The sequence below is a fragment of the Pipistrellus kuhlii genome, unplaced genomic scaffold (genome assembly GCF_014108245.1).
Source record: "Pipistrellus kuhlii isolate mPipKuh1 unplaced genomic scaffold, mPipKuh1.p scaffold_m20_p_4, whole genome shotgun sequence".
Classification (NCBI taxonomy): Eukaryota; Metazoa; Chordata; class Mammalia; order Chiroptera; family Vespertilionidae; genus Pipistrellus; species Pipistrellus kuhlii.
In genome coordinates this window covers 77,984,211-78,269,009 of record NW_023425540.1, presented here as the reverse complement: position 1 = coordinate 78,269,009, position 284,799 = coordinate 77,984,211, and the positions used below count along the sequence as shown (strand labels likewise).

Genomic DNA, 284,799 nt, shown 5'->3' with positions numbered 1-284,799 from the left:
TGTGTGTGTGTGTGTGTGTGTGTGTGTGCATGCGTGTGCATGCATGTGTATATTTACCTACTCTTTTTGTCTTATTGCTGAACCATTTGAAAATTGCAAATATATGACACTTCTCCCCTAAATACAGAGTGGGGCAAAAATAGGTTTATAGTTGTTTGTATGGAAAGTAATATAATAATTAATAAATAATAACACAAGAATAAACTCTGTTTCATGTACTCATAATTGTTTTTTTTAATATATTTTTTTATTGATTTTGTACCGAGAGGAAGGGAGAGAGATAGAGAGTTAGAAACATCGATGAAAGAGAGAGTCATCGATCAGCTGCCTCTTGCACACCCCCTACTGGGGATGTGCCCGCAACCAAGGTACATGCCCTTGACCAGAATCAAACCCGGGACCCTTAAGTCCCAAGCCAACACTCTATCCATTGAGCCAAACCGGTTTCGGCCATGTACTCATAATTGTAAACCTACTTTTGTCCCAACTGGTATTTTGGTATATATATTCTAAGAATAAGGAGATTCTCTTATATAAAATCCCAATACCGTTATCATACCTTAAGATAATAATAATTTTAAAAGCATCTTCATGATTCTTTTCATATTCAGATATCCCAATTTACACTCAAACTGTCTTTTATGACTTTTTAAAATCTGAATCCAGTCAAAATTCACAAATAACATTTGCTTGTTACAATTTTTAATCTCTTTTGATTTGGAACAGTTCCCCTCCTCCTAAAAAAAATTTGATAGTGAATTTTTAAAGAGACTAGAGCAATTAATTATCTTGTAGACTACCTTACATTTTGTATTTGTCTAGTTGTTTCCTTCATGGTGATGTATGGCTCTACCACTGAGCCAAACCGGTTTTATCATTATAGTTCCTATAAACTGGAAATTAAGTCTAAAAGTTTGATTAGAGTAGGTTAAACATTTTGGGTAAGAATTGTTTGGAGATGATGCCATGTATTTCATAGTAAATCAGTTACAAAATATCTGGTTCCTCTAGTTTGATGTTCAGTTTGAATACTTGCTTTTATAGTGGTGCCTATCAGATGATTCTTTAAAGCACATGTGTCAAACACAAGGCCCGAGGGCCAAATCCGTCCCGCCAGGCCTTGCAATGTGGCCCGCACTGCGCTGTCATCACTGCACTCCGCTGCGTTTCCATCACAATGACAGTTTATGACTGTTCAGTAAACCATTCGGCCCGCGATTTAGGCTGGATTTTAGATTTTGGCCCCTTCTCTGATTGAGTTCGACACCCCTACTTTAAAGTATCTTCTTTCCCCTTTTTTATTAGCAAGTAAATGGAATGATTTTATTAGCAAGAGTGGAATGATTCTTTGATACCATATAAATAGGAAAAATTTTATAACATTTTTATCAACTACTTGATGACATATTGCTTGATTAGTTTAATATCGACCAAAATGTCTACACCTTACAGCCTAGGATTTATGACTCCATTGGTTAACTTATTTATAAGCAAAATCTGATATTTATGGGCATTAATCCATGTTTTTGTTTTCAATCCATATTTTTATGTTATACTAGAGAACCAATGCATGAAAATTCATGCAAGAGTAGGCCTTCCTTCCTCCGGCTTCTGACACCTGCTTTCCTCTGGCACCGGGACCTGGGCTTCCCTCCTCCAGCCGCCTGCAGGCACCCAGGATCCGGGCTGGCTTTCCCTGGGCTGCCCACAGGCTCCCAGGACCCAATTGGCTTCCCTCCGGCCCTGGCTTCGTCAGGAAGAATGTCTGGTCTAATTAGCATATTACCGTTTTATTATTATAGACTAGAGGCCGGTACACAAAATTCATGCACGTGGCGGGGGCAGGGGGTGGGGAGGTCCCTCAGCCTGGCCTGCACCCTCTAATCTGGGACCCTTCGGGGGATGTTTGACTGTGGTTTAGGCCTGATCCTGGCAGTTGGATATCCCTCCTGCAATCCGAGACTGCTGGTTCCTAACTGCTCACCTGCCTGCCTGCCTGACCACCCCTAACCTCTCTGCCTGCTCACCCCCAACTCTCCTCTCCCCAACCAGCCTGATCACCCCCAACTGCCCTCCCCTCCTGACCTGATTGCCCCTAACCACCTCTGCCTCGGCCCCACCACCATGGCTTTGTCCAGAAGGACATCTGAAAGGTCTCCCAATCTAATTAACATATTACCCTTTTATTAGTATAGATTTGATGGATGAAATATTGTAACTTTGGAAAAATTTTTATAACGTGTTTTCCATTTGCATAAGTCTTAACTCCTTAACACGGTAACTAAATTTCCCAGAACTTAATAATTAAGATTTAAATCCACTGTAAAAAAGATATAATGCATAGAAGTCTTTTGTATCTTAGGTACATTACATGTTTAGTGGAGGTTACAATGACGTAGAACTAAATCTGTGTACTGATTTTGTAGGCAAATAAAATATCTATTTCTTTATCATTAACCCTTTAGATATTGATATTTTCTTGAGGTAGCAGAATTAAAATGTACTTGTTTTAGAATATTAGAATCTAGCCGAAACCAGTTTGGCTCAGTGGTAGAGCGTCAGTCTGTGGGCTGAAAGGTCCCGGGCTCGATTCCGGCCAAGGGCATGTACATTGGTTGCAGGCACATCCCCGGTGGGGGGTGTGCAAGAGGCAGCAGGTCGATGTTTCTCTCTCATCGATGTTTCTAGCTCTCTATCTCTCTCTTCCTCTCTGTAAGAAAATCAATAAAATATATTAAAAAAAAAAAAAAAGAATATTAGAATCTAACTGACCCATTGAAGTAAGGGCTTGCCAAGTGAAAAGCTCAACAGTGGCCAAAAGGACTGATTTTATAACTCATTTTAGAGTATTTGAGAGGTGTGTTTTTTCCTTTTAATTTTTTTTTTAGTTGATAATTTACATACAGAAAAATGGACAGATCTTGGGAATTAAAGTTCCATGGATTTTGATATATGGTGTACACTTGTATTACACTCACACAGAACTTTTTCATCACCACAGATCCCAGTCAATTACCCTGAACCACTTCAGATTTCTTTCATTATAGTTTTAACCGCTCTTCTTTCACTATAGTTTTAATCACTCTGATTCAAAACTTTCTGGTTTTATGCTATCTGTATATTTATGAGAAATCCTTATTTATTATGTTTTGCAGCTTAATATTGAGAAAAGAAAGGAAATGCAACAAGAAAAGCAAAAAGCACTTGATGTAGAAGCAAGAAAGCAGGTTAATAGGAAGAAAGCTTTACTGACTCGTGTCCAGGAGATTCTTGAAAATGTTCAGGTGTGTAATTTAAACTCTATTCAGTTATAATTAAGAAATCATGAGCTAAGCATTGAAGATAATTTTTCAAAATATGTTTGCACTTAATAGTTTATTACCAATATATTTTACTGTTCTGTTTGAAAAGTTTCATAATTTGTGATACTCCATTTCAATTATTCCAAAGAAAATTCACTTGCTTGTTAGTGATGACCAGTACTTGAGTCAGAGGGTACAAATACAATGGAGTCTTACATTGGATATAATTGCTTCTTGTGTGTGTCCTATGACTCTAAAAACACAGAATTCTCAGTGACAAAATGATACAATTGTCCATTGTATTTTACCTCGGAATTAATCAACCTAGTGATTCAATTATCTTATTCTCATTCTTCGTTAAAGTAAATAACTGCTCCCCAATTTTGGGGGTGAAAAGTCTGCTCTTAGATACACAAATGCAATTTAAATTAGATGAATAGAATTAATTGCCTAGTTGCATCTTAGATCCAAATTAAAACCATTTAAACAACTAATCCATACTTTTTGTAATTATTTTTATTTAGTTTAAGAGTCTCATGCTCTACCAACTGAGCTAGCTGGGCGAGACTATTTTTATTTAGTTTAATATAAATTTGTTTAAACAATTTGTTTTAAGATCTGGATCATTTTATACTAAGAAGAAAATAAATGAGTTTTATTGAATAATTTCTGTCATTTATAGCACTGTTTTGTTAGTTTTTCATATTCTTAAGGATTTTTGGTTTGTGTAATTTATACTAGATGAAACATGTACAATGAGTTTTATTGAAATAGAACATTTCCCATTATCAGCTAGCTACTTTCATTTCTTTGTGAGTAGTAGATTTTAATTTGCAGATTATAAGTACTTCATATATTAACTTTAAAATATATAACGTGTAGCACAATAAGGGTCGGTTTTTTAATTTGATATTTTTTATTATTGAAATAAAAATAGTCTATCATCCTTGGTCCATTGAGGGAATATACCAAATATATTACTAAAGAGGTTATTGTTGAGTCTGAAAACTTTCTCTGTTTAATAGAGCATGTACAATGTTGAACTATAATGCATTATGCAGGTAGAGATATTTTATATATTAAAAACAGATTTCTAAGATCCGTCACATCTTTAAAATTTATGATTCTAGCATAAACTTTTTTGTTATTTAAATCGTGTAACCAAACACTCGTTTTAGGGATATACAAAAAACATTGAACCTATGAATATGTTCGTAGACTTTGTGAATATGTATTTCTTTTGTTTTATTTTGGCCCTGAGTACACCTTGTTGTACTGTTTATTGCATAGTACCTGGAAACCATTATACTAGTATGTCTTGGGATTTGTACAAACAGGAGTACCATATGGTCTAGGAACTACACATGCAAAACAACGTGAAAATCTTTCAGTAATCATGATTCTGGAGTCTATATTCACATAATATTATAATGATTTCTGCCAGTTTAATATATGCTTGTGTAATCTTTAGAAACTATCCTAGTTCACTTTTAATTTTTTTGCAAAAATTAATTATTTAAATACAAAATGAAATTTTTTTTTCCTGTTGGATCTCTTGTGTACATAATTGCTCTCATCTTAATTTATCAAATTTTTTTTATTTTGCTTCTTCTAAAGTTCATTAACAGGTTTTAAATGATCATCAATTAATTGTTTAAAGTTGAATTTTTTCTTATTTTTAAGTAATTTAAGCTGCATGGCTGAGCTATCACTTACTACAAATTTATCTCATTACATAGACGAATTTTAGTTAAAATTTGGAGTAAGTATGTGGGAGACAGCGTCTTATTACTGAGTTATTTTTTCTTAAACACTAACTCACCAGGGTAAGTTAGTCTTTGTTAAGGAGGGAACCATTTGTGTAATAAACTTAATGACTTGCTACTTGTCTTATATATTGCTATCCTTAAATGATAGCTCTTATAGGTAGAACAGTTGGTAACATTAATAACATATAAACAGAAGAAAGTTAAGGAAAATGCTTCTATTCCAAGATTAAATTGCACATGGATATATTAATATCTGTGTGTGTGTTTACATGTGCACATATGTTCATATATGTATCAGAATAATTTTCTTTTTTTTTAATCTTAATAAATAGGCAGGAATGACCACTAGATGTTATAGTATTGTAATTTGAGCTCTATGTGGTATAGGATATCATAGGAAAAGGTAATCTTAGTCTTTATTTGTGTTTTCAAATATTAGAACTGAATTTTAAATTTTAGTTTTATTTAGAAAATAATAAAATCAAATGTGTTGTTTGCAATAAGTAACTATTACTTTTTAAACTTCATTTTTCAGGTTAGAAAAGCGCCTAATGCCAGTGAGTTTGATCAGTGGGAGGCTGAAACAGTTTACTCTAATTCAGAAGTCAGAAACTTAAATGTTCCTGCTACCTTTCCAAATGCCTTGCCAAGCTCTACTGAACACTCTACTTTAGCAAAGTTTGAAAAGATAACTGGAATTTTGCCATTGAATAATGAGGACCAACTTAAATCTAATGGAATAGACTTAACTAGGGATTCCGAAAAATTTAATTTTCTGAAGCAAGGTGGTAGTTCAGATATTGGTCGTACAGAAAATGAAGCTTCTCTGAAGACCTTCTCAGCAACCCCACAAGAGACTCTTATTTCCGTTGGGGGTCTCCTCCCAAAACATGAAGAACAGGATCCATCTCTTTTAGAAGAAGTTACTTCAGATCCATACTTAATGAGTCTCCAGAACCTGATGAAAAAGTCAAAGGAATATATAGAGAGAGAACAATCTAGACGCAGTCTGAGAAGTAGTTCAAAGGAAAGTGTTAATGAGAGTCACTCAGACAAAGAAAATGATGCCGTTAAAGTGACTGATTGTGTAAAGGAGAAGACTCCATTTATGGGCAAACACTGTACTTCAGTGATTCCTGATAAACCAAGCCTTAATAAATCAAATGTTCTTCTCCAAGGTGCTTCCGCTCAAGCAAGCAGCATGAACACAGCAGTTTTGGGTAGTTTTTCTAAAGCAGACATAGCTGTGGGAACTGGCCACCCCACTGTTTCAGATCCTGATTCTGATTTTAAAGTCATTCCCACTTTTGTTACTGAAAATAATGTTATCAAAAGTCTTATTAGTTCATATGCCAAATTACCTAGCCCCGAGCCAAGCCTAAGTCCTAAAATGCATCGAAGGCGTTCTAGGCCATCTTCAGCATATAATATACTTATAAACAATCCAGTAAATGCCTGTGAATTAAGTCCTAAAGGAAAAGAACAGACTGTAGACTTAATTGTTCAAGATACTAATGAAAAGACAAGCATACCTGAAACGGTGCCAAAGTTACCAACTGATTTAACAGGAGTTTGTTCAAGCAAGGTTTATGTCAGCAAAAATACATCTGAAGCTATACAGGAAATGGTTTTAAGTAATTCAAATCCAGTATGTCAATCTTCAGGAAATCAATTAGAAAATAAAGTTATTCCTGGACTTGCTATGGTGGAAGGTCAATTAACATCTGATGAAAGAGTTCCACACAAAATGGACAGTGCAAGTACTGCAATGCCAAGTTTGCATGAGCCATATACCATTGATCCATGTACAACAAGTCAAAACTTTGGAACCATGAGTGGACTCAAGTCAGCCGGTGTGTTAGAGAAAAGCTGCAGTTTACAAATGGAACTGAATAAGTCGTATGATGTAAAAAACCCATCTCCTTTACTGATGCAAAACCAGAATGTCAGACAGCAGATGGACACCCCTACCGTGTCCTGTGGAAATGGACAATTTTTGGATAACAGTTTTGAGAAAGTTAAACGAAGACTTGATTTAGATACGGATAGTTTGCAAAAAGAAAACTGCCCATATGTCCTAACAGCTGAACAGGAAAGGCAGCATTTGCCAGAAAAAATACGCCCTACAGGATCTGTCTACGTCAACAAGAATAAAACGTTAGAAAGTATTTCCAGAGGTAAGAAACTTGGAAGTGTTTCATACCTCCCAAGCAAATGACACCTTTATTGAATACTTTTAATTGACATTTTGCAAAATAATCATCATCTGTCTGTTATTTAGGGTACTTAATTTCATTTATCTTACCGGAGAGCATATTAGCTACAGTTTATTGCCATTTGACTTTTCTTATGAGATTTTAAATTTTAATTTATGAATCTTTCACAATCCACTTGGTATTATAGAGAATATTGTTAATGATGAGGAAAAAGTTCTTGCCTGAAATCACTCAGTTTTAATCCAGTGTATTGCTATGATTTTTTCCTTTTGAGCTGTGGTTTCTAATGTTTTCATCTATTTGTCCTTTCATTTGTGATGAGATCTCCTGTAGTTGGCCCTTCAGTAAATACTTGAACATCAAATTATTAGAGAAGACTATCACAAGGCTCTGAACATTTCAAGAATAGTGTCTTTAGCCTAGCTGGTTTGGCTCAGTGGATAGAGCGTTGCTTGTGGACTAAAGTGTTCAGTTATGGTCAGCAGCATATGCCCAGGATGCTTGATCCCCAATAGGGGGTGTGCAGGAGGCAGCTGATCAATTATTCTTATCATTGATGTTTCTATCTCTCTCCCTCTCCTTTTCTCTCTGAAATCAATAAAAATACTTAAAAAAAAGTTTTTGATTACAGATAGATAGATAGATAGATAGATAGATATAGATATATAGATATATAGATACATGTATCTTTAGCCCTAGCCAGTTTGGCTCAGTAGATAGGGCGTTGGCCAAAGGACACAAGGGTACCGGGTTTGAATTCAAGTCAAGGATTGTACCTCAGTTGCAGGCTCCATCCCAGGCCCTGGTCGCACATGTGTGGGAGACAACCAGTCAATGTGTCTCTCTCACACTGATGTTTCTCTCTGTCTCTCCTCCTCCTGTCCACTCTCTAAAAACACCAATGGAAAAATAACCTCAAATGAGGATTAACTCTACCCCCCCCCAAAAAAAAATAGCATCTTTATTGATAGAAATTATTTCAAATTTCTGTTGCATCTGATGTTATATTTACAACTTGCTAAAACATGTCTTCTCCATTACTACTTAGTTTGTTGTCATGGTTCATAATTCCTTATTGTTGAGAATGGGAGACATAAGTTAACTAAATTAAGTTGTTAGACATAAACATTTCAGCTTTAATGTGATATATGTCTTCCTGAAAAAAAACCTCACGTTCTGTAAAATTGTTTGCTAAAAATAATAGGGATTTTAGGGAAAATGCTGACCATTTAAAACCTGTGCAATTTCATAAGAATGCTAATAAAAACAACAGTTGATAACCTGGGAGGCTGACCTGACCCTCCATGTAAACAACATACCATGACTAGAAGCTGTTTCAGGAAATCCCAAAACCAACATGTGGCGATTCTGGCAAGTGGAGGCAGCCAGGTTGCTATCAAAGTGGGCAAAGGAGGCAGTGCCCCCTCTCTAGTGAGGGAGCTACTTGTCTTGAAGCACTTATTACTATTTTATTGTCATCAATACTTTTTTTTTAAAGGCTTTGTCAAAATACAACCTTTCATGGAGTGCTTGAGAAAGAAGGGGCATGGAAAAAAGCTCACTTGTCTGCTCCACTAGCACATGGTCAGCAGCACCTTTTTTTCACTTTCATTTAAATGATCTATTTGAAGCTGAAAGTGCTGACACAGCATAGTCGTTTGCCTTTGTATTTCCAGAATAAATCTTGATAGCGGTGGGCACAAAGCAATCCTAATAAAATTGACAATCAGCTTAACTCGGAACATTTTTAATAATGAGCAGTTAAAAAAATATTCTTACAAATTGTCCTGCAATCCAAATATACAATAGCTTGGAAAACAAAAGCCAATGTAAAAAGACAGATTAAAGCAACTAGAACAGTACAGGTTTTATGAGGCTCTGATTTTACAGTTTCCTACTGCATCATCAAGGTTAGAAATCTGTTACTCCAGCCGGCTTCATTGCTCAGGATTTAAAGAAATGCCTTTCATTTCACCTTCCAGATCCATCCAATATCCCCTAATATCAAATTAGGAGCCTGGTGAAAGCTGGTGAGGGTGGTGAGAGAAGGGCCTTTATTTGATAGCATGAAATAAGAGTCCCAAAAGAGAATGTTGTTCAAAAGAGGGGCCTGACTATATCTTAATTATATTATGTTGGATTCAGGAATAATCTCTTGTCAGAAATATACTTTAAGATGATATAAAGCATCAGATATTAGATTTATAAATTTTCTCAATCTGGGGGGACATGTTTCTTTTCAGAAGATGAGGAAATATTAAAAAGCAAGATGTTAGCATTTGAAGAAATGCGGAAGAGACTAGAAGAACAGCATGCCCAGCAGTTATCACTACTCATAGCTGAGCAGGAGAGGGAACAGGAAAGATTGCAAAAGGTGAGGAGTTAAAATGTACGGATATAGGGCTGATAAATGGAATTTAGCTGGGGATATCTAAGAATTTTAGCCATGGATAGGATACTTACAATTTTCCTCCAGAATATTTTAACCTAAAGGGGTCATTGGTTTTGATACATGGATAATATTTTTATTACCAGAATGTGAGATTTAAGGTTTTAGATTCTTATCTATATATATAAACGCCTAAGTGACTGAACGACTGGTGGAACCATCACTATGAAACGCACTTACACTAAGGGGCAGGCAATGCAGGAGCTGCCCCCTGGTGGTCAGTGCACTCCCATAGCCAACCTTCCACAGTCCCTTCTCCATGGGTCTGGACTATAATAGATGGGAGTATAATTCACGACCCATCATTCGTGAATTCGTACATCAGGCCTCTAGTCTAAAAATAATGTAGAATTTATCAGAAGGATACTTTAGTGAATCCTTGATTCAAAACTTTATATTTGTAAAGTTATTTTATAAGTAGATGCAATATAAGCATTCTGCAAGAGTATATTTTAAGAGGAGGACACTTGTTTTAAGATTATTGTTAATATGTCACATTTTTAAATCAAATTGTCAATTTTACTCGAGGGAGGAACACTTGAAATAGGTAACGATTTGTTGATAATTATACATTCTTTTAGCTAATCCTAAAATGACACTATTTTGAGATACAGTTTAACAAAATACCTAGCATGTTTTAATGAACTCTTATGCTACAGGAAATAGAAGAACAGGAAAAATTTTTCAAAGAGAAGAAAGTGATTACAGCGGAAGCCTCTGAATTGGATATTAACAATACAGTGGACTTAGAATGGAGAAAAATAAGTGACTCCAGCTTGCTAGAAACAATGCTCTCTCAATTGGATTCGCTCCATACTTCAAATTCCAATAGTTCTGGTAAATATTTTAAAACCCTTTTCCATTTGAAAAAATTATTCTGTAGTAAGATATTTTATTTGTCACACTTTAATTGGAGCTTTTTCTTCAAGTAATTCCATGTTTGCCAGCTGCTTATTAACTAGTGAAAAATTAAACGATACCAGCAGATCCAAGACTGATTACCAGGTGTTCATGAGAAAAGGCACTTTAGTCAGGAAAATATCCGGAAATTTGACACAGAGTCTAGTCTTTGTTCATTCATGCAGCAGGTGGTATACTTCAAGTGAAAACACCGTTTGCTGTCTCCAGAGTAATCTTGAATTACATCTAATTCCTATCCCAGTAAGAGTTTATCTTCACATCTTCAATTATCCTGAGATGCTGTTTGTGTTGAAAAGATCCACCTGGTACATAAGCCTAACGTCCATAAATACTTTAAGTGGATCAGTTTCAGAGGCAGTTGCATTCTTTTTTGTTGGTGGTGTTCGTAATGAGTGTTGAGTTTATTTAGGTTTTTTGCATATTCTGATTATCTCAGATCAAGTATAATACTAAATGTATATTTCTCTAGGTTTCACAAATTCTACCCTACAGCATAGTTTTGGTTCTGTAAATGAAGCACCATTCTACCTCTGGGGATCATCAACTAGTGGCTTGACCAAACTCTCTGTAACAAGGCCTTCTGGAAGAGCCACAACTAAATGGTCTCAGGTGGGCAAACTTAATGATACATGTATATCCACCTATCTACTATCTATTTATCTTTCTATATCTTTTTTAAAATATATTTTTATTTATTTCCAAGAGGAAGCGAGAGGGAGAGAGAGATAGAAACATCAGTGATGAGAGAGAATCATTGATCGGCTGCCTCCTGCATGCCCCCTATTGGGGATCGAGCCCACAACCTGGGCATGTGCTCTTGACCAGAATCAAATGTGGGATCTTTCAATCCACAGCCCAACGCTATCTCCACTGAGCCAAACCTGCTAAGGCTCTTTCTATATTTTTAAAATATTTTCTATATTATCTTAGGTTATACAAATGAGCATGGGTATTTTTGTCATACATCCAATAGTTTAGCTTTTATTAGCTTCAACTTACATAGAGCATATATTTATAGAAGAATTTAGCTCGTTGTAACAGATAAAGAAAAACAATCTTGAGTATAATGCTCAAGTTATTAAAACATTGTGTCTCTCGCCGAGGCCAGTTTGGCTCAGTGGATAGAGCATCAGCCTGCGGACTCAAGGGTCCTGGGTTTGATTCAGTCAAGGGCATGTACCTTGGTTGCAGGCACATCTCCAGTGGGGGGGGTGCAAGAGGCATCTGATCGATGATTCTCATTGATGTTTCTAACTCTCTATCCCTCTCTCTTCCTCTCTGTAGAAAATTAATAAAATATATATTTTTTTAAAAAACAAAATGAAACATTTTGTCTCTCTTATCTCTTCTAGGTTTTCAGTCCAGAAGTACAAGCAAAATTTAATAGAATAACTGCTGTGGCAAAAGGATTTCTTACTCGTAGGCTTATGGAGACAGATAAATTGAAGCAACTTCGACAAACTGTAACAGTAAGATCTTTATAAATTATTTGTATTTCACTTCTCTATCAGTTTCTGTCAGTCTTATTACAGCTGAATTGGCAAAATAGTTCAGAACTTAGGCAGAGCAAACTATTTGTAGTTATTGTAATATAGGCAATTTTAGAAATTGATTATTTCATTCTGATAATTTTTAAAAATATGTAAAGAAAGTAGTTTATGTATTTTCATCTCACTTTAAAGTTGAGTGCTATTTTGATTCTGATAAGTAATAGATTTGTGTTCTTAGTAATTCTGGATTGACTGAGAAAAGGAACAAAAGGAAATTCCAGTGATTGTGAACCTTCCAAGAAAACTGTTTTAAAGGACATTTTTTCTTTCAGGACACTATGGAATTCATAAGAAGTTTTCAGTCAGAAGCACCATTAAAGAGAGGAGTTGTTTCAGCACAAGATGCTATTCTTCAGGAAAGAGTGCTGGCTCAGGTAAGTGTACGAGTCCTAAAGTTTTGGGGAAATGGAAATGCTTTATTTCTCTCTCTTCACTTAACCACTGAAAATACGTTTTAATTAAAACTGTAATCTTTTTCTCTAAATAAAGTGTATATAATATTATTGAACTCTGACCTCATCTTTTTAAATGGGTACAATATTTCCTTCTTTTGAAACTAGTTGCGAGCTGCCCTGTATGGTATTCATGATATATTCTTTGTAATGGATGCAGCTGAAAGAATGTCTATTCTACATCATGACCGAGAAGCTCGCAAAGAGAAAATGCTCAGGCAAATGGTATGTTATCTGATTTTGTAATGAATAACTCAAAAAGAAAAACTGTTTCTTCTTCAGTCACAAAATACTTCTGACAGCAGCTGTATGGGTTTTACCCCACACCAACCAGTTCTTTGATACCCTGGGTGTCCTACCATTCAATTAAGTTCTGATAGTATCTACCTAGAGTTATCAGATACTACAAGTTAAGGAGGCAGTGAAGACTGTCCCCACTTCTGACACCAATCACACTTCTCTGGTTGTAACTTAAACTTCTAACAGATGGTATAAATTGGGGTTCCCATTAACCCCTCCTTCAGCTCAGTAATTTTATAGAATGCTTACAGAACATACACTTATTGGTTTATTAGAGGCCCAGTGCACAAAATTCATGCATGGGGGTGGTCCCTCAGCCCGGCCTGCACCCTCTCCACTCCAGGACCCATCAGGGGATGTCCGCTGGTATCGGGCCTAAACCTGCAGTCAGACATCTCTCACAATCCAGGACTGCTAGCTCCTAACCACTCGCCTGCCTGCCTGATTGCCCCTAACCGGTTCTGCCTCAGCCCTACCATTGTGGCTTTGTCTGGAAGGTCACCCGAAAGATGCCCAGTCTACTTAGCATATTACTCTTATTAATATAGATTATATAATTAGAGGCTCCGTGCTCGTCATAGCAACCGGTCATTCCAGCGTTCAGTCGATTTGCATATTAAGGTTTTATTATGTACAACAAAGGATATAGTAAGTTATATAGATGACTAGCCAAATGAAGAGAGGCATAGGGGGAGGTCCGGAAGGATCCTGAGAGCAGGAGCTTCTGTTCCTGTAGAGTTGGGACCACCTTTCTAGCACATGTATGTGTTAAAGCTCTCTGAATTTTAGGATTTTTAAAAAATATATTTTATTGATTTTTTACAGAGAGAGGAAGGGAGAGGGATAGATGAGAGAGAAACATTGATCAGCTGCCTCCTGAACACCCCCCTACTAGGGATGTGCCCGCAACCAAGGTACATGCCCATGACCAGAATCGAACCTGGGACCCTTCAGTCCACAGGCCAATGCTCTATCCACTGAGCCAAATCGATTAGGGCTGAACTTTAGGATATTTGTGGAGGCTTCATCATGATCAATTATTAACTCAATCTCTAGTTCCTCTCCTGTTTCCAGAGAATAGGAGATGAAACTAAAAAAATTCCAAACTTCTAATTATGCTTTGTCTTTCTGATGACTAGGAGTCCACTCAGAATTACCTCATTAGAACACAAGATGTTCCTATCACCCAGAAAATTCCAATAGGTTTAGGAAATCTGTGTCAGAATCCAAAGTCAAAGACCAAATATTAAAACAAAAAATGCGCATGAGTGGGGGATAATGGGGAGATAAGGAAACATGTAATACCTTAATCAATATAGAAATTTAAATATACACACACACACACACACACACACACCAAAAAAAAAAAAAAAAGAAGATGCTTCTGCCATTCTTATCAGTCATATTAAAAGGGTTTTGGAAGTTTAACCCTGTTAGGAACTTGGATCAAAGACCAAATATTAGCAGGAAACAGGGGCAGAATCATATATAATGCTCTTTTGGGTTTGGAATACTTGATACTAAATATCATTCTCTATTGACTTCAGCACCCTTCCTATAATTCTTAAGCACAGGTAATTCCCAGGATTACCAAAACACTTAAGTCTATAGACTGATTTAAAAGAAATTGGTAAAAAATAAAATAAAATAAATAAAATATTGGTGAAAGAATTGCATATTGTTTTGTGATTAGAGTTTGGAGTTTGAAGCTTTGAATGTTGCTTGAATGCCTGATAAATGATCATCTACTCCTGATGGAATTTCCTTGAAACTATTATGTGGCTATTTCCTTTTTTTGGAAATCAGTTAGAAAACAGGCTCCAAGTTCATTTGAAATATATCAGAGTGTTGGACTATGGTTTGAATCAGTGATCTTAGTGTGGTTGGCAAAAGAAAAGCAAATTTATGTTATTTCATTGGGAAAAAATAATGTAAACGTTTTTAATTGGACTGCTTTAATTATAAAGACTAAGTTAAACTTAAAGAAGCTAGTAAGTGATGGCTATCCATGCAATTAAGATCATCCTCTACTGTAATTTAGTAGTATTACTGGGTACTGTTAGAGCTTTGTTACTTTTATATTTTAAAGGATAAAATGAAAAGTTCACGAGTGTCTCTCTCCGCTGCAACACAGAAGTCTCTTGATAGGAAGAAGTATATGAAGTAAGTTTGTTCATGTCATGTCACACTAATTTAATTATTATCATACCCATTAATTTTAGTCATCTGTTAGTCTGTATATTCATGTTAGAAATAAATAACAAAAAATAAAATTTTAAAAAGAACAGTTTATTCTTCTGCAGCTGAACTGATATAAATCCCTTTTTTACATAAGAGTTTTATAAAATCCAGTGGTAAAATCTGATTTCATCTTTATTTATTTTTTATTTTAGGTTGGTTATTCATACCTCAAATACATTTCTTTTTTTTTTTTTTAATCTTTTTTGTTCAGATTATTACAAAAATTCCTCATTTTTTTTCCTCCCCTCCATTGCTCCCCTCCACCAGGTTCCCACCCCACCCTCTGCCCTTTCCCCATCCCTCATTGTCCTCATCCATAGGTACATAGTTTATGTTCAGTCTCTTCCCACACCCCCCACTCCCCTTTCCATGAGAATCGTCTGTTCACTCCCCTTCCATACCTCAGATTCTATTATATTCACCAGTTAATATTGTTCATCAGATTTTATAATTCCCTTGATTTGTAGATTCACTTGTTGATAGTTACGTATTTGTTGTTCATAATTTTTATCTTTATTTTCTTCCTCTTCCTAAAGAACCCCCTTCAGCAATTCATATAATTTTGGTTTGGCGGTGATGAACTCCTTTAGCTTTTTTCTATTAGTGAAGCTCTTTATCTGGCCTTCAATTCTCAGTGATAGCTTTGCTGGGTAGAGTATTTTTGGCTGTAGGTTCTTGATATTCATCACCTTGAATATTTCTTGCCATTCCCGTCTGGGCTGCATGGTTTCTGTTGAGAAATCAGCTGACAATCATATAGGTGCTCCTTTATAGGTAACTACCTGCTTTGCTCTTGCTGCTTTTAATATTCTCTCTTTGTCTTTTGCTCTTGGAATTTTAATTATGATGTGTCTTGGTGTGGTCTTCTTTGGATTCCTTTTGTTTGGAGTTCTGTGCACTTCCTGGATTTGTGAGTCTAATTCTTTCACCAGGTGGGGGAAGTTTTCTGTCACTATTTCTTTCAGTATATTTTCAGTATCTTGCTCTCTCTCATCTTCTGGGACCCCCCATAATTCTGATGTTGGTTCGCTTGAAGTTGTCCCAGAGGTTTCTTACATTATCTTCAACTTTCTGGATTCTCTTGTCTTCTTGCTTCTGCGGAGGAGTGTCTTCTGGCTCCTTATGTTCCAAATCTTTGACTTGACTCTTGCGATCTTCCATTCTGGTTTTAGGACTCTGTATAATATTTTTTATTTCAGACAATGTATTCTTTATTTCTAGTTGATCCCTTATTATTTCTAGTTGATCCCTTTTCATATCTTCATAGGTCTCGTTTATTTTATCGGCCTTTTCTAGGAAATTCTTGAAAAACCTTATATGCGTGGTTTTGAACTCTATCCAGTCGCTTTTTGTCCTCCATTTCTTTCATTTGTGATCTGTTTCCTTGTCTTGGCATTTTTGCAGCTTCCCTGAGTTGATAGCCTTAAAAGTCTCTGTGTTCTCCTTGGATGGGGCGGAGTTTCTGGGTGGAGCCTACAGCCTTGGCCTCTCGTCTGCCCCGCCCTATGAGTCTCCTGAGTCTCAGTGTTCCTCAGTGAACTTCGGTACTCACTGCAAGCACCTCTGAGAGAAAGGTGCCCTCGAGTTTCACCCGCTACCAAACAGTCTAGGCTCTCCCCCAATGGCCCGGAACTGGGATTCAGTTCATTTGGAAGTGGGGTTGGAAATGGGGTTCAGAGCAGTCTGGAGCTTTTGTCTCCTTCCCGCTAGGGCAATCTAGCGACAGAGTCATCAGTCCGTCCTCTGCACGCAATGTGCACGCCTCCGGGACTGCCTTTCGCCGCTTCCCTGAGATTCCGCCTAACAGCCCAGGCTCTCTCCGTATGAGCCTGGGACCCCAGGGTCTCGCCCAGAACTGGGGTTCAGTGCTGTCAGAACCTGGGTTCAGCACAGTCCGGAGCTTTTATCTCCTTCCCGCTAGGGAATGCCAGCCAGGCACTCAGCCTCCCCCTCCTCTCTGGCTCCGTCCTCTCTGTGTGCGCAACGTGTCTTTGTACCTTAGGCTTTTACAGCTTCTCTGATTTTCCTTCTGGTTTTCTCTTTCCTTCTCCTTGTAGAATTTCTAGTCAGTCAAATTTCCTGTAGTTCTGGGTAATGTCCATTTTGTATTTTAGTTGTATTTTGTTGAAATAGTTGTGTGAGACTGCAGTTAGGTGTTACCTATGCCATCATCTTGGTTTTATCTCATGAATCAAATCTTAAACATAGTTTATTCCTATATGCAGTGTCACTTTTATATCTTTTAAATATATTCATTTTCTAATATCCTAAAGACTTAATGGGAAGAAAAACTTAAAGCAAGGACTATCCTTACGATTATCTTATTAAAACTCTTTTTTCTTGAAAGTAGTCTTTAATATGCTTAGTAGAGGTCTTTCATGGTACACTCTTTTAAGATGATTTGTTTCTAACACCATGTATCACATTTGTAAACATGTCTTTTCCCCTTTTCTGAATTCATTGTTTATGTGTCCTTATTTTTATATTGTGTTAGAGCTGCTGAAATGGGAATGCCAAATAAGAAATTCCTGGTTAAACAAAACCCTTCTGAAACAAGGTGAGAAAAATCACTTAGCCTCAATGAGAGACTATTTTTTTTTTTTTTTTTAAGAAAACATTTTAAATCCTGAGCTTGCTTTTTATTTGCTTTGTTCCATTTTTTCTCAGTAGAACACTCTCTGCTGAGTTGAAGGATCTCGGGGTCAGGGTTGGTTTTAACACTTGGTCATGTACCTGGTCACATGTCAGATCAGATATTTCTGGAAGCATGTTGATTTGAGTCCATATGTCCTGAGTCAGTCCATGGTCTTTGATATTTATTTAGAAACCTGAGAAAGCTAACAATATTTCTGATCTGTTTTGTACTCTTGTAAGAGTGAAGTTTCTTCTCAGATATTTGAAAGGAAAAATTGGCTTTTGTAAAGTATATAGATAAATTACCTAAAAGCATCAGGATTAATACTTAAGTTAGACATCTCTTTTCTGACAAAAACCTAAGGTTTGAGCTCTTGGTGAGCGAAATGTAAGCACCATGTTAATTTGCTTTAATCAATTTGCTTTGTAGTATTATAGTGGCCATATCATTATATAGGTGACTTCTACCTCACTGTTATCATTTATCTAAAGAAAATGGGGAAAAACAGAATTTATCTTGTTGAATTAAATTTTTTTTTATTTTTTAACAGAGTTCTTCAGCCAAACCAAGGACAGAATGCTCCTGTTCATAGGCTACTTACTAGACAAGGGTAAGAATGTAACACATAAGGGTATTTAAAATATTCAAATTGAGATTAGCTTTGAGAGGAAAAATAACTTAGAGCTCTTTGTATAAAGGACAGCTGTTTTTCAAATGTGATTTTTTTTTTTATAGAATTAGAAAGAATTTTTAAAGTTTTGTGTTCAAAGATAACCCTTTGGTTTACTATTGTATATTATTTTTCAATTGTCATCTTACATTGGCATGCTTTTACTTTTCATTTCATACCATTTTGCTCATTAAATATCATAAACATCCGTATAGTAATTCCAGCATCACCATAGTGTTTCTCCAATAAAGTATGTTAACCGTCTCCTGCTGAAGCAAAGTATAGCTTCCTTTAATGAGCATGCATGAGACTTAAATTATTTTCAAGCTTATTTGTGTTAAGAACAGTTGATGCAGTATGGTTGCTTTCTTTGAATGTTGAACATCTAGACCTTAATGCAAGTGACTTATTAATTCTTTTATATTCAATTAGAACCCCTAAGACATCAGTGAAGGGGGTTGTGCAAAATAGACAGAAGTCTTCACAGAGCAGAGTGCCTAACAGAGCGCCTGTGTCAGGTGTGTAGCCATGAGTTTGCAAAGCCCATTGGAAAGAAACAAGTGCACAAGCTGCCCTGAACTGCAGGCCTCACGCATGGGATCGGTTGTCCTTGCCACCATAATTCTGGCATATTCACAGTCATTCCTAAAAGTGATCGTTTGTGGCAGTCAGGAGGAGATCTTAGTGACACTGTTTCCAATGTTGATTTCTATAATAATTCCATAGAAACACTGTTGTTTTTCATCTGAAATTTTTGTAGAATTATATATGCTTAATTCAGAAATCTTTTTATCAATGAGTGACAGGTAACAGTGATCTCATGCCTAAATCTATGCATGTTCAGTCTTGTTGAAGTGTAGCTATTACCCAGAAATATTTTATCAGTACAGAAGGGAAAGAAATTCTCCCTCTGACCACAAGATCACATGTGAATATGCCAGTTGGGGAGGGGTAAGTTGTCGTTTTCTTGTGCTCAATAAGAAGCTTGCGTTAAATCTGTGTTCATTATTAGAGGATTCTTTAAGGGCTAAACTAAATAATGTACTTTAAAATTCTGTGTATGGTGGCAAGAAGACAAATTCAGTGTTGAGCTAATGCAAAACGCTTAAGCTAACATTTAATATTTTTTAGTTATCTTTGTTAACACACTGATAAGCTCACAAAAAAATTACACGATCCATTAAAAATACTTTCTAAAATGCTTTTCTTTAATTATACTACTTTTTAAGCATTTAAAAGAAACCAAAATTAATCAGGCAATGGCAATTAAATTGATAATAAATTATAATCTTGTTAATATACAATTAGAATATTTTAGAGTTTTTATTACTAAGTGATTGTCTCCAAAGTAGGAGAAAACAACCAACATAAGAAATTTTTAAAATATTATTACCACTTGCTTATAGAAGTTCAAAGAAGGAATCAGATATTGATCATAACTTGGAAATGATTGCTGACCTTTGCATGTGGAGAGAGAATTTCATTCATAATGTTGCATGTATAGACGATAATTTAAATGTCATCTTTTGGAAGTCACTGTGAGTGACAGTAGGTTGGTTCTTTATGTAGTTGAAGATCCTGCTTATTCCAGAGAGAGTCAGAGTGAGCTGTTTGAAAAATAACCTTTTGAAAGAACACAGACCAAACACCAGATCTCTTGCTTATGAAGTTATATGGAATTTTCAACTTTTTAAAAGGACATTTTCAATTTTTTCCCATGTTAGTCATATATATGTGGTGATAAAGCCAAGTTAGTTGACAAATCATTGAAGAATTAATACTGTTTTGCCTCGAATTATCTATTTGCCACAGTGACTACTCTCCATGTTCTTTCTCATGCATTTCATCTCCACTTTTTGTCATTTGTGAACTTGTAAGCAAGATAGCAACTACTGTTTTTATTCAGTAATGTTCATTAGTGTCAAGGGTGAATTGGAGGTCACCACAATTAATAATATACAATGAATTTCAGAATTGGGAATTATTGTGTTTAATTGCATCGCAACATAATTAATATAAATGAACTCAATCCTTGAATTAGCATGTGTAATTAATATATACCTTAATAGGTACAGAAATTCTTTCCTAAGATTTACTTAGACATGAGTGCATCTATAATAATAAAACATAACATGCTAATTAGACCGGACAACCAAATGACCTTCTGGATGAAGCCAAGGCTGCGAGGGCCTAGGCAAGCCACTGCGGCTGCAAGGGCCAAGCCCCTTGCACGGATTTCGCACACCAGGCCTCTGGTATTTAGATGATTTAAAAAGACTAGAGAATCTTACCCTTTTACATAAAATGAAACTTTGGGATATGTAACATTCTAACTGTAATCTCACCACGAGGCTTCATAGTTGTCCTTGAAAAGATTACTCTTTCCTGTTTAGATTTTTAATGGTCTGGATTATGTTTTAAACAAGTTTGAAATTATGCTTTGATTTAATCTACATGGAGAACAAACCATTTAGTAAGCAATTTTAGGAGATTCGTTTTTAAGGTGACAGAATATCATACTCTTAGAATGAAGTAGAATTCTGAGGTGTTAAAATTTACTGCAAAGCACTTAAAGTTGTTTATAGTTTTTACAAACTAAATTGCAGTATCTGATCTTGTGTGCTTTAAAGCATTTTTGTTCACTTATGTTTTGTGTTTGACTCAAGGCTTGATAGTGAAATTCAGAAGCACTAATTAAGGCAGAGTAGGAGGCAGCAATGAAAAATGGGTAAGGAATGCAACAAAGCAGGTTGAATTGAGTTCTCAGAATCTCTGCTTCTAGCTCTGTTATTAGGCAGGTGACTTACTCTCCTGTGTCTCGGTTTTATTGCTGAGGTAACGGTTTCTACTCAGGATTTCATGTAAGGATAAAATATGATAATGTGTATTGCTTAACTTAGTGCTTGACAAGAGCATTAAATAGTACCATTATAGAAAAAGTAACATTGAGAAATAATATTAGTTTTGCTCTATTTTTAGGAGTATATGCAGGAAAAATCCAAAGAAAGCGGCCAAATGTTGCGACAATTTAAGAAGACAACATTCATTAGGATAAAAAGGGGGAGGGGTTTCATCCATATTATTGTCCATGCCCAAGACTTTCATTTCTCCCTGGACTGTTTACACAAAGTGCTGTCAAAGGGCTGAATAATTATGTGGGTAATATGGTCAGTCTGGCTAATTCCTTCCCACACCCCCATTTTCCTTTTAATATTAGGTTTGGGTGAAGACAAATTAGTGTTTAGTTAATTGACTCATCTCAATGCTTAACCTGTACAAACATAAGTTTGTTTTATGTACCCATCTGTCTATTGAGAACTTTTTGTAAACTTAAAAAAGGACATTTGTGTTTATTTTTCTAAAATACTGAAAAGGTATGATAAAATATAGGTTCTGAAATATAAATTTAATTCATCTCTGCATACTGATTGCTGAATTTGATAAATTAGATACTATTCTGTTCAAGGGGAAATTATGGCAGAAAAATGTTTTCTCCCGGTTTTGTAAAAACTGATTGATCTCTCAGCCTTCATATTCTTGGTCTTACAGGATAACCACGTAGCATAAAACATTTGCCTGGTGATTGTGGTCCACCTAACATTTACCACAGAAGTATCTGGGGACCACCCTTTTGGTCATAAGCACACATTTCTCTCAACAGCTAGTTGTCTTACAGAAATGTTGGGTTTGATGTTTGTTGCCCTGAACTCTTAGAAACGTTTCTGCTGAATTATAAAATCTTTCTGTGAGGGTGACAACTTTGGTGAAGACAGTACAGTCTTCCTAAATGTAGTGACGTGCATTGATATTACATTAATCTCTGTAAAATAGAATGTTGCATGCAGTTTTATTTTACATTTTGTCTGTATATTTTGTTTCTTCAGAATCTGCTTTTTCCAGCATGCTTGATTTAGGAGATAACAAAGGGCTATATAACATAAGAAGAAGGCCAGATTTTCAAATGGGATAGTAAAGTTATCTAGTTGAAATTCTGCATTATTTAAGAAGCACTGCCTTTTAAAGTTTTTCATCACTAACATATTCATTTAAAATATAAACCAAAAAAATGTTACTAAGGGACTATGATTTTTTGAAAGAGGAATGCCACTGTTAATTTATGATAGCATTTCCAAAAAGGGCTTTGTGCTTCTTACATAAAATTGGGACTCTGTACATTTAACCTGTCTGAATTTTTAAAAGATACTGATGTTTGAAAATGTAGCCTATATATATATTCCTAATATCTTTAAAGAATGGAGAAAAAAAATTGTTTTCTTTGATTTTTTGTTCTACTTAAAATTTAACTTTTACAGCCAACCATAGACAGAAAGTAATAACCTATTCTATCTGGGTGTAAACTTTATTGAGATGTATCATTTGTTGAATGAATAAACCAGGAAGTTAAAAGACAGGTAAAATGTCTGAGTTACCAATTTTTTTATTTGTAGGCAAGAATATCAAATTATCTTAATATGATAAATTATGCTTTATCATTCTGAAACCTCAGGAGCCAGATTGCTCATATCATTGTGGATCTTTCCAGTAAGAAAGATACTAAAAGTTTTGAGTTCACTAATACAAGTTAGCTAAAAGAAATAGTATGTTTTGGAGAAAGTTAAAACTAGTTTTAGATTAAGGATGAGAAATTTGAGTGTGTTTTTTTTTTAAGCTAGAGCATGTATGTTTTATACCTTGTTTAAATGTTCACAGCTTTTCTCAGAAAAGTGCCAGACATTGTTTTTGTGCTTTTAATGGATTTTTATTTATACGCATTATTTTTTTAATATTTACTTTGAAGTGGAATGTTCATTAATGTGAATTGTATTTATTTTTATACTTTAATTTTCACTAGTTCTGCTTCTAGGAAAAAGACAAAATAAACTTTTCTTAAAGGAAATCTAGTTTGATGTTTTTTTATTTACCAAGGAAAGGACTATTAAGGGATAGATGTTAAAAAGTATCGGGTCAAAACCTTAATACTGTAATTTTTACAATTAAAAGTCTCATAAAAAGTATACCCCACTATTTAATATGTAGCATATACCAGTGCTTATTCCAGTATTTAATGTTGCATGACTCGGACTTCTCAGAAGACAAAACTTTCACTAGAGGTGGAATGTCTTAGCTTACTATGTATTTTCCGGTGTATAAGACGACCCCCTAATTTTACAGTTAAAACATAGGCTTAGGCCTATATTCGCTGTATAAGACTACCCCCCACTTCCGAGGCAACACCAGTTCTTTTTTTAATAGACCGCCTCTCTGACTCTGGCCAAGCTGAGCAGGCTTTTTTTTCTGTTCAAAAGTCGTCTTATACGCCGGAAAATACGGTATGTTAGAAGTCTGGTAAGGAGTGAATGGGAGCAAATACTGAGTCTAAGCTCAAATGAAAGCTGCTGATTTGTACAGCTTTGAGTCCAGCTCTTGGTCCTGCCTGTCGTATAATGTGAGCCCAGTAAAATGCTGCTCATGTTCACTTCTTCCTGAGATATACTGCATTAAATAATCTGCACGGCAGTATGAGAAGAGCCCTCACTTTCCCATGGCCACCCTTGAACCCTTGTTCATTTCCTATGTCGGGAATAATTCATGTGACAGAAAACACTGAGCGGAAAGAAAGGGCCCGTTCTGGAGATGAAGATCTTTGTTTTCTGTCGGGTGTCACCGATCCATGAGCAGCCACAGGCAATCTCTTCCTCCTCCAGGAAAAGTAATAGTTACAAAAAGAAAAGCAAATGGAGTTGGAATGCTTAATCTCTAAGGGACCATAGTAGGCGTGTGTGTGTGTGTGTGTGTGTGTGTAGGTTATAAAAATAATTAAAATTAAAATAAAGACTTAGCTGTTGAATACACAGCCAATCAAACTGGAACGTGGTGCAGAGGAGTCCCATCCTTGATCAAGTTGTAAAGACAGCTCTGAGGGCAAAAAAGGGTGTCAAATCAAAATTATACTTGGAAATAAATATTGCCTTTCCCTCATTTATTTCTTCTTTCTTCCTTTTTGGTCAGTTTCTCCATGGCTTTCACTTCTTCTGTTTCCTGAGGTGGTTGGCAAAGTTGCCATCTGAACAGTGGTTTCCTTCTCAGTGTGTGGTGGGAAAATCCCTTATTCACACTTTCCATAGGTTTTAACATCTGGTTCTGGATGACTTTCCCTATCTGTTGAATGCCCACTGGGATCCTGTGTAACTCTCCAGAGCAAGGATCATGAGAACAGGCCAGGGAACCTGTCCTGGGCCAGGACACTAGGAGAAGCCAGTTCTCTCAGGGGCTGGGAGGACAGAAATCTGCCAGTTCCTAAGCTCGTGTGTGCACGGAGACTTGGTCACCTTGAAGCCAGACACGACTGGAACACTGAAGGCCTGGTTTGTACCGATCTGTCATGGAATGGGAGACCCGGAGTCCACCGGGACTGGACCTGGGAAAGACTATTGCCACATTTTTAGCCCCAATTTTAGATCATATTGTGGGGTAGGAAACCCTCCACCCAGGAAAATGTTAAGGTGGTTGGAGACACTTCCATTCAGCAAAGCACAGACCTGAAACCAGCACGCAGGTTATGTTCTTAGAAATATCTTTATTATAAGTGTTTTTAAAACTTCAGTACATGCATTGCAGAATGGGGACCACCTCAGTTCACTTATATGACACTGGTGACCACATAGGTTTTAGGTAGTGATTTTAGAAACATCTTTATTACAACTGTTCTGACACCTTTTACTATATACATTAAACAATGGTGATCAGTTCAAATCACTGATATAGCATTGGCGTGATGGTAGCTTCCAAAGTGTCATTCTTAGAAACCTGTTCATTACTTGTGTTCTTAAAAACTTCATACATGGAAGAATGGGATCACTTTTATCTTCTGATATAACACAGGTCTGAAGGAAGCTTTATAAGTTTATGTTCTTGGGGACGTCCTTAGTATCAGTTTTCTTACACACTTCACTACCTACATTTCACAATGGGGACCACCTCCATGTAGTGATATAACACTGTTCTGAATGCAGCTTCCAAACAATGTTCTAGAAATATGTTTATTACAATGGATCTTAAGCACTTCAGTGAATTTATTAAAGCATGGATGTCACATCTGCTCAATGATATAACACTGTTCTCAGCAGCTTGCAAGTTGCATTCCAGAGGGAATTACTCTATTCAGTTACACAGTAGTTGCCACAACACAGCTTGCACGCAACATTCTTAGAAATGTTCTAATTATAAGTGTTTATACCTCAACATGCATTACAGAATCAGGATTACTTATATTCACTGATATAACACTTGTGAATACAGCTTGCAAGTAGTGTTCTTAGAAACATCTTTATTAGTGTCCTTGATATAACGTTTGCTGATATAACTAGCCTAAATTTTAACATAAAATTTATATTTCTAGTGTTTTTAGAAACGTATTAGAAAAGGTCATCTTTACTTCACTATATTCATTACAGACTGAGTGTCACCTTAGCCTGGCTAGTGTAGCTCAGTGGTTGTGCGTCATCTTATGAACCAGGAGGTCACAGTTGGCTTTCTGATCAGGGCACATGCTCTGGTTATGAGCTCGACCACCAGTGGGGAGCATGCAGGAGGCAGCTGATCAATGATTCCCTCTCATCACTGATGTTTCTCTCTCCCTCTCCCTTCCTCTGAACTCAACAAAAAATTTTAAATTTTTTTAATTTTATAAAGAATGAGTGTCACTTTCAGTCTTGACTATAACACTGTTCTTAAACTGCTTGCATGTAGCGTTCTTAGAAATATCTTCATAATAGTTTTCTTTATACATTTAAAAAACTATGAATTTCAGAATGTGCATTGTTTTCATTGACTGAAATAACAGTAGTTAAAATGCAGCTTGCAAGTTGAGTTATTAGAAAGAATGTTCTTAAGCATTTTTCTACATGTATTGCAGGAAGGGGGTCATTTTTATTCACCTGTATATATAACATTGGCTTGAGTAAAGCTTGAAAGCAGCATTTTACAAATATCTCTATTAGAACTGTTTGTAATAACACACTACCTTCGTAACACAACGGTAATCACTTTAACTCACTGATGAACTGGTTTGAATTCAGCTTACAATGAGCATTCTTATCAACATCTTCTTTAGACATATTCTTTATCACCACCACATTCATTACAAAGTGTATTTCCATTACTGATATAAACTCCTTTGATTGCAGCTTGCAAATAGTGTTCTTAGAAATTTGTTAAGAATTCACTACATGTACTGCAGAATGAGTATCACCTCCATTCCCAGAAGTAACATCATTCAAAACGCAGCTTGCAAGGAGCTTTGATACATGCTTGTTTCAAATGTCCCTTCCGATCACTGAAATACACAGTGCACAGCAGAGCTAGCAGGTACTTTTTAGAAAAAATCTAACTACATGTGTTCTTAAACACCTTAACACATGTGTTAAAGAATATGTATCACAAGTGTGTTTTCAGAAACATGTTAACTACAAGTGTTTATAACACTACACTATATTTACTATACAATTGGTATGACTTTCACGCTGAAAGGAAAGTTTTGAAATTACAAAGCATTATCTTATTCCTAATACTTTGATAACTTATTTTAACATATAAGGCATAATATTATCAGCAAAATGTTACTCACGGTTTCCCATTGTTCTCTGGCTCTCTCTAACTTCTGAATATTAGGTTTATAAGGACTGACATCAAAGTATAGGCGTTCTAATAAAAAACTAACCTTTTATTATAATAAAAGCTATCAAGAAATCACTCGGTAGATTTTGATGAGGAAAATGCTGAGGAAACAGCAGTTAACCAGAAGGTCAAGATGCCTGCTTTTGAGAGCTGGAGGGAAATATGCAAGAAACAGACAAGTTTTAAGACTTAGTAGAACTTCAGTCAGTTAAGTGCTATGAAGATAATCTCCCAGGAAGATAGGATCCAAAGAGACAGGGCTCTACAACAGAGAACGACGAGAGAGGACTATTTCTTACGATCTTTGTCCTTTTTTACATTGGTGCAAACCTGAGTCTGCGATGTTTCAGAGTCAGCCTTCATTTTATAAAAATTCATGATTTCTTCATCCAGTTTTCTTTTCTCCTCCTCAAGTTTTATTGTCTCCTCTTGCTGGATTCTCTTAAGGTGCTCAAACTTCTCCTGTAGCTGTGAGACAAAGATGCAATTGTGACTCAGAGCGCCATGTGTGGGTATCCCTGGGAACATACTTGGCTTCCTTCCTGGTTATCAAACATATATTAATCGTCAAAGTGGAGTTTAATCTTAATAACAATCTCAAAACTTTGTTTAAAATAAACATTCACATATTTTAAAAATTCATCAATTAAAAAGTGTCTCCCCATTGAACCAAATGTAATAAAAACTACGGCTATAAACAATACAGTTTTTTTAATATATATATTTTATTGATTTTTCACAGAGAGGAAGAGAGAGATAGAGAGTTAGAAACATCGATGAGAGAGAATCATCGATCAGCTGCCTCCTGCACACCCCCTACTGGGAATGCGCCCACAACCAAGGTACATGCCCTTGCCCGAAATCGAACCCGGAACCCTTCAGTCCGCAGGTCGATGCTCTATCCACTGAGCCAAACCGGTTTCGGCAACAACACAGTTTTTTATTTTTCATAAATATATTTTCATTGATTTCAGAGAGGGAGAGACAGAAACATCAATGATGAGAGAGAATCATTGATCATCTGCTCCTTGCATGCAAGACTGTAACCCAGGCATGTGCCCTTGACTGGAATGGAACCTGGCACCCTTCAGTCTGCAGGCCAATGCTCTATCCACTGAGCCAAACTGGCTAGGGCAGCACTCAGTTTTTTAAATACTTGTTTTCCCAAATGATGTGTATTTTCTCACTCTACACTTCCCCATAAATCTCTTCAAATAAAATTTGATAAATTCATGCTCATTAAAAATATACACATTGAAATATAGCATGAATTATGAAACAATTGTTAAGACTTTAAATGATAAAGACCTTTTCTTGTTCAGTGAAATTAGCATAATTATAGAAAAATTTTTTCAAAGACCTCATTCAGTTACTTTTTATTTACTTGTGAGGTTGTATTTAATCTGTGGAATTTAAAATAAACATAATCAGCCATATGAAAGAGTCCATTAGAATGAAGTCTTAACACAACTTCATTCAACAAGGTAAGGATTGCTTGTACGCGTCAGAGAAGGTATGGCTTATCTATAATAATAAAAGAGTAATATGCTAATTAAACCGGGCATCCTTCCGGACGACCTCTGGAAGCCCTGGCAGCAGGGGCAGAGGAAGAGGCAGCCACCTGCAACAGCAGGGACTGAGCCCCTTGCACGAATTACATGCATCGGGCCTGTAGAATGGCATAAAACTCTGAAGGACAAGTTTATTTGCAGCTCACTTTTGGAAAAAAAGTAGACCGACTACTGCCACAATATTAACCGTCTGGTGTATATGGCTGTGAAGAACACAAACATGGCGTGAGCACCGATGCTTTTCAACCCTAGGTGCTCCTTAGAATTATTCAGTGTGCTTACAAACCTCTCAATGTTCAGGCTGCACAAGATCAATTACACCAGGTGACCTGGAGCTGAAACCCAGGCTCAGTGCTTAAGAAAGCTCCCCAGGTGATTTTATTGTGCAGCGAAGGCTGAGATCATGGTTCTAAATAAAGATTCTTTTTTCCTTTCCTGAGTCAGATGTTTCTTGGAATTACATCTTCAGCCCTGAGATGCAAATGAGCATCTAGATACAATGGGAAGAAGAATGATTGGAAGGGCTGGGGATGTGGTATCTGTAAGTGATGGCAAAACTCACTGTGGAAAAGTTTCTTTTAAAAATGGGACCGTGAGAGTAGAAATCAGAGAAAGCTAACCTTCACCCTAGTATACAAACATTTCAAATATCAAAAGGCCTGAAGTTTCCCCCCAAATAGGTCCAAAGTGTGTGTCCTCTCACCACTCCTTCTCAGCTTTGTACTGGCAGCCCTTGCTAAGGCAATAAGACGACAGGACTAACATATTTACAGACTGAGAAAGAAGACACAAAACTGTCTTGTTCACAGTAACATGATCATCAATGTAGAAAATGCAAAAGAACTGACAAAAAGAATATCCTGGAACTAGTGAAATTATTGTAACGTTGCAGGATATAAAGTTAATTGTTTTTCTAAGCAAGGACCTACAACCCTGCCTAACAAAAGTGTCAATCAAAACTGAAGGACAGATAGAGCTTTCTAGACAAGAAAAAACAAAGGGAGTTCATCAGCACCACCAAACCAGTATTCTATGAAATGTTAAAAGGTCTTCCTTAAGAAGAAAATAAAAAATATGAACAATAAAATGGCAATAACCCTCCCAGGTTTGGCTCAATGGATAGAATATTGGTCTTCTGACTTACGGGCCCTGGGTTTGATTCCAGTTAAGAGCACATGCTGGGCTTCCAGCTCGATCCCAGTTGGAGACTTGATTAGAATCATCACAGGGTGCAAAGTACATTGTAGGGATTACATAATACTAATAACTATGTATTATGTCAGATGGGTACGAGATTTATTGGAATGATTACTTAAGTTGTGTAATTTCTAACCACTGCGGTATACACTTGAAGCTAATAGAATAATGTACGTCAACTGTAATTGAAAATAAAAGATTAAAAATTACATTCCAAATTTTTTTAAAAGGTTCATTGCTTTTCTATGTATCAGCAATGAACAGGTAGAATTTCAAATTAAACCACGATGCCAATTGCATTAGCACTCCCCCAAAATGAAATACTTTGGTATAAATCTAACAAAATATATACAAAATTCACATAAGGAAAACCACAAAACTCTGATTTTAAAAATCAGAAAAGAGCCCTGGCCAGGTAGCTCAGTTGGTTAGAGCAACGTCCCAATACACCAAGGTTCAGGCTCACTTCAGCAGCACATATACCTACACATCAAAGTCTATCCCCAGTCAGGAGATATACCAAAAGCAGCTAATGAATTCACAAATAAGGGACAATAAATCAAGATATATATATCTCCCTTCCTCTCTCTCTCTCTCTCTCTCTCTCTCTCTCTCTCTCTCTCTCTCTCTCTCTTTCTCTTCCCCACCTCTCTCTCATTTCTTCTCTGAAATAAAAAAGAAATCAACTAAATTATTGGGATTAAATACCCTAAATTAATAGGACACCTAAAAATGAATGCAAATTATATCAAACTGGAAACACTTGCTTCTTTTTCAGCTTCTTTAAATGCTATTTCTTTCTCCATAACTCGCTGCATAAACTTATGTTTCAATTCTTCTTCTTCCCTCTGGCATTGTTCATGGAACTCCTTTCTTTTGGTTTCATAGATCTCTTGAAAACTAAAAAGAAAATGTTATTAGTTTTATATAAAAATGCTGATATAAATAAACATGTAAGATATATATTATATATTAGGTCCCGTGTAAAAACATTGATCAATATTATCCCATATATAGAAATGGGAATTGTTATATCATGAGATGTAAAAGTGAGGTGGGTGCAATACCGAATATAAGAGTACTGTATATAGAGAACATGGCCTTGCTGGGTAAGTTGGTTGGTTAGAGCATCGTCCGGATATGCCAAGGTTATGGGTTCGGTCCTGGTCGGGACATACACAAGAAACAATCAATAAGCCCTGGCTGGCATGCTCAGTGGTTACAGCATCAGCCTACAGACCAAAGGGTCATGGGTTCAATTCCCAGTCAAGGGCATGTACCTGGGTTGCAGGTTTGATCCCCAGCTCAACCAATGTGTCTCTCTCACATCATTCTCCCTCTCTCTCTCTCTCTCTCTCTCTCTCTCTCCTTCCTTTCTTCTGAAAACCAATGGAAAAAATACCCTTGTGTGAGGATTACAAAAATAATAATAATAATAATCATGAATGCACAAATAAGTGGAAGCACAAATCAATTGCTCTTTCTCTCAAATCTATTTTTAAAAAGAATATATATAAAAAGTACTAGAATTTTGAAAGCAGTTATATAAGGGATTTCTTGCTCCCACCACTTTTCATGATATCACACTTCTTCACACTTTTTTCACAATAAAATTCGCAAGAATCTCTAATTTATACGGTTCTCAAAATAATAAAAATAAAGCCAGGCATCTTTCAAACTATGATTCATTTAAGATAGCCAGTTCAATTCTGATTGTGCTCAAAGCACCAAGACTAACACAACTGTCACACTTTTGCAGCGCCAATCCTATTTCTCTTCAATATAGCTAAACACACCTGCTCCCCAACTATTTTCACTCGACTTCCATGACATCACAATGCTGCTTTTCCTCTTCCCTCCACCCAGTCCTCCATATTCTTTCCATCCTCTCTATATCCTTTGTCAACCTTTGCTAGTAATTATCAACCTCCTTTCTGGACTTCTCTTTTGAATATAGTACACGTTAGCATATACACATAGTGAGTACACAAAATTTAGCATATACATGAGCCCTTACACTGTGCTACTCTTACAAATGTTCTCTACGTCTGAAAATGATTTAAAAACACACACATAACATTCAGAATAATTGACACTACGAGAAGTGCAGTTCTTCTTGTTCCAAAACGATTGTGTCCCATGATTGCAGGGGCTTTGTAAATCACCCCTTAGCTTGTTCTAGCAAGATCCTGACTCACCTGAGTGGCTGATTGTCCGGGCCCACATCAGTAAAGCCGATTTTCTGCAGTTGGCGACGCCTGTAAGCCTCATAGTGCTTAGTGTGGGTTACTTCTTTTAGGTGTTCCGTGTTTGTGCAGAGGAGCATGTCCCGGAGCTTAACAAAGTCACAGTGATTCTCATTTTCCACTAGACAGAGAAATAATAAAGCGACAACACTTTATCAGTTCCTGGCACTCAATACGTTTTATTGAATAAATGTATGCACACAAAACATTTAAAATAACAGCTAAAGGATCATTCTGATGAATAGCTAAAATTGTTTTCGCCATGTAACTATGTTTATATGGTGCCTTCCAATTATAGACAGAGTTTATTAATAAACCAGAAAATGTGCTTTAAATTTATCAGCCAAAATATAAATATGAAACAATAAAATAATGTTATGTTATATGAACACAGGGCATAAGTTTTCACTAATTATGTTAGTAGTTTACAAGCTACCCTCAAGGTATTTTACAGAGTGCTAACAAAGAATTAGTCCGATTCCAGTAAAGTAAATAATTTCATTACGTTAAATCCACTCCCATAAAGATCTTTATAACTTGCATGCTTAAGTTATCATATTTATACAAGATATTTATGAGACCAAATTAGTCAATATTTAAAATAAATCAATAAATTCACATGGTTCTCTCTTGTGTTTGTCACATTCAGAAGACTGAGTACAACATATTGTGTATTATTGCGTTTGATATTGTAACCAAATTTAATATTCACTAAAATATGTTCTTTTTAACTACAATATGTTTCATAAATTAAAAATGTCTGCCTAACCAGTGTGGCTTGGTGGTTGAGCATAAACATATTAACCAGGAGGTCACGGATCGATTCCCTGTCAGAGCATGGGCTCAGGTTGTGGGCTCCATCCCCAGTAGAAGACCTACAGGAGGCAGCCTATCAATTATTCTCTCTCAACATTGATGTTTCCCTCTCTCCCTCTCCTTTCCTCTCTGCAATCAATAAAAATATATATTTTAAAAGACATCTTATTTAAAACAATTTTTTCTAATACATCAATTTAAAAACAACATTTGAAACTAATACAAGTAGAGATAATCCAACACCCAATAATTAGTATTACTAGCATATAAACTAGACAACAAATGACTGGATACTACAATATTCCAACTCATCAGGATGCTAGATAACAAATAGAAATGTCTAAATATAATCCAAAAGTAAGTTATATTTCTTCATTTTTAAAATAGCTTATAATCCTTGTTTCTAGTGACCGCTTTACAACGTTTTATAGCCCTAGCTGTTTTGCTTAATGGATAGAGCATTGGCCTGCGGACTGAAAGGTCCCAGGTTCGAGTCTAGTCAAGGGCACAGGGCACATGCCTGCATTGCAGCCTTGATCCCCACGAGAGGCATTCAGGAGCAGTCAATCAATGATTCTCTCTCATCACTGATGATTCTCTCTCTCTCTCTCTCTCTCTCTCTCTCTCTCTCTCTCTCTCTCTCTCTTTTTCTCTCTCTCTCTGCCTTTCTGATACCAATCAAAATATAAATTAAAAAGATAAAATAAAAAATAAATTTGGGTCAAAACCAGTTTGGCTCAGTGGATGGAGCATCAGCTTGTGGACTGAAAGGTCCCAGATTCAATTTTAGTCAAGGGCATGTACCTTGGCTGCGAGCACATCCCCAGTAGGGGTGTGCAGGAGGCAGCTGATTGATGTTTCTCTCTCATCAATGTTTCTAGCTTTCCATCCCTCTACCTTCCTCTCTGTAAAAAATCAATAAAATATAAAAATAGATGAATAAATAAATTTGGTAGTAATTAATTTATGTGATATGTTTTAAACACTAATATTTAGGCTTCAATATGTTCAAAGTCCTTTGGTTCAAAGCACTTCCCAACATGCACAGGGAGATGATGTGCGGATGGAAAGCATGTCAATAAGGAGGTTCTGTGTAGCCTCTGTGGGTTTCTGCCTAAAGCACCTTCCAGCAAACTCCTGTGAGAATAAATCACAATCAAAGGAAGCATTAGCCTAAATGAAACAGAATCTGTGCTCCTTACTAGCAACCATTAGTTTACTGTTTAGCAACAGTTACTAATATTGGCACAAGTTAAAATATTTTGAGGTTATGATAATATAGGATATTTATAGTAGATATCATTATAGTATATATCGATAGTATAGTATACAACATATACATACTATATATACAACATATATGTCTACTCATACACATGACCAGACCAGAGCAAGCCTGCTCACTGACATGTTTACCTTGTAAAACTCCCCAAGGATAGAGACGGCCTCTGACCATCCTTTTTCCGACTTTCACCTCATCCATACACCCCACTACAGCAAAAGGTAGGTGTTCCTATAAAGGAAGGACAATTTTAGTCATGTCCTTATACCAACATGACATATGCTGTTACTCTTACTTCTGCTATGGAAACAACAGAGACAAGAATAACATCATAAGCTTATGCAAAAAAGGGATCTACCCTGCCTCAGATTTTATGACTTGGCAGCAAATATGTGCACATTGATTTCTGCAAGCATTAGTGTTAGGCCCTAAAATTATCTCCTGAGTAGAGCCTAAACCAAAGCATTATGCTGTGGGAAATACAAAGAGAAAAGATTCTTAGTAGACAAACCATTTTTTTCGCATTATCTTTACCCTGAAACACAAAAATAATATCAAGAAAATAATGTGCAAATCACTTTTAACTCCAGCATAAAGTTAAAAGACAAAAGTGTTGAGAATAACTATAAAAATTAGTTCATGTATATACAATATAAAACATATTAATAAATAGTGCTTTGTATTATATATACATATTCATACATGGACATGTATATGAATTCTAAATACAATTAAAGGGTCACTTTAATCACTTATGAAAAGACAAGGGAAGTCTGAAAACTAAGGCCATTCAAGGGAGATTTGGGAAGAAGATAAGCAAAGTAGGAGGACAGTCATAAGTAAGGATAAAGTTTTTAACAGGATGCAGCCGCAGAATATACAAGATTTTAATGACCTGTCAGAAGTTATATAGCTGGTATGATTGAATGGAAGAGCTGATATACAATGTCTAAGGTAAAAATTGTTAAGCATTATGTTGTATATTTAATAATTAACCATAGTCTACTCATTGGTTTTGATGAAAAATTACTCCTTGTGAGTTCTTTGGTATACTACTAGGTAAGAGAGGCCAAAATCTTTAAGACAAGATCTAAAGAAAATGTAATATAGGAGAATAACTTTAAAATTTATGTTGCTTTTTAATTTCAAAATCTATTTAGCTTTGATATCTTGAAATAAATGGGTTATGGGAAGCCAGTCAAGATGGTGGAGTAGGTAAACTCTATGATCACCTCCTCCCATGACCACTTCAAAATTATAAGCGAGCCCTAACCTGTTTGGCTCAATAGATAGAGCATCAGCCTGGGGACTGAAGGGTCCCAGGTTTGATTCCAGTCAAGGGCATGTACCTTGGTTGTAAAAAAAAAAAAAAAAAAAAAAAAAAAAAAAAAAATCAATAAAATATATATTTTTTAAAATAAATAAATAAACAAATAAAACATTTTTGACACTGGATTTTGGGAAAATACCTTATTTATAGTCTCTTGGTCAGATAGAGTGACAGTATGTTACTAATATTGTTACTTATAAATTATATTTGATTCCCACATGTAAAATAGAATTAGCTTTAAATGGAAGCTTACATTCATTGAGGAGTTCATTTGAGCAGTCGTTTTGTCATCTGTTGGGAACTGGTATATCTGGATGCCATTACTAATCAATTCATTCATTATCTTACTTTTAAATGCCTGTAAATCATTTTTAGAAATTGTATCTGCTTTGGCAATCAGTGGTATAATGTTCACCTGGTAAGAAAGAAACACAATCTCACTATTGAGAATTTGTTGTTAACTCTGGAATTTTTACAGTCAAAAACCTCAACTATCTACCAAAAAATATATAGATAATCACTAATTATCATGCTTTCCTCACAAAATTGCTTCCCAAAATATTCAGTTCTTTTGAAGATATATTTTTATGAGAGCTCAGGCTTAGAAGTCTTAATTTTTGTTGTTTTCTTAATCTTTCTATGTTTCTAACACATCAGGAGGTAGTAAAATGTAAGTAGTAAGATGATGTAATGTATTTAATTCATTAGCAATTTGATTTCTTATCTGAGTGCAAAAAAGTGGAAGAAACCTTTCCTGAAAATTATAAAACAATTTGTTCTCTACTTGTCATTCATTTGCATCACCTTCTTCATAAACTCATCTTGCTTTTGAATAGATCCTTGTTCTACCTATATGTCTTTGCAGACAGATTTGCTTATGGTTTCCAAAAACCACCCAAAAATAATAGACATTTTGATTGCCACACTCTAAAGGCTAAATGTGGCCGAAACCGGTTTGGCTCAGTGGTAGAGCGTCAGTCTGCAGACTAAAAGGTTCCAGGTTCGATCCTGGTCAAGGGCATGTACATTGGTTGTGGGCACATCCCCGGTAGGAGGTGTGCAAGAGGCAGCTGGTCGATGTTTCTCTCTCATCAATGTTTCTAGCTCTCTATCTCTCTCCCTTCCTCTCTGTAAAAAAATCAATAAAATATACTTTAAATAAATAAATAAATAAATGCTAAATGTGTGTGTGTATATAGCATCTTGCTAACAAATACGTTTGTAATTTGTAAAAAGGAATTATTTCCATATAGCATATTTAAGGTTGAAAAACATTCATATTTTCTTTCTAATTCTAAAATATAAATAATCCTGTCTTCTTGTGTTTACAGTTTAATAATTTAACTTCTTAGAAAATAACAATATGCAAAATTTTAAAATGTCTTATTATTGTTATAATAAGATATTTTGTTAAAGCATAACTATACAATGTCAACTTCTGTGATATAAATTTAAATGTGTAAAAGCCTGTTTTAAACATATTGTTTTAGTTTTAGATTCTTCAAAGTACTTTTAAAAAAATCCTTGTTTCAATCTAGGGCTTCCATGTTGTCACATAAATGTTCAAAATTTTGTCTAAATTTATCATTGTAAACAATAAGCTTCCACAATAAAAAAGCAGACAGCTGCTAAGGTAGATTCAAGTTTAACATAAATGCATTGGGTTGTATTGGTGACAAAGCTAAAAAAAGAAACCCTCTGTGATAGCAAATCATTAACACACTAGAGGTCCAGTGCACAAAATTTGTGCACAGAGGTTCCTCAGCCCGACCTGCACCCTCTTCAATCTGGAACCCCTCAGGGGATGTCCGACTGCTGGGCTGATCTTGCCCCCAACTGCCTCTGCCTTGGCCCCCACCACCATAGCTTTGTCCAGAAGGAAGTCAGTCAACCCCGTCTAATTAGCATATTACCCTTTTATTAGTATAGAAGATAAGAAATGAAAACTTTTGCCTGGCCGACATGGCTCAGTGGTTAAGCATTGACCTATGAACCAGGAGTTCACGGTTGGATTCCTGATCAGGGCACATACCCAGGTAGCAGGCTCAATCCCCAGTGGGGGCGGGTGCAGGAGGTAGCAGATCAATGATTCTCTCTCATCATTGATGTTCCTATCTCTCTCTCTCTCTCTCTCTCTCTCTCTCTCTCTCTCTCTCTCTCTCTCTCTCTCTCTCTCTCCATTCCTCTCTGAAATCAATAAAAATATCTTTTAATGAAATAAAAACTTTCCATGTTAACAATTCCTCAGGTGTTCAGATTTTAGGAACAAAAGTCACTTATTGCAAGGAGAGCTGATCAACCTGGGAGAGAAGACAACCATAGCCACACCCTTGCCCACCCCTTTATGTAAAATGTCCCTGCAAAAACGAGCAGTTTCCTGTATCTGGAAAGAGCGTGAAGATTACAAATGGTCTTAAAATTAAAAGCAAAATTGTGTGTCCCTTCTTATTTGAATATATTACAAGCTGAGGAATTAAGGCAGCTCTTTTTTTGTCTTATTAAGGCAACTCTTAATTTTAACTAAAAATATAACTTATATTAACTACTTGGTGATAGATGAGATTAAGTACAAAATTTCTTTCTAGTTTGAACAAAATAGAGCAAAAGTCAGGCCTTCTTCAATACTCTCCTCCAGATTTTAGAACCTTCCATCTCTACAGTTGAATAAAGTTGAAAACAGTATGTTTAATCAGGGCTGAGAGCCAGAAAAGAATATCGTGGCATAAGTTTCTTTTATACGTAATTTGACCCTCTGTTGTAAAAAAAAAAAAAATACATGTTGTATTCTGCATCCTGTCTGATAGGGCCAGTAGCCAGGACCATGAAAGCTTTATGTTTTAAAACACCCCGGTTGGCTTGGCTCAGTGGTTGAGTGTCAACCTATGAACCAGGAGGTCACGTTTAGATTCCCTGTCAGGGCACAAGCCTGGGTTACAGGCTGGATCCTTGATCCCCAGTGTGGGGCATGGCAGGAGGCCGCCAATCAGTGATTCTCGTTCATCAGTGATGTTTCTATCTCTCTCCCTCCCCCTTCCTTTCTAACATTAATAAAAATATATTTAAAAACAAAACATCAGTGGTATCAGAGAAATATTAATGGATCATTTTGTAATATTGTAGAGCAATTTCAATTTCAAAAATATGGGCAAATGACCTCAATCTGAATTATCATTTAATCACAAGAAAAACTACATTTTTATTTTTTTAAACCTGCATCTCATCATCCTAATGAATTTTCTAATTAAATTTCTCTAGAAAGTAAGATAAGATGGAAATTTATCAAATGCTGTTATGGATTGAATATGTCTCTTCTCCCCCTATTCATATGCTGAAGCCCCAATCCTCAGAACGGTCTGTATGTGGAAACATAATCTTTAAATGGGCCCTAATCCTATCTTACAGGTGTGCTAATAAGGAGGGGAAACTTGGACACACAAAGACACACCAGATGTGTGCATAAAGGAAAGACCACGTGAGAACACAGTGAGAAGGCAGCCATCTGCCACCCAAGGGGAAAGGTTTCAGGAGAAACAGCATTTGGCAGCACCTTGATCTTGTACTTCTAGCTTCGAGAACTGTGAGAAAATTAATTTCTGTTGTTTAAAACCCATAAGTCTGTGTTTTGTAATGGTGTTGTTGGGACACTAATATCAAGTGCTTTAAACATTAATGGAAAAAATATGATGTATATGTACACATATCACAAAATTAGTTCGTAGATGAGAATGGCTGAAAGATATATATTATCTCAAAATAACTATCAAATCTTGACCGGTTGAGGGATTTGCCAAACACACCTTACTGTCAATGCTCTTCAAGGTTAACAGATCAAGGGCCTTCAGAGAATGTCCCGTAGGTGCAATGAAGTAAAGGCACACATGGATACGAGTATCATGGTAGTCGGCAAAGGAACGTTTAATTTTCAGTTCTTCTTGAAAATAGGCCTCAAATTGAGCATCTATGTAGGAAACTATTGGTTGGTAGCTGAAAAAAATGATTATTTAAACATTTAGCATCACATAGTAATAACATCTGAAGTCTACATTTTTATCATGTAATAAGTAGTTAATGTGTGCACTCAATAGCTTTTCATAGAAATAACAATGTGCATAGCATGTTCTGATAAAGGTGACAATCACAAACCAATAAAGGCCCATCATTCACATTGTTTCTAGAAATGGCAAAATGATCTTTCAATTCAACACCATCCCAATCAAAAGCCCATTTCTATGTGTATATAGAAGTACAAAGGACCAAGAGTGCTCAAAACATATTAAAGAAAACCAAGGAGATATCATCTTCACGTGTCAGGTCTTATTATGAAGCTGAAATAATACAGTGTGGTAGCAGCAGAAGAGTAGATAGACTAAAGCACAAGAGAATTTTTTCATATGACAGAACTTTTCTATGGCCCAGCTGAGATGGTGCAACTCTACACAACTTAAAAACTTACACTTGAAATCTGTTTGGTTTTATTAACCAAGGTCACCCCAATAAATTCAATTTTAAAAGACCCCACAGAAATACACACCATAAAAGTAGCTGAAACCGGTTTGGCTCAGTGGATAGAACGTCAGCCTGCGGACTGAAAGGTCCCAGGTTCGATTCCAGTCAAGGGCATGTACCATGGTTGTGGGCACATCCCCAGTGAAGGGTGTGCAGGAGGCGGCTGATCGATGATTCTCTCTCATCGATGTTTCTAACTATCCCTCTCTCTTCCTCTCTGTAAAAAATCAATAAAATATTTTTTTAAAGTAAGTCTTACTGTATGTAAAACTTCAGAAGAGTGACACCCTCACGTGGCAGTGAACACTTCCTAATCTACCCATGAACAAAGGTACCTCTGTGGGAACTGTGGAACCTGCACCATACGCCCGGGAACCAGGAGGAGTTTTGCCCAACTGCACTTCCCTATGAGCTCTGAAACCAGCAGAAGCCAGCAACCTTGCCCCGACCCCACTTTGAAGCAGTCAGGGGAAAGCGGGAGAGTGTTTACTTGCACATACATCCACAGATAAAAGGTATTTGTAGAAGTTCGGCCATCAAGATGGGAGATTCCATTGGAGCACAGCAAAAAGGATAAATGTGGATGCATTGGAGAAGGTAAGAGGAACTTTGCCAGTGTCAGCCTTCCCTCAAGGCAGCACAACCTGGGGCTGAAATAGCTGGTGGCAATCCCTCTCAGAAATAAGGGAGTAAGTGCCCAACAACCGTAGAGAAATACCCTTTTCCGCCCAGCAGAACTCAGAGTACTGAGGCAGGAACTCCATAAACGAGGGGAGGGAGGAGAATGGGAAAGAAGCAGATAAAAATATCAAAGGGCATGAAGTGCATTACAGGCTCAGGATTTCAGGAGGAATCTCACCCTGAAATTGGGGAGAGCCTCAGCTTCTGATTCCCACACTGGGCCTGTGGGCACTTCCAAAGGTCAAGTGCTAAACTCACACGTCTCCCCATTCTGCAGTTGGCTCCGTGTGCACACACTGTTGAGTGCAGTTGGGAGAGTGAAATCTGGCAAGTGAAATGTGCTCAGAGAAATCAGACCAGGCTCTGTGAGCAGGGGAGGAACCACTTTCTAAAAATTTTGATCTATGAAATGCTTTCTGGGAAAAAAGCTGTTTCCAGCAGTCAATCCTGTGAGCTGTGAGAACTAGAGAAGAAATAAACTCTTGAGACCTTCTCCACAATAGGGAGAGAGAAATGGGCAGCTGGGATATCATACAAGGTCAGAGAAAGCCCCAGATTCAACAGGACCCATGAATAGTATATTGCACCTGAGGGCAACTAGTAAAGATCTGAGGACGCGTCTGCTACTTCAAATGTAAAAGCAGCAACGCAAAAATGCAAGGAACATGAAGAATCAAGGAAACGTGTCACCAAGAGTAAGAAAAGCTTTTCATTAAAATAAGAACACGCTCACCTGGCTTCTTTGTGCATTTGATCACCATATCCCACTGTGGTCACAACAGTTAATTTCAACTGAACATTGCCTTCCTGGAGTTGATATGGCTGAATTTTAAGTTCAACATTTGGGCGAAAATGCGAGGATTTTTTTTCTCTCGAATTAGTATTAAACAATGTGTCAATCAGTGTTGATTTTCCAAGTCCAGTTTCCCCTGTAATAAGCATGGACACATCATATAGGGTTATTGATATATAGGGGCTGAGAAGTAACACTCTGAAGTGGTTTAAAGGGTCCCACATACTCCAAAGAGAGTGATATCCTTGAAAATATACATGCTACTCCTGAGTCCTTCAGTCATTAACATAATATAGAAATAAAATACACACTAAGTTGTGTCAGATTTTGAAGAGTACTGAAGCATTTAAAAAAAAAAAAAAAAAAGTGTGTAGGACCCAGCCAGGTGTAGCTCGGTTGAGTGTCAACCCAGGAACCAGGAGGTCATCGGTTCAATTCCCGGTCAGGGCATATGCCCAGATTGCTGGCTCAGTCCCCAGTGGATGGTGTGCAGGAGGCAGCCAATCAATGATTCTCTCTCATCATTAATGTTTCTATCTCTCTCTCCCTCTCCTTTTCTCTCTGAAATCACTAAAAATATATTAAAAATAAATAAATAATTTTTTTTAAAAAAAGTGTGTAGGTAATATGGCTAAGAACATGAAAACTAATATAAACATGAAGGTATATTTTTGAATTAACAGCACCAGTTTTGCACTGCTGAAAGATAAGTTGAAATAAGCATTTGGAAAAATTAAGTAATAATTCAGAGGAGAATTTTGGCACCTACCCACACAGAGAATATTAAAAGAGAATCCTTGTTGAATAGATTTATTAACCAACTGATGAGGCAAACATTCAAAACCAAAATGACCAAGCATAGTTAAACAACGGATATTCTCTTCTTTTTGCTGAAAAAAAACAAACAAAAAAAAACACAAGTTAAAAGATTTTAATCAGAATAGAAAATATCATTTGAAAAGATCATTATAATATTTCTTTTTTAATATTTTTATTGATTTTTAGAGAGAAAGTAAGGGAGAAGGAGAGAGCTATCGATATGAAAGTGGAACATGGATCATCGATTGGTTGGCAGCCTCCTGCATGCCCCCTGCTGGGGTTCAAGCTGAGACCTGGGCATGTGCCCTGACAGGGAACATTTCTCTCTGTCTTTCCCTCACTCTTCCACTTTCTCTAAAAATCAATAGGAAAATATCCTCTGTTGAAGAGAAAGAAAAAGAGAGAGGGAGAGGGAAACAGGGAGGGAGGAAATAAAATAAAATAGTTCATGCAAATGGAAATGAAAGAAAATCTGGAATAGCAATACTTATATCAGACAAAATAAACATTAAAACAAAGGCTGCAACAATAGACAAACAAGGTAATTTCATAATGATGAGGAGATCAATCTAACAAGAGGATATTACTCATAACATGTTACACCCAACATAGGAGCACCTAAATATATACACCAAATATTGATGGACATTATACAGTATAATATAACATAACTAGGGGCCCAGTGCATGAATTTGTGCACAGGTGGGGTCCCTCAGCCTGGCCAGCAATTGGAGCTATCAGGGGGGCCAGAAGGCAGGAGGGACCGCAGGAGGTTGGCCTGCCAGCCCCTATCAGGGCCGATGGGGGGGAAGGGTGGCTGGGGAGGAGAGGCTGTGGAAGGTTGGCTGTGGGAGCACACTGACCAGAAGGGGGCAACTCCTGCATTGAGTGTCTGCCCCCTGACGGTCAGTGTATGTCATAGTGACTGGTCAACTGGTTGTTCCAATTCAGTCATAATGGATGATAGGCTTTTATATAGAGAGATGTATATAATAGCTATAAGAAAAATATTTGTATTAAATTAGTAGTATTACTATGATTAGTATCAGAATTAACTTATTCTTCTCATGTCAAAATAAGGGTTAAGATCCAAACTGGATCTCAATAGTTGATGGTTGAATGAACAGTGATTAGTAGGGAAAGGACCTGAGCCCTAGCTACAAGGAATCAACCAAAGATTAATTGATAGGAATTCCAGGGGGATTTCATATTTAAAGAAAGTGTATTTAACAATACCAAACTGAAAATATAATCAAACAAGAAATTAAAAAAAAAACTTAATTCCTTATTATTTGTGCTCTTAGAATATAGGGCTTTATCTATATGATAAATTCTTAGTTCTTCTCTACTTATAAACAGAACATTTTGATCCATATAATCTGAAGATTATTTTTTATTTATTTATATATTTTATTGGGTTTTTTTTTTTACAGAAAGGAAGAGAGAGGGATAGAGAGTTAGAAACACCGATGAGAAAGAATCATCGATCACCTGCCTCCTGCACACCCCCCACTGGAGATGTGCCCGCAACCAAGGCACATGTCCCCGACCAGAATCGAACCCCGGACCCTTCAGTCCACAGGCCGACGCTCTATCCGCTGAGCCAAACTGGTTTCAGCAATCTGAAGATTATTTTAATGTAACAATAATAGATTTGGAAACTCCGCTATCCTCTCTGGCCTATTTTCCCTTTTAAAAGAGTTTTCTCATTTTTAACTCTGTAGCTCAGGGAGGTATCAGATCAAAGTGCTTTGTGTGCCAAAATATAGAACAAAACATAGCCCACTGTCTTATCGAAAAAGAACCTGCAACCTTGTTCTCATTAGCACCAAGTTCTTGCCACAGAACAAACAGAGCAAGCAGGGATTTCCATAGCGTCATCACTATTCTTAACAGATGTCTTCTGATGGGCCAAAAGTTCTTTGTTCTAGTATTTAGTTTTACAAAATGTCCATCTTATGTAGAAAACAAATATTTCAGGTTCTACTAATTTGGAATTTGTGGTTATTCAAATCTTGTCCTTGAATGCACCTTTGCACCATGCACAAGTAAAGGAAATTAAGAGATAAACAAGGTAGTATATAAAAATATAATGTTTAGCCAACTATTAAAAGGATTACTTCATGCATCTACACATGAAACTGAAGTGCTACACAGATTATTTTAATCCCTGGTAACAAGTCCATCTAGCAAATGAGATAATAACGTACATAAATTCATAGTTTGTAAACTATAAAAATCTCTGACAAGCCCTGATGTTAACGTATTCACTGGACTCTGTTTTTCGGGGGTACTGGGACAAGTTCACTAAGAAAATTCACTAGTCATCATGAGCCTTTCTGATAGTCACTTTTGCCTGTTTGCTCTGTACATTGAGAACATTTAACTAGGTAAGTTTCAAATTTTTTCACACTCCAATATTCCATAAGTCAGGAGTCTTACTTATGAATTTGAATGAGGATGAAAACCATTCAAGAAATGTTAAAATTTGATAATGTCACACCAAGTAGCAAAATTATACAAAAATAAATATAGAAACTTGGAAGTAGTTAAAGATAATTCAAAAGACTGCAGATGGCAGATTGCCTCCTGAAGACAGGATAATATTGATGGAGGAGGTAAGTACTATGAACAGGAGATGAGTATGACAGTGAGCTTAGCAGCAGAATTATGGACTATGTGCCCTTGCAGTAAGGAATGTGCACACTTAAAGGGAAAGGTTTAAATTGGGAAGCTGGCCTAGCTGGGTTGGCTCAGTGGATAGAGCATCGGTTTGATTCCAGTTATGGGCACATATTGCGGGCATGATTGGTCCCCTCAGAGCTTAATGGAGCATACGTTAAACATAGTCATTGATTGGCTTTAACTTGTCAACCCAGCTTTTTGAAAAATATTTTAATTTTTCTTTTAATACTCTTGCCAGTTTTCTATAATCAAGGAAAGTATACTCTCTATCCATTCTGTCCTTTTTAGATACATGGTAACCAAGAAAATTCTCCATATTAATCTTACTAATTTTATGGCAAAACTCTAGATACCAAGTGAAACATAAATTGTTATTTAGTTTATGTAATCTTTTATTTGGTTTTAGAGAAAATACGTCAAAGTTTTGTTTATTTTTTTTAAAGCTATATTTGCATGTGCATGTATGTATATGTGTATATGTGTTTGTTCCTGTGTTTGAATATTAAATTACCTACACTATTAAAATATCCTGATTAAGGCACAGTTGGTAATATACTTGAAACATAAATAAAACAAATCAGAGAGTGATTTTTTAAAAAAAGATAGTTTGGTGGTTAGAATTAAGCTATAGAAAAAACCTGTGTGTTTGAAAAAGAGAAAACACCATTAGGCACAAATGAACACTATTCAACGTAACTCAATACTCATGTTTAGATTTGATATTTTGGTCAAACAGAATTCTAAAACCAAGTTTTCACCCATTCAGACATATTATTCTCTCTTTCAGTGTTAATTTTTAGGTAAGTTACTACATATTTTCCCTAGAACAGGAGCTCATCTTAAAATAGAACTTGGTTCAATCCCCCACTCAATAAAACAACAAACAAGTAGCCACCCAGAAACTTCCCAAAATAAACTTCATTTGAAAGTTATTTATTATCAGTCCATAAAGTTCCACAGACATTTGCATCTAATCCGCACTTTTCTTGTTACCTAATGAGAGGCTCTGGGGTTTAATTTGTCATTCTTTGGTGTTAAACAGGAATAACCTCTTGCACCACTAATAAGGTCTGTAGACTCAAGAAACATGCAATAATTATTTAAACATCTTTGATGCTTAACTCCAATCAGTATAAAAGTTAATTCCTGTCCAAGCATAAGCCTTTCTCATCTAGGTTTATCTCGGAGCACTGAGTCAGTGCTTTGAAACTATACCATCTTGCTGAAGTACAGAAGGAAGAGTTCTATCTGAAAGATGTACTCAACTGTGTCTTCATCATCGGGCGTTTGCTTGGATGTGCACACTGGTCTTTCTGCCATGACAGACTGAAAGAGCTGAAAACAAAGGACAAGAACCTTTTAAAAATGTATTGTAAAAGGCAGTATTCCTACAACATAATTTTGATTAACCAGGAAGTCTAATATGGACATTACCCCAGGTTTGGGCTTTCAGTCCACACTATTGATCTGTTTTTAAATGTGGCTGTTTGCTATACAAGCTTCTATTTGACATACAATATTCAATTTATAATGTGCAACAATACACTTAGCCACAAACATGAGGAAAGCATCCAACAAAAGGTAAACTCCCTTTTGAAATCAACAGGACAAAGAATATTCTCCTTCAAAGGGCTCTCTGAGCATGAAAAGGGAAAAGGGGAATTTTGCTTTAAAAGGGTGGTGCTAAAAGAACCAGGTAGACACTTTCAGTACATACCTTTCCAGAGTAGATTACCAGTGGAGACTGGAGTGCTCGAGTGTACTTACTGAAGGAGAATTGAGAAATCAGAGCTTATAAAAGTCTAAACAAACCCATTAAACTCTAACCAAGTTCATGATAGTTGTCATTGATGAAGTATTTACTATGTACCTGGTGCTTATGTGTTTTACCTCTTTCAGACCTCATGACAGACAGGAAATGCATAGATTTTCATTGCCATATGCAAGGTGGCAAAATTCAGATTCAGAAAAACTAAATTGCTTACCTGCCCAAGAGTTCAGGGATGCCGCAGACACAGGTCCGAACTGACTCCAAAGCTGGTGTTCTTTGTATTTATGGACCAAATCTTCCCTGATTTGCAACGTTGGAACCGGGGAGGACAGATACCAGAGAGCATGTTGTACTGATTTGTCAGCAGAACTCCCTTTGAAGGACAGGCTACCCTACTTTTGAGGACGGCACTAAGATACTGAGATACATAGTTGAAAAGCACGTGTTATAGATCGGTAGAGCAAAGAGAGAAGCAAACAGAATTAAAGAATGGCTCTAGGTATCATGGTTTCTTCCCTACCTATAACCTGAGGATTACTCCACTTTAGTTCATGGATTTATCTCGCTTTCCCCTAATGGTTAATCGTGTTCCCTCACACAGATAGTATTCTGTTGTATAGTATGGTTTATTCCAGACTGGTATATATGAAGGTTCTATATTATTTAGTAGAATGTTAACAGTGAGTATTTCAGTGATTTTCAGTCTTTAGTTGCAAGCCACAATAAACATTTAAACCCCTGAAAAAAAGTACTGTTTGAGAAAAAATAAAAACAAAGGTCACCTACTCTCCAGCCCTTTTCTCTGCCCTGTATCTTCTACTTCCCCTTCCCTCAAAAACAGAAAACACTAGAATTTATTTCTATGTATTGTTGTAGCCTAGGTGAAGGAAGGAACTGTCCCACTGCTCTATTTATAGACACGTCTGACTTCCCTGGGCAGGACTTTGCATGTGGCCTTCAGTGCTTTCTCTACCTCACGTGCCCAGCTGCAGGCGCTGCCCACCGAGGCATTTCCAGCCGGACTCAGGCAGAGGGGAAGTCAGGGCTGCCGCACCCATCCCTTCCTTGGTCTGATTAAATGCAGTCTTTAATGCAAAACAAACAAACACACACACACACACACAAAACACCTGAAAAAAGGTTGCTTCTTGATTTCCTATACTTACCCTTTCTCAGAATTAGAAGCAAGTTACTATCCTGCAGATAAAAGTTCTAGATATCTAATGTACAACATGGTGACTATAATAATAAAAGCGTAATATGCTAATTAGACCAGACAGGCCCGAACAGTGGACCAACCATCCGGACGACCTTCTGGATGAAGCTGGGACTGTGAGGGCTGAGCCCCTTGCATGAATTTTGTGCAGCTGGCCTCTAGTAGTTAATAATAATGTATTATATTCTTGAAATTTTCTAAAAGAGTAGATATTAAGTGTTCTTACCCTCCCCCATCACACACGCACACACAAAGGTTGAGAACCACTGAGTTAGGGCAAGCTAGAGACATTTATGAGGTGATGGATATGTGGATTAACCCAATTACAGTAATCATTTTACAATGTATATGTATATTAAAACATCACATCGCACATCTTAAATATGTAAAATTTTTATTTGTCAATTACATTTCAATAAAGCTAGAGACTTTTAAAAATATATTTTATTGACTTTTTACAAAGAGGAAGGAAGAGGGAGAGAGAGTTAGAAACATTGACCAGCTGCCTCTTGCACACCCACTACTAGGGATGTGCCCGCAACCAAGGTACATGCCCTTGACCAGAATCAAACCTGGGACCCTTCAGTCCCCAGGCCGACGCTCTATCCACTGAGCCAAACCAGTTAGGCAGCAGTTCTCAACCTGTGGGTCTCAACCCCTCTAGGGGTTGAACAACCCTTTCACAGGGGTCGCCTAAGGCCATCGGAAAACACAGATATTTACATTACGATTCATAACAGTAGCAAAATTACAGTTATGAAGTAGCCACAAAAATAATTTTATAGTTGGGGGTCACCACAACATGAGGAACTGTATTAAAGGGTCGAGGCATTAGGAAGGTTGAGAACTACAGAGTTAGGGCAAGCTAGAAACATTTTTAAAAGAGTATTTCTATGTGACTGCTGACTTTTTGGTAAGTCTACAGTAAATGGCTTGAAAACTAGAGATACAGTTATCTTGCACTTAAAAGCCTAATTAATGCACTTGTGAAAATGGGGGTTTACTTCTCTCATAAACCTGGGGCAGAAACTCTCAAAGGATAGCCCTTTTGCCCCTGGGCACTCTGAAACTCTTTCAAGGTCTTTATAAGGTCAACATAGTTTTATTAGTACCGTATTTTCCGGCGTATATGATGACTTTTGAAACGAAAGAAAATCGGGGGCAAAAGACCAAAATTGCACAAAAATTACCTGCAGATCTTGACGGCAAAGTAAGTCTTTTCTTTGAAGTAGGGGTTAGTCTTAGACAGCGAATATAGCCCTAAACCTGTTTTAACTGTAAAATTAGGGGGTCGTCTTCTACGCCAAAATTTTGCTTTCTTTTTTTCTTTTTCTTTTTTTCCAGTGTGCTGACATTTGCACTGATGATTCAAAAGCAATGGTGGATGAAACCGCTGCTACTTTAATCAAGGCAGTTGTGCCAAGTTGTATTATTAATCACTATGTTAGTCCTGTCACTCATTCACAGCAAAAAGAAAAAGGTGAGCACCATAAAGCACTTAATCTGTATACAAGTGTGATGACTGTCTTGAGTAAAACAAGTTATGTGATTGTGAGAAATTGTCATTTCTTTTCTCCTGGAACACCAATTTCAATTGCAAAAACAAAGGACAGATACTTGGTTATTTCTAAAACAGTGTGCTTTGTAACACGAAAAAAATAACTGAACATGGATCTTGGAAATGATAAAATTTGAGCTTTAAAGTTTTTGGAGAACTTGCATCCACCATCATGATCTTGATAGCTTTCTAATATGGACAAACTTTCCCCAAAAGACTAGTGGTGATATTAACAAGTAGAAATTGTTGGTGTTGTATAATGAAATATGTCAGCATTAAGTAAACTTGGGTTTTCCAACCTCAGCATTCTTGGCATTTGAGGCTGTATAATTAATCTTTGATGTGGGGCTGTATAATTAATCTTTGCTGTATAATTAATCTGTGCACTGTAAGATGTTTAGCAGCCTCTCTGGTCTCTAACTAGTGGACGTCACAACCAAACCTGTTTCCAGACATCGCCAAATATTTTCCTGGAGTGTAAAATCAATCCCCTCCCCCACTCCCTCCCTTTATATACGTGCTTTATATACTTGCAATGCTTTCAAAAGCTAAAACCACAAGTGAGATCCCTATCCCCACACAAAATAAAGAGAGATTACATTTTTTTCAAGCGCAAATTATTGTTCCAATATCATTTTTCAGGTGCGAAGGACCTTTCTGTATTGCAAAATTTACTTTACCGTACAGTTGAGCAGCTGTTACTACTTAACCTTTATGTAGAAGTGATTAATCTGACATTTAATCACATGCTAGCAAGTGAATGCAATGGAATTCTATTGACACCTTCCAAGCAATGAGCACGTTCACTGTAAATCATATGCTTATGGATATCCTGTATTTGGCAGTATCTATTTATTTGAAATGTTTTCAAAGATGGAAGCAGGTGAACATGCACAATCTATTTTGGTGATAGAGAACTAATTTGGAATCCCAATGAAGCAAAATGTTATCTCCACTAAAAGAATTCCATTCTTCTCATCAATAAACTTGTACTGCCAAATTTTTTTAAAAAATGTATTCAATCATTAGTATCATATTTAGAGTTTCGTCCGTATAAAGCGGCAGGGGTGGGGGGAGCGGTGTTCCAGAACGGAGGAAAGGGAGCTCGCACGGTCCCCTTGGGGGTCGGTGCAGCGAAGCCGCGCGGGAGCCGGGGAGCAGCATATTTCTGATGGGCAGGGGCGGGGGTGGGGGGGAGCGAAATTCCGGGATGGCTGAGGACGAAGCCCAGGACCCCGGCTTGCGTCATGCCTGGACACACACGACATGATGCACATCCTCTGGAACCGCAGACCCGGAAACCCCGCGGGAGCGCGGCGCCCGCCGTGGGAAGGAAGCGGGCCGCGCGGGGCGCAGCGGGCGCATGCGCACTGGGGGGTCCCACGCGCGCGCAGGCGCCATCTCGGGGTTTCCTGTCAGAGCGCACCTGGCGCCGCGGAGCCCGGGGGAGTCGTCGGCTCGGCATCGGGCGCCCGCACCCTCTCCCGCCGGGGCGGGGCCGGCGGCGGAGGCGGAGGCGGAGGCGGGGGCGGGGGCGGGGCCGAGCGCGCGGCTCTCCGCGGAGTCCGGTGAGTGAGCGGCGGGAGCGAGGGCGGCTCCGGTCGGGGACCCCGAACCCCCGGCAGCACCTCAGCCTTCCCGGAGACCCTGCCCAAAAAGGCCTCCCTGGCCACAGATTGTATGGGAAGGAGTTTTCCTCTCACATCTTAAGACATCTGTTTTCGTGTAGGCGTGGGTGGTATCATTTCAAAACATTCCCCGTCATTTTCTTCCTCTACGTTTAAAGAATACAAAAACATGGGTTTATTGGGGTGGGGGTTTTTTTGTTTGTTTTGTTTTTGCATTTTTATCTCTTACTGCGTGTTAATTTTGTAGCGTAGGTAGCACTATATCCTTTCCCCCGTTGTCTTGCCATTTTAGAAGGAACTCAAAGCGTCTGGAGGTAAGTGATAGAGATTTTATGCAAGGGGTCTCAGACTTCGCAACTGGAAACGCAGGTAGGCAAAAACCCACAGTAGTTCCGACGAAGAAAGAAACTTCCAAAAGAACTTTCAAGAGAAAAAGAACATTCGTGAGACTTTTCATCCTTGCATGCGAAGCCCTGGGGTTGGTCCCGCCGGACAGTTACCAGTCAGAGGAGGGGCAGGATGATGGATGCCAGGTGGCCGGGCAGATGGGGGCCATGGTCGGTCAGGTCAGGTGGGCTGGATAATAGATGTTAGGTAGGTAGATTGATATGGAAGTCCTTCAGGGGAGAATTAGATGGTCTGGATAAATGAGTCTTTCAGGGGGGTACCTGTAGTCCGGATATATATACAGGCATTGATGCAGAACTAGAAAGTTCAAAATTTCTTAAGTTCCCAGGCTAGTAAAAACAAGAATAGTCTAGCCTTAGCTGGTTTGCTCAGTGGGTAGCGGGTCCGCTTGTGGACTGAAGGATCCCCTGGTTCATTCTGGTCAAGATCACATGCCGGAGTTGCGGCTAGATCCCCAGTAGGGGGCGTGCAGGAGGCAGCCAATCAGTGATTTTCTCTTATCACTGATGTTTCTATCTCTCTCTTCCTGTCCCTTCCTCTCCAAAATCAATAAAAATATGTTTAAAAAAAAAAAAAAGATCAGAGCAGAAATGAATGAATATAGAAAAACAATACAAAAGGTCACTGAAACCAAGAGCTGCTTTTTTTTTGGGGGGGGGAAGCAATATAACAATATAGACCTTTAACTAGACTCATCAATAAAAAAAAGAGAAAGGATGCAAATAAAATTAGAAACAAAAGAGGTGAAGTAACAACTGACACCAAAGAAATTCAAAGGATTGAAAGGATTGTAAGAGAATGTTACAAACAGCTATGTACCAACAAATTGGACAATCTGGACAAAATGGATAAATTTCTAGAAATAATCTTTTAAAACTGAATCAGAGAATCTGAATAGACAGGTTACAACTACTGAATTCAGTAAAATAGTAGGATACAAAGTAAATACTCAAAAATCAGTTGCACATAGCCAAGACAGGTTTGGCTCAATGGATAGAGCATCGGCTTGGGGACTGAAGAGTCCCAGGTTCGATTCCGGTCAAGGGCATGTACCTTGGTTGCGGGCATATCCCCAGTAGGGGGTGTGCAAGAGGCAGCTGATCGATGACACTCTCTCATCGCTGTTTCTAACTCTCTATCTCTCCCTTCCTCTCTGTACAAAATCAATAAAATATTTTTTTTAAATCAGTTGCACTTTTTACACAAGTAATCAACTATCAAAGAAATTAAGGAAACAATCTATTATTGCTTCAAAAAGAATAAAATACCTAGGAATAAATTTAACCAAGGATATGAAAGACCTGTACTTGGAAAATTATAAGACACTGAAGAAAGAAAGAAGATACAAATAGTGGAAGTATATACCATGTTCATGAATAGGAAGAATTAACATCATTAAAATGTCTATATTACTCAAAGCAATCTATAGAGTCAACACAATTCCTATCAATGGTGTATTTTACATAAGTAGTATGAATATTCCAAAACTCTATATGGAACACAAAAGGTCCTGAATAGCTACAACAGTCTTGAGAAAGAAGAACAAAGTTGGAGGAATCATGCTACTTGATATCAAACTTCACTATACGGTCATAGTAATCAAGACAGCATGGTAATTGCAAAAAACTCATTTAGATCAATGGTACAGAATAGAGAGCCTAGATATAAACCCACACCTTTATGGTCAATTAATATTTGAGACAAGTGGCAAAACATACAATGGGGTAAAGACAGTCTATTCAATAAATGGTATTGGGGAAATTAGACAGGTATGTGCAAAAAAAATGGAACTAGACCATCTTCCTCCACTATACAAATAAACTAAAAACTTACTAAAGATTTCAGTGTTAGACTCAAAAGCATAAAAACCCTTAAAGAAAACATAGACAGTAAAATCTCAGATATTTCTCAAAGCAATATTTTTCTGATATATGTGGCCTCGGGCAAGGGAAAACTAAAGAAAAAATAAACCAGTGGGATTACATCAAACTAAAAAGTTTGCCCAGCAAAGGAAACCATCAATAAAATGAAAAGACAACCCACTGAATGGTAAAACATTTTTGCCAATGATACATCTGCTAAGGGGTTAATATCCAAAATTTGTAAAGAATTTATATAACTCAACACACACACAAAAACCACCAATCAATTTTAAAAATGGGCAAAGATTTGAATACACACTTCTTCAAAGAGGATGTATAGATGGCCAATAGCCATTTGAAAAGATGCTCAGTGTCACTAATCATCAAAGAAATGCAAATTAAAACCACAGTGAGATATCACCTTACACCCGTCAGAATGCCTATTATCAAAAAATCAACAACACGTGTTGGCAAGTTTGTGGAGAAGAGGAAACCCTCATGCAGTGTTGGTAGTAATGCAGAGTGGTGCAGCTGTTGTGGGAAACAGTATGGAATCACTGGGGATTCAGCACGGGTCAGGAATGAAACCCTGACCTACTTCATAGGTCAACCCCCTACCCCTGGGCCATGCCGGCCAGGCTGTGTGGCCCTTTTATATTGGCCTCTTTGCTTGGCGTTGTGCATTTGGGTTCTTGCATGTTTTTTCATGGCTTGCTGTCTCGCTTTTTTTTTTAATCGCTCAGTGGTGTCTTATTGTCTGGATGTACCACAATTTATTATAGATGTATCACCTAGGGAAGAACATGGAATTGTGTTTTTATACATTGCCCTAATTTAGTTTGTACTAAAATCATAAAAGAAATATTTTTTTCTGGAAAAATTTATGCTTGGTATGATCTCGGTATTCTTAAATTTATTGAGACAAGCTTTGTGCCCAAACAAATAGTCTATCCTTGAGAATGTTTCATGCGCACTTAAAAATGTATATTGTGTCATTTGGGGATGGGTAGCTCTCTCTGTAAATATTGATCACACCCATTTGGTCTAATGTGTCATTTATGGCTAATATTTCCTTATTTACTGTTTGGATGATCCATCCAGTGCTGTCAATGGAGTACTCGGGTCCCTTATTATAATTGTGTTTTTGTCATTTTTCTGTTTAATTCTGTTAGCGATTGCTTTATAATTTTGGTATGTCCAGCATTGGTGCATATATACTAATAAGTGTTATGTCTTCTTGATGAACTGTCCTTTTTACATTATAAAATGTTCATCTTTGTCGCCGAAACCGGTTTGGCTCAGTAGTAGAGCATCACTCTGCGGACTGAAGGGTCCCAGGTTCGATTCTGGTCAAGGGTATGTACATTGGTTTCGGGCACATCCCCGGTAGGGGGTGTGCAAGAGGCAGCTGATCAATGTTTCTCTGTCATCAACGTTTCTAGCTCTCTATCCCTCTCTCCTCCTCTCTGTAAAAAATCAATAATATATATATATATTTTTTAAAAATGTTCATCTTTGTCATTTGTTACATTTATCTTGAAACCTATTATTTTCTAATTATGGATACACTCACTTTTCTCTGGATGCCATTTGCTTGAAGTATCATCTTGCACCCTTTCCCTTCGAGCCTATGTTTGTCTGTAGCTGAGATGGGCCTTCTGAAGGAAGCATGTAGTTGGGTCTTTTTTCCCCCCACTACACTTTGCATTTTGATTGGTGTGTCCTGTCCATTTACATTTAGGATGATTATTGATATACAAGAATTTACTACAGCTATTTTAGTTTTTGTTTTCTGGTGGCTCTGTATCTCCATTGTTTCTTTTTTCTTGTGTTTCTGTCTGCTATATCACTTGGTGACTTTCTATGAGTTTTTCTTCTGTTTTATCTTTTTTTTATGTTATGTGTCTCAACTCCAGATTTGTGTATGTGGTTATCATCAGGTTATGTAAAAAAAAAAGTTTCAAACATAACAATAGTCCTTTTTTCTGATTGCATCGTCTTCATTCACTTATGCAAGTTCAGCCCTTTCCCCTTTATCTTTTATGTGTTTTTTTAATATATTTTATTGATTCTTTACAGAAAGGAAGGGAGAGAGATAGAGAGCTAGAAACGTTGATGAGAGAGAATCATCGACCAGTTGCCCCCCACTGGGGATGTGCCTGCAACCAACGTACATGCCGGAATCGAACCTGGGACCCCTCAGTCCGCAGACGGACACTCTACCGCTGAGCCAAACCGGTTTCGGCTATCTTTTATGTTCTTGTTGTAACAAATTACCTCATTTTATGCTCTGTGTTCATTTCCAAATTAGAGACTTTTAAGTGCCTTTTCCTTTTAACAATTAAGTTATAATTAAATGATTAAAACACTATTCTGAAATAGAGTTGTAATTTCCTTCCTTTGTCTGTGTGTTTGCATTCTTACTCAGAGTTTCATATCTTTTTATTTCTGGTAAATCTTTTTGACATTTCTTGTAATGCAAGTATTGTGGAAAATTCCCTCAGCTTTTGTCGGGAAAAGTCTTTATTTCTCCTTCATATATAAGGGGTAGCTTCTCTGGATATATTATTCATGCTAGTTTCTCTCTTAAATTTTTAAATATTTTACTCCACTCTCTCCTACTGTGTAAAGTTTCTGCTGAAAAATATGATGATAATCTAATGGGTTCTCTCTTATAGGTTACTGTCTTATTTACCCGGCTGCCTGAAGATTTCTTTCTTTGTCACTGCCTTCTGACAGCTTTAATATAATGGGTCTTGGAGGTCTTTTTGCATTGAGATAATTAGGTGTTCTGAAAGCATCTTGAATGCAAAAGTTCAGCTCTTTGGGTTTTGGAAGTTCTCATTAATTGTTTGGATAGGCTCCTGTTCTTTTCTCCCATCTTCTCCTTCTGGCATACCTATCATTCTTATATTGCTTTTTCTAATGGAATCAAATAGTTCTCACAATTCTCACAGCGTTTTTTCATCTTTTTTCAACTCTCTTTTTTCTTTCTCTCTTCCTCCTCCTGAGTCATTTCTATATTTCTGTGTTAGAGCTCACTAATTCTCTCTTCCATTTGGTCTTCTCTATTCCCCATGCTCTCTGATTCATTCTTCATCTCATTTATTGAGTTCTTCAGCCCCAGGATTTATATTTTGATTCATCTTATAGTTTCAATCTCTTTGGTAAAGTACTTCTTTTGTTCATTTGTTTTATTCCAGAGCTCATTGAATTGCTTTTCTGAGTTTTCTTGTATATCACTGAGTTTTTTCAAAACTACAATCTTGAATTCTCTGTCATTTAAATCACAGTTTTCCATGTGTTTGAGTTTGGTTTCTGGAGAGTTTTCATTTTTTTTCTGAGATAATTTGTTACCATGGTTATTCATGGCAGATGGATTGTTTCTCTGCCTTGACATTTGAAGAAGTGAACTCTTCTTTTTAGGTATGGTTTATATCTTTTAAAGATTCCTTTCCTTCAACTGTGAGAGGACAAGAATATATTTTGGAAAATTATAAGAAAAAACAATATATAAATGGTAGGCAGAGGAAAAGGGATTAGAGCATAGCCCACTGAGAGACACCATGGAAGTAAAGCAAGACACAACTGTTAGCAATGTCAGATACCTTCAACACTTAATTATGAGGTCTATTGCATGAGCAACCAAAGGTGTTTTTTTTTTTTTTAATATTACTAACCAGAGAAATTTCAGTGGAGTTCTGACAGCAGAACAGAAGCAAGGTTATAGATAATTGAAAAATCAGTGGGTAAAGAGGATGTGGACACAAATATGGACAATCCTTTGAAAAGTGTGGCCTTGAAAAAGAAAGGGTTTTGGTAGTTGCAAAGGGTTATGTAGCCAGTGAAGGGTCTTTTTGTTTTGTTCTGTTTTGTTTTTAATATATTTTATTGATTTTTTACAGAGAGGAAGAGAGAGGGACAGAGAGCCAGAAACATCGATGAGAGAGGAACATCGATCAGCTGCCCCCCTGCACACCCCCAATGTACATGCCCTTCACTGGAATCGAACCCGGGACCTTTCAGTCCACAGGCCAACGCTCTGTCCACTGAGCCAAACCGGTTTCAGTGCCAGTGAAGGCTTTTAATGTTGGGAGAGACAGTAAGTGATTTTAAGAAACGATAGGAAGTGGCTAATAAAAGTGAAAGATAGCCCTGGCTGGTTGTGGCTCAGCTGGCCGAACATCATTCCGTACACCAGAGGTCACCAGTTTGACTTCCATTCAGGACACGAGCCCAGATTGCAGGTTCAATCTCTAGTTGAGGTGCATGCATGCAAGAGGCATCTGATTGGTATTTCTCTATCATCTCTTTCTCTCTCTCTCTTTCTCTCTCTCTCTCACTCTCTCTCCCCTTCCCCTTCCTTTTCTCTCTCACTGTCCCTCCTCTTTCTCTAAAAATCAATAAAAATATATTTTTTAAATAAATAAATAAATAAATAAATAAATAAATAAATAAATAAATGGTCTGTCATCCTAACATAAAGCAAAAGCTCCAAGTTTTAGGTTCAATCTTAATACCATGTATTGACAAGATGCTTTTTTTTTTTTTTCTCTTTTCCCCAGTTATGCCTTCTCAGAATGCTGTACTTTTTCAGGAGGGGAACATGGAACAGAAGGAAATGAATGATAGATCACAGATAGTCAGGTCCAAGGTAAGTTTAGTTTTACTCTCCTCTAAAATGCTATTGTAGTCCTCGGAATTTGGCATTTTTAATCTTCTGTTCTCAGAATAGAAACTCCAAAACTCCAGAGCCCTTGAAACTCTTGTGACAGACTATAATCTCTATTGGATGTTACCCATCTACCTTATATACTCCTTTATAGCTCTTTTTCCCTCCAGCATTTTTACCAGATCAAGTACTCATGTCAGTGCTAGATGTAAAAATGCAAAATAAAATAAAGCCATAGACTGCTTTATAATCACCCTTCACTTACACAGCTCACCAGAATTCCAACCACACTGTGAGCAATGAAGCATGCCCAGGGCACTGTGACTGCGTGGAACTAATGGCCTTATCAAGTATGCCTGAGGACATCTACTGCCACAGTTAATTTTTATCCAGAACCTGTTACAACTTCCCCAAAACCTGTTTAAGCCTGTTGTTAACTATTCTATACTTTGATTAAATATTATGTAAACTGAGGAGATATAACTTTGTTTTTATGAAAATTAGTTGAATGTTTTGGGAAGATTCATTAAATGACATTTTTAGAATATAGCTGTCAAATTAGGTGTGAGCAAAACTGTAAAACACAGATGGAAAAATCATAAACATCTCAGAGGATTCTATGCCTACATTATTTCCCAAGTGTCATTGCTTGTTCCACTTTAATGAACCAGAAACTGATGCATTATGGGTTTGGACACTCAGTCATTAAAATCACTCTCATAGACAGAGCTTAACTTTACATCAAAAAGTGAACCAAAATTATACATGTATATATTTTAAATTAAAATAAAATGTTTAAGATACCTTTTATGGATCTCTAACCAGCTTTTTTGCTTACCATATGAGATATAAGTCTTAGTTGCTTCACAGAAGACTTCTATTGTCTTAAATTCTATGAGATAATCATTATCTGTACGTAGCAAATAAACTTATTGGAAGAGATTTTTAAAAGCCTGCATCACACAATTAATATTCAGAAACTGTAAGTATAATGTTGGATGCTGTTATGCATGCAAGAGATAACAAATACAAGGGAGAAATCTGACTGAAACTAGAGGGACAAGGGAAGACTTTATGAAGAAGGCAGAGTTTTAATGTGTGCTGATATCAGGTAGGGTTTGGAAATTAGAGAAGACAACCATTGCAAAAGGAAATAAAACTTGAGCAAGAGCTGAGACAATAAGGAGACTAATAGCTAGAGCTGAGCATTTATTTGGTGCATTAGTACTTTGGGATCTTGGGTCTGCAAGGAATAGATTCATTCAGTTTATGTTTAATTATAAGGTCCCCCACAGACAGAAACAAAAAGACATGAGAACTAATGTGGCATATGTGCCTCTTGGCGCTCTAGCCAGAGGATTTTGTTTTAATTTTCCAGAACCATTTATTGTGTTACAAAAGATGATGATTCATTCCTTCAACAAATATTATTGAGCAGCTACTGTGTGCCAGAAATTATGCATGGCATCAGATATATATCAGTGAGCAAAACAAACATGGTTCTAAACCCAAGTGGCTTATAGTTAGAGAGAGACATTCCCATATAATAAAGAGCTAATAGGCTAATTAGACTGAACAGTAGAACAACCGTCTGGACAACCTTCCAGACCACATCCAGCTGCAGCTGCATCAGTCCTCTAGTATAATAATAAATTGCAAATTGAAATGTATATTATCTTTATATATAAACCCTAATATGCAAATAGACCGAATGGCAGAACAACTGAACAACCAGTTGCTATGATGTTCGCTGACCACCAGGGGATGGGTACAGAACATGGCAGGTGTCAGCCACAGCAGGATGGTAGAGCAAGTGAGCCGAGGCACCAGACCAAGGTGGGGTGCTGTTCGCTATCATCAAGGTGACCCTCTGGTGGTTACTGAAAATCATTCTTAACCTTTGTCTCCTGCTGTACCTTTGCTCCTTCCCCTGAGGGCCCAGTTTTTTAAAAAACTGTTTCTGGCTGAGCAGGGATGTCCTTGATGTTTCAGGAGTCCCTGACATTCCAGGACGTGGCTGTGGACTTCACCAGAGAGGAGTGGGACCAGCTGTACCCTGCTCAGAAGAACCTCTACCGAGATGTGATGCTAGAAAACTACAGGAATTTGGTCGCTCTGGGTAAGAATGATATCCCTGTAGAACTGGAAGCCATTCCCATGGGTTTATAGTAGTCCCCCCCTTATCTGCAGGGGATGCCTGAAACCATGGCTAGTACTGAATCCTACATATACTATGTTTTTCCTATTCATACATACCTATGATAAAGTTTAATGCCTCATCCATCTGGACTAAGCACTTTCATACTCTGGCCATAACTTTTGTGGTTTGAGGTTATAGGACTCTCTTTCACGGCCCATGTAGAAAGAGTTCCAATTCAGGGTTCAGGTTCTGGAGAAGGGCCACACACAAATGAAAAGAGACTTGAAGAAATTCAGTTTGGTGATATGGGGGGCCAGGCGGTAGTCCAACTCCAGTGGGAGAACTACTACCTGCTCTAGCCCTGCCATCTCCTTTTATTGAGGCTTTGGGGAAAACATCTTAGGTAACAGAAATTTACATGTAGCCCTTAGGCAGGAAATAACAGAAACTTTCACGGAACAAACAAGGTAGATTCTGCTTCAGCTAACAATATCTCAACTAAAGGTTAGAGCAATTAAGGTTGTTGACAGACCTTCATGGCATCCTGTCAACATCTCTGTTTTAGTGAAACTGATTTGTTTTCCAGCATGAGGTGTTGCAGCAAAACTAGCACGAATTTCTTTTTTCTTCACAATTTCATGGATAGAAAATGTGCTTCTACCATAAATCTAAACAACCTCAGCATATAATTTTTTTTCCTTATTAAGTTGAGAACTTTTGCCTTTTTACTTGAAGAAAGAACTTTATGGCTTTTATTCAGCATATTTGAATTGTCAACATCACTACCGTTGTGCTTTGGGGCCATTGTTTTTTTTTTTGGTTTTTTTTTTTGTTTGTTTTAAATATATTTTATTGATTTTGTACAGAGAGGAAGGGAGAGAGATAGTTAGAAACATTGATGAGAGAGAGTCATCGATCAGCTGCCTCTTGCACACCCCCTACTGGGGATATGCCCGCAACCAAGGTACATGCCCTTGACCGGACTCGAACCTGGGACCTTTCAGTCCCCAAGCCTACGCTCTATCGATTGAGCCAAACCGGTTTGGGCAGGGCCATAGTTGTGTAAAGTAACTGTTACCAGAGCACAAGTACTTTGATACCAAGACAGTTGATTTGATAACCAAGATGCCTACCAAGTGACTAATAGGCCTGGAGCATCTACAATGTTGATATGCTGGACAAAGGGATGATTCATGTCCTAGGCGGGATAGAGGTGATGGTGCAAGATTTTATCACAGTTTCTGGAATGTATTATGCTAAGTGAAATGAGCCAGTCAGAGACAGACAAACACCATGTGATTCCACTTATATGTGGAATCTAATGAACAAAATAAATTAAACAAAATAGAAACAGACTCATAGCTGTCAGCAGGGAGGGAGCAAGGGGGCTGAGTGAAAAAGATGAAGGGCTTAAACAACAAAAAACACCTCATAAACAACAGTATAGTAAACATGGTAAACATAGTATGGTAACCTCTATGCATTATTTCTGTGAACCTCTATGAAAAAGATGAAGGGATTAAACAACAAAAAACACCTCATAGACAACAGTATGGTAAACATGGATGGATCTTGAGAATGTCATGCTAAGTAAAGTAAGTCAGAAAAAGTCAAGAACCAAATGACTTCACTCAGATGTAGGATATAAAACTGAAAGCAACAAATGAACAAATAAGACAAATAAATATACAAAACCTATATATGCAGACAACATGGTGGCTACAGAGGGAAGGGGGATGAGAGGGAGTAAAGGGTAAAGAGGTCAAATATATGGTGATGGAAGGAGATTTGACTCTGGGTGGTAGATACTCAATGCAATAGGCAGATGATGCATCATAGAACTGTACACTTGAAACCTATATAATTTTATTAACCAATGTCACCCCAATAACTTCAATTTAAAAAGTTAAAAAAAAAAATAGCCCAGTTAGTGTGCCTCAGGGGTTGAACCAGCAGGTCACAATTCAATTCCTGGTCAGGGCACATTCTTGCTCCCCAATAGGGGGCATGCAGGAAGCAGCAGCCCATCAATGATTCTCAAACATCATTGATATCTCTCTCTCTCTCTCTCTCTCTCTCTCTTCCTCTCTCTCTCTCTCTCTCTCTCTCTCTCTCTCTCTCTCTCTCTCTCTCTCTCTCTCTCTCTCCCTTCCTCTCTAAAAGCAATAAAAAATATTTTAAGTTAAAAAATAATAAAAGTAAATAAAAAAATGAAACTATGAATTGTTTGTTTCTAGAATTTTTCATTTAATATTTTTGGACTGTGGTTGATCATAGGTAACTGAAATTGCAAAAAGTGAAACCAGGGATAAAAGAGGACTGCTCTATTTTCTCAAGTAGTGAAAACCTCCTAAGGTTTTGTGAATATAGTTCAGGCTGGGACAGAAGAATGCTAACCAGTTTCATAGAGACCTTTGTGTCCTGCTCTTTCTCCTCAGGTAAAAAGTCTTGACTTTGTTGAATTTGAGGTGGGCACCTTTATTTTGATGCCTTTCAAGACTAAAAATTTCTTTGTTTCCAGTATAAACTTCTGAGATACATTTTCCCCCATGAATAGGTCATCAACTTTATAAGCCAGAGGTGATCACTCAGTTGGAGCAAGAAGAGCAGTGTCTGATGGAAACAGACAGCCCAGTAGATACTCGTCCAGGTGAGAAGCAAGCATTTTAACATTTGCCACTGAGTGAAGGGAAATAGTCACTTTTGAAATGCCCACCTGAATGTGCTACAAATATCTTTCTCTGGATTTAAAGAATCCTAAACACTTTTTAAAAATCTAGTTCATATTTTTTCACAAAGTGGAAATGGCTCTCTTATTTCTTTCTGATTAAACATTATGCTTATTATTAAAAAATTAGCATAGCACAAAAGTTATTTTGAAGGTGTTAGTTGGAATGTACATAAATGCCTTGATGCTGCAAATAGCATTTGCATATCTCCACATAGCATTTTCTATTTATAGATCCTTTATTGGTCTTTAAATCTTTCTTTTCCATATCAGCCATTTTTACCTACTTTTCAGTTTTTCCTTTTTCTTTCATTATCAAACTTTTTTAAATCGTCTGAAACCCATAACCCTGGTTCTTATTCTCATGCTCACCTTTGTGATATATCCTGCTTGTGTCACTAAAATTTTTTTCTGGGAGGCAAGCCAACACTCTATTCACTGAGCCAAACTGGTCTTGGCCAATCTTATGCTTTTTCAATATGACAGCCTTGGCTGTGCTTTTTGCTATTAGTGCTCTAGATTGTATTTGGCAGAAAACTTTATTCCTATTCAACTCTCACTGAACCTGAACCTGAATTTTGGCCTGACCAGTGCTGGCATTCCATCAGTAAAGATTGATAATTTAAACATTTTGTCAAGAACCCCTAGCCCTTTCCCTGACAACAGTGGGTGACATTATTTCTATGAACCTCCATGCCTAGATCCCAGGGAATAGAAAACTAAAGGAAGAAAATTAAAAACTTCCTTTGCAGGAGAATTGCCAGGGTAGGAACCTATAGCAGAAGGCAGAGCTAGTCTTTCCCAATGACAGGAGAGAGAGCCTCCCAAGATCCACAGATGTTTCCAAAGTGAGTCAGCTTAACCATCCGCTAACCTGCGAATATGAAGCCACCCAGTCGTACAAAAATTGTCCTATCTCCTAATCCCTCCTCCCTCCAATTTTTGTTACATGGAACGAAGCAACAGTAGTGAGTGAAGGAAGAGGTGAGCATGGAAATAGTTAAATGGGGAACAAGGAGAACAGAGTCAGAAAAAGACTTGCATGGAGACAGCAGAGTTGAGGGAAGGGTGAACAGGAAGAGAGAAGAGTGGGAGAATAGGCAGGCAGGGAGAGACAAGAAATATGACTCTGTCACAGACCCAGGAAAGAGGAAAAGGGTTAATTTTGGATTTTCACTGTTACATGTGACTGAACATTTTAATTGCTCAATAGAGACTGCATTTATGACAATGTAATAGGTTTATCTGTTACATAAGAATTAAAGGGACAGTCCTGGGAATTGTCCAAATCTTCATGTAGAAGCAGAGAAAGAATATGCCCACTAAACAAATTTTAAAGTGGTAGGAGACTGAAATGAAATTTTGTTTTTATCGCAATTTGGTAATTTTCACTATTTCAAACTTTTCTATTATTATTTCTATTATATGAGTCATGCTTGTTCAAGACACAGTTTACATTTGTATTTGTCTGAACATAGGAAAAATCTGGCAAGCCCAAACTATTAATAATGATCACCTTTAAGGGATGGAATTCTTTATGTATTTCTATATTATTTGAATATATTACTATAAGCGATCATTATTTTTATCATTTTAAACAAACAATTATAAATACAGCCATGGCAGGTTTTGCTCTATGATTACACCGTAAGTTCTCACACCAAAGGGTCACAGGTTCAATTCCAGTCAAGGGCATGTGCTTGGGTTGCAAGTTTGATCCCCATCCTGGTCAGGGAGCATTCAGGAAGCAAACAATTGATGTCTCTCTCACATTGATGTTTCTCACTCCCTCCATTCCTCTCTCCCTCACTCCTTTCTACCCTCTCTAAAAATCAATGGAAAAATATCCTCAAGTGAGGATTAACAACAACAACAAAAAAAATATTTAAAATATGAAGAAATGCTTTGAAAATAAGTTAGCTGTCCTTACAATAGAATAAATCACAGATTATACCTGATACCTCCCACATCTAAGCACAGACACTTCTCTGATATTTCTTATTCTTCTTTCCACTTCTTATTCTCCTTTCCATGTCTTTCCAGTATGATATCTTCCTTTCATGGTTACCACGCATGTTTTAAATTTTCCTCTAATTTACTACTTATCATCTTTTTATACCCCGTCGTCTTGTTACATGGCCAAATTTTAAAACTTTCCAATGGCACAAATGCCTTGTTTGCATTATTATCAATTTTATTTGGTAATTTATTATGCAACAGTTTTTTTAAAACATAAAGAATGCTGCAGCCAAAACCAGTTTGGCTCAGTGGATAGAGCATTGGTCTGCAGACTGGAAGGTCCCAGGTTCGATTCCAGACAAGGGCATGTACCTTGGTTGCGGGCACATCCCCAGTGGGGGGTGTGCAGGAGGCAGCTGGTGGGTGTTTCTCTCTCATCGAGGTTTCTAACTATCCCTCTCCCTTCCTCTCTGTGGAAAATCAATAAAATATATTTAATAATTTAAAAAAAGAATGCTGCAAAGTAATAGTATGTTCTGAATTTCTTTTCTGTCATTAGAAATATTTTGCTATAAACTTTTTTTATTAGTACCTGGAACCATATATAGTTATTATTGCATTGAATACTAGAGGCCCAGTGCATGAAATTTGTGTGTGAGTAGGGGGGGTCCTTAGCTCAGCCTGCACCCTATACAATCTGGGACCTCTCAGGGAATATCCCACTGCCAGTTTAGCCCCAATCCCACAATCAGACATCTCTCTCACAATCCCAGACTGCTGGCTCCTAACCGCTCACCTGCCTGCCTGCTTGATCGCCCCTAATCACTCTGCCTGTCTGCTTGGTCACCCATAACTGCCCTCTCCTGCTGGCCTGGATTACCCCTAACTGCCCCTGCCTTGGCCCCCACCACCGTGGCTTTGTCCAGAAGGATGTCTGGTCTAATTAGTATATTACCCTTTTACTAGTATAGATATGCTCCATGCTGTACTTTTCATTACCATGACTATTTTGTAACTATCAATTTGTTCTTCTTAATTTGTTCTAATCTTCTTTTAGATGCAGAAAATAGACCTGAAGTCAAAAAATCAACTCCATACCAGAATGTTTCTGATGAAACTCAAACCTATAACATGATAATGGAGAGATTAACAGGAGATAGTTTCTGGTACTCCCTTCTAGGAGGACTCTGGGATTTTGACTACCAGTTGGCGTTTAATCAAGAAAATCAGCAGAGGCATTTAGGACAAGAATCTTTTGCCCAAAAAAAGGTCCCACAGGAGAGAAGCCTTGAATGTAACAAATTTGATGAAAACTATAAAATGAACTCAAATCTTATTATGCATCAGAGAATTTCTTCAATTAAGATACCCCTTAATTCAAACACACAAGGAAATAGCATCAAACATAATTCAGAATTGATTTACTTTCAAGGAAACCATGTAAGAGAAAATACTTATGAATATAACAGGTATGGGAAAATCTTCAATCAACATATTCTTCTTACTAATCATATTCATACTGAAGAGAAACCCAATGAATGTAGGAAGGCCTCCAGCCACAACTCAGCTTTTACTCAACCTCAGGTAGTCCTTACAGGAGAGAGGCCCTATAAGTGTGATGAATGTGGGAAAAGATTCAGCCAGAGGATACATCTTATTCAACATCAGCGGATTCACACCGGAGAAAAACCTTTTATATGCAATGACTGTGGGAAGGCCTTTCGTCAACATTCATCCTTTACTCAACATCTGAGGATTCATACTGGAGAGAGGCCCTACAAATGTAATCAATGTGGTAAAGCCTTTAGCCGTATCACATCCCTTACTGAACATCATAGACTTCATACTGGAGAGAAGCCTTATGAATGTAATTTTTGTGGGAAAGCCTTTAGCCAGAAGACACATCTTAATCAGCATGAGAGGATTCATACAGGAGAGAAGCCCTATAAATGTAATGAATGTGAGAAAGCCTTTAGCCAGAGTGGACACCTTAATCAGCATAGGAAAATCCATACTCGGGAGAAATTATGTGAATATAATAAATGTGAGAAAGTTATAAGCCACGGACCTTCACTTACTCAGCAGCACATAACTCATGGGGAAATCATATGATATATAAATGTAGAATATTTTTTGTCATATTTTTCCATTTCATTCAATATAAAGTTATTCATAATGGAAAGGAAGTTTATAAACAATGCATAGATACCAAGTAAATTTAGACTTTAAACTGATAGCATAATATATCCTCAAGAGAGGTTATAAATAGTAAACATAATTTATTTTGTGAACAAAATTATATTAGAAGTCATGTTCCAAATCTGATATAAAACTTTTTAATGACCAGAAATTCTATAGACAATAACCTATGATTATTCACCTGTAAGTTTTATTGCAAAGTTCTTAAATTATATAAACATTGATTAATCAAAGCAATGATATAGTGTAACTAGTCACATAAACTTGAAATAAACAGAAAAGAGCAATATTTCTCAAACTTCAGCATTTGCACACTTCCTATACAGTTTTACCATATGTAGTGTTCACTTAAAATTTTAAGGGATTGAATTTTTAGCCTTAGTAAATATTTATGAAAATTGAGTTTACATGCTAATTATATTCTAATTTCCATCAAGGTCACTATAAACTTATAATTTAAAATATTCATTGATGTACCACCTAAATCTTCTGTACCGTTGAGAAATGATGTGATAAGATGACAATATTCTGTTATTGGGGTGTTTTTTTAAGGCAATCTTTTCATTATTTTCATCAGATAAATCCTAGGATGACTATAAGAAAGAGTCTTGGAGGAGACAGGATTATGTTGATGAAAAGTGAAAAGTGATTCAGAGAACTCTACTTTTCTATCATGTTCTAGTTTTAAATTTCCCTATAGCAAATATAAACTTTTAAACTAAAATTGTGGTTTCTGCTATATTTGCAAATTTAAATAGAGATAAGGTTCTGTTATTGTTATTGTTTCTAATAATGACCAGAAGCAGTGAACTGTCCTAGAGTGTGAGCTGTGGTACAAAGTTGAGGCTAAGAACCAGGGAAGCATCTTAGTGTTTTATATAAATGACTAAAGAAGGGTGATTAATTGGCTTAATAATACACTTTATTAATTGAGACATGTTTATGTAACACCTTTTTCCAAAAAGAATTCAGGTGATTTATTTTTATTTTTATCACTAGAGGCCTGATGCACAAAATCAGTGTAAGAATAGGCCTTCATTCCCCCAGCTGCTGGCACCGGCTTCCCTCTGGCACCTGAGACCTGGACTTCCCTCGCAGCAACAGCTTCATCGGGTCTAATTACTGTATTTTGCTTTTATTGTAATAGATTATTGCCTTGTTTGACAAAAATCACATTTTGATGTTACGTAAGTCGTAGATAGCTGTAATTCTGAGGCTGCTTGAGTTTCTTGGCTTTTCACTTTTGTCTCAGTCTTCTCAGGCATGGTGAGAGAAGCCCTGAGGCTAAGGCAGGAATGCAGTTTCCTTGCTTCTCACCTTTCTTCCAACACATCTCCCAGCTGAAGACTTCCCTGTGAAGGGCTACATTTTATACAGTACTTCTCGAGCCAAAGCTGAAATGATTTGAAGACTTTTTAAAATTAAAACACTAAAAGCAAGGAAACTAAGAAAAGTAAACTCATTTCATCACAGAAATTAAACTTTTGAAAGTGCATTTATGTCCCACTCATTGGTGGATGTGAAATTCTATATAATAAAAGCCTAATATGCAAATTGTTTAACCGGGAGTTCAACCACTCGCTATGACGTGCTGACCACCAGGGGGCGGCGCAGAACATGGTGGGCGTTGGCGACATGGTGCTGGCAGTGGACGGCAGTGGAGGCACTGCTGGCCCCAATGGGCCCTGAAGACAGCAGGACTGCGACCCGTGCTGGAGCAGGTGAGTGGGTGGCACCAGGCCAAGGCAGGTGTAAGTGGGGGTCCCATCGACACACAGATGGTGACCAGTGGTACGGCGAATGGTGGGGCCACCTCCTGGCTCCCAGGTACTGAGGGAGCTTGGGAGAGGCAGGTGGGCCCCTATCAATCGCCCTACAGGTGGGATGGAGGAGCAGGTGAAGAACCAACGCCAGGCCAACGTGGGGTGCCAAGCGAGGCTGGGGGCACCAGCTGGGGCCTGATTCCCATAGGCCACCCTGAGGGATCCCACCCATGCACAAATTCATGCACAGGGCCTGTAGTATTTAATAAAACTGAGTTACAGTAATCAGATGTCTAATAGTATTTTTGTGTTCAGATATCATTATAGTGGAGATCTATTTTCAGGATAGATGAGTTCTGAAAGTATCTCTTCACCAAAAGGAACTACATTTAACATTTACTTGCCATAGGAGACAGTATAGGGCACTCAGATTTCAGGAAGAGAGGGAGCCAAGGTGAAGTCTGACAGCAAAGCTATGCATTAAAGAAGTAGTGCCCTGGCTGGTTTTTGTTTTCAGTTCTTGGGTTAGGGTATATGCCTGGGCTGTATGCTCAATTCCTGGTGGAGAGTATGCAAGAAACGGTCAATCAATATTCTGCTCTTGCATCAATGTTTCTCTTCTCTTTTCTCTCTTTCTAAACAAACAAACAAAAAAAATCATTCAAATAAAAAAGTAGTGACTAATTACAACTGCTAAGTGATTTTATCAAAGTTTAGTTTTGCAACCAGAAAGGGGAAAGAAAAAAAAAACCACAAAAAACAACTTGCATATTCCACAGAGTACTAAGGGTTCAATGCAATGCAGTTTATTTCAGGATAAGTGAAAAACACAACATATGGGATTTTTAGTAGAAGAGGAAAAGAAAATTTTGGACAATCTCAGAAGTATCTGAACTAAATCAGACCACAGTTGGCCAAGGATTTTGTTCAATTCTTCACAAATAGGAACCATAAATTAGAAGTCTATTGTATATTTCTTAGAGTCATAAACAATTATGCTTATGCTGACTTACAGTAAACCGTATTAATCCTTGTGTGAATTCATTCCCATATTGTCCTTTGTTCTCTTCAAAATGTTCCAAGTTAAGGAGTGAACCCTAAATGTTGGTGCTCCAAGTAAGGAAGCCAAAGGAGTAGCAACCGTTCAAAACCCTTTTGTTATGACTTATTTTTGTCCATTTCACATGTATTAGTTCATTTGGACCACCCAACCAGGTGTTATTGCCCTTCTTTTATGAAAAGAGAACCTTGCCTGGCTGGGTGCTCAATGGTTAGAGTGTTGCCTGTGCACCATAGTGTCACGGGTTCAATTCTCAGTCAAGAGCATGTACCTGGCTTGCAGGTTCAATTTCCCCTGTGTGAGGCAACCAACAGACGTTACCTCTCTCCCTCCCTCTCTCTCTCTAAATCAATAAGAAAAAAATTCTCAGATGAAAATTAACAAATAAAGCTGAAACCGGTTTGGCTCAGCAGATAGATAGCTTCTAACTATCTCTGTAACTCTCTCTTCCTCTCTGTAAAAAAATCAATAAAATATATTTAATAAAAAAGAAAAGAAAATTAACAAATAAAAACTTATAAGAAATAAAACTTTTTTTAAAAGTGATTCGTAAGATCAGACATACTATGTAAATGATTTATTCAGGGTTTCTAGACTGAAATGTCACTCAAATCTGAGTCATCTTACTCCTAAACCAGTAGATATAAACAGTGCCTAGAAGAGTGTTTTATAATATCTGGAAACAATAAATATAGCAAAACACTAATTTGATAAGATTTATGTACCCCTATGTTCATTGCAGCATTATTTACAATAACCAGAATATGGAAGCAACCTAAGCGCCCATCAATAGACAATTTGATAAAGAAGATGTGGTATGTACATACAATGGAATATTACATATTTTCCAAAGGCTCCCCATTACTTAAATGAAAAAGTGAGGTCCTGAATGAGAAATGCCTCCTGGAGTAGAGGGCTGTCTTTGTCCAGCTTCAATCCCTGCCACTCTTTCCCTCACTCCATCCCCTGGCAGTCCCAGACTCCTGCTTTTCATACTGCAATCGCCTCACAGCCCAGCACCTGTGTCCATGCTCTCCTTTAAGCCTTGTGCCCTCCCTACACCCCATGTCCCTCTCCTCTCAAGGTCTGCACCCCTGGCCAGGGGCTCTGTATTGATAAAATCTCGCCACAAAGTTAGACACGCCTTTCTCAAAGCTCTCATTACTCCTGCTTCTTTTTATAAGTCTTTCTTTACTCACCTGCCCCTCCTAGAGTGTGGGTGTTTTAAGAGTGGGGCTCTCCTTTGATTCCTTTTTTTCTTTCTTGCCTCCTGTCTAGCACAGAATCTGAGAATAAGTTTTCCATAAATGTTTGCTGAAGAAGAAATGGGTGTCGGACAGACTAACGTATGAATAAGTGATTTTCCCAGCCTTTCATCAGGTGTTGCTAAGAGGTTTCAGTGATCAAAGACAATTGACCACACCCATATTATGGCCCTCAAATTGTGCTAGTAGCCTATTGTTTTCTGTTCCTCTTATTAATTCCCGAACAGGAGCCTAATACATTTCCAGATTTCCCTCTGTCTGAAAAGGCTTCATCACATAGCATGCTCGTGGCCCATCTAACCCCTTTAAAATGTGCAAGTAGCCCTGGATGGTTTGGCTCAATGGATAGGTTTGGCTGCTGCATACCCGGTACTGGGCTGATAGAGTGCCTGCCTGTGGAGTAAAGGATTCCAGGTTTGATTCTGGCCGCCGGGGGGGGGGGGGGGGGGGGGGGGGGGGGGGGGCACGGGGGGGGGCACGGGGGGGGCACGGGGGGGGGGCACATGCCTGGGTTGTGGGGCCTGATCCCCAGTGGGGGGCGTGCTGGAGGCAGCCTATCGTTGATTCTCATCATTGATGTTTCTCTCCCTCCCTCTCCTTTCCTCTAAAATCAATAAAAATATTTAAATAAAATGTGCAAGTATATACGCACCCACACCGAACTTCTACCCATCTCTCATATATTGAGAAGTAACACCTAAAATCTTTAAAAAAAAAAAAAAAAAAAAGACAAAAATTTATCTTAAGCTGAGACCGGTTTGGCTCAGTGAATAGAGCGTCGGCCTGCGGACTGAAAGGTTCCAGGTTCGATTCCGATTGGGGGCATGTATCTTGGTTGTGGGCACATCTCCAGTGGGGGGTGTGCAGGAGGCAGCTGATGGATGTTTCTGACTCTCTATCCCTCTCTCTTCCTCTCTGTAAAAAAATCAATAAAATATATATTTTTAAAATTTATCTTAAAAACAGTTGTGGGGACAGAAATTCTTAAGTCTCAGCATTTAGCAGCATCTCATGTTTCAGTATTTGATGAATCAATGAAGTTGCTTTGATTTGGAAGGCTTTGTCCAACGCTTGGGAGGGAACTCAATGGAAGAAGAGGAAACCAAACTGAATAGGAAAGAGCCGCCCACACTCTCAGGGACTCTCCGTCCACGGCTCCTTTAAGGCATGTGAGGGGGTGGGCGGAGTCCTCCCTTTAGCCCCGCCCAGAACTCAGATCTGTGACCAATGAGAGGGCGGTCCGAGGCGGAGCGACCTGCGTGCGGCGTGACGCAACCACGTCCGACAGGCTCTCCGCGGGTCGCGCGCTAGGACTTCGGGGCGTGGAGGTGAGTGCGGGCCACGCACCCCAGCGACAGGGGGTGGGATGGGGTCCCGGAGTGAAAGTCCTCGGGACGAGTCGAGTCTCCCGATCCCGGGATTGTCCCCCGGAGCGGAGGGATCAGCCACCCCCTGCCTTCCCCAGGCCGAGTGGGCTGTGCTCAGTATTAACGGAGTGAAAGCAACCCTAAGTCGAGGTCTCCTTCACTGCGCGGGCGCCCCTGCCGCTCCACCGGGCCCTGCGCGCCGCGAGGAGCCCGCGGGACAGAAAGAAATGAGGGACAGCAGTCCAGGCCGGCGTTTATGCGCCTGGAGCTCCTCAGAGCGCTCCTGTGAATAGGCCCTGTTGTTCCCATTTTGCCAAGGTGGGAACTGAGGCTTAAAGGAGTTAAGTTTGCAGCATTGTAAACTGTACAGATGGAAGGGAGGTTGGGTAATTGAGGAACTACTAGGGTATCGTGTGAGCATCTTTAAAGGGGTGATTCCAGAAGGCCAATAAAAGCTGGTTTTAGCCCTGGCCGGTTTGGCTCAGTGGATAGAGCATTGGCCTGCAGACTCAAGGGTCCCAGGTTCGATTCGATTCCAGTCAAGGGAATGTACCTTGGTTGTAGGCACATCCCCAGTAGGGTGTATGCGGGAGGCAGTTGATTTGTAACTCTCTCTCCCTCTCCCTTCCTCTCTGTAAAAAAAAATCAATAAAACATATTTAAAAAAAAAAAAAAAAGCTGGTTTTGAACTTGAGCAGTTGTGACCAAATGCATTCAGTGAGTCGTAACCCATCTCTCCCCCCCCCAACATTAAGCTTTGAATTTTGTTTTTCAGGTGACCAAAGCCGTCTGAAATGTCAATAGTTCGTTCATCTGTCCATGCCAAATGGATCGTGGGGAAAGTGATTGGGACAGCCATGCAAAAAACCGCTAAAGTGAGAGTAACCAGGCTTGTCCTGGATCCCTATTTATTAAAGGTGAGAAACACCCCTACTTTCTTTTGGCATTGATAAAATCACCGACACATCCTGTGTTCTGAGCAGAAAAACACTTCTCTGTCAGTAAAAATACATTGAGCGCCTGCTGCATGCATACCCGGTACTGGGCTGATTTGTGGTTTAACAAAGCGAATTGGTCATGGTGTGTACTCACATGCTAAGGACACATAGAGCTCGTTCCAGTTCAGTCTGGTGAGTACTGTCGTCTCTCTTTGTGCAATGTACTGTGGGCGCAGAAAGCAGGACGCCTTCTTTCCCAGGTTGCTGAAGGAACACATCCTCGACTTGGAGACATTTGAGATGAATCTCAAAAAGGATTTTATCCAGAGGACCAGGCTGGGGGAAGTCATTCTGGCCATGCTGAATAGTAGTTTGTGGATGTTCTTTCAGACATTCTGCAGGAACAGCAGGTATTTGGGCAAGGGTGAGCCCAGAGTTTGGCACTAAATAGGCACAATTGAATGGTTACAAGAACAGCCAGAGCCGGACTGCGAAGAGTCTTTTATGTTCTATTTTGGATTTCATCCTTTAAGCAAAGGACAGGCAAACTTGAAGATGGGTAGGTATGAGGGTTGGAGGTCAGGAAATGAGTGAGGAGGCTATGGAGAAAGTCCAGGATGGAAACCATAAAGACCTGAACATTTTTTGGAGCAGTGGGGGAAAGTAGATTTCAGAAAGGACAGAGCCCTTGCTTTGTAAGGGAGGGGGTGGGAAATGTCAAGGATGTTCTGCATTCAAGATGGTAGAAATGCCAGTTGTTCTCTGGGATAAAAAAAAACCACAGGAGTAAGCTGAAAAGTGATGGCATGATCATTGACTTTACACTCAGAAGACTAGTTTGAACATCGACTCTGTAGTTTACGAGCTGTGCACATTCCTTAACCTCCCTGAGCCTGCTGTGGAGGGGCTGCCTTGAGGAACAGGTGATTCTAGTTATCAGGAGTCTGTTTGCAATACGTTGGGCTAGACATGGAACTAAGAGCTTTTTGTATATTATAATTCTCTTGGTATCTTTAGAGGTGCAAGTATTAGAGCCTCATTTTATGGTGGAAAAAAGCCGAGCTTGGTGTTAAGTGATTTGTCCTAAATTACACTGCTAGTGGTGACAGTAGCATGATTATGGACTGGAGAGAAGGTGCCACTGGAGAGAAGAATTTAAGTAGCGTCAAGAAGGACAGTAATGGCCGAAATCGGTTTGACTCAGTGGATAGAGCGTTGGCCTGTGGACTGAAAGGTCCTGTGTTCGATTCCAGTCAAGGGCATGTACCTTGGTTGCAGGCACATCCCCAGTGGGGGGTGTTCGTGAGGCAGCTAATCGATGATTTTCTCTCATCGATGCTTCTAACTCTGTGTCCCTCTCCCTCTCTGTAAAAAATCAATAAAGTATATTAAAAAAAAAAAAAAAAAAAAAAAAAGGACGGTAATGGATAGAGCAAGGGTGCTGAAGATAATTCACTGGAGAGCTTAGGGACAGGATCATCTCTGGAAGTCATTGCTGTTTTCCAGAAGCTAAGGAGCTAATTTTTGTTTTGGAAACCACCTTAAATATGCTATCTTCACCCCCCACCCCCAAGCTTTTTTTCTCTGTGCATTACTTTTTCATATTCTCTACTGTAGTGCCAAGTCACAGATGGGAACTGCTCATTTGTCTTTCCTTCTCTCAACAGTATTTTAATAAACGGAAAACCTACTTTGCCCATGATGCTCTTCAGCAGTGCACAGTTGGGGACATTGTGCTTCTCAAAGCTTTACCTGTTCCACGAACAAAACATGTGAAGCATGAGCTGGCTGAAATTGTTTTCAAAGTCGGACAAGTCATAGATCCGGTGTCCGGGAAACCTTGTGCAGGGACTGCCTACCTGGAGAGTCCAATCGGTGTGGAAGCCACCCATCTAACCAGCCCTCGGGAAGAACACGGTGTCTCTTCACAGCAGTGAAGGAGGATTAGAAAAGCGAGCCAGAGGGAACGGTTTATAATTTTGCTTTATGGAAAAGAAATTCTAAGTTTCATCACAAACTGATCAGTTTTTCTTCCAGTACTTATGAAACAGCTAAAAGTAAATGAATAAAGTGTTGGTTATAATTTTCCAAAAAGGTTTATGGTCATATTGCAAATTTCCTTTTCAGTGAACATGCTTTCCTGTTACACTAAATGTGCTTAACAGTCTACTGCATTATTTTTTAAACTCATTGTTTTAGATGTGTGTATGTGTGTGTGTGTGTGTGTTTTCATTCAGAGGAATCTTTAATTTATTCTAGAACCTTTATTTGGTGAGAAGAAACCTTTTTGATACCGTAAACAGATAAGATCACATTTGTAATGTTTTTGATGGTCTATATTCAAAATTAATTTTTTTCTCTGATTTAACCAATTCCAAACAGAAATAATCAACATGCTTTAAGGCCCTAGCTGGTTTGGCTCTGTGGATAGAGTGTCGGCTTGTGGACTAGAGGGTCCCTGGTTCCATTATGGTCAAGGGCACCTGCCCAGGTTGTGGGCTTGATCGCCAGTTGGGGGTGTGCAGGAGGCAGCCAATTGATTATTCTCTCTCATCATTGATGTTTCTATCTCTCCCTTCCTCTCTGAAATCGATAAAAATATATATATATATTTTTTTTTTAAAGGAAAGAAAATCGGCTAAAATAAAATAGACATTGATAGATTTAAGTTCTGTGTTACTTTTTTTAATACTGTATCCTAGGATGCATTAAATAGGAAGGAGTTCTTAAAACCTGATACATTGATGAAGTTGTAGTACTTCTCACATGTGCACTTGAATTGGAAAGTTTCAGAGTTTTGTTGCTATCCATTAATTTTGATAATTTAAATTTTGACCTGAGGAAACAGAGCCAAGTTCAGTTTTCTGGCTCCTAGGAAGAGATCTGGATCATATTTCAACCTCAACTAATATGTGTATTATACAAGCACAGGGTTTCAACAATGACCACAGGCACTCCCTTCCCCTTCCCCCCACCCCCTACCCCAGACTTTTCATGGCAAACAAGGCACACTGGTGGGAAGAAATTAGAGTAATTTCCCAAAAGCGATGAGATGGTGCTCGAACTGAATGTTAAAGGAAGCGTCTTCAGGCTAGTAGATGAGGGTGTGGAAAAAGCATCTGAGGCCGAGGGAACAGCATGAGCAGAAGGAGCATAACCAGGAGGACTGCTGGAACGTTTGAACAAGGGGGGAAGCCAGATAGATAAATAGACAGTAGTTACCCTCTGACTGGTGGTAGGTTAACATTTTTAAAAGAATGATATAATTGGATTCACATTTCAATACAAGAAATAGCATGAGTGTAGAGAATAAACTGGAAGGGGAAAGATCAGAGGTAGGAAGATTGAGGCCCTGTCTTCCGCTGTGCAGGGCTGGGACCTGTCCTTTCTGCCCGGGGATCATGCGCATCAGCCTCTCCTGTGGATCTGTTCAGTCCGTAGCCTCACTGAGCACAAGCCAGTTGGGATCTAGACCTCTCAGCCGCACAAGCTCTATCCAGCCCCCTGGCCTCCTTCACACTGGCCTTTAAGAGACAGAAGCATCTCCCTGGTCTTGTTGTAGTGTGCCCCATCTTACAAAGGACGCTTCAAGAAGTCGAATTATGGAGTCATTTATTACAGGCCGGCGGCATACAAGGGGCTAAAGCGCTCCAGACCCGAACAGCTTGCCACATCTGGCTTATATTGGCAGAACATCACAAAAATATCAATTACATCTTTGGGTCTGGAATGAGGAACCTGTTTCGCAAAAAGCATTTTTACAGAAGCAAAACTGAACGACTTAGTTATCTAAAGTATCCACGATTCACTGAATCAACAGAAACACATTATCTGGGACCACCTGAGCAATTTAAAATAATCCTGCTGTCCAGATTACGGGACCACTGAGTCAACCAAAACTCGTTATCTGTAGCTACTGAGACAATTTAGGATAATTGAGCTGTCCTGGTTCCCAGAAGAATGTGCTTCGATGACCAGTGAGGTCACAATCAGTGGGATAGTCAAACCATCATCAATGGAGTATTGGAATGGCATACGTAAGTTCAGAAAATCAAAACTTTCTATTGTTTTAGCAAGCAAAATAAGTACAGAACCGAAACAGCAGTTTCTGCCTGAGGTGATTGCTACCATTCTTCAGTCTGGGCAAATCCTGTTGCCACTCCTCCATCCATACCCAGGACCTATTCCTCTCCTCCTGGCTGCCTCCTGCCATATGAAGTTGTTCAGACATTGCTGAGTCAGAAAACTGTACCACCTGAGACCCAGTGCTCCTTCTCGCCTCCAATATTGCCAGCTTCAGAGAATCCCTCAGTCCCCAAGCCCAATGTCCGGCCCCACCCCTTCTATAGAGACCTGCCTGGGTAGTGGAGACCTCCCAGCTACCTAGTCCTAAGGGCGAGCTCCTCTGGGCCTCTACAGGCTTACACTGCCCTTGAAATGTTCCCTTTAATGGGTGGGCCTCTGCTGCTCCTTGTTTCTCCCCCCTTCTCTCACTGTCCAACTCCCGTTCTGCCCCCATTGTCTTAGTTGCAGTTTTGGTGGTTACATGTGTAGCTCTTTTTATCTTGCAGCAGGATGCACTCTCCCCAAACAGTGCCATCCTGACTCAGGCCTTTGTTTGAGTTTTTTCTGCTGATGGGAAATGTCCTCCCTCCACTGGCCAACTCCTCTTCCTCTGCCCTGCTGTGTCAGCTCCTGGGTGCCTGTCTCTCTTCCACTTCACAGCCACGGCCGATTGCATGCTCTGTCTTCCTTGCCCCCTTCGCATCATGTGAACCTGTCCATTTTTTTATTTTATTGATTTTTTTTTTACAGAGAAAGGGAGAGAGATAGTTAGAAACATCGATCAGCTGCTTCCTGCACACCCCCCACTGGAATGTGCCCGCAACCAAGGTACATGCCCTTACCGGAGTCGAACCTGGGACCTTTCAGTCCACAGGCTGACGCTCTATCCACTGAGCCAAACCGGTTTTGGCAACCTGTCCGTTTCAACACTTGACACACTTGACCCAGTCACTTCCCATCCTGTCCCCCCCAGGGCTGGGATGGCTTGAGGGCAAGGATGGAGCCAGAGCCCCCAATCCTGTTGAAACGAACCCAAGAGTGTAGTTCTGAACCTATGGGAACTTGAGTATGTTTCCATCCAGAATGCTTTTGTTAAAGCTACATGCATGTGTTTATTTTTGTTTGTTTGTGTTGAAAAGGCAATGTATATTTATTAAAAGATATTCGGGGAGAAGCCTGCCTCCCACCTTGGTCCGCCAGGTCCCAGAGTCCCCAGCAGCACCGTTACTCTTTTCTTCCAAGCCTGGCCCGCGGGCCTTTGCGCACTCCCTTCGCTGGAGATTTGTGATTCTTCTCGGGCTCCTGGCTCCTTTCTCGTGGCCGCCGGGCTTCCCCGCGCCGGGACGCACTGCGCACCGGGTCGCCGCGGCGCGCGCCCGCGCCCCCTGGTGGCCGTGCCCGGCGCGGCAGCTGCCCCGCCCCGCCCCGGCCGCCGCGGGCCTCGCCGAGGGAGGGGTCGCGGAGGCGGCCGCGGCGGCGTCAGCGGCGGCGGCCCGAACGGTAGGAGCCGAGGCGCCGGAGCAACATGGCGGCGCGAGTGCTGCACGCCCGCGGAGCGGCCTCGGCCGGCGGCCTCCTACAGCGGGCCGCCCCCTGCAGCCTCCGGTCCGTGCTCCGGTGAGCAGCGCCGCCCTTTCGGGGAGGGGCCGCCAAGGGGCGGAGGGCGCGGGGTCCCGGCGCGGGTCTCCGCCCGGCCTGGCCGCGCTCCCTGCTCCCGCGGGGCCGTGCGGCCGGCGCGGCGGGGCCACAGGCCGAGGTCAGCGGGGTCGGGGTGGGCGGGCGCCTGGTTGGGGTCAGAGCGCCCTCCCCTCGGGCTCAAGGTCACGGCGGGGACGGCGCGGCGCCAGGGCCACGTACGCCCGCGGTGCGAGCGCGGCCGGCGGCCTGGATCCGGCGCGACCCGCCGCGGCAGCCGGACGGGGGGCGCGCGGCCCAGGCTGCGGGCCCTGCGGGCGCCGGCCGGGTCCCGCCGGCGGCCTGAGGCTGCTGCCCTGCGGAGCCTCGGGTCTGCAGCTGCCAGTGTCAGACACTCTTACCGCTCAGCTGTGAGCACACACACACCACCGTCCCGAGGAGCCCACCGAGGGGAGGAGAGCGAGGGGGTCTCGGTACTGGGAATAATCTGATTTGCATTGAAAGTAGTGGATCAAAAAGTATTTGCAATGATCAGCTGTAAAAAAAAGTATTTACAATGATCAGGCATCGGGCTCATGTTTTAACTTTGTTTCCAACCTCGTTGGATTAAATCCGGTTTTCTGAATCCATCCCTTGGACATTATTCATTTCCCTTTTTTTTCCACTAACTTACACGTAGGTGTACTTTCTCGCTTTCTGTACATTGCATAATTTAAATGGCATCGTTTCATTTGTTGGTTTTTCGTTAAATAACGAGCCTCCAGAAAACACAGGTGGCACCTAAAAATGAAAAGGCGAAGAAGAAACTACCTGTTGGTTAAACTCTTAACCACGGGCTGGGGATTTATGTCATTAAATCCTGGTAGCAATCTTTAAGAAGCAAGTCATAGGATCTGCATTTTAAGAGATGAGATGGAGCCTCCACGGCTGTGAGACACACCTAGAAAAGGCATTTTCTAAGCCTGAACCCAAGTTTGTCTGGCTTCAGGCCCAGCGCCCTTCTGATGCTCAACTTGTATTTCCAAATTTGATGTTTCCAGGTTGATTAATCAATCTTTTATTCTTTTGAAAATATGTTTTTATTAATTTTTTTTTAGAGCGAGAGGAAGGGAGAGGGATAGAAACATCAATGATGAGAGAGAGTCATCTACCGGCTGCTTCCTGGGGATCGAGCTCACACCCGGACATGTACCAGGACCTCCTGGTTCATAGGTAGAAGCTCAACCACTGAGCCATGCCAGCCGGGAAACCTCCTTTTACTTTTGTTCTGTTATTGAGCATCTACTTCGTGTCTTGCTTTTTCTCACACGGGTGAAATGAGCCTGTGAAATTCATATTTTCTTCCAGCTGAGGCTGAAGATATTCACTCAGCTTGTTTACCCACAGCGCCAAGGTCACAAAGCAGGGAAACAGGAGAACGGGACCTGGGTCTGCCCAGTACCCTGACTTCTTGCTGGGGCCAACGGCTCTTGAGCCTGGAGTCCTTATCTCTGTCCAGCCTGTTGGCTTCCTGACGGCTCTCTGGTCCCCTGTACTGTGACCACTCCCTGGGCTCTGCTCTGCCTTAGCTGTAGATGTTCTTCAGGACTCAGTCCCAATTAGTTATCTGATTCTATCCAATAGTGAATGTATACGGTGTCTTTGAAGCCCTATTGGAACTGAGCATAATAGCCTTAGTCACTGACCTCAGGAAGCCATGGCCCAGGTAAAAACCCAACCGGACTTAGAGGATGCTGTGAGAGATGATCGGGGAACCTACCACCTGAGGTCATGGGAGGCCTCTTCGAGAAGGTGATGTTGAGCCTGGCCAGTGTGGATCGGTGGTTGAGCATCGTCCTATGAACTGGGAGGTCACAGCTCCATCTCCAGTGAGGGGCATGCAAGAGGCAGCCGATCAATGATTTTCTTTTCATCCATGTTTCTATCTTTCCCTCTCCCTTCCTATTTTTTTTTAAAATATATTTTATTGATTTTGTACTGAGAGGAAGGGAGAGAGATAGAGAGCTAGAAACATCAATGAGAGTCATCGATCAGCTGCCTCTTGCACACCCCCTACCGGGGATATGCCCGCAACCAAGGTACATGCCCTTGACCGGAATCGAACCCGGGACCCTTCAGTCCCCAAGCCGACGCTCTATCCATTGAGCCAAACCGGTCTCGGCTCCCTTCCTATTTATTTATTTATTTATTTATACCTTCAAATATTTCCCACGCAATAAAACCCAAGCTCTCCAAGATGGTCTGCAGGCCTGGAATTACTGGCCCCTGCTCCCTGTCACCTGCCCGCTAGCCAGTCTTCCCCTCACTCCTGTGCTCCAGCCGCCTGGACTTCACTAGGGTCTCCTCAGATTTGAAAGACCAGTCTATGAAAAGGGTGCAGAATCAAGGGTGACGGTCAGCTGAGCGGAGCGTGTGCCGTTTGCTGAGTTATTTGTTCCATTGGTTATAGGTGCCCACCATATGCTGGGTGCTATTATTGTAAACCGCGAACAAGGCACGCGAGGTCCCCGCCTTCAGAAAGGGAGGAACAGGTGTGGGGTGGGGAGCAGTGAGAGACAGCTGGAGTTCAGATGGGAAGGCCAAGTAGTCAGGCAGTTGGCCTAAACCTATATGACTAACTTCTCTGACTCCTCAGAGGAGATGTCTGGGCTACAGAAAACATCGGGGAGTTGTCAGCATTTAGGAATGTTAAATGTTGATAGATACACGGATTTCAGCGTACTGTTTTGTATTTGAAAATTTTTGTGACAATTTTAAGCCATAGGAGTGAGTGATACTACTTTGAGAGATTATGGATTGAGAAAGGGCTGAGAAACAGCCTGGGAATTACAGGCTGGCTAGAGGAAGAAGAGGCGGGCAAGGGGACAGAGGGAGCAGCCAGCCAGCGAGGCCATTGCTATGTGACAGTGCCCAGAGGGGGTATTTCAGGGAAGAATGGTCTCCTGTGCCAGATGCTGCTCACAGGGTAAGCTGACAGAAGAAAACTGGATTTGCCAGCAGTGCATGGTGGCTGACCTTGTAGAGCGGCTTCAGAGGGGAAGAAGGAAGTCTTCCTGGGACACTTACCGGCCAGCACCTCTTAGTGTGCTCAGGGCCAGGCCCAGGGTTCCAGCTACTCAGTGGACATGCACTAGTGCTCCACAGGTGCTTGAGATGCTTACGCACCCAGAATCAAACTCCTCTTCCTACAGAGCCTGCTTGCTTCTCCTAGGTTCTCTCCCCCCAGTAATGGGACATCTGCCAGAAACCAGAAGGCCTTCCCCCAGCCCAGCCCATCCTGCTCCTCCCTTCTACCTCCAGCACATCTCTCTGCCTTCAGAATGGCCACTCCCCTAGCTCAACTCTCGGCCATATGCTTCTTGCCTTATTGCTGTAGTCCACCTGCCAGCTCACTGCCCAGGCTGCTTTTTACATCTAGGATTTTTTTTTTCCAAAACGTGCTAGCATTACACCATGTACAAGGTAGAATCCAGCTGACAGACAAGCATGGCATCCAGGAGCCTAGCCACCCCCCCCTTATCCTCCCGTTATCTCAGTCACCATCCTGTTCTGCCTTACTTAACTCTTCGCTATTCCACAAATACGCCACGCAGTTTCATGACCCTGTGCCCTGGACATGTTGTTCCCTTTGACTGGAATTATCGCCTGCCTTGTCCACCTGTCCTTCTTGTCCTCCAAGACAGGGCCAGAATCTCTCCCCCAAAGTCCCTTTCGCTCCTCACAGGCCTTGAGCTCCCACCGTGTGTATGTGTAAGTCTGTATATCCGTGACTACTCTGGCTGTTTACTGGTAATTTCTTCCCATGAAACTGAGCAGGCTAAGGATCTGGTTCACCTTCATATCCACAGAGCCTGGCACATAACACGCACTCTATTTAAAGTCTAGTGCTCCTATTCCAAGTACTACCCAGGCCCGACCTTGCTTAGCGTACAAGATCAGGTGCGTTCAGGGTGCTATGTGTGTAAGGTAAAATGTGCTGCGCCCACCCCACCCCACCCCACCCCACCCTCTGTATATGTGATCTTATAAAGACCACTGGTTGGAATGTTTATCACTGCCATTAAAGAACCTCAGCCCCGCCTGGATCCTATCACCCTGACAGCTGTGGGCACAGCTGCTTCTCCCCCTTCAGTGTTTCAGCATGGCCAGCTAGGTGACCCAGGCACATGAGGCAGCTTTGGTCACCTGTCACTCGAAAGATTTCCAAGTTTCACAGTCAGTTGAGGATAATGTTGGGCAGACTGTGTTGCATTTGTCAAAACCGTTGCTGCCAGAGTTCACAAGCACACTCCACGCAGGTTCTGGTGTGTCCTGTGACATTGACTTTTTTCTAGACTTACCTTTAGTTTACAAAACATTTCCATATCTCTGACCTCAATTTACTCATTCTAAAACATATACCTTTGGGCCCCGCCAATGACACTCAGTGTTTGAGCGTCAGCCTATGAACCAGGAGGTCACGGTTCGATTCCGGTCAGGGTGATTCTCTCTCATCATTGATATTTCTATCTCTCCCTCCTCCTTCCTCTCTGAAATCAATAAAAATATGTTTAAAAGTAAAAGTATCGCCTTTGGTATTACTAAAATCTGGTGCAGATGCTCAGCGGGGGAGATTTGTGTTTGGGAGGTATCCCTTACTAGTAAAAATATTTTGAACTTTATAGATCTAGGTTCATACTTTTATTTTGTCACTTCTTAGCCCAGGCCATTGAATCTGTCTGAGCCAATCTTTAAAATTTGTTCTAAGGACTAAATGAAATGGCAAACTACCTAATCCAGTGCCTAGCACCCAGTATATACTGTACTTATTAACTTACTAGAGGCCCAGTGCACAAAATCGGTGCACTCGTGTGTGTTGGTGGGATGGTTCCTCAACCTGGTCTGCGCCCTCTTGCGTTCTGGGAGCCATTGGGGATGTCTGACTGCCGGCTTAGGCCTGCCAGGGACATCCTTAACAATGCCACGGAGGTGTGAGAGGCTCCCACCACCACTGTGCTCACCAGCCAGCTGTGAGCCTGGCTGCTGGCTGAGTGGCGCTCCCCCGGGGGAGTGCACTGACCACCAGGGGGCAGCTCCTGCATTGAGTATCTGCCTCTGGTGCTCAGTGTGCGTCATAGCAATCAGTCTTTCTGGCATTTGGTCAATTTGCATATTAGCCTTTTAATATATAGGATAATACCCATAAGTTCTAAAGAGGAGGGGAAAAATTACTTTGGGAAATTTCCTAATGCTGATAATTTTAGAAACTTTCATTGAACTCCTTTCTTAATTGTTCATAATTGTTATTCCTAGGTTCTTACAATTTATTTACAAGACTAAAAAAAAAACATAATTTCTGTTTAGTGAACTTAAAATCTAAAATAAAGAAAAAACAAGAATTATACAAAGTCCCATTAACAAACTTTAAAACGTTCTACTTTGTAACTCACTAATTTTATATCTTGCCATTTTGCTTCTTGATATTTTGCAAACACTCCAAAATGTAGTGTGTTTAAAACACTAAACAAATTGACAAAACATTTTTATTTTTATTGAAATAAATTTGAATATGACTCATTTGGTGAATCGCTTTCTTTAGAATGAGTTTATTTATATAATCAGCCAGTGAATTGAAAACAGAAACAAATACCATATGTTTTAGGTTTCGCTAAAGGGCTAATTGTTGTTATATATAATTGACTTTTTTATTTTAAAAGTTTGTTTTAACACTTTCTTAATTCTCTGGAATTTTACATATGGTAAAAGCAAGATAGAAGAATTGTAAGTGTCTTTTTACAAATGCCACTTAAGATTACACATTTTTCTTCTGTGCACTTGTAAGAAAAATTGCATGATTGGTATTAACTTATTTTGCTTGTTTACTATAAGCTTGCAGCTTTTTAATCTTTAAGGATTTGAAAAAATATTTTTATATTTCTTGATCATTATAGAAAACATTGTTAATTTTATATTTATATATTTTAGTTTCTGAATTTGTAAGCTTACATTATTCAAAGGTCTTTTTATCTGGTTTCTAACTATTTGTGATAATGTCCTATGAATTAGTTTTAAGTTAAAAGAATCTCTTATGGGGGAAAAATTGCCTGTAATGTTTGTTCATTAAAGCAGCAAGTCATTTTTTTTCTGCCATCGTCACATATTAGCAGTTCACTTTGTGTATTTATGATACTGTTCAGTGCCTGCTTTTTCCACATAATTTCTCTTAGAGTTATGTGCAAGTAGATCTGGCTCATTCTTTTTAATGATTTCATTCTATTCTGATTTGGGATATTCCCTAATTCATTTGACCGGTCCCTGTTAATGAATATCCAAATTGCCAGTAGCAGGAACACACTGGAAACAAAGCAGGAATGAACCTTTTTGTGCATTTATTTTGATGTGCTTATCTAAATATAGCTGCCTGTAGGACATAACTACAAGTCCTATTATTGGGCCAAAGGCCTACACAGTTTTAATTTTTTTTAATATATACATTTTTATTGACTTAAGAGTGGAAGGGAGAAGGAGAGAGAAACATCAGTGAGAGAGAATCATTGATCGGCTGCCTCCTGCATGCCCCCCACTGGGCATCAAATTTGCAACCCAGGGATGTGCCCTTGCCCGGAATCGAACCCGGGATCTTTCAGTCCGCAGGCTGACGCTCTGTCCACTGAGCCAAACCAGCCAGGGCCATAGTTTTAATTTTGATAAGATAATGTCATACTGCCCTCTAGGGACATTACAAAGATTTGTAACTCCATTTGGAAGAGTATGGGCGTATGCACTTAAAAAGAGTCACAGACACAGACAACAGAATGAATGGTGATTACCAGAGGGGCAGTGGGTCGAAGGGAGGATGAAGAAACCAGACTTTGAGGTGATGAGCAAACAAAGAACACAAATGTCAAATTATAATCTTGTGCAACTGAAAATTCTATAATGTTACTAGAGGCCCCAGTGCAAGACATTCATGCACTGGTGAGGGTGAGGGTCCCTCAGCCTGGCCTGTGCCCTTTCTCAGTCTGGGAACCCTCGGGGGATGTCCGCCTGCCAGCTTAGGCCCAGGTTGCGGCTCGATCCCCAGTGTGGGAGGAAGCCGATCAATTATTCTCTCTCATCATTGATGTTTCTATCTCTCCCCTCTCCCTTCCTGACTGGCGTGGCTCAGTGGTGAAGTATCAACCTATTTACCAGGAGGTCCCAGTTTGATTCCCAGTCAGGGCACATACCCAGGTTACAGGCTCCATCCCCAGTTTGCAGAGTGCAGGAGGCAGGCAATCAATGAAATTAGTCTCTCTTGTCATTTTTTTTTCTCTCCCTCTCCCTCTCTGAAAACAATAAAAATATATATATTTTTTAATTGTTGTACATGCCCTAGCTGGTTTGGCTCAGTGGATAGAGCATCGGCTTGCGGACCAAAGGGTCCCAGGTTCAATTCTGGTCAAGGGCACATGCCTAGCTTGCAGGCTCAGTCCCCAGTGTGGGGTGGATTGCGGGGGGCAGCCGATCAGTGATTTTTCTCTCATCGTTGATGAAGTTTCTGTCTCTCTCTCCCTTTCTTTTTGAAATCAATAAATTATATATATATATATATATATATATATATATATATATATATATATACACACACACACACACACACACACACACAGTAATTGCTTTACAGGAGGGAAAACAACATAGCGGAACTTGCAAAGATAAGCGTGAGAACCCTGTTAGGAGAGCCCCAAGTAACTGCCTTACACTGTATTCCTGCTGTTTAGAACTACATAATGGAAAAACGGGCATTTTGTGGTATCCCAGGCTCTCGAGTAGTGCTCAAGGCATGCTTGCTGAATGGATGGTGAATTTATGGAAACAGTGTGTCATGTGACACTAGCTACAGACACAGATCTTTTTACCTCTGATGAGACTCAAATTTTTGTATTTATTATTCCATAGGGGGTTGACGTCTTCCAGTCACAGACCTCGAGAAGACAGCTGGTTAAAATCCTTATTTGTCCGGAAAGTTGATCCAAGGAAAGATGCTCACTCTAACCTCCTAGCCAAAAGGGAAACGAGCAGTCTGTACAAAATACAGTGTGAGTGACAGGTCTGCCATCTTCACCATTGACTTTTCTCCCTTTGTTCCTAAGTTCATCGTGGAATTTTCTTTTGTTTCAGTTCACAATGTTAAACCGGAATGCCTAGACGCATACAACAAAATTTGGTGTGTATACCAAACTATCGTTTACTTGGGGAAAATAATGATTTTAATATTTGTAAGTTCAACTAGCATTTGATAGCAGAGTGAGGTCTTCGTTCCATTTTCTTAAAGCTGAACGCTCAGAGGCTTCTTAAGTTGAGCTCTGTGTGGGATGACAAAGGGCATTTTGATGTTAAGCGCCCAGACAGGAAATCATGACATAAGCTAGAAACCTTAGAATGTTTCCTGACCTCCTGTGCCTACATACATTCATGCATTCCACTCTGGGCGGCTTTGAGCGTTAGCAGTTAGAACTTGTGTCCCTGTGACTTCCTTTGTTTCCAGTTTGACAGTAAAACTGTCCCGTTTGCATGTAGCTGCCATTCTTCCCACATCTCCCATTGGCCAGGATTCAAGTCCCTTCAGCAGATTCTCATGATTTGTGACCCAGAGGTACTTACAGAACTTGTAAACTTTTAGACTAAAGAGAAAAGTAGGTGTATCAGTTCTTAATTAAGTTAATAGAAGTAGTATTTTAATGAACAAATATAATTTAAAAGCTTTTTTTTTCTTTACCTTTAAAATCTGCTACTTTCATAAGGAAAGAATGATTCTGTCACCAGAATCAGCAAAATTTTCAGAAGTAAAAACCTGTTGTTTTACTTTTGGATGTGGTTTGTGAAATAACATTAGTAAAGAATTTCTCACTGCAGCACAATTTTCTTTGTTAAAAAAAATGCCCTAAAAAAAAGCAGGTACTTATTTCTAAATCTTTTCTCATAAAATGAAATTATTTCTCTATGCTGATGTTTTCTTGAGTAAGCTTTCCTGTCCTGTTTTTATTCATCTCCTGTCTCAGGTTTCTGTCTATTTATATTTCTGTTTGGCTGTCTTGCTCTTCCTTCAATCTCAACAGATAGAACCACCTTGCTCTTTCAACATCCCTGTGTGTTAATCATCCTGGTTTTATTTAACTCTTTCCTTAGGTCGTGGATTCGTTAGTTACTAAAGGCTGTGTATTCCTCATTTGACATGGATTTCAGTTCTCTTTGCTTTTCTCCATCTCCATCTCCCTTTCCCAGCCTGTTGAGCCCCATTTCCAAGCACCTCCTTTCTCACTCCTTCCTGGACTCATAGCTGTAACTATGCTTCCACCTCAACCTATAATTTATTGTGCAAAACTTTGTCAGCTTGATCTTCTTGAGTTCTGTTTTCTCCTCCCCCTTCTTGATTTTCTCCTTTCACTGAAACTCCAGCAGCTCCTTGTTTTCAGTGCTTAGAGACTTAACTCCTGCCTGGTTTGTTGGGGCCCCAACAATGAGGTTCTTTCCAACCATCCAGTTCTGGGTCTAGGTATTACCTAGCTTACAACCTCCAGGTAAGGCCAGGGCTTCCAAAAGCAGGTTTGGGCTTCCATCACAGAGGGATGGCTGCAAACCCATGTGTGACTGTATTGGTGGAAAAGTTGTGCTCCCTGGCAGTCCCCTTCCTGGACCCACCTGGTCATTTGTACAGGCTTCCTCCTACATGGCTCCAGGTCAGGGTTGTTTACTTCCTGCTCATGTCCTACCGCAGAAAGGAAGCCCTTTTCCCTAACAGTCTCACCCTGATTTCCATTCATCTCCTCTGGGTTCTGAGCATACGTCTATATGAGCCAGTACAGTTACCACCCCATGTGTATTTTTAGGAGGGTGGCATTTACTTTTATGGGTGTTCAGTTAGACATAGACCGTTCTAACCTTTTCTCTGTTGACTGTTAATATACACCCTCTCCTGGTGCCCCAGCTCTACTGGTGCCTATTAGTTTAATCACTCAGGGTCAGCAAATAATTTGAACTGGTTCCATTTCTGATTCTTGATAATCTTTTTTGTATCCATTGTTGAATCTGTATTATACTTTTTTATCATAATTTTTCTATTAAAAAAAGATAGGCTTAGCTTTTCTCTTGGCATGGCATAGTTATGTCTCTCTCCTTTGCCTTTCCCTGTAAATTAGAATCTGCACTCTAGGAAGGTTTCTAAAGAACCAAGCTTGATACCTCTGTTCAAGTAATACATTGCCATGACCTGGCATGGCTTGCCTCTGCTCCCTACAGTCAGTGGAAATGGAATGGTGGTGTGTCTGGTGTGGGATTACGTGCTACGCTCAGATCCCCTCTGTTGGTTGCATTGAATAGAACCTAATCATTGCTTTCTTTTGTATTTTTCATTTGGATTCTACTGTCACGAAATGTCCTTTGGAACAATCGAAGTTGTGTTGTATTCTAGCTCTGTCTTCCTTCTTACTTGCAGCCAACTTTCCTCTGTCCCCTTACCACAGCCTGAATGTGCTGTCTCCCCGTCTTAAGCATTGCTTTCTTCCCTTTCTTATTTTTCCGTGTTCTTTTCCTACTATTTCCATTTCCCTCATTCTTCCTGTCTTTGAATCCAGCAACACTTGGCTTTTATAAACATCACCATGCTTCAGGACTTCTTTCTGGAGTGGCATTCATAGCTCCTAGAATCTTGGAACCTTTGGTTCTTTATTATTTTTATCACTATACTCAGGTTGGGGGTATCAGAAACCTAAGCTTGTGATAAGTGGGGTATCAGAGTAGAACAGAATTCAGCTAAGAGGTTAATTTTGCATGTTGTTTTATCATAAACATATTCTGAGGTCAATTATCAGAAAATGGAATAGGTGACCTCTTTCCTGTTACTGATCATGTGTTGTTCACCTGGTATAATTTTGTTGGTTGTTTAATTAGTGTTGCTATCTCTTCTCTTTAAGTCAAGAGGTGTTGCCAAAGATTCATGAAGATAAACATTACCCTTGTACTTTGGTGGGGACTTGGAACACGTGGTATGGCGAGCAGGATCAAGCTGGTAGGAAGCAGAAGTCTTTGGAATAAACACTTGTTCCTTAAGCCTTTATAATATTTAATTTCATGCTTGTTGTTATAATCAAAGCTTTCCAAGTCTCAGTCTGGTTTTATGGTTGAAGTCATTTCTCCAGTAATTCTTTGCAAAAACTTTTCTGTTGTTTTAATATTTGAATCTGTTATTATAACTTTATATTGTAACTCATAGGCAACACATGGCACGTTTTACTTTTGTGCTGTGTTAATATTATACACACACCTAGAATATTTTCAAGGTAAGAGTATCATGAAACTCTAAATGTATGCTATCTTTTAAAATATGTTCCAGTCCACCTCTGGAGGTACGAAGGAGGCTATCCCGCCCTCACCGAGGTCATGAGTAAACTCAGAGAAAATCAGGTAATGATTCTGAAAAATGTTTACATCTCATACTAATGATATAGTGTTGTTAGTACAGAATTAAATGACTCTTTGTCTTCTGTTTGTTTTTTTACCATTAGTAAATAGTTTTTTATAGTAAAAATTTGATTATTTTGACTCTATGAAGATGAATGCAAACATAAAGTATCCAGTTATAATACTATTAAAATAGCAGTTCTTTTTTTTTTATTCTCACCCAAGCACAGTTTTGTTTTGTTTTTGTTGGTTTGGTTTTTAAATATATTTTTATTGATTTCAGAGAGGAAGGGGAAGGGAGAGGGAGAGAGAGATAGAAGCATCAATGATGAAAGAGAATCATTGATTGGCTGCCTCCTGCACGCCCCCCTCTGGGGATTGAGCCCGAAACCCGGACATGGGCCCCTGACTGGAATCAAACCCGGGTCCCCTGAGTCCACTGAGCCTAACCAGCGAGGGCCTGAAGATAGTTTTAAAAAATATAATCTTACTGCTTTCAGAGAGAAAGGGAAAGGGAGGGAAAGATAGAAATATCAATGATGAGAGAGAATCATTGGTCAGCTGCCTCCTGCACGCCCCACACTGGGGATCGAGCCCACAACCTGGGAATTGAACTCTGACCTCCTGGTTCATAGGTCGACAATGTCTGTTCATAGGACAGACATTGATATGAGAGAGAAACATTGAATGGTTTCCTCCCATATATGCCCAAACCAGGCTGGGGATTGATTCCACACCTAGGTATGTGCCCTGACCAGGAATTGAACCCAGAACCTTTAAAAAGTGTACAGGATGCCATTCCTACAAGCTGAGCCACACCAGCCGAGCCACACCAGCCAGGGCTAAAATAACATTCTCATTCTAAAAGTCAGTTGTCCTTAGAAACTGATAAGCTGGTTCTTTGAAATCAGTAAGTCAGCACGCTAGCCCCGTATTCTTTACCTTGGGCTGATTTTGCTATCCTCTCCCTCCCTAATGGTGCATGTTAGTGGAGAGACTCTTAACAGCCAGACATTATCAGGAAAGAACCCCATTTTAAAAAACATATTTTTTTATTGATTTTAGAGCGAGAGGAAGGGAGAGGTAGAAACACCAATTGGCTGCCTCCTGCACTCCCCCCTACTAAGGATTAAGCCTGAAACGTGGGCATGTGCCTTTATTGGGAATCAATCCAGCAACCTCTTGGTGCATGGGACAATGCTCAACCACTGAGCCACACCAGATGTGCAGGAAAGAAAACCGTTTGTATAGCTTCCCAGTCCAAATATAAATGGCTTTTGGATTCTTTGATTGTTGTTTTGTTTTGGTTTGGTTTTTTGAATTTTTGTGAATTTATGAGCCAAACTTGCCTCGAAGCAAGATCTCAAATACTCCCAGTTCTTTGATGGTTTGTAGTCTTCACGTCGCTGTTGTTATTACACTGTCACACCCTGTGAGGAGAACCTAAAAAGTAGAAATTTAATTTGTTTATATTGTCATTTAAATAATTAGGATGGCCGAAACCGATTTGGCTCAATGGATAGAGCGTCGGCCTGCGGACTGAAAGGTCCCTGGTTCGATTCCGGTCAAGGGCATGTACCTTGGTTGCGGGCAAATCCCCAATTGGGAGTGTGCAGGAGGCAGCTGATCGATGATTCTCTCTCATTGATGTTTCTAACTCTCTATCCCTCTCTCTTCCACTCTGTATAAAAAAAAAATTTTTTTTAATCAATAAAATATATTTAAAAATAATAATAATAATTAGGACGGCCATGTAGCTTTTCATCTAAATCTGGACACTTGAATACTCTGGTTTCTCTTCAGATCGCATAAATCTTTCGCCTTTTAAATCTGGACACTTGAGAGTGAAAGGGAATGGTAATAGTCATTGGGCTGATTTGATAAGATGTAAACTGGGCCCTTGCCAGTTTATCAGTGGATAGAGCTTTGGCCTACAGACCAAAGGGTCCTGGGTTCGATTCCAGTCACGGAATCCTTCCTGGCCTGAGCTCTGGTCAGGAGATGCAAATAATGGATATGTTTCTCTCACATCAATGTTTCTCTCTGACTTTCCCTCTCTCTTCCATTCTCTAAAACAGTGTTTCCCAAACTTTTGACATATGTGTACCCCTTCTATAATTTTCGTAACGCTGAGTACCCCTCGTACTCATGAGAACGTAGAATTAGGCGCAGCTAAGCACGGTGCAGTGCATATCCCCACCAAACTCCGGTGCAACGCGTACCCCCACCAAACTCTTCCCGTACCCCTGGGGGTACGCATACCACACTTTGGGAAACACTAAAAGATCCATGGGAAAATATCCTCGGGCGAGTATTAACCAAAAAATAAAAATAAAAAAAGATGTAAACTGGGACTGTCTCAGGACACTGGGACCCTATTTGTAATAGTATTCTACAATATTATAGGAAGAATGCAAATATTACTAAAGCAGGCTTATGTATAAATGTTAGATGATTTCATGAACACTTTTTTTCACTCAAAGGAATTTTTGCAATTCCGGAAGGCAAGAAGCAACATGCTTCTTTCTAGGAAGAATCAACTGCTATTAGAATTCAGTTTCTGGAATGAGCCTCTTCCACGGCCAGGACCTAATATATATGAACTCAGATCTTACCAACTTCGAGTAAGTACTGAGTTAACTGTTCCTCATGAGTACCCATAATGCTGATAAATAGTTGAGTGTACATTCTGTCATTTGTTTGGCATTATATTTTGGCTTGTTTTCACCCCTATCTAGTCCTCTTTTTTTTTTTTAAATCTTCGTAATTTCTCATTCCTCCTCTTCTGCTAAGCTCTTTTTTCTTTTATAATCTTATACATAATATTTATTATTTGACATATAGCATTTCTATTTTTGTGAGGAAAGACCTAAAATGCAGCAGTAGGTACATTATTTAGCATCTAATGTAATTGAGCTAGAGCAACTAATAAATGTGTGACTGTTGAATAAATTGATTCATTTATTTATTAGATTAAAAATTATAAGATTAAAAGGGAATAAATAATATCTTGTAAGACTTTCTAGATGTTTGCCCACTAAATGACTACTAGCAAGAAAGCCCAGATAGCAAAATTGTTCAAAGGAATATATGTCAGTAGATGTTGGTAGTCTAACACTCACCATTATACTGGGAAAAATAACATGATGTCTTTATTAAGTTTACTTAAATAGAATTTTTTTAAATGTTCACAATAAAGTCTGAATGAATGTGTTTAATAATTAGGTACATCTGGAGGATGCGTCTAAGCATGATTTTGATAGCAGCCATAACTGAGTGACTTACAGTAGGTTTAAAGTTGTAGGTGAAACAGTTTATTCTTGTGTTATTATGTTTTATTACTGTATTATTTCCCATACAAACAACTGTAAACCTACTTTTGCCCTACCCAGTATGTTGTCGTCTTATATGAAGCCATAGGCTATTATTTCCACTAAAGGATAAGTATGAACACTGTGAATAATAATATTTTGTTGCATTTTTTAATTGTTACATCTCACATTATTAAAAATTAATTTTTAAGTTAGTTTTCTCATTTGTTATATTATGCTTTTATTCTATATTTCTTCATAAGAGGACTAACAAACCAAAATTCAAATCTCTTTTCAGCCAGGAACTATGATTGAATGGGGCAATTACTGGTGAGTATATTACCAAATGGCAAGTTTGTAAGTCTTAGTAATAGATTATATTAGAACTCTGGGGAGGGAGGGTCTGTATGGGGGGGGGGGGGGGCAATGTTAAAATATGTACACAAATAATAATTTAATAAAATTTTACTTCTCTGAAGGAAAAAAAAAAGATTATATTAGGCCATCATGTTAATTCTAGAGATAAATTCTGGGGATAATGCTGTGATTGATACTAGACTGTTGTGTTGTTGGACATTTTTATTATGAAAATTTTCAAACATATACAAAACTAGAGAGAATAATATCATGGATTCCCCTCCTTTCATACCCATTACTTAGCTTCAATAATTATCAACACATGGTCAGTCTTGATTGGAGAGGGGCACGAGGGATCTTTTTGGACAATTGGGTTGTAATGATGGCTGTAAATGTACTTTAAAAACATGGGTTGGTCCCTAGTTGGTTTGGCTCAGTGGATAGTGTCAGCCTGCGAACTGAAGGGTCCCAGGTTCGATTCCAGTCAAGGGCACATACCTGGGTTGCGGGCTTGATCCCCAGTAAGGGGTGGACAAGAGACAGCTAATCTATGATTCTCTCTCATTATTAATGTTTCTATCTCTCTCTCTGAAATCAATAAAAATATATATATATTTTAAAAATCATGGATTGTACACTTATGTGAACTTTATGTATGTAAAATATACCTTAATAAAGCTACTAATGACATACCTCACTAAAAAAAAATTTATACACGAATCCAAGGATGACTCAAAGTGAGGAAACTGATTAATGTTTCACATACAGTGAGGCTGGAATTAGATGCCCAAACATGCTCTGGCCTCTGCACCCCCAACACATGCTTCCATGCCTCTGTTAGAGCATTTATCACACCCCAGCAGTGCTTCAGTTTCCACTTCTACAGCTGTCTGCAAGGCCTGGCACATCCTGAGTGGTCAGTAAGTGTTGAATGGATGGGAGAAACTAGTGGTCACATAAGAAAAGAAAGTCTATTGCAGTTGTCATATTGTAGAGAAGTTCTATGCCTTGTTGGAAAGATTGTAGTATATGCGTGCAGTAGAATTTTCATATAGTGGTTAAAGTAAACCTGATCTGTACCTGTTAACAGAGCCATCTTGGAAACACCACATTGAGGAGAGAGTTAAGAATATGTACAACATGATGTATTTCATGTAAATTTTAAAAAGATATAACAAAAAAATTATATAAACAAGATATCTAACAAGAACTATTATAAAAATATATAACTATTGTTCATAGATACATACATATAAAGAGAAATATAAAACCATGGACAAGAAGACTCATATTCAAGAGAGAGAACTACTTCCAAAGAGTAGTGACTGATGGGGGAGGAAGACGGGGTTGGCAATGAGGAGGAATAAAAGGAAGCTACAATACGTAAAGAGCTGAAGCAAATACAATAAAATGTAAAGTTTTCTTTCTTTCTTTTTTTTAATATATTTTATTGATTTTGAACAGAGAGGAAGGGAGAGAGCCAGAGCGTTAGAAACATCGATGAGAGAGTCATCAATCAGCTGCCTCTTGTACACCCCCCACTGGGGATATGCCCGCAACCAAGGTACATGCCCTTGACCGGAATCAAACCCGGGACCCTTCAGTCCCCAAGCTGATGCTCTATCCATTGAGCCAAACCGGTCTCGGCAAAATGTAAAGTTTTCTTGATTTAAAAATCTAGGTGACTAGAATGGTTCAAATCCTATATAATAAAATATTAATATCCAGATTGATTTAAGGGCAGAATAACCAGTCGCTATGACACACACTGACCACCAGGGGGCAGGTGCTCAATAAAGGAGCTGCCCCTAGTGGTCAGTGCACTTCAACAGGGGGAGCACTGCTTAGCCAGGAGCCGGGCTCACAGTTGGAGCCTCTCCCGCCTCTGAGGCAGCGCTAAGCCATCAGTTGGACTTCCCCTGAGGGCTCCCAGACTGCGAGAGGGCGCAGGCTGGGCTGAGCTGCCCTCCCCCACCCAGTTCAGGAATTTCATGCACCGGACCTCTAGTATTTCATGAGAAAAGAAAGACAATTTGAAATCATCTTAATTCATATTCAGAAGTCATTTGGTAAAATTCACATTTTATTAGAGATACTAATTCCTAATTTTAAAAGCACTAAAATTAGGAATAAAGAACATTTGACTTAAATCAGGTTTGACACAAACTTGTCCGTAAAGCACCAGATAGTAAACATGATAGGCTTTGTGGACCTTGCTGTGTCAGTCACCACTCCTTAGCTCTGCTGTTGTAATGCGAAAGCAACCTTGGGCAGTTTGTAAATGAATAATGTGACTGTGTTCCAACGAACTTTATTTATGGTTGCTGAAATTTGAATCTCCTAATTTCATGTGTCATGAAATAATTATTTTATTTTATTTTTTTCAAGCACTTTAAAATGTGAAAACCATTCCTAGTTCCTGGGCCATAAAAACAAGTTGCATAGGGTGGGATTTAGCTCATGGTCTGTAGTTTGCTGGCCCTGATTTAAATGATAAAACTATCTCTCCATTTTAACAGCTACTTTAAACTTAATGGTGAAACTCAAGAAGCATACTCATTACCATTAAAACAAAATACTACCAACTTTCACCATTATGATCTATAGTAATCTATAGTAACAAAAAAGTAATATGCTAATTAGACCGGATGTCCTTCCAGACAAAGCCAGAGCTGGAGGGAAGCCGGGTCCCTGGTGCCTGCCGGCAGCCGGAGCAAAGCCTGGGCTCCAAGTGCCAGCAGCCTGGGGAAGGAAGGCCTACTCTTGCACAAATTTTGTACATTGGGCCTCTACTTGTATAATAAAAGCATAATATGCTAATTAGATCAGACAGCCAAACAACCTTCCAGACAAAACCAAGGCTGTGAGGGCCAAGGCAAGCCGCAGTAGCTGCAAGGGCCAAGCCTCTTGCACAAATTTTGTGCGTCAGGCCTCTAGTAATGTATGTTGTATTTGGAAATTCTGACTGTTTTAATAAGAGAAAAGCCAAGCCAAATATCTATATATATAAAAGCCTAAGTGACCATCCAACCGGTAGCCATGATGTGCACTGACCACCAGGGGGCAGGCGCTCGATGCACAGGCATGGGAACATGGAACAGACTCATGAATCTCAAAGGGAAGAAGGAGGGGAGAGGGCAGGAAGAGATTAACCAAAGATTTTATATGCATACTAGAGGCCCGGTGCATGGATTCATGCACCAATTGGGTCCCTCAGCCTGGCCTGTGGGGACCAGGCCAAAACCAGCAGTCTGACATCCCCCAAGGGGTCCTGGATTGCTAGAGGGTGCAGGTCAGGCCAAGGGACTACACCAGTGCACCAATTCATGCACCAGGCCTTTAGTATCCTAATCTATAAAAACCCTGGGTCATAACGACCAGTAACCGAAAATCAATGCTGGCCCTGCACCCAAGCAAGGGGATAGGGGCAATCAGGCAGGCAGGCAGAGTGGTAAAGAGTGATCAGGTAAGCAGACCTGCAGTTAGGGGCAATCAGGTAGGTAAATGGCCCCAGTCCTCAGCAAAGAAAGAGGGAGACCCAAGCCAGCCAGGCCATTGCACCCCAGCCTGTCGCCTGCAGAGGGAGGGCACTGGTGGCGGGGGGGCGGGGGGGGGGTGGCGGCCAGCACTGCACGATGGCAAGCAGTGGCAGTGGTGGGGGTGGGGCCAGCTGCCTGCAGCCCAGGGAAGGAAAGCCCTGATCTTAGGCCAGGCCTAGGGACCCTTCCCGAGGAGTCCTGGATTTGTGAGAGGGTGGAAGCTGTGGTGAGAAACATCTCCCCTACCCCCTCACCCCCCAGGGCGCCTCTAGTAATAATATAAAGCCTCAGTAATTAAGAGGGATGCAAGAGAAGATTATTGGCCATTGGTCAGCTACTGGCACTTGGTTTATTTTTATCCTTAAAGGAGAACCTGTGACTTTTATTTATTTTCAACTTACAAGTGCTCTTTGTTCTTCTGTTACAAAATTCCTTGCATTGAACTAGGTAATTTTTAAGAACTCTTCTAGCTCCAAAAAAATGGTTCTGTGATCTTTATTTCTAATGAGTCTTTTCTTCTGAGGTCACCAAAGGTTAAAGAATGCTAAGTTAGAATTTCTTTTAATTTGAAAACTAAGAAATACATATTTCATTGGATATATGGGGGAGGAAAAAACCATTTTCCTCCTACCCTTTTAAATCCTGGCTGAACTAATAATCGAATTAACATAAGACAGACTGATAGGAGAAAATGACCCAGCTTATTATGTATGTTCCAATAAGAACCTGAGGCCCTAGGACATACCTGGCAGGTAAGGCTTCTGTGCCAGCTGAGCCAAGGAGAAGGAGAGAGTTGTGCTTGGGGACTTCAAAGACAGCAAGGCAATCACATGGAGATGAAAAAGCAAACATTTGCTTAAAAAAAAAATGCCTGCTGGGTTACCTTTAGCAGTGAGACTCAAAGAGGACTTTGACCAAACAGGCCTTGCTCCCTGTCTGTGGCAATGCCCACCTTACACTGTCCTTATGTGTGCTAACGGCCCCTTCCCATAGCATGTCCTCTGTCTGTATTCTCTTAGGCCGTTTGGGGAAGTCTTCCATTTCCTAAAAATAGCCAGTTTGAAGTGATGTCCCAGAAGTATTTTAGGATGGCAAACTCAGTTTCCCTCATGTACTGTCACAGGCACCATTTTATTAAGGTTTTTTGAGGGGGGAGAGGAGCCTGTTCATGTAACAATTTAGTTGTCCATAGAGTCGAATCGTTCTGGGGTGGTTTTGTTTTTTTAATAATTAAGACTTGCCCACCAAGGAACCCATGAGGAAGAACTGAGGTTATTATTCTTCAGTTATTTTGAAAACTACTTATAAAACCAGTTCAGCGTTCAATTTATATTTTGGCACATAGGTAACTATTTTAAGCTGGTGATCTCCTCTTGACTACATGCTTCTGATTATGACCAGGCTAAGGCAAGTATATCTTCTTTGCCCACTGTAACTGAGCTGGAAAAATTCAGAATGAAATGAAAAATCCTGAATATTTATCACTGGCAATGAAGGAGCATTTTTCCCTTCTGAGATAAAATGCACGTTAATGTGATTTGCTTAATCTCAATAATTTGCCAATCAGATTTGTAATTTTTGTGAAGACATTGATCAATTAATTCTAAATGCAAAAGTTAAAGAATTTAATATCATTTGGGGGTAACCCATGGGGACAATAGCAAGAGATCCTCCTTCACCAGAGAAGAACCTGGGAGTGTGGGTCACGTGGGCGAGAGCGGAGGATCGCGAAGTGATCTTCGGCGCCTGGCTTCCTCCCTCCGCCACAGTCACCCTTGCTCCGATCCCCCACCCTCACCCTTTGGAGATGTTCTGATTCAGTTGCTAAATTTTGCCTCCAGGAAGGGAGTTCTCTAATCAATTCAACTGAAAATCGTCCCTGTACTTATTAGTAGGTTGGTATGCTTGCTCATATGTCTCTCACTCTACACAGTGAGTTAGAATAAACCCATCTTCCCAAGTCCTACCAACTCTGGGACCTCGATGGGAAGCATGGGCAGTGTTAATAGAAAAATTTTCAGCTTTAATTCTAGAAAACTGCTTTTGGAAAAATATATACATTTAAAAAATATTTCTATGATTTTAAATGCATCACTAAATATAAAAATAAAGTACCTGGAACAGGTGTTTGAAGAGCTGATACCTTCTGCATTAAGGAAGTCTTAAGGAAAGTTGAAGACATGCCAATTGTCAACCAATTTAATCACCATTTCATGTTATACGGATAGAGACAACATATGTCCATACTTTCCTCCACACACACGACACAGTGAATGCCGTTTAATACTCATTTTCCTCATGGTTTGCTCTGGTAAGAAGAAAAACCAATCGGAAGCTTCAGTGTCGATCGTGATGCTGTCTGGCCAAGAAGTTCCACCCTCATGGTCCTGTGTGCCTCCGAGAGGTTGCAAACCGCCTTTCTAGTTGAGAGGCTCCCGCGCTCCTCCGCTCACTGTCTCCAGCTGCTGTGGAGGTGTGCTTCCTTCAGCTCAAACCCGTTCTCCCCGTGGCGTCTCGGATGTATGCGTATCTAGGTTTCCCTCACTTTCAGCGAGTTCTGGAAGAAGCAGTTCTTAAGTTCCCTGGTCCTGTCATCTGCCACCTTTCTTGACTTTATGTGAAGAATCAACAGTGCAACCACATATCCTCATGTTTTTAATAGTCACTAATTGTCTACCCACAAAAATGGCTAATGTAGCTATAAAAAGGTACGTTTAACGTGTTACATATATTACATTAAAGTATCTTTTGATTGCATCTGGTAATTAAAAACAACAACAACAATTAGTCTTATTCTGAAAAACTTGTTCCGGGTATGGAGGAAATTGACTGATTCTCGTGCCCATCCCCAACTCAGTGTCTGAACACCAGTGTGTGTTTTCGCGCAGGGCTCGTGCAATCCGCTTCAGACAGGACGGTGATGAAGCTGTTGGAGGATTCTTCTCCCAGATTGGGCAGTTATACATGGTGCATCATCTTTGGGGTATTCGTTGTTTTATTCCTTCATTTTTTGTTACTGGGACTTCACAGTGTATTACTAAACAAATTGTACCGGGCAGTAAAGGGTATCTCAAGTCAGTAATCGGAAACTAACAAAAGCAAATGTCACAATGGAAGCCAAGTTCTGGGCTGTCTGGAATGAGAGGTCAACAGCATACGTATCCATAGACTTCTGGTAAACTGGTCACCGAGAGGGGATAGTGGTGAAAGGAATCAGAGGTGAGGTCAGCAACCATGGCAGAAGCAAGACGGTAAAGCTACTGAGTGCCCTTCCTGGCATGGTCCCTCCCATCCTTTCTGGACCCGGCCCCCTCTCCTTGCTGCCTCAGTTAGGCCTGCATCTTACCTGGCGAGACAGCTCCCTGCCCAAGCTCACTGCCGCCGGGTCTTGTTCTCCTCTGGCCTTCTCCTTCTTTGGTATCTTTCAAGCCTGACTCAGTGACCTCCTCCCCCACTCCCACCCCCAGTGCACGTCACTCTCCGGGCCCCAGGTGTCACCGCTGTGGCTATTGGTGCCTGTCTCCCTGCTGGACCAGGAACATCCTGGGCATATTTGTAAACGGTTATTAAAGTTCAAAGGAATGAGAAGCCTAACTGATTTCCAGACCATATCAGTTAACGAGGGGTGAGTTTGACCTGTTTGGTCCCACCAGGTGCCACACCCCGTCTGCCTGCCGGGCTGGCATGCTGGGTTACAGAGGTGTGGTGACCTCGCTGAGACTTCACAGTGTATTACTAAATAAATTGATGAGGGATAAAGCAAACGGGAATGACATCCCCGAGGCAGCGTGCGATCATAGCACAGGGCGAACATTAATGGAAGGTGGAATAGTGGCTGAACTTATGATCTAGATGGGATTGGCAGGTAACCGTGGGCAGGAAAGGCTAGAACAGCGATGGAGACATGAGAAATTAGGAAAAGGGCTCAGAAAACTACAAACAGTTCAGACTGGCTGAATGGTAGAGTATCTCCAGGGGCCTAGGTGTGATGGGTAAGCTGAGGTAGAAGAGAAGTTCTTACATTGTGTTCCTCAAGCACCCTGCAGGCAGGGCCTGGAGAGGAGACCCCTCGCTCCCCCACAATCACTGCTTCACCAGGAGCTCCTCAGCGCGCGCGCGCGGCTGCCCGGGCCTTTGGGAGATTGGAAACCCCGCACCAAATGACGTGCCACAAATGCCCGCACCTCCATGGAACCTCAGGGGCAGCAGAGTCCTCGGGTTTTTGCTAGCTGAAATTTGACCTCATAAGCGTTTTTCAAATGTAGTAGGTTTGGAAACAGATCTTTAAGAAATGTGTTCTGTGTCCCTGCCTTTTAAGATGATAGAAATCTAACCTTCATTGGTTTGAGATGGGGTGGAGTAGTTTTCATGTTTTAGATAGTGAATGGTCTGTCCGGAGGATTAAGCTGAAAAGTCCGGCCTCTTCACTCTCTTCCTCCGGGAGGGGCTCCTGCACATCCTGCTGGACGCGCTCCGTGCTGAGCCGCACAGGGAGGCGTGATAGGTCAGGTTACAGCATGTCTAAGCGGGGACGCCCAGTGAAGGAGTCTGGAGCTAGACAGAGGCAGGCACTAGAGTGTGCTTGGCAAAGCTCTGACAGGCTGTGGCGGACACAGGACAGTGCCCTTAACTCTGCCAGGCTTCAGGGAGCGATAGCAAGGTGAGAAGTCACCGGGATCCGCCTCACAGAGACAGGCAGGAACTACGTGGGTTTCAGGGTCTGAGAGGCCAGACTACACCTGTGACTTCTCAGGCAGTGCCCTTCCCCTCCTCCTCCGTCCCCAGTCACTGTGCCAAGTGTCCACTCCCGCCTCCTAGTTTGTACAGAGTATTGAGATATGCAGAGATGAATTCTCAATTGCCTGTCTTTAAAACTCACCCTCACTTTGCCCAAAGCAGTCTCTGTGAAAGCTGGGTGAGCAGCTGGATCAGTACTTAGTGGAGCATGAAAGAATGTAGGGCATTCTGTTTGGTTTACAGCTTGTTTTTTCTCTGGTTATTTCAGCTTACAAGGACCTTCAGACAAGGGAAGACATACGGAACGCAGCGTGGCATAAACATGGCTGGGAAGAACTGGTGTATTACACAGGTACTGTTTTATTGTCATTCTCCTCGAAGCTAATATGTGCTTTTTTAAATAGTACGATGTTCTAGATGGTGAATTATAAGGTTGGGGTGGGAAGGGAGTCAAGTTTTTCTTTCATAATTATATAATTTTTTTTTCAATAAAGAACATTCATTCTTTAACATAGTAGTTGTCTGGTACAGTTTTCAGACTCTTATATGTTGTAAATTTTATATCATTAAGGTTTTTTTTGCACATTTCTACATTCTCTGAAAATTTATTTTTAAAATGTTCTAAACTTTTCCTTTCTCAACAAAATTGTTCATTCACAAAATCATTACAATTTAATACAGCAATTAAAAAATAATTTTGAAATTTAACTTGATATTTAGACTTTCGTGTATGTTTGTATATATACATGTATACCTATGAGTGCATGGATAATCACATATATGTACTATGAAAGCATGGCTGCTTGATCTTTATAAGAAAAATAGGGCTGAATACAACCCGGCCATACCTATATAGGTAATAAGTACCAGCCATGTTGCATGTGTACATTTACACCCATGGACTGCCAAGAAAATCAGAGTAATTTGTTCTAGAAAAATAAGTCATTTAGTTCAAAAAAGTCATATAATTGTGTCTTTTGTTGCTTATTCTTACACATTCATCAATTTTCAGAGGTGTGTTTTATTCTGCAGTGAGTTTTATAAGTAACAGGTGCAACATTACTTGCATTTATATGAGTTTATTTTAGTTCAAAGAACCTTTTGAGAAAACACTATTTTCCTAATTTTCTACAAATTAAACACATCTCTAGACAGAATCTGTTCTAATTTTAATAACATTTTATAGGATACTTGCTGATCTGTCATTATCTTGCATTTTCCAATACTTTACTCTGATTTCAAGCAGCACAACTCTAACCATTCTCAGAAACCTGTTTGATGTATATTTACCATTATCTGTCCAGAAAAGAACAAACACAGTAACCTTCACTCTGTGTTCAGTTCCACTTATTCAGGAAATGGAATCCAGAATCATGATCCCACAGAAGACCTCACCCCTCCAGTAAAGCTGCAGAGTTTAGATGTGCCTACATAAATTCATGTGACAAGTATTTGTCACAAGTTAATTTTAATTGTATGTCAAGTGAAAAACACTGAAGTGTAAACTGCTGTACATAGCTTATGAGAGACCCCTTTTCTTTAAAATTTACATACGACTAAGAAAAGGAAACTATTACCGTTTGGTTGTAGCAGTGCTCTGTAGTCCTCTGAAACTCCCCTGCGTTTGTTGAATAAACCGGACAGTACTGAACTACCCTTCCCACCCTCCGGGAAGAGGGCCCAAATTAAAAATGTGAATCCTCTCTAAGAATCTAACCAGGAAAAAGATATTAATAGTTTCTTTTAAAAAGCAAATCTGTCTTATAGTTACAGATTTTTAGACAAATTTCTTGTATCAGGAAGAAATACAAATTTTGTCATGTTTCTCTGGCAGTTTTTTTGAGTCTCAGACTAGGAGCAAATGATGAGTAAACCCGATACCTGACTGTTTTAATTCACTCCCATTGTCAATTAATTCACTCCCATTGTCGATCAGTCAGTCGGTTAGTGACTCATCATTAAGCTGGTGGTGCTGCCAGGGAGCCTGGGAGCTGATTGGGTCCTGCGCAGTGTGTGGTGGTGTCTGTACGAGAGGGGAAATGGCTTACCCCTGTGTATCATGTGATTTTGAAATGAACACCTTGAATAGCACTAATTTTTATTTGTGATATTTTTCTATAACAAAATGAGAAGCACTTGAGAAAGGTTTTATTTTATAAACAATCACTCATGAACTCAGACATTGTCCATTAATATTCTATTAGGTCACAGCAGATACTTCCGCGATCATGCATGAGGGGGGGTGTGTGCTGAGATTTCAGTTGGCATAAAGCTGCATACTTGTCCGGCTCTGTTTGCTTTAGTTTTTTACACAGTGTGCCAGTTTTGTGAATGTAATCATGTAAAAGTCCTCTTGAAATGAAAAATTGTGATCCCCAAATTAAGTAATTTATGTGTAAAATAAAGTGTGAATAAATCTCATATCAAATTTCAAACTTTTACATGTGAATGGTTTTCTCCACGAACATATAAAAGTCAATAAAATCTCTGACTTTTCACGTATGACATGCTTGCGATCTTTTTTATGAACTTGAGCTGAGGATGACCCTGTTGCTCTTGAAAAATAACGTGTCCCAGTTCAGAGGGCATATGTGAGTCTGCAGAGTAAAACACAGTCAGACCTCGATTCTCAGACACCTCCCATCCCGAACAGCTTGGTTCTAGACCAGGTTGTTCACAGAGAAAATGTCTTGCTTGTTAAGCCTTTCCCGCGGGTACATCATCGTGACAAAAGGCATCTCTCGGGCCACAACCAAGGAGGGAATACGAGTCAGTTCGCTGCTAACCCGCCCTTTGTTAAAATCTCAAGAAATCTGACTGGTGGTCAGATAACTCCCCAGGTTTTCTGAACCTGATCATAAAGATCCTGAGGCAAAAGCCATCATGTGTGAGCCGTCCCTTCCCGTGGCTGACCACCCGAGTCCCTGCAGCCCCCTGCTTGTGGGAGTGGCAGCGGTGAGCCTCCCTCGGTGCCGCAGAAACACGTGTCTCCAAGCACAAGAGAGAAGGCTCCTAGCAGGCGTCCATCCTCAGGAGATGGAGGGGAGGAAGGGGAGGAAGGCCACGGGGTTGCCTTGGTTTTCTAACCAAATAAAAGTTTTGAGGGACTTTTTTCAACTTAATGCCATGACAAACTTAAGTTCTTCATTTTCTGACTCCCACTGCTACATGTTTACATAAGCCGCGTTGATAACAGGACAGACGTGTCACGGGATGGGAAGCCGTGTCACTCCGCCGCCTCCGAGTCCCGGCCCAGTGGAGCCACATACCTCAGGCCCGGGAGAGCCATTGTGTAGCGGTTCCCCATGGGCCAAAAAGACTTGCTTACAATAAAGAAATTTTTTTTAAAAACTGCTTAATGTTAATAGATTTGTGCATGTTATAAATCTCTTCACAGTTAATTTAATGAATACAAAAAGAGATCTTTACCAAAAAGAAAAAGAGAAAAGCATGAAAGAGGTAAGCCAGTTGTTGCCTCATTTCAAACTCACCCCTGGGACACAACAAAGAAGGAATTGTGAGCTGCCTTTGTGCCCCTGGCTGGGAGCTGGGAGCTGGGAGCCTGTGGGCGAGGAGGGGCTGTCGCTGCTCGGAAAGGCTTTATGTGGGCATCGCGACTCCTCAGCAGATCGGACTCCTCGGAGCCAAATCCAATGTGCACCTTCAGTCCAGGCCACGCCCTGCGGATGGCAGGCCCCGACGGGGCCACAGCTCCGCAGGCCGCTGCCTACCCGGCGGCGAGGACCTGCTCCAGCTCACGCGCGCTGCGTGGTGGCAAAGCCCAGGCAGCTCCCAGCGCCCTTCACAGACCCGGCCTGCCCGGTCCTGCCCAGAGCACGGCCCTGCCAAGTCCAAATGCCGCCCGGCGCTTCTAGGAGAGCTGCCAGGAGCTTCACAACGAGGAACCACCGCGGAACAAGCGCCTCCTTGTTGGGATCTCATCTACATGTTGCCAAGCCCAGCTCATGTCTCTCGCATAGACATCCTGATGCGGAAGGAAATCTGATTCATCCGATTTGATTATTTGGCTAAATAATTACCCGATTACTTGACCAAATTTGATTGTTTGGTTACATTATACATTTTTCAAATAATTTCCAATATTAAACCCTTCTGGCCTCTTCTATTGAATCACAGTACCCATTGCCTGCCTCTTCCCAAATCCATCTTTTTTATTTTTATCCTCACCTGAAGATATTTTTTTCATTGCTTTTCAGAGTAAGTGGAGGGAGGGAGAGAGGGAGGGAGAGAAACATCAATGTGAGAGACACATCAGTTGGCTGCCTCCCGCACACGCCCTGATCAGGGCTGGACATCAAACCTACAACCTTTCAGTGTGTGGGCTGATGCTTTGACCACTGACCCACACCTGATTTTTCCTCTAGGGAGAGCATATAATCTCGTACTCTGAAAGCCATGTTCTGAAATTCCCTTTCCTTGGCACTGCTCAGAATAGACATGAACCTGGCTTCCAGGTCATTCCGAGTCACCTGTAAGAAATGGTTCATCTGTCGTCCTCTTAGGAGAATTTCTTAATTCATTTAGGGGCAAGTGCTGACCCTGTTAGAATGAGTAAAACTTGTTTTCAGTTCTTTTACTTGAGGCAGGCAAGGAACCTGGGGGTGAAGTGGAGACCCCTCTGAGCACTGGGCAGAGTGCTTGTCACGTGTTCCCACCACAAGGCCCCTACTCACCCACCCGCCCCCCATTCATGTGGTTATCAAATACACATTTTTTTAGGACTAGAACTTTTAAGATCCATTGTTTGTTTGTTTTAAGCCTTTTTGGACATTCCCTAAATGACAAATTCCAAGTGATAATAAACGGCTCCCATCCTTCATCGCCCAGAGCGGCACTCAGAGGTGGGGGCGGTGGGAGCGTAGGGGCCTGGTGGTGGGAACACGTGACAAGCACTCTGCCCTGCGCTCAGAGGCCTCCACTCCATCCCCAGGTCCCTTGCCTGCCTCGAGGTTGTTTCTACGCAAACACTTGAAGTATTCGGTATTGAAATACATTTGACAGGAAGAAATAAAAATTCCACAAATTCATTCTGATACATGGATAAACTTTTATTTATGTATCAAAGGGAAAACTAATATTCACTTAATATTAACTTCCTCATAACTCGCTGCCTAATCCACATTTTCAGTAGAGAAGGTGTTTAATTTACTCTCCACTTTTAAAAACCTTCAAATAAAATAAAGGTAGGAAAATACATAAAGAATTCAGATTATAAAACTCTCCAGGTAATTGATGTTCGTAATAACACTGAACTACAGTTTTTTTGAAAAAGCGACTTTCTAAAGTTTGGAAGTACGGATAATCAGTACCAAAAAATCAGTACCAAAATGTATCCATTAAGTTGCAGTAGGCAATTGTAAACAAACAGTATCAAACTGTGTAACTTTTTAAAAATCTGAAGTTGTGAACTGTATAAAAATGGATTATTCTTCCAGTGCTCCCAGAAGTTCTACAAAATCGGTGATGTACCATTTGGCGTTTTCCTTTACTTGTTGCCTGATCACGTTTCCTCCAAAGCCGATGAAAACATCCTAAGAAGACGAAACAAGGGGCAGGGTTAAGCCTTTTTAAAAAGAAGGAAAAAATAATCAAAAAAATTTATATATATATATATATTATATATATATAATTATATATATATATAAAATATATATAATATATATATATATATATATATATATATATAATTTATTTATTTATTTATTTATTTATTTATTTTTTCCAATTTAACCTCCTCGCTGAGCTTCCTGCCTCCGTGGCAGCCCTCTCCACATGCCAGCACCAACCCAGCTGTCCTGACACACTGACTCCTCCCTCCTCTCCCCAGAAGCTTCCTGGGCTTCCCATGACCTGAAGTAACACCCCGCCTGGTGAAGCGTGGGGTCTTCGCGGTGGCTGAAGAGAAAGCACCCGCCCGCTGGTCCTTGCCCCTGACCAGCCCAGAACTGTGCCTGACACACCCCCTCTGCCTGCCGCCTCCCCTCTGGAAACGTCCTCCCCGGAGCCCTGCCAGGCCCACGTGTGGTGGCCACCAACCTTCCTGTAGGTCACAGAGCCTCTGAGCCCTTCCCAGCCACACACCTGCATGCACACACCTTCTCCCGGTTCAGTTGGACTACTTGTAATTTTGGAAGATAATTACAAATCCTGACCTACAGGTATGATCTTCATATCTCGACACGATCGGGAGCTCCCTGAGAGAACACTGCCTCTATGTCCGTGTTTTCCTCATTATGCTAGCCCAGTGTACTTAGTCAACCCCGATGTGGTGGCAAATCATCTATAATAAAAATGTGTTATCTTGCTGAAACCGGTTTGGCTCAGTGGTAGAACGTCGGTCTGCGGACTGAAAGGTCCTGGGTTCGATTCTGGTCAAGGGCATGTACCTTGGTTGCGGGCACATCCCCGGTAGGGGGTGTGCAAGAGGCAACTGGTCGATGTTTCTCTCTCATTGATATTTCTGGCTCTCTATCTCCCTTCCTCTCTGTAAAAAATCAATAAAATATATGTTTAAAAATGTATTATCTTGAACCAATTCAAGCCATGTTATGAGGTGGCCAAAGGATCTTTAACCACTTCTGATTAATCATTTACAAAGGCGGTTGCCATTTTTAGATCTCAGGAAGCAAGGTGGTAAAAGAGCTCACCCCTGTATTTTTGGTTTGGTTTTTAAGTTAGAGTGAGACCATAAAGGCGGAGTCCTATGTGCAATGGACACATTTGATATTTAGGATAGGACCCTAGCTACATAGCACCTGTTTCCTGGTGGTCTCAGGAAACACCCCTCATTCAGAAGAATAAAATCCTTTAACATAGGCATGTTATCCAACCTGCATGAACCTCAGTTCCCAAGCAGTGGCAAGGACATCATACTTCACCTCCCAGGACTGTGGTGAGGATTAAATGCCATAGTGGGTGAGGAAATAGTTTATCAATTATAAGGGGACATAAAAATGTGGGAGAGTTACCAGAGCTGTGTTATCTGTGGAATTATGGGAGGAAATAAAGCCGACTTACTTGAGCGCCCACTTGGGCTAAGAGGTGGCCGTGCAGCAGGGACTAGAGGCTGCGCTGAACGTTTGAAAAGTTTTTAGTTCCTTATTTGCAACCTTTCTTGGGTTTGCAAAAGGTCAACTGGTATATTAAGAGTAAATTTAAAATATATATATATATATATATATATATATATATTTTATTATTGATTTTTTTACAGAAAAGAGAGAGAGGGATAGAGAGTTAGAAACATCCATGAGAGAGAATCATCCATCAGCTGCCTCTTGCACACCCCCTACTGGGGATGTGCCCACAACCAAGGTGCATGCCCCTGACCGGAATCGAACCCGGGACCCTTCAGTCCGCAGGCCGGTGCTCTATCCACTGAGCCAGACAGGTTTCGGCAAGAGTAGATTGTTTTTTCTCTTCCGATGACATTTAATTTGTTTAACTCTCCTAAGTCCCACTGAGTTCTAAACCGGCTAAAGCGAAAGCCCAGCCTGAGGAGAGCAGGACGCCCGTCACCTACCGCGGGAGGACAGGCTTCCAGGTCCGTGGCGCCGTCTCCAATCATGACTATTCTCTTAAAGTGAAATTTTTCCTTTAAAAGTTTAATAACTTTTCCTTTCCCGCCAGAGTCAGCTGTTGGCTGCGTCTCATCAAAACCTGCATATTCACCTTGAAAGAGAAGTTAAAACTGTTAGACACACAGAATTATCCCTAGGATCAGCGTTTTGCAGAGTTGACACCCTCACTGAAGGTCACTGAGAAAGCTAGGAATGGCCTTCAGTGAAGTGACGCAGCCCGGAGTTCCACACCGGTTCCTCAGAATAAGCAAGCTTTGCTTTCAAATTACAAATACAAGGTTACTCCCTTATGTCACTCCTTTATGTTCCGCCTTGGGTAAGTTTTATCCTCTAAGCTTATAGTGAATTAATTCTCAAGCCACATTAAGGTAGCAGATCAGCATGAAGTAGTACCCCGTTTCCCCGAAAATAAGACAGTGTCTTATATTAATTTTTCCTCCCAAAGATGCGCTAGGTCTTATTTTCAGGGGATGTCTTATTTTTCCATGAAGAAGAATACGGTACACATTTATTGTTAAATGAAAATAAAGGAAATTTATTACCTGTATAGGTACGGTAGTATGGTAGTTGTCAACACAAACCAGACAAACTGTGGATCTTACAGTATCAAGAATTTATTCATTTATTCAATGACAATCATGTCATCATCTTCTGGAACATCATCATAACAATCCAATTCCTGAATTTCCTGGTGAATTTCTTGTGACTCCATTTCTTTCAGAATCAGTGGACCAATAGCATTCTGAGACAGAGCCTAGAGGGGCCTTATTTTCGGGGGATGCCTTATATTTCACTCAGAAGGAAACCTGTAAGTAGGTCTTATTTTCGGAGGATGTCTTATTTTCGGGGAAACACGGTAATATGGCTAGAGTGACTCAGTGGCTGAACCTTGACCTATGAACCAGGAGATTGAAGTTTGATTCCCAATCAAGGCACATGCCCAGATTTCAGACTTGAGCCCCAGTAGAGGGTGTGCAGGAAGCAGCAGATCAATGATTCTCTTTCATCATTGATGTTTCTATCTCTCTCTCCCTCTCCCTCTCTCTGAAATCAGTAAAAATATATTTTAAAAATTATAAATAAATTAATATGTAATTTCATCTCAGATAAGATTTCAACTTATATTTGATCAATTATTTCATTCTTACCATAATCTTCTCTAATAATCTTTATATTGAAAGTGTTCTATTAACACATTTTAAATTGTTAAATTAAGATTATTTAGTTTAATAATGTCAGCCATCCCTTGACATAACTGGAGACATCTTAAGATAATAGAAAGCTAGCCGGTCTGCTCAGTGTTAGAGTGTCAAGGGCATGGACCTCAGTTGCAGGTTAGATCTCTGGGGCCAGTTGGGGCGCATGTGGGAGACAACCAATTGCTGTGTCTTTTTCACATTGATGTTTCTCTCTGTCTCACCCCACCCCCTCTCTAAAAATCAACTGGAAAATATCCTTGTTGTGAGGATTAACAACAACAACAAAAAGATAATAGAAAACTACAGCTCTGGTCCCTGAAGGTCCTTAAAGGGCCAGAGGCACCTCCAGAGGCAGCTACAGGGCAGTGACTTCCTAACAAGTGAACTCTCCTTCCTGAGTCTAAATTGGTTCAAACACACGAGAGCTCTCATAAAACGGAGATATAATGCATAACAAAACAAGTCATGTGACTCACGTGGCAATTAACAGTTTACTAAGTGCAGGCATTTGCATCCTGATAGATGACTATAAGAATATCACAGCTAGGAAAGCTGACGCCCTAAGTGTATTTTGCTAAGCAAAGGATTCCAAGGAGCAAAAGATAACTGTGGAGATAATTCTCTATCTCAGTATTTAACCCTGAGGACTCTTCCCTGAGGTTGCATTCCAGCAGACATTCCCTAGCCCCGCAGTGGGCACACTGCACCTCGCGCCTCAAAAGCCACATGTGGCTCTTTGGCCCCTTGAGTGTGGCTCTTCCACAAAATACCATGGCCTGGGCGAGTCTATTTTGAAGAAGTGGCGTTAGAAGTAGTTTAAGTTTTAAAAAAATTTGGCTCTCAAAAGAAATTTCAATCGTCGTACTGTTGATATTTGGCTCTGTTGACTAATGAGTTTGCTGACCACTGGCCTAGAATATTGAAAACTAAAACTGATGAGAAAGGGGAAATGTTACCAGTCAAGTCTTACCATTGAAGTAGAACTTCAGCCTATTGGCAAATACATTGGTCGATGGGATATTAAGCTTTGAAGCAACGTGCTCTACGATGCTCCGAAAGCCACCGGATATTAGGAAAACCTGAACATTGCGCTCGTGTAGGCGACTGACGAGCTCCCTGCAAAAAAGAAATAGGAAATACCAAGCACTGGTTAATACAAAAGAGAAAACATAAACAGGAATCTAAAATCTCTGCATATGTTTTTTTCTCATGAATGCATTTGTCCAAGGTACACTGGACAAAGTATATTGCCTGGTGAACCGATGTTTTATATATGTTTTTCTAAATGCACTTACACATGAAAGGGCGGGACCTGGCGGTTTTAGGAAACCATTCCGTAACTGTATTCTGCCCTTAAACCAAAAAGCACAAGATAAGGAGACTCAATCTCTCCTTAGGGAGGGAGGGAAGGAAGGCAGACACGGGCACGGTCACTTATATAAGTGACAAAAGAACCACATAGAAGGGAACGCTAAAGTAATGGCGAGGGGGGACAGGAAAGATGGTGAAGAGATTAGCCAAGGAACATACATGCACCGCCCATTGACAATGTGGTGGTGGCCAGAGGGAGGGGGGAGCTGGAAGTGGGCAAAGGAATATGGGGGGCATCTATAATAGCATCAACAGTAAAAACATGTTTTGAAATTAAACTTATTATATTGTCCCCATCAAAAGAATAAAGGAATGGTGAGGTGCCCTCAGAAGGCTATGCCCCAAAATGCACTGCTGATAGACAATATTCCCAGACCAGCGTTCCTCTTACCGTATGCCCGGGGTCAGGTGGGGGGGGTGCTCGGCGATGAGCCTCTGCACCTGCTCCCTGGAGGGCTGGATCAGCGCTAAGCGCTCGGAGAGGGCGGCCCTGAAGGGCACGGCCCCGCCCATGGCTCGCTTGGTCCTAGGAGGAAGAGCCACAGTCAGGCCGGCCACGTCAGCCGTTCCCCACGTTTACATGGCTAACTGCCCCCCAACTCCCACAGCGCCCACCATGAGTGCGGTGCTGCCCAGAGCCCCATGCACAGCAGCCAGGCTCTGATGCCGAAGAGCGAGGCCTGAGAGCAAAGTGTTGAAGGCTTGCCTGAGAATCACATAACATTTCAGGGCATGTCTTGTATCAAACGCAGCTGAGCAGGAAATGGCCCATGACCTGGCGACTGCAGATGGCACTAAGGAGGGCCAGGCCTCCACTGAGAGTCTCTGAACCGAAACTAGCTTTCCGCCCTACCCAGCGTGGCTCAGTGGCTAGAGCGTCAGCCTGCGGACTGAAAGGTCCGGGGTTCGATTCCAGTCAAGGGCATGTACCTTGGTTGTGGGCACATCCCTAGTGGGGGGGCGTGCAGGAGGCAGCTGATCGATGTTTCTCTCCCATCGATGTTTCTAGCTCTCTATCCCTCTCCCTTCCTCTCTGCAAAAAAAAAAAACAATAAAATATATATTTTTAAAAACCTAGCTTTCCAGCCGACCACGAAGGCCACACTTTCAACCATGACACGAAGCACTGGACACGGGAGAACCCGCCCAAGTCGTCCTCTTTAGTGACGGCCACTGTCCCCTGACCGAGGGAAGAGAGTGTCTTATCCACATTTGTTTGTCAGAAGCAACTTTTTTGCCCTAACTAGCTGCAGAGTAAAAGTGGATGAGTAGATAATGACCACCTCCCAACACGGCTCTAAGTGATGGAAGGGAGAGCCTCCTGCCCGTGTTTCATAACCAGGAACGAAAACCAGAACTGAGGCTCTGATCCTGCATGTCACGCAGAAGTTCATCTCTTTCGCACGCCTCTACCCTCCAGACAGCGAGTGAGCACCGCGCCTACATTTCTTTTTTTTTCTTTTTTCTTTTTCTTTTTTTTTAATATTTTATTGATTTTGTACAGAGAGGAAGGGAGAGAGATAGAGAGTTAGAAACATCGATGAGAGAGAGTCACCGATCAGCTGCCTCTTGCACACCCCCTACCGGTGATATGCCAGCAACCAAGGTACATGCCCTTGACCGGAATCGAACCCAGGACCTTTCAGTCCCCAAGCCGACGCTCTATGCATTGAGCCAAACCGGTTTCGGCCGCGCCTACATTTCTGACACAGCATCCGCCACGCCGCAGATCTTGGCCAGCTCGTCAATCCCCTCTTCCCTGATGACCGTGCTGTCCACGTCAAAGCACACTGCATCGGCCGAGCAGAAGAGTTTCCTCAGCTCTGAGTGGGACACCATCCTTACAAGAATTTTCTTCCTATGACAAAAAGATTAAAAAAAATAAAAAGATAAATATGTCTAAGGATATAAAATATAAGCATAAAATGGCCCAATTTTGCCTACGAATGCCAAAGTACTTTGATTTACATCAAACTCAGTACAGCCCGCAAAAACATGATTTTTTTTTAACACAAATTAAGCACTTTCTAAACGTCAGGCTCTGGGGCTACAAAGATGAGCAGACCCAAAAGTCTGTTCCCAACAACTCAGTCCACTAAAGGTGACAACTTGTAAATACATTTGGTGTTCAACCAACATGCAACTGTTTCTGACATCATAACAGCAGCAATACAGCAAGTGCTAAAATAGAAATGTACATAAGATACTATGAGCACAGGAAGAAAACATTTAATCCTATCTATGAAGCAGGGCTTCCAGGAGGCACGGGCATATGAGCTGAAGGGGCAGGTGGCCCTCTGAGTGGGTTCCCAAAGGGCCGGGTATCAGTTTGGGGTGTGCTGGGAGCAGAAAGGAGGGAGATGGAGGCCAGGAGACAGGGGAGGGATGGCAGAGGCAGGGAAAAGCCATGGCCAAAGATGTGAAGGAAGAATAATGGATAGCATGCCCCCAAAGACAGTAATGTGTCAGGAACAAGGCCACAGGAATGATATAAATAATCTGTGTTTAGAATAGACATCAGCTGAAAACAGACTCACAGGAGATGGCCAACTCACTTCCTAACTGATCTAACCAATGCCTTTGGCAGATGACCCAGTTCAAATTTGACCTAGAAAAAAATGTCTTTTAAGCCAGGGGTCAGCTAACTACAGCCAGTAGGCCAAATTCAGCCTGCCATCTGTTTTTGTATGGCCTATGAAGAGTGGTTTTTTATTTTTTTGTTAATTCTCACCCGAGAATATTTTTTCTCATTGATTTTCAGAGGGGAGGGGAGGGGAGGGAAGAAAGGGAGAGGGGAGAGTCACATGGATTGGTTGCCTCCAGAACTTGCCCTGACTGGGACTCAGGGATCAAACCTGCAACCCAGGTATGTGCCCTGGACTGGAAAGGGAACCCTCAACCCTTAGGTGCACAGGCCAAAAGTTTTTACATTTAAAATAGTTGAAAAAAATCAACAGAAGAATAATGTTTTGTGACATGTCACCTAAAGATAAAAGGCCAGAGTGAAAGGCAACAAGCATTTGAGATCAAAAGAATAGCTATTGGGAAGCACTGATTCAAAAAGAAACCCAATTAGTGTTCTGATTAGAAGTCCAGGAGTATTTATGAGAAAGGAAAGGAGACCGATTACACCAACAGAAGGAATTTCTATAGGTGCAGACAAGCTAACACAGGGGCGCTAATTCTAAAGAACGTTGTTGATTTTCAGTCCGGTCAGTCCCTGAAGTCACAATATCTGGTTTCTTGTCATCTCTGCAAACAGTTGCTGGGGACACAATGCTGTTAGGCCCCGTCCAAAGGTTGTTGTGCCTGTTCTAACATCACAAAGGCTTCAGACATAAAGTGAGCAAGGCAGTCCCTCTGGGATGAGGACTCTGACTCCATTTTAAAGTGACTCTATTTCTTTCTTTCTTTCTTTTTTTTAAATGAATCTTTATTGTTCATATTATTACAGATGTTCCTCTCCCCGCCCCTCCATTGCTCCCCTCCACCAGGTTCCCACCCCATCCTCTGCCCTTTCCCCACTCGCCATTGTCCTCATCCATAGGTACACAATTTATGTTCAGTCTCTTCCTATAATACATCCCCCTCTCCCCTTTTCCCCGAGAATCGTCAGTCCACTCCCCTTCCATACCTCTGATTCTATTATATTCAACAGTTAATATTGTTTATCAGGTTTTTTAATTCCCTGAGTTTTTAGATTCACTTGTTGACAGTTACATATTTGTTGTTCATAATGACTATTTCTTTTTTATAGGCACATGAAAGTTACATGAAATCCAAAATTCAGGATCCATAAATAAAGTGTTATTGGAATATAGCCAAAATGGCAGGAGGGGTGAGTCTGTTTCAGGCCCTTTAGGCAGTTGAGACAATGAACCAAGGAGTCTGAGAAGCTTCTGGATCAGAGGAGAGTTCAGATTATTTCCCGTAGCCCAGCGGTGTGGCTCAGTGGTTGAGCGTTGGCCTATGAGTCAGGACGTCACGGTGTGATTCCCGGTCAGGGCACATGCCCGGGTTGAGGGCTCCATCCGCAGTGTGGGGTGTGCAGGAGGCAGCCAGGCAATGATTCTCTCATCATTAATGTTTCTCTCCCTCTCCCTTCCTCTCTGAAATCAATAAAAATATATTTTTAAAAATGTATTCCCTGTAACTAGGACTAGGGGTCCCATTTATAGTACATTTTAGGATAAAAAGGGGGAACCTGAGATTTTATGCGTTCCACAAACGTTGCAGCGGGCAGTGTTTAACATTTAAAACTGTGAGTACACCACTTAACTGACAGACAAACACGTAAGAACAACAACAAAGGACAAACCCGACTCACGTTCCTCCAGCGCTGGGTTCCTAGGAGACGCTCCTCTTCCTGCTCTTTCCTCAGCAAAAGTGCACACACGGTTCTGACTACAGATTTCTTTGAGATCCTGTGAGTTCTGCAAGAGCAAAAAGAGCCTAGAAACAAAGTACAAGGAAATGAACACCAAGGTCCAGACACATGATTGGAAAGAGGGAGACTGTCTGGCTTCCCTCTCCTCCTCCCAGCACTGCTTCCTTCGGGACGCACTTGACCTCTGCCTCCTCCCCGCACCAGACAGGGTGCAACACAGTCTCTCCTGGGGCTCTGACCCTGCAAAAGCTTCAGGTGCCACAGGGCAATGCCTGCCTCTGAGTAGCAGGGTCCAAAGGAGAGGAAAAGGGGGAAGAGGACCCACTGGGAGGACAAAATGCGCACACCCACAAGGTGCGCTGTGGGCTCTACAAGAAACAGCCCCTCTGTCTCCCAGCTGAGGAGTCAAAGCGCTCGGCATTCCAAGAACAGTCAGAGACTCCCGCTGCCCAGCAGGGGAACAAAGCCTACCGCTGGGATCACAGTCCTCCTAATTAGAACTGCAGATAGACGTGGGTAAAAGTGCAAAACCTATGAGGAAAACCAAAAGAGAAAAGGACATATTTAAAAACACGAGGCCAGGAAACTCGAAGGTGAGGTTGGAAAGGAAGGGAGCCAGAATGGATGCTTTGTTTCTCTCCCTCCCTTCCACTCTCTCTAAAAATCAATGGCAGAAATATTCTTGAGTGATGATTAACAACAACAATAAACAAAGAGTAAATGGTTTACATTCCAGGCTAGACTACATATTAGGCCATAAAACAGACCTCAATAAATTCAAGAAGACTGAAATTACATCAAGCATTTTTCTGACTACAGTGGCATGAAACTAGAAATCAACTATAGGAATAAGTCCTCAGGCATCAGAGAGGGGGAGAAAGGAAGGAGGGTGTATTTGCCAATGATACATTGGATAGGAGATTAATGTCCAAAATACATAACAAAATCATACAACCTAACACCAAAAAACAACAACAACCCAATTTTTAAAAGTGGATAAAGGGACTCAATAGACATTTCTGTAAAGAGGACATACAGATGACCAATAGACATAGGAAAAGATGCTCAATGATACTAAGCATTAGAACAATGCAAATTCAACCACAATGAGATATCACCTCACACTTGTCAGAATGGGTATCATCAACAAATCAACAAACAAGTGTGGTGAGGATGTGAAGATAAGGGAACCCTCGTGCACTGTTGGTGGGATTGCAAACTGGTGCAGCCACTAAGGAAAACAGTATGGAGGTTCCTCAAAAAATTAAAAATAGAGCTACCTTATGACCCAGCAATTCCACTACTGGGTATATATTCAGAGAAAACTAAAACACTAATTCAAAAAGACATATGCACCCTTATGTTCACTGCAGCATTATTCACAACAGCCAAGATATACTTGTAGAAGCAACCTAAGTGTCTGTCTATAAACGAATAAAGATGTGAGACCTATATACAATGGAAAATGGCTCACCCATGAAAAAGAAAGAAATCTTGCCATTTGCGACAACATGGATGGGGACTTAAGGGTATTATGTTAAGTGAAATAAGTCAGAGCCCTGACCGATGTGGCTCAGTCGATAGAGTGTTGACCTGTGTACTAAAGGGTCTCAAGTTCGATTCCTGGTCAAGGGCAAGTACCTGGGTTGCAGGTTTGTTTTTAATATATTTTTATTGATTTCAGAGAGGAAGGGAGAGAGACAGAAACAATAATGATGAGAGAGAATCATTGATTAGCTGCCCCCTGTATGCCCTAGTGGAGATCAAGCTGGCAACCTGGGCAAGTGTCCTGACCCGGAATAAACCCTGACTTCCTGGTTCATAGGTCGACACTCAGTCACTGAACCACTGTGGCTGGGCTGGGTTGCAGATTTGATACCTGGCCCAGGATGGGTGAGGCAGCTGGTTGATGTCTCTCACATCAATGTTTCTGTCTCTCTCCCTCCCTTCCACTCTCTCCCCCTCCCTTCCACTCTGTCTAAAAATATCCTCAGGAGAAGATTAACCAAAAAAAGGAAGAAGAATTACTAAAATAAAAAAGTGACAATATCAAGTATTGTTGAGGACATGGAACAATTAATTGGAACTCAGATTGCTGGTGGGACGTAAAATGGTAAAAAAACACTTTGGAAAACCGTTTGGCAGTTTCTCACAAAGTTAAACATGTAATTCCCATAAGACTCGGCAACCTCACTACTGGAGATTTACCCCAATAGAAATGAAAACATATTCAGAGATGCTTTATTCATGATAGGAACTAGAACGTCTGCCCACCAGCAGATAAATGGATAAACAAATTGTGGTATATCCCCACAATGCAGCACTACTCAGCAATAAAAAGGAATGAATTACTGATACCTCCTATAAAATCAATAAATACTTTTTAAAAACTATACTGTCCATAACCGGTTTGGCTCAGACTCAAAAACCATGAATGCCCTGACCTCGAACCTGTGACCTCCAGGTTCATAGAGCAACCACTGAGTCACGCCAGCCGGGCGAAAGTATATCTTTTTTTTACAAAAACATATTTTTTAATTGATTTCAGAGAGGGAGGGAGAGGGAGAGATTGAAATATCAATGATGAATCACTGATTGGTTGCCTCCTGCACGCCCCTTGCTGGGGATCGAGCCTGCAACCCAGGCATGTACTACCCTGGCCGAGAATCTACCGTGTGTTAACCTTCTGGTACATAGGTCCATGCTCAGCCACTGAGCCACACGCCGGGCTCCAGTCAAATATATAACCATACCGTGCAAGGCACATAAGGAAGGTAGAGTAAATAAGTGTATGAATGAAATAATTATTTAACTCCCAATTTGAAGCTGTATCTCTACAACTACAATAAGGTGTCTCTGGTAAATTTAAAATTCTAATTTCAGTGGGAAAGAAGACGACAAAGTCAGACGCTGCCACCCTGCCTTCGGAGCTTTTTCCAGTCCTGCAAACATGATTCCCCCGTGCAGGATTGCATCATTCATTCATGCTGTTGCAGGCAGCAGTGGGACGGAACAAGTGGAAGAAGAAAAAGAAAAAAACTGCAGGGAAGTAAACTGATGAAAAGACAGCCTTGAGATCCCATGTGAAATATACTTCACCAATCCCGATTAAGGAAAGTAAATGCGGGCTCGCGGAGGCGCTGGCGGCGCTCGCGGCGGGCGGGAGGTCGGGAAGCGGGCGCCCGCAGTGACACACGCGCCCGGACTCACCCTGCCGCTGCCGCTGCCGCCGCCGCTGCCTCCTGGGCCGCCGCCGCCGGGCTCCCGCGGCCGGAGCGCCGCTCTGCAGGGCCCGCGGGCCGGCTCCCGCGATCCGATCGGCCGCGCGGTTCCAAGGGAAGAGACCCGGGCAGACGCGCAGAGCCTCCCTTTATCAGGCAATCGTTTGAAATCTGCTGATGGGGCGGCGCTCTCCCGTCGGTTTTGCAAGTGCTTTTATCGCCAGTGAAGGCTGCGGAGCGGGGCCGGGGAGAGGGCTCGGGCCCGCCCCCAGGGAGGGGCTCCCTGGGCCCGCCCCGCCCGCCTCCCGGGCTCCGCGCTGCAGCCTAGACCTAGACCTGCACTTCACCGGCTTCACGCTGCGCCTCCGCGCTGGGCCGCACCGCTCCACCTGCAGGGACGGAACCAGAGCACCCGGCCTTCGGAACCACCGCTTGGATGAGGGTACGTGAGAGAAACCAGGGACCTCTGCACTGACTTTGCGACTCACAAAAGCCGTAGAGGCCTTTTTTTTTCTTTTTTTTTTAAATTTATTTATATTTACATATTTTATTAATTTTTTTTATACATTAAGCTCTTGTAGGAATGTAGGTCCCGAGAGAATGTTTAAAACCATGTTTAAAACCAACTGAAATGCAGAAAACCATAAATGAGAAAGGGAACCTTTGCACCCTTTATGTTTTTATCTTTTCTTCTAGGTGTCACTTGCCCAGCTATTACTTTTTCATGTTGACTACAATAAGTAAAACTGATTGCCCCCTAACATTTACCTTTGAATACTTACAGCTGGCTGGAGCTGCGCAGAGAGGTCCCCCCCTAAACACAACCCTGAGCCTCAGGTGCTGCCAGTCAGCCCTGCAGGCGCCTCCAACACGGCCACTCGGGCAGAGGGGATGCAATCGCTGGAGCAAGACACGTGGTCACAGGTCCCCTGCCCTGAGCTACAGAACCCCTCAAAAACCACACCTCCACTCAGAAGCAGGAGGCCTGAGGCTCTTTGGCTAGATGTGCCTTTAAGTTCAATATTCTCATATTTCATTAAGTAAGAAACGGTTGTTTGTTTGTGACACACCCGGTTTAATTCCTCCCAGATCTGCTGGAGATGGTTCTGAGGAAGGATGCAGAGGGGGAATTTTGATGATTTGAAATATGAGGTAGCTGAGACCGGTTTGGCTCAGTGAATAGAGCGTCGGCCTGCGGACTGAAAGGTCCCGGGTTCGATTCCAGTCACGGGCATGTACCTTGGTTGCGGGCACATCCCCAGTAGGTGGTGTGCAAGAGGCGACTGATCGATGTCTCTCTCATTGATGTTTCTCTCTTTCTCTCTTCCTCTCTGTAAAAAATCAATAAAATATATCTTTAAAAAAAAGAAATATGAGGTAAAAGATTATACAATTAGAGGGGGTGGGGGAGGAGAGAGGACAGGCAAAATAAGGAAGTTTAAAATAACAATCTAATCAGGAACCTGTTTATGTTTTGTGGTAATTGGAAACGAGATGTTAGATAACAAATGTTTACATATACCATAAGTATAAATGGTAATTGAGAGTTTATTTAAAGGAGAAAAGAATGCAAAGTACAATAAACGTGAAAGGCAGAATTCATTTCTGCAATTATTTATGCTTCATCGGTGCTTAATATTAAAGATTTCAAATAAAATATTTATACTAAGTAAAATCTGTCAACTACACTTAGTCCCTACGCCAGCCTCACCTGTATTAACATTTGTGAGCATGAGATGGCAGTGTTGTACATACACACTGTTTAGCTAGAGCACATACCACGTTAAAAAAAAAAAAGTCCAGAGGAAGCTAAAGGATGGAACATGTAACAATCAGGTACAAGCACAGGTCCTTGTAACTATCAGGAAGTAATGTTGCCAGACCAGGCATAGAATATAAACAGATCATAAGGAGCTTCATTGTTGTTCTCCTGGAATATTGACTTAGGGGAGACTTAGGGGAGTGAAGGCGGCACTCCTAATTATTCCTTGACCTTTCCAAACAGTCCTGTGCACATGCAGACCCCCCGGGTGTTTACTGGAATCCCTATGCTTAACCCCTGAATGCCCTTGCCTAGAGGACAATGTAAATACTTGTGTCCTTCCAAGATTACTCACCCTATGGTTGTATCTAAAGATAAAAACTGCAATACTAGTATAAGGCTAAGAGGCAGGCAATCGAGGCTGCCTGGCTGCTGTCAGTCAGGCCATCCCCTAGCCCTCTCCCCCACAGTCAAACTGTGACAGAGTAATCTGTTCATCATCATTCAGGGGTTGCTGGTCAGCCAGGCATATATTAACAGTCTAAAGTAGGGGTGTCGAACTCAATCAGAGAAGGGGCCAAAATCTAAAATCCAGCCTAATCGCGGGCCGAATGGTTTACTGAACAGTCATAAACTGTCATTGTGATGGAAACGCAGGGGAGTGCAATGATGACAGCGCGGTGCGGGCCACATTGCAAGGCCTGGCGGGACGGATTTGGCCCTCGGGCTTTGTGTTTGACACATGTGGTCTAAAGAATGAAAATCACATGATTGTATCAACTGATGCAAAAAAAGCATCGTGAAAATATGTTCACCATCACTAATCCCTGGGGAAATGCAAATCAAAACAGCAATGAGAAACCACCTTATACCCATTAGAATGACTACTATAAAAAACAAACACACAAAAACGAATAAAAAATGTAGAGAAATTAGAACCCTTTTGCCCCATTGATGGTACAGTCACTGTGGAAAACAGTGTGGTGGTTCCTCATAAAATTAATCCATTGGGCAATGACAGCAGTGGCTAGGAAAAGAGGTCAGCTGGTATCCACAGAACAAGCTATTCTAGCCGCTTACTAAATTTCCCTTCTGCTGAGGTCATCCTTTGGTGAACATTCACATGGGACACAAATGTCTTCACATCCTATGTCCATTCAGAGAGGTCCACAAATCCCCTCCCCAGACTTCCTTGTCACCAGTTTTTAAATCATGTTTCTTCCAAGTCCCTGACCATCCAGCCGAACCGCACTGGCCACAGCCCATAAATTGGTATATAATCACTCATCAGGCCATTTCTCCTTCCAAGCAAAGTATATAACCAGATTCATTGGTTGGCGTTCTGCCTGCTGGGAGGATTTTCTGTTACCATGGTCCTTTAGGGATGTCCCAGAAAGGAGCTGTAAAACTGCAGCTGTCCACATCTGGGTGGTGCCTCATAACCATCTGTAAGCCAGGCCCTCGTTGCCTCTTCCTCTGTTAACTGATCACAGGAAACTTTCTCTGAGGCCACAGGTGCAGGCTGTGAGAAGAAGGTAGTATATGTAGCAGGAGTTGGCATGATGGATATTTGGGCCATTTATTCCTGTAATTTACTTGTGCCTCGAGGGCCTGCTGGGACTTTAGTCATTTATAGTTTTAGAAAAAAAGAGGGGTGGAGGGCATGGGTCCTGAAGACAATCAGTGCCTTGTAAGGGAACTGCCTCAGGGGAGACCATTACAGTTTCTTAGGGCAAAGCTGGGTAGATCTCCAGAGCTAAAGACAGAGAGGTTACTTCTACTGGCTAAAAGAATTCAACAAGATTGAGGAGCTCAACATCCAGACTCATCAGGGTGTTCTCACATTTCCATTCCAAATTTCAGGAAACCATTGCTTCTTCATCAATGCCCTCACTTGTCAATTCGCATTGCAATTCAGCCACTTACATGAGATTCTGAGTTGAGTTTTCAGCTATTTGAGGTATCCAACTGCTGATGTCAAAAGACTCAGGATGGATAGACTTAGAAGCTTTCAGGTCATTATACAATGCTGTAGCTGGGAATTGGGATCCTTTGATCTCATCCTTTTCTTTTCTTTTTTTAAAATATATTTTATTGATTTTGTACAGAGAGGAAGGGAAATAGAGAGTTAGAAACATCGATGAGAGAGAGTCATCGATCAGCTGTCTCTTGCACACCCCCTACTGGGGATATGCCCACAACCAAGGTACATGCCCTTGACCGGAATCGAACCTGGGACTTTTCAGTCCCCAAGCCAACACTCTATCCCAGGGGTGTCGAACTCAATCAGAGAAGGGGCCAAAATCTAAAATCCAGCCTAAATCGCGGGCCGAATGGTTTACTGAACAGTCATAAACTGACAATGTTAACCAGAAATGTGAATTTAAAATGAGTGGAACAATCTTTTCCTTAACAGTGCTGTTAACCAACTCACATGCTATCAAGCAAAACACTAATATTGGTATCAAGCAAAACAGTAATATTGGAATGTACCTAAAATGCTCATTGTTTTGTTTTCTGGCTAGATGTCTGACACCGTTTTCCCCGGATCAATGAGTCAATGTTCAGTTTTATTTCTTGTGCTGTAGCAACCCGCAAAACAGCATGGAGGTTGTCATCGGTAATGCGTGATCTGTGCTTGTTTTTGTTCAGATTCATTATTGAAAACATCTGTTCACAAAGATAGGTGCTTCCGAACATGGATAGAATACGGGCAGCATGAAGTCGGAGCTCTGGCATTGAGTCAGGGGGCAGTAGAGGGTAGAAGTCCTCAATTTCAACATCCTGAAACCTTGATTTCAGGCCACTGTCAGACTGAAGCTCGATTATCTCCATCTGAAGGTGATGGGGCACATTGTTGACATCAACTGTAAAAGGATTGGCAAAGATGTCAAAGCCTGAGTGCTGTGTTCTAAAGTCAGAGAAGCGCCGCTCAAATTCACTTAGTAAACGGCTAACTTTGGTAGCCAGCCGACTGCAAGGAAAAGTACCAGAAATAGTGGTTGAGATACTCAAACAAACGGGAAAGTGGGCAAGATTGTCCTGTTCCAGTTGGGACTTCCATAGTTGAAGTTTACGCTGGAATGCTGTGATCATGTCAGACATCTTCGTGATGACTTGTTTGCGTCCCTGCAGCTTCAGATTCAGTTGGGCGAGATGCTCCCATATGTCACACATCATAGCAAAATCACATAGCCAGGCGGGATCCGACAGTTCAGGCAAGGGCTTTCCTTTACTTTCCATGAAAAGAGCAATTTGTTCTCTGAGCTCAAAAAATCTTTTGAGGACTGCGCTCTTGCTCAGCCATCTTACTTCTGTGTGGTATGGCACGTCTCCATGCTCTGCACCCACCTCCTGTAAAAACTGCTGGAACTGGCGATGATTCAGGCCATGTGCCCGTATAAAGTTAATAGTTTTAATGACTGTGGTCATTATGTCATTCATGTCCAGAACTTTTCCACACAGCCTCTTGGTGGATAATGCAATGATAAGTAATCAAGGGTGTGTGGCAGTGACTTTTTTGCATTCTTTCCTTCATTAGTCCAACCAAGCCTTTCTTTTCTCCGCACATTGAAGGTGCGCCATCGGTAGTTAGCCCCACCAACTTTTCCCAGGGTAATTTAAAATTATTTATAGATTTCTCCACAGCCTCAAATATATCTCTACCAGTCGTCGTCCCATGCATGGCAGCTACATCCAAAAGTTCCTCAGTGACAGAGAGGTCGGTCTTCGTAGCACGTATAAAGATGGACAGCTGTGCTGAATCAGTGTTGTCTGTGCTTTCATCGATAGCAAGTGAAAAAGCGAGATAACTGCATGCCTGTTCGGCCAGCTGTGATGAAAGATTTCCTGAGAGTTCTTGAACTCTATCTGCAATGGTGTTTCTAGACAAACTGACATTTTGAAAACTCTGTATCTGGTCTGGGCATACTTGCTCACACACTTTTAGCATGCATTGCTTCAAAAAGGCACCCTCTGAAAAACACCTTGAAGTACGGGCAATTTCTTCAGCCACTATAAAGCTTGCTTTCACTGCAGCATCATTTTTCGCTGTAGCCTTTGTAAACATTTGCTGCTGTGATTGTAGTTTGCCTTTTAGTTCTTTAACAATTTTATGCTTTTCTTCCAAAGTATATTTGCCATACTTAACATTATGTTTGGTGTCAAAATGACGACGTATATTGTACTCTTTCATCACCGACACTGTCTCATAACACAATATACACACTGGTTTGCCCTCTCTAAGCACAAACATGTATTCATTTTCCCATTTGTCATTAAATTGTCTGCCTTCACCGTCAACTTTTCTTTTCCTGGACATTTTGGGATCAATATTGGCAGTAAAAGATGTAGTTTATTGGAAATCTGCGTTAGAAGGAAAAAGTTGAAAACTGCACAGGGATAGCTTGATTTGGCAGATGGAGTGGAGGAAAAAAAAAGTCAGTCAATAAATGCCTGGCTGGGTACAGATAGCAGATTCTGTTGCGATTTTTATGCCTGCACTTTATGCCAGGAACTGGCAGCTTCTGCTGTGTATTTTTTATGCCCGCACACTCACTCTCTCCTCTGCTCTGCCACCCGCACAACCACATCGGATGCCGGACTATAGGTCACGCCTCCTGAATCTCGCGTGACTTGTTATCTATGTGCATGTGTAATAGATAGCAAGTACTGCGGCCGGCGAGGCGGCTGGCGAGATCACAAGCCTCCTATGTCACCGCGCGTCATTGTGATGGAACACAGCGGAGTGCAGTGATGACAGCGCGGTGCGGGCCACATTGCGCGGGCCTTGTGTTTGACATGTGTGCTCTATCCATTGAGCCAAACCGGTTTCAGCTGATCTCATCCTTTTCTTTCCTCCACTTTGTCCAGTGGCATTAGGGTCAACCAGTCAATCTTATCATATTTATTAATTTGACAAAAGTGTTAAATGATATAAAATACAAGGTTACTCAGATTCTTGCCTAGAAGTTTAACTAGAAGTATCCAATGATGATATATTTTTCATATTTCTATTTTCGTACTATAACTGCTACTCTACTTACCACTGGAAATATTATAGGCAGTTAGACAGACATGAGCAGAGCAGGGACAATGGGCCAGGTACAGAAACTCGCCTGAGCAGAAAGCCCCGAATGCTTAGCAAAGGGAAAACTGGGAAAACAAGAACCTTGCCCCTAGGGTAACCTTTCCTCCCCTAGCATATTGATGGTCATGCAGTTTAGACCCCCTGATCTTTTCCTCCCTAAAGATAACATCTAGCCTGGCCAGTGTGGCTCAGTGGTTGAGCGTTGACCCATGAACCAAGAGGTCACTGATTCAATTCCTAGTCAGGACACATGCCCAGGTTATGGGCTAGATTCCTGGAAGGGGGTGTACAGGAGGCAGCTGATCAATGTTTCTCATCATTGATGTTCTATCTCTCCCTTCCGCTCTGAAATCAATAAAAATATTTTTAAAATTATTTTTTAAAGGAAAATCAATGAAAAAAATATCCTCAGATGAGGAATAACAATAACAAAAAGAAGGATGAGCCCCAGCTGGCTTGGCTCAGTGGATAGAGATTCAGCCTGTGGACTGAAGGGTGCCAGGTTCGATTCTGGCCAAGGGCACGTAGCTTGGTTGCAGGTTCAATCCCCAGCCCTAGTCAGGGCTTGAGCAGGAGGCAACTAATTCATGTGTCTCTCTCAATTTAATTTTTAACTCTCTCTCCCTCTATCCCCCTGCCTTCTACTCTCTCTAAAAATCAGTGGAAAAAGCATCCTCCTCAGATGAGAATTAACATATATATAATTGATCTCAATTACCGAATTTTTAGTGCCCCTTAAATTTTTCACCTCAGGAAAGTCTTTCCACCCCCCCTTTCCCTACCTGTAAGTAGAGGCCTGATATTCTACAATCTGCATCTCTGTTCATGTTTGAATTCTAGTTTTGCAATGTTTATCTTGGACAAGTTACTTAACTTTATTGATTCAATTTTCTAATCTATAAAGTAGGGCTAAGTGACATCATCTCTAACGGTAGTTAAATAAATCTGCGTGCACAGCAAGCAGCATTATGACTCTCCTTCTGTTGTGTTGTGCTATTACTCAAACTTATATAGATGCTTTTGTGATTCTCAAATAAACACACCCAGGTAATATCATGCAGCATTAATAAGAATGAGGAATCTCTAATTGTATTGATATGGTACAATCTCCAAGATACTTAAAGTATAACACATGCAGCAATGTGTATTATAAATTGCCATTTTGTATGGAGAAAAATGCTTTTATTTATACATTATATATTTATTTATACGTCCAGAAAGCATCTAGGGGAATTCAAAGCATCCAAAGGTAACAGTGCTTGTCTGGTGAAAGTTACACCACAGGGAGGAAGACAACTTTTTACCATATGCCCTTTGGTACCTTTTGAATTCTGAATAACTGTTATTGTTAGCTATAAAAATGAAATACAAAGCATTACTAAATACCTGGTACTTGGGGGAACTGGATATTAGAAAACAATTGTGGACATTGTTCAGAATTTTTCTCTTAAAAATGGAGTCCTCTTGCCTATCTGGTGTTGCTCTGTGGTTGAGTGTCAACATATGAACCAAGAAGTCACCAGTTTGATTCCTGGTCAGGGTACATGCCTGGATTGCAGACTCAATCTCTAGTCGGGGGCATGCAGGAGGCAGCAGATCAGTGTTGCTTTCTCATTAATGTTTTTATCTTTTTATCCCTCTCCCTTTCTCTCTTCTACCATCAATAAAAATGTATTTTTTAAAAGTAGAGTCCTCTCGAAGGCTGGACACCATTGTTGAACCAAGTTTGAGTTTTTCAAACTGGACTTAAGGGCCTAAGGAAGGCCTCGGCGGTGTGTTCTGAGTCTGAAAGGTGAACTGACTCTTGCTTCACCTCAAATGCCAAGGCACCAATCCTGCAGCTTTCTAAAAGCATCTAGTACTTTCGGCTGAAACCGGTTTGGCTCAATGGATAGAGCGTCAGCTTGGGGGCTGAAGGGTCCCGGGTTTGATTCCGGTCCAGGGCATGTACCTTGGTTGCGGGCATATCCCCAGTAGGGGGTGTGCAGGAGGCAGCTGATCGATGACTTTCTCTCATCGATGTTTCTAACTCTGTATCTCTCTCCCTTCCTCTCTGTACAAAATCAATAAAATATATTTTTAAAAAAATTTAAAAGCATCTAGTACTTTCTACCTTGCATTTTATCACTTCATTTTCCCTAGGCCTAAAACACCTAGGACACTGGGCGAGGTTCCTGTCGAGGTGAGAAACGCCTGCCCTGGCTGGTGTGGCTCAGTTGGTTGAGCATCGTCCCATGCACCTAAAGGTTACCGATTCAGTTCCTGGCCAGGGTTCGTACTCAGGTTGCGGGTTCAGTCCCTCGTTGGGGCAATGTATGGGAGGCAACTGACCGATGTTTCTCATATTGATGTCTCTCTCTCCCTGCCCCTCTCAGTTGATAAAAATACATTTTAAAAAAGAAACATCCAAACCTAAAAAATGAATTTTTATGAGTTTAAGTCAAATTGACAACATACACCAGGAAGCAAGATCTCAATGGGTTGAGAAAGGTTCTGGAGAATGCCAGTGTTGCAGCTTATTTTATACATCATAATTAAAGGAGGATAATAAGGAGGGTTACATGAAATCCACTGGTGTTAGATTAATGAGGTGGAAGAAGGCATAGCAGGGAAATCTCTAGGATTGGATAAAAGGTAAATGGAGAAACATATATTTTTTTTACATTGATGGGCACAGGATTCTTAATAATTAACATTTATATCACCCTAGTTGGTGTGACTCAGTTGGTTGAGTGTTGTTTAGTGCACTGAAATGTTGCTCGTTTGATTCCAGGTCAGGGCACTTGCCAAGATTTGTGGGCTTAATCCCAGTAGGAGGTGTTGTGCAGGAGGCAGCCCATCAATGTTTCTCTCTCACTCTCTCTCCCCCCCCTCTCTAGAAAAAAAATTTTTAGTTTTTATTGATTTCAGAGAGGAAGGGAGAGGGAAAGAGAATCATCAAAGCTTCCCACATCACTCCTATTGGGGATAGAGCCTGCAACTTGGGCATGTGCCCTCTCCGGGAATGGAACTGTGACCTCAACCACTGAGCACTGGCTGGGCTCTCTATAAAAAAAATGTATTTTTTTTAACATATATTTTTATTGATATTTTTACAGAGAGAAAGGGAGAGGGATAGAGTTAGAAACATACATGAGAGAGAAACATCTATCAGCTGGCTCCTGCATACTCCCTACTGGGGATGTGCCTGCAACCAAGATAACATGCCTTCCACTGGAATCGAACCTGGGACCCTTCAATCTGCAGGCCAATGCTCTATCCACTGAGCCAAACCGGCCAGGGCTATAAAAATATTTTTAAAATAATTAAAATTTATAGCACACAGAGATGGTATTCAGGGAACAAGATAATGAAGGGTTCTGTGGTCTTTTGCTCTGGTGCCAGCAGTTATGCCTTCTAAGGGTAGAAAAATACATTTCCAAGAGATTCCTTAGCTGCATAAGAACAATGGACAGAGCTCACTTAAGGTAAAGCTTGACCTTAGCTCAGGGAGCCATACAGGCCTGGGATGACCACCAGCTATGACCCGCCCCGTTAGAAATGTGATCAGACCATCCCATGTGGTTACTTCTGGTCACTGAGCTTGTCAGACCTACCATGTGGCCCGCTGAGCTAGTCACATTTATCGCATAGCCCCCTTCTCCCTCACAACCCTCATCAGGCTCATTAACGTACCCACAGAGGGCTTGCACCTAGCACACTGTCAGGCACAGAGTGTATCATCCAGAAAACGCAGGTAGCAGGCCTGAGAGGGGAGGAAGCCAGGCAAACCGCGGGAGGGGGAGAGAGAGAGAGAGAAAGCCTACCCTCCACCTTGCGGGCAGAGGCCTCCAGAAAACAGCCCCCGACCGAGGCGGCTCACGGCGCGCAAACCGGTCCGCACAGCGAGGATGGATGGGCCGGTAACACTAGCCCTGCCCCACTAGCCCGGCCGCCACACCGCCCCAGGAACAGGATCCTCCCCGACGCCATGGCGCAGTGGCCCCGGCGCGAGGGGCGGGGCCTCAGGCCTGTGGCCCAATGAGCGGCGGCGCCAGCGGCCCCACGGCCCAATGGCGGCGGCGCGTAGGCACGCTGGGGGCGGGCGGGCGCGGACTCTTCCAGAAGACCCGGATAGCGCCTCGCGGCCGGGCTGAGCCAGCGTCGCTCTTTTCCTCTTTTGCTGGCTCCACGATGGCGGCCGTGAAGAGCCTGAACCCCAAAGCCGAGGTGGCCCGGGCCCAGGCGGCGTTGGCGGTCAACATCAGCGCGGCCCGGGGCCTGCAGGACGTGCTGAGGACCAACCTGGGGCCTAAAGGCACCATGAAGATGTAAGGCGGGGCCGGAGCGGGGGCCCGGCTCGCGCTGCTCTCCCCGCCGCGGGCCGCGTGCCGGGCGCCGGGAGGGGTGGTCTCCAGCCCGCCGGGCCCGGGCCTCCGCGCGCCGCTGCGGCCCCTCTCCCCGCGTTCTCCCGTGGCCCGGCCTATTGCCTGCCCCGGCCGCCGCCTCTCGCGGTCGGTGCCGTCCCCGCGGGGAACAAAGCTGCCCGCGTGCGCGGCGCTCCCTCGTGCCCCGGGACCTGCGCCACCCGGGGGCCCGGCGGGCTTTCTCAGAGGGGAGCGGGGTGGGCTCTGCACCGTTATGTTACCACCAGGAGGAGGGGACCCGCCCTGTGGCCCCAGCGCCCGAGGACCTGGTTAAAGCACGTTTTTTTCATGGGAGTCACTTTGGTGTCCGTTGAAAAAGTCACACTGATTCATTTCTGCCCCCCTGAACAGGCTTGTTTCTGGCGCTGGAGACATCAAGCTGACTAAAGACGGCAATGTGCTTCTGCATGAGATGGTGAGCGATCGGCGAAGTCTTGGCTTTTCCATTTGGTCTGTAGGGAGATCTTTTCATAATTGATTCGCACCCATAAGAGGGAATCGTATTCTCATCCCATAGTTTTCCAGACAGTGCAGGAAGTAGGAAAGAAATGTCATCAGTAAGAGTAGCAACAGTCCAGTACAATGAGGAGCCCTGAAGACTTGATGGATGGGTATCCTGTTCTTCCAAAGCCTTCCCATACAGTAATTTAGCATTCACGGATGAGCTTGGCTCATGGTCTGCAAACTGCGGCTCGAGAGCCACATACGGCTCTTTGGCCCCTTGGGTGTGGCTCTTCCACAAAATACAACGGCCCGGGCGAGTCTATTTTGAAGAAGCGGCGTTAGAAGAAGTTTTAAGTTTAAAAAATTTCGGCTCTCAAAAGAAATTTCAATTGTTATACTGTTGATATTTGGCTCTGTTGACTGAGTTTGCCGACCACTGGATGTTAATTATTTGGATAGTGTCAAGGAATCCTGGAGAAGGCACAAGAGTCCCAGCTGTGTCACAAAGAGGCTTGCATGGGGGTTTGAAATTACTTGGTCCTGTACTTGTTCGCTCTATCACTTTGAGTAAACTTTAACTGAGCCTCAAAGTTCCTTACCAGGACATTAGAGATGATCTTGAGAAGTAAACAGATTTATATGTGAAAATGTTTTAGTTGTCAGAAACTGACAGTGCAGAATAAGTAATGTGTAGCTGAACCCTTGGGCGGTTTGTGTTAAGGAGGCCTTTTGCACATTTTAAGGTATATTTGGATTGTTTTAAGTAATTTAATGCTTTCTTTTTCTACTTCCAGCAAATTCAACACCCAACAGCCTCCCTAATAGCCAAAGTCGCGACAGCCCAGGATGACATAACTGGTGACGGTACCACGTCCAACGTCCTAATCATTGGAGAACTGCTGAAACAGGCGGATCTCTACATTTCTGAAGTATACATGATTCTTGTGTTTTTGTGATACTTTGTTATGTGTAAGAAATAACCTGGGTTTTATTTCTACAAACTGATGCATTAATAGTAGCGGAGGCCATAGCAGAATGTAAAGAGCAGTGGGGAAACCAGAGTCTTCATCTTGGTCTGACACAAATTTATTGTGATTCTGGACAAGTTAAGAAACCTTCCTTGGCCTGAAAGGTTTTCTTTTATCAAGTTGCTTTGCATATACCGTGTTTCCCTGAAAATAAGACATCCTCGGAAAACAAGACCTAGCACATGAAAAGATAAGACATCCCCTGAAAATAAGACCTAGCGCAACTTTGGGAGAAAAAATTAATATAAGACACTGTCTTATTTTCGGGGAAACAGGGTATCATATCTGTCTACAATGTAGGTTAATAATTGAGATCTTAAAATGGGATGTTCAGGACTACTTGTAAGGAAAAAGCAACCAAAAACTTAAATAAAAATGCTGCATCTTTTTTAGCCCTGAGTAGTTAGTTCCAAGATTAAAGCAAACCTCAATGAATACTAATCAGATGTCAGGAAGAACTTCCTGGGAAGACAGAAAGCAGTCATTTAGTCACCCTGTCTACTTTTATCAGTAAATGATGTGAATTTATTTCAGATTACCTGTAGGGAAGATGCAGTGGTCTGTTTACTGCAAGTTGTGATATGTTGAGTTTTTGTTGCTATTCCTTGCGGTTTGCACAGTGAACACCCAAGTGTGCTTTATAGTTCCCTTGGCTTTGACTCTGTGCTAGAGCAATGTCTGTTCTTTTCCTCTGCATTGAAAGGACTGTTCATCCTTTTAAATGTATTCATAAAGTCAGCACATTATATTTTATTAAATGATAGGAATGACCCAGAATAAATCTTCAAAAATATACTTTATCGTGAACATAGTGGCATCTAATTGGAGAACTCCAGGGTTAGTGGTGGTTTTATAATTGTCTTCATTATAGGGTCTTCATCCCAGAATAATAACAGAAGGATTTGAAGCTGCAAAGGAAAAGGCACTTCAGTTTTTGGAACAAGTAAAAGTAAGCAAAGAGATGGACAGGGAAATACTCATCGATGTGGCCAGAACATCCCTGCGTACTAAAGTTCATGCGGAACTTGCTGATGTCTTAACAGAGGTATGTGTTGAATTAAAAGCCCCTGATTTTATTTACTTATTTATTTTTAATATATTTTATTGATTTTTGTACAGAGAGGAAGGGAGAGAGACAGAGTTAGAAACATCAGTGAGAGAGAGTCATCTATCAGCTGCCTCTTGCGTACCCCCTGCTGGGGATATGCCCGCAACCAAGGTACATGCCCTTGACCGGAATCGAACCCGGGACCCTTCAGTCCCCAAGCTGACGCTCTATCCATTGAGCCAAACCGGTCCTGAGCCCCTGATTTTAGAACCATCAGTATACTTACCAATTTCATTATAGATTGTTCTCTGAAGTCTTCATACGTGACAAAGTGGGTTCATTCTGTGGCAGTGATAATCTGATCGGTGTCCTTCAAAAAGTAAAGTGAGAAATTCAAATAATCATATACTTGACCAGGTTATAATCAGAGCTTTCATTAAAAGTTTTATAATTGGAGATTTTGTTATTTATGTTAATAAAATAGTAGGAGGGATGTCTGATTCTTTAGGTAATGACAAAATTTAATTTTCAGAAATATAAATGACTTCAGCCCTTTGCAAATGTATTTTTTTTTAAATATATTTTATTGATTTTTTACAGAGAGGAAGAGAGAGGGATAGAGAGTTAGAAACATCGATGATGAAAGAGAATCATCGATCAGCTGCCTCTTGCACACCCCCTATTGGGGATGTGCCCGGAACCAAGGTACTTGCCCTTGACCGGAATCGAACCCTGGACCTTTCAGTCCGCAGGCTGACGCTCTATCCACTGAGCTAAACCGGTTTCAGCTGCAAATGTATTCTATTAGGTCAATTTGAAGAATGTTAAAGTCAAGAAACTGTCTAAATTTTGTAAAACAAGTAACAAGCATCTTGACTTCTGCAAATCAAATTCATTTAATGATTATGCTCTTATTGTAGGCTGTAGTTGATTCCATTTTGGCCATTAAAAAACAAGACGAACCTATTGACCTCTTCATGGTTGAGATCATGGAAATGAAACATAAATCTGAAACTGATACAAGGTAGGTGGTAGATTGCTGTGAAATGCTTATGAAGTGTGTTGTGTGTACAAATAGGCGCTTTATACAACACATTTTTTTTTGGCTGACGTGTGTGTGTTTGAATTAATATATATTGCCTAGATGAATATTTAATTTACTCAGTAATATTTACTCTTGAAGTTAATGGTATAATGTGTTAATAGTCAGAATTATCCAGAAAAGTGAGCTACATCGGTTGTTTGGCATTTATTGAACTGCTGGATACAAAACCTAATGGGAGAATTATATATTTCAAAGATCTAGCTTGAAAACATTTTAAAAATAATTAGATATTATAAGAAATGTTTTTAAAATATGTTTTTTATTTTAGAGAGGAAGGGACAGGGATAGAGAGATAGAAACGTTGATGTGCGAGAAACATTGATTGGCTGCCTTTTGCACACCCCCTACGAGGTATCGAGTCTGCAACCTTGACCTGGAATAAAATTGATGATCTCTCAGTTCATGGGTCAGTGCTCAACCACTGAGCCACACAGGCTGGGCTGAAAGTCAATAACAATATAATGTGTTTTTAAAATTTATTTCTGAGTTATAGTTAACAGACAATATTAGTTTCAGTTATGTAACATAGTAATTAAATGTTTGTATATACCATAATTTTTAATATATTTTCACAGCTTAATCAGAGGTCTTGTTTTGGACCATGGGGCACGGCATCCTGATATGAAAAAAAGAGTAGAAGATGCATACATCCTTACATGCAATGTGTCATTAGAATATGAAAAAACGTGAGTTTGTATTCTCTTACTAATGGAATCGAGAAGCAGGGAAGCTTGGTATTTTGGGCAAGTCACTTCTTTGTGAGACTCAGTTTTTTTCACTGTATAGACAATGCCTCAAATTGGGTTTGGGAGAATTCTAGGAATAAACTCATAATAAACCAGGGGCAGATCAGAATTAACAGGCTATTTGTTAAATAAAATAAACATTCTAACACACACCCCTCCACTTTTATTTTTAATAGAGAAGTGAATTCTGGCTTTTTTTACAAGAGTGCAGAAGAGAGGGAGAAACTAGTAAGAGCTGAAAGAAAATTCATTGAAGATAGAGTTAAAAAAATAATAGACCTGAAAAAGAAAGTCTGTGGTGACTCAAATAAAGGTTTTGTTGTTATTAATCAAAAGGTGAGAATGACTTTTGCTTTATAAACTAGTCTGTATCCATTTTGATTTTTCAGGTGAAATATTTTAAAACTAATTTGTTGTTGTTGTTAACAGGGAATTGACCCATTTTCCTTAGATGCTCTTGCAAAAGAAGGCATAGTAGCTCTGCGCAGAGCGAAGAAAAGGAACATGGAAAGGTACGGTGGAGAGCAGTTCACTGAGGGATGTGAATCTGTGCGTTAACTGAGATGATTCCTTTTCCCCCCTCAACTTATTTTTGCTTTTACTTTTGATAAAATACACATAATACAAGATAGACCATTCGCGCCCCCCCCCTTTTTTTTAAATATATTTTATTGATTTTTTACAGAGAGGAAGGGAGAGGGATAGAGAGTCAGAAACATTGATGAGAGAGAAACATCGATCAGCTGCCTCCTACACACACCCCCACCCCCACCGGGGATGTGCCCGTAACCAATGTACATGCCCCTGACCGGAATCCAACCCGGGAACCTTCAGTCCGCAGGCTGATGCTCAATCCACAGAGCCTACCCAGTCATGGCCCATCCCCCCCCACCCCTTTTTTTTTTAAGTGTAAAAAATTTAGTGGCATTAAATTATATTCACATTGTTGTGCACCCACCACCATTACCCATTTTCATAATTTTTTCAGCATTGCAAACTGAAACTACCCATTAAACCACATGTGTCAAACACAAGGCCCGCAGGCCAAATCCGTCCAGCCAGGCCTTGCAATGTGGCCCGCACCGCGCTGTCATCACTGCACTCCGCTGCGTTTCCATCACAATGACAGTTTATGACTGTTCAGTAAACCATTCGGCCCGCGATTTAGGCTGGATTTTAGATTTTGGCCCCTTCTCTGATTGAGTTCGACACCCCTACGTAATTCTCCATTTCTTCCCTCACTGCTTCCCCTGTAAATACTGTTCTGTTTGTCTCTGAATTTGGTACCGCATATAAGGGAATCATACAATAATTGCCCTTTTGTGTCTGGTTTATTTCATTAAGCCTAATGTTTGCAAGATTCATCCAAGTTGTAATAATGTATCGAAATTCCTATTTAAAGACAAATGTCTCATTGTATGGATTATATCATATCCTTATTTATCCATTTATCTGTCAGGAGACATTTTGGCTATGATGAATAATGCCACTATGAACATTAGTTTATATTTGTTTTACTTTTATTTTAAAAATAGGTTTTTATTGATTTTAGAGAGGATGGGAGAGGGAGAGGGAGGAACATTGAAGTATCAACATAGATCAGCTGCCTCCTGCCTCCTGCATCCCCTTGCTGGGGGTTGAGCCTGGAACCCTGGCTTGTGCCCTGACCTGGTAAGCTCTTGGTGCCTGGCGTGATGTTCAACCACATAGTCACACCTGCCGGGCTATCCTTGTTTTATTTTTAAACAATGGCACATAGTGTACATATATTTCCATTTCAGGAGACAGCATCAAGGGGTTTCAGAGAAATACGAGAAAGCTTTTGTTTATCTTTAAAAATCATATGAGAGAAGTATTTGATGACTTGGGAAAAGTGCTTTAAATGGAGAGTTAGGAAAAAGACCAGTTTTTAGCCAGTTGGTAGTAAATGGACAAGTTAAATACATTTTAGAATATAATTTTAGTATGTCATTCTGAAAGATTGCTTCCTAAAAATAATCTTCTTTAAGCATAACTAATAAAAATTACTTACATCTCCTTTTAAAATACTTCAATATTTCAGGCTGACTCTTGCTTGTGGTGGAGTAGCTCTAAATTCTTTTGAGGACCTAAGTCCTGATTGTTTGGGACATGCAGGACTTGTCTATGAGTATACATTGGTAAGTGTATTTTCTTTCCAAAGGTAATACTTTTTGGTTCATGAATTCTTCAGTAGTAAAAACTCATTCAAACTTGGGATCAGATTTATGCTTTGTTCATACACAGTTTGATGGTCCAGGTGTAGCAGTGATGCTCCTTTGGTGGGGAAGTCACATTTCTCTTACATGTGTTCTGTTTGTTTTTAAGAAATTACCTTAATGTGATTAGTGTGTTTTCTGTGAATATGCCATTTACCATTTTTTCTCTGATCATTCTTTGTACAACTATGTCTTGTTTTTTTGAAAATATTCTCTTTACATAGGGAGAAGAGAAGTTCACCTTCGTTGAGAAATGTAACAATCCTCGCTCTGTTACATTATTGGTCAAAGGACCAAATAAGCACACACTGACTCAAATCAAAGATGCAATAAGAGATGGCTTGAGGGCTGTTAAAAACGCTATTGATGATGGTAAGATTCTCACTTTATTTCAGTTGCATTCTTTTTGCTGTTCTCTAAGGCATGGCTGAATACTGTGTTCTTTTTGTCAGTAGCTTACACAGCCAGACACCATGCAAAAGTAATCTTCCCTTTAAAATGGCTATGATGGTATGCCAAGTTTTTCATAGCATATCGTTACTAAAAGTGGATACAAATAAGTTAAGAGATTGTAAGAGAGGCCCTGACTGGTTTGGCTCAGTGGATAAAGTATAAACTCTCAGTTTTGATTCCAGTCAAGGGCATTGTACCTTGGTTGTGGGCACGTCCCCAGTGGAGGGTGTGCAGAGGGCAGCTGATTGATGTTTCTCTGTCATCAGTGTTTCCAATTATCCCTCTTCGTTCCCTCTGTAGAAAAATCAATATATATATATATATATATATATATATATATATATATATATATATATTTATTTATTTATTTAAAAGAGAGATTGTAAGAGCTTCCAAGTGCCAGTTAAATCAGATCATATTATTTGATATGTTGCTTTCAAATGCAATATTAAAATTGCTGTCATTACACTGAATTTTCAAGAAAATGGTTTTCGTGTGTTATTTTAATTTTTTTTTTTTATTGATTTCATAGAGGAAGAGGGAGAGAGATAGAAACATCAGTGATGAGAGAGAATCATTGATTAAATGCCTCCTGCATGCCCCCCACTGGGGATTGAAACTGCCACCTGGGCACATGCCCTTGACTGGAATCAAACCTGGGACCCTTCAGTCCGCAGGCAGATACTCTATCCATTGAGCCAAACTGGCCAGGGCCATGTATGTGTATTTTACTTTGTTTTATAATTCCACAGTTTTCTTTATAGCTGAGCATTTTCTCTCTTCCCCCTTCCTTCCCCACCCGTCCAACAGGCTGTGTGGTTCCAGGTGGTGGTGCAGTGGAAGTGGCAATGTCACACGCCCTCGTGAAATACAAGCCCAGCATAAAGGGCAGGGCCCAGCTTGGAGTTCAAGCGTTTGCTGATGCATTGCTCATTATTCCCAAGGTCTGACTAGTGTAATAGTCCTTTTTCTAAAATGGAACAAAATGATTTCAGCTGGTGAATGTGAAAGTGTTTTGATAATGGGTTTGTTTTTTTTTTCATAATGTGGATTTTGAGTAAGTTTGATCCGTTTTCTCCCTAACACTAGAACATCCAAACGTATTTGGTTTCCCTGGAAAGGAAACTTGAATATCTGAAGTTTCAGGTGGCAAGAGATAACTATTTTAAGAGGGTTTGCAGTGTGTAGGGGATATACTTGAGTACAAACTTGCTTTTTGTTTAAACTACAATTGATATAATAATTTTCTATTGATCATTAATGGATATACTATTTATTTATTGTGCACTGACTATCAGTTCTTAAGTCCTGTATTTTAAAGGATTAAATTTGTTTTCCTTTAGGTTCTTGCTCAGAATTCTGGTTTTGATCTTCAGGAAACACTAGTTAAAGTTCAAGCAGAACATTCGGAATCAGGTCAACTTGTGGGTGTGGACTTGAACACGGGTAAGAGAATGCAACTAGCTGAAACCGTTTTGGCTCAGTGGATAGAGCGTCGCCCTGTGGACTGAAAGGTCCCGTGTTCAATTCTGGTCAAGGGCACGCACATTGGTTTTGGGCACATCCCTAGTGGGAGGGTGCGGGAGGCAGCTGATCAATGTTTCTCTCTCATTGATGTTTCTACCTCTCTATCCTTCTCCCTTCCTCTCTGTAAAAAATCAATAAAATATATTTTTTTAAAAAGAGAGAGAGAGAGAATGCAACTATTTGTAGGGGGAAACTTGTTAATATAGGTGAGGTAAAGCCAGGAAGAATCAAAAGAATCTTAGGGAGTTGCTTTGCAGTTTATTTTAGTCCTATCTGTGAACTCTGGGTTCTAAAATATAATATAAAAACAGAACGACTAGATACAGTAAGGGAATCAAATATATACATTTGAATAGTTTCAAAGAGTATGGATTTGTTGATGTTGCTGAGTGGTGGTAGATGGTTCAGTTAAATATTGAAAAGCTTCATATTGGGTTTACTCAATTTATCAGGGACTATGATATGGAAATATTGATGATCATATTCACTGATGAAAAAAGGTTGAGGGTAACAAATAATGCTGGAAGAGGGGACCAAATATAATGAAATATTTAAAGCCCTGATCTTAAGACTAGTGTAAGAGCACAAATTATGTAGGTACAAAGTGGAAGAGAGAACTGAGATCCCATTAGTACGTAAGATCTACTATTATCAACAACATTGTTTATATTTAATAAAAAGGGCTTTTGGAATGAGGAAAATGATAAGCCCATTTTGACCAGATTATAGTTCAAGTGCTGTAATTTAATATGGATAGATGTGTCCAGAAAAACAAGATGTTCAAGTATTTGGTTAACAGAATAGACAATATCTAATCAGAGATCAGTCACTTATCAAAGATAAGTCACTAATCAAAGATATTGTGCACAGGAATAAGATCATTCTGATCTTATGACCTATATATGATTTTAAGACTACTGGATTACTTTTCAGGTGAGCCAATGGTAGCAGCAGAAGTGGGCGTATGGGATAACTATTGTGTAAAGAAACAGCTTCTTCACTCCTGGTAAGTTTGAGAAAGCCAAAACTATAAAATAACCTTTAGGTAATCATCATACTCTTTTTATTTGGCATATTCTGTTTAATTCCCCCCACCCTCACCCTCATCAAAATGTAAAAAAAAAATGCAGAAATGAAACTTTTTATGTATGGAGGGGGAGAGGGACATTTAATTGGATGTAATTTGCATGATTTAGTTGAAAATTGAGTTGAATTAGGATTCTATATCTGAAATCTGAACCATCTGACTTTTTCCCCCCCCCTTTTAGCACTGTGATTGCCACCAACATACTCCTGGTCGATGAGATCATGCGAGCTGGAATGTCTTCTCTAAAAGGCTGAATTGAAGCTTCCCCTGTACTACCTGAATCATGAAGACTCTACGGAGTGATCCTAAGGATACAGCTATGGAATTTTTGTCCTGGCTTCAAATGATTTTTAAAGGAATTTTTTTTCCCCCATCTGAAGAAAGGAAAGAGCAATGGCAAACCACCTATTAAAATTCCAAAGTTTGAAATTATAATTTACGCTATTTTTTAAATTGTACTCAGTGTATGCACAACTAGCAGGCTGTTTTCACGCAATGTGCACAGAATATTTTTGCTTTAGTTTCTGTGATACTAAAACATATTAGAAAAGCATATGGTATCTACCTTATTAAATATTCCTTGAAAAACAAGTTTGGTTGTTTAATAATTTCTTCTAATGATGTATTTTAATTTATCCAGTAATTCCCTATTGAGCATTTAAGATGAAAAATTTTATGCTAATGACATTTAAGTAACAAGATTTTGAAAGCATCCCTGTTTATTTAGTACCAATTGCTGTGAGTAAAATGATTGGATCTTTTAGTGGGACATTTCATGCTTTGAAGTAACTGCTAAAATGCTCCCAGGAAAGTTAAGTGGGAGTGGGTAGAAAGATGGGTGAACTAGAGGCAAGGGAGTTGAAAGAGCTGCACATTTATAAAATGGCAAAATTAAAATAGAGGAGACAGGTTTGAATAGGCTTGAAATAATGACGACAGGCTTAGTTGAGAAGAGATGTTCAGGTAGACCATACTGTATTTTCACACCCTGGCCTTTACTTACACTGAAATAACCATCCCAAAACATCATGTCATTTTCCCTCAAGTTATTTGTGTTTTCAAAAAAATTGTTTTTTATACTGGTCAGGTGGTATGATTGTACAGTCCTTGAAGGTGAAATTGTGTTGCTAAGTTTTGTATTTTGAGGACTTGGCTACAGTGTGCAATAAATATTTAACTTGAAACCTTTTCTGTCATCTTGCATTGGTATTCCAAGGCACAAAAGGGGTTGAATATAAAAGGGAAGGAAGTTAATACAAATGTTCACAGGATCATGAAGGGGATTCTGAAGTGATAAGGCTCTTCACATTAACCCTGAGAAAATTGCTTTTTCTTAACCTGATCCCACTCTCCCGAGCTTCTGGACTTAATTACGCCCTGTGGTTGACAATGTCTAGAGGATGCGCTAGGGGGCAGTGTGGGCCGGGACGTAGTGCGTGTGCAGCGCATGCGCAGCAGAGTCATGGTGTGTGCTCAGTTCCTGGTGCGGTGCTATGAGGTCCTCACTGCTGCTGCTGTCCCTGCTGTCGCTCCTGTCCGGCCCGTGGATCGAGCTAGGTCAGTGTGCTGGCCTGCCCATTAGCCCTAGCGCCTCTGTCCCTGGGGTTACCAGGAGGGGTGGGGCGCTTTGCCCCCGTGGGGGAGACCGGAGCCCTCTGCACGCTGCCTAGCCCTAGTCGGCTTGGAGCAGCCTGAGGCACATCCCAGAGACAGCCAGCCCAGCGAGGCTATTAACAGCTCATACTGTATTTGACTTCCTTTTTACTTTTAATATTTTGGAATCTTTCGAGCATAAAGTAAAAGAACAAATTATAACTAAATGTGCCCCTTACAGCCGGAACCGGTTTGGCTCAATGGATAGAGCGTCGGCTTGGGGACTGAAGGGTCCCAGGTTCGATTCCTGTCAAGGCCATGTACCTTGGTTGCAGGCATATCCCCAGTGAGGGGTGTGCAAGAGGCAGCTGATCGATGACTCTCATCGATGTTTCTAACTCTCTATCTCCCTTCCTCTCTGTACAAAATCAATAAAATATATTTAAAAAATAAATAAATGTGCCCCTTACGTACCCATCACCCAGTTTAACAGTTGCCAAATTATGGCTAATCTTGCTTCTTTGGTAACCCACTTTCCCCTCTCCTGGGATCATGCTGAAGTGATTGCAGGCATTATACAATTTTATTCATAACTCAGCTTGAATAGCCAAAAACAAGCACACACAAAAAACACACAAAACAGCATTTTCCGCCTGCAAAATTAACATCCAGTTAGTGTTCAGATTTACCTACTGTGTTTTTTAATTATAGTTTACTTCTTGAATTAGTGTCAAAATACGTTTTATGCATTGCAATTATATGTTGTTGTTTTTTCTTAATTCCTTTTTATTCTGAGATTTTCCTGCTTGCCTCATTTCTTCTTTAGGTCCTGATTTCCCTCCTGTTAAATAAGGGGGTCAAATTAAGGATCCTTTTAATCCTTTTTGAGGCATACAAACAGCAAATATGAAGGAGTTCATCCAATTATTTTATAATAATTATTGTGCACTTGTGCTAGGGGCCAGGGATACAATGGCAAAATAGAGGTAGTCCTTTCTTTTCTGGTCTACGTGATATAATGGTCAGAACTGATAACAGTTCAACAAGTGGAAAGGAAGACAGCGAAAAACAGCATGACCAGAAGTATGGGTAGAAAGGTGCTAGATAATTTTAGGGTATAGTGTCTAGATTTACCTAGCTGGGACAGGGGCTTTGTGTAGAGGAATAGAAAGATAAGAAAATAAACATTTGTTGAAAACCTACCATGTGCTCAACGTTTTTACATTATTTGAATTCATGCAACTGTGCCTATGAGATAGATGCTATTTCCATTTTATAAATGAAGAAATTGAAACTCAGATTAAGTAATTTGCCTAAGGTCACCCAGCAAATTAAGTGGCAGAACAGGAATTTATTGCATGGGGTTTTTTTTGTTGTTGTTAATCCTCACCCGAGGATGTCTTCCCCCCCCCCCCCAAATATATTTTCTTTGATTTCAGAGAGGAGGGGAGAGGAAGAGATAGGAACATCAATGATGAGAAAGAATCATTGATTGGCTGCCTCCTGCACACCCCCTATCGGGGACTGAGCCTGTGACCCAGGCATGCACCCTTGACTGGAATTGAACCTGGGACCTTTCAGTTCACGGGCCACTCTTCAGTCCTCAGACCAGTGCTCTATCCACTGAGCCAAACCTGCTAGGGCACAAGGATGTTTTTTCCATTGACTTTTAGAGAACGTGGAAGGGAGGAGGAGAGAAACATCAACGTGAGACATTGAATGATTGCCTCCCACACGCACCCTGCCCTGGGCCAGCGTTCGAGGCTGCAGCCCAGGTGTGTGCCTTTGACCAAACCCGGAACCCTTCATTCCGAGGGCCCGTACTCTATCCTCTGAGCCAAACCAGCTAGGGCCAGAACGAGAATTTAAAGCCAAAAGTTTAAGCCTCCCATTTTTTTTTTTTAAAGAACACTCAGTTTTATGAGTATTACCCATGATCCAAATATTGCCACTTATTTTTTACATACTCATGTATTACTGATGACACTCTTTTTCCTCTGCAGGGAATGGCCAGGTGACAGGCATGGTTCAGCTACCAGGCGGGAGATTCCAGATGGGAACCAATTCACCAGATGGCAGAGATGGTGAAGGACCTGTCCGGGAGGTGACAGTAAAACCTTTTGCCATCGACATATTTCCTGTCACCAACAAAGATTTCAGGTATATCAGGTATTCTTTCAGGAGGAGTAAAGGCTCTTTTAAATTATTCTTTTTAAAAAAATTCATAAGTTTATTTTATTTATTTTTAATATGTTTTTGTTGATTTTAGAGAGGAAGGGAGAAGGAGAGATAGAAATATTAATGTGAGAAAAACGTCAATATCGATTAGCTGCCTTCTGTATGCCCCTCATGGGGGATCAAGCCCATAGCCTGGGCATGTGCCCTGACTGGGAATAGAACCGGTGACCTGTTGCTGCATGGATTGATGCTCAACCACTGAGCCACACAGGCTGGGTTCAAATCTTCATTCTTAATCTCTAGAAGGAAACCGGCTTGTTCACTATTACATATCTTTGCAATAATATTGTGGGATAAGTGTATCTATAATACTTTTTTCTCGATGAAGAATCTGAAGTCCAAAAATGTTTACCTTACTTTCTGTTAGTGGCAGACTTGAGCCTGTAACTCAAATTCCCTGATTCTTGAGCTAGTGGATTTTCCATTGCATTGGGCATAGCACTAGGATTACTGGCAAAAGTGCACACTCTGCAGAAATCTCTTCATCAACCCAAAACTCTGGGGAGGGAGGGTATGTGGGGGGGGGGGCAATGGTATATGTACACAGATAATAACTTAATTTAAAAAAAAGAAATCTCTTCATCAGGGAAGAAGGGATTGGGAGAAGGGTCGTACTAGAAAAGTGCCTTAATTCCCTTTATGTTTACTAGTACTTTGGGAAATGGTGTTTTTTAGGAGTCGAACATTGTGGTTCTAACTCATTCTAAGAAGCCAAGTTGAAACGCCTCAAGATGAAATGTTTTGTAACTTACCTTAGGTATGTGCCCTGGCTGGTGTGGCTCTGTTGGTTGAGTGTTGTCCTGTACACCAATGTTCACTGGTTCAATTCCCTGTCAGGGCACATACCCAAGTTGGGGTTTGATCCCCGTTCAGGGTATATGCAGGAGGCAGCTAATTTATGTTTCTTTCTCACATCGATATTTCTTCCTTCCTTCCTCCCTTCCTCCTTCCCTCCTTTCCTTCCTCTCTCCTTTCCGGTGCCTCTAAAGTCAGTAAAAGCATATTTTTACAAAAGATGTATAAAAAAAAATAGTACAAGGGTGATTATATGGAGAGGATGGAAGAAAGAGAGGGACTGGGAAGATAATAAAGCAAACAGCAAACGTGGGAAATGACTTAAATGTTACATTTGTCAAGTTAAAACTTTTCAAGATAAAAGATTATGGGGGAAATGGATTCAGGAGACACACTGAAATAAGCATAGGATTGTTGGTATACTCCTCATGCCCTTTGACTCAGTGATCCCACCTCTAGGGATTTGTCTAAAGGAAAGAATTAAAGTTGTCCAAAAACATTTAGCTAAAATGATGGCCTTGTAAACAACTATTAACAATTTAAGAATTATGTAAGCATATTGTATCAATATAATGATACTTAGCAGCCATTTAAAATCCTGTAGTCAAAAAGAGAATTATGAACCCAACCAGTATGGCTCAGTGGTTGAGTGTTGGCCCATGAACCAGGAGGTCTCGGTTCAATTCCCAGGACACATACCCGGGTTTAGGCTCCATCCCCAGCAGGGGGCATGCAGGAGGCAGCTGATCAATGTTTCTTTCTCATCTCTCATTGATGTTTCTATCTCTCTACCCCTCTACCTTCCTCTCTGAAACCAATAAAAATATAATTAAAATATATATATTTAAAGAGAGTTATGAGATGTTAAATGAAGAAAGTAGCTTACAAAATAATATATAGCTTATGATCCCATTTTTTAAAAAACTCTGTATATAGAATGTAGATGCATTAGAAAAGTGGAAGTGCATTAGTTAACAGATTTTGCTCATGTTTTTTGTGACTTTCAAATGACAATAATTATAGGGAAGCATCTTGTCAAATGGGATGGGAGAGTTGGGGAGTGGAGGCCAGGAATAATATGGAATGGTATATGTTAGTTGGTGTGATAATGGATGATTTTAATTTTTTAAAAATTTCTCATTTTTTTTTGGTATTTTCCCATTTTTCTACAATATCACGTGTACTACTTAGATGTGCTTTTATTAATTTTTTTTTTCCAGAGAGGAAGGGAGTGAGAGAGAGAAACATCAGTGATGAGAGAGAATCCTTGATCGGCTGCCTCCTGCACGCCCCCCACTGGGGATGGAGCCCACACTCAGGCATGTGCCCTTGGCCGGAATCGAACCTGGGACCCTTCAGTCCACAGACCGATGCTCTATCCACTGAGCCAAATCAGTTAGGGCGCTTATACGTACTTTTAAAACATATTTCAAACAAGAAAGTTGTTAAAATTAAAGGAGAAATCACTTCTGATCAGACTTGTACCATATCATGACAACCCAAAATAGATAGCTGCACAGTATGCATCTTTTAGATTTCAAATTATGACCTAGAATATGTAGTGGTAGAAATATAATGTCACCTCAAACTTGAGCTCCCAAACTTTGCTTAGAAGCCGACTTCGCCTGCCTCTCTGGTAAAAGAATCTCCGACTGTTCAGATGATCTGAGGCTGGAAAATAGCTATTGCTACCAAATCTGATCAGCTCCTCTATTCTCAGTGCCCCTCTGATGGGTGAATAAAACCTTCTTATTATCAGACAAGGCACAGACGAGGTGATAATGAAAACCATCCATCTCGCCTTAGTAATCTGTGTGCTGAGATTTGCTAAACCATACCGAGCTATATGAAAATATAATCTCAAATCTCAGCAACTCAGTTTTTTTTTTCTTTTGTTTTTGTTTTCTCAGCAACTCATTTTTATTTGAATCAGTTTCTTTATTCTGTTAGATGGAGATGATAACACCTGTTCTGCCTCCCTCTCATGAAATTATGTAAGAAAATCAGACCTTTCGGAAAAGAAATCATGCCACACCCTTAAATCTACTCAGCAGCTTTATTTATAATCTCTAAAAACTGGGGATAACCCACATGGCCTGCAGTTGGTGAGTGAGTAAACCAAATATGGTACCTCCATGCAATAGAATACTACTCAGTAATAAAAAGGAACAAACTACGGATACCTTTGACAACATGGATGAAGCTCAGAAGCATTAGGCTAAGTGAAAGAAGCCAGACCCAAAAACTACATCCTGTGTAGTTCCATTTATGTGAAAGTATATATTCCAGGAAAGGCAAAACCATTGGGACAAAAAACAGGGGCCCTGAGGAATTTGGGGGTATGTTTGATGGAACTGCTCTGGTTCTTTATATATATAATTTTTAAAAATTTTATTGTTTATGGTATCACATAATTGTCCTCATCTCCCCGTTCCCATCCCAAACCCCTCCCCACATATGCCCCCACCCCCTTTTGTCCATGGCCACTGGCTAGGCCCATATGCATGCACACAAGTCCTTTGGTTGATCTCTCCCCATTACCACCATCCTCCCCTATCTTCCCTCTGAGGTTTGACAGTCTGATCGCTGCTTCTCTTTTTCTGGGTCTGTTTTTGTTCATCAGTTTATATTGTTCATTATTTCCCCTAGATGTGTGAGATCATGTGATCCAAGAAATACCCTTGTAAGAACCGAAACTGAGACAAGCCATAATGGTTATGCTGGGAGGCAAATGAATCAGTCTGTAGTGAGTTCCTTTCTGGGCCAACAGTTCTTTTGAGTCCCAATTGCAATGTCAAACAGTTTCTTATATGTATATGTCAGCCATGCTATTTCAGATCTGGTTGGTTGCTCTGGTTCTTGATTGTGGTGGTGACTGTCTGCGTTGTCACAGTCACAAAAGTATACCCAACAAGGACTGAGTCTTACTGTAGGTGAATTACACACACAGCCACAGATTTTAAAAGAAAATCTCCTGCTCAGGGGGGTTTCAGGTGAGCTCCTTGGAGTCCATGGGACCTCTGTGGTGTGGGACTTACAGGATGAGGCTAGGTGAGCTCTTCTGAAGCAGGAGAGCGGAGGGTGGAGCACAGAACCCGGTCAGCTGAGCCCAGCGAAATCTCTCTTTCCAGGGAGTTCGTCAGGGAGAAAAAGTACCGGACAGAGGCCGAGGCATTTGGGTGGAGCTTTGTCTTTGAGGACTTTGTCTCTGAGGAGCTTAGAAGCAAAGCGACTCAGCAGATGAAGGTGAGAGAACCCGGGCTTGGAGTTGAGGGAAGGGGAGTGGGGCCTGGCCATAGCAGCCTGTGGGGCGCGGGGTCCCCGGGGCCACGGTAGACATCAGACCTGAGAGTGGGAGGCAGGGAGGAAGCGAGAGCAGCCCTCCCTGGACGGTCAGGTGAATACTCCCGCCCAGGAAGTGAGCCCTGAGCTGGTTTCCGGGTGGAGAGTCTGTAAAGATCCAGATAGATACATATGGGGCTCAAGATACATCCTGCAGGAGTCTGACAAGCCTCCCCCTAACGAGGGCTGTGAGATGTCGCTTCAGAGATCCCAGACACAGCCTCCCTCGGACGCCTTGAATCTCGGCCCAAAGGGTCTGCTCGGCCTCCTGTGTGTCAGTCAGGAAGGTTCCCGTGGTGGGTCCGAGCATCTCCCAGTCATGCTCCGGTGTTTAGTCATGCTCCTTCTTCTTTGTAGCCTGTTCTCTGGTGGCTTCCAGTGGAAAGGGCGTTCTGGAGGCAGGTAAGGGCTGGTTCCTCTACCTTGTTTTCTACCCCTGGAGGGCTGGCTTGCCCTAGACCCCTTGCCCATCTAGGAATACTGAGTTAAAAAGGAGATGTTTTGGGAAAACAGCCAAGTAACCCTCTTTCCTAGTCCTCTTCCCATCACCCATCCCATTTTTCTTGTCCGTCTCATGTGTAGTCTCTTCGTTCTGGACCTCTCCTCGCTCACCAAACTCTCTTCCAATTTCTTTGCTTCCCCTCGTGTTAAAAGCAGAACCTAGGTCCCCTAAGCCTAGCCTTCCTCAGACTTCCCTGAGTCCCCAGAGCCTGTCTCGTTTCCTCCTGGCTGCCAGCCTGCAGGTCCCGGCTCCGGCATCCGAGAGAGACTGGAGCTCCCCGTGGTACACGTAAGCTGGAATGACGCGCGGGCCTACTGTGCGTGGCAGGGGAAGCGGCTGCCCACCGAGGAAGAGTGGGAGTTTGCTGCCCGAGGGGGCTTACAGGGTACGGAGACACCAAGGCGATGCCCCTTCGTTCCTCTCTCCAGCCTGCCCTGCATGGGGGTCTTTAAAGAGTGGGAAGGGTCCATGCTCCCTAGAGCTGTGCTTCTTAGAGAATGTGGGGAAGGACCAGTTGCTGCTGTTGTTTTTATTTCTAACCTATCTCAGACCAATAGTGTGTAAAATACCATAGAAACTAATACCTGGAAAAATGGAATGAAAAACAACCAAAATTTTTTAACTTGTTGGAGATTCTACGGACATGTCATGTTTCAAAAAAATACAATCGGACCAACATAGCATAAAGGAGAAGAGTTATCCAAATCACATGCCTTTTCCATGGGTGTATCAGGGTTATTATTTTAAAAAAAAATTGTCCTTTGCTCATAACTTAGTTGTTCTGCAATGCTCCCTGAAAAAAGTTATGAGAGTGAAATAGCAACGTCCCATATTTCACCTCTATAGTTTGAATGAACGCTGGCTATACCAGTAGTCAAAGTTATTAATGTGAGAAGGAGGTTGATTGTTCGTTTAGCCAATCGAAGTCCAATGAACAAGTTTCTCAATGGTTACTCTCAATTTCTGCACTGATCTCCACATGCACTGGTCACCGGTGGTTTACAGACGCATTGGTCAGAACCACACCTCAGGCTGCACTGCCCTGGGGTAATGCAGGAGGCGGGGCTCTGAGTGCAATGCCGTGAGTGGAAGGGATGGGCATAGGCTATTAAAATAACCTCCTTTCGGTTCCCTCACTCTCTCTGTCTTTCCCAACTCTTCACCTCTCCTCCAGTGCTGTCTCCTTGCCCTCCCGCAGGCCAGGCTTATCCCTGGGGAAACAAGTTCCAGCCAAACCGCACCAACCTGTGGCAGGTAAGACCCGCACTCCTCACTCCTGCCCTTTCTCCGAGCTTCGAGGCCTGCTGTGGGCTAGGCATTGTGGTAGGTGGGGGATTCAGAGGGCTGTGTCCCAAAGCTGGGAGAGGGGCGAAGCAGAGGACCAGGCGGTAGTGCAGAGTGCGTGCGGGAGGAAATCATTCATTGCCTGAGAGTACAGAGGGGACATTTGAGCTGATCTGATAGGAGTTTGCTTAAGTGAAAAGAGGAGGAAAGGGTGTGTCAAGAGCATGAGCGTTGCCATTGTATTAGGAGAGGGTACTGTGTGTTTGGAAACATGTCACATTCAGGGAGGCTGGAGCGTAGGGAAATGGTGGGGGTTGGGGGGGGCAGTGTTAGGAGATGAGGTAGACAGTGGGTTGGAGGCAGATTTTGGAGCAGATGCGCCAAGATAGGGTTTTATTTATTTATTTATAATATATATTTTATTGATTTTTTACAGAGAGGAAGAGAGAGGGAGAGTTAGAAACATCGATGAGAGAGAATCGTCTATCAGCTGCCTCTTGCACCCCCCCACTGGGGATGTGCCCGCAACCAAGGTACATGCCCTTGACCGGAATCGAACCCGGGACCTTTCAGTCCGCAGGCTGATGCTCTATCCATTGAGCCAAACCGGTTTCGGCCAAGATAGGGTTTTAGATTTTACCCTCTGGGCAGGGGGAACCAAGGGAGGTTGTTATAGGGGAGTAACGGCATCAGATGCCGACTTGGGGGAAGCTAACTGTTGCTGACTGTGAGGCCCAGATGGAGTGGAGCTGCAGAGGTGGCTTATAAACACTGGGATGAAGTGGGAGTGGGATAGAGAGGAAGCCCCATGGGAGGGAGAGGCATGTCTGAGAAGACAGACACGGTTTGGTAATTAACTGAATGTGGAGGGGAGGAAGAGAGTTGGACTCAAGCCTGAATCCAAGCTTGGGCAACAGAGTGATGGTGCCACCATTATCCATAGAGATAATATGCTTGTTGGGTCAGAGGGATAGAACTTGGTCAGTGTAGGATCAGCTTAGCTTAGGATGCCTTTGGGTCTTTTATATGTTCAGACAGAGGTTGAAAATATGAGTCTGAAACTTAGGACAGAAGTCTGGGTCAGAGCTGGTAGCTTGCGAGTCATAAGCACGAACCTTAGGAAAGAATGGCCCCGCCCGCGCGCACTGGCCAGGAGACTGTGGAGTGAGGGGGGAGCTCAGCCTCGGCATGTTAGGGGGAAGCATTGAAAGGGGCCTGCGGGGGAGACGGGACCTTTCAGACTGGACCACGGCTTTGCAAAAAGAGAAATATGACAGACACTGTTTGATATTTGATAAATTGACCATTTTGAACCTCAGCTGCTAGTTTCTTAAAGGGAGAGGACACTTGCCTCACAACCTTGCAAGGATTAAATTAAAAGACGTAAGTGTAGCAGCCCTAGCACATAGTAGTTGTTAATTATAGCCCCTTCACCTTTCCTTTCATAAGAGCGATTTCCATAGAGTCGTGGCAGCTGAACCCAGTTTTAATGAGAGGCGTGAACAAGTGAAATAAATTGCACTGGTTACTTTTTGAAGGGTTTTGGTGGTTAAGAGCAAGAGATGAGAAAGGTACAGTGAGGGCAGATGAGGCAGAGTTACACCTGTTGGTGGTGGAAGAGAAAGAGGTGGCTCCTGAGAAGGTGGAGGGAGGGTGCAGGGCATGGAGAAGGAGGGGAAGAGCCTTTCTTCCCAAGGCTCCGAGCATGGGGTTCGAGGCCGAGGGGACGAAGTCTGAGAATGGAGACAGTGGGGGTGGGATGGGCCACAGCGAGCACAGGGAAACCACTTCCTGATCCAGCGGGAGGCCGTGGAGGACCAGAGGCAGCTGGTTTGGGAGCTCAGGTTGGGAACCTCCGGTCACTGCCACGTGCCCTTCCCCCCCTGTTCCAGATGACCTTGGTTTTCCCGTGGGCAGGCAGGAACACCTGCCATGGGACAGGATAGTTAGTCTTTTATTCTGAATCTCCTCTCCTCAGGGGAAGTTCCCCAAGGGTGACAAGGCTGAGGACGGCTTCCACGGGGTCTCCCCAGTGAACGCGTTCCCCCCGCAGAATAACTACGGTAAGAGTTCTCATCGGGTCCCCACCCGCACTCACACAGGGCTGGCGGCTGGCGGGAGCGTGCTGCCCGGTGGGGGAGGCAGAGAGAAGCTCCCGGGGCAGCGCTTGCTCCCAGGGCTTTGGCGGCTGGCAGGTGTGCCTGTGCTTCCCAGCGGGGAGCTGACCCACCTGCCGCGCTGCAGGCCTCTACGACCTCGTGGGCAACGTGTGGGAGTGGACAGCGTCACCGTACCAGGGCGCAAGCCAGGATATGCGTGTCCTCCGGGGGGCATCCTGGATCGACACGTCCGACGGCTCTGCCAACCACCGGGCCCGGGTCACCACCAGGTGAGGAGCTTGGTAGCTGAGGGCTGAGGGGCTGGAGGCTGCCTCCCAGAGCCTGGGGTTGGCACTGCTTCCGCGTCTCTGCTTCCACCAGGAGATGTGGGTTCGGGGAAGGAAGCAGGCAGCGCTTGCTGGGAAACACAGAACAGCCCAGGACAACTCGTGCCTTTTCTTCTCGGCTCTCAGCACCCAGGGAGGCTCTGCGTCCAGCATCTCAGTTCCGTGTTAGCGGGTGTGCGGAGGGAGGGAAGTAGAACGGCCACATGAGTAGGGCGTGGCCACGGGGCATGGAAATATTGACTCTTCAAACAGGCGGGCACACGGAACCTCATTCCTACAACCATTCTGATCTGCGATCGAGTTAAAACGGCCCAGGAGGGGCCTGGGACCTGCGCGTTTCACACAGGTGGTTAGTGGCGGCACAGGGGTGGAAGAGTCCCAGGCTCCTGGTCCCCTCCTGGGACTTCCTGCTTCGTCTGCCTGAAGGTTTATTTTGGTTGATCTCCCTGGAACTTCTCCTACTCTTTGGCTCCGCAAGGACTGTAGAGGCCACTCAGGATATCAGATTTGCAGGTGTTTTTTTGATCCACAAAGGCCCCTGAATTCCCTCACTTTTTTTTTTTTTTTTTTTTTTTTTTTTTAGGACAAAGTGGTAGAAAAAATACTGGCCTAGAAACCAGGAAATTGGGTTTGACATTGGTTCTGTTGTGCTGCTGAAGCAGTAATTCGCCTTGGGCAAGACATTTAACTCTTTCTGGTATCTGCTCCTGGGCCTCTAAAATGGTGAACACATCCTGCCTTCCAGAGCAGTTGGGAAAGGGCAAAGGAGGGAATTCGCGTGAAACTTCTTTGAAAAGTATGGAGAACTGATTGGTGCTGTGATAATCTCACTTATTGCCGACAGGTGGTTTTTTTTTTTTGGCTGAGTTACTCCCAACTACCAAAGTCACAGTTACTAGCCATGGCCTCTCCTGCCTCCCAGCTCAGTCTCTCAGGACCAACAGTCACTTCCTCCGCCCGGTCCCAAGGCCACTTCCTGTCTGGGGACTGCCCTCTGACCAGGCTTCTTTCCAGACCACGCCCTCCCCTCTTGGCCACGCCCCCAGACCGCAGCAGGCTCTGGGAGGTAGAACAGGAAAGTTGGGTTAAGGCCCAAGGCCCCTTTCTCAACATGTTCACTCTCTCCCCTTCTCTGGTGGCAGGATGGGCAACACTCCAGATTCAGCGTCTGACAACCTGGGCTTCCGCTGTGCTTCCGACATAGGCCGACTGCCTGGGGAGCTGTGAGCACCCACACGCAGCCAAGAAGAGTGCCCCATGGTGTCCATGCCACTCGCTGGCCACCTTTCAAACAGCCAAGGTCTTCAACGTCCACCTTCCCCTCCTCCACCCCTTGACAGGCACCTCTCACCTGGTGGGCAGGTGGGCAGGTGGGCGGGAGAGGCCTCTCCCCTCAGGGGAGACCACGTGTCTTGGAGAAGGGCCCCAGCTCACTGACTGTGGCTGGGAGCGGGGTGTTTTTAATTAGAGGTCAAAGATCACCCGTACCATTGGGGCAGAGCCCTCTTCAAGGCAGTTTGTTAAAGCCATTTTAAGTCTGCTCCCTCCCCCTTTCTCGATGCCTGATTCGGGGACCTGACATCGTCTCTCAGGGCAGAATTTCCCCAGTTCTCTGTTTGCCCAGCAAATTGCTGTGGAAGGGAAAGGCTTCCTGCATTCGTGGAGTGTTTCTGAGTGCCTCTGAAGGAACTTGGTTTCCGCTCTCTGTATGTGAAATGGAGAAGCGTGGGCTCTTTAACGCGCAGTCCAGTCCTCACAGGGCATTTGCCAGGCCAAACCGTGCCTCCTGCGAGTCACAAAGTAAATGATGCTCCACAAAGACAAACACGAGGAGTGTCCCTTTCTGTTGTTCATCACATCGGGGCTCCCTGATGCCTCTGGAAACCTGTCCCCTCGAGCAGAACCTGCTCCCGTGGTGTCACGGTGAGGTCAGCGAACTCTCCTGTGAGTGTGTATCTCAGTCGGCTGTCTGTTTGCCCCTCACCCCGGGACCCTAGGGGAAGTGCGTCCGAGGGTCAGTGACAAGGGGCCTCCCCTGAGCAGAAATGAGACGGTGGTGCCACCGGGAGGTGGAGGAGCGGGAAGGCTCCTGGCGGTCAAACCATGTGCATCCAGTGCCCCCCTCCGTGGCCAGGCCCCAGCTGCATCGCGATGGGAGCGCCTTTCGCTGTGCAGAGCCGCTGAGGGGAGAGTGGCCCAGGTCCCGGGGCCCTGGCCTGGACCAAGTGCCTCCCCTGCACAGTCTCATTCCTTTGACGAGTGTTTCTGTGGCTTCCCCTTCCTGCCTGCCCCCACCCCACCCCTCCTGCCGGCACCTCAGTCGTCCTTCTCCGCCGCGGAGAGCAGCACAGCCTTGGGGGTGTTCTCGAAGAGCGCGGCCCGGTTCTGCTCCTGGCCCTTCTTCACCCAGTGGCCGTACATGCGGAAGGCCGAGGCGTCGATGAGTCGGCGCAGGGGCCGGAGGGAATAGGGGTCACGCATGACCATCTCCCGGGTCACGGGCTTCACCCGGTGGTACTGGGAGTAGATCCGCACGGAAGCCAGCACTGTCAGGGCGATCACCTGCGGAGGGGGGGGCCGGGACTGAGAGCCGGGAGCAGCCCCCCACTGGCCCGTCCCAGTGTTCCCCCAGGTCCTGCCCTCCCGGTGTGGGCAGGCATGGAGACTGTCAGGTGACAGCTGTCTTCCCTGGAGCCAGAGTTCTGGGAGGGGAAGGGCAGTGCCCTGGAAACCCTCGCGGTGTGAGTAGGGATCCCAGGTGGCGAGTTGGGGGGCGAGGGGAGGCACTTGGGCTGCAGGGCCCTGGATGGGAAGGGAGCATCAGTACCTTGAACTTGCCCCGGGGGCTGAAGTGCCGCACCTCCTCGGCGTCATACTGCTGGAAGAAGGGGTGCGCCAAGGCCTCTTCCGCGGTGAGGCGGCCCTGGGGGTTCACCACCAGGAAGCGGGAGACCTGAGGGAACGGGGTGGGTAGTGAAAACAGCAGGGCAGGTCCCCTGCCAGCATGTCAGAAGCTGTGGGGTCTCCTGGCAGACCCCTCCCTCCTGGGCCTGGCACGCTCCCCCTCCTCTCCCCCCACGGTGGACTGCCCCTCGCCTGAGCTCAGGAGCCAGCGGGCCTGGCCCCTCACCAGGTCTTTCACGGTGTCTGAGTAGTCGTCCCACTCGGGTGAGCCAAACTGGTAGTTGCCACTCATGATCATCCTCAGCATCAGCATCTGCTTCCGGTGCCAGAAGGGCGGGGAGCCGGCCAGGAGGGTGTACATGATGACCCCCGTGCTCCACCTGGCACCGGCGGGTGGGAGGAGGGAGGCAGGGGGACTGACTGTGGCTCCAGCCGGGTCCTCCCCTCCCCAGCCAGGTGTCCCAGCCGTGGTGGCATCCCTGTCCCTTCCCCGCCAGCACACTCACATGTCCACCTCCTTCCCGTAGCCCGGGTGGTCGCTGTTCATGGAGCACTCGATGATCTCAGGGGCCAGGTAATTGGGGGTCCCACAGATCTCTGCGGGAACAGTTACCGTCAGGGCAGGTCAGCCGCCAGAGCTGGCTTATGGAGCCACCACCTTGGGGCCCGTCGGCTCCCTGGTCACATCTAACTATTAAAAATACATCTTATTGATTTTTCACACGGAGGAATGGAGAGAGATACAGAGTTAGAAACATCGATGAGAGTCATCGATCAGCTGCCTCTTGCACGCCACCTACTGGGGATGTGCCCTTGACCGGAATCGGACCCGGGACCTTTCAGTCAGCAGGCTGTCGCTCTAACCACTGAGCCAAACCGGTTTCGGCCACATCTAACTGTTGTGGCCTAGAGCTCAGGCAGTGGGAACCTGGCTGGCCTCAGCCCTGAGAAGAGGACCTACCTGCAAAGGCACCTAACCCGGAAATGATAGGCCTCTTATTCTGGGGGAATCTAAGGGCGGACCCCTGACAATCTCTGTTCCTGGGAGAGTAGGTGAGAAAGCCTGAGCCGCCGGTACGGGCCCAGGCCCGGTTACCGGACCTCGGAGCTTCTCCCCTGGCTTCAGCTGGCAGGAGAAGCCGAAGTCTGTGAGCTTGATGTTCATGTCATCGTCCAAGAGGATGTTCTCGGGCTTCAGGTCCCGATGCACGATGTCGTGTTTGTGCAGCGTGCGGATCACCTCCAGCAGGGCTCTCATGATCTTCCTGGGGCGGACAGGCGCGCGTCACTGTCTCCTCTGCAGGGTCAGGGGGCGGGCAGGGCGACCAAAGCCCCCACACCAGCCTGACTGCACACGGGAGGGGGCAGGCTGGGAACCCGGGGCTGAGCCTCGGAGGGAGGTCACAAAGCCAGCGGTGCACGCCCCCCGGAGGCCTGGGCGCCTGTGGCCCTGGGACTCGGGCAGGGAGTGGGGAGAGGGGCCAGCGGACCCTCACCTGGTTTCCTTCTCACTCAGGGTGACCTTCTCATTGAGGTAATCAAAGAGCTCCCCCTTCTTCATCCTGTGGTGACAGAGGGTTTGTAGCTGGGTTGATCCTTCCCAGCCTGCTCCCAGAGAGCTCTTTCTCACCCTCACCCCTCCGAGGCAGAGGACCGAGGTCTGCAGGGAGGAGCTGGGAAGCGAGGGGAGAGGCTGCCTGGGAAGACTGGGAGAAGAGCAAGGGAGGCTGGCGGGGTGGTATGGCGCCAGTGTGAGGTTCTCTCCCATCGGTGGGAGTGACAGCACGGACACATCTGTCAGGGCCAAAATCAAGGGCTGGGAGATGGAAAACTGGCCCCCTGCCCTCCAAGGGCCCAGACCCAGATCAGAAGGACAGGAGTATCCTAGTATTTTTCAGGCGCAAATGGAAGGAGTGTTGAGTGTTGGAGGAGCACTGTGTCTGTTAGGATTAAAAATTGCAGTTCAGCCGGGCCAATGCGGTTCAGTGGTTGAGCATCGACCTCTGAACCAGAAGGTCACAGGTTCAATTCCTAGTCAGGGCACAGGTCAGGGCACATGCCCGGTTGTGGACTCAATCCCCAGTGGGGGGCGTGCAGGAGGTAACTGATCCATGGTTCTCTCTTATCATGGGTGTTCCTATCTTTCCCTCTCTGAAATCAATAAAATAAATGAATGAATGAATGAATGAATGAATAAATAAATAAGAATTGCAGCTCAATCTTCTCACTTCTTTAAAATATATTTGAATTTTTACAGGGAGGAAGGGAGAGGGATAGAGCTAGAAACATCGATCAGCTGTCTCCTGCACACCTCCTACTGGGATTGTGCCAGCAACCAAGGTACATGCCCTTGACTGGAAGTGAACCTGGGACCCTTCAGTCCACAGGCCGACGCTCTATCCACTGAGCCAAACCGTTTGAGGCTCTTCTCACTTCTTGGGATGCTCTATAAAGAGGTCTCCATTAGAAAAATCTAGTTATAACCTGGAGGGCAACTTGGGGCAGCATTAAAAATAGATTCCCCAAGTAACTCTTCAAAGGTTAGGGACATCTGAGCTGTCCCAAGGACAGGGCCACTGAGCGGAGCTGGGACAGCTGCGGCTGGTCCGGTCTGGAGGGTCCCTGGGAAAGTCTCCCGGCGTTAAATAGGAAAGGTGCATCCTGCCCCTTCTCCCCTGCTCCTCCGGGGGAAGCAGTTGGGTTCCTAGGGCACAAGGGAAGTTGCTGGAGTCACAGAGAGGCAAGAGAACCACTGAGCTTAGCAGGGAGAGGGGTTCCATCTGAAGAAACAACAGATGTAAGCCTTGCTTTATACAATGTCTGTACTGTTCCTAAAAAGCAACACGTGGATCCCGTTTTTGTCGTTTTAATCCCAATGTAGAGACACTAGAAGAACTCACTATTGGCGGCGGCAGCAGCAGCAGGTTTACCTGTAAGTACTGGGGACTGTGCAGGCTCTGCCTTCCCGGAGCTGGCCGTTTAATTTAGTGCACACAGGCCAAGTTACGTGGTTTCTCCAAGCAAAACCATACTTCAGTCTGGCCACCATAGGAAATGTTCCAACAATACAAAGTCTACCTGAAGAATTATCTCAAGAAACCCGGCCCCTAAATTAGCTGTTGTATATGGAGAAATCAAGACACCCCTTTAACAGTGAGCCGTGCAGAGGGATTTCTGTTCTTCAGCGAGGACTCAGTGGAGTGGGGCAACAACAAGCCAGGGAGTTCTTTTTGCTGGGAACCTTTTCTAACAAAAGTGGCAACAACGCCCTGGCCAGTATGGTTCAGTGGATAGGGCATCAGCCCAAGGGTCTCAGGCTTGATTCCCAGGACACGCCTCTGGATTGTGGGCTTACTCCCTGGCCCAGTCAGGTGCATGTGGGGGGGGGGGGGGGCAGCCAGTCATGCCTCTCTTACATTTCTCTCTCTTTCTCTCCCTCTTCTCCTCTCCCTCCCTTCCACTCTCTCTAACAATCAATGGCAAAAAGTATCCTTGGGTGTAGATTAACAACAAAATAAGGAAGGAAGGAAGGAAGGAAGGAAGGAAGGAAGGAAGGAAGGAAGGGAGGGAGGGAGGGGAGGGGAGGGGAGGGGAGGGGAGGGGAGGGGAGGGGAGGGAGGGGGGGGGAGGGGAGGGGAGGGGAGGGGAGGGGGGGGGAGGGGGGGGGAGGGGAGGGGAGGGGAGGGGAGGGGAGAGGAGAGGAGAAAGAAAACCTCCAGCCCATAGGTGGTGGACCCAGGATCCAAAGCCTGGTAGCCTGACCCCAGGGGCTGACCTGCCTAAAGCACTTGTGATCCTACTTGACATCTACAGTGTAGCTGTATGGGTGGGAGACCACAATATGACATTCTCCGATGAGCCCTGGGGTATGGCTGGGTCCAGGGCTGGGTACTTACAGGTCAAACACCAAGAAGAAGAAAGTGTTGGTCTCATAATTGTCCTTCAGCTGTACTGAAATGGAAACGGCTGGCTCGTCTCAGGGAGCAGAGGAGCCTGGGCAGAGGCAGTGGGGTCTAGGGGCAGGGGGATTAAAGCGGCTGGGGCTGACTGCGCAAATGGAGGGGGTATCTGGACACTACTCCAAGGAGGCCCCCCAGGGGAGGGGGCGGGCCCAGGGACTTCGCACCCTGCTCCGCCCCCCTCACCCAGTCCCAGACCTGCCTGTGACCCCTCTGTCTGGCTGGAAGAATCCCGGCGCAGTCTTCCCGGAGGTGGGAGCTGGCACTGGGCCGGCGGGCCTCGGGTGCAGGAGACACCCTGGGCAGTTCTGGCTAGCTGCACAGTGGGCTGCACTCCCTGGCGTGGGTTTTCCGGGCAGGAGCGTGGTGGAGCACCCGCTGTGGCTGGGAGCCAGCACTCACCGATGTTGGGGTACCCTGACACCTTGTGCAGGATGTCCACCTCCTTCAGCGTGGCCTCTCGCAGCTCCTGCACCTCCTTGGGGCTGAAGCTGCCCCCGCCGGTGATGTCGATGATCTTCACAGCGTACTCCTTGCGCGTGGGCTTGTGGATGCAGCGCCTGACGACACTGCTCACGCCCCTGGGGGTGCAGAGGACAGGTGGTCTCGGGGTGAACCCCAAGTCGAGGCCACAGCAAAGATGTCCTGCCTGGTCCCCCAACTCCCTGGGAGCTTTTGGGAGAAGTAGGATGCGGATGAGTAACAAGCCTGGTCTCAGGCCTCTTAACTCCCCGTGCAGTGTTCTTTCACACATAGAAAGAGGCCGTACACCCTTCGGGCCATAAGTTTCCTCTGACCCCTGATCTCTCTGACCCTGGCCCACAGCTGGGTTTGGAGGTGCTTGTCCCCAGCACCAGGGAGGGCTGTGGGAAGCTCTTTGCCAGGAGAGGTCACGGGTCTGGGTACTCGCACCCTACCCTCCTGGTCGGGAGGGGAGGACCCAAACCGAGGGGTGGAAATGGGCTCGGCGCTCGGGGTCCCGCAGAGACTGGCCCGGGATTGGCAGAGCCGGCGGGAGCCCAGGACCGCGTTTCCTGGGGCAGGCCCGGGCCTTACCTGCCCAGGATCTCCTTGGGCTCATAGTTCTCATAGAAACCCTCTGTGGAATGTGAGTCCAGCGGCGCCTCGTCCCGCGTCATGCTCGGCTCCTCGGGTGGTTCCGAAGGGCTCTGAGAGGGAACAGAAAGACGCCGTCAGTCTTCCCGGCCTGGGGGATGTGCTCTTGGAGGGCGGGAACCGGTGTCCACCCATCTTTGTCTCGCCTGGAACAGGGCTGCCTATGGTGAATGTTCAAAATGAATGTTTGAGAGCTGAAAAAAGTGCTTTGAAAAGAGTCCAGCATCTTTCTTCCTGTAAACTCTTGTGAGTGCGGTGGCCATGGCTCCCTGCATGTTCTCGCTGTAAGCTGCTCCCCCGGGGGAGGGAAGGTCAGCCAAGCCCAGGCCTGTGTGGACATCGTGCCCAAAGGTTAGTGCTGCGGGGCCGGCACAGCCTTGATTGTAGAAAGAACCACAGAGGCTCTGGCTGGTTAGCTCATTTGGTTAGAGCAGTGGTTCCCAAAGTGGGGCACATGCCCCCCAGGGGGGTTTGGAATTTGATTTAAAAAAATATATATATTTTAATGATTTTGTACAGAGAGGAAGGGAGAGAGATAGTTAGAAACATCGATGAGAGAGAGTCATCGATCAGCTGCCTCTTGCACACCCCCTACTGGGGATATGTCCGCAACAAAGGTTCATGCCCTTGACCTGAATCGAACCCAGGACCTTTCAGTCCCCAAGCCGACGCTCTATCCATTGAGCCAAACCGGTTTCGGCTGGAATTTGATTTTTAAGGGAGGACAATTTGAGAATGAGTTATTAACAGTGGCTTTTTTGCATTTCTTATGGTTTTAGGGGCCTCGTATAATAGTATATAGTTTCCCAGAAAATAAGACATCCTCGTATATAGTTTCCCAGAAAATAAGACATCCTCCGAAAATAAGACCTAGCACATGGAAAGATAAGACATCCCCTGAAAATAAGACCTAGCGCAACTTTGGGAGAAAAAATTAATATAAGACACTGTCTTATTTTCAGGGAAACAGGGTAGATATATATTGTGACATATTTATGCATTTCAGTTCTCTGTATTTTGAAACTTTATTTGCTATTTTTTCATATCTTCATATTATTATTTTTGTAACAATTTCTTAGTGATTTTGCCGAAGCCAGTTTGGCTCAGTGGTAGAGCATCGGTCTGCGGACTGAAAGGTCCCAGGTTCGATTCCGATCAGGGGCATGTATAATACATTGGTTGCGGGCACATCCCCAGTAGGGGGTGTGCAAGAGGCAGTTGGTCGATGTTTCTCTCTCATTGGTGTTTCTAGCTCTCTATCTCTCTCCCTTCCTCTCTGTAAAAAATCAATAAAAATATAAAAAACAAACAAACAAACAAAAAACCAATTTCTTAGTGATTTCTTTCTCAGTACTTCAACTGTCCTTTCATTCTTTTATATTTCTCTTTCACGGATGCCATATTCTTTGGAAGCTTGTTTAGACCAAGTTAATGGCCTTCTAGGCTTCCTCCACATGAATAGGAGTTCACTTTTTGAATAATAAGAATTATATGTCAGGGAGGAAAGAGGAATCAGGATTTTAGAGAATCTTAGGTGGGACATGGCCAAAATATGGTTGGGTTAAAGTATCATCCCAATACACCAAGGTCATGGGTTCAGTCCCTGGTGAGGGCACATACAAGAATCAACCAATGAATGCATAAATAAGTGGAACAACAAATCAATGTCTTTTCCCCTTCCCCCCCCTCTCTAAAATTAATCAATAAAAATAAATTTAGAAAGAACCACAGAGAACCTCTTCAGAGGGCAAATTGAAGTGGTTTCCTTTCCTCTTTGAGGGGATGAGGCTGGCCCTGCTTTACTTCCGCTGCTCCCTGCACTTGTGGAAAAGGTGAGAAGCTGCACAATTTGATCCTCTTAATATGCTGCTCTTACAGCCTCTCCTTATCTACCCCAGTCCTGTCTGTCCCTGAAAACGCCCCTTCTTTCTGAACATGCTCCTTCCTCACTCATTTTGTCCTTAACCCGGATTCTCATAATCATCTTTCACTCATTTGTTCTTTTATGTTCTTTGAAAAGCTCTGTGCCAGATGCTCTGAGGGATGCAGAGCTGGATGGGGGAATCGGTCCCAGTCTCTGCTACCACTTGTCATTGTGTGCTGTCCTGCCCCCCATTAAGCTGTGATCTTGTCTAGGATGTCCCAGCCCCAGCCATCCTGCCCCTCTTATGTATCCAGTGAGGGCACGTAGCAGGAGCTGCTCCCCGGATGTGAGTCGGTGGTGGGATGGTGGAGGTATTCCTTTGGTGCAGGGCCTGTCGGCAGAATGCCCCGTGTCCCACTAGTGATGGCCAGTGAGCCCTGAGTGGTCCTGCCACAGTGTGGGGCAATACAGAGCTGGGCACTCAGGCCTGGACAGAAGAGCTGAGCTCTGGATACTGACCTCAGATGAAGGATTTGAGGAATGGAGAAAAAAATCACCCACCAAAAGGACAGAAAATGGGCATGAGCTGCCACTGAGCAGAGCCCAAACTTTCCTAGTCCCAAATTCTCCTGGGCCCAACAAGGCCTGGCTTGTCACAGGGGCTGATTTGCTGACCAGCCACGTTGCAGGCCTGGCTGCCTCCGGACTCGGGCTGGCCGTTCCAGGAAGCCTGGTGTCCCTACTGCTGGGTGCCTGGTTATCAGAAGCCTCCTGCCAGCAGCAGGCTGCTTCTGTCCTGTCAGCAACCCCAACTGAGCACAGGAGAGTCTGTTCCCTGTAACATCAACATTTGCTGGCAAGTCCTTATAAGTTCTCATCACTGTGTAGCACCAGCTCTTTCCCTTCCCCCAGCCCTCCCCAGGCAGAGGATACATCTGGACCCACCCAGGATGCCATCCCGACTGGGGATGCATTTCACGGCATGGCCAGGTCCAGCCAGTCCTGACGGCATTCATCTCTCTTGCGGTGGGCTGGGGAGGTTTCTCTTATTCCCTCCTTTTGCTTTAGGCCTAACTTGGGGCTGATTTTATGTGTCTGTTCACTGCCTCCACCTGCATCCCCCTACACTCTCCCCAAGACCCCTTTGAAAAGGGTCACCAAATGGGTTTAATCCTTTCTGGAACATATTGTCCTTTCCAAAACTCAGCCTGAAACATAATCACAGGAACCCATTTTCTAAACTCCTCCCGGAGGGCCTTCCAGGGTCAACGCTACCACTCGTCTGGGCCACCTGCCTTCCGAAGGGAAGAGGGTCTAATGGACTTCAGGGTTCCTACTTCTCTAACCCCCAGCCTCCCCCTAATCCTGTCTACCGCCTGGCCTTTGTCCACCACTGGCCCAGCTACTCACCGTTAGGTCCCCGCAGGCCTTGGGTGGACTTGACAGGAATCCCAAAGGTCTCAGAGCCCCTTGGAGAGAGGGGACAACAGAGGATTGCGGCTGTGGCCGGAGCAGGATATTTTGCTGCTCTTCCTTCGTGCTTTGCTACTTGATGAGGGAAGGCTGAGGTGCCAAAAATAAATCACAAGAACAAACCCGGGATGCAGGCCAAGGCTCAGCAAGGGACAGCGCACAGGAGTCTCGCCAGCGGTGACCTCTGGTGGAGGGTGAGGGAAGTTCGGGTGACCTGGGACTAGGCATGACAGGACCATTTTCCTCTGGAGCTCACTGGGTCTCCAGGCCCAGAGGGTCTAAAGCCAACCGGCTTCTCTGGGAGCCATTTCTGTGTTTGGTGTGATCAGGAAACAGCCCACCGCTGCACCCACACTAGTGCTGGGACCAGGACAACAGGATCTGCTCAGGGACGCTTTGTGTGGCTGCCCCACAAAATGCAGACCTTAAAGGTTAGGGAGCATCCCCTTCAGGGATTGACCTAAGATCTGCCTCCATTATCTCATCCTTAACCCATTTTATTGTCAGCCTGAAGTTTCTACTGGGAAGACTTTTGTTTTTTAAATATATTTTTTATTGATTTCAGAGAGGGAGAGGGAGATAGAAACATCAAGGATGAGGATCACTGATCTGCTGCCTCCTGCACGCCCCCAACTGGGGTTGGAGCCCACAGCCCAGGCATATGCCCTGACCAGGAACTGACCAGTGACCTCTGGTTCATAGGTCAATGCTCAACCACTGAGCCACGGCAGCTGGATGGCTGGGCAACTACTGGGAAGACTTCGGCGTGCCAGGAAAAGCATATGGACTCTGTGTGCAACTCTGAGCTCTTTGGATGAGGGTCCTCATCAGTAAGATTCTACCTTAAGATATTGAATTAATTGGAAATAATGTATACAACATGGTGGCACACAGTAGACATTTATTGCTCTCCCTTATTCTAAAAGCAACCTTTTTTCAAACCCTTAATTCTAATATACAAAAAAAGGGAGGGCTAATTCACAGCCGAGCCCATAAACATCCATTTGATTAGCATATTACAAAGCACTTCACTTGGACCCCAAAACTCTGGTATTAGACCCTTTGAGTGTTTGACTTAGCGTAAAAAAATAGGTGTGTAGGAGTGCCTAGATTAACCCCAGATGTGGGTCCAAGTGCTCTCTCTATTATATCATGCTGACCATCTTTTTCACTCTGGGGAAATACTTTGCTGAATTGCTACATAGGAAGGAGTTGAAGATGACTTTAGGGTTGAGTTTTATGCATAAAGGTCTTGTTTGAGATGCAGCTTCTGGCTCCAAGGATGAAAACGCTTCAATCTCATCCTTTTACTATCAATGTTTTGTTTTTTCTAATTCTAAGCTATAGACTTGACTTTCAAAGCATCAGAAAACCCCTTCTGGCCTTAGGGAAAAAGACTAATGCACCTAAAGGATTATTACCAGGACCTTTCTCTGGGGAGCCATGGCTCCTACCAGGGAGAGGCCAGGCCAGGCAGACTCTTGCATTTTACTGCTGTGTCTTATTTTCCTTTGATTTACTAACTTAATGATATTTGGGTACCCACTATAGACCATCACATCTTGGATATAAGGGGCATCTAACACTATGAGCCTCCTGAAGAATTGGCAAAGGAGCCCACAGACAAACCCAAGAGGGACTATTAGAGGACTCGCCAGGAGTGAATTATCTGTGGCCATTTAGATGCTCAGGGTAAGGCAGTCTTTGCCCTTTTCAGGAACTGAATGACTTGGTAGAAAAGGGCACTCTAAGAACATATCTGAGGACGGGGCAGCAACTGAGTAATTCACTCATTCCACAACTCACCCCGCAGTAAGAGGTCTCTAAAACTTAGGAGGGGGGAAAACAGTAACACAATCGATGAAAGGTACATTTGAAAATCAAAAAAGTGCAAGAGCATAATGTAGACTTGGAGATCAACTTCTCCAGTAAAATTTTCAGTTGAGGTTTTTCATTGGTTAACAAAAATGGTGAATCTCAAATTGAGTCCATTTCAAGTCAATTGCAGCTCACCTGCATCTTTCAGGAAGAGGAAGCTACAATGCCTTAAATCAGAAAACATTATAGGGGAACTGTGTGTATCAAGAGGATGGTTTTCATCTCTGATCTATTTCCCTAAAAAGGTTTCTCAGGGAGCTTTACCAGCCCCCCTGGGTGGATGCTAATTTCATATCCAGAGGCTATAAACTAGATAACTTAAAGATGTATTGAGACAATTATGTTCTGAAAAATACGTATATTCTGGATGCAATACTATATCCAAAATTTATTGCCTTACATTTATCAGACACCATTTCAGAAGAAAATCACTTTATTGTAACTGATTTACAAACATCACAAAAGCTGGTTTAAGGAGGCCACACTAACATCTGCTCAGCCCCAAACTGAATTATCTTAATGAACTTCTACACAGTAAGCACACTCTCTTCTACTGCAATTCTGAAGTGAGGAAACTATTATTGATAAAGGAGAGTTAACTCGTAGTTTTATATTTCACTATTAATTATATTTTTATACTAAGTTAACTTAAACATGAGAGATGATTTCCCATTTCTTCAACTTGGCCTTCTTGATTAGGCTAATCCTGCAAACAACAACAAAAAAAAGTACATTTAGAAGGAGAGAAAAAACCCCCCCGAGTTTCTTTAATAAGTTACTGAAGGCATCCCAAACATTGTGCATTTGTCACAACTGAGAAAAGACAGGGCACATGTGCTTCTGGGGACAGAGTCCTGAGGCAAAAATATAGCCAGTTTGATACCAGATGTAGCTTCATCAAAAAATTCTGATAAACTAGGACACGCAATCTCTTACTTGCACAGTTCAACCACCTGAAAGGATTAACTTCTCCCTTATGTCCTAACAAAATGAAGGGGGGAAATGAAAACAAACATTTTAATAGATGGTGTATTCTTAAGTGGATGGAAGGAAATTATGTGAAAACAAATTGACATCCCAGAAAGCCTAAATTGCAGAATTCTGGGGGGAGACTTAATAAATTTGTCTAATAAGGCATGCAGAATGCCAATAATATCAGTCTTTATGTGCATTCCTGGACTTTGGTGAAAACAGAATTTTGTATTCATAACCTTAAGTCTAGATAACTCACTTGAAAATCTGACAAACTAATCTATACCCATAACTGGTGAAAGATTAAGATAATGATTAGAAACCTCTGCACCAGTTTGTTACAAGTTAGCTTATCTTTAGAGTAATTTTAACAAAATCTCCTCTAATTTGCCAGTTTAATTTATTAAATGCAGATTCCCTAAGTTCTAGAAGATCTGGGAGCACAACCATTAAAGAAGCCAAGCTTATGCAAGTTCAATCATGAATTGATATATCACCTACCATTTGCAAATTTGCATTGTTTCAGCACCTCGCTGAAACCCTCACAAAGCTTAAGGTCACCCTGGTTCTGGGCACACTCCAAGAACTGTTTCATCTCATAGTGGCATGGGCCGAACTGCTGCTGCTGCTGCTGGTATGCCTGCGTTCCCTGGGGCTCCTGTAAAGGTATAACATTTAGGAATGTTTAGAAAGGAAATCAGACTTACCCCTGAGCAAAGAGCAGTATCCACTGTCTTTGAAGTTACCTGGGAAACAGAACTAAACCTGGCTGCAAACTGAAGTTTTCAGCTGATAACATGGAAAGTGAGGTATTTTCAAGGCAGAAAATAAGTTCTAGCAAAATTCCAGTTATAACCAGCAAGATCCAACAACAAAGAAGCAAGTAAAGCAAAAGGGTTATCTGAGCACTTAAAGAAGTTTCATGGAGGAAAAAAATGGGACCACTATAAAAAATAGGTAAATGAGAGTTTCAAGTATATCAGAATTACAACAGAGTAACACTCATGCTCATCAGAGGAGAAAATTCACAAACCTCAGAAAGAGGGGCAAGTGGCAAATGTCAGGTAAGAGATCAGAGAGCAAAGAGCTCCTAAAGAGATTTTTTTGAAAACTAAGATTGAGCCCTTATGGATAGAGCGTCAGCCTGTGGACTAAAGGGTCCCGAGTTCGATTCTGATGAAGGACACATGCCTGGGTTATGGGCTTGACCCCAGTAGGGGGCATGCAGGAGGCAGCCGATCAATGATTCTCTCTTCTTATTGATGTTTCCATCTCTCTCTCCCCCTCTCCCTTCCTCTCAGAAATAAAAATAAAAATGACAACTAAGATTGAGACTGAATTAGTTCAGGATAACCAAGACAAAATATTTAAAATAAGAAAAAAAAAATGGCTGTTTTACAGTGAATCAGGTTGAGCTACTAGAGCTCTACATCTTGGGGGAAAATAAAATTTGTACAGCACTTACTGATGCTGGCCTGAGGCACTAACTCAACTGTCAAGTGTGGTTTTTGATAAAACATTTTGTTAACAGCATTGTGGATTTTAAATTTACACACAGTTCTTATACACAAGGAATTTACAAATAACTAGGCTTTCTCATAAAATATACCACCGAAGGGAAGTGCCGCCCAAAACCTTACCTGGTAAGTGATGTCGGGCCTTGCGGGCTCCGCATTACTTCCTCCACTGAAGCCCCCGGTGATGGCGTGGCCCAGCGTGTGGCCTACGGCAGAGCCCACGGCCACCCCGGCGGCAGTGGTCGCCATCTGGGCCATCAGACCTGGCTGCCGGGGCGCAGCAGCAGGTGCGCCAACAGCAGAGGGTGCAGCTGGTGCTGGCGGGTGAACTGCTGGTGCTGGCCTGGGGGCAGCTCTCATCGGAGGGGCCCGGCTGTGAAAGTAAAGAACAAAAGGTATGCAGCTCCTACTTCCAACCAGGTTTGGAAACCAGCACCGTAATACTACATACATACAAGACTTTACCAAACACAATTCCCTAAACCATTTTGTTACATTTTGTCTCTCTAACCTTTTGTTCAGGCTGTAACCACCAAGTATAAACTATTTTTTCCTGCTTCTTTGCAACCATTTCCATGTATTCACAAAGCCCACAGCATCTTTAAAGAACACAGTTTTTCCAGTATTGCATAAAAACTGTAAAATATTAAGAGTTTAAAATAAAATATTCTCACAGAATTCATCACAAGTACTAAAGAAAAAAATATGGTTCGAGGGGGAGTATGTTGTGGGATGTCATAATTTAAGGACAGTCAAAGGAGGTCTCCCTGAGCTGATAACATCTGAATGAAGACCTGCACACAGTCATCTGGGGAAATAACCTAGTCAAATTCCTTCATTTTACAGATTAGAACTCTGAAGCCCAGGGATGAAGGGACTTGCCTGAACTGTTATACCAAAAATAATTTAAACTGTTTTCCATCTGTAGGACATTTGGATGCTTTCAACTATTTCAGTAAAACCTTCATATAAATTATGCTCCCTCTAACCATTTTTAGATTCTTCCTCCAAAGAAAGGCCAGGTCAAAAGTTTATGATTTCACTTTATAAAAAGTGGTTACTGCCCAGGTGGCATGGCTCAGTGGTTGAGCACCGACCTATGAACCAGGAGGTCATGGTTCGATTCCCCATCAGGGCACATAGCCTGGACTGCCGCTCAGTCCCGGCAGGAGGCATGCTAGGAGGCAGCCGATCAATGATTCTTTCTTTATCCTGATGCTTCTCCTCTCTCTCCCTTCCTCTCTGAAACCAATAAAAAGTATATATATATTTTAAATGTGGTTATCTGCCCTTTGAATACAAGTTTCTTTTCACAAGCGAATCCCCTGAAGCACTCCTAGCACACTGTATGAACACAATCCAGGGAAGCAACAGGGACTGTGGTAAATGTCCTGAATTGGCCATTGGAAAACTAAGCTCTGGCTTTCCTACTTCCTGGAGGCATGACCTTGGACAAGTAATTTATTCTGAGTCTGCTGTTTCCTTATTCCTGTAAAGTAGGAGTAACACCGATCTCTAGGGTTACCACGAGGTGTAAGTGGCAGTACATTTTAAAAGCGTTTTATAAATTAGAAAACGTCATGTACATGTAAGGGTCTTAAGGACTGTGCCCTCTATTAGGCTGAGACCCTAAAAGGCTTATGGTAGGTGCTCAAAGATTATTCAATGAATTGAAATTCGATCCCGGTTGTTACCTTTCTTCTACCCTTTTTTGCCATTTTGAACGTTTCAGCCCGTTTCCACTTCTTCTTACAATTTGGCTATTTTAACTTAAAACGGGCTACGAAATATTTTAAGCAGTAATTCATGGGCAGTCGAAATTAGAAAATTCGCCACAAATGGAAAAATCCAGCCAAAGGCGCCATTTACAACCCTCTAACCGACCAGCGCAGTCGGGCCTCACGCAGCTTAGGCCTTCGGACGCCCGGTCCGCGGCCTCCGCCCGGCCACCCTGCGTCACAGCACCCACAACACCCACAGCACCCGCAGCGACCCCCAACCCCGCGGTGACCTCACCTGGCCGGAGGGGCCATGCGGGACGTGCGGCTTCGGCTTCCACGCGGCATCGCCACTGAATAAACCGGTCGGCGTCTGCAAGTGCGAAACTCCTAGAAGACCCCGGCGACTTCAGCCGAGCGCCAGAGAGCGGAAGACAGGGGGCGGGGCTGGGAGCGTGCGACCAATCAGCGCGCAGGCAGAGCCCTTCCGTTTGTTGACGTCTTCCGAGGGCCCTGAAGGTCACTGGGAGAGCGCGACCACGCTACAACGTCTCGTCGCGCGCGGTGGACGTCGGGAGCTGGGCGCCGGGGCTGTTTAGAAAACCGGAAGTGCTTGTGGCAGACTTTACGTCCCGGCCTTGCGTGAGTCAGAGCCGGTAGCAGGTTGAGGGTACGTCACGAGGACCTTGACGTCTTCCTTCAAACGTGTATTACTAACGTGGTACGTCAAGTCCAACCTTGTGAGTCAGACCTCGGTGGGGACTACCACTGGACCTTGGGCAAGTTACTTAACACTTCTCAGCATTAAATTATTTAGGTAAATATTCTTTGAGGCAGTGCGGGCACGTAATATGAACTGAGGGAAATTGAAAACTTTAGACAAGAGTCGATGAGACGGTTCTTTTTGTATTTCTTTTTTAAAAAAAATATTAGATGTTGGGTTTTAATGCACATAAAATATTTTAAGACACTAAAAAAAAATATATTAGGTTTTTTACAGAGAGGGATAGAGAGTTAGAAACATTGATCAGCTGCCTCTTGCACACCCCCTACCGGAGATGTGCCCACAACCAAGGTACGCGCCCTTGACTGGAATCGAACCTGGGACCCTTCAGTCCGCAGGCCAATGCTCTTATCCACTGAGCCAAACTGGTTTTGGCTCATACATGTACAAGTGAATACTTGTACATGTTTGTATTACTATACATTTTCAACCATTTCGTATATCTTATAGAATTTGTGCCTACAACTGAGGTAGTATTCCCTGATAAAAATGTTCTGATCTACAAGTGCCAGCTAGTTTGAGACAGCACCAAATAAAACAAGACTACACCTTCCTTAGTTTAACTTCAGGGAGGAGAGAAGCCAGCGCCCGTGTAGATCAGGTGATGGTGATAGGAGACAAAGGCGGGGTAAGGGAGACAGATATGTAGGCTGAAGAGGACAGGATTCCTTGAAGAGGCAGCATTTGAACCACAGCCAGTTCTTACCAAGGGTAAAACCATTCCTGGCAGAGGGAGCAGCCATTGCAAAGGCCCCAGGGGCCTGTGCTGTAGCAATAGCCTGTGTGAAATGTTTTTAACAATAACATTTTAGGGCCTCTGCAGTGGGGGAAAAGTTGACTACTGGCATTTCATGGAGGCTTCCTGGGGATGGGGTGGAATTTATGGAGGCAAGAAAACAGAGGTGGAACCTCCATTTCTTCTTGGATACCCATCAGAAATTTCCCCCCTTCCACAGGTAGCAGAGTTTAACACAACCTTTCCAGCAACAGCAGGGTGTTTGTGGAATCCAAGGATAAAGTTTTATTTTCATAGGACTTCTTAAAGAAATTAATGCTTTCTAAATGATAAGACTTTGGCCCTATTGGTTTGGCTCAGTGGATAGAGTATCGGCCTGTGGACTAAAGGGTTTGATTCTGTCCAAGGGCACATACCCGGGTTTTGGGCTTGGTCCCCAGTAGGGGCCATGCAAGAGGCAGCCAATCAGTGATCCTCTCTCATGTATGTTTCTCTCCTTCTTCTTTGAAATCAACAAAAATATATTTAAAAAATAAAACTTCTGTTATCTACTTAATTTTAAAATATATATATATATATTTTTTTTAAATATATATATATTTTATTGATTTTACACAGAGAGGAATTGAGAGGGACAGAGAGTTAGAAACGTCGATGAGAGAGAAACACCGACCAGCTGCCTCTTGCACACCCCCAACTGGGGATGTGCCCACAACCAAGGTACATACCCTTGACCGGAATCGAACCTGGGACCTTTCAGCCCGGAGGCTGACGCTCTATCCACTGAGCCAAGCTGGTTTCGGCTATCTACTTAATTTGAGTAGAATTTTTACTGCAATCATCAAGAGCCCATTCTGAGCCCCCAATCCAGGCATATTCCCTGACTAGGAATCAAACCGTGACTCCTGGTTCATAGGTTAACACTCAACCACTGAGCCACACTGGCTGAGTGATAACAGAAGTTTTAAAACTGTACAAATCCTGTTCCAGAAATTCCATGTCTAGGAATGAAGAATTAATCATGAAAAACAAATAAAAAACCGAGTCATGTATGAGAGAAATTCAAATGAAAGAGCAGTCTACAAAATAGTACACATAGTATGTTTATATTTTGAGAAAATGTATTTTAAAGACTGGCATTATATACACCCAAGGAATGGCATTATCCTTTGAGTAGTGCTTTCTTCTGTTTTTGTGTGTCCATATTTTCCAACTTTTCTTAAGTAGACATACTTATATTAAACATACCATGGTGGTTTAAAATGCCCACAAATGAACAGTCCTTTCAAAAAGTGGAGCCTGATCCCTCTCTCCTTGAGTGTGAGCTGGATTTAATGACTCACTTTGAATGGATAGAAAAAAACAAAAATGATGATGTGCAACTTGGGAGAGTAGGTCTTAAAAGGTACTGTGGCTTCCTCCTTGTTCACTTTTTCAGATCACTTACTCTGAGGAAAGCCAGCTGTCACATCATGAGGTCACTCAGTGTAATGTGGCAAGGAAGTGAGGCCTGCCAGCAGCCACGTGAGTAAGCCACCTTGGAAGCAACCTTCTCATGACTGGTCTCAGCCAAAAGCTTGACTGCAACCTCATGAGATGCTGAGCTAGAACCACCCAGTTAAGCTACTTTGAATCCTTGGCCCACAGAAACTGAGATAGTATTTGTTCTTTTAAGCCACTAGGTTTTAGAGTAATTTATTATACAGCAATAAATAAATAATACACATTTCTACAATTACTATATTTAAATTGTAAATATTCTAGTATCTAAAATGAGCAGAATCTAGTTAACATACATTAGAGTGTTGCTTTAACATGGCTTATATCTGTCTGAGTATGCTGTACTTTACAGCAGAAATTGTATAGGAACTGAAATGTTTGAAACATTAAGGTTCTTATACTCTAAATGTAGTGGTTGTTTTTTATAACTAAGACATGCACATATGCTTTGCACATATCAGACAAAAAAAGAGATGAATAATTTTTAACTAACCACTAAAAAACAGAAAATATATGAAGAAGTTAAGTGATACTTATGTGAAGTTCTATAGGATTTCAAAGAATGGACATTCAATGTGAAGGCTTCAGGAAGAAAGTGGCATTTAAATAATTATAGGTGGAATTAGTTTCAAGATTAAAACTGTAAAGGGGAAAACAGTATTCTAAATACGACAGCACAGATTCAAATGAAGAATTATAGTGAGTATAGAGGACAGAAGACCTGTACCAAGAATCAGTTTTTTTGGAAGTTGTGTCAAAATTTAAGAAAATCCAATAGATAATTTCCAGCACAATAAAAGAAATCTAGGCTTTTTATCCTATAAACTTGAGGGTTTTACATGATTAAAATGGTCTTCTGGTAGATTAATCTAGAGTTGAAGCAACTTGACTGAGTCAGTATAGTTTAACTCCAAAGTGATTCCTACCATAACACACTGCCTGATGTTGGAGGAGATATTTAAAAGCATGTAGTGGCTCTGACCGGTTTGGCCCAGTGGATAGAGCAAAAGGTCCCAGGTTCAATTCTGGTCAAAGGCATGTACCTTGGTTGTGAGCATATCCCCAGTAGTAGGTGTGCAGGAGGCAGCTGATCGATGTTTCTCTCATAGGTATTTCTAACTCTCTATCCCTCTCCCTTCCTCTCTGTAAAAAGTCAATAAAATATATTTTTAAAAAATAAAAGCATGTAGTGAGTAAAATAATCAAGACTTTGTAATCAGAGAGGAAGGATTGCATTCTGTAAACTTAAAAATAGTTACCATCTATTGAGCATCTAATATGTGTCAGGCCCTTAACTATGTCGGATGTTTCATATATCCTATCTAAAATCCAGTTTGGCAAGGTAATCCCATATTATGCCCATTTTACAAATGAGAAACCTGAGACTTGGTGGAACTTGAAAGTAGTTGCCACTCAGAAGTTCGCTGACTGCTAGAGTGATGATCACAGCTAGGATTAATAATCAGCTTGCTCCTTCCAGTACACACCTCTCTTCTAACCATGACTCATCACTAGATGCCAAGGGCTGAATGAATGCACAGTGAAGATAAAGAAAGCTACCTGGCCATATTCTGTATAATTTTAAAGCTAAAATTCAACTTTTATCCTTGGACATGGAGGTTTGTGGTTGTTTCTGAACCACATAACATTGTCTACAGTTGAGGAAAGTGTGATGCTGGAAAGAGTGAATGCTTTACAAAAGTATCTGTTATGCTCATCTTCTTTCTAATCAGCTGTGCAACTTCTGGAAGGACATGTGAACTGTCTGGGCCTCAAGAATCCCCTCTATAAAATGGATTGTTGTGCAATGTGAAGCGCAGGGAACCTAGCAACCAGGTTCAACAGACACTGTTACAATTTAAAGTACTCCTTTTCTTGGAAAACAAATATTAAACCTGCACACTTGAGCTGAAATCTTGTACAAATTCCTCTTTGTTCTCCTCCCCCATTCATCTTTGTGACCTTTTCTTTAGGAAGAAGAATCAAATATTTGTAGACTTAAAACTAAAAAAAACAAAACCCAAAAAACTAGAAGTTAAAATGCCACTCTTGCTGCTGCTCTCTTTTTAATTAAAAACCCTAAAAAGGCATACCCACTTGGATGTTACTTAATTAACAACCAGAGTCTGGCCGTTGAAGCAGTAAACTTAAGCGATGCCAAAACCAAATTCTGTTGACCAACATGGATTCTCTCCCCCTTAAGTCCACCGTTACAGCTGGAGTCAAAGGAAAGACTTTTTTTTATCAGTTCCTTCGGTATCCTGTAGAAAAATCAGACAGAAAACAAAAATCAGTTATTTTCTTTGGTCCGAGCATCAGCATTAAAAGTAAACCCCTCACTTGTATTTTTTTCCCTTTTTTTTTTTTTAAATTCTCCCCCCTCTTCACTTGTATTTTTTTAAAATATATATTTTTATTGATTTTTTACATAGAGGAAGAGAGAGGGATAGAGAGTTAGAAACATCAGTGAGAGAGAATCATCAATCAGCTGCCTCTTGCACATCCCCCACTGGGGATGTGCCAGGAACCAAGGTACATGTCCTTGACCAGAATCAAACCTGGGACCTTTCAGTCCGCAGGCCCTACACTCTATCCACTGAGCCAAACCGGTTTCGGCTTCACTTGTATTTTTAAAAAATATATATTTTATTTATTTTTTACAGAGAAGAAGAGAGAGGGATAGAAACATCAATGAGAAAGAAACATCGATCAGCTGCCTCCTGCACCCCCCACCACTGGGGATGTGCCCGCAACCAATGTACATGCCCTTGACCGGAATCGAACCTGGGACCTTTCAGTCGGCAGACCGACGCTCTACCACTGAGCCAAACCAGTTTTGGCTCACTTGTATTTTTAAAAAAATATGTTTTCTACCTTCCCTAGCCTCTTCCACCATTCCAACTGCAGTCAGGAGATAAGCTGTGGGCCAAACGGGTCACCTGCGACTCGCTAAGGCGGTGCCGCTTCCGAAGGGCCCACTCTGCCCTGGTCGAGTCTTGGGGGACCAAGGCGGCGATCGCGCTCACGGGGCACCCCGAGCCCTAACGGCGTGGCCGGTACGCACCGACGCGCAGGAGAGCCGGGTGCGCGGCCGGGGCTGCAGCTTGCGCTGGCGCCGCTTGCGCTGGCCGTTGAGGAGCTTCTGTGCGATTTTGCGTTCGTGGCCGCCAGGCACCGGCCAGTTGGTGCGCAGTTCCCGCTCGCGCTGCGTGCGGCCCTTGCTGTGTCCGGCCCCACCGGCCGGGAAGTCGCGCAGGTAGTAGTAATCGAGGCAGTCAGAGAGCTCCTCCTCGGAGCTCACCTCGGCTGGCAGCGGCAGCGGCGGCGCCAGACTCGGGGCGTTGGAAAGGGCCAAGTCCATCGCGCCGGCTGGCCCCCAGCCGGCGCACACGCGCCTTTGGAGGCCCCGCCCCACACTGCGATTGGCTCCGCCTGAAGGGGGCGGGGTCTAGGCAGATGTCACAGAGCTGGGCGTGTTTCCTGCTGGAAGTCTCAGGCTTCCAGCTGGGTCAACCTGTGACCCCTTCCTCCGCCTGTGTCTTTGTGCAGGGGGGTGAAGGGGGGGCCGCCCCCCCGTTGGAGAGGGTCAGTTGGCAAAATCCGATCTTGCACTTCCTTTATGTTGATCAAAAATGGTAAACTAATAGTATGCACAGAGAAAAGGCCACATGAGGACAGAGCAAGAAGGTGGTCATCTGCAAGCCACTGAGAAAGGCCTCAGGAGGAACCAACCCTGGTGACATCTTTTTTTTCTTTGGCGCATCAAGTTTATTATGAAACTTGAGAGAGCTAAATACTTTAATAAGCACCCCTATAAACATAGGAGCAAAAGAGAGCAGGGGAGGGAGAATGGCCCCAGGAAAAACAGTTCTGGTCTCTGAAATTTTCATTCAGGTCTGGCGGACTCATAGGGAGGACAGCTTCTCTTGACCCCAGGGGGCTCCAGTCAGTCTTCTAAGCTCAAGGTATTCTGGATAAGATGCTTCTGAAGGCCATGGAGATGCCGATACTGTCCTGATGTGAATCCCATGCATAGAATGCCTCTCATTTAGCACACCTCCATGGTCAATCCAAAAGCATGTATTTCTGGCTTTGCTGTTTGCATCCAGCTTCTGTCTCATCTCTCACACCACATGGCCTGTCTCTCTGGAGCTCAGCATCTTCAAAGTTCAACATTTAAAATGCAGAAAGTACTGCTTGGTTGCCCCAGCATCTTTGACTGTGGTCATGCTTTAGCTGTCCACTATTGTGAAAAATTATATTGACTTCACTCTTGTTCTTTTGAGATGCTGCTTGTCAGTGGACGACTTACAGCACAGGAATCTTTTTTTTAAAATATATTTTATTGATTTTTTACAGAGAGGAAGGGAGAGAGATAGAGAGCCAGAAACGTCAATGAGAGAGAAACATCGACCAGCTGCCTCTTGCACATCCCCTACCAGGGATGTGCCCACAGCCAACGTACATGCCCTTGACCGGAATTGAACCCGGGACCCTTCAGTACGCAGACTGACGCTCTACCGCTGAGCCAAACCGGTTTCGGCAGCACAGGAATCTTAAGAAAAACCTAAGAATCCCCAAGCCATCTCCTGTGGGTCCTGGCTGTGGCCAGAGGAAGAGGCTGGAGTTCATCATCTTACTGCCTAGCTTGAAGCCAGTTTTCATTGGTTGTCCCCTCTGGGGCTCCACCAATGCTGTTGCTGCTGTGGGTGGTGGGGGAGCCCCCAGGGTCATGTTGGCCAACTGGGCTCAGGGTGGCAATCCTTGATTTCAGGCTGCATAGGGAGGTTGTTTGGTCCTTCCTTCCACACTGTCTAGGGAATGGAATTCATCCCTTCCATGCTGGCTCGGTGGTCATCCTTCCTTCTAGTCTGGGGGAATGGCCATCCTTGCTTGCATGCTGCCTGGGGGAGCGGTGGTCCTCCCAGGCTTCCTGGGGGAGTGGGCATCATTGACTCTAGGCTGAGTGGTGGAGTCCCAGAGTCTCTGCTATTCTGCCCTGATGTCTGTGCTGGGGAAAGACTAATGTTGGGGTCTCAGGAGGCACAGGGCCTTACCCTGATCTTGGGGTTTTCATGCTATCTAGTATTAGATAAATTATATATCCTTCCTGTGAGTGATTCCTATATCTCATGCTACTCATATCCCATGTTCTTCATTATTTGGACTACTTGTGGGTCTAAGTCAACCCAAGGTGCCTCGAAGAATGGCCTCAGTTCCTCTGACTGGCCAATGTTGACTCAGTGGTCTTGCACTATATCTTTCATTGTTCGTCTTTGGCTGAGGTTGAGCATTATTAAGTTTTGTAAAAGTCTTTGACATTCCAGAGACAGGAAGTATGGTATAAAGAAGTGCCCACTTAAGATCTTCCTAACTTCTTCAAAATTTCCCCCCACAAATAGAAGTTCCCCTGTCACCATCCTGTAGAGTGCTTCCTCCATGCTCCAGATGTCCATGTTCGGGCCCTCATAGCATTTGAGCTGCAAGATCTCTGGGGCCATATAGGAGACGGTGCCATAGAATGTACTCAGTTTCTCTTCTGTAAATTTCCTACTGAAGCCAAAGTTTGCTAGTTTAACACTCATCTCACCTTCTAGAAAAATGTTCTCCAGTTTCAGATCCCAAAGTACGATGTGTCTCTGATGGCTATACTGGGCTGCTGATAATAATTGCCGGAACATAGCCGAAGCCGTTTTGGCTCAGTGGTAGAGCGTCGGTCTGTGGACTGAAGGGTCCCAGGTTCAATTCCGGTCAAGGGCATGTACATTGGTTGCGGGCACATCTCCGGTAGGGGTTGTGCAAGAGGCAGCTGGTCGATGTTTCTCTCTCATCGATGTTTCTAGCTCTCTATCTCTCTCCCTTCCTCTCTGTAAAAAATCAATAAAATATATTAAAAATAATAATAATAATTGCCAGAACATGGCTTAAACTTTTTTCTCTATCATGGGGCCACAGTTCTCTAAATAATCAAATAAGGCTGAAACCGGTTTGGCTTAATGGATAGAGCGTCGGCTTGGGGACTGAAAGGTCCCGGGTTCAATTCTGGTCAAGGGCATGTACCTTGGTTGCGGGCGCATTCCCAGTAGTGGTTGTGCAAGAGGCAGCTGATCGATGACTCTCTTTCATCGATGTTTCTAACTTCTATCTCTCTCCCTTCCTCTCTGTACAAAATCAATAAAATATATTTAAAAAAAAAAATCAAATAAAGTTCCTTCTCTAGCATGTTCCATAAAAATATAGACTTTGTCCTGATGGTAATGACCTCAAACAACTTTGTAATGTTGGGATGATTTAATCTCTTAAGAGAATGAGTCTCCTAAAGAACATCAGAGGAACCCTGCCAGGTGACAACTTTCACAGCCACCTCTGTACTGGTGACAATGTGACAGATCAGCCTAACCTCGGCAAAGGATTCCTTGCCAACGGTATTGAGGATGAGGTAGTTGCAATACGGCACTCCTCATTGGCAGAGATGACTACAAAGTCATCATACATGATGACTTAAAAAAATAAAAAATATTCTCTGAGATCTGTACCCACTGAAGTGGATCAGTGATGAAAATAGGAAAAAAAAAAAAAAAAAAAAAGAAGAAGGAGGAGAAGGAGGAGGAGTATAAGAAGAGAAGGAAGAAGAGGAGGAGAAAATAAAAAAAAAAAAGTTTAAAAAGAAAAAGACATTTTAAGTCACCCCCCCACACACACACACACCAATTATGAGAAAACAAACCAACTAGTATAACTCCAAGTCACCACCAAGCGGCTTCCTGCACTCTAATGGACTAAAACCTATTCTCATGCTCCAGGTCTCAGTTCATGTATCACCTGCTTAGAGAGGGCTTCCTACCTACCTCACCTAGCCCATCACTGTTGTCATTTTGATAGCACTGACCACAGTGTGGCTGATTCTTGTTTACGGTCTGTCCTTCCCATGAATGGAAGAGCTTGACTGTAGTAATCCCTGTGTCTAGCACAGTGTGTGTCAACAAAATGTTTAATCAACAATAATGTTTAATTAACAATGTTGATTATAAGAGTTTGGGGGAGCAAAAGAAAAATGGCCAACTATTTTACTTAATCAAAGAGATTCCTACAGCATCTTAACCATAGTCATGTTCTATCTTCACTCAGTTTTGGGGGCAGATAAAATAAGAAAGAGGAGGGTTGAAGTCTGGGTTTCCAGGTATGTGGGTTGGTGAGGCAGAAGAAAGTCTAACTGGTAGGAGTCTTGCTGTAAAAATTAAAGAAGATGATTCATCTTTCTAGTAGTACTTGCTAAGGATGCAATAAATTTGGATCTGCAATGAAGCTGTAATGTATTTTTACACTTTGAATATCCATTTCCAAATGACACAAAGAACTTCTCAGGTGACCCTGAGTAGACCATTTAGGTGAATTTTTATGTTACTTAAATGAACCATCTCTTTTAACCTTGCAACTCAGGAATTAGTTAACAATTTCCAGTATGGTCCAATCTAGTGCAACTAGAGGGTGTCCTTTTGGAGATGTCTTTCTTTTTTAAAAGTACATTTTTATTGATTTCAGAGAGAAAGGGAGATAGATAGAAACATCAGCGATGAGAGATAATTGCTGATTGGCTGCCTCCTATGCGCCCCTTACTGGGGATCAAGCCCACAACCTGAGTATGTGCCCTTGACCAGAACTGAACCTGGAACCCTTCAAGTCTGCAGGCTGACTCTATCCACTGAGTCAAACTGGATAGGGCTGGAGATATCTTTTTTTATTTATTTTATTTTATTGATTTTTCACAGAGAGGAAGAGAGAGGGACAGAGAGCTAGAAACATCAATGAGAGAGAAACATCAATAAGCTGCCTCTTGCACACCTCCTACTGGGGATGTGCCCGCAACCAAGGTACGTGCCCTTGACCGGAATCGAACCTGGGACCCTTCAGTCTGCATGCCAACGCTCTATCCACTGAGCCAAACCGGTTTCGGCTGGAGATATCTTTTTGATGAACCATGTATCCAGAAGATCATGATGTTTGGTGTCTACATCTCCTAGGAGTGTGCTGTGGATGGATTCTCTATAAATTTGAATAAGTTTCTTTCTACCTGTTTCTAAATTTCATTGTCTTACTATAAAACCCAGGGCCCTGGTGACATCTTGGTCTTGGACTTCCAGTCTTTACAATTGTGAGACAATAAATTTATGTTAAGAAAAAAAGAAAGCCGAGATTGGTTTAGCTCAGTGGATAGAGCATCAGCCTGCGGACTGACGGGTCCCGGGTTCGATTCTGGTCAGGGGCATGTACTTTGGTTGCGGGCACATCCCCAGTGGGGGTATACAGGAGGCAGCTGACCGATGATGATTCTCTCTCGTTGATGTTCTTTCCCTTTCTCTCTGTAAAAAAATCAATAAAATATATATTTTTTAAAAAGAAAAGAAAAAAAGAGAAAGATAAACTATCTAAATGTCCAGTGGGACTGCTCAAAGAAAATGTGGGGCTGTGTATTTCTCTAGAGGACTTTTATCAGCAATTAAAATTTTATTAGGCTATTTGATGTCAGGAGAAAGTGTTTAATAATAATGTAAGAGAAAAATTAGCTTCTGAAGAAATGTCTCTAGTATCCCAGGGAAGTATTTTTAAAACACGACTATCTATAAATGAAAGGAAATTCATCAAAACGATAAAAATAGAGAGTCTTAAAAATGGCAGTAAATTACACTGACACTCTCCCATGACCAAACTGGAAATAACAACTAAAATACAGAAAAAACACCTTGAAAAATCAACTGAATTCTAGTTGGTGAGAGCCCTGATAACCAAGGATGGAAAGTGAGGACTGCATGAGACTGGTAGGAAATGGAGAAAAGTGAAAGGACCGGCTGAGCTCCCACAGACAGCAGCTGAAGGTCTGGAGGAATATCTCAGTGTGGGGGGTTCCCACTGAGAACTCTGGGGTCTGAACTCCAAGATGGGCTCCTCAGCCTAGAGAACCAGAACTGAGGAAGGTGCCCACATAACGTCTGGCTGTAAATAGCAGCAGGGTTGCTGTCTGCCAGCCAGAGATGGCTAGAAAGGTAGGCATCCTCATAAAGAGCCAACACACGTTTTGTGTGCAGCATTCACCATGGGCTCTGGCAGAGGGAGGGCAAAGTGGACTGGAGCTGTGTGAGGAGAGTCCAGAGTTGGGGGCTCGTAAGGTTAGAGCTCAGAGTGCAGCCATCTTCCTGTGCTGAATCATTCCCTCATGCTGTGGAGGACATCTTTCTTTATGGACCTTTGCTATTCAGGTGGTTTTTGCCCAGGGAAAAGGCAGTTGCCCCACCCTGTTGGAAGGGCTCTCACCTCTGACTTATAGCCTGAGGCGAATCAAGACGTGAGTGTCAGTTGGACTGCAGGCAGAGGCAGATGGCTAGAGGCTTACAGTCTTTGCCTGATTTCCTCCTGGGTCTGGGACTAGAACAAGAAGACTCAGGTGCACACCTTGGTCCTTTCCAAAGACACCCAGCCACAGCAGAGGTTAGCCACAAGCTTTGGATTTCTGATAGCTCCAAATAGGGTATTCAGAGCCAGTCGGAAACAGCATCTGACATTGTCCTGCACTAGGGACACAAATGAAAACAAGAAGCCAAGATGGGGAGACAAAAACAAAAACACACACACCCAAATGAAAGAACAAGAGAATTCTCTCTCGAAGAGCTAAATGAAATAGGGGTAAGAAATTTATCAGATAAAGACTTAATTGGTTTGGCTCAATGGATAAAGCGTCAGCCTGTGGACTCAAGGGTCCCAGGTTTGATTCCGGTCAAGGTCATGTACCCTGGTTGTGGGCACATACCCAGTAGAGGGAGTGTAAGAGGCAGCTGATTGATGTTTCTCTCTCATCAATGTTTCTAAATCTCTATCTCTCTCCCTCTCTCTGTAAAAAAAATCAATAAAATATATTTGAAAAAGAAATTATCAGATATAGAGTTCAGAATAATGATGGCAAAGATACTCAATGGCATGAGAAAAGATATAGTATCTATCAAAAAAGTCGGAATATAATGACAGCACTAATAAAGAAAATATTGGAAGGAATACACAGCAGAATTAGGGAAGCTGAGGATCGTATCAGTGAATCAGAAGACAGGCTTGAAAAAAAAATCAGAAAAACAAAAACAAAACAAAAACAAAAAACAGTTCCATTTAAAAGAGCTGTGGGACAATATGAAATGTAACAATATTCCTATAATGGGAGTGCCAGAAGGAGAAGAAAGTGAGCAAGGGCTAGAGAATGTATTTAAAGAAATAATAGAAACTTCCTTAACCCGGTGAAGGAAAAAGTCACACAAATCCAAGAGGCACAGAGAGTCCATACAAGAAGAACCAAAACAGGCCCATGCTCAGACACATCATAATTAAAATGCCAAAAATTAAAGACAAAGAATCTTAAAGGCAGCAAGAGAAAAGCAATTGTTACCTAAAATGGAGTATCCATAGGTTGTCAGCTAATTTCTCATCAGAAATTCTACAGGCCAGAAAGGAATGGCATGAAGTATTCAATTTAATGAAAAGCCAGGATCTGAAACCAATATTACTATTTCCAGCAAGGCTATCATTTAAAATAGGTGGTGGACCCTGAGACTCCGCCCCATCCAAGCGGAACACAGAAGCCCTCCAGGAGGCTGGCTTTCTCGTTTGGGAGAAAAAAAACAAACAAAAAACTCCCAACTGCACTGAGAGACAACTCTGAGCAAGGAAAAAACTGGCTGTCAGGGACCAGGCAAAACTTGAGAACAGCTTTTACCCAAGAGGTACATGCGCCAGCTACCAATCTTGCAGGACTCACGAATAGGACTTTCCTAAGGTGGGACTCACAGGGAACCAAAGCTTGTCACCTGGAGACTCCACCCCATCCAAGCAGAGCACAGAAGCCCTCCTATCTGAGACACTGCTGATCCTCACAGCCAGTTGGCTTGGAGATCAACGCTTCCCAGTGATATCAACAATAAACAAGGCTTAACAACAAGACTGCACACACAGCTCACAAAGGGCTGCACCAAATCTGTACCTCAGGTAGCTGGGAAGGCTGTGCTACTGGGCTCTACCAGAACACCTAGCACACAAAACTATTCCATCAAATCAGGGGAAAAACTAAAATGCAGACAAGAGGCAGGACACAAAGGAAGGAGATGAAGGAAAGTAAAAGAATTGACATTGAGTTAAAAACTACAGTTATAAAATTTTTCAATAATTTCCTAGAAATGGCCGATAAAATAAATAAGACCTATGAGGAAATGAAAATAGATCAACTAGAAATAAAAAGGGATCAACTAGAAATAAAGAATACATTCTCTGAAATAAAAAATATTATACAGAGTCCTAAAAACAGACTGGAAGATCGCAGGAATCAAGACAGATTTGGAACACAAAGAGCCAGAGGACACTTCTCCGCAGAAGCAAGAAGATAAGAGAATCCAGAAAGTTGAAGATAGTGTAAGAAACATCTGGGACAATTTCAAGCAAACCATCAGAGTTATGGGGGGGTCCCAGAAGAAGAGAGAGAGCAAGATACCGAAACATATTGGAAGAAATAGTGACAGAAAACTTCCCCCACCTGGTGAAAGAATTAGACTTACAAGTCCAGGAAGCGCACAGAATCCCAAACAAAAGGAATCCAAAGAGGACCACACCAAGACACATCATGATTAAAATTCCAAGAGCAAAAGACAAAGAATATTAAAAGCAGAAAGAGAAAAGCAGGTAGTTACCTATAAAGGAGCACCCATACGATGGTCAGCTGATTTCTCAACAGAAACCATGCAGGCCAGATAGGAATGGCAAGAAATATTCAAGGTAATGAATAGCAAGAACCTACAGCCAAAAATACTATACCCAGCAAAGCCATCACTCAATTGAAGGCCAGATAAAGAGCTTCACAAATTAAAAAAAGCTAAAGGAGTTCATCACCGCCAAACCAGAATTATATGAATTGCTGAAGGGGATTCTTTAGGAAGAGGAAGAAGATAAAGATAAAAATTATGAACAACAAATATATAACTATCAACAAATGAAACTAAAAACCAAGGGAATTAAAAAATCTGGTGAATATAATAGAATTCTATTATATTAACTGGTGAATATAATAGAATTCTATTATATTAACTGGTGAATATAATAGAATCAGAGGTATGGAAGGGGAGTGGACTGACGATTCTCAGGAAAAAAGGGAGTGGGGGTGTGGGAAGAGACTGAACAAAAACTGTTCACCTATGGATGAGGACAATGGGGAGTGGGGAAAGAGCAGAGGGTGGGGTGGAATCTGGTAGAGGGGAGCAATGGGGGGGGGGGAAGAGGAACATTTATAATAATCTGAACAATAAAGATTTATTTAAAAAAAAATAAAATAGGTGGTGGGGGAAAAAAGTGGTGAAATGAAGAGCTTTCCAGACCAAAAAAGAAAAAAAAAAGGCTAAAGGAGTTTGTCACCACTAAATCAGCACTGTTAAAAATGCTAAAGGTGCTGAAACCGGTTTGGCTCAGTGGATAGAGTGTTGGTCTGCAGACTAAAGGGTCCCAGGTTCAATTCTGGTCAAGAGCATGTACATTGGTTGCAGGCACATCCCTGATGGGGGGTGTGTAGGAGGCAGCCAGTAGATGTTTCTCTCTCATCAATGTTTCTAGCTCTCTGTCCCTCTTCCTTCCTCTCTGTAAAAAATCAATAAAATATATTTTTAAAAATGCTAAAGGAACTGCTGTAATGAGAAGAAATAAACCTAGGCATATAGAATTAAAATGACAATAAATAAATACTATCAATAATCTTTAATGTAAATGGATTAAATGCTCCATTCAAAAGACATAGGGTAGCTAAATGGACACAAAAATATGACTCAACAATGTTCTGTCTCCAAGAGACCCACCTCAGAACAAAAGACATTCATAGGATGAGAATGAAAGGATGGAAAAAAAATTTCCATGTAAATGGAAACAGAAAAAAAGCTGGTGTAGCAATACTCATATCCGACAAAATAGACTTCAAATTGAAGGTGATCACAAGAAGCAACAAAGGCCACTACATAATACTAAAGGGATTGATCTAACAAGTGGATATAACATATATGCACCCAATACAGTTTCTGTACAGCAAAGGAAACCATCAACAAAATGAAAAGGGAGCCCACTAGATGGGAGAACGTATTTGACAATACATCTGAAAAAGGGTTAATATCCAAAATATACAAGGAACTTATACAACTTAACAAAAGGGAGACAATCTAATAAAAAAAAAATGGGCAAAGCACCTACTTAGATACTTCTCCAAAGTGGACAGATGGCCAAGAGACATATGAAAAATGCTCAGTAACTGATCATCAGAGAGATGCAAATTAAAACAATGAGGTATCACCTCAAACCTGTCAAAATGGCTACCATCAACAATTCAACAAATGACAGTGCTGGCAAGGATGTGGAGAAAGTGGAACCCTAGTACACTGTTGGTGGGAATGCAGCCATATGGAAAACAGTATGGAGTTTCCTCAAAAATTAAATATGGAACTGCCATTTGACCCAGTGATCTCACTTCTAGGAATATATTATAAGAAATCCGAAACACCAATCAGAAAGAATGTACCCCTATGGTCATAGCAGTACAATTTATAATAGCCAAGATCTGGAAACAGCCCAATTGCCCATCAGCAGATAAGTGGATTAAAAAGTTGTAACATTTACACACTGAATACCCTGTTTCCCCGAAAACAAGACAGTGTCTTATATTAATTTTTGCTCCCAAAGATGTGCTAGGTCTTATTTTCAGGGGATGTCTTATTTTTCCATGAAGAAGAATACGGTACACATTTATTGTTAAATGAAAATAAAGGAAATTTATTACCTGTATATGGTACGGTAGGACGGTAGTTGTCAACACAAACCAGACAAACTGTGAATTCTACAGTATCAAGAATTTACTCATTTATTCAATGACAATCATGTCATCATCTTCTGGAACATCATCATAACAATTCAATTCCTGAATTTCCTGGTGAATTTCTTGTGACTCCATTTCTTTCAGAATCAGTGGACCAAATCTCTCATGTTTAGCAATAGCACTGTCTTTAAATGAGTACTTCTTATCAAGGTAGCCTGCTCACAGTGCATTTGCAATGCAACTGTCAGTGGTTTTCTCCCATGAATTCTTCACCCAAGTCACAACTTTTTGCAATTTAGGTTTCACAAAGTTTCCACGCTGATTTCTCTCCATTCTATTTTCAATGTAGTCATTAATTTCCATGTGCAAATTGTCTTTGAATGGCTTGTTTATTGCAATATCAAGAGTCTGGAGATAGGCCGTCATTTCTGCAGGAATCATCTGATCTGTTTTTCTTTTGTGAAGAAATGTCTTCATGTCTTTAGCGTGGTGAGTGCTGGCTGCATCCTAGACTAGCAGACCTCTTTGGCTCCCTCGCATAACAAGTGGCAGCATTAAATCGACCCACTTCCTTATAACTGCTTGTGTGGCCCAGGCTTTTTCAGTTTCAAGAATAAAAACGCCCAAAACACGTTCAATCTTTTCCTCCTTGCCCTTAGAAATGATTAAAGGCGGGCTTTTAGTGCCATCCAAATGAATTGCCAAAATACAGGAAACACGTGCACTTTCGTAAGCAGTGGAGGGAATGTACACTGAGGAGGCATCCCGCTGTTCAATTGTTGTTTGAGATGATTGGCCCATAAACACTGCAGTTTCATCCATAGCAATCATGTTGGAAAGATTGTATTTAGAGAAGTCAGCATCATCAATAAAGGACTTGAATGCAAGTGCTCGCTTAATAACTTGAGTATCTTCCAACCTAAACAATTTGTACCGGTAGATCTTCTTAAAGACAGTTCACTTCGCTGAAGGAAATTATCCAGCCAGTGTTGTGATGCTTTGAAGTCTTTGGGGGCTATGTCAAACTGTGGTGCCATTGAAAGGGCAAATTCTTGAATCTGAGCCCTATTCACAACCAAAGCCTTTGCTCTCCTGTCAATAACCCATTCACATATCAGGTCTTCCAGCTCAGAAAATAATGGTTGCCGACCTAATCCACACTTGTGCTTTTTAGCATTTCCCTTGTCCACTTGTTCAATGAGGTTACCATACTCTGCTTGCTATTTTTGGACCAATCGAATACTCAACATCTCTTTGCAGAAAGCAGTAAGATTTTGGCTCCAAGAATATTCCACAAGATTCCTTTCTTATACTCCACGGAGTAGCTTTTTCTTTTTGGGCTCATTTCTAGGGGTTAAAAAAAAAAGGAATTGGGGTATCAAGGTGGGGGGAGGGGGATCACTTAAAATGACACAGGGGGGATCAGAGGGGGAATCAAAATGGCACAGGAGAATCAGAGGGGGGATTACCATTTTAGTAACCCCTTTTGATCCTCCTGTGTCATTTTGATTGCCCCCTCTGATCCTCCTGTGTCATTTTAAGTGATCCCCCTCCCCCCACCCCTGTGCCACTGATTACCTTCACCAGACATTCCCCCTTACCCCTTTATCAGACATTTACCCCCTGGGGCCTGCCTGGGGACTGTCACTGGGCTTGCTGGGGCCTGGAACTGGGCTGGAGCAGGGTCTGCCACTGACTGAGAACCTTTAGTCATCATGAGGGCGGCCGTGAGCTTCAGGTAGTGTCACCAGAGACTGACCAGCACTCACCACCTTCGCCGCATCCCGTCAGCTCTAATCCTCCTGTTCTACATGCATCTGCGAAAGTCTCGTCCTCTCTCCCACCCCGCGCTCACCACTCACTCCGACCTCCGTTCCGCCTCCACACAGCAATGAAGTCAGGACTCCGCGAAACGTCACTGGCTGCTAGACACCAGTCGGGGCAGGCCTAGCGACCAGTTTACAGTAAATTAATTTTCATTCTGAGACAGAGCCTAGGAGGGCCTTATTTTCGGGGGGGATGCCTTATATTTTACTCAGAAGGAAACCTGTAAGTAGGTCTTATTTTCGGAGGATGTTTTATTTTCGGGGAAACATGGTACTATGCACCAGTAAAAAAGAATCTCTTACCCTTGGAGACAGAATGGAGGGAATTGGAGAGTATCATGCTAAGCAAAATAAGCCAGTCAGAGAAAGACAAGTATCACATGATCTCACACATGTGGAATCTAATGAACAAAATAGATCCAGAGACTTAGAAGCATAGAATAGGCTAGAATCTCAGAGCGAAGAGGGTGGGTAGGTGGGTAAGAAGAGATTAACCAAAGAACTTGTATTAACCAATGGATACAGATAATAGGGTGGTAAAGGCATAGGGCAGGCTAGAAGGGGTCAATGCAGGGAGGGGGGGCAGAGAGAAGGGGACATATGTAATACTTTAACAACAAGATTTAATTAAAGAAAACTGAAAATAAATGCTAGAAGTATTTCTGGCTGGTAGGGTTATACATTAGTTCCTTTTCCTTTCCTCAAGTCCACGTTTTTTAAAAATATATTTTTACTGATTTCAGAGAGGAAGGGAGAGGGAGAGAAGAAAGGAACATCAATGATGAGAGAGAATCATTGATTGATTGCCTCCTGCTCGCCCCTACTATGGATTGAGCCCACATCTCAGGCATGTGCTTTTGATTGGAATCGAACCTGGGACCCTTCAGTCCTCAGGCCAATGCTTTATTGACTGAGCCAAACCAGTTAGGGCAGGTCCATGTTTTTGAGAAGGAGTAAGAGTTCATTAAGAGTGATTAAATGAAAAAGCACCCTGCCTGCTGCAAGGCCCAGAACCAGCACAATTTCGTGTTATCAGAGGGTGCCAGCAACCCAGGTCAGGAAGTATAAGCTATTCACTTGCTGCTTTGGCAGCTTCAGGTGAGGGCAGTCCAGATCTGCAGGGCTGGGGAAGGTTCTCCAGAAAGCAGCAGAGAGAGGAATCAGTTCAGGCGAACTGAGCACAGTAGCACTGGGAGTTATTGGGAAGAAGGCATTTGTTTGGGTTTGGTTTAATTATGTGGCAAAAAAAGGGGGGTTACTATTTATGATCAGGTCACAGGTTGATCTGATCATAAATTCCTAAGTGGGCAGGTCATGGTAGGTAGTTTCGCACCAAGCATACAACTTTTAAGTAAAAGGCTTATTTTTGCGTTAAGCAAATTGGGTCCCTTATTTCTGTGTATTTAGGTTAGTTAACATACCTTTGAAATAAATGGTAACCCCCTCTCCCACCTTCAAGTAATCTTTCTTAAATCCCCTTCTTAGTTTCAAATGCATAGAAGAAGCAGCAAAACCGTTATTCTCTGGAGCATTTGAGATCTTTCTCCCTGGCATAAGTCTTCAGTTTGTCTCAGATAAAGTTATATAAACATTCTCTCAGGTTTGGAAGTTTCTTACATTGACAATTGCCACAAAATTTGCAGCCACTTCCTTGGGGATTTTCTTTTTAATAGATGGGAAATAGTTCTCTATATCTTTTTTTTTTTTTTAAAGGAATTTCCAGGTATTTGATCCTGATGAATTTGTCTGTGACCAAGTTGCTGATTTGAGTTTTTTCTTCTGCATTATGAAGCTTTATCCCTGGTGGGGAGTGGCCTACATACCTCGCTCTGAGGGCAATTTTGGTGGTTCTTTAAATGAACAAGTCCCAGGAGAGTGTTTTTAATTAAACACCAGAGGGAATTTTCTTTTACACCCACATGTCTTACATCTATTGGGAAAAGAGGAACTAATATTTATCCCTATATTTCTCTCCCATACATTATATATATATATTTAAAATATATTTTATTGATTTTTTACAGAGAGGAAGGGAGAGAGATAGAGAGTTAGAAACATCAATGAGAGAGAGTCATGGATTAGCTGCCTCTTGCACACCCACTACTGGGGATATGCCCGCAACTAAGGTATAATACATGCCCTTGACCGGAATCGAACCCAGGACCCTTCAGTCCCCAAGCCGACACTCTATCCATTGAGCCAAACCAGTCTCGGCCCATACATTATATTTTTTTTAAAAAAATATATCTTTAGAATTTGTCCTTATGGAAATATTCAGACATTCTCAAATATAAAAAAAACTAGAACAATGAAATCCCATGTCCCATCACACGGATTTAACAATTATCAAGATCCTGCCACATTTGGTTTATGTATCACATTCTGTTTTCCTCTGCTATGGCATTTTAGATAAAATTTCACCCTTATATATCTCAACATAACAGCTCTAAAAAACTAGACACTTCTTGTATAACTGCAATGCCATTATTACACCTGACAAAATCAACTGGTCCTGGTTATCTAATACCCAGTCCAAATTAAATTTGGTTGTCTAAAAGACAGCAAAATACATACAACTCAGAATACATACAAAATCTACACATGAAATTCGCTTGTATGGCTTTTAAGTCTCTCATATTAGAGCAGTCCCCCTGCCTTTTTTTATTTTTTCTGACATTTTGCCTTATTGTAGAAACGGGGTTAGTTGTCCTGTAAAGTGTGGATTTTTCTTCTTCTTGAGGTGTTATTTAACTTGTTCCTTTTTCTCCCATATTTCCTATAAATTGAGTATGGATCTAGAGGGTTGTTTATACTCAGGTTTAATTTTGAAGGCAAGAAAATTGTGTTTTGGTATCAGATCAGAAGACTCACAATGACTCGTCGCAATTTGAGTAAAAGCATACTAAAATACAACAGCTATTGCCGAGACCGGTTTGGCTCAGAGGGTTTGGCTCAGTGAGACCAGTTTGGTTCAGTGGATAGTGTCGGCTTGCGGACTGAAAGGTCCCAGTTCGATTCCGGTCAAGGGCATGTACTTTGGTTGTGGGCACATCCCCAGTAGGGGTGGTGCAAGAGGCAGCTGATTGATGATTCTCTCTCATTGATGTTTCTAACTCTCTATCCCTCTCTCTTCCTCTCTGTAAAAAATCAATAAAATAAAAAAATAAAAAAATAAAAAAGATGGATCCTATCTTCTAAAAAAAAAACACACAAACCCACAGCAACTGTTAATGAAATAAAATTTAAACAGCTCTTTAAGCCTCATTCATTAAAATCTTTTACTTCTTGATTGATTTCTAGAGAGAGGTTTTCTAGAGGGGGAGAGAGAGAGAAATATCAATTTGTTGTTATACTTATTTATACATTCATTGGCTGATATTTGTTCCTTAATTGGAGATCAAATCCACAACCTTGATGTATCGAGACAACACTATAACCAACGGAACTATCCAGTAAGGACAAATCTTATTCATTATTCAAAATAATTCATTGGACATGTACCATGCACCAGATATTGTTTTATTTGGGATTTTCAAGTTAAAGTTTCCTGATCTCATGCAATTTATATTCTAGTGGGAGGAAGCATACCATAAAAAATATGTAATATATGAGCGCTCTTACCGACAAGTGCAATTAAGAAATATGAAGCATGGGAATGTCACAAATATAACATTTTATTTATTTATTTATTTTCTTTCCTTTTTTTCAAATGTAACATTTTAGACAGAGGGGTTGGAATGTGTTTTTGAGGAGGTGGCATTTGAGTAAAGGTCAAAATGTAAAGAGCAAAAGTGACATGAGCAAAATGGTAAGGAAACTCTAAGCTCTTTTCCTAACATCTATAATAATAAAAGCATAATATGCTAATTAGACCGGATGTCCTTCCAGATGAAGCTGGAGCTATGAGGGAAGCCTGGATCCCAGGTGCCTGCTGGTGGCCAGAGGGAAGCCAGTGCTGGCAGCCGGGGGAAGGAAGGCCTATTCTTGCATGAATGTTGCACATAAAAACCTCAGAAACTGGTTAAAGTAACCCTATAGGAGCTCTGGAAAACAGATGTCTACAGCAATCAAGCAAGTACCCAATCAAGAAAAAGTCACATTCAAAACAGTAGGAAATTTTGGGCTGTTTTTACTTGTTCTTGACTAATCCCTCCTGTGACACAGCAATGGTCCTGGTCTGGAGGAAGCAGCAGCCCAGTTCCAATTCCCTCCTTTCAACCAGAGGGAGCTGGGCAGACCTTGTTTGCAGCATTCTAACCTGTCTTGGACTGAAGGGACTATATCTATTTTGTACCACTTGAAGATTAAGTGGAAAAGTGGTGAACACTGCTCTGGAAAACTGCAGGGAGACTAAGAACCACAGATGTCTGGAGCAAGGTATTTTAGGAGGAGACATACATAGACCAAGACCCTAAGGAGAAGCTGGATGAGACTTTGGAAAATTAAGACATTTAAAGGCTGCTGTGTATATGGGGAAATTGATTGCCTCTCAGCTCCAAACCCATCCTTCATGGCCTGCTCCCCAAACGTGGAGATGGGTCCAAATAAATGTTTCCTTTGCCAGATGATGCAAATTAAATATTGCCAGGAGAGGGCGCTAGAGGGACATGGAAAGAGAAAAGGGCTTTTCTTTCAGGTTCTGCTATACTAACCTTCCTAAGCACAATTTCCTAGCACCTGCATCCTGCAGTCCATGCAGCACACTGTTGGCCAGCAGTTTTCCCAAGCATCCACATTGCGTGGGTTTGTAGTGGAGTGCCTCCAGTGAGACATTTCTTCATTGACAGCTGGAAGGATGGATTTCCAGCAAATTCCAGAGGGTGAATTTTGAGCATGCTCAGCCAGTGCTGCATCACAATGATTTCTCTGCCATTCAGTTACCCATGACTGTGCCCCCTTCTAAGGAGGATCTGAATCTCAGCCCTGAGGAGGGGGTAGAGTTCCCTTCCTTGGGCATTCGATTTCAACCTATGGATAGTACCTACTCCTATGTTATTCTTATATTCTTTGAAGTCCTCTATTTTTACTCTGATCCTCTGTTATAATTATTTCTTATATTAAACTTTACCTGTTCAATGTCTGTGTGGTTTATATCTCCTGATTGGATCCTGTCAGGTAGAGAATTGGTATCAGGAGTGGTACCAGGAGATAGATGCACAAAGATGGGCTTTGGGATGGGTGTGGTCATGACTTTGGCCCAGAGTGCAGTGCTGAACAGTGCTCCTGTTCAGTGAAAAATGGGGTGCTGGCAATTTATGACATGAAGTGACATCACAATGAATCAAGCTATCACTTGTTTATTGTGATGAAATGCCAACTGAAGCACATGCCTTGGATGCTAAGTGGCTGCTGCACTCGACAGTTATGGCAGGAATGATGATTGTGAAGATCGTAGTGTGGGATGGGTCTTTGTGAGTACACTTGAGCCCTTACAGATAGGAAAATCAACAAGGTCAAGCCTTTAATTCTCAGCTTAAGCCATGTCTAAAAACCAGAGAGTTGCATGATAGCCCTAAGAGAATCATTTCTTGTAGCCACAGGGTTATTGTTGAAAATCGAACCCAAATTTAAGTATGTAGGCTGCTGAGTTACAAGAGTTAAATTCAGAGTTTCACCAAGTTTCTCAAGTGCAAGTTGGGACATTAACTGGTAAAGAATGGGATCCTAAAATTTGAAATGGAAATATATATTTGGACCCAGATGAAACTGATAATCTCTCATGGAAGTGAAGAAACCAAAGGGGTGAATTATGCCAGCTATTAATTTATTGCATCTCAGCTCCAAATCCATTCTTCATTGCCTGATCTGATAAAATAAAGATGAGCCCTGGCTGGTTGTTCAGTGGTTAGAGCAAGGTGGGAAACATCCAGTCCACAGGCTATATAGAGCCCACAAAATCATTTGGTTTGGCCCTGCCAATGCATTAGGGGTGAGTTACTTAAATTTTTTATCAAATATAGCAGGCTATTTTTAAAAATATAGCAAGCTAATTTTTAAGTTGATAATTTAGTATGGCCTGTGAATGATGTTATGAATATCCAAATGGCCTTGGCAGAAAAAAGGTTCCCACCCCTGGATTAGAGCGTTGACCTGCAAACTGAAAGGTTGTGGGTATGATTCCTGGTCAAGGGCACATACCTCAGTTGCAGGTTCAATTCCTGGTCAGGGCATTAGTGGGAGGCAACCAATCGATGTGTGTCACTCACATTGGTGTTTCTCTCTCTCTCTCTCTCTCTCTCCCCCCCCCCCCCCCCCCACACACACACTTCTACTCTCCAAAAACCATGGAAAAAAATATCCTCACTCCTCAGATGAGGATTAAAAAAATAAATAAATAAATAAAGATAGGCCCTTTAAATGTGTTTTCTTTGCCAGGTGGTATGATGTCCAGCTATGTCAATAAAGGGTATGGGAGAGACATTGAAGGAGGAAGTTTCCAAGGATGCGCTCCTGTTGGCAGACTCCTATGACATGGGGAGCTTTTCCAGGCCTCATCTATTACTTCACAAGTGCTTCCTTCTCCTGGATGCTGGATGCTGGTTCCACTCAGTCACATAGGCTTAGAAACCTGAGAGTCATCTGAAACTTTTGTTTCCCCTGATGTCCTATGTACTGATCACCAGGCCAAGTCAATTCCATCTGCTGAACATTTCTCATCCTCCCTTCCCTCTGTCCTCTACCCTGTCCTCCCTCCTCCCCCATTCCCACTCCTAATGCTTCATTTCAAGCTTTGCATGAAGGGTTTGGATAGCTCCTACCCTGCATCCAGTGCCTGTATTTTCACCTCAAATTAATTCATTCTCCACATTTTAGAGTGATTTTACTAAAATCTGATCTTGTTGCTCCCAGTTTAAGTTCCTGAAATGAGTCTCCATTGTTTATAACAGCGGTCTCCAAACTTTGTTCCTACATCCCATTGCTAAAACATTTTTTAGTGTAGAACCATAAAATTATGAAAGTAATAAAATGTGTACAAAAAGATAAATGAAAAAGGACAAGGTAAAAATAAGTATAAATAGAAGATCTAATACTTTCCACATCTCAATAGTTATTTTTGGAATCTCCTGAGAAGCATTTGCCTGCTTTGGATATCACTAATTAATTAGACAAAAGAACTACTTAGCTTGTCATACAAAACTCTCACGATAACTCCTATTTGACATTAAAACTTGGCTTAAAAACTGCCTCACCTGTACCACCTTCTCTTTCCTAGTTGACATTGGAGACTTTTTATCTGAGACTCTGTAGTTCTTTACATTTATTTATTTATTTATTTATTTATTTATTTATTTATTTCTCCCATAGCACTTTTCACTAGTGCAAGTTCCAGAATCTCCACCTCAGAAAACTTAGAGGTAGAAATTGGGTTGGGGAGTTGGGTTTGTACAAGGTTGCAACTACTTGACTTGTCTTGAATCATCTGTGTTTGCATAGCTAACACATCTTTTTAACTTAGATTGTAGGGGTTTTACTTGGTGTGATTCTAGTGGTGAATGTTGAAGATGATGAGGATATTAATGCTTCCCAGCTCCAAATCCTGTTGGCAAAGCTGAGGGATTGATATAAGGCCTTCAGGGCTGTTAATAGGGAACTCCCCGGAGGAAAGAGCACCATGGCACACATGTCTGGTGTGCGAGTGATGGGCCAGGATCAAGGGAAAAAGCAATTCTGAGAGGCCTGCTCAGTCTGTTCTTTTCTTCATCCTCCAGCTCATAATCATGCTAGAGATGTTGGAGAGGCAGACTAGGCCAGACCCTACAGGGCCTTGCAGGCCATGGTGAACCACTCAGGATGTGTGGTGGGATAGAATTATATGGTCTTATTCGTGTTGTATGTACACCATCCTGGCTGTCTTGTGGGAACTAGGTTGTAGAGGGGCAAGTGGAAGTAGAGTTAGCATTGTGTAGGTCCTGTGGCAGCAATAGGGTTGGCCCTGGCAGTCATTGGTTAGAGAAGCTACACTGGGCCCCAGCAATGCCAGGAGACATGCCACATTAGAGGGAGATGCATTGGGAAAGCCAAGAACATATGTGATGCATACCCTGGGCAGCTTAGGATTTTATAGGAAATGGGGTTTCTAGAGTGCAGGTGGGATAAGAATGAAATCAATGGCATTCTTGTGACTATGATGCTGGACTCATTTCTCACCTCCAAGCTAGCATTAGTATGGCCTTGGAACATGTATGACATCTTTTTGCCATTTGCTTTTCATCTGTCATTGAGAATTTACTTTTTGAGACATCTAAATATGAAAAAAAACAAATATCAAACTATATATAAAAAAAGTGTGTGTGTGTGTGTGTGTGTGTGTGTGTGTTTTGGCAACAGTTGTAATACAAATAATGCAATAATTAGTAAATAATAATACAAGAATAAACTTTCACTTACAACTGTAACCCTACTTTTGCTCACTCCTGTATATATATTTATTAACATTCATTGTTAATGCCTAGAAGTTGATTGATAAGCTTCCTCAGGCTTTAGAAACCGCTCTTAGAACAAACACTAAAGAAGTACAAAGTATCATTATTAATAAAAGTAGACAGAGCTGACCATGAGTCAACAGTACTTTGCTCTTCAATCACCTTCCAACAGAGCATTTCAAGGGCTGGATATATCTGAACACCAAACCCTTCCACATAGATCAGGAGGCTCTGTAATTACTACTTCTCTTAAGACCTGAGTATGACCCTTACCAGGTCATATCAGTGACTATTTTCCAAATCACAGAGGTGATATTGAATAATAGCTTTAGCCAGGAAGCAGATATTGCATTGGCTTGTCATAAGTTCCTGGCGTAGGCAGATGGAGTATTGCAGAAATGTGGGTTGTGAACACTCATGTGCACACAGTGCAGGTGGAGGTGGGGGGAAGGGTGTTGGACTTGGTAAAACCAGCAGGAGGCAGGCTGGTAGGAAAGACATTGGCATTCTCATCAGGCAAGGTTCTGACCTTGCCCTTACCAGCTATGTGACACTAGAAAGTTAACCAATACCTATGCCCTCAATTTCCTCTTCTGGAAAAAGAAGATTATAATTCCTACCTTGATGAGTTATATATGGAATAGACAAACCAATATGTGAAAAACATCCAGTTCATAATAGGTAGTGAGTAATATTCCCTATACCTCATTTGTAATAACTACTTAACCTAAAAATCTTATAATGATTATTGTTTTTGTAAAAATAATTTGTAATTTTATAAAATTAAGTGGTATATAAAAATACAAAGAAGGAAGTAACAGCCCAGCCAGGTGTAGCTCAGTGGTTGAGCATTGACCTAGGAACCAAGAAGTCGTTAGTTCAATTCCTAGTCAGGGCATATGCCCAGGGTTTGGGCTTGATCCCCAGTGGGGGGCGTGCAGGAAGCAGCCAATCAATGATTCTCTCTCATCATTGATGTTTCTATCTCTCCCTCTCCATTCCTCTCAGAAATCAATTAAAAAAATATATATTTTTAACAAATTATGAAATTTCCTACCACCAATAAATTACTGTTTTTTAACATTATGTGATAACTCTGTACTAATGTAGATAGATGAGTGGGTTAAAAATAACTACGTATTTTATCTTTATTTTATTGATAGTTTAAATTATATGTTAACTTTAATTTTACTTGATATAATAGAAACCAGTGCAACTAAAGTAAGATGAAAGATTTTTTTAACTTAAGATAAATTCTTATATACAGTGACATTTATTTCTTCAAGATTCATTGAGGTTATAAAAAAGATGATGGAGCCCATCCGGCATGGCTCAGTGGTTGAGCATAGATCTATGAACCAGGAGGTCATGGTTTGATTCCGTGGTCAGGGGACATGCCCGGGTTGCAGACTTGATCTCCAGAATGGGGCGTTCAGGAGTCAGTCAGTCAATGATTCTCATTATTGATGTTTCTATATCTCTCTCCCTCTCCCTTCCTCTCTGAAATTAATAAAAATAAAAAGTGATGATTCTTTTTAATCTGCAGTTTGCATTTTAGCTTGCACGTGCTTTATTTCCTGAATTAGTCCATGCTTTTATACTTGGATGACGTTTTTCTGGATGGAACATTCCTGATTCACTTTCCTTCTTTCATTTCTTCCTTTGAGCTATGACTAGCAGCACCTGGAGTCGGCTGTGGCTGTGGGAAGTGCCGAGGCTAGCTAAAGGTTCTTGTAAGCCATGCTTTCCTGCCTGAGGGCCTGTGGGATGCTTCCTTTATTCTTGAAGTTCAGTAGCTTACCCAGGGTTGGCTCTGGGCCAGTCATTCTATATTAATATTTTCAGGTATATAGAGTTCCCTTTGACTCCTGATTACATTTTCTATATCTCTGTATACTTTTCCTGTTTCATTTCTTAGGGCCCTCTGCCTCAGGTCACCAGTTGACAACCTGGAATTGGATCATCTCTTTCTAATTTCCATGATTATTTACTTTTTAGGTGATTTAGTATAATTTTTAAGCCTCCGACTTCACTATGATTATCTCAATCATTTCCTCTGTTAATAATTTTAATTTTGATCATGGTAGTTCTCTTCCTTGTTTGTAATTGATTAGATTTTAATGGTGGTGTTTTGGTCTTCTTTTGCTTCCTTACTTCTATAATCTCCTTTTTAATTGGTATCATTTTATTGCCTTTGTGCTCTTATTTCCTGATTCATCTATAGTGCAAGGCACTTTTTTAGGGCTACATTTTCTTACAAATATAGTTCTAATTGTTATGGCATATCTAGGATTAGTCCTCTTCTCTGTCTACATCCTCTGGCTAGGTGATCTCTTCTATCCTTTGACTTTGAATGCCATGTATATGCTACTGATGGGGATATTCATACCTTTAACCCACACCTATCTTTTGGACTCAAATTAAATTTCTACTGATTCCTTGTTATTTCCATTAATATACCTAATATGTATCTCAAAATCTAAATATTCTATAATATATGAAACTCTGGGTTTTTATCTATCACCTCCCAGTCACCTCTTCCTCCATCAGAGTAAGTGGCCACAATACAAAAGCCTCAGAATCATCCTTCTCCTCATGCCTTAAATGTAATCTACTACCAAGTCCTGATATTTCTACCTTCCAAATGTCTTCTATCATTGTGCATGTCTTTCATCTCCACTCCACTGTCATTTCTTGCCTGAATACTGCACTGTCTCCTAGCTGGCCTCCCCTCTAATACTGTTGCCCCTAAAACTTATTCTCCACTCAGAAAGCAGGATGTGGTGGTTTAAAACATGTCTGCAAATTCTTCAGTACTTCTGTCATCAAGAGATGGAATTCAGTCCTCCTTCTTTTGAATATGGACTTAGTCACATACTTCTAAGAATAGAATGCTCATGACTCCCAGGGCTAGGACATAAAAATGATTGGCTTCCACCTGCTCTTTCCTGGGATGATTGCTCTTGGAACCCATTTGGCATTCCTTAAGAGAGCTCAGATCACGCTGAGATTACATGTAAGTGTTCCACCTGACATTCCCATCTCAGGTTCCAGTAGACAGTCCATAATAGCTAGATATTTGAGTGAGAAAAACTTGAGATGACTTCAGCCCCAATTGCAAGACTATAGTTTAAACATAAGAGACATTGAACAAGAACCACCTAGTTGAGTACAGTCAGCCTCCAGAACTGTGAGAAGAATATGAGTGCTGTTATTTTACACCACTAAGCTTAGGGTGGTTTGTTTCACCGCAATAATTGATACACAGAGTGATTTTCAAACATAATCTGTACTATGTCACCCCCCTCACTGACAACATTTAAGGTTTAGTATTAAGATTAAAATAACATAAAAACCAAATCCTAGCTAGCACATGGACTTGCCTGGCATCTTCTAGCCTTTCCTTCTTGCTCATCATACTCCAGACACATGGACTTATTTTTCTGCTTTGCATATGCTCTTCCCAGCATGAAATGGACTTCCCTTCCTCTTGCCATCACTGAATCTTTCTCATCTTTTCGGCCTCAGCTCAAGCATTACCTCTACGGAAGATTTCATTCTCATTCAATCTAAAGAAAAAACTTATTCTCCTTCCCATGACATTACCCTGCTAAGTTTTCCCAGAGAAGATATCACACTAAAAAATTAGCTTGTTATTTATGTTTAAAAATTATTTTCTTCTCCCTAAATAAGCTCCGTATGGCAGGAGTCTCATCTTGTTCATTCTCAGAACCTAGTATAGTGGTCGGCACAAAGTAGGTAAGTAAATAAATGTCTTTAGAATGAATGGGCATCAAAGAAGGCAGATTTTGTGATTTGCCATCTTTATGTGGAAATCTTACCTAACATTGAAATGTTCTGTCTGATGGCATTCCATATTATTGAATTTGAACTAATCAAAGGTGAATAACCTTTTGTTGGTTATTACTCTTTATTCATTTATTTATTCACTCTTCAAGTACAAGATTTCTTCCAGATTGGTGAGGTAAACAAACATTAAAGATATAAGTTAATGTTGGTGTGTCATAAATCTATGAAGAAAAATAAAGCAAGGACGGGATAGAGTGACAGGAGCACTAGCCAGTTTGGCTCATTGGATAGAGCATTGGCTCTGAGACTGAAGGGTACTGGGTTCAGTTCTGGTCAAGGGCATAGACCTCGGTTGTAGGCTCAATCCCTACCTCTTGTTGGGGCATGTGTGGGAGGCAACCAATTGATATGTCTCTCTCATATTGATCTCTCTCTCTCTCTCTCTCTCTCTCTCTCTCTCTCTCTCTCTCTCTCTTTTCCTCCTCCATTTCCTCCCTTTCACTGTCTTCAAAAATCAATGCAAAAAATATCCTCTGGAGGAGATTTACAAAAAATAAAAGAAACTAGACATGAAGAGGTAAAAGAGAGAAGAGGACAACTAGTAAGCAGCTATGACATCAACTTCTTTTGATCACTGTAGGCCAAATTTTGAGCAAATACAGCCCAGCCCTATTCTTTCATCCTCAGGTTTAGGGCCTGTGGAGACTCAGTGGGGTTGAGTTATGGAGGCTTCTTGGAAATTGTTGGCTCCTCAAGATCAACATCTTGATTCATTCCTTTGATATTGGAGACAATGGTCTGTCTGTCCTCCTATGTGTGCTCCATTTGATTGCAAATGGAATGGAGTGTGTGTTATTCAAGCATCATCTCAGGTTCCCAGTTTTAGCTGTGACTCAAAACAGCACTTCAGCAGCAGTGGGCTTCTAAATAATGAAAATTCCCCAAACACCTTTCTCAAGTTTGAAAATGAAACCCACACTTTGAAAGGGAGAAGAAAAATGGGGAAGAGGGAAGGCCAAGAAACCAATCAGAGTTGCCTATGAAAACACAAAGTCCCTTAACATAAGTTTTATTTCTACTAATACATTTGACTGAGCTTTTTTATTTTCTAGTTTCTTTGAATTATGTACATTTTTTTTTACAGTTCTTAAATGGTATTTGAATTATTTTCCTTCCCACTGAATTTAAACATTGAGGGTTTGTTCTATCATTGAATGAAGCAATAATTTATACTTGTGAAACCATTTATATATGACTGGATTATAGAAAGGAATGAACAAGACTATTGGCACATAGTAGGCAGAAGGTGATGTCACTGTGGCAATGTCCCTGTGACTTGCTCAACTCCTCAGTCCCCTCCTCCCCCAGGACTGCTCTCCCAGCCTGCTTGTTAAGTGGCACAATGTGTAGAAGGAGGAATTACCAAATGGAATATCCAAAAAGCATAATTCTTGGCTTCATGGAGTTCACTTTTATCTAATTGCTTACTTACACAGTTCATTCTATTGTGCATTGTCTGAGGACCTCTGAATAGCTACATCAACTGTTAAACACAATGATGTTATTGGATTCTTAAAACAACTTCATTTTGTGATTGTTATGATAGGCAGGCAGGATGGGTGATTGCCTGATGGCCCACAATCAGGAAGGGGGCTGGAAACATTGGCCCTCTGCTGACACTTGGAGAGTGTGTGTTTATTGGCTGCATGGCAGCATGCATTCATTCCTCCCCCTTCATCTACCAGCTCAGTGACTGGCACGCCATGCACCATACCTGGGGACTGGGGAGCCTTCTTTGGTTCACCCTTGCTACCACATCTGCTTGCTCTCCAAGTTCTATTTATTTGTATCTTGGAACCATTTCTTCTTTCTGACTTCTCCCCTTCATTTTCACTGTCATTGTTTCCTTATATCTGTGATCATTTCTGGTCTAGAGCACTGCCATAGCTCTTCGTTGTAGTCTTTTAAACTCATTATTTGAATCAAAGATAGAGCTATCTTTAAAACAGCTAAATTTAGACATATGCTAGTATTACCACACTGCCCTTCAAATGATCCAGGTAGCATTCTTATGTGTCTAAAATGTGCAAACATTTGAGTGCAAACATTTGAGGAGAGAAATTAAGATGGTGGCATAGGTAAATACCTGAACTGCTGCCTCGCACAACAACTTCAAAATTACAACTAAAAGACAAAATGGACATCATCCAGAACCACAGGAAGGCTGGCTGAGTGGAAATTCTACAACTAGAAGGAAAAAGAAAAGCACACTGAGACTCCGAGGAGCTGTGGAAGTAAAGGCAGAGGTCTGGAGGCACGTGCTGAGAGGGCTGGCAGCTGAGTATGTGGCTGTCTTTTCCAAATGGGAGGGAGACAAAAGCTCCCGACTGCTCTGAACTCCAGTTTTGGACGAGATTCTGGGGACCCAGACTCATATGGGGAGAAACTGGACTATCTGGTAGTGTGCAGAACTCAAGGGTGGCTTTCTCTCAGAGGTGCTTGCAGTGATTATCAAGGGACACTGAGATCAGGGGGCCTCTTAGGGCAGGGCTGATGGGAACCCATTGCTGTTGCTCCACTCTGATACTCTGCCCCATCCTAGCTGTGTGCAGAGGATTTTCCACCTGAATGACCTGGTCCTTTGAAATCTAAACTTACCTAACAAACTGCAGCTGAGTCTGTAAGACCTAGAACATCCAAAAGAAGGCCCAAGGTCCCACAGCAGCTTGCATTGCTTCACAGCTGGGCCTCATCTGGGCACCTCCAAAACCCAAACAAAGAAGAGGAATCTTCTGATCTCTCTGTAGCTCATGCTGGGTGGCCTAAGGCAGAGGCTAAATTAGTACTTCTTTGGAGATCTAAGAGCCAGTGTACCCAGGGGTCCGAGTAGGACCATCCAGATTACAATTCCTCAGATCCATAAGGGACACATTCAAGGGGAAGACTAAGTGAGCACCAAAGCCCCACTGAAGTAAGTCTTGCCTCATAAGGGTATCTTCGGCACAGAAGTTCTTCCATCGTAGACATTGCTGACCCTCACAGCCAGTTGGCCTGGAGGTCACTTCCTCCCAGTGCCCCAACAATCAGGGCTTATCTCCAACAAGACTATGCACACAGCCCACATAAGGGTGCACCAAGAGTGTCTACCTCAGGTAACTGGGAAGGCTGAGCCACTGGGCCCTATAGGACACCTAGCACACAAAGCCACTCTATCAACTCAGGGAAGCAGCCAAAATGCAGAGACAAAGAAACAGGTTACAAATGAAAGAAATGGAGGAAAGAAAATGACTGGATATAGAGTTCAAAACCACGGTGATAAGATTTTTCAAGAATTTCCTAGAAAAGTCTGATAAATTTAGTGAGACCCTCAAGGATATGAAAAAGGATCAACTAGAAATTAAGCATACACTGGCTGAAATAAAAAATATTATACAGAGATCCAACAGCAGACTAGAGGATTGCAAGAATCAAGTCAAAGATTTGAAATACAAAGAAGCAAAAAACACCCAACCGGAAAAACAAAAAGCAAAAAGAATTCAAAAATATGAAGATAGTGTAAGGAGCCTCTGGGACAACTTCAAGCATACCAACATTTGAATTATGGGGTGCGAGAAGAAGAGAGAGCAAGATATTGAAAACCTATTTGAAGAAATAATGACAGAAAACTTCCCTCACCGGGTGAAAGAAATAGACTTACCAGTCCAGGAAGTGCACAGAACCCCAAACAAAAGGAATCCAAAGATCACACCAAGACACATAATAATTTAAAAAATATATATATTTTATTGATTTTTTTACAGAGAGGAAGAGAGAGGAATAGAGAGCTAGAAACATTGATGAGAGAGAACCATTGATCAGCTGCCTCCTGCACACCCCACTGATATGCCCGCACCAAGGTACATGCCCTTGACCGGAATAGAACCTGGGACCTTTCAGTCTGCAGGCCAACGCTCTACCCACTGTGCCAAACCGATTTCGGCAAAACACATCATAATTAAAATCCCAAGAGCAAAAGACAAAGAATCTTAAAAGCAGCAAGAGAAAAACAGTTAATTACCTATAAGGGAGCACCCATATGATTGTCAACTGATTTCTTAACAGAAACTATGCAGGCCAGACAGGAGTGACAAGAAATATTCAAAGTGATGAATAGCAAGAACCTACAACCAAGATTACTCTATCTAGCAGAGCTATCATTCAGAATTGAAGGTCAGATAAAGAGCTTCTCTGATAAGGAAAAGCTAAAGGAGTTCATCACTGCCAAACCAGTATTATATGAAATGCTGAAAAGTATTCTTTAAGAAGAGGAAGAAGAAGAAAAAGATAAAGATAAAAAACTATGAACAACAAATACATATCTGTCAACAAGTGAATCTAAAAATCAAGTGAATTAAAAAAATAAAATAAAATAAAAATCAAGTGAATTAAAAATCTGATGAACAGCCGAAACCGGTTTGGCTCAGTGGATAGAGCATTGGCCTATGGACTGAAAGGTCTCAGGTTTGATTCCGGTCAAGGGCATGTACCTTGGTTGCAGGCACCTCCCCAATAGGTAGCTGATCTGCAGCTGATCGATGATTCTCTTTCATTGTTATTTCTAATTCTCTATCCCTTTCTCTTCCTCTCTGTAAAAAAATCAATAAAATATATTTTTAAAAAAATCTGATAAACAGAATAAACTGGTGAATATAATAGAATCAGGTGCATAGAAAGGGAGTGGAATGACAATTCTCAGGGGCGGGGAAGGGGTGTGCGGGATGCAGGAAGAGACTGGACAAAAATTGTACACCTATGAATGAGGACAGTGGGAGTGTGGGTAAGGGCAGAGGGTGGGGTGGGAACCAGGTGGAGGGGAGCTATGGGGGGAAAAAAGAGGAACAATTGTAATAACTGAACAATAAAAATTTATTTAAAAAATAAAATAAAATGTGTAAGCATTTAATCACCATATTATCCAAAAAGGACATCATTTTACCCAAAATGTATTGCATATCAAATGTATACAGATTTTATCTGTCAATCATGCTTTAATAAAGTGGAGGAGAGGAGGACACAACTTAAAAAACAAAACAAAATAGGTAGGTACCTTTTTCATTACCTTTAATTATTATTCACTTACTTTAAGCATGATTTCACTAAACCATAATGAAAATGATCCTTTGTTACTTACTGGATTTTCTTAGAGCCAAAACTATTGCTAATGCATTTGACTATATCTAGAAGTGGAAAATCATTTTTCATTTCCACTTTGCTTAAGTTACTCCCTGGCACATCTAGTTAAGCCTTGTCCTGGTTCATCAGAACAAAGGCATCCTTGGCTGCCCTGGAGTGAATGTTTGCATTGTCTGACTTCATTGTATTTATTCCCACAGGGAAAATTCCAGAAGTGATGGGGGAGCAGATTGTATTAGCTCACAGCCTTCCTCACTAACTAATTACAAGAGGAACAGGCACGGACTTAGAAATATGAGAAAGAGCCAAAATAGAGCTTGGAATCCTTTCTTATGCAAATTAGAATTGGAGTGGGGAACAGTGAAGCAAGGGCTTGCCCTGCCCTTAACTTTCTTGGTAATTTCGACAGTTTTTGCTCAAGTCCTTCTCCTTTTCCTCTCTCCTCCCCCATGACTTTTTCTCTCCCCCTTTTTTTGGTATTCTGTTTCCAGGGGTAATAGTTTAATGGAGGCCAATAAACACCATTTCTGAAAGAAATACCTTATCAACTCTCAAAATGTCTTCTTCACCCTCCACTTTTCCCTTTCCTTATCTCTTAGCGTTGAATTTCATTGAACGCCTCTGGATACAACTTTTCTCCTTGTCACTCTTTGGTGTTTTCAATATGCTATCTTGCATTTCCATGTTTTTTTTATTTTACATCTGGGACTGAAAATCAAGTTTCGTTTGGGCTGAAGGAAAATAAATAGAAAAGCAGGCAACTTATTTCAATCTCTACTAGCATTAACATCAAATATGTTTTTGGGTTTATGCCCTGTCATTTGACAAGTTGTGAAGTGTTATATAGAATGTAATCAGGCAATGTTTTCCTTAAGTTTAAATGCCCCTTCCTTCCTCCCTCCCTCCCTCCCTCCCTCCCTCCCTCCCTCCCTCCCTCCCTCCCTCCCTCCCTCCCTCCTTCCTTCCTTCCTTCCTTCCTTCCTTCCTTCCTTCCTTCCTTCCTTCATTCCTAAAGTAACTTCTACTTGATGAGCCTGGTTTCTTCTCAACTAAGAAAAAAAAAATAAAAGAGGTCTTTTTTGTCACCTTAGGCACCTGGGAAAGCAGGGCCAAACCATCCCAGCCTTTGCCCTCAATTACAAACAGAGTGGAGTGTCACTTAGTTCAGGAGTTTGTGCTGCTCAAGAGTTTGCACAAACACAGAGTTGAGAAATACTGCTTACTGGAACGGATGCAAAAGCAAAGGACAAACTGGTTCTTTCCCCAGGAAGAGACATTACTGTATCGGCTTTAGCTGTTCCATATTGGATTCCTTATAGGAATGCCTGACCTAAGAGTTGCTCTTCTCTACTTGGTAAGTTACTTAGCTCCTTTGGAAGCCAGTTTCCTCATTTTTTTTTAAAATGGTGATAATTTTTTAAAAATATATATTTTATTTGATATCAGAGAGGAAGGGAGAGGGAGAGAGAGATAGAAACATCAATGATAAGAGAGAATCATTGATCAGCTGCCTCTTGCATGCTCCCACTGGAAACAGCCCGAATCCTGGGCATGTGCCGTTGACTGGAATTGAACCTGGGCCCTTTCGGTATGTAGGCTGACGCTCTATCCACTGAACCAAACCAGCTAGGCCAGTTTCCTTATTTTTAAAATTAGGGGTAAGAATACATGTTCCCTAAGATCCTTTCATCTTGGCTGTTCTATGAGTTAAGATTTGTCTTCCAGTAAGCACACACCCAAAATAGTGCTGTAGTCCTCAAGGTAGACCTTATATATTATTTCTATAGTTTTGTAATCACCCTGTATGAGGGAGTATTTGAGGAATGGAGGACCTTCCTTTCTTTTTTCCTCTTCCTACCTTCATTGCTTTTTTTTTTTTTTTTTTTTTTTTTTTTTTTTTTTTTTTTTTAATAACCTAACCTACCTTCTACAATCTTTGAGGATAACGTTGACTTTTATAAAAACACCATTTGAGCCAGGCCTGGTGAATAAGTGAGTGATCAAGCATGATACCACAGCTTTGATGCCAACAGTTTCCCAGAGAGTGTGCTGTGAACTCTAAAATGCTGGCTGCCAGTTACTGGGCCACAGTTCACACTTCTTGCCAAATTCAGAATTGCATATGAAAAACATCCTAATATTAAAGGAGTAAAGCACTAGGGCTTTCCGTTTCTTTTAAATTGTTTTTCTTAGTTCTGGATTTTTTTATTTATTTATTTATTTATTTTTTAGTTCTGGAATTTTTAACTGATCTCGGGTTTTGGTTGTACTAGACACTCTTACTCTTTTCTTTAGAACTTGCTGATTTGTCTAGCTCTTTAGGGAGATCATTGGTGTTTTATATGTCAAAATATATGGATGGCTAATTGCAGAAACATTCTACATGTTCCAGGTTACTTTAAAAATTAGACCAATTTTTTATTTACAATTCACTTTTCAGTTTTCATCAAAGCAGTTAACCATTATTTAAAGAGAATGGACGCCAAAACCAGTTTGGCTCAGTGGATAGAGCGTCGGCCTGCAGACTGAAGGGTCCCAGGTTAGATTCTGGTCAAGGGTATGTACCTTGGTTGTGGGCACATCCCCAGTGTGTGGTGTGCAGGAGGTGGCTGATCAATGTTTCTAGCTCTCTATCCCTCTCCCCTCCTCTCTGTAAAATAAATAAATAAATAAATAAATAAATAAATAAATAAATATCAATAAAATATATATTTTTTTAAAAAAGAGAATGGAATCTTCTGACTTTTTCACCATTTTCATAGGTCATAGGGTGCCTTCATGGGCATGAGTGAATGTTACAGGCTGATGTTTTCTGGTCCAGTATAACTAGGGTAACATTTATAGCCATGTCATTGTGCAGATAGAATGAAAATCTCTTGGGAGGGGGCTATTTCAAGAACTCAGGCCTCGTGGGTGGCTAGATTTACAGGGCCTTTTCTTTTCAACTAGAAAATTCTACAATTTTATGGTTCTGACCCTTTCCCTACCTTCACACCATCTGTGATAAGCAACTGATTGACATGGCTCCCAATGACCCTGCCTTCTGGTATTCACTCTCTTGTATAACACATTCCTCTTAAGTGTGGGTTGGACTTGGTGACTTGCTTCTCAGGAATAAAATACAGCCATATGTCACTTAGCAACAGAAGTGCATCATTAGGTGTTTTTTTTCATTGTGTGAACACCATGGATTGTCTTTACACAAACCTAGACAGTATAGTCTACTAAACACCTAGGCTATGTGATATAGACTATTGCTCCTAAGCTACAAGCATGTACATCATTTTACTATAAAGACAACACACAAGAAGATGATGTAATCAAGAAATTAGGTAAACAGATGTATGAGGCTATTGCTGGCATACTATTTTAGAGAAAAAATTTTTTTAATCTCACCCAAAGACATGTTTTTATGGATTCTAAAGAAAGAAAGAGGAAGAGAGAGGGTTGGGGGGAGAGAGAAACATCAATGTGAGAGAAAAACATGGATCGATTGCTTCTTGCACATGACTGATTGGGGATCACACTGCACCTGGGCACCTACCTGATTGGGAATCAAACCCAAGACCCCTTGATGCATGGGAAGACACTCCAGCCAAGTGAGCCACATCTGCCAGGTTAAACTTTTTTATTTTATTTTATTTTATTATTTTTTTAAATTATTATCTGTGTACATATTTTAACATTGGTCCCCCCCCCCCCCATACATACCCTCCCTCCCCAGAGTTTTGTGTCCATTGGTTGTACTTATATGCATGTATACAAGTCCTTTGGTTGATCTATTATCTCCCTACCCTCCCCGCTGTACTTTGACAGTCTGCTTGTTGCTTTACTGTCTCTATATCTACCATTTGGTTCATCAGTTTATAATGTTCTTTATTATCCATAAATGAGTGAGGTCATGTGGTGTTTCTCTTTCATTGACTGGCTTATTTCACTCAGCATGATGTTCTCCAGTTCTATCCAGGTTGCTGCAAATGATGAGAATTCCTTTTTTTAATGGCAGCATAATATTCCATTGTGTAGATATACCATAGTTTTTGGATCCAATCATCTGCTGACGGGCACCTAGGCTGTTTCCAAATCCTAGATATTGTAAATTGTGCTGCTCTGAACATAGGGGTGCATATATCCTTTCTGATTGCTGTTTCTAGTTTCTTGGGATATAATCCTAGGAGTGGGATTACTGGGTCAAATGGGAGTTCCATTTTCAGTTTTTTGAGGAAACTCCACACTGTTCTCCACAGTGGTTGCACCAGTCTGCATTCCCACCAGCAGTGCACGAGGGTTCCTTTTTCTCCGCAACCTCGCCAACACATGTCATTTGTTGATTTGTTGATTTTGGCCGTTCTGACAGGTGTGAGATGGTACTGCATTGTCGTTTTGATTTGCATCTTTTGGATAATTAGTGACTTTGAGCATGTTTTCATGTGCCTCTTGGCCTTTCTTCTGTCTTCTTTTGAAAATATTCTATTTAGATCCATTGCCCATTTTTTAATTGGATCATTCATTTTCCTTTGATTTAGTTGGATAAGCTGTATGTAGATGTTGGAGATTTAACCTTTATCAGTGATAACATTTGCAAATATGTTCTCCCATTCAGTGGGTTTTCTTGTTGTTTTGTTGATGGTTTCTTTTGCTGTAAAAAAGCTTTTTATTTTGATGTAGTCCCATTTGTTTATTTTCTCTTTAGCTTCCATTGGCCTAGGGGCAGTATCAGTGAAGAAGTTCTTTCAGCATATGTCTGAGATTTTGTTGCCTGTGGATGCCTCTAATATTTTTATGGTTTACCGTCTTATGTTTAAGTCCTGTATCCATTTTTAGTTTATTTTTGTGTATGGTGTAAGTTGGTGATCTAGTTTCATTTTTTTGCATGTACCCTGGTATCTGTCCAATTTCCCCAACACCCTTTATTGAAGAGACTGTCTTGACTCCATTGTATATTCGTGCCTCCTTTGTCAAATATTAACTGAGCATAGTGATTTGGGTTGATATCTGGGTTCTCAATTCTATTCCATTGATCTGTATGTCTGTTCTTGGGCCAGTAGAAGAGAACCCGATGTCCACTGCAGTGGGGCTGGATCTCCTGATGCCATCCATACTCTGAGTCCCCCATCCCTCTCTAAACCACACTGACACAATCAGCTGGCATGTTGTTGGCCCCAGAGCCCACAGAAGTACTTGTGGCAACTGCTCCTTTAGCCTCCAGCTGTGGCCCCTCTAACTCTGGGTGAGCTAGCTTTTCATGCCCCCCTCACCTCCTTCAAAACACCTACTGAAATCTGTTCCTGGTAGGCCATCTTATCCTCCCAGGATAACAGTTCTCCCACTACATCAGAAGTCAAGGAAATCATGAAAATTCTCTCCCAAATACATGGCCACCTCCTGAACAGGGAAGTGATTACGGGGGGTTCTGGTAGGGATAACGAGGTAGCCTGGCAAGCAGGAGCTGGGACTTAAATGCATTCAATGTCTGTGCCAAAATGGCTCCCTTTATCTTAAGTACCATTAGCATTTACTGATCTAAATGGGGGACTCTCGGGAAATCATCTTCAACCCTGCCCACCATTTAGAACTATATGAATATGTAGGAAGGACTTGTCGGGACCCAGTGGAAGCAGACTGTGGAATCTACCATATTCCTAATGGCACCTGCTGTGCTAGCCAGATATTCAACCAGGGCCAGGGCGAGGAGAGAGGAGTAGGAGTACAGAGGGAAAGGCACCAATTCTGATGTCAGAACCCATCTGGAAGTGTCATTGCTTCAGAAGAGAGACAGTTGAGCTGAAACCGGTTTGGCCAGTGGATAGAGCATTGGCCTGTGGGCCGAAAGGTCCCAGGTTTGATTCCAGTCAAGGGCATGTACATTGGTTGCGGGCATATCCTCGGTGGGGTGTGTGCAGGAGGCAGCTGGTCGATGTATCTCTCTCATTGATGTTTCTAGCTCTCTATCTCTCTCCCTTCCTCTCTGAAAAATCAATAAAATATATTTTTTTTTTTTAAAAAAAGAGAGACAATTGAGAAAATGATTTTACTACACAATTATTTTGGGGCCCAAACAACAGCCTCCACAACTGAGCATAATGCTGAAGGAGGGAGTTGTTTGCTTATTTGATTGTTTTACCTGCTTTTCATAGACATTCATGGCTGGGGGAACCAGCAGGACCTTTGCCCCTCAGGGGTGAGGTAACACAGGACATTGGGGGGAGGTCAGTTCAGAGGTGGTTCCCCTGTGAAAATGTTGGCTTGCCTGCCAGAGTTTGGACTTGGTAGCAATAATTATGCCAAGGCAGATGGCTGCAGGGGATTGCAAATAGTCAGTGTGGGATCTACTCACTGGCATCTTGGCTCAGCCAACAGGGACACCAGTGATGGCAGATTTACAGAGACTGTGATTCAGGGAAATAGAGGTCAGAGACAGTGGTGTACTTCAGCTCAGAGAGACATTTCTCAGGCACTGTGGGGGCTGTGACTGCACAATCTTGTTTAAGTGAGCAATGAAATGATTTATGATGATAATCTATATATATATATATAAAACCCTAATATGCAAATAGACCAAACTGGAGAACAACCGGTTGCTATGATGAGCGCTAATTACTAGGGGGCGCTCGTGGAGTATGGCAGGCATCAGCAGCAAGTGGCAGAGCATGGAACATGGCGGGCATTGGTCATGGTGGGATGGTGGAGCAGGTGAGCGGGGGCCTGCTGATTGGGGCCTGGTCATTGTCATGGGATGAGCCTCTAATGGTTACTGAAAATTCTTTGCTCCTGTGCACAGCAGCCCAACCCCAGCGCTCACATCCACTGGTGCCAGAGCTGCCGCACACCGCCACTGCCGGTGCCCAGCGCTGGCTCTGATTGCTTGGTACCCTCAGTGGGTGTGAGCAGCGGCTGCCGGCCTTGATTGCCCCTCAGGGCTTCACCTCCTCTGGCTCCTGAGGGGCAATTGGAGCAGCAGCTGCCACTCACACTCACTGATGGTGCTGGCCCCACTCGTACTTGCTGCTGGTGCAGGCCTCAGTCACTCCGCACTGTCAGTGAGTGCCAGTGGGACCTGTGCCATCAGCTCGTGGTAGCAGCGGTGGCAGTGGGAGTGGGGCTGCTGGCAGACAGGGGACTGGGGCCACAGTGGGAAGGGCCAGACAGTGGCTTGGAGGATGGGCTGAGATCCACTCCTGTGCCCACCACAGCCTCATGGTCCACAGTTCCTTTCAAGGTGCATGGATTTATGCACTGGGCCCCTAATGGTGATGATAATAGCTAGTATTTATGGAGCATGACAGGTACTATTCTAAGTGCTTTCCATGTGTTTATTTACTTAGTCTTCACTATAACTCTATTACATAGATATTATTATCCACCTTTCACAGATGAGAAACTTAGGTTTGGATAAGTTGTTATGTGGCAGACTGCATTTTCCAGAAATGGCAGACATATCACCTAACCCATATGGTATTCTGCACTGTAACCTTGATCCTTCTACCACTGAGAAATGGGTCTATTCCTTCCCATTTGAATCTGTGCAGGCTTCTGGCTCTTCTGTAACTTATAGAATGAAGCAAAAATAAGGCAGTATGACTTCCAAGGTAGGCCAGAAAAGGAAATTCCCTCTTCACCTGTTTACTAGGATTCTTATCCTGGAGCCCTGAGCTGCCATGGAAGAAGTCTGACTGCCCTGAGGCAGCCATGCTGTGAAGAAGCTCAAACTAACCCACATGGAGTGACCACACAGGGAGGTTCTGAAACTACACGAAGAGGAGAAAGAGGTGCCCAGCCAGCCCAGCGGCTCCCATTCCCATGTTCTTGTTCTAACTGCTGTCTGATTTCTGCTACATGAGAGATACTGAACGTGGAATATGGCAAAACTCCCAACCCACAGAAACCATGAGAAATAATAAAGTGATTTTTGCTGTTTTAAGCCACCAAGTTTTAGAATAATTTATAATGCAGCAATAGATACGTACAGGTAACTTGCCCATAGCTTGTTCATGGAAGAGCTGAGATTTGAACCATCAGTCTGGTGAACCAAAAGACAAATACATGAAGACACATTTTTAAAAAATATATATATTTTATTGAATTTTTACAGAGAGGAAGAGAGAGGAATAGAGAGTTAGAAACATCAATGAGAGAGAATCATCAATCAGCTGCCTCTTGCACATCCCCTACTGGGGATGTGCCTGCAACCATGGTACATGCCCTGACTGGAATCGAACCTGGGACCTTTCAGTCTGCAGGTCAACGCTCTATCCACTGAGCCAAACCGGTTTCGGCGACACATTTTTTTTTTTTTTTTTTTTTGAGATCTCCAGATATACCTGGGTAGGGGAACTAAGTTCTTGCATAATCATCTGGTGTTTAAAATTCACAAGATTCAGTTATAACTTTAATTCGATCTTGCTTGTACCTATAAGTTGGTGTGGTCTACATTTTAAAATTAGTTGATAAATGTTCTTCTAATGTGTCTCATAGAGTTATTAGAATATAGATCCAAAATTAAATTTTGGATAGCATTTACCCAATATGATCATTTTAGTTTTCAAATAGCACTTTATTTTAATTAATTGCTTCTGGAAGAATTTGTTTTCATGAAATGCTGGTCTTTTCTCTTTTTTCAAATATGTTTTATTGATTTTTTACAGAGAGGAAAGAAAAGGGAAAGTTAGAAACATCAATGAGAGAGAAACATCAATCAGCTGACTCCTGTACACCCCTACTGGGGACGTGCCTGCAACCAAGGTACATGCCCTTAACTGGAGCCGAACCTGGGACCCTTGAGTTTGAAGGCCGACAGTCTATCCACTGAGCAAACCAGTTAGGGCTGCTGGTCTTTTCTTTTAACCAATCCTTTTTTTTTTTTGTTTTTTATTTTATTGATTTTTTACAGAGAGGAAGAGAGAGGGATAGAGAGTTAGAAACATTGATGAGAGAGAATCATCGATGAGCTGCCTCCTGCACACCCCCTACTGGGGATGTGCCCACAACTAAGTTACATGCCCTTGACCGGAATTGAACCTGGGACCTTTCAGTCCAAAGGCCAACGCTCTATCCACTGAGCCAAACCAGTTTCGGCTCTTTTAACCAATCTTAAACAAAGATTAAGATATCAATTGTCAGCATTTATTGAGCACTTACTCTGTGTTAGGCACCATGTATTTAATCCTCCCCAAACCCTCTGAGGGAGGTACTATTGTCATTCCCATTTTATAGATGAAGGTACTGAAGCAGAGGGAGGTTAAGTACCTTTGTAGGCAAATGCAGCTAATGAAGAGTTAGAGCTGCTTTCCAACCCATGTTCTAAACCCACACAATACTCCTTTCTGCCCTTAGCCCAGACCAATTCCTCTGATACCTTCATGTAATATGTTTTTGTGAAATGCGTTTTTTATATAAAAGATTAAGCTTAGCTTGTGTTGTATACAACTCAGGGCCAAGATGTTGCTAGATGATTCCTAACACAGAGAAGCCTCTTCAACAAGATATTTTCTATGCCATCAAGGCATAGAAATGGTTACTATTATACTAAATTATGAAAGAAGGCAAAGCCTTTTGTTAGTTATTTTTGAATAATTTATTCTTGGGTTTCCCGTGACTTGTTGAGGAGTTCATAGAGAGTCTTGGGAAGTCTCTAGGAAGTTTTAAAATAAAGAAAACGATACATTCATAGGAGTTATATGTTTTTAACATATAATGCCACTAGGAATTCAGCGTTTTGGCAGGGGTTTATTTATTATATGTTTTTACTTTAAACAGAAAGCATGCACATTGATTAGCTCAAAAGCGTTCTTGTCTTACATAGTAAAGAAAATGCATGCAAGAAAAGCAAGAGTGGCCCTAGTTGGGTTTCTCACTTGGTTAGAGCATCATCCCGATACACCAAGGTTGTAAATTTGATACCTAGTAAATTTGAAGTCAGCTGATGGGTGGATGAGCGGGTTGCTGTTTTTTCTCTCTCTCACTCTCATCAATAAATTTAAAAATAATGAAGAAAGGAAAGTGTGATGTGCAGAGAAAGCCAGGCATAGCTGGTATTTAGCTTCATTGCTTGCTGGAGTGTAAACTGTGAGCAAATTAACTCACCTCTTTATAGTTGACATATGAGCCTCTGCAGAGAATATCAGAAATCATCAGGGAGTGAACCCCATAAAGTCAGGCCTTGCTGCAGTCACATCAATTGAGTATTTAAAGTGATAGAATACAGGAGATACAGAGACATTTAGTTTTATCCAAGCATGATGAAAAATAGTCTGGAAATAGCCATGAAGAGCAGGGAGATGCCCTGGCCTGTCTCCTGTTGGGATATGGAGAAAACATTGATTAAGGCACAGCTAGCTTCCAGAGAGAGACTAGGTTTGGTGAGTAAGAAAACTAGAGAGCACCTTAGTCAGTTTGGCTCAGTGGATAGAGTGTCAGTCTGTGGAACGAAGAGTCCTGGGTTCGGTTCCGGTCAAGGGCATGTACCTCGGTTGCAACTCTTTCCAGGCCTGGGCCACATGCAGGAGGCAACCAATTAATGTGTTTCTCTCACATTGAAATTTCTCTCTAAAAATCAATGGGAAAATACCCTGATAGCTAATATTCATATAATACTACTACTACTACTACTACTACTACTAATAACAATAATAATAAATCCTCAGGCCCTAACTGGTTTGGCTCAGTGGTAGAGTGCTGGCCGGCGGAAAGCTCTCAGGTTTGATTCCGGTCAAGGGTATGTACTTTGGTTGTGGGTACATCCCCAATAGTGCAGGAGTGTGCAGGAGGCAGCTGATCGATGTTTCTCGCTCATTGATGTTTCTACCTCTCTCTCTCTCTCTCTCTCTCTCTCTCTCTCTCTCTCTCTCTCTCTATATATATATATATATATATATATATATATATATATATATTATTTTTTATTGATTTTTTACAGAGAGGAAGAGAGAGGGAGAGAGAGTTAGAAACCCGCAACCAAAGTGCATGCCCTTGACCGGAATCAAACCTGGGAACTTTCAGTCCGTAGACTGATGCTCTACCACTGAGCCAAACCGGTTTTGGCAAAAAACAATAAAATATATTTTAAAAAATAAAACAAAAAAACCTCAGGTGAGGATTAAAACAAAACAAAACAAAACAAAAAAACACAACTAGAGAACTACCGGTAGAAGGAAAGAAGTGTTTTAGTTACTCTTGCTACATAATATATAACCCCAAAATTTTAGAGACTTAAAACAATGACCTATTTTTCCTCTCATTATTCTGGGAGTCGACTGGATTCAGCTAGATGGTTTTCACCCAGGTCTCTCGTGCTGTTGCTAAGGCTGGGGCTGGAGTTACCTCAAAGCCTTCTTCAGTCCTATGACTGGCAACTGTTGTTGGCTCTCAGCTAAGATCTGGGTCTGTTGGCTGAAGAGCTAAGCTATATGCAACCTCTCTGTGTGGTATGGGCTTCCTAGCAGCATGGCAGCTGGTTTCAAAGAGCAAACATTCCAAGAAGACAACTTTCCAACCCATGTTCTAAACCCACACAATACTCCTCTCTGCCCTTAGACTCAGAGAAGTGATATTATCTTTTATGATACAGTCTTGGAAAGTACTGAGCATCATTTTTGCCACAGTCACAGACTCTTGTGGATTCAAGGGGAAGGAACATTGACCTGAACCCGACATAGGAGCAGAAGCCGGCTTCACAATGCAGAAGAGCACATAGGAAGGGAGATCTTGTTGGCAGCCACCTTGGAAAATGCAATCTTCCCTAGAGGGTAAGTACAAAGAGCATAAGATTAGAGTTTAAGATTTCAGAAATATGGCCCTTTAAAGAGGATCACAAGGGCCAATCCTGTGGGCAGCTTACGTGGAATGAAAGCAAAGGTCATCAGAGTTGAGGAAGATATGGGATGATGAGTCAGGGGAGTTACATGGCCATTGTATGGACACTGACATTCTCAGGAAAGCAGAAGACTTGAGAGGTATAGTGAAGGTAGAGACGGCAACTGCTATTGTAAAACCTTTCTGAGTTTTTTTGCCTTTTGTTCTGGAATGATGAAAAAACTAATCTCTGTGAAGATGATTTACCCCTCCCCCCCAACTTAAAAAAAAAAACTTCATTGATTAAGGTATCACATATTAGTCCTCATCGCCCCATTCCCATCCCAAACCCCTCCCCACGTATGCCCCCACCCCCCTGTTGTTCGTGACCACTGGCTAGGCTTATATGCATGCATACAAATCCTTTGGTTGATCTCTCCCCCTTTCCCCCACCCTCCCCTATCTTCCCTCTGAGGTTTGACAGTCTTATTGATGCTTCCCTGTCTCCGGGTCTGTCTTTGTTTATCAGTTTATGTTGTTCATTATTTCCCCTAGATGAGTGAGATCATGTGATACAAGAAATACACTTATAAGAACCGAAAATGAGCCAAAACCGGTTTGGCTCAGTGGTAGAGCATCGCTCTGCGGACTGAAAGGTCCCAGGTTCGAATCCGGTCAAGGGCATGTACCTTAGTTGCAGGCACATCCCCAGTAGGGGGTGTGCAAGAGGCAGCTGGTTGATGTTTCTCTCTCATCGACGTTTCTAGCTTTCTATTTCTCTCCCTTCCTCTCTGTAAAAAAATCAATAAAATATATTAAAAAAAAAAAACACACAAAAAAAAAAACTGAAAATGAGACAAGCAGTAATGGTTATGCTGGGAGGCAAATGAATCAGTCTGAAGTGAGTTTCATTCTGGGTCAATAGTTCTTTTGAGTCCCAATTTCAATGTTGAACAGTTCCTTATGTATATATGTCAGCAATGATATTTCAGTTCTTGATGGTGGACAAATGGTGGTAATGCAGGTCCAATCCTCTCTGGTTTGGTCTTGTACAGCTGCTGACTGCTAGTATGGCAAGGTGTCATCAGTGTCTTCCATCTCTGGACTGTTTCTCTTCTGTCTTCATGGCTGGAGCAGTCCTGTTAATTCCTCTCTGTTGCAGGAATCCTCATGGTCTTGGAATTGTACTCTGAAAATATATAAACACTAGAGGACTGATGCATGAAATTCGTGCATGGGGTAGGGGGGTGTCCCTCAGCCCAGCCTGCACCCTCTCCAATCTGGGACCCCCTCGAAGAATGTTCAACTTCCCGTTTAGACCCCATCCCTCTCACAATCCAGGACTGCTGGCTCCTAACTGCTTGCCTGCCTGCCTTCCTGATTACCCCTAACCACTTCTGCCTGCCAGCCTGTTCAACATTGAAAATATATAATATTTTTAAAACTTCTAGAGTACTTTAATGAAGAGATTGACAACAATACAGTCATAGTAGAGGACTTTAACATGCCTCTGACTTCACTGAACAAATCTTCCAGGTAAAAACTTAACAAGGAAACAGAGACTCTAAAGGACACATTGGATCAGATGGATTTAATAGAGATTTATAGAACATTTCACCCCAATGCAGCAGAATATACATTCTTCTCAAGTGCACAGGGATCATTCACAAAGATAGACCACATGTTAGGACACAAAACAAGTCTCTACAAGTTGAAGAAAATTGAAATCATATCAAGCATCTTCTTAAATCACAATGGAATAAAATTAGAAATCAACTACAGCAAAAACATTCAAACACATGGAGGCTAAATAGCATGTTATTAAACAATGAATGTGTTACTAAAGAGATCAAGAAAGAAATAAAAAATTCCTGAAAACAAATGAAAATGAACACACAACCACCCAAAATCTCCTTCTATTTCTTCTTTTCAGCTATCCATTATAGCAGTCCCTTTAGCATTTCTTGTAATGCTGGCTTAGGAGTAATGAACTCCTTTAGCTTTTTTTTTTTTTTTTTTTTTTTTTGGTCTGGGAAGCTCTTTATTTGACTATTTTTAATGATAACTTTGCTGGATATAGTAATCTTGGACTCAGATCCTTGCTTTTCATTACCTTGAGTACTTCATGCCATTTCCTTCTGGCCTGTAGAGTTTCTGATGAGAAATCAGATGTCAGACTTATGGGAATTCCTTTGAAGGTAACTGTTTTGTTTTTGTTTTTCTTTTGCTGCCTTTAAAATTCTTTGTCATTTTAATTATGATGTGTCTGGGCATGGGTCTGTTTGGGTTATTCTCATTTGGGGTTCTCTGTGTCTCCTGTACTTGTGTGACTTTTTTCTTTACCAGTTTAGAAAAGTTTTCTGCCATTATTTCTTCAAACACCTCTATTCCTTTCTCCCTTTCTGCCTTTTATGGCACACCTGCTATTTGAATATTGTTATGTTTCACTTTGTCCCACAGCTCCCTTAAGCTGTCTTCTTATTTTTAAATTATTTTTTCTTTTTGGTTCTCTGATTGATATTTTCAACTCTGTCTTCTAATTCACTGATTTGATCCTCAGCATCCCATAATCTGTTGTGTATTCCTATCAATGTGTTCTTTATTTGTGTTATATAATTCTTTATTTCAGAGTGTTCTTTTTTCATAGTTACTATATCGCTTTTCATACTGTTGAGCGTTTTTACCATCATTACTCTGAACTCTGTTTCAGATAAATTTCTTATCTCTGCTTCATTTATCTCTTCTTCTGGAGAATTTCTAGTTCTTTCATTTTGGGGTTGTTTCTTTGTCTCCTCATTTTGGTTGTCTGTTTGGTTTTGTGTCTATGTTTTATGTAGATCCTCTACACTAGGGCTGTCGAACTCAATCAGAGAAGGGGCCAAAATCTAAAATCCAGCCTAAATCGTGGGCCGAATGGTTTACTGAAAAGTCATAAACTGTCATTGTGATGGAAACGCAGCGGAGTGCAGTGATGACAGCGAGGTGCGGGCCACATTGCAAGGCCTGGCGGGATGGATTTGGCCCGCGGGCCTTGTGTTTGACACATGTGCTCTACACCTCTCAATCTCTAGTGCAGGGCAGTGTTAAAGGCTGTATCTGACTAATTGGATCAGGCAAAGTCTCAAAGCCTCCAGAAACTGTCTGTCTACAGACTAATAGGCTGCTGATTTGAATTGCCCCCAGGTAATTGTCCTCAGATGTGATGAGAGTTTTTTTCAACAGGATGAGATGGTTGCTTCCACCTGGAGGCTAATTGTTACTTTTAATCTTTTAAATGGCCTCAGGGCAAGGTGTTTTCCAATAGAATATGTCAACTGTCTTCCCCCCAGGCAAGATAAATGTCTATGTGGGAAAGATGTCCTCTGCTACATGAGAGAATGACTCAGCCCAGGAAACTTGGGATGTGAGACTTTATCCCCTAAGTCCCCAGACCTGGGTTCTCTCAAAGCTCCAGTCCACTTTACCCTTCCTTTGCCAGAGTACACTGTGAGTGGTTCCATAGGGAATTTTTGTGCATTGGCCCTTCAAGAGGGTGCCAAACTTTCAGCTACCACTCCCCTGCTGCTTTTCACAGCTAGATGTTATGTGGGTACCCTTCTCAGATTTGTTGCTCTCTGCTGGAGAGCCCAGCTTGGGGATTAGATCCCAGAGTTCTCAGTGTCACACTACTTCCCCCCAACAGTTGAGATATCTCTCTGGGGCTTCAGTTGCTGTCTGTGGGCACCCAGCCAGCCCTTTCATGACTCTGCCTCTCCTACCAGTCTCTATGCCATCTCCACCTTAGGTCCTCTGGTATCAGGATTCTCTCCTATGAGTTTTCCATTGATTATTCAGGAAGCCTTTCCATATTTCAGTTGTAATTCTTGCTTGTTCCTGGGAGCATGTCTGTGCCCATATTATGTTTTATGGGGATAAATGCTAGGGGGGGAATCCAAATTTTCTGTGCATTTTATTTATTTTTGTTGTTGTTAATCCTCACCAAAGGATATTTTTCCATTGACTTTTTTTAGAAAGTGGAAGGGAGGGGTAGAGACACAGAACATTGGCATTGACATTAGAGGGACATATCCATTGGTTGACTTCTGCATGTGCCTCAAACAGGGCCGTAGGTTGAACCTGCAACTGAGGTATTTGCCCTTGACTGGGATCAAAACTTGGGACCTTTCAATCCCCAGGCTGATAACTCTGTCCACTAAGGAAAATGGCTAGGGCTTTTTCTTCTTAAAGAAAGCTCTTTAGCCTGGCCAGTGTGGCTCAGTGGTTGAGCATCTATCTATGAACCCTCATGGTTCAATTTCCAGTTGGGGCATATGCCTGGATTGTGGACTTGACCTCCAGTGGGGGCATGCAGGAAGCAGTTAATCATTGATGCTTCTATCTCTTTCTCCTTCTCCCTTCCTCTCTGAAATTAATAAAAATATGTTTAAAAAATAAGAAAACTCTTTAACATTTCTTATAATACTGGTTTGATGGTGATGAACTTTAGTTTTTTCTTGTGTGGCAAGCTCATTATTTGTCCTTTGATTCTAAATGATAGTCTTGCTGGATAATCTTAATTACTTGCATTTCATTACTTTGAATACATATTTCTTGCCAATCCCTCTGGCCTGCAAAATTTCTGTTGAGAAGTCAGCTACCAGTCTTATAGGAACTCCATTGTAGATAACCAACTGCTTTTCTTTTGCTGCTTATAAGATTCTTTAACTTTAATCTGTGGAATTTTAATTATAATATGTCTTGGTGTGGACCTCTTTGGATTCATCTTTTTGGTAACCTCTATGCTTCTTGAACTTACATGTCTTTTTCCTTTACTAGATTAGGAAAGCTTTCAGTCATTATTTGTTTAAATAGGTTTTGAATCCCTTGTGCGCTCTCCTTTTGGTACCTCTATAATGTGGATGTTGTTACAGTTGATGTCCTAGAGGTCCCTTAAACTGTCCTCATTTAAAAAAAATTCTTTTTCCTTTATGCTGCTCTAATTGGGCATTCATATTACCAATTCTTGTCATTCATATTACCAATTCTATCCCTCTGCAACATCTAATCTGATGTTGATTCTTTCTACTGTATCCTTCACTTATGACTGTTTTTTTTTTTAAAAAAAAAATGGTTTCTATATCATTTTATATCCTGTTGAAATTAGCAGGTAGAGTGTCCTTATATATTAGGTGTTCTTTAGGGCCCAGTGGTGCAGCCTCACTGGTCACCTGAGCCAGGTAGGCTGTGTACCTCTTTCTATTGTAGTTGAGCCTGGATTGCTGTTGGCAAGTAATTGGGAGTGATAAATAATAAGGACTGGCTGTCACTATAGCAAAGGAGCTGCTGTGTGGGCCAACCCCACACAGCAGGACTCCCTTCAGCAGGACTCTGGTGCCCCTTGTATCTTCCCCTTGATTGTGTCACGCATTAAGGTTGTTGGGTGGTACTCCAGACATGATCTGAAGCTGGCTGAAGGGTGGGCTGGCTCTGGGGCCTCCCAGGAGGTCATTGGCCACCTATGACCTCCTCAGGGTCACACAGCATGAGCTACAAAGTTACTTGTGCTGGGCTTGGAGGTGCCTTGGAAAGGCCACACTGCAAACCGAGTCTGGATGCCACTAGTGCCTGGCCTAGGGCCATTTTGAAAGAAGTATGGGTCATTCTCAGGCAAGATTGTTTGTAGATTGAGAACCTTTGCGAGGATTTAGGAAAGCCCACAGCATGGGCCAATATAGGGATTTATTTGGAAAAGTTACCGGAAGAGATATGACCCTAATATTGGATGGGGTGGGGTCTCAGGGAAACACGAAGGTAGGTTGATGGAAACTCAGATATAGCACCTGCTCACTCTGTGGGAGGAGGGCTCAGCATAGGAACAATGGCTTCTGCCAGCACAGCTGTCTGGGAGAAAGCTGCCCCTTCAGTTCTCACCTCAAAGCCAGGCAATTGGTTCTTCTCCATATGTCCATGGTGCCATTTGAGCTGGTGCCCCATCACTGGAGCTCACAGTGAGTCAGTCCATCAGTGATTAAGTCTGTGCTTGGGCCCTTTAAGAGAACACCCAGGACTCCAGCAGCCCTTCATCTCACTCAGCCACAATCCCTGCTGGTTTTCACAGCTAGTAGTTATGGTGACTTCTCTTCTTGGCACTGGAACCCTGGGTTGACAGGGTGTGTGTATGTGTGTGGCTTGTGTGTGGCTGGGACTCTTTGCTCCTCAGTGGGTACCTCTGCAGGGAAGATTACCCTACCAATTTTTAACCACCCGATGTGGGTGTGAGACCAGCCTGTTCTGTTGCTCTTACCAGTCTCAAAGTGGCTTCTGTGTATCCATAGTTATAGGACTTCTGCTCAGCTAGATTTCAGGTTCAATGATGGTTGTTCTGTAGTTGGCTGTAACTTTAATGTGGTTGTGGGAGGATGCCAGGACTGAATTTACTTACTCTGTCATCTTGACTATAACTCTAATTCTGAGTGCATTTTAGCTCATATCACAAGAGTTAAGAGCATGGATCTGGGAACCAGACTGCTGGAGCCTGGATCCTAGTTCTGCAACTTAGTTACTAGAGGCCCAGTGCATGAAGTTTATGCACTTGGGGGGTGCTCCCTCAGTCCAGCCTGTGCCCTTTCACAGTCCAGGAGCCCTCAGGGAGTAGTCCTATGCCATCAGTCCAGACATTCTTAGCACTGCTGCAGAGGCAGGAGAGACTCCTGCCACTGCCACTGCTCTCGCCAGCTGTGAGCCCCGCTTTTGGCTGAGTGTTGTTCCCCCTGTGCCAGCACACTGACCACCAAGGGGCAGCTCTTGTATTGAGCATCTTCCCCCTGGTGGTCAGTGTGCATCATAGCAACTGGTTGTTCTGCTATTTGGTTGATTTGCATATTAGCCTTTTATTATATAGGATGTGATTTTTTGGCAGGCTACTTAGCCTCTCTGAACCACAGTTTCCTCATCTGTAAAATATAGAAAATAATGGCTCCTACAGCAAAAGTTATCAGGATAAAATGAATTAAAACAGGTAAAGAAGCTAGGACGTGAGGCCTGGTGAGGGAAGTCGTGGGCTTCAGGGTTCCTACTAGAGCTTTGGGTCCAAGCTTAGGTTGGTGGAATAATTCATTCATTACATTCTGGGGACAAATAGAACATCCATGTCAAATTGAGGGGTGGTTTCTCAGAGAGAAGCTACATAGGCTGGGGTAAATAGGTATCACACTTGAATAGCACAGGCCTGGATAGTAAATGAAGCTCTCCCTCTTATGGTAATTGGGCAAGTTACTTAATCCTCTGAGACTTACTTTTTTTCTCATGAAAACTGGGGGTAATGATACCTATCTTGTACAGATCTTATAAAATTTTTATCAAGAGGCTGACAATGTCTAGTATGTACATAGATGCTCATTGAAACACCTTTGTACTGGGTAAGTCAGCAGCTCATCTCTGTACATAGAATGCCTACTGGTCCACTCCTCATGCAGTGTTTAAAAATGAGCATTTCCTCTGTATTTTCAATAATGAAATAATATCAGAATCCATTATCCATTGAGTGAGAAATGAGACATCCATCCCCTCTTGATAAGACATTCACTTTGAGTGGTATTTTTCTGAAGGACCTCGGGAGGCCTGGGCTTTCACAGATTCTGCTATAGAAAAATTTCTGGCCAGCTACTGCCATACCTCAAGGATACTGCTGTATCTTGCTGTGACCTTTTCTAAAACTTTGGCAGAAAAATGTAGAGTACAGCATTCTAACCCAGAAAAGCAAGTCTAGGGTAATGAATGAGCTCATAGAAATCTTTTGTGTATGTTTCTGGCATGGTGAATTGAGCCAACACAGAAAATACAAATATAGAAATACCAGGTAAAATACTCTAAGGAAAAAAGCTTAAACACATAGTAGTTAAGCGTGGCTGGAAGAAAGGTTATGTGAGTGAGCTTAGAAAAGGATTCTCCAATCTTGAAATGCCTTTAGGCTTGCCAACACTTTGACTGTATTCTTGAGAGATCCTGAGCCAGAGCTACAGGGCATTCAAATTTCTGACCCACAGGAACTGCGAGAAAATAAGGGGTTTTGGTTTTTTTTGTTAAGCTGCTAATATGAAGTAATTTGTTACCTAACAATAGATAATCAAAGGACCGTGATTATCCAAAATCACTATATAAAGCTTCTGAAATATCTCTGAGAGCTGTAACCAGGAAAAAGCTAACCATCTCCAAGAATGGTTTATTTCTTCTTAGAGACAGTGAGAATAACATACATATGTTTTCTTTCTAGTTTTGGCCACGAGGATGCTCAGAGACAAATATATGGCTCAGTTGTAATAATCAGGTAAGACCCTATGGCCTATTTATGTGTGTTCTTACTCCTGGTCTTTTCTTTTATTCTGAATTGCTTGGTTCTTCATCCTGATTTGTTTTATTATTATTTTTAATCCTGATTTTTTTTAGTTCATTTTTATATCTACACTAATAAAAGAGAAATATGCAAATTGACCATACCTCCATAATGCTCACCAGCCAATCAGGAGTGTGCTCAGTGCCTGCATATGCACATTAACCTGCCATTTTTGTTGGGTTAATTTGCATACTCCTCCTGATTGTCTGGTTGTCATCACAGAGGTACAGTCAATTTGCATACTTTTTTATTAGTATAGATGTGAAGCCATCCCAAATTCAGTTTACAGAGATGCAAGGCATTCAGCATACTTTAAAAAAAATAATTAAGTTCACACCTGTTGAACAGGAGGTGTCTGGAGGCAGTGGTGGGGAAGATCAGGTAATGCAGGCAACGAGCAGGGTTAATTTGGATTGGGTCAGAAAATAGCAAGTGATTATGAGAAGAAAAAAAAAGATGGCAATTGATCACCAATCCCAGGGGGCGGGGCCAAGGGTTTACCAAGTCACACAGGGAAATATCTTTGAAATGTATTCATTGCCCCTGGTCCCCAAGGCTCTCCTAAGACACCTCCCCTCCCGGACCCCGCTCCTCCCTCCCTCTGGCCACTCCTCCGCCCTCGGCCCCCTCGCTGCGCGCGCCTTCTACCTCCGCCTGGTGGCCAGGCCCCCGGACGGTTGCGCGCTCCGCTCCTCCCTCCGCCCGCGCGCGCCTCCCGCCTCGCCTGGCTCCCTCCTCTCAGGGCAGTTGGGCCGCGCGCCCGTGGGGGCGGGGCCTGGGGGAGGCGGCCGAGCCAATGGGGCGCGGCGGCGGTGGCGGCGGCCACGGAGGCGGTGGCGGTAGTGGCGGTGGCTGGGTCGGGCCCCGACGGGCGGCGGCTGCTGAGGTGGAGGCGGAGGGAGGCGGCGGCGGCGGCGAAGGCGAAGGCGAAGGAGGCGGCGGCGGCGGCGGCGGCGGCGGCGGAGGGGGGAAGATGGCGGCGCCCGTCCTGCTGAGAGTGTCTGTGCCGCGGTGGGAGCGGGCGGCCCGGTATGCAGTGTGCGCCGCCGGGATCCTGCTCTCCATCTACTCCTACCACGTGAAGCGGGAGAAGGAGCGGGACCCCGAGCACCGGGCCCTCTGCGACCTCGGGCCCTGGGTGAAGTGCTCCGCCGCCCTTGCCTCCAGGTAGCCCGGCTGAGGGGAGCGCGCCGGGGACGGCCGAGTGGGGCGAGGGCGAGGGCGGGGGCGGGGGCGGGGAGTGGGGAGCGCGTGGCGGGCGCTCGGGCCTGGGGGCCGGAGGGGCTGGGCCGCGGAGGAGCCCAGGGCGGCCGGTGTGGGTGGGGGGCGGCGGCCTGGGGCTCCGGCCCGGGGCTCCGGTCCTGGGGCGGCCCCCGAGCAGGCCGCCGGGGCGGAGGTGGCGGGGCCGCGAGCCCGGCGAGGAGGGATGAGGTGGCAGAGTGCAGGCGGGAGGCCGGCGCGGACGGGAGCAGCGGGGCCGGCCGGGGCCGCCGGGAAGGCGGAGAGCGGTCCGGCCGGCTTGACAGATGTGCTCGCGGTCGCCGGGAGGCGGGTCGGGTGTGGGACCCTCCCCGGGGAGCCGTGCGGTCAGAGTCCGCCGGGGGTCCGGGATCGCTGCGGTCCCGGGCGGTGCGGCAGGCACGGGCTCTGGGCTCGCCCTTCCCACCGTCTTCCCGGCGCTGGGACAGGTGTTTCCGCGGCCAGGCCTCTTTGTACTCTGTAGCGCTAATGAGAATTTGCACTTACTGAGCCGGTGACATTTGCGGGCAAACACGAATTTGACCCCACTCTGGAAGAGATACCAGCACTTAACTTATCTGATTTTTTGGATTTCCTCTCGTGTAAGTTCAGTGTTCCAGAGATGGGGAAATGGTCCGAGTTTGGGTCTAGCTTAAGCTTCATTTGAGTGAAATCTGAGTGTGTCATGTGTAGTGATGTTTTGGGCATTGAGGTGACTTTTTAAACCTTGTTGATTAGTGTAATGGATCACCACAGAAGATGAAAAGAACATGCATTGCTAAACTGGAGGTATTGGTCAGTTTATTGGTTTGTTTTTAAAAAAATGCTGTTGATTCACATATTAAATTTTATTTTTTGCATTAGATTGACCTACACAGATCACTTAATAAAAGAGGAATTTATATCTTAAAAGTGGTTGGTTGCTTTTTTTTTTTTAATTTAGGAAGATTCGTTTTTAAAAAGTAGCAAAAGTGAGAGTAATGATTTCAAAGTTGATAGGTTACAATTTTAATAGAGACATACTATGCCAAATATTTTGAATTTGTTAACTATAGTCACCTTTGAACACTTTCTTCCCCTCCTGTAAATTGCTATGTAGGCAATTGTATAAGCTTACCTGCTTTATTTTGACATACGTATTAGTGATTACAGGAACAAGCTAGCATTGCAGCTTGTCTGGTCACTATTTACAAACTTTATCTATTTAATGGAGATACAGAAATTTGTAAATTAAAGTGACGAGTGATTTATAGGCCAATTTCATTTTGGAATCACATAGAGTAAGCATCATTAAAAGTTTTTATTTTGCTAAAGTAAAAAAGGCTTTAAGTAAAAGCAGACTATTGGAGACTGCAAGTGCCGTATTTTTCGGACCATAAGACACACCAGTTTTTAGAGAAGGGAAATGAAGAAAAAAAGATTCTGAAACAAATAGTGTCCTAAAATATTTTATGTGCATTAAAACCCAACATCACAGTCATAAACACATGTAATCAACCCTGTAAAGTAAACAGCAGCATTTAGAACCATTTTAGAGCCGGGCAAGCACACAGAGACCACACAGAGCCGGGCAAGTAAAAAAACCTTTTTTTTTTAAAGTATATGTGTAGGCTATATTTGGACCATAAGACGCAGGGACTTTTCCCCCCCACTTCTGGGGGGAAAAAAGTGCGTCTTATGGTCCGAAAAATACGGTAGTTTTTAAAATTCTACTTAAGTATTGATTGCGATTAAGCAGAAGTAGTTAAAAACATGACTATTTTAGGAAAAGTAAGTTTGAGCTGAGGTTTGAGTAGAATTGAAGATAAAGAATGAGAAAAATTAACTGATGAAAGGAATTCAGCGTTAATTCATGTGACTTGTTGAAACTCACCTTATTCTCATTTCTCAATTCTTAAGTGTCCTAATTTAAATAGAATGAAGTAGAAATTGATGAGAATCATGACTGTTTGTGTTTGAGAGTATATGTGTGTTAAGTCCTGAAGTATTTTGGGAAGCAACACTAAAAGAATAGTTCCCAGACTTTTTGTATTTTAAAAGAAATATTTCCCCCAAAAATTGGGACATTGTAATAGAGTTGACAGTTTTTTGTCCTGCCATGTATAGCCGATAAAAACAGCAATAATAATTCACACCATATTTACTGCCACCATAATTTCATTAAAAAAAAGAAAAGGATATTTTGCCTAGACAGCATGACAGGTCGACTTAGGTCATGAAATCCGGTCAGGGCACATGCCTAGGGTATGGGCTCCATCCCCAGTGTGGGGCATACTGGAGGCAGCAATCAATCATCGTTGATGTTTCTATCTCTCTCCCTCTCCTTTCCTCTCTGAAATAAAAAAATATATATTTTAAAAAAAAATAAAAATAAAGGATATTTTAACTCAACTTGAAAGAACAGTATCTCAGAATAAAAGCCCTTTAAATAGAATCATTTAACTTTATTACAAAGTTTACTTTTATTTGTCCTCATTTTAATATAAATTAGTAAAAATTGTGGCAAACCTGCACCAGCCTGCCAGCTGAAATTAAGTAACTCCTGATGCGGTCTCAAGCTAGTCACTTATCTTCCTATAGCCTCCTTGTTTCATGTGTTAAATGGGAGTATTAAAATTTGCTTTACCAGATGAATGGTAGGATTAAAGATGATACATGATATCAGAAACTGGAATAAAGTGTGTACTCTGTTAGTTATAGTTGCTAACTAGATTGCAGGTGTTTTTTTTAGTGTCTGGTAATAAACACCTTTAAGTAGTGTAAGTTCTTGTTTAAGGATTAGTCATTTATGTATTTTAAATGTCAATTGTTTTAGTGTTTATTGCTCACTCCATGGCAGACTATAAAGACTTAAAATCTATTTAAAACTGTTTTAAAAGTGTGGCAATGGAAACAAAATAATGTGTAGACTATTCCTTTTAAATATTTCCTTTAAATTACATTAGATTCCTTCTAAGAAAGGTTTCTATGTAAAAATAGTACAAATAACCTCAAAAGATTAATAGACTTGACCATTCTACAGGTGTTTTTTTTAAAATATATTTTTATTAATTTTTTACAAAGAGGAAGGGAGAGAGAGAGCTAGAAACGTCAATGAGAGAGAAACACTAACAAGCTGCCTCTTGCACACTCCCTACCGGGGATGTGCCCGCAACCAACGTACATGCCCCTGACCGGAATCGAACCTGGGACCTTTCAGTCCGCAGACCGACGCTCTACCACTGAGCCAAACCGGTTTCGGCCATTCTACAGTTTTTAAAAAATATATATTTTATTGACTTTTTACAGAGAGGAAGGGAGAGGGACAGAGAGTTAGAAACATCCATCAGTTGCCTCCTGCACACCTTCCATTGGGGATGTACCCACAACCAAGGCAAATGTTCCCTGACCAGGATTGAACCCAGGACCTCTCAGTCTGCAGGCCGATGAAGCTCTATCCACTGAGTCAAACCGGTGAGGGCTCTACAGTTTTAAAATATATATATTTGTTGATTTCAGAGAGGAAGGGACTGGGAGAGATAGAAATGTCAGTAATGAGAGAGAATTATTGATTGGCTGCCTCCTGCACCCCCTCCAATGGCAGGTGGGCCATCAACGGGCATGTGTCCTGGCTGAGAATTTGAACCATGACCTCCTTGTTCAAAGGTCGTTGTTCAACCACTGAGCCACACTTGCCAGGCCATACTACAGTTTGTAAGTGATAATAATAATATTTGTTCTTCCTGGTTTGATTCAGTGGCTAGAGCGTTGTCCTGTGACCTGAAGGGTCGAGGGTTTTATTTCTGGTCAAGGGCACCTTGGTTGCAGGTTCCATTGATCCCCGTCCCTTGTGTGGAAGGCAACAAGTGTCTCACATTGCTGTGGTTTTTTTTTTTCTCCTCCCTCCGTCTTCCTTTCTACTTGCTATAGAAGTCAATGGGATAAATATCCTTGGGTGAGGGTTAAACACACACACACACACACACACTCACTCACTCTCCCAACATTTAAATGGTAATAATAGTATTTGAAATCCATCAAGTCCTCAAAAAGTTGCCTTATTAATATATATATATATATATATATATATATTTTTATTGATTTTTTTTTTTTTTTTTTTTTTTTTTTTTTTTTTTTTTTTTTTTTTTATAGAGAGGAAGGGAGAGAGATAGAGAGCTAGAAACGTCAATGAGAGAGAAACATCAACCAGCTGCCTCTTGCACACCCCCTACCGGGGATGTGCCCGAAACCAATGTACATGCCCTTGACCGGAATCGAACCTGGGACCTTTCAGTCCGCAGACCGACGCACTACTGCTGAGCCAAACCGGTTTCGGCAAAAGCTGCCTTATTTTGCAAAATGTTGGACTAGTGCCTCTCACCTATCTTTAAAAAAAATTGGTACCATATATTTACTATATCCCCTTTCCATTGAGAGCATACATTTTTAGAATTTGTCCAGTTGCCCAAGGTAACACAGTTAATACCAGGTGGGGTCTAGAAATCTTCCAGAGTCTTGTTTAGGGTCTCCCCCTGCCTGCATTTTTTCAGTTAAATTCTTTCATTGCTTCCAATTAAAATATATACTAAACTATATAGGGAACAGACTCCTTCATACCCATTTCCCCCAAAATATAGTTCTCCCTCTTCATAAGCAGCCATAAAACTCCAGTTTTATGCCCATACAAGTATAAATATGGTCATATTCTCCCTATTTTATAAACATGAAATTATATATTCTGACCTGAACTTTATTTTTATTAGCATTTCCATCACTACTATATTATTTTTTACTATATTATTGATTTCAGAAAGGAAGGGAGAGGGAGAGAGAGAGAGAAACATCAGTGATGAGAAAATTATTGATTGGCTGCCTCCTGCTCATCCTACACTGGGGATGGAGCCTGCAACCCACCCCCACATGTGCCCTTGACCAGAATAAAACCCAGGTCCCTTCAGTCTGCAGGCTGGTGCTCTAGCCACTGGGCCAAACCAGCTAGGACTGTTTCTAATATTTTGGGGAACTTTCCTACTGCTTTCCATGGGGGTCACACCAGTTTACAATCCTACTAACAGTGCACAAGGGTTTCCTTTTCTCCACATCCTTGCCAGCACTTTTTATATTTATTGACTAGAGGCTGGATGCATGAAATTCAACCCATTGACTTTTCTTCCCCTGACTGCCAGTACCGGTTTCCCTCTGGCACCTGGGACCCAGGCTTTCCTTGCAGCCCTGGTTTCATCTGGAAGGGCGACCGATCTAATTAGCATATTACGCTTTTATTATTATAGATGATAGCCATTCTGACAAGTGTGAGGTATTTATTTATTTATTTATTTTTTAGTATATTTTATTGATATTTTACAGAGAGGAAGGGAGAAGGATAGAGAGTTAGAAACATCCATCAGCTGCCTCCTGCACACACACACACACACACACACACCCCCACTGGGGATGTGTCGACAACCAAGATACATGCCCTTGACTGGAATCAAATCTGGGACCTTTCAGTCTGCAGGCTGACGCTCTATCCACTGAGCCAAACTGGTTTTGGCAAGAGTGAGTTTTTAATCTGCATTTTGATCATCTTTTCAATGTCTTCTGGCTATCTGTATGTCCTCTTGGGAGAAATGTCTATTTAGGTCTTCTAACCATTTTTTGTAAAAATAAATCTTTATTCATATTATTACAAAAGTTCCTCATTTTTTCCTCCTCCACCAGGTTCCCACCCCTCCCGCTGCCCTTTCCCCACCCCCCACTGTCCTCATCCATAGGTACACAGTTTATGTTCAGTCTATTCCCACAACCCCCCTCCTCTTTTCCCCGAGAATTGCCAGTCCACTCCCCTTCCATACTTCTGATTCTATTATATTCAACAGTTAATAATGTTCATCAGATTTTTTAATTCCCTTGGTTTTTAGATTCACTTGTTGGTAGTTACATATTCGTTGTTCATAATTTTTATCTTTATTTTCTTCCTCTTCCTAAAGAAACCCCTTCAGCAATTCATATAATTCTGGTTTGGTGGTGATGAACTCGTTTAGCTTTTTTTATTTTATTTGTGAAGCTCTTTATCAGGCCTTAGATTCCGAGTGATAGCTTTGCTGGGTAGAGTATTTTTATATTTGGCTGTAGGTTCTTGCTATTCATCACCTTGAATATTTCTCGCCATTCCCGTCTGGCCTGCATGGTTTCTGTTGAGAAATCAGCTTACCATCGTATGGGTGCTCCTTTATAGGTAACTACGTGCTTTGTTCTTGCTGCTTTTAATATTCTCTCTTTGTCTTTTGCTCTGGGAATTTTAATTATGATTTGTCTTGGTGTGGTCCTCTTTGGATTCCTTTTATTTGCGGTTCTGTGCGCTTCCTGGACTTGTAAGTCTATTTCTTTCACCAGGCGGGGGAAGTTTTCTGTCACTATTTCTTTCAGTATGTTTTCGATATCTTGCTCTCTCTCTTCTTCTGGGACCCCCATAATTCTGATGTTGGTTCACTTGAAGTTGTCCCAGAGGTTTCTTACACTATCTTCAACTTTTTGGATTCTCTTGTCTTCTTGCTTCTGCAGAGGAGTGTCCTCTGGCTCTTTGTGTTCCAAATCTTTGACTTGATTCTTGCAATCTTCCATTCTGTTTTTAGGACTCTGCATAATATTTTTTATTTCAGAGAATGTATTCTTTATTTCTAGTTGATCCTTTATTATTTCTAGTTGATCCTTTTTCATATCTTCATAGGTCTTGTTTATTTTATTGGCCTTTTCTAGGAGATTCTGTTTTTTAAAAAATATATTTTATTGATTTTTCACAGAGAGGAAGAGAGAGATAGAGAGTTAGAAACATCGATGAGAGAGAATCATCGATCAGCTGCCTCTTGCACACCCCCTACCGGGGATGTGCCCGCAACCAAGGTACATGCCCTTGACTGGAATCGAACCCGGGACCTTTCAGTCCGCAGGCCGACGCTCTGTCCACTGAGCCAAACTGGTCCCAGCTCTAGGAGATTCTTAAAAAACCTTATAAGCGTGGTTTTGAACGTGATTTCCAGTCGCTTTTTGTCCTCCATTTCTTTCGTTTGTGATCTGTTTCCTTGTCTTGGCATTTCGCTGCTTCCCTGAGTTGGTAGGGTAGGAGGATCAGCTGTCTATGCCAGGAGACAGCCTTATTCAACTAGACTTGGAAAACTGCAAGAGCCTCTGTGCTCAGCTTGGATGGGTCGGAGTTTCAGGGTGGAGCCTACAGCCTTGGCTTCCGGTTGGCCCCGCCCTATGAGGTTCCTGAGTCTCAGTGTTCCTCAGTGTTCTTTGGTACTCGCTGCAAGCACCTCTGAGAGAAAGGTGCCCTAGAGTTTCGCCCGCTACCAGACAGTCTAGTCTCTCCCTCAATGAGCCCGGAACTGGGATTCAGTGCAGTTGGAAGTGGGGTTAAGAACAGTCTGGAGCTTATGTCTCCTTCCCGCTAGGGCAATCCAGCGGCTCAATCAACAGTTTGTCCTCTGCGCGAAATGTGCGCATCTCGGGGCTCTGCCTTTCGCTGCTCCCCTGAGCTTCCGCCTTACAGCCTGGGGCCTGAGGGTCTCGCCCAGAACTGGGGTTCAGTGCTGTCGGAACTGGAGTTCAGCACAGTCTGGAGCTTTTATCTCCTTCCCGTTAGGGAATGCCAGCCAGGCCCTCAGCTGCCCCTCCTCTCCAGCTGCGTCCTCTCCGCGCACGCACTGTGTCTGTCTCCGTACCTTAGGCTTTTACAGCTCCTCTGATTTTTCTTTCTGGTTTTCTCTTTCCTTCTAGTTGTAGAATTTTCAGTCAGTCAACTTTCCTATAGTTCTGGATAATGCCCACTTTATATTTTAGTTGTATTTTTTGAAATTGTTGTGTGAGGCTGCAGTTAGGTGGTTACCTATGCTGCCATCTTGGTTTCTCCTCTTCTGCCCATTTTTAAATTGGATTATTTATTTATTTATTTATTTTGGTGTAACGTTGTATGAGTTGGCTCTGGCTGTTGTGGCTCAGTTAGTTGGGCATTAATCTCAAACACCAAAAAGTTTTAGGTTCAATTCCTAGTCAGAGCATATGCTCAGGTTGTGGGTTTGGTCCTGGTCAGTTGGGGTGTGTACAGGAGGCAACCAGTCAATGTTTTTCTCTCAGATTGATGTTTCTCTCTCCTCCCTCTCCCACTCTTCCGTCTTCTCTCTAAAATTAACAAAAAGCAATTAAAAAAAAATAGTATGAGTTGCCTGTATGTTTGGAATATTAGCCCCATTATCAGATATATCATTGGCAAATGTCTTCTTCCATTCAGTTGGTTGTCTTTTTTGTTGGTGGTGTTAATCCTTACTCGATATTTCCCCACTGATTTCTAGAGAGAGTGGAAGGGACGGGGAGAGACAGAGAGAAACATAAATTGGTTGCCTCCCACATGAGTCTCAATCAGGGTGGGGGATCGAACCTGCAACCGAGGTATTGTACCCTTAACTGGAATTGAACCTGGGACCTGCAGTCTATAGGCCGACACTATCCACTGAACCAAACCAGCAAGGGCAGTAAATGTCTTCATTTTGTTGATGGTTTCCTTCACTGTGCAAAAACCAATTAGTTAGATACAGTCCCATTTGTTTATATATTTTTTTGTTTCCCATGCCTGAGGAAACATTCATAAAAATATTACTGAGGATGATGTCAGAGAGTTCTGGTAGTTAGTTATGACTAAGATGAATTGAGTAAATAAAGTATGGATTCTTATGTTATCACTAGAGACCCATTGCGCAAAGATTTGTGCGATAGGCCTTCCTTCCCCTGGCTGCCGGCACCGGTTTTCCTCCAGCACCTGGGACCAGACCTTCTCTCCGGCCGCAGTGGAGAAGCCAAGCCTCTTCAGTCATCTTCAGTCTTCCTCGTTTTGTGCCTGCTTATGCAAATTAACATGTCTCTTTGTTGGGTTAATTTGCATACCCAACCTGATTGGCTGGTGGGTGTTCTGGAGGTATGGTAAATTTGCATATTTTTCTTATTAAGTGTAGATTATTTCTTGGTATGGAAATTTCAGAAGCAGAATGAACTCAAATAGTTCAGGAGGAAGAGAGATCACAAAGAGGTGAATCTAGGTTGTCCTTTATTAAAGAAAACTTAATTTTTAAATAATGCTTACTGTGTTCTAAATTCTTTATATATATTAATTTCCCCTCAATGGTTCTTTTTATAACCATTTTACAGAGGACAAAACTGAGTAACACAGAATGTAAATGAAATATACATTAGATCACACATGTCAAACACAAGGCCCGCGGGCCAAATCCGTCCCGCCAGGCCTTGCAATGTGGCCCGCACCTCGCTGTCATCACTGCACTCCGCTGCGTTTCCATCACAATGACAGTTTATGACTGTTCAGTAAACCATTCGGCCCGCGATTTAGGCTGGATTTTAGATTTTGGCCCCTTCTCTGATTGAGTTCGACACCCCTAGTCTAAACTCTCTAAATTCTATTTAGGACAAATATTGATACAGTGATACACAAATTTTTAAAAATATGCAAACACTGCCCTAGCTTTGTTGCTAAGTGGTTGGACAAATTCAGTGGTCGGCAAACTCATTAGTCAACAGAGCCAAATATCAACAGTACAATGATTGAAATTTCTTTTGAGAGCCAAATTTTTTTTTTCTTAATTTTTTAATATATATTTTATTGATTTTTTTTACAGAGAGGAAGGGACAGGGAAAGAGAGTTAGGAACATCGATGAGAGAGAAACATCAATCAGCTGCCTCCTGCACACCTCCTATTGGGATGTGTCTGCAACCAAGGTACATAACCTTGACTGGAATAGAGCATGGGACCCTTGAGTCCGCAGGCTGACGCTCTATTCACTGAGCCAAGCCAGTTAGGGTGAGAGCCAATTTTTTTAAATTAAATTATTATCTGTGTACATATTTTACCATTGCCCCCCCCCTCATAACAATTAAAAAATATATATATTTTATTGATTTTTTACAGAGAGGGATATAGAGTTAGAAACATCAGTGAGAAAGAAACATCGATTAGCCGCCTCTTGCACACCCCCTACTGGGGATGTGCACGCAACCAAGGTACATGCCCTTGGCTGTAATCAAACCTGGGACCTTTCAGTCCGCAGGCCAATGCTCTACCCACTGAGCCAAACCAGTTTTGGTGAGAGCCAAATTTTTTAAACTTAAACTTCTTCTAACACCAATTCTTCAAAATAGACTCGCCCAGGCCATGGTATTTTGTGGAAGAGCCACACTCAAGGGGCCAAAAAGCCACATGTGGCTCAAGAGCTGCAGTTTGCTGACCACGGGGTTAGAGCATAGGCTTGCTCTCGGAAGGGTTGTGGGTTTGATTTCCTAAGGCACATTCCTGGGTTGTAGGTTCGATCCCTGACCCTGGTCTGGGAGTCTGCGGAAAGCAACCAACCAGTGTCTCATATCAATGCTGTTCCCTTCCTCCTTTCCACTTTCTAAAACTCAATGGAAAAAATATACCCTGGTGAGGATTAACAAAAAATGAAATAAAAGCCAAAACCGGTTTGGCTTAATGGATAGAGTGTTGGCCTGTGGACTGAAAGGTCCCAGGTTCAATTCCGGTCAAGGGCATGTACCTTGGTTGCAGGCACATCCCCAGTAGGGGGTGTGCAAGAGGTAGCTGATAGATTATTCTCTCCCATAGATGTTTCTAACTCTCTCTCCCTCTCTCTTCCTCTCTGTAAAAAAAAAAAAAAAAAAAAAAAAAAAAAAAAATGCAAACATTGGTGCCATTTATTATTTTTAATCTCTGATTGACAAAATACCTAGTTTGTATTATAGTTTTTATGTGTTTAGAGCAATTTTATTTAATTTATGTTTTTAAAAATATTTTTTTATTGATTTCAGAGAGGAAAAGGAGAGAAAGAGAAACATCCTATATAATAAATAGGTAATATGCAAATTGACCATCACTGCAACACACAAGATGGTCACTGCCATGTGGTCAAAGATGGATGCCCCATGTGGACACAAGATGGCCAGCAAGAGAAGGCTGTTGTGAAAGACCAGGACTTGCGGGGGGGCGGGGGGCTGTTGGGGTTAATCAGGCCTGCAGAGGAGGGCAGCTGGGGGTGACCAGACCTGCAAGTGAGGGCAGTTGGGAGGGGCAAGGCCTATAGAACAGGGCAGTTGAGGGAGATCAGGCCAGCAGGGGAGGGAAGTTAGGAGGGATACCAGGTCTACAGGGAAGGGCAGTTGGCGGGATCCAGGCCTGCAGGGGAGGGCAGTTGCGGGGGACCCAGGTCTGCAGAGGAGGGCAGTTGTGGGCTACCAGGCCTGCAGGGGAGGGGTGACCAAACTGGCAACGGAGGAAAGGGCCAATCGGGCTGGGAGGGGAGGACAGCTGGCAGGGGAGGACAGGCTGGCAAGGGAGGGAAGTTAGGAGTGACTTGGCCAGTAGGGGAGGGCTGTTGGGGGTGACCATGCCTGCAAGGAAGGACAGTTAGGGGCAATTGGGTTGGCAGGGGAGCCATTAGGCGTTGATCAGGCTGGTAAGGGAGTTGTTTGGGAGTGATCAGACAGGCAGCAGGTGAGTAGTTGGGAGCCAGCAGTATTAGATTGTGAGAGGATGCAGGCTGGGCTGAGGGACAACCCCTGCCCCATGCATGAATTTCGTGCACTTGAGCTCTAGTCAATAATGAAAGAGAATCACTGATCATCTGCCTCCTCCATGCCCCACCCTGAGGATCGAGCCTGCAACCTGGGCATGTGCCCTGTCCAGAATTCGAACTGTGACCTAGCCACCCTAGTTGGGCTTTAGAGTGATTTTAAAGCAAGGACATTATTGTGAAGGCATGGTGTTCAGGAAGTACCGTATTTTTCGGACCCTAAGACGCTCCGGACCATAAGACGCTCCAGTTTTTAGAGAAGGGAAATGAAGAAAAAAAGATTCTGAAACAAATAGTGTCCTAAAATATTTTATGTGCATTAAAACCCAACATCACAGTCATAAACACATGTAATCAACCCTGTAAAGTAAACAGCAGCATTTAGAACCATTTTAGAGCCGGGCAAGTAAAAAAACTTTTTTTTTAAAGTATATGTGTAGGCTATATTTGGACCATAAGACGCAGGGACTTTTTCCCCCCACTTCTGGGGGGAAAAAAGTGCGTCTTATGATCCGAAAAATACGGTAAGTTACTGAAGTGTTTACCTTTCAAGCCTTAACTTTGGGAGATACGGCATTTGTGACACGTAGTTAGAGAACAGATATGTAGTGGGGTGAGTTATCAGGAAGACTTAACAGAAAAGCCAAGGGAAGAAAAATAAAGTGGATCTAGGCATATGGAGTAGAGGGGGAGGGGAAAATGAGTTAGTTTGAATTTGTAGTAGTGTGGGGTAGCCCTTTCTGAGAGAGGTGTTGAGTCATATGGATATACTGCACTGAGATAGGAGAATTAGGCCTAGGGTGTGGTGCTGGGCACACATTATTCAGAACTAGGAATTTAAGAGGGATTCATTTCCTTGATCATTCAGAAGAACTCTAGGGAACAGCATGAGGATAAGCAGAAAACAGTGGCCATTTGGGGGAATATCAGGTGGTCATATTTGAACCCATCTGGGTTGGAAAAGGAGTGGAATCTATAGTATGCATTATAGATATGCATTTATTGCCATTTTATTCATATTTTTCATAGTTTTTTTGTTTTCTTTTTAAAGAAGGCCCTTTAACATTTCATGTAATACTGGTTTGGTGGTGATGAACTCCTTTAGCTTTTTCTAGTGTGGGAAGCTCTTTTTTTTTTTTTTTTTTACTTGGAAATTTTACTTTATTTACAAACGTGTGCTATAAACAAAGATGCAATTCTACCCTTTTAAATATTATAATCCATAATTTCCAGACAAAAACACATAATTTTAATCTTTCTGCATAAAACTGTATTATGGGATGAGTAAAATACAGAATGGTCAAGCAACAAATACATATCAATAAGTGAATCTAAAAATCAAGTGAATAAAAAAATCTGATGAACAGAATAAACTGGTGAATGTAATAGCCTCAGGGGCATAGAAAAGGAGTGGACTGACAATTCTCAGAGGGAAAGAGGTGTGGGGGTGTGGGAAGAAACTGGATAAAAAATCGTATACTTATGGATGAGGACAGTAGGGAGCTATAGGGGGAAAAAAGAGGAACAATTGTAATAATCCTACCTAATAAAAGATTAATATGCAAATTAACCACCACTCTGCTCCACCAGCCAATCAGAGCGTGTATGCAAAATAACCCCAACCAAGAAGGCTGTGGCCACAGAGGCTTTGGTTTCTCAGGCAATGGAAGAAGCCAACCTTTCCGCCTCCCCTAGCAGGCCTAAGCCTCCACTCCAGGCTACAAAGTTTCAATTATAGAAGGTAAACAAATCCAAACAGAAACGGCTGCTGCCATGGAGCGAGCAGGAGCTTGGCTCCACTTCAGGGTACAAAGTTTCAATTGTAGAAAGAAAATATATCCCAGATACTAGGGGCTCCACTTGGGTCTCTGGGGGCGTGGTCAGCCTGCAAACCACCACAGGCCCCTCAGGCCATCCCATGCCCCAAGGGAACCCCACTCTGATCCGGGACACCCTTCAGGGCAAACCAGCTGGCCCCACCCATGCAGCAGGCCATTTCTATCTAATGAAAGAGTAATATGCAGATTGACCATCCAACCCACAATATAGCTGCACCTGTGTAGTCAAAAATTCTGCCCCCATGTGGACACAAGATGGCCTGCAGGGGAGGGCTGTTGAAGGTGATCAACCCTGCAGGGGAGCGTGGTTAGGGGTGACCAGGCTGGCAGAGGAGGGAAGTTGGGGGCAAACAGGCTGGCAGGGGAGCAGTTAGACATCAATCAGGCTGGCATGGGAGTGGTTAGGGGATGATCAGGCTGGCAGGCATAAACAGGGTCAATCAGGATGGCAGGCAGGTGAGCAGTTGGGAGCCAGCAGTCCTGGATTGTGAGAGGGATGTCCACTGGGATCATGTCTAAATGGGCACTCAGACATCCCTTGAGGGGTCCCAAATTGGAGAGGGTGCAGGCTGGGCTGAGGGACATCCCCCTCTGTGCACAAATTTCATGCATCGAGCCTCTAATGAAACTATAAGAGCAATATTTTTAAAATCAGATAAATAGGGTCTCTGGTTTTATTATATTTACATTTTGTCAAGTGTAGGGACAGCCAATTAAGATAAGTATATTCCAATAAAGACTAAAGTAATAGCTGCCAGCAGAAGAAGAGTCTCCATTTCCTCCATTGATCTTCACCCAAACAGTAAAAGCAATACAATTGTAACTGAGTTTACTATTATCAATAGCACTCTCATTACGGTTCTTACAGATTGAATAAGGTTCATTAGCTGAGATTTAATTCTTGGCTCCTCTCAAAATCCACTAATTCCCTGGTCTGTTCCCCTGCCAATGTTCTTGAGGAAACGCTCCTCATGCAGCATGGCAATGGTGTTGAGGCAGAGCAGGGCCACCTGCAGCAGTGAGTACAGGGTGAAGGCCATGGTCACCAGGAGCCACCCCAAGGCTTAACAGATTCCTCCGCAGCCACCTCAGGAATCATGGCAACATGTGGAAAGCTTTTTTAACTGTCATTCGATTCTAAATGGTAGCTGTGCTGGGTAGGACAGTTATCAGCACACTGCGGCTCTAGAGCCACATGCGGCTCTTTGGCCTGTTGAGTGTGGCTCTTCCACAAAATACCATGTGCAGGTGCACACGTCTAGTGCGAATGAAACTTTGTGGCCCATGCACAGAAGTCAGTTTTCGGCCTGGGTGAGTCTATTTTGAAGAAGTGGTGTTAGAACACTCAAGGGACCAAAGAGCCTCATGTGGCTCTTGAGCCACGGTTTGTCGACCACTACAGTAGAGTAATATTGTTGTAGGTCCTTGCTTTTCATCACTTTGAATAGTTTTTTTTTTTTAATACATTTTTATTGATTTCAGAGAGGAAGGGAGCGAGAGAAATACCAGTGATGAGAGAGAATCACTGATTGGCTCCCTTCAGCACTTCCCCCAATGGGGATCGAGCCTGAAACCCGGGTGTGTGCCCTGACCGGGAACTGAAACCTGATTCATAGGTTGATGCTCAATCACTGAGCCATTCTGATCGTGTTAATCACTTTGAATATTTCTTGCCACACCCTTCTGGCCTGCAAAGTTTCTGTTGAGAAATCAGCTGACAGTCTTATGGGAGTTTCCTTGTAGGTAACTTTTTTTTTCTTCTTGCTCCTTATAAGCGTCTCTCTTTGTCTTTAACCTTTTGCATTTTAATTATGATGGGCCTCTTTGTGTTTCTCTTGTTTGGGACTCTCTGTACTTTCTTGGCTTCTATGTCTGTTTCTTTCGCCAGGTTAGGGAAGTTTTCTGTCATTATTTCTTCAAATAGATTTTTAGTTTATCTTTCTCCTCTTTTTTTTTTAAAATATATTTTATTGATTTTTACAGAGAGGAAGGAAGGGAGAGAGATAGAGAGCTAGAAACGTCGATGAGAGAGAAACATCGACCAGCTGCCTCCTGCTCACCCCCTACCGGGGATGTACCCGCAACCAACGTACATGCCCTTGACAGGAATCAAACCTGGGACCTTTCAGTCAGCAGACCGACCCTCTACCACTGAGCCAAACTGGTTTCGGCTCTCCTCCTTCTTGTACCCACATAATGTGAACGTAGTATGTTTGAAGTTGTCCCAGAGGCTCCTTACACTATCTTCATATTTTGGGTACTTTTTTCTTTCTGCAGTTCTGATTGAGTAAATTTTTTGCTTCCTTATATTCCAAATCGCCAATTCAATTCTTAGCTTCATCTACTCTACTGTTGATTCCTTGCAAATTATTCTTAATTTCAATTAGTGTAATCTTCATACTGACTGATTTTTTATTTTTTTATTTTTTTATTTTTTCTGTTGAAGTTCTCACTAAGTTCCTTGAGCATCCTTATAGCGATTGTTTTGAATTCTGTATCTGGTAGTTTGCATGCTTCCATTTCATTTAGTTCTTTTCCTGGAAATTTCTCCTTTCCTTTGAGACTTGTTTCTTTGTCTCCACATTTTCTGTGCTTCTATATATTAGGTAGTGCTGCTGTTTCCCAGACTAGGTAGAGTGGCCTTGTGTAGTAGGTCTCTTGTATGGCCCAGAGTACAGTCTCCCCAGACACCTAAGTTGGGCACTCCTGGTGTACTCGTGTGGGTTGTGTGCCCTGTCCTGTAGTTAAGCATTTTTTTGCTGTTGGTGGCACTGTGAGAGATTGTCCCCAAGGCCAATTGGTTGCAATAACCTGCTTCGACTACAGCAAAGGAGTTGCTGTACAGGGACTGACCCTTCAGAGTAGGACTTGCTTCAGTGGGGCTTTGGTGCTCATCGAGCCCACCCCTTGAGTGTATTGCTCTTGTAGGTACTAGGGTTGTAATCAAACGTGGTCTGAAGCTGTGCTGGCTCTGGGATCTCTTGGGAGTTGCAAGGTCAGCCACCACCTGTGTCTCGCCTGGGGCTACTGGGCATGAGCTACAGAGGTATCTGCAGATGGCTACTCCTTGTGCCGGGTTTGGAGGTGCCCAGGAGAGGCCATGCTATGAACCAAGTCTGGCTTCTGCTAGTGTCAGGCCTGGAGCCATTTAGCAAGAGTTATAGGGTATAAACAGAGATTTTAGGAAAGTTCAAGGCATGAGGCAAGAAAGGTCATTTGATGGAAAAGCCACTGGAAACAGCTAGGGTGGGCCTCAAGTTGGGTGGGGCAGTCTCAGGGAATCACCAGGGTGGTGCGAACAGTGTGGGCCAGGTTGTTGGAGAGGTAGATATGGAGCCTGTCTGCCAGGGGGGATGGAGTCTCAGGAAAGGAATAATGGCTTCTGCCAGCACTTTTGTGTGGCTTAAAGCTGTGCCCCCAGCTCTCTGATGCCAGAAAATTCAGTGTCTCTCCATATGTTTCTGGTACCTTTCAAGCTCAGCGCTGGAGCTCCAAGGGAAAGAGTCTTAAGTACGTGCATGGGCTCTTTAAGAGGAACTAACTGGGACTCCAGGAGCCCTCAGTCTCAGCCAGAATTTCTGCTGCTTTTTATAGTCAGAAGTTATGAGGACTTCTCTTAGTGGTTCTAGAACTCTGGGCTGGGAGGCCTGGTATGGAGCTGGGAACTCTTGCTTCTCAGGGGGACCTCCACAGCCGAGATATCGCTCCCAATTTTAAACTGCCACACGTGGGTGTGGAACCAGCTGGTTTCTATCTCAGTCTCTACCAGTCTTGATGTGGCTTCTTTAAATCCTTAGTTGTAGGATTTCCATTCAGGTAGATTTCAGGTGGTTCTGAAGGTATAATTTTGATGTGGTTGTGAGAAGACTCAAGTACAATACTTATCTACACCACCATTTTGACCCCATATAGTTTAAACATTACGTGGTTCTATCTTTGATTTATTTGTAGCTTTTGGGTATTATTGTTGTTTTTAATCTTGTGCAAAATCTACCATTCCAAATATTGTTTTAAAGATACTGAAATTTGTTTTCATATCTCTTTTAATTTGTGTGGAATTTACTTTTGTATCTATTGTGAGGTAGGAATCTTTTTTTTTTCTTTTTCCTTTTCTCTAAATTGATAGGTTTTTGCTCATTTTTATTTGTTAAGCATTTCCTTATATACTTAGGGCCTCTTGCTGGATTCTCAGTTCTGTTCCACTGATAATTGTTTTTGTTTCCATACAATTCCATGACCACTGCTGACCCCTTCTCCACTGTGGCTTTATATAGTAAGTTTGATACCTGATAGTGCAAATATTCTAGTTTTCAAAAACTTCCTGGCTATTTTCATGTATTTATTGTTTCAGGAGAATTTTAAAATTTATTTTAATGAGTTCTGAAAAAAACTCCATGAGATTTTCATTAGAATTGTACTGAACTTGCCGAGACCGGTTTGGCTCAATGGATAGAGCGTCGGCTTGGGGACTGAAGGGTCCCGGGTTCGATTCCGGTCAAGGGCATGTACCTTGGTTGCAGGCATATCCCCAGTAGAGGGTGTGCAAGAGGCAGCTGATCGATGACTCTCTCTCATCGATGTTTCTAACTCTCTATCTCTCTCCCTTCCTCTCTGTACAAAATCAATAAAATATATTTAAAAAAAAAAAAAAAAAAAGAATTGTACTGAACTTATAAATGAATTTTGAAGGAGTTATTCTTCACTTAAATCTTCCCATTAAGAACAAAAATATTGTATATTTCTATTTCTTTCGGATGTGCTAATCTGATGTGATTTTAATCTTTATGCTCATTGTGGTTTTATTTTGTTTGTGATTTATGAAGTGCTAGAAGTTGAGAAATTTTATGATAGTATTTCAGTTGGGGATCCGAGGACTATTAGAATTCTCTTCAGTCAACAGCCACATATTTTCAATTCTTTAAAGTCCCCGAGAAATTTGTATTTAGTATTATACTGACAAATGAAAAACCCCAATACTTTGCATTTTATTCTTTTTTTTTTAATTTTTAAAAATATATATATTTTATTGATTTTTTTACAGAGAGGAAGGAAGAGAGCTAGAGAGCTAGAAACGTTGATGAGAAACATCGACCAGCTGCCTCTTGCACACCCCCTACCGGGGATGTGCCTGCAACCAATGTACATGCTCTTGACCGGAATCGAACCTGGGACCCTTCAGTCCGCAGACCGACGCTCTACCATTGAGCCAAACCGGCTTCGGCTGCATTTTATTCTTAATTAGGTCTTGGGTACCAAACTCTTTTAAGACAAAGGCTTATGTGGAGATGCTCTTTTTAAAATGTAGTGAGCTTAATTTGTTTCAAACTGTAACAGGCTATGAGATGGGACCTCTACTCCTCCCCAATTCTCAAACAGCTAGATCTTTCCTTGTGATGTGAATAATACCTGCTCTAATTAATTTCTATCAGTGCTCGGGGCCATGTAACCAGAGAGAACCCATTTGCTCTGGCTGACTGCTGATCTGACTTTGGCCACGTGCCTCAAGCCTTTTCTGTCCAAGTAGTAGGTTTGGCCCTGGCTCTCACTTGGAGAGGGAAAAGCCCTCTCTTGAAGGCTTCTCATAGCACTTCAATCACAGGAAAGCAGAAGAGTGAGTCTAGTCCTGTGTGCTAACGTTTTAGTGGTGATTCTACCCAGTAGTAAACAGGTCCAATAAGTATTCTCAAATTTGTCCTCTTCTGGAGTTTTGATTTCTCACTTCTCAGACTACAAAAAGTTTCAGCCATTCTCAGAAGCATTCTCTCTTGGGTTGTTGCTTGTCTCAAATTAACTAGAAAGAGGTGGAGTAAAAACTGGCTTGTTGAGTAATGCACATAACTCATATTTTTTCTTAACTATGCATAACCCTGAAGTGAATAACTTACTATTCGTGAGACAATTCTTCCCTTGCTTAATGGTTTATGACAAGTCTTTAATTTTCCTCCTATTACTTTGTTTCTTCTCGGTTTTCTTTACTGGCTTATTCTCCTGTACCTGCCCATTAAATGTTGATGTACCTGGAATCAGCTCTATACTCTTTTTAAAAAATATATATTTTATTAATTTTTTTACAGAGAGGAAGGGAGAGAGATAGAGAGCTAGAAACGTCGATGAGAGAGAAACATCGACCAGCTGCCTCTTCCACACCCCCTACCGGGGATGTGCCCACAACTAACGTACATGCCCCTGACCAGAATCGAACCTGAGACCTTTCAGTCCACAGACCGACGCTCTACCACTGAGCCAAACCGGTTTCGGCCAGCTCTGTACTCTTGACAGTCTTCTTTCCTAGTCACATCCATGTTTATGGATTCACTTATGGATGAATTAAAAATTGATATTCAAGCCTGGATGTCTTTTAGCTCTAGTTCTTCATCTCTAATTGCTACCTGAACATTTCTACTTGGGTGTCTCAGAAGTACTCTAAATTGAACATATCTAAGATGTTTTCTATCTCAAGTGAAAAGCATAATCATCCAAGCAATTGTGCAAGTCAGACACTTGGGAGTTGTCCTTGGAAGTTTCTTAACCCTCTCTTACCCCACCAAATCCAACTAGTCACCAGTTTCAATAGATGTTTTTAACCATTTTTGTTCTGATTTGTAACACACACACAGAAAAGTCATTGAGCTTTGTGTATGTGTGCAAACTTGTTAATTTAATTCTGCCTGCTTTTTCAACTTTATATAAATTGAACCATATAGTTTATATCCTTTACTCTGGCTCCTTTCACTCAACATTATTTTGTGAAATTTATTGTAGTTTTATAGAGCTGTAGTTTGTCATTGCTGAATATTATATGAGTATATCAATTCATTTATTTATGGACATTTAAATTATTTTCACTTTGCAGCAATTATGAATAATGCTACTGGGAACATTTTTGTGTATTTTCAATTTTTGTTGGTAATGCCAGACTGTTTTCCAAAGTGGTTGCACAAGTTTAGATTCCTGCTAATAATATACTATAAGAATTCCTGTTTTTCCCAAAAGATAGATATAGAGACAGTAAAGCAACAAATAGACTGTCAAATTACAGCAGGTAGGGTAGGGAGATCTGGGGGAGATAATAGATCAACCAAAAGACTTGTATACATGCATATAAGTACAACCAATGAACACAAAACTATGGGGAGTTGGGGCATGTATAGGAGGGGGGGCAATGTTAAAATATGTACACAGATAATAATTGAAAAAATAAAAAAAATAAAAAGAATTCCTGTTTTTTTACCTCATTGCCAAGCATTAGAATTGTCAATCTGTCAAATTTTCTTATATATGTAATGGATTTTTATGTGTAATTGAGGTATATTTTTATAATACAGTGCAAAAATCTTAAATATATAGGTTGATGACTTTCTTACATATATATTACTGTTACCCGGATGAAGATAGAGAACATTCCATCACCCAGAAAGTTCACTTATGCTCTTTTCCAATCAGAAACTGTTATTCTGGCATAATCTTTTGTTGTTCTTAATCCTCACCTGAGGATATTTTTTCCATTGATTATTGATTTTTATTTTTCTGAATGGAAAGGAGGGAGGAAGGGAGGGAGAGAGAGAAAAACATCAATGTGTGATAGAGATATTAATTGTTTGTCTCCACATATGCCCCAAGTGCCCCAGGAATGAATCTGCATCTTTTGTGTGCCTTGACTGGGAATCAAACCTGCAATCCTTTGGTGCGAGGGCCAATGCTGTACCACCGAGCCATACCAGTCAGGAAGTTTTGACTGTTTTGACTTCTACCTCTATAAATATGTTTTGCCTTTTCTTAAACTTTTGTGTTTTTTGTTTGTTTGTTTGTTTGTTTTTTCTCAGCATACTGGTTTTGTTTGTTTTTGCAGTGCATCCAGGTTGTTGGTTTTATCAGTTATTCTTTTATTTATTTTTTAAAAATTCGTGTACTGGGGTCTGGGGGGTCCCTCAGCCCAGCCTGCACCCTCTTCGATCTGGGAGCCCTCGGGGGATGTCTGACTACCGGATCGGGCCTAAACTGGCAGTCGGACATCACTCTCACAATCCGGGACTGCTGGCTCCTAACCACTTGCCTGCCAGCCTGATTGCTCCCTAACTGCTCCACTGCTGACCTGATTGACTCCTAACTGCTCCACTGCTGGCCTGATTGCCCCCAACTGCCCTCTCCTGCCAGCCCAATTGCCCCAAACTGTCCTCCCCTGCCCGCCTGGTTGTCCAACTGCCATCCCCTGCTGGCCATCTTGTGACGACGTGAGGGTGTTGTGCAAGGGTGCAAGGGCCACCTAGGCTTTTATTGGTATAGATTGCTTAGTTCCACTGTGTGGTTGTCATTTTCTTTTACTATTTCTAGGTTTTGGCTATTATGATTTAAGCTGCTATAAATAGTGTCATAGCCGAAACCGGTTTGGCTCAGTGGTAGAGCGTCGGTCTGTGGACTGAAAGGTCCCAGGTTCGATTCTGGTCAAGGGCATGTGCCTTGGTTGCGGGCACATCCCCGGTAGGGGGTGTGGAAGAGGCAGCTGGTCGATGTTTCTCTCTCATCGATGTTTCAAGCTCTCTCTCTCTCCCTTCTTCTCTGTAAAAAATCAATAAAATATATATTTTCAAAAATAGTGTCATAAAAATATGTGTGTGAATGTATGTGTGTATACTCAGTTCTCTTGTGTATATACTGAGGAGTGGATTTTTAGGTCATAGGGTAGGTGTTTAATTTTATTTGTAACTACAGAACAATTTCCCAAAAATGGTTGTACTACTTAACATTCCTCTTTGATTTTAATTTGCATTTCCTGTTTACTGGTGATGTTGACCTGCATGTCATATATTTATTAGGCTTTGAAAGGTTTATTAAAGTGTCATGTAAGTCTTTTGCCCATTTTTCTACCTGGTGTTCTGTCTTTGTCTTATTAATTTGTATTACAGACATCCTTTTCCACTGTGGTTTGCCTTGCCTTTCATTTTATCGAATGTATCTTTTGATTTACAGAAATCCTTAATTTTAATGAAGGAAAATATGTCAAATTGTTTTCTTTATAATTAGAACATTTTGTATCCTGGTGATAAATATATAAAAAATATATAAATATATAAATATATATTTGGAATTTTAATGGTGTGAGAGACAAGGGTCAATTTAATTCTTTTCCTATATGACTTTCCAGTTATTTTAGCACCACCACTTATTGAAAAGACCATTCTCCTTTTCTCTGTAGAGTCACTTTAGTTATATATTGGCTGATTGTCTGGGCTCCGTTCCATTCTTCTGTTTGACCATCTATGTGCCAATGTACCACTGTCTTAAATTCTCTATTCCAATAGTCCTCTGGAGACCCTTTTAGAGGGTCTTCGAGATAAAAACTATTTTTATAGTAATAATAAGATGTTATTACTAATAGTAATAATAAGATGTTGTTATTACTTACTCTCTTTCATGCATGGACAATAGGTTTTCTAGAGGCTGCATGATATATGATACTGAAACATATTGACTTCAGAAGCAAATATGAGAATCCAGCTATCTGTTATTAAGCCAGATCTTAAAAAGATTTACAAAAATGTAAAATAGTTCCTCTCTTCTAATTACATTTTAAGAAATATATATCTTATTGATTTTTTACAAAGAGGAAGGGGAGGAGAGAGAGTTAGAAACATCGGTGAGAGAGAAACATCAATCAGCTGCCTCCTGCACACACCCCACCAGGGATGTGCCCGCAACCAAGGTACATGCTCCTGACCGGAATCGAACCTGGGACCCTTCAGTCTGCAGGCCGACACTCTATCCACTGAGCCAAACCGGTCTCAGCTAATTACATTTTTGTTTTGAAAAAGTTTTTTATAAGAAACTAGTGGCCCAGTGCACGAAATTTGTGCACAGAGAGGGGGGGGCCCTCAGCCCACCTGCACCCTTTCCAATCTGGGGCCCCCTTGGGACAGTCGGACATGCCCCTTGCAATCTGGGACCACTGGCTCTTAACCACACACCTGCCTGCCTGCCTAATCACCTCTAACTGCCCCCCCCCCTTCTGACCTGATCACCCCTAACTGCCCTCCCTTTCCAGCCTGGTTCCCCCAACTGCCCTCCCCTCAGGCCTGGTTGTCCCCAACTGCCTTCCTCTATCGACCAGGTCACCCCTAACTGCCCTCCACTGTAGGCCTGATTGCCTCCAATTGCCCTCCCTTGCAGGCCTAGTCCCTCACAACTGCCCTTCCCTGCCAGCCATCTTGTGGCAGCCATCTTGTGTCTGCATGGGGGCAGCCATCTTTGACCACATGGGGGTGGTCATATTGTGTGTTGGAGTCATGATCAATTTGCATATTACCTCTTTGTGTTTTTAAAAAATATTTTATTTTTTTTACAGAGAAGGGAAAGGGAGAGTCAGAAACATCGATGAGAGAGAAACATTGATCAGCTGCCCCTTGTACACCCCCCACTGGGGATGTACCTGCAACCAAGGCACATGTTCCTGACCAGAATCGAACCTGGGACCCTTGAGTCTGCAGGCTGACGCTCTATCCACTGAGCCAAACTGGTCAAGGCCTCTTTGTTATATAGGATATCCACAAAGTATCCACCACATAGGTCAAGATATAGATTATCTCTATCACCCCTAAATTCCTCCTATTCTCTTCCCAGTCATACCTTCTCCTCCAATGGTAACCACTTTTCTGATCTCTCTGGATGAGTTTTAACTGTTTTTTTGTTTGTTTTTTAATCCTTGCCCAATGATATTTTTTTCCCATTGATTTTAAGAGTGGAAGGGAAGAAAAGGGGGGAGAGAGAGACAGAGAAAGCAAGAGAGAGACATCAACATCGATGGACATTAAAGAAACACTTTGATTGGTTGCTGCAACTGAGGTATATGCCCCTGATCAGAAGTGAACCTTTGGTCCACTGGCCAATGCTCTAACCCTGAGCTGTACGTTACATCCCTGCAACTTTTTATAACTGACAATTTGAACATCTCAATACCTTCCCCCTTTCCACTTGCACAACTCTTCTCTTTGACAACCATCAAAATGTTTTCTAGTCCTAGCCAGTTTGGCTCAGTGGATATAGTGTTGGCCTGTGGACCAAAGGGTTCCAGGTTCAATTCCAGTCAAGGGTATGTACCTTTATTGCAGGTTCCTTTCTGGCCCAGGCCCTGGTCGGGCTTGTGCAAGAGGCAACCAATTGATGTGTTTCTCTTACATGGATGTTTCTCTTTGTCTCCCCTCTTCCACTTTCCCTAAAAATCAATGGAAAGAAATCCTTGGGTGAGGATTAACAACCAAAAATAAATAAATAAAAGTTTCCTGTATCTATGAGTTTGTTCCTGTTTTGTTTGTTCATTTATTTTGTTTTTAGAATATACATATAAGTGAAATCACTAGGCATTTGCTTTTCTCTGATCCATTTCACTTAGCATAATACCCTCTGGATCTATCTACGGTATGTTGCAGGTTGCAAGATGTCATTCTTTTTTATGGTTGACTAATATTCCATTACGTATTTTTTATTCATTTGTCCATCTTTTTTATTCATTTGTCCATTATTGGATACTTAGGTTGCTTTCATATCTTGGCCATTGTAAATAATGCCAAAATGAACATAGAGATGCATACGTATTTTTGAATTAGTGTTTTGGGCTTCTTCGGATAAATACCCAGAAGTAGAATTGCTGGATACTTCATTGACCCTTTAAGTTACAGTCTTCGTTTTAAGATCTGTTTTGTTTGATATAAGTATTGCTACTCCAGCTATTTTGTTTGTTTCCATTTTCCTAAAATATCTTTTTCCATTTCTTTACTTTAAATCTATTTCCTTCTGTTATCTGAAGTGGGTCTCTGGTAGGCAACATATATATGGGTCTTGTTTTTTTTATTCCTTCAGTTATCCTGTGTATTAGATTAGAGTATTCATTTAAAGTAAATATTGATAGATATTTATTACCATTTTACTTATACTTTTGGTCTTTTCCTTAAGTCCCTTTAACATTTATTATAATATTGGTTTGGTGGTGATAAACTCCTTTAGCATTTTCTTGTGTGGGAACCTCTTGGTTTGTCCTTCGATTCTAAATGATAGCTTTGCTGGTAGAGTAATCTTGGTTATAAGTACTTTCTTTTATCACTTTGAATGTTTCATGCCAATCCCTTCTGGCCTGCAAAGTTTCTGTTGAGAAATCAGCTGATAGTTTTATGGGAACTCCCTTGTAGATAACTAATTGCTTTCCTCTTGTTGCTTATAAGATTCTCTCTTTGTCTTTAACCTTTTGCATTTTAATTATGATGTGTCTTGATGTGGGCCTCTTTGGGTTTATCTCGTTTGGGATTCTCTTGCTTTCTGGGCTTGTATGTTTATTTTCTTTGCCAGATTAGGGTTAGATTTAGTTTTCAGTCATTTTTTAGTAGGTTTTCAAATCCTTACTCTCTCTTTTCTCCTTCTGGTACCCCTATGATCCAAATGTTGGTATGCTTGATGTTGTCCCAGAGGCCCTTTAAACTATCCTTTTTTAAATTATTTTTTTCTTTTTGCTGTTCTGATTGGGTGTTTTAGATCCTCTTGTCTTTCAAATCAGTGATTTGATCCTCTGCCTAATAGAAACTACTGTTAATTCCCTGCATTGTATTCTTCATTTCAGTTATTGTATTATTCACTTTTTATTGGTTCTTTTTTTATGTTTTCTATTTCCTTTTTTTTTGTTTGTTTTGTTATTTCCTGTCTCTGTATTTCTCCCTAGACTGATCTACTCTTCCCCTAAGTTTATTGAACATTCTTATGGTATAACCAGTGTTTTGAATTCTGCACCTGATGGATTGCTTGTCTCCATTTTATTTAAATATTTTTCTGGAGTTTTGTTCTGTTCTTTTAATAGGGACATATTTCTTTGGCTCTGCACTTTGTCTGCCTCTCTGTTGTTGTTTTTTACTGTATATTAGGTAGAGCTGCTATGTTGCCAGTCTTAGAAGAGTGACCTTATATAATAGATGTCCTATTGGGCCCAGTGACACTGTCTTCCTGGTGACCTGATTCAGGTTCTCCAGGTGTGTTCCTTGTGTAGAAGGTTCTGTGAGACCTCTTGTTGTAGTTGAGCCTTAATTGCTATTGGGCACCAATGGGAGGGATTGACTCTCAGGCTGATTGGCTTTGATTACAGCCAAAATGCTGTTGTGCAGGGGCTGACCCAAGAACAGGATTTGCTTAAGGAGGGCTCTGGTGCCTGCTGAGTCTGCCCTATGGATGTGTCATTGGTGGAGGTGGTTGGGTAGTGTTTGGTGTAATCTGAAGCTGACCTTTGGGTGTGTTGGTTCTGGAGCTTCTTGGCAGGGGTTTTGGTGTAAGTCAGGGTCAGCTGCTGTTTGTGCCTGCCAATGGCCAACTGTTAAGGAGCTCTAAAGTGATTTGCGATGGTTGCCTCTTGTCCTGGGGTTGGGTGTGCCTGATAGAGGACTGAACTGTAAACCAAGGTTGGCTGCCGCAGGTGCTGGGCTTGGGGCTGCTTATGAAGAGGTACGGGCACGCCAAGACTAGGCGCTGCTCTTTTGGTGTTTATGAACCTTTGAGAAATATTAGTAAAGTCTGCAGCATGAACCAAGTCAGGCCATTTACATGAAAAAAACCCTAGAAGTGGCTTGGGTGAGCCAGCAAGTTGGGCCTCAGAAGCACTAGAGCTAAGGGAATGATGTTAGACAAGTTGATGAAGACTCAGACCTGATACCTGCCTGTGCCTGCAGGCTAGGTAGGGGGAGGAGCAATGGCTTCTGCCAGCCTGGGAGAAAGCTGCCCCTCCAACACTAGCCCTAAAGCCAGACAGTTCAGTTCCTCCCTATGTATCCTAGCTGCTTCCTAAGGACTGGAGCTTAGAGCAAGTGAGTCTATTAGTGAAGAAGTCCATGTGTTGGTCCTCTAACAGGAATGTCTGGGACCCCTTGGGGGATGTTGGACTGCCGGTTTCACCCAGTCCCCACAGGCCACGCCAAAGGACCCCACTGGAGCAGGAATCCATGCACTGGGCCTCTAGTATGCATATAAGATCTTTGGTTAATCACTTCCTGCCCTACCCACTTTTCCCCTTCCTGTAAGATTCATCAGTCTGTTCCATGTTTCCATGCCTGTGCATTGAGCATTTGCTCCCTGGTGGTCAGTGCGCATTATAGCTACTGGTTGAATGGTTGCTTAGGCTTTTATATATACAGATATACAGGTTATATGTATAGGTGGTATAAGAAGGTGGTCTAGTTTCATTATTTTTGCATGTATATGTCCAGTTTTCCCAGCACCATTTATTCAATAGATTATTTTTACCCCATTGAATATTCTTGCCTCCTTTACATATATTAATTGGCCATATAGACAAAGGTTTACTTCTGGACTCTCTATTCTTTTTCATTGACCTATATGTCTATTTTGTTTTTGTGTGTGTGTGTTTTTTTAAAAAAATAAATCTTTATTGTTCATATTATTACAAATGTTCCTCTTTCCCCCCCCCCTGCATTGCTCCCCTCCACCAGGTTCCCACCCCACCCTCTGCCCTTTCCCCACCCCCCATTGTCCTCATCCATAGGTGCACAGTTAATGTTCAGTCTCTTCCCACATCCCCCTATCCCCAAAGAATCGTCAGTTCACTCCCCTTCCATACCTCTGATTCTATTATATTCACCAGTTAATATTGTTCATCAGATTTTTTTTTAATTCCCTTGGTTTTTAGATTCACTTGTTGATAGTTATGTATTTGTTGTTCATAGTTTTTATCTTTATTTACTTTCTCTTCCAAAAGAACCCCCTTCAGCAATTCATATAATTCTGGTTTGGCGGTGATGAACTCCTTTAGCTTTTTTTAAATTAGTGAAGCTCTTTATCTGGCCTTCGATTCTGAGTGATAGCTTTGCTGGGTAGATTATTTTTGGTTGTAGGTTCTTGCTATTCATCACCTTGAATATTTCTTGCCATTCCCGTCTGGCCTGCATGGTTTCTGTTGAGAAATCAGCTGACAGTCGTATAGGTGCTCCTTTAGAGGTAACTAACTGCTTTGCTCTTGCTGCTTTTAATATTCTCTCTTTGTCTTTTGCTCTTGGAATTTTAATTATGATTTGTCTTGGTGTGCTCTTCTTTGGATTCCTTTTGTTTGGAGTTCTGTGCGCTTCCTGGACTTGTAAGTCTAATTCTTTCACCAGGTGGGGGAAGTTTTCTGTCACTATTTCTTTCAGTATGTTTTCGATATCTTGCTCTCTCTCATCTTCTGGGACCCCCATAATTCTGATGTTGGTTCGCTTGAAGTTGTCCCAGAGGTTTCTTACATTATCTTCAACTTTTTGAATTCTCTTGTCTTCTTGCTTCTGCAGAGGAGTGTCTTCTGGCTCTTTATGTTCCAAATCTTTGACTTGATTCTTGTGATCTTCCATTCTGTTCTTAGGACTCTGTATATTTTTTATTTCAGAGAATGTATTCTTTTTTTCTAGTTGATCCCTTTTCATATCCTCATAGGTCTCATTTATTTTATCAGCCTTTCCTAGGAAATTCTTGAAAAACCTTATAAGCATGGTTTTGAACTCTATTCCCAGTCTCTTCTTTTCCTCCATTTCCTTTGTTTGTGATCTATTTCCCTGTCTCGGCATTTTCACAGCTTCCCTGAGTTGGTAGGGTGGCTTTGTGTGCTAAGGTGTCCTATATGGTTCAGTGAGTCAACCTCCCAGTTGCCTGAAGTGGGCAGTCTTGGTGTAGCCTTTTATGGGCTGTGTGTGCAGTCTTGTTGTTAAGCCTAGCTTGTTGTTGGTATCACTGGCAAGCGTTGTTCTTCAAGCCAATTGGCTATAAGGATCAGAAGTGTCTCAGGAGGGTTTCTGTATTCCGCTTAAATGGGGCGGAGTCTCAGGATGGCACAGACAAGCTTGTTGAATCCAGCACAATTGGTTGCAGACGCACATACCTCTTTGGTATAGGCGCAGACAAGCTTTAGATTCCTGTCTGCCCCTCCCTAGGACAGTCCTATTGGCAGCGAACGAGGAAGCTAGTCACTGGAAGAGCCTCTGTGCTCTGCTTGGATGGGGCGTAGTCTTGGGTGGTGCAGACAAGCTTTATTCAGCCCCTCCCTACGAGGGTCTGGTTTCCGAGTCCGCAGCAATGGCTGCTGGCTTCACACACCTCCGAGATATCTCTGCCTGCTGCCCGACAGTCTGGCCTCTCCCTGTCTGGGGCCGTCTATCAGCGCAATTCAGCGCAATAGGGTGGTTCTGTTTTCCTCCTGAACAAGGAAGCTAGCTGTCCGCCCTCTCCGTGCTCCACAAGCAAGCTGGCATCGAACTCTACAGCCGCCTTTTCTCATGTGCGCACTGTTCTCTGTACCTTCACAGTTCCTTAAGTTTAGCGCGCCTTCTTTCTCCTTCCCAGATGGTAGAGCCTCCCCTCAGCCAGCCGTCCGACGCCTCAGGGTGATGTTTTCCCTGTTTTTCAGTTCCAAACTCAAACTTGTTGTGGTAGGCTGCATGCAGGTGTCTGCCCTATGCTGCCATCTTGGTTTTTCCCTATTTGTCTGTTTTTATGCTAATACTAGAGGCCCGGTGCATGAAAATTCATGCACTGGAAGGGGGGTGTCCCTCAGCCTGGCCTGTCCCCTCTCACAGTCTGGGAGCCCTCAGGGGCGGGAGGTGACTGGGTGATCAGGAGAAGGTGATGCCCCTATCACACCTCTGCTGCTGCCACTGCTGGCAGTGCAAGCCTCAGCCGGTCCTGGTTACCTGAGTCTCGGGCAGTCCTGGGTAGCTGGGCAACCACCATCGGAGGCTTGCCTGTGCCTCAGGCTGGCCCTGAGTGGCTGGGGGACTGAGAGACTCTGGAGGCAGCCGTGTCTGCTGCCCCAGCGGGGCTGAGGGGACTGGGTGCTGCCATCTTGTGGCTGTGGGCACTGCCATTTTTGAGGGTGTGACAGTCAATGAGCATATTCCCTCCTATTGGCTGTGGGTGCCACCATCTTTGAGGGTGTGGCATTCAATTAGTATATTCCCTCCTTATTGGCTGTGGGCGCCACCACCTTTGCGATGGCATGAGGGTCAATTAGCATATTCCCTCTTTATTAGATAGGATCATGCCATTTTGGTTACTAAACCCTTGCAGTATAGTTTGATATTGGGTAGCCTGAAACCTCTAACTTTTGTTCTTTTCAAGATTGATGGTCTTTGTGATTCTATACATATTTTAGGATTATTTATTCTAGTTCTGTGAAATACACCATTGGTATTTGAGAGAGATTGTTTTGGGTAGTATGGACATTTTAATGATGTTAAATTCTTTCTATTCATGAGCACCATATATACTTCTATATACTTGTATCTTCAGTTTCTTTTTTTAGTATTATATAATTTCCCACATGCAGCATTTATCAGTTCCAGAAGTTTTTTGATGAAATCTTTAGGGTTCTTTATATACCATATCATGTCATCAGTAAATAATGGACAGTTTTACTTATTTATTTCCAATTTGGATGCCTTTTATTTCTTCTTGTCCTGTTGTTGTGGCTAGAATTTCCAATACAATGTTGAATAAAAGTGGTGAAAGTGGACATCCCTGTCCTGTTCCTGATTTTAAGGGAAATGCTTTTAGTTTTTCCCTAATGACTATGATGTTAACTTAGGTTTCTCTATATTGCCTTTATTTTATTGATATATGTTTCCTCTATTCCCACATTGCTGAGTTTTTGTTGTAAACTAGAGGCCTAATACATGAAGATTCGTGCAAGAATGGGCCTTCCTTCCTCTGGCTGGAGCTGCCTTTCCACTCCAGCCTGGAGCCACCTTTCCACCTTCCCACGCTGCCCAGAGGCCTAGAGTGGCTGGGATGATGCAGAACGCCTGTGTCATGATGACACAAACATCCTGGGTGTCTGTGTATGCAAATTAACCCACCATGTTTGTTGGGTTAATTTGCATACTCACTCCTGATTGGCTGGTGGGCGTACAGGATGTTACTCTTTTATTAGGTAGATGGATGCAGGATTTTGTGAAATGCTTTTTTTCACATTGATGTGAAAATCTATTGGTACGATCATATGATTTTTATCCTTGATTTTGTTTAAGTGGTGTATCATATTAATTGATGTGTGGCTATTGCACCAATCTTGCATACCAGGAATAATTTCCATTTGGTCATGGTATATAATATCTTTAATGTGTTGCTGAATGTGGTTTGCCAATTTTTTTTTTTTATATGCGTGTGTGATAGAAAGGTTTATTTGCATGAAATTATATCCCTTGGTTTCCAAAGTCCCCTTTCCTAGAAATCAATCCCGGAAAATGTGCAGCTGTGGCTTCAGCAGAATTAAAAGCAAAGCCAGTGTCCAGAGTTTCCATTCTATAGTGGAACTGAGTACAGCAGAGCATCAGGCTAATGGTAAATTTTGTTGAGAATTTTTGTATCTGGGTTCATCAGGCATATTGGTCTATAATTTTCTTTCTTTGAAGTGACTTTATCTGTATTTGAAATTAGGATAAAGCTGGTCTCATAAAATTAGTTTGTGAGTCTTCCCTTTTTTTGAGTTTTGTGGAGTAGTTTGAGAAGTATAGGTGTTAATTTTTCTTTGAATGTTAGGTAAAATTGACCTGTGAAGTCATCTTGTCTAGGACTTGTTTGTTGGGAATTTTTTTATTTGCTGCTTTGATTTTGTTCATTGTAATCAGTATGTTCAGCTTTTGTTTCTTCTTGATTCAGTTTTAGAAGATTGTATGTTTCCAGGAATTTATCCATTTCTTCTAGGTTGTCCAATTTGTTGGCATATACAGGCAGTCCTCGGGTTATGTCAAACTCGACATACGTCATTTCATGGTTACAACGCCATCTCCTATTTATTTACATTAAAAAAAAGTTCCGTGATTTCAACATATGTACATATGTACTTTATGTTTTTTATTATTCATTTACCACAAGTAAAGATCAGAAATTGTTATCTTTTTAAATTTTTTTTTTACCATTTCACTTCATTACTGCTGTGTATGTGCTCCATGTGAGTGATGTAGGTGCTTGTGTAGGCGAGCTCTGACTTACAGTGAAAATCGTGGTACGTTGTGCCGTAGGAACGGATCTCTGATGTAACCTGAGGACCTACTGTAGTTATTTGTAACATTTTATTGTAACCCTTTGTATTTCTGTGGTATAGTTATTTCTCCTTTTTCGTGTCTTATTTGAGTCCTCTCTCTCTCTTTATGAGTCAGTTAAATGTTTATCAATCTTATTTCTTTTTAAAGAACCAACTCTTGGTTTCATTGATCTTTTGTTTTGTTATTTTATTTTATTATTAGAGGCCCAGTACATGAAGTTTGTGTACTGGGGGGAAAGGGTCCCTCAGCCCGGCCATTTCCCTCTCACAATCTGGGATCCTTTACTCCTTACTGCCCACCTGCTCGCTCCTTACTGCTCAGCTAGCTACTCCTTAAGGGCAGGCTCCTTACCCCTCAGCTTGCTGTTCCTGAGCACTGCCACAGAAGGGGGAGAGGTTCCCGCCACCGCTGCACTGAACAGCCGTGAGCCCTGCTTCTAGCTGCGTGGCGCTCCCCCTGTGGGAGCACATTGATTACTAGGGCGCAGTTCCTGAGTTGAACGTCTGCCCCGGTGGTCAGTGCGCATCATAGAGACAGAGGGGTTGTTCTGGTCATTCCGCAATAACGGTTGCTTAGGCTTTTATTATATAGATTTTTTAAAAAATATATATATTTTATTGATTTTGTACAGAGAGAAAGGGAGAGAGATAGCAAGTTAGAAACATCGATGAGAGAGAGTCATCGATCAGCTGCCTCTTGCACACCCCCCACTGGGGATGTGCCCGCAACCAAGGCACATGCCCTTGCCTGGAATCGAACCCAGGACCTTTCAGTCCGCAGGCCGACGCTCTATCCACTGAGCCAAACCGGTCCTGGCTATTATATAGATTTTTTATTGATTTCATAGAGGAAGGGAGAGGAAGAGAGGTGGGAACATCAGTGAGGAGAGAGAATCATTGATCGCTGCCTCCTGCACACCCCCTACTGGGAATCAAGCCCACAACCCAGACATGTGCCCTAGACAGGAATCCAACTAGGGACCCTTCAGTTCCCAAGCAGACACTCTATTCATTGAGCAAAACTGACTAGGGCTTTTTTTTTTTTTTTTTTTTTTTAAGACTCTGTTTTGTTTAGTTCCACTCTGATCTTTATTTCCTTCCTTTTACAGTAAAACCTTGATATAACAGACTAACTCAGGTGAGAGGTTGTCTGTTAAAGCCAAAAGTCCATTATAGAATAAAGTAGATTTTCTGAATGTGTATGTTAAAAAGTGGATAAATTAGTTAACCTGTTTTTGTAGATTCACTTGTGTAATTAAAATTAAGTATATATGAAAAGTTCAATTTCACAGATACGTTTTCTATATGTATTAGTGTAGTTTTTAATTCATACTGAATAGATCGAAATGTGTGCCTTCACCAGTCATCACGAATAAACAAATGCACACGGGTGGAGAGTGACTTTGAAACATCAGCCATTACAGAGCCCTGGTTGGTTAGGCTTAGAGTGTTGGCCTGTGGACTGAAGGCTCTCAGTTTTGTTCCTGTCAAAGGCGGTTGCAGGCTCCATCCCCAGCTCTGGTGGTCAGGGTATATGTGGGAGCAACCAATTCATGTGTCTCTCTCACATTGACCTTTCTCTTTCTTTCTGTCTCAACCCCTCTCTTCCACTCTCTCTAAAAGAATAAAACAAAACAGCAACAACAACAAAAAACTGCTGGAGAAAGTTACATCATGGGACAACAGAACTAATTACCATGCACGATACAGTGTGATCACATGCTAATCATTCGCCAAACGTTATTTATGAACAACGACTCTTGGATTTAAATATGTAGACTGTAGTTGTAGATTAGTGATATTTATGTCCACGAAACGACTACAGTGTTTTTTTCCAGCATATGGCTTATTTGCTAAAATTTAAAATTAAAATAATACCAAAAAAGAACTTGTTCATTTAATTGTAAACAAATCTTCTAAAAGCATTTAAAAATTAACAGCGTGTTACTTTTCACATATGACATACAGACTAGAAATTTTGTCTATTAAATCTGAAGTCCGTTAAATCAGGGTATGTAAAATCTAAGATTTACTGTACTCACTTTGGTCTTTGTTCTTTTTCTCATTACTTTAAGTATAAGGTTAAATTGTTTATTTGAGATTATTCTTGTTTCTTAAGGTAGGTCTGTAAGGCTATGAATTTTCCTCTCTGAACTACTTTTGTTATATCCCATAGACTTCCTGTTGTGTTTTTATTAAAATTTTGAGATTTTACAGCTCAATGCTAGACCATGGCAAGTGCACCAAACTAAAATGGGGGGGGGGGGGTATGTGGCCCATTTATAAACCTTCAGATTTTAATTTTTGGCTGCTTATTAAACACTAGAGGCCAGGTGCACAAAATTCATGCATGGTGGGGGGGTCGCCTCAGCCCAGCCTGCACCCTCTCCAATCCAGGATCCCTCTCACAATCCTGGACCATTGGCTCCTAATTGCTCACTTGCCTGCCTGCCTGGTCACCCCTAACTGCCCCCTCTGCCAGCCTAGTCACCCCTCGCTGCCTCTGTGTACTTGCCCAATTGCCCCTCAATGCCAGCCTAATCGCCCCCAACTGCTCCCCCCTGCTGGCCTGGTTGCTCTCACCTGTACCCTCTCACCCCCACCAGCCTGGTCACTCCTCATGGCCTCCCTGCCAGCCTGGTTTGCCCTATGCAGTCTGCTTCAGTCTTTTGATCGTCCCTCACTAAACCCCCCTGCCAGCCTGGTTGTAGGCAGCCATCTTGTGAGGGTGTGAGGGTTAATTTGCATATCACCTCTTTATTACATAGGATAATTATCTGTGTGGCTCAGATATATGTGAAAATTCAACATGTTAAGCCGAAACCTTGGCTCAGTGGATAAAGCGTCGCTCTGTGGACTGAAAGGTCCCAGGTTCGATTCTGGTGAAGGGCATGTACATTGGTTGCAGACACATCCCAGGTAGGGGGTGTGCAGGAGGCAGCTGATCGATGTTTCTCTCTCATCGACTTTTCTAGCTCTCTATCCATCTCCCTTCCTCTCTGTGGGAAATTAATAAAATATATTAAAAAAAAGAAAAGAAAAGAAAAGAAAATTTAGTATGTTAAAAGTAAGCTCAATCATCTATTGCTTCTTCCATGTTCTTTGTCTCATATATGGCCTCACAATCTACTCAGTCATTCTAGAAACCTAGGAGTCAGTCATCCTTCCTTCATAATTCAGTCAGTTATCAAATCTGCCTATTTTTAATTTTTTTAAGTAAGCTCCCTACTATTTTCCTTAGTAGCTGCACCAGTTTGCAGTCCCACCTAAATCCCCTTTTCTCTACACCCTGCCAATACTTATTTGTAGATTTACAATATTTATGACAGCCTTGCTGACGATATTTCATTGTGTATGATCTTTTTAATGTATAACTGAATTTGGTTTGCTAATATTTGTTGAGGATTTTTGCATCTTTTCTCACCACTAATAATGGCCTGTAATTTGTGGGGATAATACCTTTGTCTTATTTTGGAATCAAGGTAATACTAGTCTTATAAAATAAACTTGAAGTCTTCAAGTCTCCTCACTTTTTTGGAATAGGCTGAGGAAAAAAAAGGTATTGATTATTTGAACCTTTGGTAAAATTCACCTGTGAAGCCATCTGATCCAGAACTTTTGTTTGTTGGGACTCTTTTTAAGAATAATTTTTAATTTTTTAATTACTGTTGACATATAATATTATATGAGTTTCAGGCTTACAATCCAGTGATTAGACATTTATGTAACTAATGAAGTGATCATCCCAATAATTCTAGTACCCATATGACACTGTGTATAGTCATTACAATGTTATTGACTATATTCCCTATGCTGTACTCTACATTTCCATGACTATTCTGTAACTACCAATTTGTACTTTTTAATCCCTTCACCTTTTTCACACATTTCCCAAACACCTCTCCCATCTGGCAACCATCAAAATGGTCATTACTAGAATAACTTTTTGCACAATAACAATAGTTTTTAAGGTGTTTATGACAGTTAATCATGTCATTTCTCTTTTTGTAGTGCATCCTATGGAAATAATGTAATATACAGGCAGACTTTTGCACAATATGCTCAGTTAATGCTTTATAACGGGTGGGGGGACGTATGGCTCGTGGGCTGAATGAGGCCTGTGAAATCATTTGGCCTGGCCCTGCCAAGTCATTAGAGGTGAGTTAATTGTTTGACCAAATATAGCAGACTAATTTATAATCTTGTATGGCCTGTGAATGATGCTATAAATATACAAATGGCTCTTGACAGAAAAGGTTCCCCATACTTGCTTTATAATCATGAGGAATAGAAACAGCCTAATAGTCACCAACTGTTCTCCCAAATTCTTAAAAGAAATTTGCTACAAAATTAAACATTTTAAAGTATATATTCAGAGCCATCTAGTAGTACACTTGCAGTGTCTCGCAACCATTGTTGCTCTGTGTATTCCCAAAGTATTTGCATTACCCCCAAATGATACTGTACCCAATAAGCAGTCACTCCTCACTCACCTTCCCAAGCCCCTAGCAACCACTAATATATTGTATTGTACTTTCTGTCTCTGGGTTTGCCTATTATGGACATTTCATATCAATGGAATCATACAATGTGTGACCTTTTGTGTCTGACTTATTTCAGCATAATGTTTTCAAAGTTCATTCATAAATCAGTACTTCATTTTTATGGCTGAATAATACTGCATTGTATGGGTGTAGGACATTTTGTTAATCCATTCTTCCGTTGATGGATACTGGGTTGTTTCTACCTTTTGCCTATTGTGAATTGTGCTGCTATGAACAAGTACTTGTACTTGCTTGAATACCTGTTTTCAGCTCTTTTGGGCATATACCAAGGAGTGCAATTGCTGGGTCATATGGTAATTCTATGTTTAACTTTTTGAGAAATCATTAAATTGTTTTCCACAGCTATGGCACCTTTTACCCATCAACAATGTACAAGATTTCCAATATCTCCACATCCTCATCAACTTTTGTTATTCTGTGTTCTTTTCCATGAAACCTTTTAAAAATATAATTTATTATAACACATATTGGTTAATTATTTTTAAAAGTTCTGCCTACTCTATCCCACCCCAATTTTTAAAAGTGGTCTAATGTGTTCTTTGGGGGCAAATTGGTTGAAATTGATTTTCAAACTTTTGGGTCTCAGGACCCCTATTATACTTTTAATATTTCTAGATGAACAAACTGCAGGGACAAATATTATACTATAAATAGTTTATATTTGTGTGTGTTATATCTTTGGCATTTACTGTACTAGAAATTAAAAACAGAAATATGAAAAATAACTTTTCCCAAACACATATACATACAAAATAATGAAAAGGGTGAATAATTTTCTTTTACCAGAAATTTCTTCAACTTCCGCCATAATAGAAGGCTGTTGGATTCTCACATCAGATCCTCATTATCACATGTCATCCATGTAGCCTTCGGGAAACTTCCTTATGCACTTAAGAGAGAATAAGAATGAAAGAGGCAAATAATGTCTTAGATTTATTTTCTGGGACCTAGGAGATTAGAGTTGGAGAAATGTTGGTTTTATGATGTGTTTCTGGCAAAATTAGGAGTGAACTTTCACCAATTTCTCATTCAGACCTTAAGGAAGTGGTGTTGGTTGTTTATGCCCCCAAATACAAAATATTCAAGGACAGTACTATTTGGGTCAGAAATGAAGAACCTTTTTTAAGAATCAAAGATAGCCGAAACCGGTTTGGCTCAATGGTTAGAGCATTGGCCTGGGGACTGAAAGGTCCCAGGTTCGATTCCGGTCAAGGGCATGTACCTTGGTTGCGGGCATATCCCCAGTGGGGGGTGTGCAGGAGGCAGCTGATCGATGACTCTCTCTCATCGATGTTTCTAACTCTCTATCTCTCTCCCTTCCTCTCTGTACAAAATCAATAAAATATATATTAAAAAAAAAAAGAATCAAAGATAAAAAAGAGCCCTGACAGGTTTGGCTCAGTGGATAGAGCATTGGCCTTTGGACTGAAGGGTCCCAGGTTCGATTCCAGTTAAGGGCATGTAACTTGGTGCAGACACATCCCCAGTAGAAGGTGTGCAGGAGGCAGCTGATTGATGATTCTCTCTTATCAATGTTTCTGGCTCTCTATCCCTCTCTCTTCCTCTCTGTAAAATAAATAAATAAATAAATAAAATATATATTTTTAAAAGCTGAAAAAAATTCTTTTGTATAATCACTTTATTGATGTTTCTATTCTGAAGCAAAATGAACATCTGCATAAATGTCAATAATTTTAAGAAAGCATTTCTTTTTTTCAATTAGTTAATTAATATAAACGGGACAAAAAGAAATGGTTAGAAACATAAGATAAAACTAGGAATAAAGGTAGCATATAAAATCTATAATATTATTGATAAAACGTAATATGCTAATTAGACCAGACATCCTTCCATATGACCTTATGGACAAAATGGGGCTGCCAGGGCTGAGGCAAACCACCGAGGTTATGAGAGCCAAGCCCCTTCCACATATTTTGTGCATCGAGCCTCTAGTATATTTCATATACCCTGTTTCCCCAAAAATAAGACAGTGTCTTATATTAATGTTTGCTCCCAAAGATACGCTAGGTCTTATTTTCAGGGGATGTCTTACTTTTCCATGAAGAAGAATACGGTACACATTTATTGTTAAATGAAAATAAAGGAAATTTATTACCTGTATACGGTACAGTAGTACGGTAGTTGTCAACACAAACCAGACAAACTGTGAATCCTACAGTATCAAGAATTTACTCATTTATTCAATGACAATCATGTCACTATCTTCTGGAACATCATCATAACAATCCAATTCCTGAATTTCCTGGTGAATTTCTTGTGACTCCATTTCTTTCAGAATCAGTGGACCAAATCTCTCATGTTTAGCAATAGCACTGTCCTTAAATGAGTACTTCTTGTCAAGGTAGACTGCTCGCGGTGCATTTGCAATGCAACTGTCAGTGATTTTCTCCCATGAATTCTTCACCCAAGTCACAACTTCTTGCAGTTTAGGTTTCACAAAGTTTCTGAGACAGAGCCTAGGGGGAGCCTTATTTTCGGGGGGATGCCTTATATTTCACTCAGAAGGAAACCTGTAAGTAGGTCTTATTTTTGGAGGATGTTTTATTTTCAGGGAAACACGGTAGTTCCATATAGGTTTTAGAAACGGGAGAAAACTATAGTGTTTTCAAATGTTCCAATGTGGAAAAAAATTTACTGAAATGTTTTTAACTAGAGGCTGGGTGCATGAATTCATGAGCAGGTGGGGTCTGGCTGGCCTGCCCAAATTGGGGCTGATTGGCCGGGCTGGCCAGGGGGAAGGGTTTGTGGGGGAGCCAATTGGGGGCAGGGCCTGGAGAAGACCCACTGAGCTGGAGCTAAGCATGAGCCCCAGGCTTCCCAGGGAGGATAACCTCAGCAATGATACAGAAACCACCAGCAGGCTCTGAAAACAGGCTCTGAGCTCCCTTTGGCCAAGAGGACTCAGAGCTGGTGTCTCTGTGAGTACATTAAACACAGCCCGTCACTCGCCTTTGTCTGTTGGTCAAATCCATTGCATCGAAAACTGTGTTCCCCTTCTTTTTGGACCCTTACAACAAACAGGCCAATTGGAAGATGCGGGCCCCACAATCACCCAGAATTTAGGCCCAAGATAACTGGGTAGCAACCTCCATGGAACAGAATACACTATTTTAGAGTCTTAATTTTCCCCTAAAATGTGCCTCTTTAGCTGGGATAGTCTGAACTAAGGAACCAAAGACCAAGTTTTCTTTGATGTGGGATCCACTGGAAGTCAGCTGGTAGCAAGACCCCTCGCAGGAGGCTTCCTTCCCCACAAGCTCAGTGTGCTCTGAGCTGGTCCATTTCTGGTGGTGCTGGGTCCTGGGCTGCTGGTTGGGCAGAAGGTCCACTGGGTTCCTCTCCACTGCCTCCGTGGAGAGGAACCCAAGCAGTATCCTGTGGCCCTGTGCTCCAGGTGGCTGTTGTTAGAGTTCGGACTTTGAGAGTGAAGGAGCTGGCCTGCGCCAAGAAGGACACGCAGGTGGCCAGGCCAGGCCCCCCCCTGCTTCTCAGTCTTGCTCAGGCCAAAGCCCGCGCCTGAGACTGGCACCATGTGGGGAGGGTTGCAATGGAGATGTCCTGACCTGCCAGCCTTGGTAACGATGTTCTTGCGGCCCAGCTGATTGAATTTATCCCACAGAACCTTCTTCTCAAGCTGCGTGCTCACACTGGCCTCCTTCGCATTCTTTACTAGTACCTTGGCGGCAGCGGCGGCCCCCCTGCAACTGGCCCTCGGGCCCTTGGCTCGGCAGTGGCACTAGTGGCAGCCAGAGTGTCCGCCATAATGGTTGCTGGGCTTTTTTTATTTATGTATAGACTAGAGGCCCAGTGCATGAAAATTCGTGCTGTGAAGGGGGCCCCTCAGCCCGGCCTATCCCTTCTCACAGACTGGGAATCTTCAGGGGATGTCCTACTGATGGCTTAGTGGGAGGCAACTGGGCCAATTGGGAAGGCACCGCCCGCATCACCCTGCTGCTCCTGCTGCCACTGCCAGCCCTTGCTGCCACCCCTCCTTGGCCCTTCCAGCCACTGCGGCTTTGTTCAGAAGAATGTCTGGAAGATGTCTGGTCTATCTGGTCTAATTAGCATATTACCCTTTTATTAGTATAGATTATCCCATCCTTAGCAATTTTAAAGTACAGTGCCATTTTTGAAAATCTGCTTAATCACCTTTTCAAGGAAAATAATCTTGTATGTATAATACCAGTTTACTTGTGAATTGACTTGCTAACACTTATTACATCAACTTTATCAAAGTTAATTAAACTTTTAATACTTTATTATATTTATCAAGAATTAAATGATTATTCTGATGGTTGAAAATGCTAGAATTTGCATTTTATAACTTAACTAGAGGCCTGGTACATGAAATTCATGCAGGGGGGTGTGTGTTCCTCAGCCCAGCCTGTACCCTCTACAATCTAGTACCCCTTGAGAAATGTCTGACTGCCCATTTAGGCTTGATCCTAGTTGGACATCCCTCTCAAAATCCAGGACTGCTGGCTCCCAAATGCTCACCTGCCTGCCTTCCTAATTAACCCTAACTGCTTGCCAGCCTGATCAATTCCTAACCACTCCTCTACCAGCCTGATTGATGCCTAACTGCTCCCCTGCCAGCCTATTTGCCCATAACTTCCATCCCCTGCAGACCTGGTGCCTCCCAACTGCCCTCCCCTGCTGGCCATCTTGTGGTGGCCATCTTGTGTCCACATGGGGGCAGCCATTTTTGATCACATGGGGCAGCTATTGTGTGTTGGAGCGATGGTCAATCTGCATATTACTCTTTTATTAGATAGGACAGAGGCCTGGTACACGGGTGGGGGGTCAGCTGGTTTGCCCTGAATGGTGTCCGGGATCAGGTTGAAGGTTTCCTTGGGGTGTGGGGTGGCCTGAGTGAGGGGCCTGTGGTGGTTTGCAGGCCGGCCACGCCCCCTGGTGACCCAAGCAGAGACCCTGGTATCTGGGATTTATTTATCTTCTACAATTGAAACTTTGTAGTCTAAAGCAGAGCCAAGCTTTCTGCTTGCTCAGTGGCTGCCGCCATTTCTGTTTGGATTTGTTTACCTTTTATAATTGAAACTTTGTAGCTTTGAATGGAGCTTAGGCCAGCAAGGGCAGGTGAAAAGCTTGGCTTCCTCTGTTGCCTGGGAAACCCAAGCCTCACTCCTGTTCTCTGTGGCTGTAGCATTCTTGGTTGGGTTTATTTGCATACTCGCTGCTTGACTGGTGGGTGTGGAATTGGTTGTAGCTGAGTGATGGGCAATTTGCATATTACTCTTTTATTAGATAGGATTATTGTTATTGAATAATTGTAGTTAGTATGGACAGCTTGTCTTGTTCCTACTCTTAGAGTGTATGACACTGTCATATATAGCCTTTATTAAGTTGAGGCAAGTACCTTCTACCCACTTTATTGGGAGTTTTTATCATAAATGTGAAAGAAGAGACAGAGGGCTGAAGACCAGGACTACAGGATTTATTAGAGGAGAGGGATCCCTGCCGGGCTGCCTTGCGAAGTAAAGAGCACACCTGCAGGAGTGAAGACACTTTTTTTTTTTTTAATACATTTTTATTGTTCATATTATTACAAATGTTCCTCTCCCCCCCCCCCCCACTTTTGCTCTCCTCCACCAGGTTCCCACCCCACCCTCTGCCCTTTCCCCACTCCCCATTGTCCTTATCCATAGGTGCACAGTTTATGTTCAGTCTCTTCCCACATCCCCCTCTCCCCTTTTCCCCAAGAATCGTCAGTTCACTCCCCCTCCATACCTCTGATTCTATTATATTCAACAGTTAATATTGTTCATCAGATTTTTTTTTTAATTTCCTTGGTTTTTAGATTCACTTGTTGACAGTTACTTATTTGTTGTTCATAATTTTTATCTTTATTTACTTTCTCTTCTGAAAGAACCCCCTTCAGCAATTCATATAATACTGGTTTGGTGGTGATGAACTCCTTTAGCTTTTTTTAAATTAGTGAAGCTCTTTATCTGGCCTTCGATTCTGAGTGATAGCTTTGCTGGGTAGATTATCTTTGGCTGTAGGTTCTTGCTATTCATCACCTTGAATATTTCTTGCCATTCCCGTCTGGCCTGCATGGTTTCTGTTGAGAAATCAGCTGACAATCGTATAGGTGCTCCTTTATAGGTAACTACCTTCTTTGCTCTTGCTGCTTTTAATATTCTTTGTCTTTTGCTCTTGGAATTTTAATTATGGTTTGTCTTGGTGTGGTCTTCTTTGGATTCCTTTTGTTTGGAGTTCTGTGTGCTTCCTGGACTTGTAAGTCTAATTCTTTCACCAGGTGGAGGAAGTTTTCTGTCACTATTTCTTTAGTATATTTTCGATATCTTGCTCTCTCTCATCTTCTGGGACCCCCATAATTCTGATGTTGGTTCCCTTGAAGTTGTCCCAGAGGTTACTTACATTATCTTCAATTTTCTGGATTCTCTTGCCTTCTAGCTTCTGTGGAGGAGTGTCTTCTGGCTCTTTATGTTCCAAATCTTTGACTTGATTCTTCCTATCTTCCATTCTGTTTTTAGGACTCTGTATAATATTTTTTATTTCAGAGAATGTATTCTTTGTTTCTTGTTGATCCCTTATCATTTCTTGTTGATTCCTTATTAATTCTAGTTGATCTCTTTTCATATCCTCATAGGTCTTATCCATCTTTTCTAGGAAATTCTTGAAAAACCTTATAAGTGTAGATTTGAACTCTATCCAGTCGCTTTTTGTTCTTCATTTTTTTCGTTTGTGATCTGTTTTGTTGTCGCATTTCGCAGCTACAGATGCGGTGGAGTTTCAGGGTGGAGCCTACAGCCTTGGCTTCTGTCAGCGCTGCCCTATGCGGCTCCAGGGTCTCAAGGTCCTTCAGTACTCGTTGCAAGCGCCTCTGAGAGAAAGATGCCCTCGATTTTCGCCTACTACCAAACAGTCTATGCTCTCCCCCAATGAGCCTGGAACTGGGGTTCAGTTCAGTTGGAAGTGGAGTCGGAGGTGGCGTTCAGAGCAGTCTGGAGCCCCAGTCTCCTTCCCGCCAGGGCAATCCCGCGGTACCAACAACTGTCCCTTCTCTGCACGCAATGTGCATGCCGCTGGGACCTCCTTTCGCCGCTCCCCCGGGGTTCCGCCTTACAGCCCAGTTCCCTCTGTTTGAACCTGGGTCCCCGGGGTCTGGCCTAGAACTGGGGTTCAGAGCAGTCGGAACTGGGGCCCAACACAGTCGGAGCTTTTATCTCCTTCCTGCTAGGGAATGCCAGCCAGGCACTCAGCTGCCCTCCTCTCCGGCTCCGTCCTCTCCGCGCGCCGCGTGTCTCCGTACCTTAAGCTTTTACAGCTCCTTCGCGCTTCCTTCTGGTTTTCTCCTTGCTTCTCGTTGTAGAATTTCCAGTCAGTCGACTTTCCTGTAGTTCTGGATAATGTCCATTTTATATTTTAGTTGTATTTTATTGAAATTGTTGTGTGTGGCTGTGGCTAGGTGTTTACCTGGGCAGCCATCTTGGATTCTCCCCTGAAGACACCTTTTGAGGGGAGGAATGGGAAGGGATGGCTTAGGGTACTCGGCACACGATGATTGGTGGTTTCATATAAGGCACATGATTAGGCACTTAAGTACTAAGGAATCAAGGGCTTAGGGTATTTGGCAGATGTTGATTGGTGGTTCATTGTACAGTCTATATAAGGTGCCTGGTTAGGTGCTCAGGGATTTCCATGCTGCAGGTGCAGGTTACTTCATACTCGGTCCATCAGTTAGGGGAAGGGAGGAGCTATCAAAATGGATGTTGAATTGTATGATTTTTATCCTTGGTTTTGTGGATGAGATGAGTAACATTAATTATTTTGTGGGTGTTGAACCATCCTTGTATATCTGGTATAAATCTCGAACGTGTTATGTAATCCTTTTAATGCATTGTTGAATTCAGTTTAATAGTATTATTATTTTTATTTTTTTTACATTTTTTAAATATATTTTATTGATTTTGTACAGAGAGGAAGTGAGAGAGATAGAGAGTTAGAAACATCAATGAGAGAGTCATCGATCAGCTGCCTCTTGCACACCCCCCTACTGGGGATATGCCCGCAACTAAAGTACATGCCCTTGACCGGAATCGAACCCGGGTCCCTTCAGTCCCCAAGCCGACGCTCTATATCCATTGAGCCAAACCGGTCTCGGCCAGTTTAATAGTATTTTATTGAGAATTTTTGCCTCTATGTTCATCAGGAATATTGGACTGTAATTCTCCTTTTTGTAGTGTCTTTGACTTTAGTGTTGGATAATGCTAACATTGTAAAGTGAGTTTAGAATCATTCCTTTCTCAACTTTTTTTAATAGTTTGAGAAGGATAAAGTATTTTTTAAAAACGTATTTTATTATTTATTTATTTATTTATTTATTAAAATATATTTTATTGATTTTTTTACAGAGAGGAAGAGAGAAGGATAGAAAGTTAGAAACATCGATGAGAGAGAAACATCAACCAGCTGCCTCTTGCACACCCGCCACTGGGGATGTGCCCGCAACCAAGGTACATGAATCAAACCCGGGACCTTTCAGTCCGCAGGCTGACGCTCTATCCACTGAGCCAGATTGGTTTCGGCAGAGAAGGATAAAATATTAATTTTTTAAATATTTCATAGAATTTACCCATGAAGCCATCTGGGCTTTTGATTGGTGGGAGTTTTTTGTTTTTTAAATATATTTTTATTGATTTCAGAGAGGAAGGGAGAGAGAATGAGAGAAACATTAATGATGAGAGAGAATCACTGATTATTGCTTCCTGCACGCCCTCACGGGGAATTGAACCCGTATCCCTTACTTTTTATTTGTCTGGGAAACACTATCTTTCCTTCAATTCTGAATGATATAGTATTCTAGGTTGTAGGTTCCTTTCAACTCTTTATTTCCTGCTACTACCTTCTGGCTTATAGAGTTGCTGCTGAGAAATCAGTTGATAGCCTATGGGCTTTCCATTGTATTGTGACTTGTTCACTCTGGCTGCCTTTAAGATTAACTCTTTATCCTTAACTTTTACCATTTTGATTATAATGTGTCTTGGTATGGGCCTCCCTTGGATTCATCTTGTTTGGAACTCTGCTTCCTGGACCAGGATGTGTATTTCCTTCCTCAGATTAGGAAAGTTTTTCAGCCATTATTTCTTCAAATATACTTTCTGCCTCTTTCTGACTCTTCTCCTGGAATTGCTATAATGTAAACTTTAGACTGTTTGATATATGTTAGCACAGAGGTCCCTTATACTTTAATTTAAAAAACTATATTTTTTCATTTTGCTGTTTTAGTTGGGTGATTTCCACTATTCTGTCTTCCAAGTCCCTAATCTTTTCATTTATATTAACTATATTACTGTTGACTCCTTCTAATGTATTATTTATTTCAGTTATTTTGTTCTTTAATTATTCTTTGTTACATTTTCTAACTTTTTAAAAAGCTCTCTGGTTCCTCTATTCTATTCTCAAGATTGTTGAGCATTCTTATGACCATTTCTTACAATTTTATAGCAGGCAAATTACTTATCTCTGTTTCATTAGTGTTTTGTTAAGTGGGGGTTTTCCCTGTTCATTCGGGGCATGCTCTCCATCTCCCCGTTTGTTTTACTTTCTGTGCTTATTCCTATGAATTAGATAAAATAGTTTTCTAAATCTTGAAAAGTAGCCTCTGTGTAGACTGCATACAGATGGTTTTGGCAGGCTGGTTGTAGTGTGTGTGTGTGTGTGTGTGTGTGTGTGTGTGTGTTGCCTCACGTGCTGCCTGACCAGGAGTGGGTTTAGGGCGGGCTGTCTGGTATGGGCCTGTATCCTATTATCTGTAGCCCGATTGGGTCTGGGCAGGGCTGCTCTGAGTGAGAGCATCACACTGTCCTACTAGCTTCACATTTCTCTGGATGGAGCAATCCCCTGTGTGCAGCAGTGCCCACTCCTACTATAACGCTTTGCTACCTTCACACTTTCTCCCAGTGGGGCAACTCCGTATGCATGAGCAGCAGCACCCCACTGTTTCTGCAGTTTCTTTGGACAGGCAGCAGGTACCACAGCATTTTGCTAGCTCTGCTCTCTCCCTGCCATACCACTGGCTCAGTCTGGGTGGAGGGGCCCCTGGTATGAATGCTCTGTTGCCTTCCTGTTGTGTTTGAGCTAGCTCTTGGGAGAGCTGGCTGGCTGGGTACATGCCAAGGCAGCACTGCAGGCTGGCCAGAGAACCTGGGTAGAGTTCCTCCTGCTGTCCAAGGGCAAGGGAAAGCAAACAATGGCTCTCACGGCTCCTCTGTTCCTGAACGGTTCCTGCAACTGCTGGAGAGCTCTTGTGTTTCCCAGCCTTCTCCATGTGGTTTCTCTCTATTGTTTTGCAGAAGCTGTTCAGTTGTCTCTCAGGAGGAATTGATCTAAATATAGGTGTGCATTGGATGTGTTCTTGGGAGGGGCAAGCTCAGCATCCTCCGATGCCATTTTGGATCTGCCTCTCTGCCTACATACTTTGAATGAACAAATAGGACAACTTACATTAATGGCTTTCAGTTAGGGGTGTTTTTGCTCCAGAGGACATTTGGCCATGGTTGCTAAGCACCCTGTGATGCACGGAACTGCCCCTACCACAAAGAATTAGCCCAAAATGCCAATGGTGCCACTGCTAAGAAACCCTAGCTGAAATTGAGAGAGCTGGGCCCTGGCCAAGTAGCTCAGTTGGTTAGAGTGTCGTCCTGAAATGCCGAAGTTGTGGGGTTTCATCCCTGGTCATGACACACACAAGAATCAGCCAATGTGCATGAATAAGTGAACATCAATCAATGTGTCGCGCTCTCAAATCAGTAAATAAAAACAATTTTTTTGAGAGTGTCCTTCCGTAAATACATTAGTAGCCATCAGAAAAAGAATACTTTGTCCTACCTTTTAGAAAAGAGGCTACATAGAAATTGGCAATTTAGAGATACGGATAGGTATATTGGCATAACATTCTCAGATAATTTTTTATATTTTCAAAATAGGAAAACTCAAATATAGGGTTACTGGTTTTCTTATTTTACAGATGGGGCCAAGGATTTGGTCTTTTGGGTTCCATTTTTGGAAAGGATGGTGCATTAAATCAGCCAAACAGTGTCTTTGGACTTATATTTTATATACTACAGTTATTACTTGGTAAGTATTATACAGCAATACAAAAATAAATTTTTTGTTATATTCCACTTAGTACTTTGTATCTTTGCTCTGATGCATGTGTCTTTATCTTAAATAAAAGCATATATTAATGACAGAACCAATAGTTTTTTTGTGTGTTGTGAGACTTTGTTCACTCTAATTTTGATGAAGCTAATGCTGAACTTGGTATCTGCTGGTATTTAGTCAGAGATAGTGGCATCCCATGATATCTATAAAAACCAGTCCTATTTAGAGAAATTATTACTCCAGTCTTCCCTATAAACCTTTCTCCTTACTATTTTATATACTTATTAGCTATTTTTAAATATATGCTTTGGGAAAACATTGATGGTTAATGATAATCATAATTCCACCACCTTTACCTTACCCACTATTTTCCATTGTCTTCTGATTTTTTTCACTTATTTTTATACAAACTTATATTTTTTACCCTCTTAAATGTTTTGTATTGTTGACATCAGGTTTCAAAGTTTTTTATGTCTAAATAATACAGATCAATTTTTAAGTCCCGTTCCCCCCACTGCCTTTTCTCCCCCCAACCCTCCCCCTCCACACCCACAGCCTTCCTTCTTTGAATTATTTCCATGGAATAAATTTCCAAATGTGGGATGAATGAGACAAAAACAAGATTTTTAAATGGAGTTTTAGTAGGTATTAACAAACTGCTTTTCCCTCAATTGTCCGGTTTCCCAGAAGTTCCATCATCTTCATTTTAAGAAACTATTTTCTATAAAATATCTAATATAAGTTATATATTAGTATCTATTACTTTTTTTTTTTTTTTTTACTATATTTTAACTTTATTTTCAATTTATTATTGGGATCTTGATATAGTCCATTTTCATATTTGTTACAAACATTTAACCTGTTCTTTATCCTTTTATTATGTTAGTTTTGTGAATTTTGATTGTATAAAAGTTTTCACAGTTTTAAAGTTAAATTCATTTATTTTTGCCCTTGCATTTCAATTATTATTATTTCATCCTATTATCTGCCAGCTCTTCTGTGAAGTTGATTTGTTATGAGGCAAACTGTGAATCTAAAGTTTTCTCAATGTCCTAGTAAGTTTTTCAATTCCATACTTATATGTTCTGTAGAAATAGAAAAACAGGCACAAGAATATTCATTGCAGAATAGTTTAAAATAGCAAAGAATTAGAAGCAGCTTAGCAAAACATAATGGTTGAATAAATTAAGTTACATCCATACGAGAAAACAGTGTAACCATTAAAGGAGAAAATAGGTCTACATGTGAAAAGATAAAGGCATAGTTTAGTGAAAAAAGCAAATTGTGGTATATAATATATTTTATATATATATATATATATATATATATATATATATATATATATATATGCATGTAAATGTATATGGGTGTAGTGGTTGGGGGTCAAGGGTGAGACTCTCACTTTTTATTCCATTTATTGGTTTTGTTTGGATTTCTAAGCCCAAATTAAAATAGCCTAAGAAATGTTTTTTTTGGAGATAGAGATGGTACACATTTCTATTATATTTAATATCATTATGTATAGATATTTCAAATCATGTATTATATGTATTTTTTTCTATTTGCATTTTATGCTTTTTGTTTAATCCTCACCCAAGGATATTTTTCCCATTGATTTTTAAAGAGTAGAAGGGGAAGGATGGAAGGGGAGGGAGGGAAAGAGACATCGATGTAAAAGACACATTAATTTGTTGCCTCTCTCCCAATCAGGGCCTGGGAACAAACCTATAACACAGGTAAATGCCCTTGACCAGAATCAAACCTGCCACACTTCGGTGCTGGGCTGACCTCTATCCATTTAGCACCACCGGCCTTTTTAATGTCAGGGTCTTTATCATTGGAGGCACATTTGAACTCATCTAGTTTTCAAAGCACATCATCTTCACTTCTAAGTTATTTGAGATACAGTATTTTTAATTAATTAATTTATAGGTAATTCTCAAGATTCAAAAGGTTTTTTTTAAATGTATAAAATTCTACACAGTAAAAAGTCTGTCCTACCCTTGTTCCCTTCTGCCCACTTCCCACTGCCTCTCATCCAACTGGTAGCTTCTTGTTGCTGCTGTTAGGGGATTTCTTTAGGCATATAATACAAGAAAACACGGATACATAACCTTAATTTTCTTTTTCTTAAAAAAGGACAAATGCTATACACACTGTTTTACGTACTTTTTGTTTTGCTGACTGACATATCATGGTGATCTTTCCATAGCAGAACATTAAGTCTTCATTCTTTTTCACAGCTGCAGAATATTCCATTGCTTTATTGTACAATCCTCTATTCAGAGTTACAGCACATTTTAATTCCACTGGAAGTTTATCCCAAACCACCATACATTACATTAGAACAAGTTTGGTACAATAGTATTTAACTAATAGCTAGTGTTTATAAAGCATTCTAAGTATTTATACCTATTAGCTCTTTTAATTTGCACAATGGTATTAGTATGTAGTCATGATTATTATCCCAATCTTACAGGTAAGGAAATAACTTGAAGTGTTAGATGTTTAGTTTAGATAAGATCACCAAACTTTTAGCATAGAGCTGGAAGAAAATAATTGAGGCACCTGGCCCATGTGGCTCAGTGGTTGAGTGTTGACCCATGAACCAAGAGATCCTGGTACGATTTTCAGATAGGACATATGGTTGGATTGTGGGCTTGATCCCTAGTAGGGGACTTGCAGGAGGCAGCACATTGATGATTCTCTCTTATCTTTGGTGTTTTTCTCTCTCTTTCCCTCTCTCTGAAATAAAAACATTAAAAAAGAAAATAATTGAAGCTTTGCTAACTGTCATAACTACTCAACTCAGCCACTAGAGTGTGAAAGCAGCAATAGGCATTACTTAAATCAGTTAGTGTAGTTGGGTTCCAGTAAACCTTTATTTATTAAATATATTTTATTGATATTTTACAGAGAGGAAGGGAGAGAGCTAGAGAGCTAGAAATGTCGATGAGAGAGAAACATCAACCAGCTGCCTCTTGCACACCCCCTACAAGGAAATAATTTGTTCATGTTTCAAATAACATGAACAAGTTATTTCTTTACCTGTAAAATTGGGATAATAATCATGACTACATACTAATACCATTGTGCAGATTAAAAGAGCTAATAGGGCCGGGACCGGTTTAGCTCAATGGATAGAGCGTGGGCTTGGGGACTGAAGGGACCCGGGTTCGATTCCGGTCAAGGGCATGTACCTTGGTTGCGGGCATATCCCCAGTAGGGGGTGTGCAAGAGGCAACTGATCGATGACTCTCTCTCATCGATGTTTCTAACTCTCTATCTCTCTCCCTTCCTCTCTGTACAAAATCAATAAAATATATTTTTTTTAAAAAAAGAGCTAATAGGTATAAATACTTAGAATGCTTTATAAACACTAGCTATTAGTTAAATACTATTGTACCAAACTTGTTCTAATATAATGTAATGGTGGTTTGGGATAAACTTCCAGTGGAATTAAAATGTGCTGTAACTCTAAATAGAGGATTGTACAATACACCCCCTATTGGTGCATGCAACCAATGTACATGCCCTTGACCGGAATCGAACCTGGGACCTTTCAGTCCACAGACTGATGCTCTACCACTGAGCCAAACCAGTTTCAGCCAGTAAACCTTTATTTACAAAACCAAGTGGCCCATCAGATATGCTGGTCCCTGGCATTAATAATACAACAGCATCTTAGTCCTGAAAGCTTCCCTTATTTTATTTTATAAAAATGTTTTTATCGATTTCAGAGAGGAGAGGAGAGGGGGAGAGAGTGCGAAACATCAATGATGAGAGAGAATCACATCACCTGAGCATGTGCCCTTGACCCTTCAGTCTGCAGGCCGACACTCTATCCACTGAGCCAAACCAGCTAGGGCAAGCTTTCCTGCCCTGACCGGTGGCATGGGCAAGTCAGGCCCCTGTGGCTAGCTACGTTCCACAGGCCACTTCTCTTTAACAGGCAGCATGGATTTTAGCTCCTTAACTACTTCTTCAAACCTACCATCCCCCCCCCTTTTTTTTTTCCCCTCTTTGTTATTCTGACTCAGTAGTTGTTGGGTAAGAGGGTAGTTTAATATACTGTGCTATTTCTTTAAAAATAAATGCACGTGTTTTCAGTACTGTTGGATATAGGAAATTACAAAACAATACATGTAAAGATGTCTGATAGCATCAAGAATTCAGGCAAGGTTTTGTCAGGAGGGCCGCAACCTAGCACACATACTGCCTTTTTTCTTGATCTGGTTTGACCCACATGTGGTCAACTGGCCAAATGTGGTTTCCTTATCCTCCAGGGTGAGCTCTTTCTGCATGTTTTTTTTTTGTTTGTTTTTTTAATATATTTTATTGATTTTTTACAGAGAGGAAGGGAGAGAGATAGCTAGAAACGTCGATGAGAGAGAAACATCGACCCGCTGCCTCTTGCACACTCTTTCTGCATCTTTTATTTTTTTCCTTCTTCAGCATGCTGGTGTAATCATCTCCCATTATGGATTTTTTACAAATTTGGTCTAAACATGAGAAAGCAAATTTTATTTCCCACATATGAGGAGCCTGTCGTGAGAAGGCCAGGGAAAATGTGTACTTCTTGGAAGAAAAGGTTGTGGTCCTAAGGCTACTTTACTCATTAAGAAAGGTGGCTGTATAGTTTCACACATCGTCTTCATTGCATGTGATTGCAAGATTGCATATTTTCTTTGGTGCCATAACGAAGGCTAGTTCATGAAATAAGTGACATCATCTAGAACAGCAGTCACCAAACAGCCGTCTGCTGGTGGTCCGTGAGCTTCAAAAGGTTGGAAACCCCTGGAAGATCAATATTTTCAACAGTAGCAAATCACAAAAGGCTACCTTTTAACTCAGGAAGTTCCCATAGTCGAGGTCTGACTGAGCCAAGTGTCTCTTTCTCTTGCAGGCATGACAGCAAGTGCAGTTGCAGCTTTAATCCTCATGACATCCTCCATCGTGTCTGTAGTAGGGTCTTTGTACCTGGCCTACATTCTGTACTTTGTGCTGAAGGAGTTTTGCATCATCTGTGCTATCACATACATGCTGAACTTCATTCTTCTTATCATCAACTACAAACGACTAGTTTACTTGAACGAGGCCTGGAAACGGCAACTGCAGCCCAAGCAGGACTGACGGCCTGACGAACTTACCTTCAAGTCCCTTTTCCATTAAGTTAATTTCGCAGCATTTTTTTATTCTTCACAACAGACACTTTCCCTAAGAATCTTAAACTGATTTTTTAAAATCTTGTAAATTAGAAGGGTATTTTTTGTGTCAATCTTCATTTTAAATATGGATACAAAAAAAAAAAAAGCATAAGCCGAGCCAATCAAAGACAAGCTTTAACTTTACTTTGAAGATGTTTCTGAAATAATTAAATGTAGCCCTCCGTTGTAAAGTGAGCAACCATTGCTAATAACTCTCCAATGTGTATAAATTCAATTTCAGGTATAACAAATGTGATCATGACATGAAAATATTTTAGAATAGATACTGTATTAAGTATTGCCATGTTTACAATATGTAATATGTTTTTAGCCAATGGATTTAAACATGTAGATTCAACTAGAATTCATTTCTGTGACATTTGTAAATAAAGGTAGAAATATCGGATCCATCCCTGCAGAACTTGCTGTACAGTTGAGCTGAAGTGTAGCAATGAAGAACTGTCAGCTCAACACTGACTGAAGAAAAAGTGAAAATAGTTCAGTGCATACAGAGTCTTGTGAAAAGTACTGACATCCGTGGGTCCAGCATTGACAGCAAAAATAGGGTAGTTGGTTCCCTTTCATCTCCTTCCTCCTCAAGGAAGAAACTCTTTGGACATTCAAGTCAAACTTGTGTCTAGTCATAAAACTGGATCAGTTCTACCTTACAGAGTGAGTCATGTGACCAAACCATCAAGTCCAAAGCCTTCAGGACACTAAAGATGGGGAAATGGGTACATTTCTTTGGAGAAAAGCTGGAAATATATGAATTTTAAGGTAAAGTCTCCTAAAACAGTTGGATTTTATTTAGATACTTTTCCTTAACATTGGTGCCAACCCTACAGTATTATGGCTTTGAAATAATCAGTATAAGCCCATTCGCTCCAGAGTAGGATCGCTCTTGGATAGCTGTTTCCTGTTTCTTTCTGCACTAACTAATCGGATTTTTAACTTAATTGTTTTAGAGTAAAATATTGGCTATGTAAACTTTAGGGATGATAATGCTGCTCAGTTAGCTTAATCGGGAGTATTTTAGGTGGAAATACCTGAAGGTGAAATACTAATGTTGTCACTGCTCTTTCTATGGCTATACAAGTGCAGAATTTCTTAAAGTGATGTGAATTAACCCAAATAAAATTGTGACAGTATGCTTCTAAGGTTAACATATCAAAATGTTAAAAGTGCCTTCTGTCGTAAATCTCAAACCAAATATTTTCTGTTGAACTTGGGCAGAAGTGTCCTTCCTTCCTTTCTTGGCATGAAGTAGATAACTTGCATTCTATATAAAGGTTCTGTATGATCATTTTATTCCTTAGATTGAGAAGTAGTAGCAACAATTTTGCTTTCAATTTGATTAATCATTATATTAAAAATAGACCGGTAATTTAAGTGCATATTTGCCTTTTTGAAGGAGAGGACAGGCTCTGCTCTGTAAACCTATGTGTAGCGTCAGCAACTGTTTCCAACTAACCGTCATAATTGATGCAATGTATTATTCTGGTCCAAGGCAGGTAGAAAATCTGAATTGTAATGAACTATTGAGTTTAAACCAGTTTTATAAAAAGAGCTTAATTCAGATTTCATCCAGGCTGATGTTTTCCCATGAATGTGAATATTTCAATGCCTGTTTTATTATGTATGTATTATTCTTATTTCTATAGTTAAAGAACTCTAGAAAGCATTGATTAGATGCCCCGTGTGGATGGAGAAGCGAGTCCTGATATTGAAGTGAACTGTACAAGGAGGTCACGTCGCAGTGCTTCCAGTTCTACGAGCCGTTCACTGCTTCTCGTTTCCCAGCTACGGTGGCAATGGCTCAGCGGTTAAGACTTCTGTGGTACATATAACACTGGTCGTGCTAAAATTCCTCGTGTCCCAATTTAAAATGTGGTGTGTTTTTTTCCTCATCATATTTGTATCAATCGGCAGAGTATACTTAAAGCTTGTCTTGATGTCCTCTTGGAAATATTTGTCTTCAACTCAAAGAGAAAATGTAAAAATGTTTAGCCAGACCCTTCAAGTTTTTCCTTTATTTTCCCAAGCCTGGGGGGAAACACCACTGTTTCAGTTGTATTAAAAAATGGCCACATTCCTATGACCCAGAACTACTAATCACCTTTTTCTCACTGGGCAGTGAACATGTGCTACCTGCACTGCAGCTCGTAATGCCGACATCACAGTAAGCAACAGGGCCCTGCTGGGTGCTATTGGTACTTGTGCCCCGGAAGAGTGTGGGCTCCCTCCACATGTTCTGCATCACCCCAGAACAGGGGGAAGAAAGATACCATGTTTTAAAATTCCAGTATTGTTAGGACTATTGTAAAATTACTAGCCACTGACATTGAAGAACAGATTAGGGGGAAAACTAAATTTCTGGTTTTGGCAGTAATTCCATGCTTCTTGAATTTTGAAATGATTTGTAAATGAAGTCTCTTATTAACTTGACAGTCACATAATTTGAAGAAATAAGAGAAGTTGTGGTTAAATGATAGGGAAGCTAGGTGGTTTGGAGAACCTCATTTGGTATTTCATTACAGCTAGTTGCTGTCAGTAAGGATACATTAAGTGAAATTACTCAGGTTTAACTAGCTGTGTGCCAGAAATTACTTTTACTTGATGTATGTGGCCTCTTCTTAAACCCATTACTTTTAAAGAGGTGAAAGCAGTGACTATTTGCTTTCTAAGCGACAAAGATCTTTTGGTACAAGAGATCTCTGGATCAACAAGATAGGATAGAGGACCAAGACTATAGTGAAATAAAAATGATTTGTTGCCTTTAGTCTGCTTATATTTCCTTTAAAGACTATCAGCAAAAGTGCA

General features: G+C 41.7%; 12 protein-coding genes, 1 long non-coding RNA gene, 2 other non-coding genes and 1 pseudogene across 41 annotated transcripts in view; 9 read left to right on the top strand and 7 right to left on the bottom strand.

Annotated features, from left to right (window-relative positions):
• Positions 1–23,402, top strand: part of CCP110 (centriolar coiled-coil protein 110) — a 29,016-nt gene extending 5,614 nt beyond the window's left edge. For 8 of the 10 annotated variants that reach the window (XM_036409502.2, XM_036409499.2, XM_045571253.1 and 5 more), the window contains 13 exons: positions 3,156–3,284; positions 5,607–7,248; positions 9,531–9,661; positions 10,396–10,573; positions 11,127–11,266; positions 12,010–12,126; positions 12,480–12,581; positions 12,768–12,884; positions 15,049–15,122; positions 17,695–17,757; positions 18,386–18,445; positions 18,938–19,023; positions 21,485–23,402. In XM_036409502.2, coding sequence (XP_036265395.1) covers positions 3,180–3,284; positions 5,607–7,248; positions 9,531–9,661; positions 10,396–10,573; positions 11,127–11,266; positions 12,010–12,126; positions 12,480–12,581; positions 12,768–12,884; positions 15,049–15,122; positions 17,695–17,757; positions 18,386–18,445; positions 18,938–19,023; positions 21,485–21,537 — 2,868 coding nt within the window. In that variant the 5' untranslated portion in view covers positions 3,156–3,179 and the 3' untranslated portion in view covers positions 21,538–23,402. The remainder of the gene's footprint in view (positions 1–3,155; positions 3,285–5,606; positions 7,249–9,530; positions 9,662–10,395; positions 10,574–11,126; positions 11,267–12,009; positions 12,127–12,479; positions 12,582–12,767; positions 12,885–15,048; positions 15,123–17,694; positions 17,758–18,385; positions 18,446–18,937; positions 19,024–21,484) is intronic. The other 2 variants (XM_045571250.1, XM_045571252.1) reach the window with 2 other exon arrangements.
• A 4,067-nt stretch (positions 23,403–27,469) lies between these two features.
• Positions 27,470–46,427, bottom strand: SEPTIN14 (septin 14). The gene is made up of 9 exons (XM_045571727.1): positions 46,323–46,427; positions 42,373–42,493; positions 41,544–41,739; positions 39,421–39,607; positions 35,877–36,038; positions 34,428–34,524; positions 32,148–32,316; positions 30,717–30,849; positions 27,470–27,649 (listed from the first exon to the last, which is right to left on the bottom strand). Exons 1-9 carry the CDS (start codon positions 46,425–46,427, stop codon positions 27,470–27,472), a joined length of 1,350 nt encoding a protein of 449 aa, XP_045427683.1.
• A 4,572-nt stretch (positions 46,428–50,999) lies between these two features.
• ZNF713 (zinc finger protein 713) lies at positions 51,000–68,844 on the top strand. The gene is made up of 5 exons (XM_045571248.1): positions 51,000–51,220; positions 58,116–58,204; positions 60,215–60,341; positions 62,920–63,012; positions 66,107–68,844. Exons 1-5 carry the CDS (start codon positions 51,016–51,018, stop codon positions 67,159–67,161), a joined length of 1,569 nt encoding a protein of 522 aa, XP_045427204.1. The 5' UTR covers positions 51,000–51,015; the 3' UTR covers positions 67,162–68,844.
• Positions 68,845–72,534: 3,690 nt separating this feature from the next.
• MRPS17 (mitochondrial ribosomal protein S17) lies at positions 72,535–75,735 on the top strand. Of its 2 annotated transcripts, none has more exons than XM_036409505.1 (3): positions 72,535–72,664; positions 73,479–73,620; positions 75,309–75,735. In XM_036409505.1, the coding sequence occupies exons 2-3, from the start codon at positions 73,498–73,500 to the stop codon at positions 75,576–75,578; spliced, it is 393 nt and encodes a 130-aa protein (XP_036265398.1). In that variant the 5' UTR covers positions 72,535–72,664; positions 73,479–73,497; the 3' UTR covers positions 75,579–75,735. The 2 variants fall into 2 exon arrangements, with proteins under 2 accessions (XP_036265398.1, XP_036265399.1); XM_036409506.2 differs by lacking the exon at positions 72,535–72,664 and adding an exon at positions 72,901–73,021.
• Positions 75,736–79,132: 3,397 nt separating this feature from the next.
• NIPSNAP2 (nipsnap homolog 2) lies at positions 79,133–104,414 on the top strand. Of its 3 annotated transcripts, none has more exons than XM_036409486.2 (10): positions 79,136–79,323; positions 87,262–87,401; positions 87,484–87,529; positions 90,276–90,370; positions 90,695–90,765; positions 93,246–93,386; positions 94,372–94,403; positions 100,858–100,952; positions 102,975–103,058; positions 103,953–103,978. In XM_036409486.2, the coding sequence occupies exons 1-10, from the start codon at positions 79,232–79,234 to the stop codon at positions 103,961–103,963; spliced, it is 807 nt and encodes a 268-aa protein (XP_036265379.1). In that variant the 5' UTR covers positions 79,136–79,231; the 3' UTR covers positions 103,964–103,978. The 3 variants fall into 3 exon arrangements, with proteins under 3 accessions (XP_036265380.1, XP_036265379.1, XP_036265378.1); XM_036409485.2 differs by lacking the exon at positions 103,953–103,978 and adding an exon at positions 104,048–104,414 and having other exon boundaries at positions 79,138–79,323; XM_036409487.2 differs by lacking the exons at positions 87,484–87,529; positions 90,695–90,765; positions 103,953–103,978 and adding an exon at positions 104,048–104,414 and having other exon boundaries at positions 79,133–79,323.
• On the bottom strand, positions 87,888–103,643 carry LOC123651163. The gene is made up of 3 exons (XR_006739674.1): positions 103,063–103,643; positions 96,931–96,933; positions 87,888–87,900 (listed from the first exon to the last, which is right to left on the bottom strand). It is a non-coding gene; the product is annotated as an uncharacterized LOC123651163 (long non-coding RNA).
• Positions 104,415–107,754: 3,340 nt separating the features above from the next.
• On the bottom strand, positions 107,755–120,744 carry PSPH (phosphoserine phosphatase). Of its 4 annotated transcripts, none has more exons than XM_045571247.1 (7): positions 120,475–120,741; positions 117,196–117,329; positions 114,577–114,735; positions 113,269–113,403; positions 112,477–112,622; positions 110,250–110,398; positions 107,755–108,258 (listed from the first exon to the last, which is right to left on the bottom strand). In XM_045571247.1, the coding sequence occupies exons 3-7, from the start codon at positions 114,714–114,716 to the stop codon at positions 108,151–108,153; spliced, it is 678 nt and encodes a 225-aa protein (XP_045427203.1). In that variant the 5' UTR covers positions 114,717–114,735; positions 117,196–117,329; positions 120,475–120,741; the 3' UTR covers positions 107,755–108,150. The 4 variants fall into 4 exon arrangements, with proteins under 4 accessions (XP_045427203.1, XP_036265383.1, XP_045427202.1 ...); XM_036409490.2 differs by having other exon boundaries at positions 117,205–117,329; positions 120,475–120,740; XM_045571246.1 differs by having other exon boundaries at positions 117,205–117,310; positions 120,475–120,740.
• A 10,651-nt stretch (positions 120,745–131,395) lies between these two features.
• Positions 131,396–142,008, top strand: CCT6A (chaperonin containing TCP1 subunit 6A). Its single transcript, XM_036409471.2, has 14 exons — positions 131,396–131,646; positions 132,094–132,157; positions 132,981–133,115; positions 134,086–134,259; positions 135,183–135,286; positions 135,943–136,053; positions 136,290–136,449; positions 136,543–136,625; positions 138,176–138,272; positions 138,575–138,722; positions 139,614–139,747; positions 140,147–140,249; positions 141,264–141,336; positions 141,599–142,008. Exons 1-14 carry the CDS (start codon positions 131,510–131,512, stop codon positions 141,669–141,671), a joined length of 1,596 nt encoding a protein of 531 aa, XP_036265364.1. The 5' UTR covers positions 131,396–131,509; the 3' UTR covers positions 141,672–142,008.
• Positions 133,827–133,960, top strand: LOC118704011. Its single transcript, XR_004983247.1, has one exon. It is a non-coding gene; the product is annotated as a small nucleolar RNA SNORA22 (small nucleolar RNA).
• LOC118704004 lies at positions 138,772–138,908 on the top strand. The gene has a single exon (XR_004983241.1). It is a non-coding gene; the product is annotated as a small nucleolar RNA SNORA15 (small nucleolar RNA).
• Positions 142,009–142,799: 791 nt separating the features above from the next.
• Positions 142,800–155,442, top strand: SUMF2 (sulfatase modifying factor 2). Of its 7 annotated transcripts, none has more exons than XM_045571241.1 (9): positions 142,800–142,974; positions 145,014–145,170; positions 149,175–149,289; positions 149,743–149,787; positions 150,122–150,272; positions 151,062–151,141; positions 153,150–153,234; positions 153,416–153,560; positions 153,652–153,931. In XM_045571241.1, the coding sequence occupies exons 1-9, from the start codon at positions 142,911–142,913 to the stop codon at positions 153,809–153,811; spliced, it is 1,002 nt and encodes a 333-aa protein (XP_045427197.1). In that variant the 5' UTR covers positions 142,800–142,910; the 3' UTR covers positions 153,812–153,931. The 7 variants fall into 7 exon arrangements, with proteins under 7 accessions (XP_045427197.1, XP_045427200.1, XP_036265370.1 ...); XM_036409477.2 differs by lacking the exon at positions 153,652–153,931 and adding an exon at positions 154,760–155,442 and having other exon boundaries at positions 142,823–142,974; positions 151,086–151,141; XM_045571243.1 differs by lacking the exon at positions 153,652–153,931 and adding an exon at positions 154,760–155,442 and having other exon boundaries at positions 142,823–142,974.
• PHKG1 (phosphorylase kinase catalytic subunit gamma 1) lies at positions 155,208–165,473 on the bottom strand. The gene is made up of 10 exons (XM_036409475.2): positions 164,871–165,473; positions 161,537–161,649; positions 160,883–161,061; positions 160,418–160,472; positions 158,018–158,083; positions 157,623–157,786; positions 157,028–157,118; positions 156,748–156,901; positions 156,445–156,570; positions 155,208–156,179 (listed from the first exon to the last, which is right to left on the bottom strand). The coding sequence occupies exons 2-10, from the start codon at positions 161,617–161,619 to the stop codon at positions 155,934–155,936; spliced, it is 1,164 nt and encodes a 387-aa protein (XP_036265368.1). The 5' UTR covers positions 161,620–161,649; positions 164,871–165,473; the 3' UTR covers positions 155,208–155,933.
• A 1,753-nt stretch (positions 165,474–167,226) lies between these two features.
• On the bottom strand, positions 167,227–171,476 carry CHCHD2 (coiled-coil-helix-coiled-coil-helix domain containing 2). Its single transcript, XM_036409492.1, has 4 exons — positions 171,317–171,476; positions 169,424–169,673; positions 168,285–168,441; positions 167,227–167,517 (listed from the first exon to the last, which is right to left on the bottom strand). Exons 1-4 carry the CDS (start codon positions 171,364–171,366, stop codon positions 167,507–167,509), a joined length of 468 nt encoding a protein of 155 aa, XP_036265385.1. The 5' UTR covers positions 171,367–171,476; the 3' UTR covers positions 167,227–167,506.
• Positions 171,477–176,073: 4,597 nt separating this feature from the next.
• Positions 176,074–177,459, bottom strand: NUPR2 (nuclear protein 2, transcriptional regulator). 3 transcript variants are annotated; one of them, XR_004982886.2, is made up of 2 exons: positions 176,913–177,459; positions 176,074–176,299 (listed from the first exon to the last, which is right to left on the bottom strand). XR_004982886.2 is itself a non-coding variant. In XM_036409494.2 (2 exons), the coding sequence occupies exons 1-2, from the start codon at positions 177,397–177,399 to the stop codon at positions 176,261–176,263; spliced, it is 336 nt and encodes a 111-aa protein (XP_036265387.1). In that variant the 5' UTR covers positions 177,400–177,459; the 3' UTR covers positions 176,074–176,260. The 3 variants fall into 3 exon arrangements, 1 of the variants encoding a protein (XP_036265387.1); XR_006739673.1 differs by having other exon boundaries at positions 176,978–177,459; XM_036409494.2 differs by having other exon boundaries at positions 177,103–177,459.
• A 50,668-nt stretch (positions 177,460–228,127) lies between these two features.
• VKORC1L1 (vitamin K epoxide reductase complex subunit 1 like 1) lies at positions 228,128–284,339 on the top strand. Of its 4 annotated transcripts, XR_006739672.1 has the most exons (4): positions 228,128–228,470; positions 276,636–276,745; positions 281,645–282,756; positions 283,641–284,339. XR_006739672.1 is itself a non-coding variant. In XM_045571245.1 (3 exons), the coding sequence occupies exons 1-3, from the start codon at positions 228,277–228,279 to the stop codon at positions 281,911–281,913; spliced, it is 573 nt and encodes a 190-aa protein (XP_045427201.1). In that variant the 5' UTR covers positions 228,128–228,276; the 3' UTR covers positions 281,914–284,339. The 4 variants fall into 4 exon arrangements, 3 of the variants coding, with proteins under 3 accessions (XP_045427201.1, XP_036265382.1, XP_036265381.1); XM_045571245.1 differs by having other exon boundaries at positions 281,645–284,339; XM_036409488.2 differs by having other exon boundaries at positions 228,134–228,470; positions 281,679–284,339.
• Positions 242,611–243,160, bottom strand: LOC118702925 (annotated as a pseudogene).
• Positions 284,340–284,799: the final 460 nt, after the last annotated feature.

What these genes read in the sequence shown, in the direction of transcription:
- SEPTIN14 (XM_045571727.1), bottom strand. Translation starts at nt 46,427, where the DNA reads ATGGCAGAAAGACCAGTGTGCACATCCAAGCAAACGCCCGATGATGAA. An exon ending in TCCTTGGGGAGTTTTACAAG is followed by an intron (nt 32,317 to 34,427) that starts GTAAACATGTCA and finishes TTCTCTGTCTAG; the next exon opens with TGGAAAATGAGAATCACTGT. An exon ending in TTAAAGAAGCTGAAAAAGAA is followed by an intron (nt 27,650 to 30,716) that starts GCAAGTGTTTCC and finishes TTTGTCTCACAG; the next exon opens with CTACAGGAGAAGTTTGAGCA.
- ZNF713 (XM_045571248.1), top strand. Translation starts at nt 51,016, where the DNA reads ATGCGCACTGGGGGGTCCCACGCGCGCGCAGGCGCCATCTCGGGGTTT. An exon ending in CAGGAATTTGGTCGCTCTGG is followed by an intron (nt 60,342 to 62,919) that starts GTAAGAATGATA and finishes CCCCATGAATAG; the next exon opens with GTCATCAACTTTATAAGCCA. An exon ending in CCCAGTAGATACTCGTCCAG is followed by an intron (nt 63,013 to 66,106) that starts GTGAGAAGCAAG and finishes ATCTTCTTTTAG; the next exon opens with ATGCAGAAAATAGACCTGAA.
- MRPS17 (XM_036409505.1), top strand. Translation starts at nt 73,498, where the DNA reads ATGTCAATAGTTCGTTCATCTGTCCATGCCAAATGGATCGTGGGGAAA. An exon ending in TGGATCCCTATTTATTAAAG is followed by an intron (nt 73,621 to 75,308) that starts GTGAGAAACACC and finishes TTCTCTCAACAG; the next exon opens with TATTTTAATAAACGGAAAAC.
- NIPSNAP2 (XM_036409485.2), top strand. Translation starts at nt 79,232, where the DNA reads ATGGCGGCGCGAGTGCTGCACGCCCGCGGAGCGGCCTCGGCCGGCGGC. An exon ending in AGCCTCCGGTCCGTGCTCCG is followed by an intron (nt 79,324 to 87,261) that starts GTGAGCAGCGCC and finishes ATTATTCCATAG; the next exon opens with GGGGTTGACGTCTTCCAGTC. An exon ending in CATGGTGCATCATCTTTGGG is followed by an intron (nt 100,953 to 102,974) that starts GTATTCGTTGTT and finishes TGGTTATTTCAG; the next exon opens with CTTACAAGGACCTTCAGACA.
- PSPH (XM_045571247.1), bottom strand. Translation starts at nt 114,716, where the DNA reads ATGGTGTCCCACTCAGAGCTGAGGAAACTCTTCTGCTCGGCCGATGCA. An exon ending in GCTGAAGTTCTACTTCAATG is followed by an intron (nt 110,399 to 112,476) that starts GTAAGACTTGAC and finishes TTCTCTTTCAAG; the next exon opens with GTGAATATGCAGGTTTTGAT. An exon ending in TGGAAGCCTGTCCTCCCGCG is followed by an intron (nt 108,259 to 110,249) that starts GTAGGTGACGGG and finishes TCGTCTTCTTAG; the next exon opens with GATGTTTTCATCGGCTTTGG.
- CCT6A (XM_036409471.2), top strand. Translation starts at nt 131,510, where the DNA reads ATGGCGGCCGTGAAGAGCCTGAACCCCAAAGCCGAGGTGGCCCGGGCC. An exon ending in CATTGCTCATTATTCCCAAG is followed by an intron (nt 139,748 to 140,146) that starts GTCTGACTAGTG and finishes GTTTTCCTTTAG; the next exon opens with GTTCTTGCTCAGAATTCTGG. An exon ending in AAACAGCTTCTTCACTCCTG is followed by an intron (nt 141,337 to 141,598) that starts GTAAGTTTGAGA and finishes CCCCCCTTTTAG; the next exon opens with CACTGTGATTGCCACCAACA.
- SUMF2 (XM_045571241.1), top strand. Translation starts at nt 142,911, where the DNA reads ATGAGGTCCTCACTGCTGCTGCTGTCCCTGCTGTCGCTCCTGTCCGGC. An exon ending in CGGCCCGTGGATCGAGCTAG is followed by an intron (nt 142,975 to 145,013) that starts GTCAGTGTGCTG and finishes TTTCCTCTGCAG; the next exon opens with GGAATGGCCAGGTGACAGGC. An exon ending in AAAGGGCGTTCTGGAGGCAG is followed by an intron (nt 149,788 to 150,121) that starts GTAAGGGCTGGT and finishes CCTGGCTGCCAG; the next exon opens with CCTGCAGGTCCCGGCTCCGG.
- PHKG1 (XM_036409475.2), bottom strand. Translation starts at nt 161,619, where the DNA reads ATGACGCGGGACGAGGCGCCGCTGGACTCACATTCCACAGAGGGTTTC. An exon ending in GCCAGGGGAGAAGCTCCGAG is followed by an intron (nt 157,119 to 157,622) that starts GTCCGGTAACCG and finishes CTGTTCCCGCAG; the next exon opens with AGATCTGTGGGACCCCCAAT. An exon ending in CAGACACCGTGAAAGACCTG is followed by an intron (nt 156,571 to 156,747) that starts GTGAGGGGCCAG and finishes CCGTTCCCTCAG; the next exon opens with GTCTCCCGCTTCCTGGTGGT.
- CHCHD2 (XM_036409492.1), bottom strand. Translation starts at nt 171,366, where the DNA reads ATGCCGCGTGGAAGCCGAAGCCGCACGTCCCGCATGGCCCCTCCGGCC. An exon ending in CGCATGGCCCCTCCGGCCAG is followed by an intron (nt 169,674 to 171,316) that starts GTGAGGTCACCG and finishes TTACTTTCACAG; the next exon opens with CCGGGCCCCTCCGATGAGAG. An exon ending in GGCCCGACATCACTTACCAG is followed by an intron (nt 168,442 to 169,423) that starts GTAAGGTTTTGG and finishes ATACCTTTACAG; the next exon opens with GAGCCCCAGGGAACGCAGGC.
- NUPR2 (XM_036409494.2), bottom strand. Translation starts at nt 177,399, where the DNA reads ATGGACTTGGCCCTTTCCAACGCCCCGAGTCTGGCGCCGCCGCTGCCG. An exon ending in CCCGGCTCTCCTGCGCGTCG is followed by an intron (nt 176,300 to 177,102) that starts GTGCGTACCGGC and finishes ATTTTTCTACAG; the next exon opens with GATACCGAAGGAACTGATAA.
- VKORC1L1 (XM_045571245.1), top strand. Translation starts at nt 228,277, where the DNA reads ATGGCGGCGCCCGTCCTGCTGAGAGTGTCTGTGCCGCGGTGGGAGCGG. An exon ending in TCCGCCGCCCTTGCCTCCAG is followed by an intron (nt 228,471 to 276,635) that starts GTAGCCCGGCTG and finishes CTTATTTTACAG; the next exon opens with ATGGGGCCAAGGATTTGGTC. An exon ending in TATACTACAGTTATTACTTG is followed by an intron (nt 276,746 to 281,644) that starts GTAAGTATTATA and finishes CCCATAGTCGAG; the next exon opens with GTCTGACTGAGCCAAGTGTC.